A 288,358-nucleotide genomic window follows, 5' to 3' on the forward strand; every position below is an offset into this window, starting at 1 on the left:
AAAAGCATTGTCTTGCCTTTATTTACACAAGAGATGGGGCTCTTGCCAGCCAGCCATGGATGCAGGGTTTCTCCCAGGTGAAAAGCATCGCGAGGTGTTTAAACCAGCAGAGCTGGAAGGGAAGAGAAGACTGGCCCTGCCAGTTAGGGAGACACAGCGAAATAAATTGAACACTTTATGCAGTGGCAGGAGCTGAATCATGTGCCAGACAAAGTAGACAGTAGGCATAAAGCCCAGTTAGCATCCACCAGTTACTAAGGAATATCTGACCACAGACATAAGGATGACAGAATTGGATTTTATTTAATTCTTCAGAGGTCTGTGGGATTGCAATCCCATGTTTTACTGCTAGAAGTACAGCATGAGGCTGATGAGAAACCTAATATTTGCTTTCATGTCTCTTTGAAGCAGTAGAGCACATAGCCTGGGCAGGTATGCTGGGTGTCCCTCTTACAGTGGGTATTCAGTGGACTTGGTGAGAGAGGGAAATGTTATTATCTTTCAGTATACAGACAGTTATTGCAGCATAAAGGAAATGAGACCCAAACCCTCAAAAGTTCTTTGCCTGACTTTAAGTGATTTCAAGGGCATTCAGGCCCTGCATATTTCCAGGGCTTGAGGCCAGTGTGATTTTGTGTGGTGCCACCAGTAGCACAGGCTGTGCCACAGGCAGAGCTGGGATTTCTAGGTCGCAGGCTATTGGCTTAACTGCTGGACCAGACTGCCTTTCCTAATCTTTTGTTCAGATCTGTGCCTTTAACCTGTCTGTTCTGCATGAGGAAAACCACTGTGGTTTTTATGCTGGAGCTGTGCCTTTGAGCTGAAAAGACTATGTGCTTCTTGGGTATGGGAGGTCTGTAGTGTTGAACTTGTGTACTGTGGGAATAAAAAGCCCAATTTACAGTGTTGGGTGAGCAATAGCTGGCACCCACTCAGCCCAGACCTCTTGGCTGATTAAATCCTGCACTGTGAGATCATAGCAAAGTAATAGCACGAATCACCAGAAAATCAGGAGTGCTTAGCTTGTGTTTAGCAGGAAAATCTTGAGGAAAGAGTCCTACCAGTAAACAAATAGTGAAGTGGAAGGAAGAGTATTTCTACAAAGTCTTGGATCACAAATACGTGTATTACATCTGTGTGTGCGTAAAAACAGAGTTTAATAAAAGCATGGATGAGTTCCAGGTAATTAGAACACTGAATTTTACCCTGATTAGAGAATTCTGCTGAAGTGTACTTGTAGTTAAAAAAAAAAAAAAAAAAAAAAAAAAAGCTGCTTGATGACATGTGCCTGGCTTAAAAAAAGTAAGTAAAACTAGTCTTCACTTCCTTTGAGTCTGCACGTTAGAGTAGACGACCAGTAGATAATTTTGATGGTGATTTAGGGAAGCAGAGGAAAAAAAAAATACAGCTGGGCACAGCGTATCTGTGTTCACTCCCACTGCAAGGTTTATTGATGCTGTCTGCAGATTTGTGTTTGCTTTACTGCTGGTAGTTAGGACTGGTGATCAAAGGCGAGTGTAGCTGTACCCATGAAGGGACATAATTGGTTGGACTCTTTGAGTCCTCTGTAACAATACTCGGATTGTTGTGTTAGGCAGCGCTCCACAAAGTGTAAAACATTGTATGATTGCTGGGGCAGTCGGTCAAATGTTTTCTTCTTGTCTCGATTCCTTTTATGCAGGAAACCAATATAGCTCAGAGCCCAGGGATGAAAGCTTTAAACCTGGAGGGTGCCTGGTGTTTCCTGAGAATCTCATGGGGGAAAATTCAGTCTCAAAACAACTTCGTTGACAGATATATTTTTGTAGCTTATTATTTCTTTTTCCTCATTCTTTCTTTCATTTGAATATAATAGGCTCTTTATTTTTAAATACTCATCTGTTCCTGCTGTTTATATCCTCACCCAAAAATCATAATTCTCCGGGTTGTTTTCTTTTTTGACATCACATTTTGGTTACTGTTGAACATATGTGCTACAATGCTTGTATGGAAGGGACATTGTTTATTTTTGAGTAACAAATTTTCCATTTTCTTTTCTGTCTTTTGAAAAGAATCCCACATTCCAATTTGAAACAAAAGGTTATAGACCTATTTATAGTTTTTGAATTTTGGCAGTGATGTAAGCATGTTGTGTGGTTTTGTGACTTCATGAAACAAAAACCTGGAGTTGCAGATGAATATGGATGAATATGCAAAATTATTGTTTTCTTATTCTTTTTTCTTTATTACAAGAAGTGGAGCAAATATTTCTGATGTAACTCCACCTGAGTAGAGCTTGTATATTTTGAGGATTGCTCTTGGGTCCAAGCAGATGAGCTGCTCATGTCTTTGAGCTACCAAAGCAAGTTTGCCAGTGGACTCAAACATCCTAAAATTCAGTGAAATAAAATGTACAGAATGACAAAGTTTAAATGTGGAATATGAACCACATTCTGCTAGTGGAGGTTTTTTCTCTTCCATACTTTTCAAAATTATTTGGGTTTTTTTAGTCATTGAAAAAGAATAGATACATGACTTACTGGTGAGATACTTTGTAATGCCTAGAGACTTTGTAATGCCTAAAGACAAAGAAGCAGCATAGGGTAGAAAAGAGATTTTAGGAAGCATAACTTTGCTTACATCCCATCAGTTACGGAACTGGGGCTCCAAAAAGCAGTATTACCAGGAGCTTAAAGGGTGTAGCACACAATGGACTATCACAAAAGTGACACAGCTACCTAGGCCACATTAGTGAGGACATTCACCAAGCAAAAGAGTTCAAGAGATTTTAAAACTGTGTAAGAGGCAGGCAGCATGCCTTATTCTTGCATTCTCCATGTAAAATCTGTTTTAGTGTGCTGTTTGGGAGAAGCAGGTTCCTCATGCCCCATGCCCCCTCCAGTGCTGGGGCAGAGTGGGGATGTTTGCCCAGCTACCCTCCGTGTGCCAGTGGCTGCACAGCACCAGGTCAGTGTGACACAGACACGTCACCTCTGGCACCTCTGGCAGATTTCATTGTGAGCTCCTGCACCTTGAAAGCAAGGCAGGCTGGAGAGCCAGAGGCAGACTTTGCTCTCCGTGCTGCCACTGGCTCTGAATGACTTTTGAACAGTTCTTAAATCTGATTCTTAAGTACCTGTCTACAACTAGCAACGACAGTGTTTGCCTGAGAATAGAACTGGAGGGAAAAAACACTTTTTTCGTTGCAGAAAAGCTTCTGAGATTTAAATGTTATATATATATGTATTTGTGTATTTCTGTATATAATTATATAATATAGAACATCACTTTATGCATCTATAAATATATATACTTAATCTCCAGTTTAACAAATACCCTGATGAATAATGAAAACCCAAATAATAAAAATCTTCATTACAGAAGATTTCCTCTTCTTCAGATTTGTTAAGGTTCAGTCATAATGCATCTTATTGAGACAGTTAAATATGTTACTGAAATTTTGATGTTCTATGGAAAGAAAAAAATTTGCTAAAGTGGAATTTATACTCAAAAGCTGTTTCAAGAATACCTTTCTGTTGCTTAACTTAATGTAGTACCTGGACATTATTTTAAGCTCCTTGCAAAAGAACAGTCAGAGATCTCTTCCATTATAATTAATAATTATAATATAATTATTAACTACAACTATGATTACTTAACCCTTTGAAGTATTCATGTTCTTTTTATTTGCTTTCCTCCTTGCAGACAGATCATCTTAATTATTTCTGTTTGCATGCACTTAGCACCTATTAAAATGGAATTTAAAATACATTCTCAAGCAGATTAGAAACTACTTTGTATATTTGGAGCACTAGCTTTTTTCACCTTCCTGTGCTGATGGACTTGGACTTTGTGTTGTGTCTTTTTCCCAGACCTTTGACAAAAACCTCTCTCCTTCTCTCTGCTTTCAGCATTTTGAGCCTTACTGATGATGGCCTAATGATTAACTCTTGGAGCAATGGGGAGCCAACTGTTAGCAATCATTCCAATATAGTGAATTCTACCAGCTCTTAGAAGGAAGAAACTTGTGGAAGTTTGTGGATTTAACACATTTTGTAACTGGATAATGAATGACTTTTCATGTTTCAGTCAGTATTAAAGGTTAGAGACTCTTTGTCACTGTTCACAAGCCCCTTGGGAATGAGGATATTTTAAAATCCTCAGTGGATGGAGGTCAAGTAAGCAAGTCTGCCCAGAAACTCTCTGCAAGACTGAACAAGTTATAGATACAAATTTAAAGAGACCTAGAAAACCATATTTTTCACCTTCAAAATAAGTAATGACATAAAAAATTAAACCATCTGCATTGAGTGGTCTCCAAAAGCGGTGAGGTTAGGTTTAAAGTTGAACGTCACTATGCTGAGGCTGTGGACTGTTTGTAAAGTCCTGTCTATACAAGAAGTACGAGTTCAGCTTGGTGTTTGTTTCCCTTCCTGTGATCGTTGGCTGCAGTTCCTCCTCTCACTCCCACGGAGGAATGGTGCAGCAGTGAGTGCTCTGTCTCTCACTGCATCGGCTTTCTGAGCTGAGTCGGTGTGCCTGCAAAAGCAGCTCACACCTGCCGAGCTGCTAGATCATCCTGCATGTGCTGGGACACTTGAGGCTCTAAAGTGTTCTGTAGCTCTTTCTTGTCGTCAGATAAGCCCTTTGCTAACTGTGTTTACATGGTATCTCCAGGGCAGTTTTCCTGTTCTACTTCATCTGCTTCCCTCAGCACAGCCTATTATGGGTAGGTGTCAGAACTTTTCCTTTTGCTCTGAGATGCAGATTTCTACAACACTGTTCAAGTACTGCCGAGACTTTGGGATTCAGGAGATCTGAGTGATATAGGGTTTTTTAAATGATAAAAAATCAAATCCTTTTTATGATCTGATATAGGGGTTTTTTAGGCATAATTCTGAAATGGTCTTTCTTCCTCCCTGAATAAAGAGGAGTGATAAAATTTGCCTGTCTGTGAAAGGTTTGGAGATAGATGCTTGCAGAAAAAGTAAAGTGCTACTGCTGGTGGTGGTGGTGGTAGTGTCATGTCATCCATCTTGTCTGAATCTTCCCTAATTTAAACACAAGACTTTAAGATTTCTGTGCCTCAGCTTGGAATCTGTTATATCATTGTCACTGGAATCCAGGGCACTCTGTACACAAACAACATACTAGGCAATCCCACAACATACTAGGCAAAGGGGCAAGAAAGGAAAAGCAATGGATGAAGGTTTCTTTCATGGATTGGAGTTGATATTGACCAGACATTACTCTCCTCCCGTCAGCTCGATAAGCTTTTTCAGTTTCTTCAGTCTGGTTGCTTTTATGCTGCCATATTTATTGTTATATGGTTGTTGCCTTTTTATTGCAGATAATAGCTAATTGAAACTCGAGGAACTTTATTTGTTTAACCTTGGATCTCTGCAAGAGTAGCTGATTACTTTGAACCTTTCAGCCTTTTGCTCTTAAATGCATTGAGAGAAGCAACTTGAATTTAGTGCTTTCATTGCAATTTTAAAGACACAAATAGATGCCTTCATTCTTACAAGCAACATCAAAAGACTAGAGAGTCTGGAATGTATCAATCATACACTGGTCATTCACCATTAATCAACCTACACATACCTGTATCTCTATCAGGATCTCCTCTCCTTACAATGTGTTCACTCTGCCCCACTGCTGGAGAAATACAGTCCGGAGGAAACCCGGTAGGGCCCAGTTGTCATGTGCTGTAAGTAAGGACAGCTTGACTTCCTGACATACTTTGGTATGAGTGTAGTGTTTGTCACATGAGTGGGTCTATGCTTATTTATATGCAATGCCATTACAGTTCAGCTGTGGAGTTTGGATTTTCTGTTTGCAGTTCACATGAAGATTGGTTAAAATAACAGATCCTAACTGCTGAAGACTGATTAGTTCATTTTATGACTGATAAAACCAATAAAGTAATAAACATCAAAGTGCTTGCGTGCAAAGTCCAAAAAACGTAAAGTAAGAACAAACATGAGAATGCTCGATAGTTATTCCCAGTCCCCGTGTACAAGTGTATTTCTGTGTTATGGCCACCCCTTTTTTTTTTGTTGTGCAGCCTGTGCGTCATCATTGCTTAACTCCACTCCCCTTGTTGTGCAATTTGTTTGGGCTTGCATCTCACCAGTCAATATATTGGCTTTCGTTAGTGCTCTGGTTTCATAAACTGAATTATCTCTTTGGATGAGAAATACAGTAAAGGAACAGAAGTGTTGCTTTAGAAGGACAGTGTTCCTGTTTGTGTGCATAGATATTACTTAACAGAGGTTGTGTATATTAGACTGCATGGCTTTTGGGGTTAGCTAAAATAATACTGGATTGCATGTGTAATACATGGAATAAAATTTTAAAAGCTCATTTCTACTTAAAGCAATGGAGTTAAAACCTACTTCCTTGTTCTTTCCCTTTTGATATTTTCTCTCAACCCCGTTATTACTTTCATGCACCAAAGATAAGCTCCCTTGCCCTATAAATCTAGTGACTGGAAAACTCTGCCCTGGAAAGTTTATATTAACACACAAGAGCTCATATTGTTGCTAGACAAGAAAATTATGCAGAAAAAATGAAAAGTTATTAGATCACATGCAATCTGTAATCCTGTAGGAAGTGTGTAAGAAATACAGGATTTAGCCCAAATGTCCCAAATTCTGGTCAGTATGTCAATGAAAGAGCTCCTGTCTGCTGTTGATTCCTTCTCTCTTGGTCATCCACTTCTCAGGTATCTGCTTTGTGGTGATAGTCCCAATAAGCACAACATGAAGACAATATATGGAATATCTGGTGGGGAAGTATAAACCCTTTGTTGTTTTGTTATTTATTGGTTTGTTTTTTTTTTTTTTTTTTTTTTTTTTTTTTTTTTTTTTTTTTTTTTTTTTTTTTTTCCCTTCAGCCAGCAGTCTCCGCTGTGGCGGAGAGAGCAGAAGCTGCTGGGTGCTGTGGCTTGGGATTATAGCTGAGCTGATCTGCTGGTTTACCTTTGAGAAAAAGGGCCCATCTCTCCCTTTCCCTGCTGCTCTGGTGGATGTAGGACAGCACACTGCACTCATTCTGTCCCTCTATATGGCACAAGAGGGATCCTGGGTAGGTTTGGTGGCTTGCTGATCCAGAGTTAAGTAAGGGGTCTACAAATGCCAAGACCAGTTCAAGAAATACCTACAGAATTTCCCTTCTGTTAACCTCTCCAGTTTTCTGATTGGCTAACTAAATTTCTGTCAGCAAACAATAAGGAACTCTTCGAGAGAAATTATTCCAGGGTGATAAACGTGACACAACTCTTCTGTAATTTTGCCTTTATTCACTAGATACAGATCAATGTTTTTCTTTTCTCTTAAAGTCTCCTTTATATTGTGGGATTGTCTAATGACAAGCTCTTCAAAGAAGAGAAACAATATTCTTACATGCATAAAGCCATCACTGTTTCCCCTGTTGCTCCTTTGGCTTGATGCTGTATTCAAGGAGTAATTGTGGGAAGTCTGTGCTCCTCTTCCTAAACATAAACTAGGCTGAACTGCACTCTTCCTGTCTGCTATTGTTAGCCAGAGCATTAGAAAATTGCTGTGTACCAAGTCAGTAGTGGAGAAGAAAAAGCAGGATAATTAGCATTTTTTTTCACAGCTTAATGCAATGCTCACCTTTTCACCTGCCCTACAGAGGATTGTTTGCAGTGGGAACTGTGTCAAATAGTCTTGATGAGAGGAATGATTTCATTCCCTTTAATGAAATTATAAGAGGAAATAAAGCAAACAGATTCCTCTTTTTCTTTTTTTCTCAGCAATGCCATTCTCTTTCAGAAAAGTGTTAGCCCATGAAAGGAGCAGTTGTATGTTTGTTCAGCAAGCATGGTGAGAGCTTTCTCAAATTTATATAGTCTCTTTAGCTAAGATTATTATTAAATAATTTGTCCTTAACTTCCTCTATGTTGCCACAAGAGAAGTGAGAGAAATTCTGTCAAACACAGAACCAGATAAGCAACTCGTTTCTATATGTTTTTAGCACTTTCCTATTTCAGATTGAGATTGTTAGGTGAAAAAAAATCAAAGATTGTACTTTTTGATTTATTAATTTGCAGCAAAAAAGTAGGATAAAATAAATGTCAGAAAAATGCATGACACAGCTGCATGCTATTAAAAAGGATCTTGCTATAAATTTATACTTTTAAAGCCTAGAGAGTTGGAATGAAACTCTGCTGTTTAAATGTTCTCTATCTATATCTCCTGGGGATTTTATTATCTGCAGTCTTCTTTCAAAAAATAAGGTGAGAAAAGAATGTTGGTTTACAGCAAGTGTGAAATATCGCACGGAAATTTCTAGTATGGAGGAACAAATTTAGTTCTATGTTTGAAACTGGCTTTTGTTTCTGTTGTTTAAAAGATACTGCAATTTTCTGAGCAACACATCTAGATGCCAGCTGTTTTGAAGACTGTGATTTTCAAAGTATTTGTAACACAGTAGTATATTTTCAAGTCTTGAATATGCCTGATTTGGGCCTGGAGAATAAGTCAACTTGATCTAATTTAACATTTTTATTTCTTTTTTTCCTGGCTTTTTATAAGTAAGTAGATTTATAAGGCATCCCTATAAGATGAAGGGATATATTATTTAATAACATGATTCAGAGAAGCATTTCATCCTTTTGGTTAGGATAAGAAAATTTTCTTTTTTTAAATCACAAACACAGTGAATGATGATAAACATGCTCAAAGGATTTTTAGGATAATAAGGCATGAATAAATGTTGTCTTTCCACAAAGAGATGAATAAAGTGATTGTATTTACTGTGGCTGAGCAATGTATTTAAGACTATCTAGTACTGTTATTCAAAAATGCTCTTTTAATAACCTTTTTGTGCAGATAACTGTAGGCCCGTGTGACTGTCACAATCAAAAGTAAGGAGCCTTTTTCTTCATTGACTTGCCCAGTTTTAGAACTGAGTTTTGAAACTGCAAATCTTCTCCAACAGAAATGGAAAGACAAGGATTATTTTGCCAGGAAAAGTGAAAATTGTAACCCTTGAAATGTGAGATGAGACCTAATAGCTTGTACTGCAATTAATTTTACTGACCTACACTATCAGTTGAAAAAGCTGGCTGGATTTTGGGATAGCCAGCCATCTTAAAAATATATGTTTTAATATTTTGTGTTCCAAAAAAGTCATTATTCTGGGCTGAACATGACTTAAAAAGTTAAAACCTGTTACACAAAATTAAATCTTGGCAGGATACAGTTTAGGGAAATCAAGGCCTTGTTCAAACAGAAGCATTTAAATTTAGTAGAAGCCATTGAAGCAAAGTCTGTGCAAAGTCTCATACATGATAGCTAGAAAGATGGTATAACTGACTATAACTGTGCTTGAGAATCTGCTTTTCAAGGAACTATTTGAAATAGTCTCATAGCAAAACAATCTTCCTTATCACTTGTGCTCTGGGACATCATTTGATCTTTGCATCTTCTGGACTAAAATGAATATTCAGCAATTCTTAAGAGGTAAGGAAAAAAAAAAACCCTGACCCAAATGAAGTCAGTGATTTCATGTTGAGGTCATGTATACGGTCATATATATTGGTTTTGTGTCATAAAGTGTTCCACTCCTTTCCAGGTTTGGTTAAATTGTGCTGAGCTGGAAAAGCATTTCTTGGCACAGGATGATTGATTTTGAAGATGTTTGTCCTATCTGAACTTCCTGGCCAAACTGTAAGAAGCTGGTAGGGCAGAGAGAGGGTCGAGGAATTCCACCAGGCACCATAAGCTGTTATAGACAAACCCTGTGCTTCCCGCGGGGCTCAAGTACTGCCACTTTTACAGCTATGGGACACATGGGATGGTTAGTGAAATCTCCCTGACACTGGAAGAGAAGTGTTCATCATTCTGTGCATGAGAAATTTGCATGAGAGCATGGCTTATGCATAGGGCCAGTTGTTTTAAAGAGGGATGTAATGACTTACCCATTGCCTGCCTGAGCACTCCTTTTTTAATGTTAAACATCCATGGAACTAGGGTGGAAGCAGCCTCAGTTGGCCACATTTCTGAGAGAAGTGCATCACAATAGCACATTAGTCATCCTCACTTGATAAAAACAAGAAGGATGAATGAAAAGCTGTAGCACAATGTAGAGTTCGCAAGAGCAGCTTATATTGAAAGAGCTAGGGGTTTTTCCTTGTCGTTTCTAAAGTGGATGTGAAGGCACTAGTGCTCCTCGAAAGCCTCTTGGTTTTAGGTTTGAAAAGCTACAGACTCCCTGGGATTTCAGGATCAGTACCAGTGGTTGATTCAGGCCTTTTACCCTTTGGAAGGAGAGAAACAAAATTCTTTGCCGCGGCGTGAGGCCATCTGATGTGTCCTTGGAAACAGCCAAGCAGAAAAGGTTCGCCTGCTCTGTGTAAACACTCAAGAGCACACAGCATTTTCTGGGGGAGCTGGGCTTTTGTCCTGAGTCACTGCATTCCTCCTCCAGAGCTGTGCAGTTAGCTGCTGCCTTCCAGCATGCTGCACAGAGCAGCTGGATTGCACGTGAACAGCGCCTGGGGCACGTGAATACTCTTTAAGTAATAGTGACCAATGGCACTATGCTGAATAAACACTATTAGTCTTTCTCTGTTTCAGTGTGCAGGCAAGGGCAGTTTTCCAGGAGTGAATAAATGGTGCAGTGCCAGATGTGAGGATCTGAGGATCTGTTGAGTTGTATGTAGATCTCAGAGAGAGAAAAAAAAAAAAAAAAAAAGGCAAGCAGATTTGATATCTTATGGAAAGACCTCTGCTTGTAAAAGAGAAACATAGAAATGGTCTTGCAGTTGTTGGCAGAAAATAATAGGTGGAACTCTAGATGCAAAAGCACTATTTGAGCAGTGAGTATATGTTAGCTAGGCAATCAGGATGAGAGTTATTTCTGTTTCTCATTGTAAAATAATATATCAGTCAGATGTTAGTCATCATTGCAGGAAAGTGGCAAAACCACAGCAGTCAAGAGACCCCAATATACCTACCAGATGATGCTCAGACTGCTGATGGCACCAAGCTCACATCTGTAAGTTCAAAGACTTAACACTTGGTCCTTCATTCCCACGTTTGTTCATCCAGCTGCTTTGGTTCTGTGGTCAAAATTTCATCGTGGGAGTCACTTGAAACTGGATCATGAGTTCACTGGCATATGAGGAGTACTTTAAAAATATGAAGCATTTTTACATGCAATGTGATTTATAAGTTTGCCTTTTTTTTTTTTTTTTTCTGTATGACTGATTTCATTGTAATTTCAAGCTGTGATGTTACACAACGGAAAAATTCACCCTCTGCTGTTATAGTCTCTTTTATTCTTTGCCTCTTATTCAGTTTGTCATTGAACTATTGGGACAAATGCCTCGAGAAATGGTGCAACAGTCTCTCTGAGGCTTTGGAGGCCTGGACAAAGCATTGGAAGGAATATGCAATGTGCAAGTTATGCACTAGGGAATCATGAAGACATTCAGTTACTGCTTTTTGTTCTGAGTAAAATGACTTTTGTAATTTAATTAAAATGCAGAACCCAGGCTTGCAAGGTGTTCAGCACCCTCTGCTCCTTGTGAAGACAGTCTGTCTGATGAGTGACAGATTTTTTTCTCTCCCCTCCTATGCCTATATACCACAGTGACATTTGTTCCAAGCCTGACACGGCATTTAGATTAAACATTTGGAATTGAAGTCCTTAACTTTGCTTAAAAAACTAACTCCAAGGCAGATAATAATACGATGAGGATAAGCTCCTACTTTAAATGAGTGGAAATATTGTTTTAAATGTGCTTAAATGTGTTTGTGTCATAGGAGTTTGGGACTAGATTTAGGGCTTTTTTAAACTTCCCTTTAATAATGTTGGGTTATTACTGGACATAGTATATATTTGTGTTAAACTAATTGACTATAAAACAGTCTTTACATGTCATGATTTTTAGGATGTCACTACTTCTATTTTCTTTAAAAAGTTACAAGTGTAAATATAAATTCCCAACTAAGGGTTATATCTTACAATATAACATAATGTTCATGCCTAAGCCAATAACAAGGTCACTTGTCTGGTATTAGGTGTTAAAGTACAACTAACTTAAGATTACTTAAAAAATAAAATGAGGGAAAGGAAGAGCCTTGAATGCTGTTTCAGAAGGGCAAACTTTCTACTTTGTGTACACTCTCTGTTCGTGTCACTTTGGACAGAATGACAGTGCAAGAGCAGATTTTGAGAACGTCAAGGGGAAAAGACCAAAATTCCATTTGCCAGAGTCTGAGAAGATGTGAAGCTTAGCTGCGTGTCTTCAGTATGTCAGGGTTAAATGCAGTTGCCTCTGGCATGAAGGTGACAACAGAGAGTGATTAGGCAGTGTCTGTGACTGATTATTTATGCATGTCACAGTAAAAGTCCAAACTGACCAAGACTGGCCTCACCAAGAGTCTGGGCTAAGGCACCCACCTACAAGAAATGCCATCAATGTAATTTCTGTTTTGGAGGAGTGGAAGGTGATATTAAGTCTGAACTTACCTGTAAGGTCACTGACTCGGTTCCATTGATGTGTATATCCACATTGCTCCCAGTGCTACTGGTCAAATCCTGTTGCTGCTTTTTATGTCTCTATGACTGACAGAGAGAAAGGATAAAGTGGAGCAGGAAAGAAAAAAAAAAAAAAAAAAGAGTTTGTCTTCACTGTTCCCATGGCTCTTTGTGTGGTCTTACCTTTCAGTCCTGATGGTCAAGGAGCTGCAGAATGACAATATTTCTCAAATCTGACTTGATGTTGGAGAAAATGACTACAACAATTATTTCTTCTCCTAAAAATTAGTGAACTGCAGTTAATTGAGGGCGCAGACAAAACCACAGAAATACTTAATGGAATGTATCTGAGTTTCCATATCCTGTGCTGAAATGAGAAACCAAGGGAAAAAAGTAGATGTAAAGCTATTGTGATTTGAATTCTGGAAATTCATTTCAGAGGATGACTTGTGTGTCTGTTGAGAAACAACTTTCTTCACTTCTTATTGTTAATCTGAGTCAAAATATTAGCTCACCAAGTGACTGTAAATGTAATGAAATGTGGGATCAAGATATGGTACTCAGCAATAAAAGTGGAAATAACTTTCAAATTATTTCTGTTTAAAAAAATCCAGAATGTTGGATGGATCTTCTCCTGTTTGAAAATATAAGGTCTTGTATGTCTCTGCAAAATGCATGGAATTTGGCTTCTAGAATTTCAATACTTTGACAAAGGTTTAAAAAGAGCTGAAAATGAGGGAGTCCTTGCTCCAAACGTCAGCAACTTGGCAAGGCTTTGGACAGTTGGCATTAACATCAATGCTAGTATTCAGCTGACACCCTTGTTCAATGTATCTTTCTTACTGCAACTGGCAGGGGACAAGGGCTATTGTGACTGCAACTTTGAAAGCAATATTTAATTAAGTAAATTGATGTGTTCATTGGGAAACTGCAAATCATTTTTATGTGGCCCTTTTTTTTTTTTTCTTTATTAAAGGCTCTTGAAGGGGTGCTCTTTGCATTCAATAAATTTTTGTCTTTACAGTGAGTACTTAGTGGTTTTCATGCTTCAGCTTGCTGCACAATGGGCATCAGAGGCAGAGTTTTTCCTTGAAATATCTTCATTCTCTACCTACACTTTCAAGAAGAAATAGATTTGATGGTGTTTGACTTGTGCTAAACATGCAAATCATCCTTTTAATTAAAAGATGTTGTTCAGTTCTGCTAAAGGAGTAAATAAGGGAAAAAAAAGTAGCATTTCAGTGAGTTACTGCCCCCTGCTCCCAAAAATCATTTTATATACACTGTGCCTATGGAAGTAATAAGGAGGAATTTGCTAATGTTTTGGAGGGGAAAGCAGCTTGTGCAGGGTGATGTAATCATTAGACTCTGCTTATGCCTCGCAGAGAAGAGGGAGAAACCACGATGTGAACACTAAAGGGTTAAGCACAACATTGAGAGCAATTTGTCTATTGTTTCTCTACTAATATCTTTCACCAACTTACCACTCATCACCTTTTCCAAGTAGTCTCCATATAGCAACAAATGGCGCCACAGACAAACCAGATGCAATCTCATGGGGGTTTTTTTCATAAGAATTTGTAAATTTGTTAAAAGGAAAAGTAAGGGAAATGGGAGAAAAATGTTTATTTTGTAGAAGCTGTACCAAGGAGCATTGAGAACAGGGGACTCTTTTTGCTGTAACCCCCTGCACTACTTGATGGACCATCTACAGTTATGCATGTAATTTGGTTTTCTTAAAGGAGTTGTTCTGTGTCATTGAAATGAACTTAGGTTCTCTTCACAGCACTCTTGAGGTTCCTGAGCTTGTATTCTGAATATTTAGAGCATGTTGTCAGAACCCGAAGTTCAAAACTAGACTCTTATGTTCTACCTCTAGTTTGCTGCTGATTTTCATCTCTGTTTAATGCCACAGCACAGTTTTCCTCAATGACATATCTGCATATAATTGCTATGAATTTCTGTTTTTCTGTCTGCAGCACAAAGAGCTGAATGAATGCACAGAATGCTTTTTTTCCCAAGCAATGTTGCTCAAAGTCCTTAAATTCAAATCCTTTCTTTACTAGGTAAGTTTATTACTTTTCCTTAAAGAGAAATCTATTGCTTTTCTTTTTTATTTATTTATTTATATATTTTTTAATCTCTAAGCTTCTTTCAGTTGCAGCTGACTTGAAAAGATGGAAAGCATTTATCTTTCTTTACGTAGAAAACAAACATATGATTTGTTTGAATGTAGATTATTTCAGTTAAAAAAAGGCCAACAAAACAACAACCAAATACCAAGTAAAAAAACCCGTCCCAACCCCCAAACTTATGAAAACAAAGAGTCTCTGCAAGAGTAGATAGTTTGTATCTCTTTTCTTGCTGTTGAATGTATGATAAACATAAAATGCCAACTGTCCTTATTACCATAGAAGATTTCTAGGTTTTTACAAGCGTGAAGCATTGTTGTAAGAGTTACTTATTTTCCCTTGGTGAGTTTTATAACTTATAAATTTTTCACTGAGATGCACAGAGTAGGCTTTCATATTATGGCTGAGTGCTAGTCAGAGGTCCAGGCAGAACTTCTGGAGACTGGTGACAGGAAAAGGTCATCCTTTTCCATTCAACCTCCCAACTGTAGCAAAGGCTAGCCAAAATGCATTTAAAACAGCAGTTCTTTTGTAGCAGCAATTACTGCAGTAGTTACAAGGAAGTTGGATGGTCACAAATGGGAGGAAGATCAGTTTAACAATTGTAAATCCTTGCTGCTTCTCATTTCTGAGTACAGGAGCCTTGAATCAATGGAACTAACTTCTGTTTTTTAGGAAATACAACTGATGGAATGTTTTACAACCAAGATGCAGAAGATCTTGCTAGTAAAAAGAACATCAACATAAATTCCTTCCTGTCACACAATTATATTCCAGGCTTTTCCCATGCGTATAGGTGCGTAAGGGCTGGTTGGCCTATTTAAATGGTAATGGCAAGATCTGGGGAGTTTATTGCCTTATCTGTAAGATTTTTTTAGAACTTCTGTCACCTCTTTGGCCCGTAGTGAGCTTTGCCATATGATGTTAGTGGACCAAGGCTTTGCTAGGCAGTCTTGCTAGACGCTGGAAATTTGCCAAAAAGTCAACATGAATTTCTGGCTGAAGTTGGTTTGAGGTATCCTTGGCCCTTTGGTTGAACAGGAGAAAAAAAGCTTTTGCTCAGACAGATTTCCCCGACTTCTGAAGAGCCTCTTGTCCTCTTATCTTTCGCAAACCGTGCCGTAAACACTTCTTTAACTACTTCCAGAGCTCATTTCCACAAGGCAGCATTCGGCTGCGGGGCCCGATTGCCCGGCGAGCAGAGGGGAGCGCCTTCCCGGCCTTTGTGGCCCGGCTGGGCTCTATCGCGGCGCAGGCGGTGTTTACAGCAGGCCGCAGCTAACGCTGCCCGGCCGCTGTATCGGTGGGAAGCCCAGGGGCCAGGCATGGAGCGCCCAGGTTTCCCAAACCCGGCCGCTGTATCGGTGGGAAGCCCAGGGGCCAGGCATGGAGCGCCCAGGTTTCCCGAGCCCGGCCGCTGTATCGGTGGGAAGCCCAGGGGCCAGGCATGGAGCGCCCAGGTTTCCCGAGCCCGGCCGCTGTATCGGTGGGAAGCCCAGGGGCCAGGCATGGAGCGCCCAGGTTTCCCAAGCCCGGCCGCTGTATCGGTGGGAAGCCCAGGGGCCAGGCATGGAGCGCCCAGGTTTCCCAAGGCCGGCCGCTGTATCGGTGGGAAGCCCAGGGGCCAGGCATGGAGCGCCCAGGTTTCCCAAGGCCGGCCGCTGTATCGGTGGGAAGCCCAGGGGCCAGGCATGGAGCGCCCAGGTTTCCCAAGGCCGGCCGCTGTGTCGGTGGGAAGCCCAGGGGCCAGGCATGGAGCGCCCAGGTTTCCCGAGCCCGGCCGCTGTGTCGGTGGGAAGCCCAGGGGCCAGGCATGGAGCGCTCAGGTTTCCCAAGGCCGGCCGCTGTATCGGTGGGAAGCCCAGGGGCCAGGCATGGAGCGCTCAGGTTTCCCAAGGCCGGCCGCTGTATCGGTGGGAAGCCCAGGGGCCAGGCATGGAGCGCCCAGGTTTCCCAAGGCCGGCCGCTGTATCGGTGGGAAGCCCAGGGGCCAGGCATGGAGCGCCCAGGTTTCCCAAGGCCGGCCGCCTTATCCGGGGCCTTGCCTGTGTGCGGAGCGGCTGACCCCGGCCCGGCCGCCCCACACGAGATAGTGCTGCCGCAGCGCTGGGGCTGCCGCTGCCCGGGCCGCTCACAGCTGATCGGCAAACCCTTTACAGCGAAGAGAAGGGGGTTCTCTGGCAGCCTGTGAGCCTAAGAGCGTTTTTGTTTAACATTTGACATAGTAGGAATACTGCCTCCAACTACAGGATCATTTTATGTAGGTACTAACGAGGCATATGGACTTTGCAGGAGCGGCGTGGTTTCCAGCTCTGATCATCAATTTTTATGTTTTAGGTGTTCATCTTTTCCAATTTTTCCGTTTCCCACATATGTCGATGATTACCAAAGTCAGTGATATCATCGTTTAGACAATCAGCTTTCTTAGGATGGCTTGCTCTTCATGGAACGCACAAAATAAGACCTTTTGTTGGTTTTTGTGGCAGATTTTAGGTTGTGCATATTGCCTGCATATGTCAACTAATCCTAGGAACTGAAGAACTAAAACTGTTTTCAGCCATGCTGAATGTATTTGAAGCAAAATATACCATCTAACTACATAGCGTCATTATAGAATAATGCAATAATATATTACTGAAAAGAGTAAATAATTTTCATTAAAAAAAATACTTTAGAAACAATTGCATTCCTCCATATCTGGAACATGAGAAAATATGAGTAATTTGTAGCAACTTTGTTTTCCGCTAAGTGTAAACAAGGCACAGAAATCTCTGGCCTGTACAACCATTCAAAATTATGTACCTGTTTTTATGGTTTTAAAAAGTATTTAAATTTCATAATGTGTTTTTTAAAACTTCTTTTAAATGCTTCTTAGTGTTTCTTAAATGTTTCTTGCATGTTTCTATTTAAGAATTTTTTTGTTTGTTGTTTGTTTGTTTCTTGAGGAACTAATATTTTTTTTTCTGAATACTTTTACCTTTTTATACAAGAAACTTTTGTGTACAACACACAAATGACCCTGTTACCTAAGGTACCACTATGATTTTTAAGTGTGTGAATAAAGGGGTTTTTTTCCTTTAAGGGCTGGCGGTAGGGTTCATTTAACTGCTTCATATCCACATTCCAAAACCTATTTAAAAACCTGAGTCTAAAGTCCAGCTGACAATGAACTCTATTTTCAGCTAAAACTCCCTCCTCCCCCACTTCGCCACACACTGTTTCTGCTGCTGGTCCACTTGTGATAAAGAGCAAAACTGTTGTTTGGCTGACATGCAGAAGGAGTTGTTTATCAAAAGGAGGCTATTCTAGGAGGATATGCTCTTTAAACAGAACAATGGGGATTTTGAAGATAACCAAATCAGTACTACATAGGTGTTAGATCTGTTTTAAATTGTTTCTGTGTTGGAAAGTAGGAGGGGGCCCTGGTATTTGGCTTTGAATCCCTGGCTTGCAAGTGTGAAATGGCTAAATCCAAATTAACTGCCAACTGTGCTTTGTACTGCAGTTCATGCTTGTCTGTAGGGCCTGAGCCCAGCACCCGAGGAGCACAGGCTGGGGCTGCAGGGAAGGGGGCCCCAGAAAAAAAAAAAAAAAAAGTGATCCAGGTGTACCTTGCACTTCACCCAGGTTGTTTTGTTTTGTTCTTTTTTTAGTTCAACCTTGGTCCTGCCCAGTTGAAGCAGCAGTACCTAAAAGCAAACCTACGGGTGGACTCATCTTTGGCTAGTTAGGTCAGGTTATAGACACATCCTCATCATGTTGATATAAATTAATTGGTTTCTGGACATGAGAGAAGTATCAGTAGCTGATAAGTGGGAAGAGAAACCAGGGAACCTCATGGGAAACTGAGTTCAGTACATAAGCTCAGCAGACACGTGTGAAGCGTTTTTGTTTGCTCACACCTTCTGCAGAGAGAGAATCTCATCAAGAATAAAGGTGACCTTCAAAGGCAAGGGAGAGGAACATTACATGTTCTGTCAAGCTCGTGGATGACTGTTTCTATTCTTTCTGAGTAATGACAATCCCTAATTTTCTCTAATGAAAGCTTTTCTTCAAGAATTTTCTCATATTATTTTTGTTATTTTGGAATGTCACCAGGTAGAACTGAAAATCCCCCTTTCTCCCTTAATTGTAGTGGTCTTTATGGTACGTTTAAAAATCTCTTCCCAAAATAAGGATAGTGAAGATTCTCTATAAATAATGCAGTATAAACTCCATTCCCTGCCCCCTGCAACGATTCTGTACTTGAAAAGGAGCAGAAAACTTTCTTCTCTAGTGCTGACCATATGCAAGTGATTTATTTAAGGTCACACAGTGAATTGTTTGTGGGACAGGGATGATTGTCTCTGTTGGCCATCTGATTAAAGCTCAGCCTAAAAATGTTTGGAAATTTGCAGGTGGTTCAAGGGAACATCTGGGAGCACCCACTCTTCCTGAAATATCTATTTTGATTGATTACAGAAGGGGAGAAGTCTTTTTTATTCACCTGGTAGGCATCTCTTGCCCTCAAAATTCAGAATTAAACTCTTTTTTCAGCTGTAAGTTTCCTGCCTTCTCCTTGCTTCAATAAAAATGCAAGCTTAAATTCTTTTTAGTGTGAAAAGGGCACCTCAGTGACCCCTGCCTAACATCACTGACACTGTTTGGCATTCTCACCTGAAGCCTGGATTTATTTTCTTAAATATTCCCACTAGGTAAACCCCATGGAAAAACTAACCCTTGACAGCTCTTGCTGTTTTAACCGTCACCTTTTAGAGGCAAGTGTGATGATGTGGAGATGAGGGAGGGGCAGTTTGTTTATGCCAGTGCCATTGCTGTTTGTTTTTTATTCTGTCCTGAAGTGATGCATTTTAAGAAGCTTTATCACACAGCCAGGAAGAAGAAGTGACTCCGTGGTTATTGAAACAGACATAGGGATGTGCTTTGTGCAGCAAGGTAAGGGGTGAGGCCTGATTATTGCAGTAAGTTTAGACAGAGACAGCACTGTCAAGAATGGAAAAAAAAAAAAAAAAAAAAGAATCCTTTCCTGTGTTTGCTGAGAGTAATTGCATTGCAGAGGGATACAAGGATATCTCAGCTAACAACGGTGTAGTTTCCTGTCTTGTTCAGTCCTCTTGGAACTATGTGCTGTGCTCTGCTGTTAAGTTTGCAGACTGCATCATGGATATGTTGCCTGTGAGTTAACTTATTAAACTAAAATGATACTCTTTAACTGAAATGGACTCCTAAAGAGGGTTGGGGTTTAAATTAGACTATCCCAGTACAGACTTAGAAGCCTATTATTTACTTTTATGTTTGAAAATGCTGTCCTTGACTTTTTAATTTTTTTTTTTAATTTTATCTAAGTCAAGAAATCGTATGTCCATTTGACTGCGCTTTTTTTTGTTTTTCGTCTAATAACTTTTGACCTGCCCATGTAGATTCAACTGACTGGGAATAAGGGCTGTTCCTGGTTATCACAATAGCTCATATACATTGACAGAAGTGTTGGAAACCATGTTTTATGACAACATAAAAGGTAGAAACCCAACTTAAGAGGAAATACATTCCCATACTTGAAATACCAAAAAATTTAGTGGAGGAAACTAATCTTGCTGTTGAAAACTGTCTATAACCTAAACTAAAGTATAACTTGCAGTGCTGCAGGAGTCCAATGAACAATCTTCTGTTTTGTGTATACTCACACCTGAAATTTTCTCAGTGTTGAGCTCCAAGCATCAATTGCTGCTGCTTGCAGACCAGAACTCTGGTCTTGCTTTAATGATCAGTTCTTTGCTCTCACTGCTGTGCTGGATGGAGTCTTTGGAGACTATCGCAATGTAAATAAATACAATCTGTTTGTTTCTAGCCTGTTAAAAAAAGAGTTAAGTTGTATGTGTCAAAGATGGGGAAAATGGGATTCATTTGCATGCCTTTGAGATGCAAGAGGTACAGGAAACAACGGGTTTAGCGGGGGGTGGGGGGGGTGTGGGGGGGGTGGGGGGGGTAAGCAAAGTCATTCCATAGGGGTATAACAATAGGGAAACATGCAGAGTGGTCAGATGCTGTTAGATTAGATTAGCGCAGATTTATTTGGCAAGTGGTGTTTATTTTTCTATTAATCATATAGAGGTACTTAAAGCTTGCAGGAAGTCTTATTCCACGCATAACCATTGTGGATAATGGTTAGTTTTATGGGTGGTTTTTCTTTCCTTTTTTTTTTTTTTTTAATCCTCCAGAGGAAGAAATTCCAAATTTTTTTTTTTTTTTTTTGAATTTAGAAATGCCATACTAGAACTAGAACTAGAACATGGAAATGGTAGTAAAGTAGTACAGTAGTTCAGGTACATTGAATTTCTCTGCTGCTATGATTGTCCCTAAGGCTGGATTTTGTTCATAATTTGCATTTGTGATATTTTCCTCCTGCCTTTGCCTGTGTTATTATAATCTTCAGTGTGGTGAAATACGCTGACTTGTGCCAATTTATGTTTCACCAAAGGAGAGCAAATAGAAACACCAAATGAATTTTCCGTTGGCTAGCGCTTATTTTATGTAGTTACTAGATTACATCATAGATTTCTTTGTCAGTTAGCTGTTTGAAAGTAAAATAGGAGGCACAGCATGGCCTGAAAGGGAGAGAAAGTTTGGAGTTTCAGAGGGACAGCCTCTTCACACCATTGCCAAATCACCTCTCATTTAATTTGCATTTGTAGTTATAAACTAGGACACAGGTCTGATGGCTGCTGACAACCCTCCTCAATATTTGTGGTTTCCCTTCAAGTGTTTTATTTGCTGTAAACATTTTCTTGATGAAATTTGCTGTGAGGTAGAAAGCTGGTGTAGGACGTGGCCCTGGAGCATCCCAGAACTGGACCAAGCAGACTGTGGTGAGGTTCCCCACCTCTGGAGTGCATGTCCTGCTGCTCCCAGGGCTCCCAGGAGAGCCTGGCTCAAAGCAGCCACCCTGGCTGTAGGAGGCAGTGCTTGTAGCCACTGAGAACCTCTCTCAGAGGCACTTTCTTGTACTAGGCAACCATTGCTCTGCAACCTTGACCCTCTCCCCCTACTTCCTTCTGGTGCCACATTCTTATTCCTCTTTTCTCCTGGTTTAGCTGCTTTTTTGTCTCTAAAGACTATGCAGATGCGTCATTCCCCCGTTGTTTACAATCTCTCTTAATCCTGCTGTGAGGAAGAGCTTCCAGTGCTTTTCTCCTGGGTAATGCAACTAGAGCCACCGTTAACCTTGCCTAAATGCTGATGGCTGGTCATTGGAGCTTCTCCTGACCTTCAGGCCCCTCCTGCCCTATACCCTCTGTCAGGTACCACTCTGTAGCATGCACTTTCAGTGGATAAACAGAAAATGAGTTTCTAATCAAAATGGGTGGAAAAGGACTTGTATTATCTGTGGCATTTGCCACTATGTTATTTTATTACCATAGCCTTTTCCTGAGTCCCAAATGCTGGCCCATTTGCCCATATTGAGTGACTGTTCTACTTTCTCTCTGTTAATTTCCAGTGCAAATTTGAGCTATCTACTAAGTGCTACAATAATTGTGTGTAGACTAGTACTTTCTGTACTTTCTGACTTTAGTTTAACTGCAGGATGGATTTGTATCTTTCAGCATTTCCTTTGACCCACTTTTCTGAATTAGTTTCCACTGTCCCTGAAAAATACTGTCCTGCCTCCCTTCTGGTTTTGCTATTTCCTTTTGTTTGCTGAAATATTTAGTAAAAACTTGCAGCAAGTAAAAGCTATGGATAAAAATATAAGTGGAGGAAATTTCATTGGCTGGGTAATACAGGAGGTCAGATTTGGTAACCTTGATTTTCATGTATTTTCCTTAATTCTTAACTGAATGCAATTGTCAAGATTTATTTTTCTTTGCTTGATCGAACTATTTGCTTTAGGCTAGATGAAGATAAATCCTTTTCTTGTTCAGTTTTTACTTTCTTGATGCTTGTGATGATGTAATTCACAGAGTGTTCCATACTAGAAGTGTTGCCTGGTAATAAACTAATGCAGTCCCTCTCTCTGAATTGATTTTTTGGAGGGCAGAAATAGTACACCCTAAATTATTTTAAAGAAAGAGGAAAGGAAAATGAGATGAATACTCTCCCTGTCCCTTCATAATTGTCTCTTAAACATGTGGTATGGTGTTGGAAACAGTGAGTAATCCTCACCTTCACAGCTCTGCCAGCCAGAGTGTTTCATGTGAGAGGTGGTGTTTTGCTGACGCAGAGCTCTGCTTACTCCAGTGGGTTTCTCTTTGTGCTTATTGAGATGCCAGAAAATCTACTGCATAGGTCATGCAGAGGGAAATTAATTTGGTGCCATCTCGTTTCAGCTCCTGCTTATCCTTATCATGTGCCTGTGTCCTCCTCCAGAGGCTGGCAGGGGCCCTGCAGAGTGGCCTGTGACAGGAATAGCTGGGAGAGTGGCTTCAGGAGTGGCCTGTGACATGAACAGCCGGCAGAGTGGCTTCCAGCGCACTGCACTGTGAGTGGGGCTGCCTCCCCTGCCCCAAGAGAACTGGCGGGCTCCATGCCTGCCCTTGCCACGTGTGCCAGCCTTGTTCTACTCCCTCTCCTCTTGTCTCATGCTCTCAGTGTTCATTTAAATAAGATGGTCTTGAAAAAGCAGCATGGAAGGTTTAGAGGATGACTTTAGGCAGGATTTGCATGATAGACACCAGATCCTGCTTGTCTCTGTACAGAGATATCTGCTCTGAGTTTACCTTAGCTGCAGGGAAGCGCCTAGAATTACACATGTGACTGAGAGGAACAGGGCTTGCCTGTGGTGCTTGGAAGGGTGGCATGAGAAGGGTGCACAGGATGGTTGTGTCAGGATTTGATGTCTTGGGGCTACTTGGAGCTGTGTCAGTGCAAACCATATGTAGGAGGCTGGGACAAGTGTGGTGAAAGCCGCAAGAGAAGATCCTCCCTTCTCAGTGCGATGCACCTATACCAGGACTTTGTGGTATTGCAGCTAGGTAAATGTGGTTCAAGCATTGTAAATCAAATCCCTTCCAGATATCACAAATCATTCTCCTATAGAAAGTTCTTCATTGTTCCAGTCTTCCCACATCTCCCAGCCTCAAATGACTTACCTAATGCTCTAAACAAAGCATAATAAATCTTGTCCTCATTTTAAAATCTTCTGTTGTACACACTCCCTGCACTATGGCGTTCCTTTTGTATTATTTTCCTGCTTTCAAGGTATATCTACTGTTTAGCACTCTCCTCATTCACACCATTACTCAAAACTGACATCTTTCTCTGTTTCGCGAGAATCTGACAGTGTGAAATATGTGCACCAGAGCCTTAACTGTAACCACCTGCTGTTTTCTCTATAATTACCAGTAAGCAAGTCCACTGTAAGTATGCGTGTCTCCACTTTGGATGCCAAAAAGACATTGATAGCTTCTGAGTCAATCATCTGTTGGTCTGACGTGAAAAAAATACCTCTCACTTGAGTTGGAACCTTGTCCTTCTCTCGTCTCTTTACTGTTTGAGATTTCATGTGGTAGCTATGATGGCTTGGATATTGCAACACTGTTGGGGGCCATATGGAGATACCCAAACTTGTCCTAGTCCTTGGTTTAAAAATAGCTTAATTTGATAGAGCTAGCTGACTTTGAAAATGGTCAAAGTCTACACATGCCGGGATAAACTTTAGAGGACCTCTCTTAGCTCTTATTTTAGCAGTGTATTTCAATGGTTATGCTAGTGACCTTTTTCAGTACAAGAATTCATGTTAATTCATGGCAACCTACAGCATTATTATAAACCTCTTGACTGTTCCATTTTTTTGGGCTTTGAAATGTAATCAAAGTTGGATTTATCTGATACTAAGAGATGAAACAGTTACCAGACTTAGGTTTCCTCCCTTATTTTTGTAAGAGGTTACTGCCAGAGTAAACTGAAATTGGAGGTGGTTTATGATCATGCTGCAGCCTGTACACTACACTTGCTCAGGAGTTTATCCAGGAGGATCAGCTGATCCCGCTGCAGGATGGTGACCTCTGGCAGAGGCACAGGACAGAGACAGCTGCTTCTGCTCTCCCAGCTAAACCTGCTTAAGGCGGTGGGTGGGAGTTGTTAATGCCATTATTTGTTTAATTGTAGGGCTAATAGGTTTGTGTGTGTGTGCACTTTATTACAATAGAATACATTAAATAGAAGCAGAGGAAAGATTGAGTGTGCTACTTTTGGAGCTGGTTTCCAATCCTTATTCCTTTTTATTAACGAGACACTAAAAGGAAAAGTAACCAGAAGCATACTCCACTTTAAACTCTTCAGTAAAAAGACAGCTCACCCTGAAATGTCTGATGCCGTGGTGGTGTGCAGTGCTTTTAGGAATACAGGGCAAGGGTGAATTTTTAATTAGCCTGGTCTTATTTTCGTCCTAGTATAGATAGGCTTAGCTTTCTCAACCTTAGTACTTGAAAATAAGCAGCCAAGGGTGCTCTGGGAATTATTTGCTCAGGAAGTCTGTTAGAAAAATGGGAATCCAAAAGTTATTTCCATTTTAATAAAGAGAGGATAAAGTTTTTAATTATGATAGCTGTATGGAAGTGCAGCTTTTTCCCTTTCCCACCCCTCTCCTTAATACCCTTAAAAAAATAGAGATAAAACAAATACTTCACAAGCTACTGCAGGGATCACAGTGGTATTTTGTGAGGTGCGGTGGGAGCTATCTTCTATGCTCAGGCACACTGTGAATCTGCAAGTGATGGTCCTCTCACGAAAGAAGCTGAGGGCACTTGGCAGTGGAAAGTATCTTGCCCATAGTGGAGATGGTGAGAGAATTGGCAATGAGGAGGTGACTGGTCATTCTGCAAGGCCTGGTCTCAGGCCAGTTTTCATTTTCATCTTGTTCTCTTTCTGTTTTTCTTTCTCTCTCACTTTTGTTATTTATACCAATGAGCAAATGTTGCTTATTTTTAGCAGCCTTTCCATTTTGCTCAGGCACTGATCCCAAGTAATGGAATGCCTATGGCCCTCCCTCAGGCACCATTCCACCTCTAATAAGAGCAAACAAATGCAAGCTTTGGTGTAGGGAGTTATTGACTTGCTTCCAGCAAGTAGGTGTGTGTGATATATATAAAAGGTGCCCATGCATACCATGTGTTAGCACTCCAACATCTTAGGAAATGGCCTGGCATAATCTGCCTTGGGCTCTTGGTGAGATATTGTGTTGTGCATCTCCATAAAGAGGCCTTGCAACTTGCTTATTTTAGAGGATATAAACCTCCCCCTAAGAGTGCAAACACCCCCAAATACCCACCCATTTCCTCTATTAGAGCAAAAGCAAGGTCCTCCCTAGAGTGCAGACAGTTCCAGTTCTGGGAAGCAGATGAATCAATTAATAGTAGCAGAAGTAAGAGTTGTGTAGATAGGGGTAGATACTGTAACCCTCCTTATTTTCCTTTCCTAATTTGGATCTTATGTCAGATCTTAATTTTGTTGCAGAGATATTAACACTAAGGATAATGGAGTCCTGAGAGAAAGAGTTATGGGAGGGTTTCCACCGAGGTGTGGATGTCCAGGGAGCCCCTGCCACACAGATTAGCAGCTGACAAGCTACATCTTCCATTGAGTCTCCTAGCAGCTTTATGTCTTCTTTCTAATGACCTTAGAAACTATCCCTTGTCTAAACCCCTTTAGGCTGGAAAAAAAAAAAAAAAAAAAAAAAAAAAGTAAGGGTGTTTCCAATCTGAGACAACAAAGCTTATCCTTTCCTAGTCCTACTCAAAGCATATCCAAAAGAACTTCAAAATGAAGAAGCATCTACATATTTAAACTGCAAGGAAGGAGATGCAGAGTTTTAGGTCTTGCCCATCCATGCTAGCCTTGCATCCCCCTCAGGTACAAGGGATTTGCTGGCAGAACAAGAGCCCTTGGTCACTACTATCTACTTTGAATCAACAGTGCTTTTTTCCCTCCTAGACATGTTTGTATTGCTGTCGATGAAGTGATTTCTAGCTCATGTCTATTTCAGTTCCAGCTGGAAGGAAGGAAGGTGAGGAGTTTGTCCCACACCCTCAATGTTCCTGCAATCCCACCTAGCCAATAGGTATAGCTGCATAATGCTTGGTTCTCTCAGTGGGGTCTGGCTTAGTTTAAACACTTCCTGTAGGTTTTTGTGTTCCCAGTTTTCAGGCCTGACTGGTTTTGATAGGGTTAGGAGTCTACTTATGTGCATGCTTATGCTGGCAGAGGAAACTAATTTTCTGCTAATGGAAGGAGAAGAGTGGCTGGGGAAACATTACTCAGGCACAGCCAGAACAACCAGTGGTCCTGTGCTTAATTTACTAATGCCACTTGCTTTTGCCACTGCTTGGGAGTTACCATTGACTGCAATTGAAATATATTGGAGATGGGGAGAAGAAACTTTGTTTATCTAACAAAGTAATGCTGCCATTGAGAGGGACCTCAATACATTTTTTTACCATAGATCTTTGTAGTCTTTTCACCGTTTCCACTGTTCCAGTTGCTGATGGTTTTATCTCTACTCTGGCATATCTCTCAGCTGAAGCAAGTACTCTCTGTGCCAAGTCCCTGTTTTGGTACTGTCATTCAAAATACAGATCTTATTAACTATGCTGAACCCTGTGGAAGGGGGGAAGGTGTCTATTCTGAAGCTACTCTTTTAAATTTAGCTGTATTTGTGTGCTATGATCTGCACGCCTCTGCCCTCAATTTACTAAAATTGCAGCACAGTTGTCCAGGGCTTATTTTTCATTAAATGACTCTTATAACTGGTATTCCCATTAATGACTATCTTAGTCTGAAATGCAGCAAGGCATTTAACATGAGTGGGATATGATACCCACCTCAAATAAATACAGAGATGCATCAGTAGATGTTTTCATATTCTCAGGTAAGCAGGCTAGTGTTGGGGAAAAAGGTTAATCTATTAACACCTCTGCTCAAAGCAAGCCAACTTCCTTTCTACATGGAATAATTAATTTTTCACATAAGCCCTTAGTGCCTCTGCTATGTTTGCACTTGTAAATCTCAAACATTGCAAAACAGATAGCCCTTTATGAGTGGAATCTGAGGTCATGTGTCTGCATTCCAATTTTAAAATCACTGTGTATGGGCTACCATGCACTGGCTTGTGAATGCCATAGGTGTAAGGCCTACGAACCTATATTTTAGGTGTGAAGAGAGTAGGGTCGTTTTTAGCACTTAAAGTACCCATGTGCTCAACTCACAGTTATGAGTGGCAAAACTTTGGCAAAACTTTGTAAATTCTGTTGATTCATAGCTGGCATCTCACCATCCGCATGGTCAGGATTACATATAAATATGTATTTGTCCCACACATAACAGAACCATTTAGAGCATCCCTACAGAATAAAGAAGTGAACTTGGGCACAGAATTCACTCTACCTTTGTGAAAGGCTTGCTGGGGAGAATACTGAAAGGCTTTTTGTCTGTCTCGGTCCAGGGCTCACCAGAGATTTTAGGAGGCTGGCAAACCATGTGTCTGTTTGTACAATTCCAGCAAGTATTAAGGGTCTTTAACCAATCACATTTCAGACATGGGTGGTGGTGGGAGCAGTGATTGTAACCAGCATGCTGAGGAAGTATACAGAGATAGGAAGGCTTCTATCCTGGATCTTGGATCCTGGGGCTTTCATGGATAAAATGTTGCAGCTGGAGTTGGAGAGGGTGTAATGACACACAGATTTTTGGTTTAATCATCTTCTAAAGTCATGCCCAGGGCTGGCTTACAAAAGATGAAAAAAGCTAATGAACCCTGAGGAGGACTGATCTGCAGCTGTCTTCAATAGCTTCCTTGAAGGAAGTCTTTTTTCATTGCATATATGCCCACTGCACGTTGCTGTTTTGAGCAGCTGTGTCTTGGCTGCTCTGATATGCACATTGCTGGAACTATCTCTTAAAACTCTGGCCAGCACCTGAAAAAATATTATTATTTAAGGTGACATTAACATCCAGGTTCCAGCCACAATTTTGAGCTGAGTACACCACAGTTGAAATAGGAGAGGCTGTCTGTGCCCTAGAAAGCTTATTTTTTTTATCTGCAGACACTTAACTTTGAAAGAGGAAATAGGTGAAGGAAGGCAAGCTAGCTTTTTTTTCATCTAGTATGAGACAAGTCAGGGAGATTCTTAACAGGTATGAGATTGCAGTAAGATTGGAGCCATCTGACAGAACTGTGAAAAAATCTGATTTAGAATCCCAGACTTTTGTCATTCCACTCAGTAGCAGGGCTAGGTCAAAGGAGCCTGAGAATGGAACATAAAGACTGAATTTCAGCTTCTCTTGGTGCTGTTGCTACAAATTCTTGAGTACTTATATATACTGTATACCTGTATTTCACTGCTGTGCTAGAGACCCAGAATTTATACGTCGTGCTGCTGTATTCTGGAAACTGTTGGTTTTGCACCAATAGCACGATTTACAAGCGACATGCCCAAGTGATCTAGAGTGACTGTAACAATGCTGGTGCAAGAATTTGAATTCAGAAATTGAAAGGGCACATTCACAAAGAAAAAAAGTTGCATTACCAACATTTGTTAACCAAAATATGATAACTAGCTTGGGGAAGAGCTTAAGGCTTTCCTCTGTGCTAACAGGCCCATGTAGAGAAACTGGGTGAGCCCTGGGGCGAAAACTGCAAGCTGCTGAAAGTTCAGTACTATGGATATGTTTTTAAATTACTTCAAGTAAGGAGTCCTTTTGTCCTATCAAATATGAGGTATTGAGAGATTTTGCAAATATTATGTGTTTGTTTCTGTTAATATGTTATTGGTTGGCTTGTATTTTGAATAAAAGTAATCATTGTGAGAAACTTTATAAATGAACTCCTTACAATTGATCATTTAATAATAATTAAAGGCAGTGAAGGAAACCTGAAACATTCAGGAGTTTCAGCAGTTTTAGCAGAGGAGGGTATCTTCCTGTTGCAAAAACTGAGGCAGGGAACTTATCTTAAGCAACTGCTTTTGGAAAAATATCCTTGCTAGTGATTTCTTTTATTCAGAGAATATCCAAAAGAAGGGAAAAGTTTGTGAGGGGAAAAAAAATTGCATCTCACTGCTAAAGGCGTTAATACAACGCTAATGAACCATAGCCTTTCCAAAGCATAGCTGGCAGCATTACCACCCATCTGTGCCGAGTGGGATGTGCAAGCAGAAGTCAGGGCTGAAAACCCTCCACCTGTTTTCAGACAGTCATTGAGCACACACTGAAGTTACTCAGCGTATTCTCTCTGTCTTCAGCAGTCTGGGTGATGTTGTTACTACTACTTTTCTGCTGTCTCATATCTCCCACCACCATGTGCCAGCTGATATGGGAACTGTGACATACCACACCCCCACGGCCAGGAAGGGGGTCACATGGACTGGTCTCATCCAGAGCACTTTAAAGAAACTGATAAGCTCTATCTCATTTAACTTGGCCTTTGGAAGACGCTTGTGGAAATTTCTGCAAAGGAGGTGACATCAGTTGTTGTCACAGCTGCTGTGTAAGTCTGCAAGGCTGTGTCTGTTCAGTATCTGCCTGGGGTGTGTATGCGTGTGCAAGTAGATATGGTTCATAGATTGCATTTAAATCAAAACCAGCCCATATGAAGCTGGCAAGAATGTTCACCTGCTCAGAATAGATGCATTACCATTGAGACTTAAGGCAAGGATGGAGTACGTAAACTTAATAAAGCACAAAGACAACCAGCTTTGGAGGGCTGGCGTGTACATTTGAAACAAATTCTCCCTGGGGAATTCCAAGTGTTAGTATGTGGGACATACTCCAGCTGCTAGCTGCTCAGACTTAAAATAAACCAGGCAAAATCCCATATTCAGACTCTCCCAACTGAGGCAAGCTGCTATTGCAAATGTTTCGTCTCCCTTTTTCTTCCAGTTGGGTTAGAATGACAAGAAATATTTTTGAAAGGGCATTTAAAACCTTAGTATTTCACACAGCTTTCCTTGTGCTTCTCTGTAGTGATGTATTTCTCAATACAGTTGTAAATTTAGCAAAGAATCTGGTTTGTACAGGTTGAAACACTGTCCCAGGAAGACTGGAATTAAAAAACAGGGTGAGAAGGAGTGCTTCTAGCTTGTGTGACAATGACAGTGCTACCAATACTGCTTTCCTAATCCTAGGTGCTTTAAAAAATCTCAGCATGGCTTCATTTACAGAGAACTCTTAGCCTTGTTGAACTGCAGAGACCCTTTTTCTTAAAGAGAAACACATGTGACTTAAGGATGGTTGCTTCTTTCTTCTTTCTTAACATATTGAAAAGGAAATAATTTAATGTGTCTGTGGACGACTCCATAGCAGGATTTCAGGAAAAAAAAAAAAAAAAAAAAAGATGTCTGGGAGTCATATGATTGTTTGACAACTAGAATATGAATAACTTTGAGGAGGTCTGAAAATAGACTGCAGTACTGTTTGCTTTGTCTTGTGGTTTGAAATTTACTTCAGGACTTTTAAAAAATTTTATTTTAATAACCCTCTGACTATAATTTATTTCTAAGGTGCTGAGATACTTGGGAGGGGTGGGAAACAATCAACTTAATGCAATCTATGCAAATACTGTCTAATTTTTTTTTTCAACAGTAACCTATGTGAAACTTCATTCATCAAGACTACTCAGTTTTTCTGTGATAAAACCTGTTGTGCAACGCGATACACAACATTTAGGAATTCAATGCTCTTATTACTGTCAAAGCATAGATATTAAACTCTACCAGTCAGCTTGAAAAATTTATACAAGTGACTGACACGACCAACCTTCCTGTTTCTTCTCTTCTTCCTTTAGACACAGACAAACAAATTCTTGTTCAAACCAACAGGATTATCCAGGTTATATTTATAAGGGTGAACTGTGCCAGGCTTTGGTTAATCATATACAGTGCTGGGAATATCTTTTGAAGGTATCCTGAACACTGTGACAGAAGTATTTGTCACTCAAACTATTTATATTTCTAAGAGTTTGGAGGGCAGATAGATGTTTATGCTTTTTCATACGAAATGGCACATATGCCTTTTGCACAAAAGGCATCGCCCATGCATGTATGGACATATCAGGCAGATCTGGACCATGCTGTTTTTTTGGAATGCCATGTTTACTCCCCAGACACACTTTTGGCTACTTAATTGACCTTTCTGTCTCACAGATGTCTTTGTAGCTCTGTGAATGTCAGCTTGTTGTCAGCTGGACCTCTGGTCTCTGTGGATGATTGGAAGAGGTCAGTGCAGGGTACCTCAAGAACTGTGAAACTGTTGCTCATGTAGCACCTCCATTAAAAAATCCTTAAGGGCTCCCAAGTTGAATAAAATTAGGAGCTCTAGTATTAGCCACGATTTTTTTTGTTTTATGATGTGTAAAACTATACTGAGGCCAGTCAGCCTTTGAGAAATAAGACTGATAAGTATCACAGGCTTTTTTCTTTATTTTCATAACCACCTCAAGCAATTAGTTTTGAGGACTTCTTGGCAAAGTTTACGTGCAGGTTATCCTTCCCTCCTGGTCCTTCTTACGTCTCTTGAATTATTCTTAACTCTCTGTTTCTGGGAACCCTGGGCGATGTATAGACACAACACCTTCAGCAGGCACGCAAAGAATGTTATGAGGGTAGCAGGCTTCTTGTTTCCCTGGTCACTCAGAAGATTTATGTGCCAGTAGAATGAGAATGAATGATTAGCTGCTGTTCATTGACAGGGACCTTGCGGGTCTGTCTGTGCGCAAGAGGTTTTGGGAGTTGATAACCTTTGTGCTTTGGGTTTTGTTTTGAATAGATAGAAGTGGAGAAAATGGTTATTGGTAGATGTAAAACTGGACAAACAAACTGAAGGGTATTCGCCAAGTTCTGGCAGTAAAGCTGAAAATCTGAGTTATTTATACAGCTGGAAACAGAGTTGGGTTATTTTCATTATTTTGAGACACAGCATTGACTTTTATGGGGCTTTGGGATGCTCCTGCCTAGGATTTCAGTCTCTTCTATTTTTTAGGTCTCTGTGAGACACTGTGATGTATTACAGCTTTGGTCTAAGCGCCGGCCAAGTATAAAAGGATGGGCCAATTTTGAACTCTGAAACTGAGAAGTCTCTAGGTCACTCTAAAGTTGCCCAGAGACAAAGGCAAGTTAAAGTATCGTTTTTGCCATTCAAAAGCCAGATAAAATGTCCATAGACAGAACCGCTATTACTACTATATAAGTTATTCACTTCAACACCTTTCTCATATCATATCGAGTTAATGACCATTTTGTGTGTCTGGTATACATCCAGAACCCCTGTTGTAAAGTTCCTCAAGTTGCATGAGATAACCTAGTTTGCATTAGTGAATGCTATAGAACATTATATTATTTTGACAATTATAAACCATACATTTAAGATTTTTTCCTAAAGGATAAGAAGTAAAGATTAAATACTGAACTCTGATTTTCAGATATATTACATACACCTCTCCCACCTTCATATTATAATAGCAAATGATTGGGAACCTGAAAGATAAGAGGCAGACTTTTTTTGCTTTTATATACCTAAAATGTAGCAATCTTTAGAAGAAACCTAAGTATTACGTCTACTGCAACCACATGAATTCCAGAAGAAACCTTTGCTTTCTCTGATATTTATGTTTTCCTAATATCTACTTCTGAAAAGTTTTGGCTTTCTCAATGGTTCCAGCAGCTTCACATTATAAGGTTTTGATGCTGATTTAAAATTTCAATATCCATTTTTGCATTTTGATCAAGAGCTCAAACTAGGGCTTAAGGGCTTATGTCCTATTCACAAGTTACCCATGTGCAAAAGCATTCTTCTGAAACATATGGGAAAGAAATGGGTGCCTTTACACACACGCCTGGAAGGTAATTGGAAATCACTGTGCTCCATTTTTCAAAAATAAGAACCATAAACCGCCCTCCTGGCATGGCACAGAGCACGCGCATTTTCTCTCTGAAAGGCATAAACTCTGCGTTTCTATGCGTACCTACGGTATGGTGGCTGGAAAGGCATTTGGAAGCGTTCCCTTAAGAATAGTCACATCACTATCCTGCTATCTGTGCTGGATACAGAGCGTTGTTTACCCCTGTGCTGTTGTATAGCAACCCTGGGAGCCTGAGGCATGGCTGCGTGCGGTGCTTGGCGCTGGCGTGAGCCCTATTCACAGTGGTCCTTGGTGAGCCAGGATCTGCTGCAGGCAGGAGGCAGAAGAACCAGCCAGAACGGCCCTGTCCTAATGCATGGTGCAACCAGGGCAAGAGGAAGGGGACAGAATTCCTGCCCATCTTGCCTAAATGATTTCATTCAGCCCGGAACCAGTAATGGAAAATCTTGCACGGCTGCAACTCAATATATCATAGTCTGTGTTTGTGACTGAGTTGGCTTCACTTAACAGTACCTTTAGAGATACAGTGCTTGCAAAACATGCACCACTAGCCAAAGTATGCCTTTTATCAAGATGGGTTAGGAATATCCAGTGCTTCCCTACAGGCATGTTACTACCTGTAGATGAATTTAATAACACTAGAATATTGTGGTGTGGTTTTTACTGGCTTTTTTCCTTCATTCTTTTGAATCTATTTGCTTAATTTTCCTACCATCAAGAGAAAAACATAGTTATGAATGCTTGCAAAAGCAAGGTCAGATGGTGAGACTGGACTGAAAGAAGGTATTTAGATTCTTCATATGGTGCTCAAGAGACCTGTGGGCTCAGCTATGCTACATAGCCAAGTACACTGTAGAGATCCCTGAGCTAATGCCATGATCGGAAGCTCTGGTAGTGTTGTTCTGTTCTCTCTGGGCTAATTAACAGAGGTGCCTCTCAGCATACCTAATTAGCTCCGTTCCTGCAGCATCCTCAGGGGCAGGGCTAATTAGCGTGGGTGCTTTGCTATACAGACAGGGCTATATTGCCTCAGGGATCTAAGCTAGCATCCGTGCACGGCATTGCACTGTACCGTGTAGACAAGCCAGTTTCCTCAAAGCTACCTCAGGATCTCTAACAGCCCTTCGCTGTGCAGACTTGCCCGGTGCATTAATGAGACCCCAAAAGCATATGCTGGGAGAAGGATAGCAACTTGGGATGTGGGCTAGAGGGTAACATTTTGGGACACAGATGTTTCAGGGTGAGTCCCAAATTCATTTGCTTTTACTTTACATCTATTTCTTACCTTCACCTCTACATCCACTTCTTACCTTTTTATTAAACGCAGTGTTAAAAGTAATCACCACCTCTGGTAGAGGCAAAGAAATAGGTCTATATTGGGATAAATGAAGTCTGAACCTGCTACCTTGCAGCTTGCTGGTTTTAGCAACTAAAAGATAGTTATGAACTAACGAACTGAAGCATTTTTAAAGCATATTTCCCTATTGCTCTGGTCAAATAATAATGATAACAAAGTATTCTTTATGGTTTTATAGACCCTGCTCTCTCTAATCTTTAAATGCTTTGCAAGCATGAGTAAGCACAGCTTCATATGAGCCTGTGATAAGGCAATACAATGATTCCCATGGTACCAGCAGTAAATCTGAGATGTGAAGACCAGCCAAAAGTAACTTGCATTTATTAGAAAGAACATGTCCTCCCTGGTTTAACTTATTCTTGCACTGTGCTTCCCAGAATTTCCTTGTAAGATTTTTCTTATCAGGACTATTTTACCTCACTGATAGCAATTGATTGCAGATTCAGTTTAGCTGAGCTGACTTGAAAATGTTGCATTGCACCATATGAGAGTTGCAGAATGGTGGCTTATTATTCACAAAGGGGCTGTACGCTGTAAAGGGCTGATAAACAAAAGATCCACTGTTTCTGTCTTCTGCTTACAGTATCAGTAGCAACAGGCTGCACTGATACCTTCCCTGATAGCTCAGCCTTGCACAGAGAAACAGTGCCATTTGTGGCTGGAAATTTTAGCCTCCTCATGGAATCCTCAGGGGCTCAGAACCTCCCAGGAGCTCAGTGGGAGACTCTTCCCAATAAATGGAAAAGAGCTGTCGGAGAAGGCCTAATGTGCCTCTTAATCTTCTTTCGCTTTATTATCTTTATTCTTAAAACTTCAGAGATACATAACATACAGCTATCCAACTTTCTTTCCTTCCCACAAGGAAAGCCTGTGGCTACACCTGCGTCATATCTGAAGGAACTTGGGAGTGGTCTGCAGTGCTCACAGCATCTTTGCTGTGCAGCATTCTTGTTGCCTATTAGCTCAACCTCCTCTGGCAAATGATGGTGATGCCCATTGGTGAAAGACTCGTTCTTTACTGGGAGAACAGAGAGGGATGCATGCAAGTGACCTGGCCAGGCAAAAGGAAGTGGCTGCAGGAGTTCCTTTGCTTGACTTGCTTGACACTTGACTTCCACAGATCAGCCATGAATGCCCACCAGCAGGTATAAAAATTCTACACAATCCCTAGTCATATCTTTAAATGAAGCCTCAAGGATGGTCTCTGCTTCTCTCCCTTCCAATAGGGACAAGTGCTGTGAGACACTGAGCCTTTGCAGAATTTGTCTAGAAATGCAGGAAGGAGAGGGGTCTCTTGCAGCTAAATCACCCTGTGGCTGGTTCCACATCCACCTACCAAACACTGCTGTGGTGCCAAAGGGGCCCATCCTCCTGACCTTTCTGCTTGGCCCAGTTGTAGCTGAGTTTTCAAACAAGAGATGAGCAATACCTCCTAGTAAGAGCTCAGTGCAACACCCTCTTCTAAGAAATGACTTCTGGCTTTAATGGTTGGTCTGATGCCATTAGTGAACAACATTATTTACATGTATGGATCCTCCTTCTCAGAAATCCCAGAAATATTCCTGCTTGAGCTATGTGCAAAAGAAATCTGAGATTAAAAAAAAAAAAAAGAAAAAAGGTCTCCCGAGCAGAGAGGAACAAGAGACAAAGAGATGTGTGTCTCAGCAAGACTTCCACAGAGAAGCCTCAACATGTGTGCAAGGTGAAAAAGAAAAACAGGCTGACGTCAGCGTTGGCTGGCAATGGGCAAGGGAGGGCCCTTTTCATCACAGTCTGGCAGAGAAACACACGGCTTCAGCAGAGGGAGGAAGTGCAGATCTTTACTTCAGAAATATAAATCCTTTTAAAATAAGTGACTGAAACTGTAGGAGTTCCTAAAGAAAGACAGCTTTCCTGCTCCTTGTATCTTTAACTCTTTCCTTGCCCGATGGAATTTACTTTCACTTCCCTGCTTTACTCTCCCTGTGCATTTTGGGGAAAGCAAGCAAGCTGTGTTAGCTAGCACAAAGAGGTCAATAATCAATGCCAAGACCTGCACCAGAAACAACTGGAAGCCAGGGCAGTTGCAGAGTGCTCAGTGGATTTATGATTCCATGGGATACACAGAGTAGGGCTTTTAAAGGAAAAGGCACCCATGTTCTTATTGAACACAATTTTTTTTTCTTTACCCTGAGGCTTAGGTTCCAGTAACAGATTCATCTTGCCTATTTTGAGAAATGCATTTAGTCACCTAAGCCCTGTATGTAGTCAGTGAGCCTAAATAGGCATGTCTGGAGGACAATTCATCCCATGTGAGTGACTTTGGAGAGGTGGGGGTGGCAATGGTGAAAATAAGGAAGGGTCTGCCTGCTTCAGCTGACCACACAGGGAGGCCAGGGAATTTTCTGGGCCTGTTTTTTGTCTGGCAAAAATTTGAGTATTGCAGTGCTGCCTATGGTTTTGATTTGGCTGAGGCAGGGAAGTGGTGGAAAATACAAGAAAGAGGTTGAAGCCCTGAATATTAACCAGGCATCACAAAGGTGAGGGTCCACACCTCTGAATAAAGGATGCAGATAAGGTAGACACTCATAAATCTAATGTACTTGAACAATTGCTAGCAAGACCTGAACATAAGATAGGAAATCAGTATTTGCATACTGGTTTTGGTCTGTTACTGTTGAAATTGTGATCAGGTTTAGAAGCTATAACAAATTACAGAGAATATGAAAATTACTTTGCAGCACAGATAAAGCATAATGAATCACCTAGTGCCATAATGCAAAATTTTCCATTCCTGTCCTAATGTTTTATTCTGATATCTGCAATTCACCTCTTTAAACAAAACAGTTTTTTATTTACTTTGTGCAACAAAAGTCAAGACTAGTTTTCATAGGAATATTTAATTTTAATATCGAGATAAGAGTGACCAACCCAGATTCTGACACAATTTTATCAGTGCAGTCTAACATATAAATCTTGTTCCAACGACACTTGCCCTGAATAAAAAGCAGGTATGCTAGCACAGACAAGAGATTTCCCAGTCTAATGCATCCCAGATGATTCCAGTCTGGGCATATCTGTGCAATCTGAGACTGGCAACAGTGCCTTCCTCTCTGCTGCTTTTGTTGGAGCCAGTGGCCAGACGAAGTGCTTAGCACCAGGCAAGGCTGGGTCTGCTGGGCTCAGATGGTGCAGAATTCTGCTGAAAAGACAAAGACTCATGAGAACAACTTGATTCTGTGCTTTTTCCACCAGTGGCTAATTTTAGCAAAATTGTCCTTTACATGTGTGTGTGGGAGGGCAGACATTTCCTTCTTTACATGACCTCTGTATAAAACCAAATCCAGAGCAGTGATTTTTCTCTCTCTCCTCTATTTTCAAATTTTAGGAGACTCACTGATGGGAAAAAAAAAGAAAAAAAAAACAGGAAAAAAAAAACCTTCTAGAAATCTGTGGTTTGTGCAAAGGAACAAATTTAAATAGGAAGTAATTTAGTAGAAAGTTTCTTGCTGTAACTTGAAACTATACCAAAACATTTGGTCTAATGTCCCAGAGCTGTTTTCCTGCTGTTCTGTTCATGACTTGGTTTGAGTTTATGTGTGCCTGACAGATAGAACTCAGGGCTGGGACATATATTTTTGTTCAGGCTACAAATCCTTCATGTACCCTCTTTCTGGTTCTCCAGCTTCCCATGGCAGCAGGAAAATTAGGGCATGTGTGTAAAGGTGCTGTTTTCTTCCTCAGCCCATTGTGCTGGCTGAATTACTCATAAACCAAACATTGATAATATCAACTGGCAGTTATTTAAACCTGAGGTTTCAGGTTAAGGAGTAACAGTGAATGCAAATATAGCTGGTGAGAGGCTGTTTGCAGTGCACGTGCTTGTGTGTGGGATCTTGAGAGTTTTTAAGAGTTGTTACACAAAGTTGCATAAAGCAAAATTATAAGATGATACAGAGATTCCATGTTAAGATGTCTGTCTTTGTGATGCTGTTGAGATACTCCACAAAAACTTACAGCTCATCCCTGAGCTCAACAGAGTGAACACCTCTAGTTTTCCTAGCAAGCACCTTTTGATAGTTACAGGATTGCTGGTCATTTGTGACTGCCTCCTGAAAGAGGATAGCTATTTTAAAAAGATATTACTGTTCTGTAAGTACCAGCAATAAATTAAGCTGTGCCTGGGAATGTTCTCATTTGGGCCATGGTCTTGTCTGCCTCAACCCTTTGGAGCATTCTAGTAATTTTGGAAATTTTGTTCATTGTAGAGGCTACTCTAATACTCAGGCTGCACTCAGCCACCCATTTCCACCGCTGAAGGAGGCAGCTAACACAGGCATGGGCCATTTGCAGGAGAGTTCTCAGATATGGCCACAGGCAGATTTCATAGTCTCATTCTTTGAACACAGCTATATGAATTCTAATGCTGTCAGAAGTGTTTAAATTTAGAAAATCTGCTTATTCTCTTAGGCTCGCCCCTTGCATAGATTTTTTTTCAGGGTGGATGGACAGGTGACTTAAGGGTTTTTGTGGTGTTTTTTTTTTTGTTTTTTTTTTTTTTTTTTTTTTAAATTTTTCAAAATCTGATTCTGTTCCACATCTTTCTTGCAGAGAGAAGAGAGTTGCCTTGCTGCTGCTGAATTATCTTTCTCTGGTCTTACTGCTAATAATTGATACAGATACCTGGGTGAGAAAACTCTTGCTGAGCCCAAGACTGAAGCAGTGAAGCACCATACAAAGCCAGCCAGCAGCAGACAGGAACCTTCTCAGTTCTTGTCCTTTCCTACAGTGTGTGGCAACAAGAAATGGAAAAGCCTTTGGGATACATCCTTATTTTTTCTCTTCTTACCTTTAGGTCAGTGTATCTTTTTTTTACAGTTCTTCACCCCTAAGCACTTCCTTGCCCCCAGAAATTTAAATATGCATTTTTTTCCTAGGAAAACTGGAGAGATTATAATTTATATTATATTATATTATATTAATATAGACAGCAAGACAGCTTACTTTAAATGTTGATATGGATTTTTTTTACATTTGCTTTCTGGTTTGTAGAGGTTTTTACCCCTAGAAAATCTATCCATCCAAAATCTTTACATTAAAAATGGCACTCTGGACATGAAAAAAGTGAGGTTCTGCTTTGACAGTCTGTAGGTGTTCTAGTGATAGATGAATTATTGCATTCATGTTATCCTCCTGTAGTGATTTTGACTAATTGTTCTCCTTTTGGGTGAAAGGTGGATTGGAATTTTTTTGGGGGGGAAATTCTAGTCAGAAGTGTGGGATGACATGGAGAGGAATGGTTGGGTCTTCTGCCTACTCTAGATCTTTTCCCAAGCTGTGATCTGTTTGCCTGTATCAACCGACAGCACTGATTTCATTGTGTTAGCTACATTGCACTGAATTGTATATTCATTTAGGAACAGAGAGACTTTGATCACACTGACATGTGTGACCTTTAGGCTTAGTCTTTACTGGGGTTATTAAGTTAAACTGCTTAAAACCCTGGAAACATTTGTAAACAAGGCATATGAACACATTGAAATGCCCTAGAACAGTTTAGAAGTAGTATAATTAGTGCTTGGAGTAGCGTACTCTCAGTACATTTACAATTCAGTGTTTGAAACCTAGCTAATTAAGTTCCAAACTGGACACAAGGATTAATTTCAATCACCTAATCTCCCATTATGTGTTCACAGTTCATCAGAGGACTCATGAAAAATTCATACTTTCCAGGAATAGGAAATTCTTAGAAAAAGCTGCAGTTGAACATTGGAAACTGTCAGACAAAACTTAAACTTTATCAGGTCTTGTTTGTACAAATCTGGTTCAGTTGATTCAATTACCAAATGCTCATTCCTGTTGTGTGAGCATGACCCAACCGAGATATTAAACTGGAGTTATTTTTTCTGAAACCCCATTCCAGTGTACTTTACAGCTGTGTCTTTTTATCTTCTAGTGTTGTTTTGGACAACAGTATAATGGAAACCATACTGATCTCCATCCCTGGTTGTTAGCTGTAACACAGCAATGTCTGTGAAGTGAAGCGGAATCCTGAGTGCAGCTCGGTTTCCTGACTTACTCCATGTTACCTCCTTCATGTTTTGTACTGAATCTGAGGCAGCAGTGCCCTGGCAGCCAGGAGGGCCAACCCTGTCCTGGGGGGGCACCAGGTACAGCCTGGCCAGCCAGGGCAGGGTGGGGATTGTCCCACTCTGCTCCGCACTGGGGCTGCCTCACCTCAAGCATTAGGGCTCATTCTGGTCACTGCAGTATAAAAAAGACATTAAACTATTAGCGAGTGTCCAAAGGAGGGACAAGAGAATGGTGGAAATCCTTGAGGGGAAGCTATATGAGGGCACTTGGTCTGTTCAATCTGGAGAAGACTGAGGACAGACCTCATTGCAGCTGCAATTTCCCTTGTGAGGGGAAGAGGAGGGGCAGACAGTGATCCGTGCTCTGTGGTGACAAAACTCAAGGAAATAGCACAAAGTTGTGCCTGGAGAAGTTTAGGTTGGATATCAGGAAAAAAAATTTCATGCAGAGACTGGTTGAGCACTGGATCAGGCTCCCCAGGGAGGTGGTCGCAGCACCAAGCCTGACAGAGCTCAAGAAGTGTTTAAACAATGCTCTCAGACACACGGTGTGACTCTTGGGGTGTCCTGTGGAGGGCCAGGAATTGGATTAGATGATCCTGATGGGTTCCTTTGAGCTCAGTTATTCTATTATTCTGTGACTCTGTTCACAGTGTTTTCAGGTGTTTTTCCCAGACACTGATCTTGTTTGTATGACCTTGTAGAAAATAAAAAGCCACAACTCTGGAAAGTAGACAAAATCTTCATGAAAGTTCTCTGCACCTTCTTTGAATGATGAACTTTTTTTTTTTTTTTTTTTTTTTTAAACTTTGTAAGGAAAATCCCTTCCCAAGGACTTAATAAAACTTTGTAATCCTCAATCTGTATAATGACAGATTGAAGGGAAAAAACACTCTAATGACCCGGAGGTCATCAAAGTTACTTCTCCAAATAAGGATCAATTGGATGAGGTCTGTTACACGAGATAAGTGATAAGGTGCTCAGTCCAAGTGCTTTGAACAAGTTTGGTTATGCCTTCTTCCCCCTGCAGCATCAAATAGTTATGGTGTAACTGTGGCTTCCTCATCCAAAATGTTTTGTTCTGGTTTTGTGCAGTATGAATTTTATAGGCCATTCTCTCTTAGTGGTAGGAAGGGAATATTTTGTGAAACTTATGTTTACATCATAGGAGTCAAAGTTGTGTACAGAATTTCAGTCTGCTTTCTGAGGCAGTGGCAGCAGCTTAGTGAAAGTCATATATTTATAGTGGATTGTAGTGGTACTGAGTAAATGTGTCCAAATAAAAGGATTTCCCCAAACTTGGACATATTTACTCCCAAGAATTGTAAATACATGATATTAACTTTCTATTAATGTGCAGCCTAGCATTGAAATACAGGAAAAGAGCAGAAGGAGTCAAAATGGAATGAGAGAGTTTGGTGGTTATGCCTGGTTTGAGAAATAGTATGTGTTCTCATAAGCCTAGTTTCTAAACCAAAGGAAACTTTGGATAAACACTATATGATATTTAATTTTTCATTAATCTTGCCCAATAATCTCTGTTTCTGTGCTCAACTACCTTTGCATGCTCCTCTAAAATGCCTCTGTTGTCTTCTTTTCAGGGGCTTTTTTTGACAGAAATGCCATGAAGAAGTGTCAGTAAAATATTTACCAAAACTTCCCTAAATATGAACCATCTCATGGGAGGTAAATACTGATGTAAATACTGATGATAACTTGCTTTATTTAATTATTTCAAACTTTTTTTCAACATTTTATATTACACTTCATTTGGAATCAGATTATAAAACCTTTTTAACAAGCTAGTCATGTGAATTGCCTGTGCAATCAGTAATCAACGATGGCTATATCTGAAGCAAAGCTTTCAAAATCTTCAGTATTTTCTAATTATATTTAGTTCTAAATTGTTCAGCCGGTGTTTCCTACAAGTATGATGCTGCAATTTCTTGCATTTACTACTACATGTTGCAAGTCACACAGAGCTTGGATCTGTTCAGTAGCAAATAATATTGTCATCAGGATTGTTCTTTTTCTTTTTTCCAGATTTCGGAAAGGATGGGGGTCTTCTTGTGTGGCTTTGAACCTCTTAAGTCGGTTTTGTTATTTTTGTTGAAGGCCGCTCCTGGAAAGCTTTCTGTTTGTTCTCCTGCTTTGGCTAGCAGGGATGTTAAAACAGGGGTGCAGCTCTTCATATGTATAAATAAGAAAAAATATTTCGTTTTGAACACAGCTAAGCCCCTTCAAAGACTGCTGCTTCTCTGCTGAGCCAATGTGTTAAGTGAACAGTAGGCTTTCCCCAAAAATGGGTAGGACTTCAAAGTTAGAGTTAATGATATTGTGGTAGTGTGGGACCAGGCTTGGTGCATTCTCTGGACAGGCTCTGGCCATGTCCAGTGTGAGCAGCTCCATTTTTTTGCTCTGGAAGGTGGGGCAGTTGAGGAGAAGGGAAGAGCACACAATCAAGGAGAGAACAGGAGGAGCTGAGTAGCACATGACAGAACTGAACTTGGCACAGTAACAGAAATGTGAACCAGAAGAACTTCCTAAACACTCTGCCAATGTTGGTTATGTCGGTGGGAGCTCAGGTGCAGGTGCAGTGTCCATTCTCTGCAAGGGACTGACATACAATTGCCTGTTATAGTTAAAACAGAAAGGGAAGTGTGACTTGCCCAGTGAAGTGCTAAAAGGACTCTGCAAGTGAGGAGTTAGGCGGACAAAGATGACCAGGATGAAAAATTGATTAGGGACGTTTTGGGTTACTAATAAAGCAGAATGTTACACAGAAAATGAACAACATGAAAAACACTAGAAAGAGTGTAATTTTAATAACAGAATACTACTGCATTATGTTTAGCAGATGTCTGCTGGAGTATTTACTGTCCCACCTGCAAGATTTGCCACCAACATAAAATCTGAGAAGAGATTAAAAGATGCTGCCAGTAAATGTTCTTTTTAGCAAAATAAGACTAATACTGCTTCATTTATCTCTAATGTAATGTCCAAAATGCATTTGGCATATGAAAGATCTGAGACAAAATAATTAATCCTGCTGTTGAGCCCAAGATATTAAAATCCTGTTGCTTCTTTTCTCCCTCCTCAGTGTGTATTTAACAACACTGAACTCCAGGCTTTGACCAAATCCTATTCATGTTGGTGGGATGATTTCTGTTGTCTCCAGTCACGTTTCTCTAGGAATTCACCTCATCATATTCTCTCATAACATTTAATGTCAAATTTTAAGATCAGCTCCAGTAGCATGGCCTGAAAAACTACAGGAATCAAGTCCTTATGCACCAATTTTTAAATATTCAGGTGTCAATACTGATTTTTGACCATTGTTTCTAGTCTGTCATATCACTTACTGGAATTCTAAGTAACTTTATACTACAACTGCAAATGCTGTAGTTTGCTTCTAATGGTTCTTCAAGGCTGTGAAATGATTTATTAGACAGGATCTGTATCAAAGAGATTACAGATCAGAAGTACCCTGATTAAAATATTTGGCAGTCCATGTTTGTTTCAAGATATGTTAAGAGACTAAAAGAATGATCTAGAAAAAAATAAGTTACTGTAATGAGTAAAATATTTTTCTTCTTAAGTGTTTCTAAGAACTTTTTCTAAATTATTCATTTTGCTTCTTCAAAGAATTAAATACACCTGTGTATTTTCCCTTGCAGAAAATTCTACAGTACTGCCAAATGAATTCCAGATAAATTCTTCCTGTTTTTCTCTCACTGTGTATCAAGGTGATAGCATCCATGCTGTCCAGATCATTGCTTCAACCAGATAGTTTATTTTCTGGGTAGCTTACACCTAAGAGATGTGATAAAATTGAAACATTAGCAAAAACTTATAACCTAGATGGAAATTGCTAGTCTTTGAAAAATTATTAAAGTTACCCCTAACCTAATATGCATCGTTTTTTCAGATCTCACAGATCCACCTCTGTTTAGGTGTCATGAAGGCCACCTAAGTTTATAAAGGGCTCTGAGTTATCTCAAGATATTTATACAAGTGTACCTAAACTTGTGTTGCCTAGATTCAATACAACAAACTTTGGATCATGTGGTCACACTTTAAAGGACTTCTGCAGTTCATCAAGAAGCCAAGTCTTTGACCATGTGTCCTCAGGTGACTGGTTAGGTAATATTTGTACACCTCTATAGAAAAACAATAGGTTTGTATAGAGAAGTGTGTAAATATTAGGTATTATGGGTGCTATTTGTCTTTTTGCAACTGACATAATCTGTTTCATTGTTGAACGTATTTATTGATCACTAAATCTATACTTCTGTGGTCCCCTCTTCTGTCTTCTGCAGACCTTACACTTCCTGTGAAGGAGGGAATCTGTGCTGTCCACATGTCATGGGATGCTGCACTAAGAAGACTTATCTCTGTCTCTTCACCCTCATGAGCAGGTGTGCTGTACAGGGCCGTGTTATGGCCTGCAGGAAGGGCTCCTGCAGCTGTGCCATGGTGCCCATTCCGTGCCCTTATGTAGCAGAGCTGTGTGGTACAGAGTGCACACAGGCACATTGGGGGCACTGGGTTTTCTAAGGGGAAGCTTCAGTGAGGAAGCTTTGGCCCATCCATCTTCTCTTCTCAGGTGCTCAACACACTAAACCCAGAACTAATCTGAGCATCCACCACACCTGGGGAAGTGTCCGCCATGTCATGCAAGACACAAAACTGGGTTATGTCCAGGCTGGCAGCAGGGCTGGGACAGTGCAGGGCTTTGCAGGCTGTCTGCCCCTGTTGGTTGAGGGGTGTTTGTTGGCCAGCATTCCTCCACCTCAGCTGCCGGTGGCTGCAGGGAGTGACACTTCTGCCAGTGCCCCCACACCCTCATCTTGCCCTGGGCTGGATTCCTCTAGAAGGCAGCACTGGGCTGCATGCAGCCATTGGGCCTGCCTTCTAAAATGAGGCATTTCTCGTCCATCTCAACAGATCTTGGTTTAATTTGGGTGGTGAGTGTTTACAGATTATACCCTCTATTTAATAATGCTTCTGTGACAGCTGTTTTGTCCAGCTTTCGTCATGATGTAAATGTTTTTAACCAAGGAGCCTTGGATACCTACTAACATGGTACTCTTTCTTATGTGTTTGCCAATTTGCTCTTTATTTGTCTAGGAAACTAGCTGAATTCGTAATGTATAGTTTTTGCACAAGAAACTATCTGAACTTGTAATTTATATATTTTTCTCTCTGGTTCTACTTCAGGGTAATGTTTAATCCACTATTTGAAGCAGGGTTTTCATTCTCTTCTCTGTAATAAATTACTAAACTGAAAGAAGTGGAACTAAGATCCTGTAGCTTAAATTGGCTGAGCTTTTGTTTTGAGGCTGAACAGTGAATCTTAGAAAGCTTGTTTTTCATTTGTCCTGAAACCTTGCCCCTCCTGCCTCCTTCTTTTCATGCCAATAAAAGGTAACCAGAGACAGCTGGGGACTCTCTTTCTGCCTCCCTTGAATGGGAGTGTCTTCTGAATGCCTCTTTCATGTACCTGCACAAACCCTGCTCTGCTAAACCGCTACGGCCGAGGTTCTCAAAGGTTGAATAGGTTTTCATTGCCTGCATTTCTGGTCTGAAGCAGACTGAGAGAAATGAGTGTTAAGTAAACGCAGTGGCAGCCCTGCCAGCGTCAGCATTCCAGCCTGCAGTGTTTCTCCGGACCAGAACACTGTCGGCACAAACTTCAACACATCCAGCTGTCAGGGGGTTGTTTTACTTGCTAGCAGTTGAAAAGAAGAGGGATCCACAGCAGAGCAAAGACTGGCAAGTCTAGTTTTTATGAGGCTGTTTATTTTTTCTATAACAAGTGTGGGGTGCCTCATGGATGTTGAATGGGAATTTAATACAGTGATAAAGTAAAATTGTAAACTTACCAAGCCTGTTTTCAGCTGCCTTTGTTCTGCACCTCTAAGCATCTGCAGAAAACATGTTCAACAGCACTCAAACATTCTGTAAATTTATATGTGATTTTATTCAGCACCGTCTGCAGAGAACGGATCACCTCACTGCAGCTGACTGAAGTTAATAGAAAATGAAGGTGTCTGTCTGTCTTTCTATAGCAGGCCTTTTGTGTGTGAAGTCAGTGCTCACAGGCTTTTAAGTGAAAACAGAGGTTTATTTTCAGCTTTCTGTCCAGAGTATTTTACAAATCCTATATTGCAGCTTAAAGATCGAGATATAGGAAACACAGGTATTTGTAAAGAGAGGGGTGTGTATCTGGTGATTTTAGCAGTCAGGGCAAATTTCAAACACCCTAATGTCCAGCTAGCAGTGGAATTTACACATGGAAGGATTGTGCATTCATAACTTACTAATAACAATGCCAGGGTATTGTCTGTTGTAGAAGGCAAAAGAACCTGCACTGGATGAATCAGGCTTTTGTTTGCACAAACACCTAGCCATTGTGTGGGGAGAAAAATTTTACCCCTTCTACCAAAATAACCTTATTCCTTTACTACACGTAGGCACTCATATCAATTCAAGACCTTTCCAAGTAAAGACAGTTTTATTCAGGAGTGAGAATGTATGCTCAGGTAGTATCTTTCAATAAATATAGTACAGCTTATGTGGATCTTTCCACTTTACTTTCTTCCAGTTGCTGCTCCATGACCTAGAGAGGTTACTCCTGTCCCAGCTGATTGTTCAAAATCTTTTGCTGGGTGATGCTATTCCCATAGCTCTGTCATGTAGCTGAGGTCTTGCCCTTCCTGTTTCACTTCCCCTGAGCCAGTGGCTGTAGCTGCAATGAAGGCATCTTGAGACATGTCAGGATTACCTAGTTAGGGTACCTAACATAGATGTACTAATGATGACCAGAGCAGTGCAGTGCTGATGTTAGTATTGACTTCTCAACCTAATATCTGTTAAAATAGGAAGAAAATGACAGGTGGAAAGGATTATCAGTGTAGATGTAACTGTAGAAGTATTAATGCAGTGCATATATTGCTTTGCAGATGTCGCGTGTCACCCATGACCTGTGGCAGACACACAGAGATGTCCTGCAGTAGGGGTGGGCAGGAGGGCTGGTGGAGCAGAGGCAGCAGGTGTGTGGCACACAGCCCCAGCAAACCCATCCAGGCATCTCCATCATGCCCTGCAGCACTGTGACTCCTGTGACTCCAGCTGCATGTCAGGGCCATTCCAGATGCTCAGAAACATAAGCTAGAGTAGAGTAGCTCACCCTAATAATTTTCAGCCTGTTTTTTTCAGAGCATCTGAAGTAATGTTTACAAAAATGTGTGTATAGGGCTACTAGTCTTCAACTGCTGGTCCCAGAGGAAAATTCACATGCAGACTTCAGAGTGACCACTGATGAAGAATGCAACAGCTTCTTGGAAATGAGATGTACAATATCTTTGGAGGAGCAGCTTCTCTCTATCCACCAGGCCTAATACACCTTGGATTTAAGGTAATGGCAACTATAACTTCCTGAAAACGAAGACCCTTTTCCTCTTTCTCCTTTTCTTATTGTTGCAAGTATATGTTACCGCATCATTAGGATGTCTTTTTTGTTCCTTTACTCCTGATCGATGGTGCAGTGTTATTTGTTTAGTCATTATTTTTAGTTTTGTATGTAGCTGTTTGTCTGTTTATTGAAATGAACTGCCATCCGGGCACCCTGATCAAAGCAAAACGCATGAAATCCCACGTGTTGCACTTTTGAGAGCAACAACAATGAAGCTAACCTTTCACCCTTGACTTTCTTTTAACCCTAATTTTGAAAGACAGTAGCAAACAATTCAGCCAACTTCTTAAGTAAAAGAATATTCAAACTAGCTCCATTGTAATGCAGTGTTCTTTTCAAGTGAATGGAAGGTCTCGGGAGTAATGCATACAAATACAGAGGCTTGGTAAGTTCATTACTTTGGAGTTTCTGGTGCAGTAATAGCAGTGAAATGGTTAAAAGGCTGACTTTAAAGTGGTCGCAATTAGGCTTCAAAGTTAACACCCCACCCCACTGAGATGAATGGGAGCAGTTGACATTTCTTAGTGCTATTGTTTCAGTCTGGCTTGCCATAGCTTCTAAAATAAGACAACAGTACATCTGTTTACATTCTGCTTCCGCAAACCCAGATGGGCTAGAAACTTCATTGTTTTTTAAGTGGAAGATTGGATTCTGGAGAATACAGCAATATCCACAGGGTATCTGTAGGAAGAAGAGCTGAAAGCCGCCTTAATCACAGACATCTCCCCCTTCTCTGTAAACTTCTATTGTCCCAGGACTAATCTGTAAACCACAGGGGGAAAAATCAAGTAATATATATTTGAAGTACTTTTTTCTTACAACATGACATGCCCACAATAACTTCTCATCCAGTCCTTAGCATACAAATTTTCATAAAAGGATGCGGTGTTTTGAACTTTTTTCTCTATTAGAAGTTTGTAGAAGGTAAAGGTCCTGCTTTTACTGAATGTGGTAGCCTCTCCTAACAGAAAATTCTTCTGTTTCTAGAGGAGCCAGAGTTTCACCCAGGAGAGTTTGAAACCAGGTGTTACTTTGTGTTCACATGGGTAGAATCCTTCAATTTACTTCTGAGAGCATTACAAGAAGTAAGATTTTTGAGAGAAATATTTTGCATTTTTCAGATACTTTCATAGGGCCAACTACATTAGCTACAGTAAGATCTTAGGAGCTGGAATGGATTAATGAAGGTGCAAGTGGGGCCAGAATTTGAAGCAGATGGTCTCTATTACCCCATGCCTCAGTTCATGTAGGGAGTACACAGTGTCCTCTCAGACTTTTGTTGAGGGGTCTGCACAGTGGCAAACTGCCCTCGGTAGCAGCCAGAACCCTGTGAGAGCTCCTCTGATAAAAGCAACCCATTCGATATGCTTAGGCTGTAGATTGAAACCAGCTGTGAGTCTGTCGGAAAGATTTTCCTCATTGTGCTTTCATCAGGGTGGAAAGTTTGTGGCTTGTTTTGCATATATATGTATTTGGGCTCCCTTGCTCTGACTTTGTGAGTCCTAGAGCCTGCCAGTGATAAGAGCTCTCATGCATACAGGCTCCTTTTGTATCCTGGCGCTCAGAGATCCTGCCTTCCATTTGCCCATGGACAACACAGCTTGTGCTTTGGAAGTGCTATTGTGGGCTCTCCCAAAGGGTGTCTCCCAGATTTCAACCCTGACTGAGTTGGATGGTGGAGGCAGGCGTGCAATCTGTGGTTTGGGCTCATGGCACTTGTTTCCTGCCCAACTTCAAGCTGCATTTTCGTCTGACTTATAAAATAGAGTGGCCCTGAGCCTTGACAGGCCTCCAGGTTGTCTGAGACAACTGTGGGCATTTCAAGAGTATAAGCTGTTTCCTCCCTTGCTCTTCTCCTCAGTTCCTGTGTTATGTGGAACCATGCAGCAACCTGATCTGGATGAAGAAAATACCTGAGAAAACCCAACAGGATGTGCTTTTTGCTCAAATTTCCTTTGAAAGTTTCTCTCATGAGATTGTTTTATCTTTCTATTAAAAAAAAAAAAGCCTTAAAAATAAAATAATGTTAAATCATGCTGGGAAAACCAATTCCAATGTGATAAAACTACACTGTGAAGCAAGAACCACTCAATTCAACTGCATGGGGAAGGGCATGTTATTTTACCAGAGTGTTAGAGAACAGCATCAAATATGCATTTTTTATATTGGTTTCCATTTTTTCTCATCCATTTCTGACTGGGTTTCCTTGATACTACATATATTTGTGGAAGAAAATAGGTATCCTAATTGACCTTTTGAATATAGTTAAAATTACTTCAGCAAGGCTACAATAGGTCAGTAGCAGAGCTTGGAAAATGGTTTAGGAGATATTTTTCCCAGTTCTGTGTATTTTAATTAGCAAAGTGGCTTCTCTCCCTGAATTACACTGGCGTTGTGATACCTTAATATTCAGAAGCCTAAGCTTTATATACTAACCCTAACACAGAGAATTTCTTGAGTAGACTTTAAGAAAATATTGCTATAACTTCTTTTCCAGTTGTGCCCTAACCTGCTTTTTGCTTGGTATTCAAGGATGATTTTGACAACAGAATTATCTTTTAGGGAATATAAAATACCAGGGATTAAAAGGGACAGATCTGGACAGGGCAGGAGTTTGCCAGCAGGATGATGCTCTGAAAAATTAAAACAAATTCTTATGAAAAGAAATTAATTTCTTTTAACATCGTGCTCTTTTAGTTTTCTTTTAGAAAAGAAAATGAAGATTTCCATTATAAGGCTATTTAATTTTGAGTAAATTGTGCATTTCCCTTTTGTGGTGCATTTCTTTGGTCAATTTATATTTTGCATGCCTATTGCTCCAAGTCTCTGCTGGTCTGAGCTTGCTTGCCAACTGGTATTTGCCACTAAGAATCAGAATCATATTTTTCTTTGAGGTGCTTGGTGCATTATGGCAGTCACTGTCCCATAGAAGAGAATGAAGGAGGCAGACGGTCACTCCTGTGGGCCTCATGAAAAATGCAATAGGGAAAGAAGCCCAGCAAATTGAAACAATATTTTTCAACTCATGAATACTAAAAATTGGAATGTCTTCCCAAAATAACCCTGAAATTTTATTTCTTATTGAAAATTCTTTTTAAAAAAACCCCATAAAATGAAACAGCTGATATTTACTTAATCATCCTAAGTGAGGAAAAAAATGTTGAATAAAAATGTATTTTATAGGACTAAGTTTTTAGACTAAGGACTAAAAATATGGAATATTTTTTTCAGCTCTAATTATGATAAGATTTTACAAGGATTAATTTTTTTTCTTTCTTTGTCTCATCCTTTTTCCATCCTAGACAATGAAAATAGTTTAATCTAGCAGTTTTTACATTGTGGTCTGTGCACCAGAGCTGGCTTGTAAAACTTTTTCTTTCAGTGGTTTTATTGTTCAAGAACTGATGCTTCCTGTTACTTCTGGCCATGCATTTTGGTTTTGTGAATGAGTATGCTTAGACAAAAGGATAATACTAATCAAGTATCTACCTTTTGTACAGCTTTAAGTTCTCATTAAATAAAAATTATACCAGAACTGCATAGGTAACAATTCTTCTGAAAGGCTGAGTCAACAGGAAAAAGAGAAGTCAGCAGTGAATAAGAAAAATCTGAGATTCCTTCACTCCAGGTATTCAGCAAAAAAGAGGAAACAGCACAGGTAAAACATGACATGGAGTGTTGCTCTTACTGCACATAGTTTAATCTTAATGGTATAAGAACTGTGCTTTGGGCTGCGTTTCTAGGAAGAGAAAACTGATGGGGTGTTGGTTCATGGCAGGGACTAGCAAACCAAGTAGGATTAATTACAATTTAAATAGATAAGTGAAAGCTGCATGATCTCAGTTGCTGTATCATACTGGTTTTAATTTCCATATTGCCTTTTACAGTTTTATTGTTCTAGTGCTTCGTACTTGTGTAGTTTGAAGGCTGTTGTTTACGAGACAAGATTCATTCCCTGCTGGGATACAGGCCAAGATATTCAAAGTGATTGTTTATTTTGAGCACCCCCATTTTTTTTAAGGGTCCAAACCAGAGAAGTTTTGGAGTAGGGAAACTCAGTTGTTTGTGTGGTTTGTCAACATGGCATGGAAAGACAAGAGAGAAAAAAAAAGGGTGCGATCAAAATCCTTGTTCACTTTCCATTGTCTCAGTGTCTGATCTTTGGTTTTCTGAATCGAGGTGACAAGATTTGGGTACTGCTGTCCTGGAAACTGGAATGTGTACCTGGCCATGGTCCAGGCTGAAGGAAGTAAAGCTGAGCAGTGACATCATCCTGTCTCTCCATTTCTCTTCCCTAACCTCCTAATTGCCTTAGAGCTTTACAGAAGATTTAGATGTGGTCTTCTGGTAATACAATGGTGAGGTCAGTGCTGACTGTACCATGTGTGGAATAGGTGTAACAACTACAATGTATATATTTTATAAAGCATAAATAATCCATATATTCCATTTCTCTGTCTGTTGTGTGGGTCAATCTACCCAATGCAGAGGTGGTAAGAGGACATGCCTTCTCAAAGGACAGCATGAGCATTGGTGCTGTCAGGATACTTGGCTTAGAATCAACTTTCCCTTCAAATTCTTTCCTGCTATTACAGAGAAGTACAGTTTATCTTGCTGAAGTAACTGTATTTATGAGAAATACTTGAGTTGAACTAAAAAAAAAAAAAAGTCCTGGAAGCATTTCATTAGGTTCTAGCTTTTTGATTGCTTATTTTTAGGACAAGTTGTCAGCTGATATAGCTCCTTTAAAAATGCAATTTGGATTAAGGGGGGAAAAAGCGCATAAGCTGTGAAGCCTTAATTGTTAGAAGTTCAACAATAGCTTAAAAACAGACTGTAAAGCCTGGTCTGACAGCTGGAGGAAGGGATACTTTATTAATAGCTGTAAGGAATTGGTGGATAGGACCTGAAAAAGGCAACAGGGGATATAAAAAGGAGCCTTGTAATATGAAACCATTGCCAAAACCCCTTACTGAACAATTTATGAAAGAGTGTGTGTCACATAAGCACAAGTTAATACACTTGAACGGGATAAACAGCTTCTGACTGGTGTGCACCTCGCTGAAAGTGAAGGTGCACCAGTGCTGCTGCTCAGCTCTGCTGTGGCAGATTGTTTAATGGGCTGGAGCTGGGCACACGGGGCTCACTGGCCAACAGGCTCTGCTTTTGTGACTCAAAGTTTCTGTCTGGCAAACCCAGATGACTTGGCCACTATACTTTGCTCTATAGTCATCACACTTCAGTATTTTACAATCTGATAAATCCCCTAAATATGCTTGCTGACAGCCAAACTGATAGCCAAATTGCTCTGCTAATATTACCTGAGACATATAACTCCAAGCACTCATTTCCTGTGGGAGGTGGCAGGGAAGGTCCTTCTCTACAGAGATTTCTTGTAGCTAAAATATCTCCAAATTAAATCCCCAATTCAAGCACAACTGTGTGTTTTCTATGGCCAGGAGCTGACTGCACTGGAGATAACAGGAATGTAAAATCCCTCTTGCTGCTCCAGCCTCAGCTACAGGACTTCTCTGATTCCAGACTGCCTTGGTATCTATCCAACAGAGCAGTGTCCCATATTAGACAATGATTGTCTGTTTATGACAGATCCAGAACACTTCATCTTTCTAGTTATTTGAAATAGAATAACCCCCAGAATTTGGGAAAGCCTTGGAAGCAGAAGGGCTGCAGTCGTGGGGAAGTTTTGATGTCATTTGAAATCATATATCCATAAAATCGCTTTAGCACAGACTTCCTGTGTCATGCCGTGCTGACTCTGTGTGAGATCTGACATTGTTCTTCACTCTTTAATAACGAGAGCTCAGGAGGGCGGGGAGAGGGGAAACATAAACAAAAATGTCAGCCTCATTTTTAGCATTGTACAAATTTAACCCAAGTTGCCTGTGCCAATCCTAATCCTTCCTTTCAGGTTTGTCCTTTCCATGTGGGTCAATGGCAACTCAATTTCTGATACATCAAATCCAGAAACTTGCTGAGACTGTCAATATCTCTAGCAGCAGCACATGGTGCAGATGACACTTATTATGTCTGTGGTCCATGGCAGATTTGTTCTCAGGATCAGAATTTTCCGTGAGTGTTGTATTAGGGTGGTTTCCCTTCTCTGCTGCTCCCCTCAGTTACAAGTGCATTGCATCGATAGGAAGCATTATTTCTCTTCATTTTAGCTTTAACTGTGCTGTTAAGTTTGTTTGCTGTTTTGCTTTTCCTGGAAGATTGTATACCCTTTTACATCAGTGATTTTAGCCAGCTCACAGTGTTGATGGGCGTTTCTGCTCCTGCTACACTTCAGCATATGTCCTTTCTAGAGTGTTTCTTTTCTTTCTGTGCATTGTACAAAGCAGGTTGCACCTTTGATAGCTACTTTTTGTTTGCAAGGGGAACGGGCAAGCTAGGTATTTTCTTGAAACTTTTCCTGTACAACCTTTTTTCTTCACTTTTTGCTTTCTCTGGGTGACACCAGTACTGGGAATAGCAGAGCTGCCAGATGAGCTGGCAGATGAGCTTTGGTGTCATGTTTCAGCTTTACTTTGGGTGGTATTTAGAAGACCAGCCCTGCATTCATGAGATATTTCTGAGCTTATACGTGAAGTAAAAATGCAAAGGTAGATATTGCTTGTGGCACTGATAAGGAGAATTGGTGTTGCTAAGGTGGGAGAGGAATTGCACTTCCATGAGATGTTTGGAATTTTTTTTCTGCTGGATTCTTTTCTTTTTCATACAAGAGAAATGATTAAGGGCCTACTTGTTCAAATTCTGCATAGGGTCTTGCCCAGCCTACTTCAAAAAGAGGGTAATTACATCTGCACTCACTGATAATTTCCGGGGTGAGAATCCATTATGGTGGACTTCGTAGAACATGGTCAGGAGGAAAGGCAGAGACAAATTCTCTTTGGTGTAACCATGGGTAAGATATATACCCACAGTTTTCTTATCAAAGCCGTGCTGGTCCGTGACAGAAGGAAGGAGAATTCCCCTCCTCATCCTGTGTCAAGGGACATATTCTTATTTCTGCTGGCACAGCCTGACGTCTGGTTGGATTGGATCCCCCTTTTTGCTCAGGTATGCTTTTGGTGATCATACATCCTACACATGAATGCTAAATCATGGTTTGATTCCATGTGTCAGCTGCTCCACACTGTGATTGTTCATCAGAATTTCCAGTTTAGTCCAAGGGAGGCCATCCTTACTGTTTTCTAAATGATGAAAAGTTGTTGCTGTTGCTGTTGTCAGAAATGTTGCTAACCATGCTTCTGCTCCACAGTTACGTTAAAGGAAATAATTCAACTTTATTTGTTTTTTTTTTTTTTTTTTTTTTTTTAATTCAGTTTAGGTTTGAAAGGTGTTGAGTGTCCTAGCTATAAGAGAACACGTTATTGGTTTTGTACATTATTGCTGTTATAATACAGAAGAAACGCATTCTTTATTATATTGAGGACCCACTCATTATTTAGCAGACTAGAAAAATTTAAAACATAAGGCATCACATGAGGCTGCAACTGTAGGGAGACTTCTTGCTGCTGTAGGAGGGGCAAGGTGATGCTGTGGTTTGGAAAACAATGGGACCATTACTTCCAGTGTCTGATGCACAGTCCCAGTACACAGGGGCCCACACCCTAATTTTTTGGAGGTAGGCAACTCTTCAATTTATCTCCCTCTCTTTCCTTTGTTGGCCTTTTTACTACTTTTAGACATCAGTTGCCTTTGTGGATCTTCTTTATGGTTATAACTGTTAAAAAATGCAACTGGTTTGGATTCCCCACCTAAACAACTTGACTGAGAACCTACAATACTTGCTGTTCTCCTCTTCAAAGCTAGACTACAATTAATGAAAACTTGCAAGTGGATTGTTTAATACACTATTTTTTTTCAGATTTTTTTCTCTTCTCCCTCTCATCGTTGCAACCTGTGCAGCTTCCTTGTACTGTCTTTCTTTAAATATTATGCAGAATAAAATGTAGTTTTGCTCCTTACTCAGACTTTGAACTCTATGAAATGAAATCAAATGAGTTTGCCTGTATTTAGCTGCTTGGAATCTTAAGAGCTTCTATCTACTGTTCTGCTGTGTAGGGAGTGCCATAGCTGATTGAAATAGATTTGATCTTTTGTCTCTAGATCAGCAGGTTAATTTGTGATTTTTAATCTACAGCAGTATCACAAATTTGTAACATAGCACTGCGCACTTCCACAGGAAAAAAAAGCGATCATACCTGATTTAGCCTGATTTAGATTTGTGAATCCTAGTGATTAATACAGAAAGGTATCTGAAGTGAATTTACAAGTGCAGCTAGGCTATTGACTTTCCTCAATTCTATATAAGTGGGGAAGATAGAAAAATACAAAGTACTGACAATTTCATCACTGTCTCTAAACCCAGGACTAAATATCAGAAGTGCATATATAAATATATGTGGATAGATGCAATTCTGTACATGTTCTCCATTGATTCTTACATCATGAGTTACTAATAAGAATTTGAACTATACTGCATATATATACACGTGATAAACATGATAAAAATTAGACACAGGCAAAAATTCCTTGCAGAATTTGTGGTCTGAATGACAAGATTTACTCCATTGAATGCCTACAGTCTGGTAACTTAAGTTCATTCCTCATCAGATAGTTTAAGTTCATTCATATCCTAATAAGTGGTAGGTGCTCTAGGAAGCCCTCTAAGCTTTCTATAACCAGACGTGCCACTAGTAATCTTTACAAAATGTGATATCAATGGAACTGCAGCTGGTTAAAGGGCTATGTAGGGCAAAAAGTTGTATTAGTGGCTAATAAAGGCTAATTCTTTTGCAAGCAGAATTAGCTCGCTTCACTAGCTTGTTATGACTTGAAGTGTCTGGCCGTTGAACTATGCATCTGGCTCATTTGTTGCTCTCAAAGAGATCCCACCCTGACTGACAGTTGTACTGGACTGGAAAAAAGTAGCCCAAATGAGTGAGAACAAGAGGACTTTGGTTTGTGGGACTTTAGGACAGTAGCAATCCATGCAAACAACCTCCATAAGAAGAAGAGATGAACCCAAGGAATGTTTGTGATATAGGCCCTGGCTCTGGGCACTAAATTTCCTTACTGCAGAACTTTGTGCTTACAAATGCTGTAATTGAGTCACATTATATACAACTACCTAAAAGACACAAATATCCATTGACTGGTTGCAGCAACTCTAAATAATCACTAGAAAGTTAGCTTTCAGTACATTTCAGATACTGTGATGTTCTAAAGTGATTAAAACAGCACCACAATAGCCGAAGCTCTGACATTGTTGCGGATGTGTATTTATTTTTACTCACTAGTGTTTCAGGGTAAATGCCACATCAGAGTGTTTTTATTACAAAGTTCCCTTTCCTGCTCAATGCAGCTGTACCTATTCTAAACTCCTTCATCAAAGGCAACCATTTCCTTTTTTTTCTTAATCTCAGATCAGTTTACTGAGAGCAGTTGTCCCTGACTTCCTTAAGCTTCCCCTGCAAAAAAGCTTTCTTAAAATCTTCCCTAAGCCCATTCTTTCCTTCGCACATGCTTAGAAATGTGTGTGTATGTGTAAAAACATGGACACGTGCATATACCCATGCATATTGTAATTAGTTTCTGCTTCAGTCTTGCAGCCTTGTGCATGGTCAGACTGGGAAAGGACTCATAGAAAAGGTTGCTGCCAAAGGGCGGTGAAACGCTTGCTTCCTTGTGTACTTCTAAATGATTTTAACACCTTCTTTATTTATGAGATGTTTCAAATTTCTGAATTCTCTGATAATATTACTCAGACAATGTGCACTGAGGTCAAGACTAATTATCTTTTCACTGTGGTATTGTTTTTGCAGGTGATTTGACACTCAGTGTGAATACAGGTCCTCCAGAGTGACAGGTCGGTAATGCTGCCTTTTGTGCAATTAAGCCCTTGAATGTTGATCCTGGATTGAGAGTTTATAGAAACTGCATGGAAGTATTGGTTTATGCTGTTAAGTAAATTTTGGGTCACAAATTTTTATTCATTATGAAACATATTTGAGTTTAAAGGAGACCTTGGACTAATGAATGAGTTTGGCTTCTGTAGCATGCCTATGACATTGCTTTCTTTGCACCAGAGATACCTGTGAAGTGCTGGCTCCCTGTTTTGGTGACACTGGAAAGGGAAATCTCTCAAGAGAAGACCCAAAAGTCCAACTTATCATGGCAAAAATGACGAAGCAGAACATATATAGAAATTTAGGCTTCAAATAGGACTTTTCTGTCTGTATTAGTTTTGTTCTTTGTGAATTTTTTTTGATGAGCCACAGTTGGGTACAGCTTGGATGCCCAGCCTTGTGAGAGGCTGAGAGGTGGTGAGAGACAGTAATATAAATGATCTTTGCTTACCGAGGGTCTCAGGAAATCATGCAAGATGAAGCTCCCACTATTTTCCTTTACACCAAAAGGGATTTTTCTCACACATTAAAAAAAAAAAAGAATAAAAAGTAAAGGCTATTTCATCCAGACATAGAGATATACTCGAGAATCTTGTAGAGTATAGTCTAACTTATGTTGTTTAATGATGACTTTTAACATTGAAAATATAATGAGAAATTATAGAAAAGAGATCTTGTAACAACAGGGATGATAGACAGGAGAACTGGAGCTAACAAAACTACTGCTAACAAAACTGGAGTCAGAACAAAACTACCCAGTCATTTGAGGATGCATTTGAGGAGGTAAGTTGTTTGCCATGGTAGATGAGAGATTGGTGCTGGAGTGTCCCCCCCTGCTTAGATGCTATTACAATTAGAACATGGCAGGAATATGTTAATGCTGCAGACCAAGCTTAGGCTGCAGGAGACAGTCACTCCTCTGAATTTTAAGTATAGAAGTATTAGTACCATGTATTACCAGCAAAGATCTGTAGAAAATTTCTAAAGATACCTTGACTGAAAAGTCAGAATGGTCTGTTTCTTCCAGAATCAGACAGTTTCTCTGTAAGAAAACAAACAAGTGCTGAAATAATGTAGGACATGACATCTTCCTGTGTTTTGCAGTGCTCTTTCTGTCAGTGTGGGTCCTCTAGTAGAATAAATCTCAAGTTCTTTAACAGGAGTGGTAGGTTGGATGTTTTTCATCTTTTACACACTATGGTCACAGAGTGGTTACCTGCCCTTCTCCTTTGCCTGCTGATGAAATTCAGCTCTGTATGACTGTTCTTGATTGTTTTCTGCTGTTATTGATCTGTTTCTATGGTTTCAGTTGTTCTAGGTACCCCTGTTATCAAAAGTAAAAGGGCTGCTCAAACTTTGTTTTTCCTTCTTCAATCTCCCTCATTTCTTCTACTATAATGCCTCATCTGCACTTTTGTTTATGCTTTTCTGTCTTGTGCAAAAACACCATGTCACACCAACAGCCAGTGATGCAGTTACCCCAGTGCTGAGCTGATAACACAGAAAAAGCTGAAGCATTTCTACTTTTGTGCTTTGAACTCATTCTTGGAGCTGGCTTCCTGATCTGTCTCATTAGCACTGATTGGCTTTGTTCTCTGAGTGCAATTGCTCATTTGGTAAGACTTAGGGAGACCACATATTCATTTTTCCCTAGTTTAAGCAAAGCAGCAGTAATGGCCACCTCTCCCTGGTTTTTCCTTGGCAAACTTCCCAGAAAGATGTGTACTTAATTGTAATTTGCTCTCTGTGGTCAGCAGCAATATCTCATCTTTCAGTATCTCAACAGCACCACTATATTTAACTCTGTGTGTGTCTGAGGCCTCACCTGATCTTATACAGAGTAGCTCTGTATTTCAATTAAGCTGAATATATGCAACAGAGATGTTCACATTTATTGCATATACAGTTAATTCCTCTGTCATTTGCTGCTTCATCTGCTTTTCATAACTTAAAAACAAACAAAAAAGGACTCGCCACTTTCTTTTGGACATATAACATCTTATGGTGGGGAAGGCTTCATCTGTGCATCTAGTGTATCTTACTAAAGCTGGTTTTGAATTTTAGGTAGACAAGCAATTTTCTGTCAAAACCCTTAAAAAAACCCCAACCAACCTAAAACAAACATGAAATGACTAGGCCATAAGCCCAGGAGTGGCACAAAAGTGGGAATATCAGACCTGCAGTATGTTATATAAGTCTTTTAATCCCACCTCCTCTATTTCCACCCTAAAATGGTGCTAAATATACTGCTGACATCCTTGCAAGAAAAGAAGCACACTGGACTTGGACATTAGTGTTTTTGGCAGAGCAACAGGCACCCTTATTTTCGGCTTAGTTTCATTTCTGTAAATTTCCTTGATAATACATGAAAAAGAAATGTCAAGTTATTGTATTTGTGAGTTTGGTGGTGAAGTTTGGCAAAATGTTGAATTTTAGATCTAACACCTCAATTTAAAATTGTCTTTCATGTAAATAAAACTCGCAACTTTCATTCCAGGTACATGTCATGCTTTTCAGGAAAACTGTCCTTCTTAAGAGCAATACAACTTTCATCTGAAGTGCATTAATAACTATTGTAAAGTAAGAAGGTATTTCCAAAATGTCTAACTTGCCTACAGTATTTGCATCAGCTAAGTCAGCAATACTTTGCTAGCCACTGTTGTATGTATTTTATGCAGAAGACACATAACCAACCCTGTGTGTCCTAGAATGAGCCTTTCCCTACTCTTGGTCATGTGTAGTTTGTTTTTTCATATCTCTAACCTCATGGAATATAAGCAAAAGTGATACTGTTTAAAAAAGCCAAAGAAACAAATTCAGGTTGAAATTCAATTAAAAACTCAATTTGGGTTTTCTTGTGTGTGTAAAAAATTGAAATTGAAAATTGTTGATATTGAATTTGAATTTAAAATTGAAAATTGTTGATATTGAAATATTATTATCCATCTCTTCCAGATTTCATGCCTTTCACCTATTCCCATCCTTCCTATCCAGTTTTATAATCATGCTTGGTCATCCCCAAACTGAATTTTTGGGGAAGTGTGTGACTTGCCACTTTGAACAGAAAATCCATCCAGTTTTGTAAACAGTACCTCATAAGGAGTTTGTAGCAGCCTCTGAAATATTCCTGTGTTAATGACAGGACTTCTGGTTTTGAACTTTTATATGTAACTCTGCTTTGTTTGGTAATACTTAACTAGGGATGATTCCTGATAAAAACATTGATTTAACTTTACAACAAGCTTTCCAAGATCTCTTTTTGAATCTCTTTCTGTTGCCGTTCAAAGAATAGTTCAAGTCTCTTTTACAGGTTTTTGTCTTAATATTCTAGTTAATTTATTTAAAACTCATCTCTAATGAGTTTTAAAAAATTAAATATTGGATGTCAGTTGCTTTTGGAATCAAGTAGCTTTTTTTAATGGGATTTATTTCAATGTGTTTTGTATAAACAGTAAGTTTCATTAAATAATTATGAATGTATCACAGAGGAGTAATGCGTTTTATATATTTTTTAAAAAAAGATTTTACATGCTGCCCCAATGCATGTGGATTTCTAGCATCTGAATGAGATGCACGTCCAAGGGTAAGGGCTGGCGTGTGCCACATGTCAGATGTGGTGGGTCATGGCTCTTGTGTGGGCGCTCTGATTGAGCATTGCTGTGCCCCTTCTTCTCCAACAGCAGAGCCTCAAGTGGGAGGACCACAGCCCCAGCTTTCCAGGGGAGCATCCTTCTCCCTGGCCTCTGTGACGGACCCCTTTATCACCTCTAAGGGTATTGCACAGCTGTGCACTCACTGTGTCTGTTGGGTTGAGATCCCACCTTCAGGGTGAGGAGGCAATGCTGCCCTGGAGGTGCATGTGGGCAGCATTACTTGGAGCAAACCATGGCAAGGTGATGAGAATCATAAGTCTTCTCTATGTTACACCAGGTAGGCCTTATAAAGTTTGTAAAGTTCTGCTTTTTTTTTTTTTTTTTCCCATTCTAGGCCCTACAGTGACCTTACCGTTGGCTGATTCCAGAAAGCCACCTCACTATTCAGAAATTTCTCCATCTCCAAAATCAGAGGTAAGGATCAAAGTATCTTGAGACAATGCGATGAAATGTACCATGGTTATTATGATTATACTGCTCACTGTTAGTATCAGAAAAGGAAATAATCTGTTCTTACATTCAGAAAGAATTAAATGCCATGAAACTAGTGGAATTGTAACAATAGCATGAGGAATGCTGGTAAAATACCAGCATGACATGGCTTGAGTTAGAAGTAGTATATTTTTGCCACATGTTAAGAACCACTAACTCTGGTGGCTACTGTAACTTATTAAGAATTGTATAGGAATCTGTTTTCAATATCTGTGAATTAAAAATATCTTGGAATGTAACACTGCAAAATAAAAAGAAAATATATGTCCTGAAATCTGCCTCAATGTCAGTTTTTCACTGTCTAATTTCTGCTGGTTTTTTTTTGTTTGTTTTTTGTTTTCTTTTTTTTTTTTTTAGTTGTTAATTTTTCTTTTTTTCTGTAATTATTATTTTATAAACAATTTCATCATTTTCCTAAAGAACTGGCATTTGTCAGAGGTCACATGCTGAAAATCACCATTGTAGTTATACATCCTTTGTTTTATTTTCAAATATACTATTAAGCATTTCAAGGAGAAGAATTCATCTTTTTGATTTCTGTAGTACAAAATAGTAAGGAAACTTGAAGTGTTTTCTCTGTGCTTCTGCCATGTCTGTGGATTGATTTTTTTCTCATAAATGCTTGAACATCACAGCTGAAAGGATCTGATTAAACATGCTAGACTTTTTACAGTTTCTATGGCCTCTAATTAAAGTGCATTAAACACTTAAAACTCAGCCTAACTAAAGTGGATTGGATGCTTTAAAATAAGTATTATCTTCCATTTTGTAATAAGGAAAGCTGTAGAGCTACAAGTATCATTATGGTCACTTTTCTTCTTGAAGAAGGGAAACAGCTTTAACTCATGGACAACATCGTGTCTGCCCTGTGGTCTTGAAAGCTGAGTGAGAAGAGCAGGATATCACTATTGAATCCAATTTTTAGCTTGGATACAGATTTCTTCTGTGGCTTAGAACAAGTTATTTCTTCCTCATATGTTTTAGCTTACCAGCTATATAAAACCTTTGAGGTGCATGCACTTGCAAAAATGCTTTAAAGAGATGGGGTGAAAGTTTAGAATTTCTTTAAAAGAAGCTTTTGTGAGGTCTCAGCCTGCTTGCATATTTATCAGTGAAAGTTTTGCCATGGACTTAAGTGGCCAGACTTCGGTTAGAATAAATTTCATTTATGTTAGTGACTTTATGTAAGTATTTGTATAAACAAGGCTTTTAGTCTTCCTGACACCTCATTCAAATTAGAACTTGATTCTCCTGAGCTCTACTAAGAAGCAGTCAGGAAATTAGTTAATTGGCCTGATTTTACTCCTTTCATCCACTAAGAACATATATTCTGTCATCCTCAAATGAAATAAAAAAGCTGCTCATGCCTGAAGTGTCACCATATTTAAGTGGTTTGGTCTAAAAGTGGCAAGATCCACAGTTTCTGAATCTGAAAAGAGCATTGACAGTATTCCCTGTTTTTAATAAGGGATTCCGGCCTCAAAAGCATCACTGCCCTTAGATGTGATATGGAGGTAGGAGTTAGTCTGTTTATAGGCTGTATGGGGTTCAGTAGGGCTTGGAGGTTAACTATCCCATCCTGAGAGCACTTTAAGCCTTCCAGCAAGGTGTTCTGGTCAGGAGGAGAGGAACAGCAGGGTGTACTAGCAGCCGTGTCTGCCTCTGAAATTGATACTGCCAGATTGTCTTGACAGGTTCAGCATCTACGTGTGTCTGTGTACCGTGGTGAGCTGATTATCTTCTGGTGATTGATCCTGGGTGTCCCATACATCTTTCTAAGGTTTGTGGTGGGGTAGCCTGTTGCTTTGTAAGGCTCAGGTGGATAGCTTGTGTGGCCAGAGGTTTGGCCATATACACATTTTCCTTAGTTGTTTCCTCACAGTCACTATGCTCAACTTCTCATTGAGCTTACTGTGACCTTTCCTTTAATCTTCTGCAGCTGGCTGAAGCAGAAAGGACCTGAATGATAACAGGCAGAGCCCAGGAGCATGAGGTCTCCTGATGTCCTAATGGCCATGCAAATATTTCATGCAGGAGTGACTTCAAAGTGGCTTTTCTCTAGACTGTACATCAGTGCAGCTGTACCTGAGAGGACAGTTCCATCAGAGAGCAGGCTTGTCTGTGTACTTCTGTCAAAGTCTACAGCTGCATGTTCCAGGTAGACATTTAGGTATGTGGCATCCTCCAGCATCCTCCAGTTATGATCCAGTGGAAGAGACTAATCTAGATGCAAAAACAAGTATCCCAGCAAGCCCAAACTTTTCTCAAACCACGAGGTGTTCAGTGGCTCTTAAAGACAGGAGCAATATTGCTGGGTGGTTTGTATATAGTAGTAATGCTTAGCAGCAAATCATCAAGTGGACAGATGGAGGCAGAGTAAGAAAACTTGCAAGTACAGTATTCTGATTTGGGAAATTTTATCTTCATTGTCAGGAAAAAAAACTCTCCTAGATGGACTTAACAGCATAAAAGCACTGTAATTTTAGCAATGTTATTTTGGATGTCAGAACTTCAAAACCTAAAATGATATGAGGTGTTGGAACAAATGTGTATGCAGAGTTTGGTCTTCGTGGCTTCACAGAATTACTCACACTTCCTTTATTTAAAAAAACAACCACATTTCTCACATCTTAAAAGTGACAGTCCTACAGTGAAAAGCAGAACTAAGTGTTTCTTGAACACACTGCTCCTGATGCAGGGGTTAAAGTGTTCACAGCTCAAAGGAAATTGCATAGTGGCTAAAAGCTACCTGGGGAAGGCCAGCTCTGAGGCAACTGAGAGTTTTCTATTCAGTGGTCTTAACACTCTTACTCTAAAACAACTTATTTAATTGTTACTACTAGAGATGAACTGCCAGATGAAGCAGTTCTTTTATAATTGGAATTGGCTGAATTGCTTTTCGTGGTTGGAACTGAACTAGAGAAATGGTCAAAAACATTTGAATGGTCTTGGCACGTTTGGTACTGTGTAACTACTGACAAAATGTAAACAATTACATGGTAACTAGAAAGATGCATGCCAGGTTAGTAGAGTGCGAATGCCTTGGCAAATTAGACTAATGACTGCATGGGACACATTCTGGTACAGCTCCCACCAGTCATATGAGCATGTTTGATGGGAATATGATGTGTCCGGAAACTTGAGCAAACAGAGTCTGAACCAAGTGCTCATCCTGTTAATAGAAAACACTCCCAGAGTCATATTATCCTGATCCACCTTTCTGTGTGTTCATGCATCCTGTTTTCTGAGCCAAGAAGCTGCAATGACCAGTCCCTTGCAGTCAGTTGTTCAAAGACAGGATAAACATGTGTTTAGAGGAATTTACAGAAGCTATCAGGTGCTCAATACTTTTGATTTAATGATCATTTTGTGAAAATCTAACCCAGGGCTAAGTCTACCAAAGAATTTCTGTGTTCTAATGCACCCAGTAGAATTTATCCAGAAAAGATGTGTCTATACTGTGTCCAGGACCATGACTGGGTACCTTGGGAGGGAATGAACAGAAAAACTCTGCACATACCAAGGAAGAAACTGTTAGGGGGTAGGAGTTTTTTGGAGGAAAGGTAGGACTTAGCTCACTTCACCATTTTCTGCATTCAGGTTGCAGTTCAGGCTTTATCTCAAGGTCCTCAGCCATGAACTGATACAGCTTGGTGCAGCATGACTAACTGTCTTCTGTATTTTTCCAATGTAGAAACAGCTTCCCAAAGCATTTTAGCCTGTTTTAGATCCTCCCATCAGCTTCTAAAAGTACCTTCTTTTCAAAAATGGCAATTCATAGCTTACTGTCCTTTTCTATAAGTTGTCTCTGTTCTCCTTGAAATAAATCTCTCCTGTCTTTCCTTAAGTGTCTTGGAGTGGTTACAAAGACACCAGCCTCCCAGTTCAGTGACATTATGGATTCTGATGTACTATGTAATTTCTTTGCTCTACAGAGTCTCCAACTGTTGTCTCAACAACCAGCATCGTTCTTTTTTTGCAGCACTGATATTTTTCAGCTCTGCAAATTCTTACATTTTATAGAATGATGAAAGGTCCACATAATCAGCCAGTATAACAATTTATACAACATAATCCATGGGAATATACATAATGAGAAGGGAAAACTTTAGTCTTGTTTATGGTCTTTTATGGTTATGTGCTGAAGCACTGTAACTGGTTTTAGATACTTGCTTAAAAAATTGTCTAAATCTTGAGCTGTGTAAGAAAATTGATGGTAGGCTTGCAAAATAAGTCCCACAGTATGAAGTTGAGATTAATTCAATCATATTAATTCCAGGAAGTTTAAAGTGACCTCTTTTTGTCTGCAATAGAGAGAAAATGAAAAAGAGATGATATTTGATTATTTTTATTAGTGAAGAAAGCAAGCAAGAAAGCAAGAGGTGACTTGAAGCATTGTGAGAAAAAACTTAGAATTATATATCAGGGAAAAGTTTATAAACATAAGAACTCATAGCCAAGGAAACCAGCTGCCAAATGAAGCTTTGGAATCAGCATGGCTGAAGATATTCAGGGCTCAGCTAGACATCCATCTATCAAAAAAGGATGAAGAAATCAGTCCAGCCACAATGTAGGGATAATACAAGAGGGTTTCCTGCCAAATTTCTACCCCAAATAGTGTATGATTTAGTTGGAATGGAAAAGGAAAGCACTTTGGCTTGCTAGTTCTTTCATGGGTATAATATTAAAAACACAAATTCTTCTGCCTTTTCAAAATATTGCTAGCAACTTAAAAACCAAAATTTTCTTTATTATAACTGGAGTGTGTAGTTTCTGAGTGTGTAGGTTTTGCTCTAGTTTCAGACACACTGACGCTAGCTTACAGTGTTTTTATATTTTTTAATTGAAAATTTTGATATCTTTAGCATAAAAAATCTCTTGGAATGATAAATTGTTTCACAATATCTTTTTCTTTTCACAGCAATTTTCCAGATGTAGTCAGATTACTCACACCAAGCCTGAGGAAAAACTGTCAGTAAGGTATTTATTTTTTGCAGGCTTAATTAGATGTATGAAGGCTGGTAAGGCTGGAGGGTTAGGATAATGAGGGTATAAAGGCATGATTAGCTTTTTACCTCTATGTCACAACTTCAAATACAGGCCAAGAGGGATATTTCCCATTCACTACTTCTGAGTTCAGATGGGTGGCAATGATCTACTTCTAGTGGGAAGGCAGGCAACACTCATATAGTGGAGAGTTCAAGACTGAGCTGAGCTGGCAGGATAAGACTACTGCTCATCAAAAGCTGGGCTTCAGATTTTTAAGCATATTTTAACATTCAAGTAGTTGCCTCTTGCAATTTTGAAATGTTTGAAAGCAATCACCTTGAGCTGAAGTAAGCGGAGTTTAAATAGCTAAGCTCTTTACAGAGGGCTAAGTATACATTTATCTGGAAGACTGAACACCTTCAAAACTGTAACCTAGCACCCTCAGCAAGTTTTCCATGGAACTCTGGTTCACCACTTTTCCATGCAGCCTGAGTAAGTGAGTAAGTGTCTGATTTCCCCATTGTTTATCCCAGCACATGCCATAAAGGAGAAGATGGATGGTGCTTCGCTGGCTTTCAAGTGCTCTGCTGCAAGCGTAGTCTCCTTTCAGGGCAATATCTTCCAAAGCATTAGTCATATCAGAGACACTAGCCTGGCACAGAGATGAAGCAGATACAGTTTTAAAGAGGCTGTTTCAGAAATAGAATTAGATTTAAATAACAAATGAATCTTCAGGCTGCTTACTGAGTTTCTACAGATGTAATGCAGAGTTCAATATTTTCAAGCCATAAATACCTTGCATTCCCTAATTTATACTGTAAAAATTAGTGCTAATTTCTAAGATATGCTGTAGAGTTGATCAAGGCTAGTTCTCAAAAGCAAGTCTGCCATGTTATCACTGCATTATGAAAATGTGTCACATGATGTGGGGAAGGGAAGTATGAATATCTGCTATCTGATGTATACGACTGAAAAGCGAAATCACAGAGTGAAATCATCAAGCCACATTAGCCAAAGAGAACAGATAAGTAAGGGTATAACACTAGAACTGTAAACAATCAAACAGAGATTACAACTGTGTGGAATTGTGCATGTTTTTTAGAAGTGAACTAAAATATTGAAAGCAGAAAATTTTAAAAATTTAGCACTGCTTATCACAGAAAATCTTCAAAATGCTCTATGGATAGGATAATAATCATTAATGTGTATTAAAAGAATGCTATTTTTGTGTGTCACTCGAAACTTCTCTACAAATGACACAATTTAGAAGCAAGGAAATGAATTGACCTGGGCTCTGGTTTAGCTCAGGTACATGTGTGCATTTTCTGCTCTTCCACTCAGCTTCTTTCCACAGCTGTGATGGCATCCCCAGCTGTGTGCCACAGCTCTCACTGCTGTCCTCCCAGCCTGCCTGGCACCCAGCGCACCCTTCTCAACCAACCCAGAAAGCAGCTCATGCATGTGCTGATGGTCTCCCCTCTCTTCCCTTTTGAATGTTTCTGTGAAACTGCATGTGCTTGAGTTTGTAAAGATGGAATTCAGATAAAACCCTAGGAACACTCACCATCAGAAAACTTCCCTTTATATGTGTCAGAGTCTCTATTTGCTGTGTTCCTTCCCCCTCCACTCTTGGGAAACCACGATCACAGGAAGCGTGCACCATTTCCTCCCAAGAGACTCATTGCTGCTCTCAGTATCTTACATTAACCTAGAATCTGCTCCTTCAGTGTGCATGCACTTTCAGCTGCTCAAAATGTGAGACTGACCTGTAAATTTTAAGTCACTGAAATAGGACATTTTGGTAGAGGAAATAGTCAAATCAGGCTATCACAAAACAAGAGCTTTCATAGTTGACTGTTCAGGCAGTGCTGCTGACTGCTGAGCTAGCTCTTAGTAAGAATGTGCAAGTTGTGCTATTTTTACTTGCTACTTTTCTAGTACTGGACTTGTTTGGAATAATTTATTCTTGCATACAGAGGTATATATCTAGCAGCATGTATTAAGAGGAATTTTCTGTAGGAAACAGAATTGTCACAAGATTTCACTGATGAGGAAAAGAGAATACCTTGCTGAAGGAAGCTTTGAATGGACTTTAGAAAAAAGGCCCAAATACGTTTGACATTCCCATCAAAATACTTACATTTTTGGCTGTGAAAGCACACTTCATTACCTTGTCATGCCACTTCGTAACTTCTTGTTAACTTGTTGTACTTTACCCACTCATCTAGTTCAGTGGTTTTTATTCTCTGGTTTTCAGCCATTACTCTTTCCCCATTTTCAAACTTTGCAGTTTGCACACAGACACCATCTGGCTTCACCCCCGGGGTTTCTGAGACAAGGGCAATCTAGTTAGCCTTGTGAAATCCAAACCCCAGGCAAAACAAAAACTGTAGAAAACTTCCACAAGACAGGCTTTGTCACTTCTCTGTGAGGGGCAACTCCATTACCCAGAGAAGCTGTTAGAACTGAAATCACATCTTAAGCACTAACTTATCTTCTCAACCATCCTACTCTTTCCCCCAAACTTTTCCTTTCAATTTACTGGAATTACTGCCAGTCTTTTCTGGTCAAGAGAAAGTTTGACCACTGTGTGTATAATTACAGGACTTCAGAGTAGAACATCATGTAAGAAACTGTAAAATGCTTGGAGTAAAGTAGATTAAGAACAGATTTGCAAAAGAAATTAGGAAGTCATTCTAGTGTTCTTTTCTGTTCTAAATAACATAGTGAAAATAAATCTCTCAGGCAAGATTCTGGACAAAGACTTTCCTTTGAAAAGAGACCACAAGATTCCTGGTCTTCTTAGCGGAGAAAACAGAAAGAATTGGTCTTGGTTTGGGACTCTCAAAATACTGATTCTTTTGAACAATGTGGACAAGCACAGAATGTTGTCCAATGAATTCATCCTCGAACAGAAAGAAACCAAATTTCTGTGTGCCCTGACTGTCTCACAGGAGCAGAAAAAGAAAAGAACGCTTCCTTTTCTCATTTATGTTTGCTATGTTCCAAAGTTTCTGAAGGAATTTATTTGGGCAAGGCATTTTGATGCATACATCTGTTTTGCCCTGAGAAATTATGATCCAGTTGCACAGTTCAGTGGTTTTGAGCCAGATATTCTTTTATTTCAGGCCTTGGGAATCTAAAGTCAGTAGGCAAATGCATATCCCTATAGGTGCATTTCACTAGTGATGGCCAAAGACTGAAGACTGAGGTGAGTTCTCCACAGTAACACAGCCACCCCAACTTCTAACCTTCTTCTTGTAACCACCCAACTTCTAGATTTCTGTTTTTCATTGTGGTATTCTGTTGTCTCTCCTGACTCAATAGTTACTCCTGTGTGTCTTCACAGGAAGAACACACATCACAGTCCTGCTCTGACAACATAGGCTCAGGGATATGAAGAAAAGCAATTTTTCCATTATGGTAAACTGCAAAAAGGTAAAAATACAATCAGGCCCTTCTCTGTTTGGTAGTCAGAGGATTGAAGTGTGTGGAACAGTAGCTGGGTACAGTGATACAGATGTTAACTTCTAATCTTGTTAAATGTCCTGAGAAGAGCAGCATATATTGCTGTCTGCCCTCAATAGGACCCAGGCTGCATGATATTTAGATGATAAAAGACTCTCATGTAAGAAGTAGGTAGCATATTCAACACGCTCTTTTTGCTTTACAAGTGTTCCCCAGTGAAAACCACAATTTCTCTTTGGTTTGATGAGCATGACGTGATGGCATTGGTCGGTTTACCTTTTGAAATGATTGAAAAATAGAAGTAGACTGTGCACTGATTGCAGGGAGCAATTTCTGATACCAATTATTTTGAATTTTGAAGTCTAGAACTAGGTTTTTGTTATATTTTGAGATTTCTTCCAAAATGGTGGCCTCTTCAGTCAATAGAGAAAAGTCTTGCCAGTGTTCTTGTGTCAGCTAACATGCTCAGTTATTTATAAACAATCTTAGAAGGGTGACTTTTAAAGGATGTGAGATATAAATCAGCAATCTCTATTTCTAATCACAGTGGATACACAGGTACCTTTTGAACAGTAATGAAGAAGTATGGGGCTGGAGACTACAAATATTTGAAGAAATTTCGATGTTAATTAAAAAAAATCCAAGGTATTTAAGATGTGGCTAATAATAATAGCAGGCATTATCTGTTTCTCCCAGCATGTGGCATGAAAGTAGTGTGGTCACAGAGCTATGCATTATTTACATGGTGTCAACATGCCAGCAAGTGGTATGGCAGAGAGCCAGATTAAATCACTTCTGATTTTAAATAAAGCACACTGAAAAATAGCATTGTGTCACACTTGAGGACACTGGAATCTGGCAAATCAGCAGTACCTTGGTGTGTCAAGCTCATTTAGATGGCTTCTTCCCTTCCTGAATGGTCACAGAATCAAAATCAAAGTTCAAGGAAACTGTATAAAGTTGTTTTTTATTTCCTTCCAAAGCAGAAGATTGTACCCAGGAAACAGACACTTTTTGTTTGCTTTCTATAAGAGTGTGTCAGAAGGTCACTGCCCTAATGCAGGAATGTTTGCTCCTGAGAATGAGCAACCACTCCATGGTGCATATTTGCCATTGAGCTTTGTTTCCTCTGTAAATGGCAAATGTGGTATGATTACTTAAATCCATTAGTTTTTTGCAGAATCTACTGAAACAGGTCCACCATCTCAAACAGGAAGTGTATTTTTAAGAGGCAATCATATTATTTAGAATAGGTGTTTTAAGGGTTTGAGGTGTTGCAAGTAAATCTTGAGTGCTGTTCTCAACCATTGCTTTTGCACCAGCTCTGATTTCTGTATCACCCCTAGAGCTGGTTCACCTTGCCAGCTGGTAGGAAACCAATCCAGCAAAATAAAAACATGGACAGCTTTCTGTTTAATAATCCAATTACATTCATTGAGGAGCCATGTGAAAATCAGAAAGTGGAAGGGAAGGAATGGGCCTGCATGTCAGGGAAGAAAGGATTTAAGGGATAAGAAAGGATATAAGAAAGGAGCAGAACTGTTTGATGAATTTTACCATATTGGGAAAGCTCACCCTAAAATATTTAATGAACAGGGAGAGAGATTTTAGAAGATTAAAAGAAGCATCCAAAATACCGGGATTCATTTTGCCTTGTCACCATAATACCCTTTTTATGAAGCTAGAACTATGTAGGCTCATAAAAACCCTTTGCTTTTTTTATTTTAAAGTATAATGCAACCATTGGAGTCTGTGCACATTTCTTTCAAGTTAAATGCTTAGTTCAACATTCTACTTCCATTTCCTGGTAGAAAATGTTTTATATGAAAGCAAATTTAACCTTCCAGAAGGGTTCATTTACTGTTACATTTGGTATCAGCTTTCCAAAAAATGCAGTCTGCAGTTTGGCGTATTATAGATTCTGGTTTTAATATTGGTTTAGGACAAAAAGTCATATGGCATCAGAAATAAAATATTGCAACAGAATTCTCTCTGTACATGAATGCACCCCATGAGCGGGTGGTTTAAAGTCAGTTTGATCACTTAAAGCCAAGACATGGGCTCAAGCTATCCATGAACCAGCTGGTAACAAATAACACATTCAACTCTCAGTCACAGGAAACTGTTAGGTTGCCTTTTTATAGACAACTACAGCTCTACAGCTCCTGAAGCACAAGGGAATATCATACAGACTTGGAAAGAAGTGAACACCTCCCATATGCACATAAAGAAGGGTAATAAAGATGAAAGGCCAGAACTGAGCTTTAATTTCTATTTTTCTTCTTTTGATTTATCATCTGCTCCTGCACTGCTACAATTTTCTTTGGCCTGAAGTTAGGGAGAAGACGCTTGAATTGCTTAGTTTGATCAAATCAGTCAAACTTAGGCTTCCCTCTCAGCCAGTGTAACAGATGCTAAACATGAAATTTTAGAGTACATTCTTGCTTTCTTTATGTCTTTATTGTGCATTCATTTCTGAAGTGCTGATTGCTGTAACAATCCCCTGCAGTGGGCAGTTCCTGGCCGTGGGTTGCTGTAGGCATGGTGAGATGGGCACTGAGTTGCTAGAGCTGTATCAAGGTACTGGAGCAAGGGCTGACTGCTTGGGCACAGGGTCATATGAACATACCTGAGTCCCTTTTGGGACCTTAGCAGCTTCTCTGCATGTGCTTCAGGACTATCTCTGTCGTCAGGCTTGCTCAGGAGTCGCTGCACCATGGTTCATCACCATGAACGGGTATATTCTGGGAGTTATCCTCCACAGGAATTCTTCTGTCATTAACCACTTCTTACAGAAGAAAAGGGCCTTCAGACAGGCCTGGCCATGAGTGAGACAGTAAAGGCTAATCCTCTATGCTGCTGAGCCTCAGCTTCTAATAAAGGACTCAGGACTTGTAAGCGTAAAGCTTCAAAGTAAGTACAGATTTGCAGAGGGAGGGCAGATAAGGGAGTTGTAGGCCACCCATCAAGACCACCTGGTCTTAATATATAGTAGCAGTCAGCCTTTGTGCCACTCAGTCTTTCCATATCCTACCCCTCTTTCAGGGAGTGAGATTTCCAAGAATGCTGCTGGCAATGTATGAGTCAAAGTTGGGTGCACTACAGTCTGTCAGTCATGCACAAGGGTTTTTGTCACCCCTGGACTTGCAGCAGCTGAATCTGACAGTGATGGTCAGAAGCTGAACCTTAGTCAAATAACACTTACGATATTTAATATCTGATGATTGCATGCCCAATACTTTGAAGATGGAAAGATCTGCAAAAATGCAGACTATTATTTTATCTGGAAATGTGCTCTGTGGCATCCCAAAGAGTATTCACATTTCTTATTCCTTTTTTGTACATATGCAGTTCTCATGAACTTTCATCTATGAATCCGTATGGGAATAATTTCCCTGTGAGAAGGTGGCTTCCATTCTCTCCTGAAAAAAAGCTGCGTAAAAATCACAGAAAGCTACAGAAGAAAGTACCAATCTTTGTTTGAAAGCATTGTGGTCTGTGGAGATGGAAAACAGAACATGGAGTTCCGTCCAAATTTTGTAAGCTTCTAGAAAGATGAATGAATGAGAAACAAATGCAAAAATTTGCTTTTAAAAAAAATAAAATCTTAAAGCCTTGTTGTTTTTACAATGAACATACCTGGCAAAAAGGATTATCTTAAATATCAATGTTTAAATAGGTAGTGCTATTCCCAGTATTTCTTGTTTTTCACCTTGATTAGTGTTACTCCTCAGTTGCTGACAATTAAGTTATCAGCCACTGGAGCAAGTTAGGAACAGGAGGAGGGAACTTACCTTTTCTTGAAGTCTGAAACTGAGAGGGGATTTTATGCCTTAGCAAAAAATGCACACACAGCTGGGTGAAATTATATTGTTGTGCTACATGAAATATCCTATGTGGTCCTTCCTAGCTTTAAAAGCCATAATATAATTTCACAAATACCTTACAAAGAACTCGTAGAAACAGTGATAACCAGAGCAGTAATCTGAATGCATCTCCTGATTCAGGGTTGATTATGCCCAAGTATGAAAAAAAATTACAGACTGTAACGTTTCTACATGTTTCTGCCACAACAACTCATATTACTAGCACTATTTGACAATATTGGAAATTTGGTTTTGAGGACTAAAGAGACCCCCTCCTCTTCTCCAAAGAGCAGAAATTGCTTTAGTTCATGAAAGAGTGTATAAACAAGTAAGCATGCAGGCTGCTGCTTCTTGACCTGATCTATTGCAGTCAATAAAATCAATAAACTAGACTCACTCAGTGAAATAAAAGACATCATATGATGAAAATCTGAGGACACTTCTCATTATTGTACCTGATTTTTTAAACCTAAGCTTTAATTTTCTTCTCCTTGTAGGATAATCTAGCACACTGTTTAAAAGAAGATTTTTTCCCTACAGCAGTCCTGAGTTGAGAACAGTTGTTTTTGCCCCCTCCAGATTCCCAGACTTTTGGGGCATCAGGCACTGCAGAAACCTAAATTCAGTGGGGCAGCTGAAAGTTTGGTAAAGATGTGCCTGACTGAACATCTGGACATGAGAAGAAATAGTTCTTCAGTGCCGAGTGGGTTTGGCAGCACAGCTAGGGCTGCATAGTGGGATGTCCTAGATAATCCTAGAAGAGCTGAGAAAAACATGGTGGTATAGCTCTTCAACCATTTCAGGGAAAGCTGATGATTTTGTATCCAAAATGGATACGCATAGTTCCAGAGGGAGTCTTTTAGGTTTTAGATTGTAGTCAGTGGCTAGTTACCTTTGTGTCTGTGTCTAAACTCCCTTAGTGGCCATCTTCTTCTATATTAAGTATGTTGTGCCTAAATAAATATCTCAGCTATCTCTCAGGTGGAGGGCTGTCATCAAGGCTTGCTTCAGCCAAAGACACTGTGTCACTCAGACAATATGAAAGAACACAGAGGAAATATGATAGTTTGTCATATAGAAGCACTCAGATTCCTTTATCAAGCAGTCTTTTCTGGTCTTAAATTTCATAAACTTATAACCTGAACTGATTTAAATAAGTTCAGCTTTCTCTTGTTACTGTGTTTTGTGCTTTTCTGAGATGATTGGAAAATATGGATGCTGAAAAAGAAGAGAGACCTCTAACTGATCTTAAGTTTTTCAAATACATCATCCTTTAAACAAACCCCACAACCTAGTTTGCCATAATGGTTCAAGCATCAACAGTCGCTAATCTGTTTTCCATGAAATGGCCATGGTAAAATATAGGTGTGTATATTTAATGCTTTGACTCCATTAATCTAAAAGAACAATTTGGGGTTGTTTTGGTTGAAGTAACTCATCCATTTTAGTCCCCTAAGGACTAGCTGTGTAGTTTTCTACCAAAAAGTATAACAATATAAAATAAATTTAAAAAGTCTCTAAACATTTAAAAGATTCTGAACTAGACTATGTTTCCATTTATCCGGGGGATTCTCAAAAGTAATTTTTGAGCTGCATGGCAAGGAAACTGGGAAGAGCTTGAACTGCTAGTGTTCCCTTTGGTGTGTGGATACACAGAACAGTTTTCCTGTCTCACAAGTATTCTGTTGATTTTGAAATTTTAGGCCTGGCATGGGACTCAGTGAATATATGAGTGACTTAAGAAACAAACAAACGTATTTCATTTTAATGGTGACCCCTTTTTTCTTTTTTTAACCTTTTAATAGAAACTAAATTAAGTTTCAACAGGAGAAGATGCTTTCAACCACAAACCCAAGAGTTTTGTTTTAAAAATGTTGAAATAGCATATTTCTAGAATTTCAAATCCTGGGATTTTTTTTTTTTTTTTTTTTTTTTTTTTTTTTTTTTAGGACAGGAAGTTCTTCTGGGAATAATTTCAGTTTTGATGAATTGTCAGTTGTGACTGTCTCTTCTTATGAAAACCCTGTGTTCACTCCCAGCTCTAAACCCAGGCTCTCAATACTTTAGAGAAGTCTAAGGTATAATTGCCTTGGTTCCTTTACTGATGCAATATAATGAAACAAAGATTTTGGGCAACTATCTTTATTCACTGGTGCAATAAGACAACAGCGAGAGTTGTCCGATATTGAGATTCTTCTTTCTCTACATCTACTTGAGATCGGAATAGTTCTCTGGTTTGTGTTCCTAAGTTCCACATATATGGTGTTTCATGCCAATTTCTGGTTCACAATTTGTAAACAAGAAGATAGAAATGATATGTGTGCTAGAAATTAATTTCTTTAACAGGCTCCCCAGGGAATAGTTACTGTACCAGGCCTGACAGATTTCAAGAAGCATTTGCAGAATACTCTCAGGCACATGCTGCCTCTTGGGAGTGGTCCTGTCTAGGGCTAAGAGTTGGATTTGATGATCCTTTGTGGGTCCCTTCTAACCCAGCTTATTCTGTGACTCGTGACTCCTCAAGGAAGATGTGCTGTCCTGTGTTCTCAGGGATGAATCACACTTCTGATGAAAGCAGGTTTTGAAGACTGCCCATTTAAGTACAGGTTTATAGCTTTTCAGGCTTGAGAAATATCTCCATTCTGTTGTTTGAGTCTTAGATGAGAAAGAGCTAAGAATAACTAAAGCAGATATGAAGTTTAGCTAGTAAGCTATATCACAAGCTTTCCATCAAAAATGGTGAAGGCAGTGTGTAGGAATTCCTGTCATCTGTGGGGTTTCTGGTGCATTACTCAGTCACAGCAAGTCCCAGCACAGCCCATTCTGAAGCTCCTGGGGTGTCAAGGATGCCCTTGTAGATAGATTTGCATTCTCAGGTTTCTCTTTACTTTCTCTTTTAATTTCTTTTCTTTCAAGCAAAGTTTTGAAATTATAACAAGTAGACTGAGGTCCTTTTGGAGTCTGATTAACATTGCCTCTGGGATCAAGATGTCTTCATTGCTAGACAGATGAAAGGAAATACATTGTCTCCACTGAAGTGTGTCTGTATATCCCGAGGAGGATATATTTCTTATTATGAGAACTCTTCTGAGCTGGAGGAATTAACAGTGGTCTCTGCAAACCATCAGCACTTCTCTTTAGTCCCAGAGAGGAATGATGCCTCACGATGCATCCTTTTCCAATAGTTCTGAAAGATCTACTCCATGAGCCTTCCAGCCTTGGAAACCAGAGCTCTTTTCTGTTTTCTGTGCCAAGACTTCCTTCCAGCCATATTGCAAACTGGCAAAGAACAAAGAGCAGCTAGTGGAATATCCCATTAGCCTAATACATTACAAGATTAAACACCCTGCTCCTATACTGGCCTCCATTGTCACAGAGCATTCTGCATTTCAGCCCTTGCTGTCTGTGCTAATCAGTAGCACTCTTTTGCTAACCAGTTCATTTTGCATTGTTTCATATCCCAAATTTGAAGCATAACACCAGTGTTATTTTTGGGCTGACTGAGCACCAGGCATTGTAGAAGATCAATGGAGAGATTTTGGCAATGGAGTACAGACCAACAGGGGTGTGTGGTGCTTGCTGCCCTTTGCACTTGGAGTTTTCATGGGAGGCAGGGCTGTGCTCCTCTTTCTGTCAGGCACAAGCCACTTGTGTTTGAAGGCACAGGAGATTTTGTTTTCCTGCTCCTGTCATGCACCATGAAAGTGATTAACTGCACTTTCATTTTGAAACTGAAAAGGAAGCATATCAGTTTGCGGTTCTTCTGCTAAAATTTTGTTCAATGGCAATTCTTTTTTCTGAATCTTGACAATCATTTGATTTTGCTGATGTGTGATTTTGTATCTGCAGACTCAAGAAAATTTCAGCAGCTTTTCTTTGACACCAGTTTTGCTCTCTCTCTTCATGCCTATGGAATAAGTACTTCTCTCTAAAAAGAAGAATGCTTCTTGTACACAGTTGTATGGAAATTTTAAAAAGGCAATTATTTGGAGGCTAAGGGTAATGGCATTTAACTGCATTATCTATTTGGCCTGATGCAGCTGACTCCTGGCATGTCCTGAACCTAGAGCTACATAAAACAAGTGATAGAAGTCATAGAAACCTTGTTGAAAATAATATTGCCTCTGAATATCAAATAACCTCTCATAAGCCTAGTCTTAGTACCTAACTTTTATTCTGATCTTACATAGCTCTCACTGTTCAAAACCTCAACTGTGAATTCTCACTGTTGGTTCAGAATTAGGTTTGGTTGTTGCAACCTCATCCTGTCACTGCCTTGCTCAAGTAGTATATTAAATACTGTATAAATACTTATGTATGATTGTTGTTGATAGATAACATGCATCTTGCAAATTGTAGTATCCTACAATCATAGAATGGCTTGGGTTGGAAGGGGCCTTAAGGATCATTTAGTTGTATTTTAGAATACAATTAAATGACTTTATAAGTCTAGAAGGCATATGACATTTTGCAGTGTGATTCAAGTACCAGCCAGAAGAAGGGGCAGTGCTGATAAATACTATGAATAGTTAGGCTGGATTCTTTATTACCAGAAGCATTTGACTTCAAATAACTTTATATTGGCTACATTCACTATGAAATTATGCTCTTGACTGTTTCAGATATTTGAAAAATCTTATATATGTAGCACAAGCTGAATACAAGCCCTTTCTGTTATTAGGAAACCACATACATGACATTTGAAGAAAGACCTAGTCTTTATGCTGGGACACTCTTTCCCCCCCACCTTTGGCAGCACACCTTCTAAACTTCCCCACTCAGCTCTGTTGTTATCCAAACCAAGATACCTACTGTTGTACACTGGTTCTAACCTGACTTCATCCAACCCCAGATCCTGCCTTCAGTTTAAATTCTTGCAGGGCAGATTGAGATTTTGAGTGAAGAAACCTGTTTGTAATGCAGCTGGGAAGGGCAGCATTTCACAGTGACTGACAAGAAGAGAAGATTGATTATGTACTTAGGAGATGTTACCTCTATGCATATTTTGCAAAACTGTAGGGAAGTAAGTAGCCTTGTGTCCCCTTCCCCCTGTGGCAAAGAAATTTGACAGCTGTGAATGGAACAGACTGAAGCCATTTTAGAGATGGACGTTTAAATTGTACAGCATTGATAGGATTGTTTAATAAGTATTTTCTATTTTTCTTTCATTACATGAGGTTTTGCTTTTCTTGGATCTCACAGATTCTTGTAAAAATGTAACCAACTACTATTCTGAATATGCCAAATGAGGAACAGATGGATATCTTTAAAGAATAGCCTATCAGTAATATTAATGGGATCCCATGTTGAGGAACCAGGCACCTTCCTTTCCTTACGCCAGCCTCCTTGGCCTGAACAAAGAGGCTCTTCTAACAATCACTTTCACATGGCAAAGGAGAAGAAGGAGTTTTTGATCACTACATAAAACATGACTTTTTTTTTTCTTCTCAGAATATATTTTTACACTGGCTATTATGCACAAGCTTTCCTGTGGTGGGCTGGTTTGAACACAAGGCTTGACTCTTTTGTTAGTGTCTCTCTCACACCACAGTTATTAAGTGGTGTACTGGAGATCCTCTGACATAATTGTCATCCTCTCTGTTAATAGCATGTGGGGCTATATTAATGTAATTGAGCAAGAACCTTCTGAATAAAGAAAATTCCAGTTGATGTTGAAAACAGTAGGATGTATATCACACCCCTTAGACATCAACTTATGCATGTGAGATTAGAACTCCAGGTTTTGCATTACCTTTTTGCTTTAGCAGTAGTAGCCCTGTACTCTCCTGTTCTCTTGCCTTGTGTCACCTTTCCCAAGAAAGCAAGCTTAGTGTTATCAAAGGCTGAGTACCTCTTCATGAACAAGAGCTTCTCATAACACAGATACACTTCTGTGCTATGAACTATCAAAACCAGACTTACCTGCTGTTCTGAAAGCCACAATAGCAGTTTCAGATGTAAATATGCTTGCTTATTTGACCCCCGTGATACACTTGATTTGTCAACCCCTGGTTTGTCTGTGAGACCGCCAAGCAGATAAAGACAAGTGTGATTCAGATTCAGAAATTCCTGTAGCCACCCCAGCTGTTAAATGGGTGTCATAGGCAAAGCATGTGAGTGGCATAAAAGATGTACTTCAGAAAATTAAAATAATAAATCTGAGGTGTTTCTTTTCAGCTGTTATTTTCTTTTATTTGGGCTTTTTCCAAAGTTGGCCAGATGAGATGTGCAGCACTTGTTTGTTGATGAAATGATAACTTAATCTAGATAAAGCACATACATACTGTTATTTTAATAAAAGAAACAAGGCCCACATTTAAAAGGGAAATATAATACAGTAAATATCCTTTTGTACTGGCCTAGTTATTTTTCTAAACTTGTACCAGGCTGAGGTGTTTTCCTCCCAAAGTAGAATTTTTGCAAGAGTCTGCAAGTCCTGTAATACCTTTTTTATGTAGCTGTTGAGTGAGCCAAAGGTCTGTGGTCAGGTGGGCATTTTTCAACACAATTTTTTTTTATCAGTTATTTGAGTCTTTTTAAGATATCCTATTCAGATTTAATGACCTTTGTGTGCATCTCATGTTAATACATTTTAGAATAATTTTTAAGTAAATTCATCCAGTCTTCTGTAGACGTTATTGCCACTTCTATCAAATTGTAGTAAGATTATTTGTTTTAAACAAGGTAGAGATCTGAATAAGGGTAGATGTGTATGCCACCACCCATGGTATTGAGAATAGTTATGCCAGGTCTGGGGTGCTCTGACTCAGTGAGAACTCCAACCCAGTGATTTGGTTTGTAGAATTTCCATGTTAAAATGGAAATGTTCACCTTGTTACCTTGTGACCTATAGGAACACTCCAGATGGATACACCCATTTTAGAGGAGAGATTAGGTTAAGGCGTGAGAACTGGTGTGAAAACAAATCATATGTTCTTCATAAAGAGGTCTGTGTTCAGGATCACTGTGGTGTAAGGCAATGGGAACCATCTGAACTTAGACCTGCCACAACAACAACCATTGCAACCTACTCCAGGCCTTCTGTGCTTTTGTCTCCAGCATTGCTGGGATACTTCCAGGTGTCTTAGCTGGCGTTCATTAGGGTCATTAAGATGGGCTCTCTGTAGAAGAAATAATGTTTCTTTCCTTTGTAGATGGAGCAAATAAGGGAAACCCAGCAACTACTTTGGTGCTCAGCTTTGATAATGGTGGGCTGAAGGAAGCTTTGATGTCAGTAGGGTGGAGAGCAGAAGCATTTGTCATATCTTGAAGGGAAGAATAAGGCACACATGGAATATTGCCTGAGTGTTTTGTATTTGGCATTCTTCTTCTATGACACTAAGTGTCCTGGTAACACAAGCTAGCTTGCATTTAGAAAACTTGCCAGAAAGATTCAAAATGGTTTGTCTTTACAGAAGATAAAGATTGCTTAGAAAACTGAGCCCCTGCCTGATGGGATGTTTGAGGTTTCAGAGTATATGTAGCTTATTTTTGTCTTGAATTAGAACTGAGTCAAAAGTGCTTGCAGAAAAAAAATTTGAAATGTTTCTCTTTGATACTATCAGATCAAATATAGGAAAACAAAAATCCTCTTCTTTCAGAGAAGAAATGCTGAATATTTGATGATGACAATATTAACGACCTTTGAAAATGCATCATAAATCCAGGGCAATGTCAACATTGGTATTAGTGGTGGATAAGTTTGTTTAAATAGCATTTAAGGCAGCTTAATCATGAAATACAATCTTTTGGATGTTTCGAAATGTCTTATTATATTATTATGCTTAGAGCTTATAGTTATTATACTTAGAGCTGACCTGTTGCTCATTTAGCTGGAATCAAACAGTTATTCTTGTAGTGCACTATATTTGCTTTGAAGGAGGAAAGGCTGGCAAAAAGTGGAATTGTCAATGTCTCAGTTTCCAGTGAGGAGGTACCAATAATGTTCAGGTGGATATCATAAGCATAAGGCATTCTTCCTCAGAATGATATTATGATGACATGTTGCGCTGTGAATTGCAGCCAAAAGAATCCTTGTTTAGTGTCTCTGAACAATGCTGGTACATATTTTGCAAAGAACAATGCTGGCCATGCTTATTCATGAGATAGTCATTAGTAGCTTGATTAGCATTGTTCTGAAATAGAATTTTCTAGCCAAACCCCTAAAGTCTTCCCCTCAATCCCCCTCTGTGAAAACTATTCTAAAACTCTGTAAGGCACAATGAAGTTTAACAACCATTTTAGCGAGCACACTTCTGTTTCTGTATAAGAGGAAACATGCAAAGTTGTGAGCAACCTCATCCCCTACTAAGTTCAAGAAGAAGCATCACTGTTTAAATAGTCCTTAATATCTCTTTTTAAGAACTTTTAATTCAGAATTATCAATATAAATGTTTCAAAATGCTCTTTTTCAGCAACAAGGGAGTGTATTTATTTAGAACAAAATAAAAAAGACAATATGCCGTACTGATTTGCAAAAGCCCGTGTGATTCCATGGGTCTAGCCCCCAAGCTGAAGAGGCCTGGTACGGCAGCAAGAGCTTGGTACGAAGACATGTCTGAATCTGTGCTTCAGCAGTGCCTGGTGGAAGAAGTGTCATTTTGCTTTGTGCGTTTGGGGTTAATTAGTATGAGTGATTGCCTTGGCAGCCTAATTCTTTGTGTCCAAGCTCAGCAAAAGAGGTAAACCATAAAGTGAACTGACTGAAGTCTTCTGCAGATTTTGCAGCACATTAGAATTGAGACTTCCCTGCTTTTGGTCTGTTACAGTGGTCCTAATCATCAACAACAGGAGTAGACCTGAGAATTATAGTATAGTTCTCACCATTTCTGTAACACTCATGTGTTTCTCCAGAAAATTAATCTTCCTGCAATGGTGGACAGCTACATAGGTATGGAACTATTATACTCTCAATTTTTAATCATGTCAGGTGAAGAAGAATAGGAAAAGTATAAAGAATATTTAGCTTTGCCTCTGTGTTTCAATACTGGCACAGTTACTGAGAAGACTGGTAGATATAAATGGCACATGTGTCATGGTGGAGTGTGCATTTTTTGCTGGTAATTGCTACAGTTTTTCATCCCCAGGAATTTTGTCATGTGTTGTCATCAACCTGGTATTGGCTGAAGACTGAGAATGGTGGATGTCGAAGATCACCTCTGTGGTCACACTAAGTTGCTTTTTCTGTCTTCTTTGGCACAGCTTTGTGACACCTCTTGCCAGCATCCCTGGTATCTCTTCTTGCCTTTAAACCTCTCTCCTGACTAAAGGCTTTGCCACAGTGGTTGCCTCTTAATGGCATGTTTCAGCAGATATGAAGACTAGAGGTGTCCTAGCTCATCTCAGATTCAAGTTTGATCCTTTTCTAACATGCAGTCCTCACAAGTATCATTAAGGCTTAGGAAGACCTACAGGTGAGAAAAATATTTTTCTCTTAATTTGGAAAGCTTCAGCGTAAGGATCAGGATTTAGACTGTTATCCCAGACTCACAGCAATGCCAGACACTTTAGACTGAGTGTTGCAAGGAGATGCTAGGATTTTAGTACAAATAGTAGTGTTGGACATAACCTTCTTAGAATCAGTTTCAAAGGTAATTGAAAGGTAGCAGAAAGTGTAGCTATAATTAGCTAAAGCTGTCAGTGACTAGAGGATGGGAAATGAAGAAGTGAAAACAGAGGCAGTGGGCACTTCTATATTTGATTTTATCCAGGCAGCACTGCTAGAATGCTGTACGTGACCTCTCATGTAACCCTGAAAAGCTCTCTTCTTCATGAAATTAAAGAGGCTTGTTTCTGCTGAAATCTTGCACAGACAGAAAAGGATGGTTGCCTTTTCTGTTGCTAAGAAAAGCTTGCAAACCCTGATAACTGATCTTGCAGTTTTCACTTCAGTGCCAATGTCTTACTCATGTGTCCTGTGTTGGCAGACATAAGACAATTATTTGAGCTGGAAAGCTAGAGCAGCACGCATGAGGTGTCTGTTTTTCTGGTTAGAACCTGGGTTTGGCTTGCTGCAGTGTTAAATCATGGACATTAACAATGTTTTAAATCTGCTAAACTGGAAACTTAACCAGCTAAGAGCCATGAGTGAAAGACCATACACTGCTGAGCTTTTCTTGTGCTGCTGCATGGGGCAGGTGAAATGGAGTTTGCAAAGTGTTAGACTGGCTGCAGGGTCAGGGGGGAAAGTTACAACCATTTATGGAGCAATCCATAAATGGGTAGCTTCCATGACTAAAAGACAACCTTAAATAAGAATGATATGCATGGTCACTACCCTGTAAATATATCCCCTTTCTTGTTTCTGTCTGGACAGATTCCTGTGACACATCTAGATCATAATGAGTGCCTGACTGCCTTTGTAGTTGAGTTGCATTTGATCTCTCTAGAGATAACAGGGTCTAGATATCCGGACTGGTGGTCCTCCATGCCAGCCTGATTCCTTCAGGTGCCCATACACTGAGACATTTAAATGACTGGATTGCACATGACAAAGTTCCAAATCCTTTAAGTTGTGACATTGTTCTGGCTTGCTGTCTTGCATGTAATCTTCAGTGCCTGTGATTTGATCTGATAATGGCTCAGGATCCCGATGCTCCCCATGGCATACACTGTATGTAGAGTGGCCTGTATAGCCATGCTTTTCTCTTTCAAATCCTTGATCCAAAGGATAAGGAAGTTCCTCAGGGCCTACTCTCACACTAAGAGAGATCACTTATTACACTACAGATGTAACCCTATTGTGGCAGAGAATAAATATACAGAGAATATATATAGCCATAAAGAGGTTAAAACTAGAAGAGTTCTGTGAAAATAGTTGTTACCTGACTGGGAGGAGAATTGCACTCTGAAGGTAGATGAGGGTGGTAGCAGCAGTATCCAGTGTAAAACAGCATTTCTTTGTCCACATGCAGGAGTGGGAAAGGGGCCTTAAGCTTACTTACATAGGAAGTGGGACATCAAGAACCATAATTTCCAAATCTTTTATGACTGGAGAAGAGGAATGAAGGCCTCCAGGTCAGTGAAAAGGTGTTCAGGGCATAGTGAACTTCACAGACAATCACAAGTTTTTCCAGAAGAAATGTGTGTTCTGATTCCATCTGTGATTTCAACGGAGTTAAATCTGAGCTGCCAGAGCCGATCTGTGGTCTTTTATGGATCAGTGACCACTTTTAGGTCTTTGTACTTAGGAAAAAGAATCCACTTTATGAATCAGACAGTATGATGTCATCTATCTCTGAACATTCCCCTCACATGAATCTTTTCAGCAGCCCATAAGCTTGTCAATCTGGGTAAAAGGTAACTGTTGTGATGTTAGAAAGGCACAGCTTTATTAGGCTCTGTCATATTTGGAAGGGATTTTTCTTCAGTAAATTAGTACTGAGGAAAAAAGTAAAACCCATGTCTTCCTCAAATACTGCATGCCATGTACTTCTTATTAAGCACAATTTGTGTGCTGAGTGTCACATTTCAAACTTCAGCTGTTTTTGCTGTTGCCCTATTCAAAAACAAGTATGGTTAGAGCTTCATTACAATGGGAAAGTGTATGTATGTATTTCTTTCCCACTGTTCCATAGAACAAAAGCTGTTGGGAATTTGCTCCCATTTTAGCAAGAAGCACTGGTGTTGTGTTTTGTTTTTACCTTAAAGCACTGAAAAATTTAGCACGAAAAGTGGATATGTGTGTGAAAGCAAAAGGGTGAGGAAGCAGTTATTTTCCAATTTTAACTAGTGTTGATGGTGTTACTGTGATAGTTGGCTGAATTCTTCAGCTAAGGATCTCAAAGTACATAAAATTAAAGTTATAATCAATCTATGTCATTCTGGAGGCTCAACTGAGATCAGACTTACATAGTGTGTTACTTGCCTAAGTAGCTTAGTGGCTTCTGTGTTTCACTGCAGGGATCTTTTTGTGGCTGGATATGAGGCTTTTAGGGCTCTCTTACATTATTCCAACCACATTATGTAGGGTGAAAGGGTTCATGTACATGTCTAATTTGACAAGACAGATGAAGTGAAGGAACTAGTCTTTATTGCTGAGATAGGAAAATGAGGTGAAGGAGACATATGCCAAAGTTCAATCAGATAGATGTGGGCTAAGGGCTGAGGCCATGTCTTACAATTCTCTTAACGATAAGAGAAAGTATTCCTGTTTGGTTATGGCAAACTAACACAGGTAATGTGTCACACTGAAGTGGTGTCTGTTAAGGTCTTTTGGAATTCCCCTCTCTGCTGCCCTGCTTATTCACGGTAAAATGTATTTTCATTAACAATGATTCTGCAGTGCTTTTGTACTATATGTACAGGAAGCTGAATGAGTGTCTGGGGACCTTTTAACTCGATCTATAAAAAGTCTGTGTCAATAAAATCCTGTCAGATCTATCCTTCAGTACTGTGATTACAGAAGAGGAAAAAGAAAGGTATTGCTCAATGTGACTGCAATATTCCAGCGTGTAATCTTCTCCCATGTGGTCATGTTTCCTCAGATAAGAAAAATTGCTGCTCTGGTGTCAGTAGGGATGGGGTCACTGAATGGGAACAGGAGCGTTTTCATTTTTTTCACAATGGACAGTTGTTTTTTGTGTTTTCCTGACTGGATAAGCTATGTCCATGGTTACTGAACAAAGTTTATTTCTGTAGGAAATAGGTAACCATGTTTGTGCAGTGAGGGTATCAGAACACAGAGGATTTGAAAGAAAGGGTCCAGAGGTCATCAGCAGAGGGGATAGGATGAGGAAATGCAGTGAGATATATTGTGTGGATTCTGGCAAATACTTCATGGGATGCTTCCTTTCATGCCCTGGTGAGCAAGAGAGGTGAATAGAAGCTCCTTGATAACACAGCAGCAGGGTGAATTCATTTCAGGACCAGCTCTTCATCTTGTATAAAATAGTGCAACAGATTTATGTCCACAGAAGATTTGGCTTGAAACTTTAACTGCTTTCTTGGCTAAATTCTGTTTTCCTTATGAGTGCTCAGACTATCAAAGGAGTTTTGGATGTTGTATTTCCCAAAAACCTCTTGCTCCTGCCACCCTATTTGTTCATTATGTTCTCTTGAAGAAGAGTATCTTTATTTCTTAGGTCCAATACAAAGTGTCTACAAATGGCTTTGTGAATGCCAAGAGCATTCCTAAATTGTTCTTCCTTGTTAGGTGGCCAGTGGAATGCTGACAGATCATAAATGCAGAGTTAATTTTACTAGATAATTTATGTCATTGCCACACTGTTTGTGTCCCGTGTTTCCACATTCATCTTCAGGTTTCCATATTGCTCCAGGTGTAAGCTGTGCTTTGACCTCATGTAACATTATTGCTTAGAACACCAATTAAACTGAATGCATATGGGTGCTAAGCTGAGTGCTGGGGAGAATGCTCTGTGCTCTGGTGCTTGGAGTAGACTTAAAGCCCTGTCCAAACACCACAATGGGAAGTCAGGCAGTTGGTTTCTGCCAAGTGCTCAAGTGCAGTTATCCTGCTCAACTTTAGGATCTAAGGCCCTCCCTAAATTAACAACTACTTGAAACAGATCTACTCTTCCATGATGTGTAGCTCTTGAAAGGAGAAAGTGATGGATTTTCCCCAAAAGGTTGACATTGCAAAACAACAACAGCAAACAAAGAGTGGGTGTCAAAAAGGGTATTTTTGAATTGTTTTTTTGCAGGTAAGAGAGACTGAATTGTTCATATAGGATCATGCTAAAAAATTTGAAATGTGTTGTTAAACTGAAATTTCAGACCAGTGTCTTAAAGGCAGGATGTGAACTACTTTTGTTTCCATGTTGCTTTCTGCTTCTCATATGCATAAGTATGTCTTCTCATATGTATCCATGTTTTGGTTACACTTCAATCATAAATATTCATGGTAGAAAAAGTGGCTGTGGCAATATCAGATGTGACTGTATCCCTGGCTGCTTGTTATCACATTTCTGAGCCAGGTGGTGGAATGAGATGCAAGAAAGTTCCTCATCTGCCTCCATGCAGAAGCCATCTGTGTCTGGTTTAGCGGGGCATGATTACCTAAGGGTGGCTGGCTGGTGTCATGGTGGAGTAAGCCAAAAAGCACACACAGAGACCATTTTCATTATAATATACAATAGGATATTGTACAATGGGCTAGAAAAAGAATGTTCTCATTAGATAATTCATTGTTATTTTCTTCATATCCTCCCAAAAATCTGAGTTTTTAGACCTTTGATACATCTCTAGAGGTGGATAGAAAGGTATGAAATTACATTCATAGTAAAAGATAATTTCTGCATGGATAATGTGCCTGCTGGATCTGTAGCAGACTTTGTGTTACCTTTTCCCTCATCAGGTGCATATTCTTGGCATTGGGAAGCTGTAATGCAGTCAACAGTTTGTGTTGTACAATCAACTCACTATTCTTATGCTCATAATAGTGCCTAGAGTTGCATCATGTTTGAATACAGCGCAAAAAAATTCATTGATTCTTGTGGGATGCCTGAGGTGCTGCTGGAGGCTGCAATGAAAGAATGTGAAATTAGAAATTGGAGTAAATTTTTGGTTCATGCAGTCCATCTGATGGAAGCAGACAGATCGGAGCTTCCATGTCACTTGTCAGCATTTTCTTTGATTGACGCTCCTAGGGGTGATGTCAGCTGAAGTTTGCCCGAGTGCAGGAGGATTTATGATCATTTGTGTTACATATTGTGGACTTGCTGCCAATAAATAATGGGTATTCAGCCTGGGGTGGAGGCAGCTTCAAGGGGAGACCAACAGCAGCCCTGCAGTGCCTGAGAAAGTGCTGCCACTCTGGGCAGCAGGGCGTGGTGGCAAGGTGAGACCCAGCAGGTATTTACTGAACAAGAGAGAAGCAAACCGTGGACAGGGAGAAACCTGTTTTCCATGAGGGCAGTCAGGCAGTGAGACAGTGTCCAGAGGGGCTGTGTGGTCTCTGTCCTTGGAGGTTTTTAAAACCCATTTGGTCCCAGCCCTGAGTGTTCTGGTCTGACCACATGCCTGAGCCTGCCTTGAGCAAGGTGTTGATCTAGAGACATCCTGAGCTTCCTTCCAGCCCAAAGAATTCTCTGATCCCCTGGCACCTTACACTAGGGAACTGTGTCATGTGATTTCTTGAGAAAGCCAATACATTTTGTGTTAGTTGAATCATACATCTCATAGAAATTCTTGTAGTATTGATTAAAGAATTTCATTCTGTTATCACTATTTTGTTAATTATGCTTATGAATTAAAAAACAGATGACATCTTAGCCCAGAGTTATCCATTCCAAGACTCATAGTAAAACTAAAAGCCTCCTACCCTTTCTCTGTTTTTTTTTTTTTCTCTTCCACTTTTCTCTTGGGAAAACATCCCCAAATAGAATTTAAAAATCCCCTGATTGCTTGGTGAATATCAATATAGAGGACAATATTGATGGGTCTAATCTTTGGTTCCATTTCAGTATTATTAATTTGTGTCCTTAAATTAGATATAATGTCTTTTGTTCTCATTCAAAGAAGGTTCTGCTAAGTCATTGGGGAACATCTTATAGAGTATGGGTTAATTATGGGCCACATGGGGCACATTATTTTCCAGACATAGATTGGTCTGGCATCTGGAAGTTCCCATTATCTCATTATAAGGAATAATACTAAAAAATAACCTTGCTTGTTGTATAAGCAATTTTTAAAAATTATTCTTAGAAACGCTATATTGCGGGAATAAAGTTGCCAAACCTACAGGAAGAGAACAAATAGCATGATATTGTTCCAGGATATCTATTAAGAATTCTGTGAGTTAAATCCCTGGTAGAGATTCAAGCATACTTTTTGTTTTGATCTTGAAATGATCTAAAGCACATGGCTCAGTTCTTTTTCACCATGTACAGGATTGGGTATTTATTCCAGTCATGAGAGAGAGGATAAGATTTTGAGATCTTTGGCTTGTTTTTGGCACTTAAGTGGAAGAGGAACATGATAGGAATCACATTCATATGGTATCTGAAAAAAGAACAGTGTTATATCATGCTGTCACCTCTGCCAGCTTTATTTACCTAACCCTTTAGCTAATAGCAGTGGTACTTCAATAGGGCTATTCTTTTGGTAAATGAGGATTTAGGCAATTAGTGGCAGCAGAAGTAACTTAAATTTAACTTGTTTGTCCCCACACAATGAAATAAATTCCACTTTAACAAAGGCACATCTTCTGCCTCTTTTTCTCATTCTCAGGGGCATTTTTCTTCAACCATAGTAAGGTACTTATCAGAGAAATAAAAACACCCATTAGAAATTAATTAATCCCATATATTTTCACTGCCTAAAAGTTGAACCTATCTGAAGCAGTTGCTTTGTCTTCTAAAATTAAGGCAGAATAATGGGTCTATCAAGCTGTTCACCCCTTCTTAGGAATATCTAATTGACTAAGTTTTTTTGGTTTGTTTTGGCTATGGGTTAGTTAAGGCTAAATGAATAAAGCCCCACTCTAAGCATGATGGAAGTGGTTTTTTTCTTTTTTTTTCTTTTTTCTTTTTTTCTTTTTTTGTTTGTTTGGTTTGTTTTGTTTTGTTTTTAAAGTGGTCATATCTTATATATATTGACCTGGCTAGGTGGATCTGAAGTAAATTAAGATGGTATTGTAGTATTTAAAAATGTCTTGTGAGTCATTACAATGTATTATGTAGTCTGAGAAGCATACATTCTCCCAGCTATTAAAAATAACAATCTTTTTATTGTCTGAAGTAGCAGTCATCTGTTGCAATTTGTGTATTATGTAGCAGGTTCTTTCCTGCTCAACAGCTTTCTGAGCAGTCATTTACTTTACTGGGCCACAAAGTGGGATGCATGCCAACAACTTGAATAGCATAAAATAACGATAGTGCATACAAATCTATCAGTAGCACACCTTCAGCTCAAATATTTACTGTATGTAATGCTTTTGGTCCTGCAGTGCACAAAGAGTCTTTTGTCCAGACAGCCAATAGAAATCGTGGAGAATCACTTTCTATGTTTTGCAGAAGGCACTGAGATTAGCCAGAACAGAAAAATACCTAAGTGTCAGTCCTGATTATGCAAGCATTATTCAGAAACAAAGATTTTGCTGTTATAGATGATTTTTTTTTTTTAACAAATACGCTCTTTCTCAGAAATAAGAGATCTCAAAACCATTTACATCTCTAAACACACTTTATAGGAGCATCCGTGTCATCATTCCCAACACACACTTCTGCACCAATTGCTCCGACCTCTTGACCATAAATTTAAAGTGAACTTGTTAGTAGGGGTTACTGAGCTCAGCGAACACTAAGTGATGTTAAGAGTGGTAGAACTATGCAGTGAGAATTGCAGCTGCAGAATACACCTGATGTCTTCTCAGTCTAACATCTGAAAGAGTTAATGGTTTAGTGGTGAGTTATAAAATTGGTTAGAAAGGGTTAGTTATAAAAACTGGCTATGCTGACTATGATGGATATGCTGCTTCAGTGACACTAGCACTGAGGGAAGTATTTTTTTCATCAGTTTTCTATTTTCAGTGGGAAATATCTGGATCTTGCTCATGGTCAAGTGGCTGAGACACCCAAATAACTTGCCCTATATGAAGTATCCTAGTCTTACTAAGTTACTTTTTTTAACATGTCTCCAGCCAACTTTGTGCTTGGAACAAGACAAGGTCCCCCTCTTCTATAGGCCCCCTGCATCTGACAGATGAGGCAACCCTCAGCACTGCATTACTTGTGTTTGACTTATTTGCACAACTTTAGTCCCCTGCTTTATGTTGCCAGTAGGTCCAGCTTTCAGCAGACCCGTGCTGGCTCTTCAGATGGTTTAAATAGAACAATGCATTATTCATATGCCATAATATGAATTCATGGCCCTTCTGAAAAGGAAATTACTTCTACCTACTTCTAAGACTTCTTCCATTGAAGAAAATTAAACAAAGCACTCAGAGGTGGTTTTAATTGCTTACGACTCAGTTGAGAAACTTCTAAGAATGAGTTTCTTTTTGCAATGTAACTTGAGAGCTCACTCATTGAATGTAATTATGCTGTATGATGGATTGGGAAGTATGCATGGAGAGCTAAATAAGATGGAGATGACAAAATAATGGTAATAAAAGTAATAGTTCTTGGGTTATGTGATACTTTCTCACAGTACATCGCCACACTGTCACTGTCTTTTAAAACAGACTAATGTAATCTTGTGGCTTCTTCCTGTAGCATATATTTAGCCAACAGCATGCATTGTCCCTCTCCTGGACTTTGGTGTAGAAGTGGCTTGGCTGCATGCTTTGGAGCTCCCAGGAGCCCTTTGGCACCTCTGTGGAGTGAATGCAGACGTGCATTCCTGGGGTGGACGTGCCACCCCTCTCATCTGTGAGGCTGGGTGTAATTTCACAGCTCTGGAGAGGCCATGCCCCTGCTCTTTCCCTGCCTGGGGGCTCAGCTGGAGTTCAAGATGAAGCTTCCAAAGGGCTGTAAAGGCCCCTGGGCACAGGCCCGTGTGTGGAACACCATAGTGACCCAGATAAGGCACTGAAGTTGTTTACCACTAATGAAACCTTCATGACTCTTTCAGTACCGTGTTAGAAAAGGCTTTTATAGATTCTTTAACACAAAGCAAACACGTTTTATCAGTCACATGAATGAATGTGTTTGCCTGCCTAAATTGCTCTATGGCAAGAGGGCAGTCCCTGTTAAACTGTAACTAGGAGGCTGGCTGGAGAGGAACCACTTTGATACCCCAGTTAAGTGTTCACTGAGGCCTACAGAGGAGGAAAATAGCCCACATATTCATAGAAAGTGACTAACAGAGGTGGTGGAGGTACAGCTTCAAAGAGAGGACGGGAGCTCTTCTGAACTGAGATGAGTGGAGGGAGGACTAGTTGTTGAACATTTTCTTTTCTGAATCCTAACTTTCACTGTAACTTAAGAAACCAGACGACATGTGCTTTCCAGACTCCCTGTTTTTGTCTAGTGAGAAGAATCCCACTCTTCTGTTTCTCTTTTCCCACCCTATTCCAGATGTGCAGGCCTGCATAAACCAGCAGGATTCCAATTATAGTGATACTTTCCCATTCACTATTCATCCAGTTTTTTCTTGATGTGAAAATGAAATGTGACCCAAAATAACCCATCTGGGGGGGTGGGGATATGGTCTATCATTACGTACATGTGGTTTATTTTTCCAGAGTGTTTTTAAATTTTTTTAAGTACTGAAACAACCCAAAACCCCACAATCAGAAAGAACAAAAAGTTGGATGTATGCAGGAGCATTCAAACGAATGGCATCTGAGGACAGGAATTATCTCCTAGATGGAACAAATGAGCAATACCCTTGATACATAGTGATTACTCATTAATAAAAGCATTATCAAGACCCACAGTGATGAGACTCAGAAAAATGACTTCTGCAAACAATACCAGGGTTCTTGCTAGGAAGATACAGATGAATAGCAAGAAATATAAAGACCAAAATTTCTGACATCAAGTCCTGGAGCAAAGTTTTAATTTACTTCTATATCAGCTTTTCTAGAATCACAGAAATATGTATAGTGTAAATTAATTGAAAAGAAAATATTGTGGTGTTGACCCCACTTTAATAGTGACTAGTGGATTGTAATACTGACTAGTGGATTGTAATACTATACTGCTTTTCCTTCATTTGCAGGTAAATTGTCAGGCAAAATGATTGCATTGTTTTTTTGTTGTGGAGTTTCTACATCAGAAGCGGCATGTGTGGAATTTTACAAGCTTTCAAAAAAAAAAAAAAAAAATCTAGAGAGCAGCTAAAGTATAAGTCAGAAATATAGGATTATTTCAGCTCCTGTGCACTTTTCAGAACAAAAAGGACTGGTTTATAAAGACTGAGCTATTGCATTTTGAATCTGAGAGGAGGCTGAATAAAGGTATGAAGTCTTTGAAAGAAGGGCCAGAAAAGGCCTGAGACAAGGGAGTTAAGAGCCTGATAGAGCCAGTGGTCATCTAGCTCCAGAAAAATGGAATTGATCATTTCATATCAATTTGAAGAAAGCATGGCTGACTTTCTTTTTCTTTCTTTTGCTTTTATTTGAAAACCTTTCAACAGTGTTTTTCTACATCAGCCATTTGGGTCTTGTTTGAAGATCAAAATCTTTAGAAAACTTGTTATAAAAGAGTCAATACAGAAGCTGATTTGATTTTTGTTGCCAAACAATTATTAGAGTTTTTTTTTTCTTTAATTTCATTACTGCTCTGACAATTAAATGCACCAGGATATAACAATGTGATGAAGAACTGTTCTGAAGAAACTGTTTTCAAAATCAGCTGCCTCAAATGACTTTGGCTCTCAGGTGGGGTTAGGCCCTGCCCTGTGCCAGAGCTAATTGCTAACCCCATGGTCAGTGCAAAGGTTTTAGGAGATCCAGAGAGAAAGTTGTATCCTCTTTTAAAGCCCGGTAGATCCAAATAACCTCTGAAAACAAGTCACTTCAGGCAGAGTTCTCAACCAGAGAACCCATTTCTGTACCTGAGAAATATTGGTCTCATTATTTGTTCCACCACCTTAAGCTGCTGAGGTTTTTAATGGCTGCAGCTGGCCTCATTAAGGGATATTTAGTCCTTCTGAAATCCACTCCCTGATTACTCTATCCTTCTAGGAACGTGCAGGGTGTAGCTATGTAGCAGTGGTGGAGGTAAGGATGTTTCTTCTTTTTTACCCTCTTTTTTGATATTTACTTAGTCGCAAAATTCTTACTTTCAAATCCAAAATTTCAAAATTTGGAAAAAAAGATAGTGTAATCTTATGATTGGGGAAATCCATGTAGTTGGCTGCATATCTTCTGACTTGTTCACAAATAACCAAATGTTTGAATAGGAGTGCTATGCTTTATCCTAATTCTGAATACAGAACTATAGGTTCCAAATATCTTTGTATTTTAAAATTTTTTATTGTATAAATAACATTTTTTCCTAGAATATTTTACGTGCAAAACGCTGATATGCAGTTGGAAATGTTTTTGTGTTCCCCTTGCAGGATTTGTATCATTGTCTGAATTAACAATAATTTGTGCCTTTAGCAGTTTAAATTATTGGATTTATTGCAGACCCTGATGCTCTGACCTGAGCAGAGACATATCCAACCATATTCAATCTCATGGGCATGCTTGTACAATTTTAACAGATTGGCTTGAAATCTAGCTCTTTGCCATTAACACAAAAACTGGACTCAGAAGTTTCATATTCATATGAAAATTCACGTTTACACTAAAGGAGGTTTCCTAGCACAAGGCTAAACTGTAAACCTAGAAACATTTGATTTGTCTTGCAGTACTTATTTGAGGAACTGCATAGCAAAATATACCTTCTGAATTCACAGCAGCCAGGAGAGCTGCCTATTGGTCTTCTTGCTTGCTTCTTCTCAAGGAAATCTGATGTTCCAAATTTTTTCCTATATATTAGGAAATGAATATAAAATGGCATAGGGGAGAATAGAAATTCTCAAAGGAATTCTGTTGCGTCTTTGTGACTGCAGTCTCCACCTCCTGATGCATAGCCTTTTTCTGTGCTGGCTGGCAGTACCAGCCCAGGAATTCTTTCTTTCTTTTGCAGTTGTGCTGAGCTACCTTGTGGAATAAAACTAATAAATGTCCTCTCTTTTTTTCACCCACTGAAAAGTTTCCTCCAAACTTAAATGATGGAACCCCTTCCATATTTCCAACTGGTATAACTATTGAGTTCATTTTTTTGATAGCTGACAACTGGTGGGATAGGAGAAGAATCAGGCTCAGATATTCTGCTTTAGAAGCCCAGTTCAAAACAAAAAGTCACATTTAAAAAAGCTGAGCACTTGCCTGTGCACTTGACAAGATTTTAAACAATTAGGCAAGCAGCAATGGCTTCTGATCCCATGGAAACGGCTGTAGAAAAAAAAGGCCTTCCTCCATTGAAAAGTGATTACTTTAAAGCATTCTGTCCCATTTTTGGCAGTTTGATGGCAGTTTCCATGGGGATGGGAGTAGAGGATTGCTCAAGTGTTGTCATAACTCCTGTAAATGACACAGATGGAGGTTAAAAGGTGTAAATTATATTTCAACAGCACCTGTAAATGTATTAATTTTGGGAGAGGGAGAAAGGAAGGACAGCGACAACAGTGTATTTTTCCTCTTTCTCTATATTCAGTGCATTTCTGATGAAAGACACAACTGGCCAGAGTAAAATAAAGCAATCTTTTTTGGCTTCTTATTCATAGTTCTGCAATGTAGTAATATTTACCACTTTGAGAACATGAGGATCAGGGGTGTTAAATTTATTCAAAAGTAGATATTGTTTTGCTCACTTTATAAACTGGTCAGATGAGTCAGAAAAAAAGTTAAGTTGCCAAAAGACAAGAACATTGACCAAAAACATTGGCTGCTCATTTCTAAAGGCCTGGCTAGGTGATTCTACCACTCAAATAATGACATTGTTCTCAGGACTCCTATCCCAGGGCCCTGGGGGCAGCAAGAAGTCCCTGTGTAGCTACCTGGACATGGATGCATTAGCAGGGCTCATCTTCATGGTGCTGCTGCCAATGGATGCCCCTGTGCCATGCCCACCCACAGGCCTACATCCTTAAGCTGTGCCAGGGGAGGTTTAGGCTGGACATCAGGAAGAATTTCTTCACAGAAAGGGAGATTAGACATTGGGATGGGCTTCCCAGGAAGGTGGTGGAGTCACCATTGCTGGAGGTGTTTAAGGAAGGACTGGACATGCAATTAGTGCCATGGTCTAGTTGACCATGTGCTGTCTGGTCTTAGGTTGGATTTGATGATCTCGGAGGATTTTTCCCACCAAACTGATTGTGTGATTCTGGCCTGGCCTTGGCATCTCCCCATCCCCTGGCTGGTGCCCCATACCTAGGGCTGGAACTGCCCAGTCTCAGTGGGCAGAAGATGTTTATGTCGCTCAAATCAGGTGCTGTGCCCTTGTGGCTTTCTGGCATCTCACCTGCCTGTGATAAGGGGAAACTATGACTCAAACCTGGTGCTCTGTTTGTTTCAGCTGATGGCTGAGCCTGAGACTGAAGGGTTTGAGTAACTTATGCTTTGATAATTTTTGCACTCAGTCAAACAGATGTCTAAAGGGACTTTTTTGAGAGGAGGAGGGCAAGAAGAAACTGCACAACTCTGACAGACCCATGCTGAGAAATGGTCTTACTGTCACCCTTCTTTGTGTCTTTAATTGGTAACACTAAGGACCCAGTTTGTGACTGTGAATTATGAAGCATCTGCATGGAGATCAAAATCTCTTCAATAGAACCATGACGTGAAAAAAATTTCTATGTGGATTACTCATGGAAAATCTAATTTTAAACAGTGTTGGTTAGTTGTGATTTGTTGGAGAGCTGTATGGCATCGTTCCTCTGGTCTGATGTGATGAACATTGAGGTGCTACATATTCCATACTAGCTTAGAACTTCCTAGGAAGGACATAAGATGTAGTGAAGAGTATACTGGCCTTTATTTGATCTTGTCTCAGTAATGCATTGTGCAAACACAATGGGGTTTTTTGCCTATGGGTATTTGTGACGCATACACAATTCAGCTATTATTAGTTCCAGTTTCTTTTAAAAAATGTATTTGTCAGTCTTAATACATTTCAGTTAATCTTTACTCTTTTAACTTGTGCTGTGAAACTGTACAGTTACAGATGAATTTCATTTTAATTTCAAGCTAACTCCTAATCAATATTCAGGACATTTCTATGGTCTGCTTAAATCTGTTTAAACAAGGAAAACATTCTTTCCACTGTCCTATTTGGATAGGAAAAGACATCAATCATTTCTCAAATGGTACAAAACTGAGAGAACAAAGATTTAGAGGTGAATGCTACATAATTGCTTAGTGAATGACTCTTGACAGGAGTGATTTGTGTTTATCCACTTCCAAAACTCCATGTGTAGTTTTACAACTCCATGAAGAGTCCGTTTTGAATCATACTGTGGGAATGTCATTTGCCAAAGTCCAAAGCTGAGTTTTAAGCTTTCTGATTTATTTTTCTGGATAGATATCTAAATAATAGCAAGCCTTTTTAAAAATCAGGTAATTTCTGTAAATTGTTGAGATTCATAGTAAGTGGCACAAACAGTGACTTAATTAATACCTGACCTTGCAAAGTAATCCAGGAATTCCAGAAAATCTGTGGAAAGCATAATCCTCGGTTGAAGTGCAGGGACTGTTATGGAGGAAAACATGAAGATCAGCTGTGATTGGAATAGTGAAAATGCACCTTGGTGGATGTCTACTAACTGAAGGCAAATATTTATGCTCATTTCTAGTTAATTTGTGTACAGAGTGGAGTTGCTAACAGTGACACTTCTACCTATATACATTATCAAAGTTGAAGTAAGTGGAATTTTAGTTTGTGCCATATTATTGAATTTTATGTATTTTAAGTGTTGACTGAAAAGATCAAACTGAAAATTATTCACAAACCTTTCACATGCATCTCAATAAAAAACTTTCAAAGCTGCAGCACGATCGTAATGGCTGGACACCTCAGTCACAACAGAAAGCTCTGAGGCACTGAGTTCTTAGCTATATACTGCTAAAGGAAGAGCAAATTCAATGCTCAGAATAGTAAACTTTCTTCTAATAGGATACGGAATTTAAAATCTGGTGAAACTTGGAGAATTATATTCCTTAACTTACTATTGCAATCAAGGAGTTTGTATGAATTATGGAGGATTAAACCATGGTACCTTGCTTTTGTAGCACTCAGGTTTTGTATTTAACATTTTTGATAGAAGGAGAAATTTTGTTCTGACTTAATTTTGTCCTTTGTTCTGATACTTGTACCTGAGAGTTCACTCCTGTGAACAACTGAGAAACTTCTGCATAAACTGCAGCCCTTTATGGAGCTGTGTGAAACGATATTCTAACTGACTCTGGAAAAAAGGAGTTGTCTTTTTGGAGATTGGACGTTGGTAGGATGTAATCATTAGAATCACTAGCATGACTATGACCTGTGAAAGGAATGCAGTAAGCTAAAAATTCCTAATTAAAACCAACCTTTGGGCCTGGTCAATTTGTTCTGTATTTTTGTTACTTTCCATTTACCAATAGACTCTAGACACTGTCCAAAATCTTTCCCAGAAAAGAATGCAGAAAATATGCAGGCTAAATCTTCAGATAAATGATTAAGCATACAGGAAAATCCTCCCTAAACTAATTTTAAGGTGGACTAGAAATTCTATTCTAGAAATTTATTTCAAACTTCCTCTGCTTTTCAGTGGCATTTTTAAAAATTAGTTCATAAAGTAATTTAGAATACTTGGATTTAATTTACTTTAAAAGTGTTAACTGTTGGGGAGGAAGTACATTTGAATGGATTTCAGATAACAGTTCTTTGGAAGGAGTGGAAACAAAATTTTTTCAAAAGTTTTCTCTCTCTTTACTATTTCTGTACCTTTATGCACAAAAACTGAAGTCTGGGGTAACATAAAGATATGAAGAGTAAATCCCGAATGATGAGAATAGACTATCTGGCTTTATTTCAGTTGTACAAGCTACTGAATTAATGCCATAATTTATTTTAAATATCTTTTATTTTTCTCTCTTAGGCTTTATTAATAAAAGATCCTGCAGTGAAATTCCACACTGAAAATAAGATTGATTAATATTTATATTTTGCTTTTATCTTTAAAGACAGATAAGAAATTAATACAGCAAGCAAATGTTCTTAAAATAAGAGGTAGAGATTAATTCTGTCTGGTTTTGTTTTAAGCACTTTGTGACTGTTGAAAACTCGTCTGACTTTATTTGCCTTCTGTAATTCTGTTTCTTGTGCCCTGATCTTTAGTCTATGATTGTCCTCTTTCCAACCAAAAATGAAAATTTTCTGTAATTCTTAGGTTTACATGTAAGCTCCACTGCATAGAGAGGTCTCAGGGTGGAAACTGCTTGCAGATCTCCTGAGTCATATTTTGCATGTAAAAATTTTATTTTCCAACAGTTATTCTTCAGTATCATAATAAATAAAACAAGCTGAAAGTTTTAGCAATATAGAAAGTGCATCATCTATGTATGCATATGGATCTATCCACATCTGCACATGTATTAATTTCTTCTTCCAAAAATATCAGAATTATCTTTGGTTTCGAGGCTTGCTGATTAAGGGCAATGAGAAGCACAATGAAATGTTTTGGTGGTGACTTGATATGATGAATCCTAGCAGTTGGTGCAAGCCATCACTTCTGGAAACAATGTTTGAATAGCTAAAGTGTGATTGTGGTGCAGTAAATTGTGTGTACAGAGATTTCTAAATATAGATGTAGTAATTCAGAGTCAGTTACTGTCAGCCAAGTCAATACAGATCCTAAAAATGTCTAAATCTATTTTGATGATGAAAAGAGCAGTTACTGAGACTTTAGCAACTGTGATATGCTTCTAAGAAACAGTGTGACTGTTTATCCATGCCTTAGTGGTCTGTGATAGAAATTAATGTGACTGTCTTGATATCTGCATCTCTATATTTAATATATACCCATACCCACAACACATTTTTCAGGTTTGAAAAAGAAAGGCCTCTAGTGGAAAGTGCTATCTATTGCCATGTCCTAAGCTGGCAGTGCACTTTGAGCAGCTGACATCTGCCTTCCTGTGTAGGAAACTCCTTTGCTGTACAAAGCAACAGGGACCTCATGTGCATTAATGTCTGTTTTATCCCTTTACTCTACCTGGCTTGTTCCACAATGACAGTCTGAGCTGGACCTGGCCAGGAGCATCCATTTGGGAAACTACTACAGTTGAGAGAAACATACTCAAAGAACTGGAATGACATTGCAAAACTAAACCAAAAAAAACCCCAAATCATCCACAAGCAAACAAAAAAGGGTTTAAAGTGGGATTAAACCCAAGCTAGGTACCCAGAGAACAACTGGGCTTTGTATTAAGGACTGAGGCAAAGAGGGCACTTAGTACCTCAACCTTTTACTCATCCTTTGTTGCTGTGTTTCTCCCTACGTCCAATAAAACATGGAAATTCTCCTTACCCCCCCTTCTGTTGCTAAAGCGTTCATAGACACTTTTTAAATTGTCTTTTATGGCAGGTGCCAAGGTAAATTCTTGTTGGGCTTTGGCCATTCTCATTTTCTCCCTGCATAACCTCAGAGCATCCTTATCTTCCACTCCCCAGGAACCTCCTAGGCTGCTTCCTCTCTGCTGCAGTGCCCTTCCAGCAGACATTGAGGAAATTGATGTCCTCCACAAGAAAAAAGGATAGTGATTGTGTCATAGCTGTTTCTAGAACATTCTGTCTGCACCTCCATCCGGCTTGGATGATCTCTAGCAGACTCCCACCAGGAAATTCACATTATTGGCCTTAGTCCTGATTCTTACCCATAAACACTCAACCCTTTTGCCATCATCATTATACTCTAGACAAAACTGTTCCCAACACACAGGACTACCTCCCTGTCAATTTTTCCTTGATAAACTCTTCCCATCAGAGGAGTTTATAGCCATCCATCACAGCTTTCCAGTTGTGTGGGTCTTCCCACCATGTTTCCTTGATAGCAGCTAGGTCATGGCTTTCCTGCTGCACAATTGCTTCCGACTCCTTCTGCAGTGGTCAAAATGCACTTCAGCTGAGCCATTCATCTTGCTATTTTTTTGGGGGGGGGGACAAGCCCTGATTCCTATGTGACCATTCTCAGGGACTTTTGTGGCTTCTAAAGTAGCAATAACCCTTGTGTCTTTGCTGCAGCATGGATCTCAGCATAGGAAGTTACCCATATTTCTTTTGAGGAGGCACTTTTATGCGAAGGAAAAAAGTAGGATTTTTGGTAGAAAACAGATACAAGTAAATAAAGATCAAAGAAATACAATCACACAGTAGGGATTAATTTCTTAAAATATATCTATCTTCATCAAATGCATGTGGTAGTAATGCTGTTTCTTCATATATGGAGGTATAGCTCTGTGCAGTTGAAGTGGCTTTTGTGCAATTAGACATAAAACAGAGGCTCAGTTAATTTTTCTCACAAATTCATTTTATTCTGCAAGGACCCATCAGAGCTCCATAGGAGCAGCATTAATTATAATTTTCAGTGTGTAAAATGAAAATGTGAATTCTAAAATGAATATAAAATGAAAATCTCTGTGCTAAGCAAATTCTCCAAAGAGTAAATATTGTGAATTATAAAGTTTAAGATCTAAAAGGTGTTTAGCAGCTTGGGGCATATCTGAACCCTCACTTGCTTCTTCTTAGTAGCGGTTCACATAGTGCATGGTTTTTACATATTGTGCGTTGTACCTCTATGGTGTCCTCAAAGACGAGGGAAACACAACTGTGTAGGAGATGTTGCCAGCATCTCTGTTATCAAAAGATACTGTGTGTGTGTGTGTTTGGGGAAAAAAACCCAAAAATATACTGGCTTTGAAGCCAAGTAAGGCACTTGTGTCTGCCATGCCATTACTGTTGATGGATCAGTACTGATAGAGGAAAAAAACATCATTTGGACCCTCACTTCTGCAGCAGACAAAGGTCCAAGCTTTCTGCAAACACTGTGAAGGCATCATGTCTCAGAGTGTCTGGGAAGGATTTATTAGAGCAGAGAGATGGAGGGGACACCTCTCCCTTCCTCCCTCCCATATACAGGACACCTGTCTACTGCTGTGACAGAAATGAAGAGGGTTTTTTTGTCTGCTCTGCCTATGCACCCTCTTCTCCTGTACATGCTTGGGCCCAAATCCTCAGTTATTTTGGCACAGCTCTTCCCAAGCCAATGGAACTGCCCTGCTCAGGGGTTGGCAGCTGAGGATGCAGCCATCAGTGTTATTCTTAGGCTCTCTGGCATGAGAACGCAGAGAGGAGCATTGTGCTGGTCATCACCCTTGGACTAGGGAAGATCTTACAACTATGAAGCCGACAAGAAGAGAGTTTTGGAGAGGGGATGCACTGTTTTCTAGGAATTAGTCCTAGCTATTTTGTGTTTACTTCAGAGGTGGAAATAGAGGTTGCTGGGTCAGAACCCAATCCTTTAGTAAAATTCAGTTGTCATAAGTCTAATAGTCTCAATTTATGTGCTTCAATCTTCTTTAGCAATTTTTTTTCCTCTGCTGACAGAAGCTAATTCCAAACCTGTTTGTTTGGTTTTTTTTATTATTATTATTATTATTTGTGTATTTTGTGCCTGAATTTCTGCCAGATTACAGCCAGGTTAACCATAGAGAGAACTTCACAAAGTATATGGTTTCTGCGCCTTCAACATTCTAAGGACCACAAAACTGCATCTAATGAATTTTTAAACCAGTCACATGGGAAGGAAAGTCTGGAGATATAGAGCAAACTAAAATCACTTGCTAACAGCTTTGAGAAATTCTTCCACTTTTTGGTGGAATGTGGCAACTGTTAAAGAGTTCATGGCAACCACAGAGGACAGGATGGGAGACAGGAATGCAAGATTCTTGTGGGAACTTTGGGGGAAATATAGAGAGACTGCCATGCATCGAGCTCCAGTGTCTGTGTAGAGGAATGCACAATTGGAGGGGAATAAGAACAGAAAAAATAGATTTCTCCTCTGTGAAATGGATGTTATTTAAAACAATAGCTGAGAGTTTCTCAAATTACAAAAAAAAAAAAAAAAAACATACTGAAAAATACAGAGACAAATACACAACTGAAGAGGGGGAAAGAGAGAGCAAGAGAAATTTTAAAATTAGGTGGATAGTGCTGGTAATTTTAGGACTACAGGAGGAATACTTGTTCTAATATGTGAGCCTTCTTGATATTAATTTAAAAAGTACACAGAAGAGAATTTTACCAAAATTGTTTTGATAAAACATAAACCAATGGGGATTTCCAAGTGGGGACTTCCTAAATTAACCTTAAACAGACCTTTAAAAAAATATTTCTCTTTTTAGGTTTGTTGCCTTGTACTTGCAGTTAATTCAAGGGAAAATGCTAATTCCGAACCTATAGCCACATCACTAAAAGGCGAGTTTCAAAGGACTTTTATTCCCACTTTTATCCTAGGATATGTGACAAGCTTTCAAAATCTTTTAGTGTACCTTTTACAAAAGACAGAACCCTGAGCGTCTAGCAGTAAGCTTTTGGATACTGAATGCTTTCAACAACCTGAGCCTTCTTTAGCTGCCTTTAGCTTCTTTAGCTGCCTAATTGGGCACCACTTGTGAGTGGTGGAGCATATGAAAAATTGCTTTATGCCCCAAAGGTCAAAAAAGATGCCACTCAGCCTCTCCTGGGCTCTCTAGGTTCCACTTTGTCTGAGACTGTACTTCACAGTTGTGGTTCATGGTTGCTTCATCTCCAGTTTGCTGTGCTCCTGAGGCCTTGACCTGTGAGTTTCTGAGAACTGCTACTGAAATTCTTTTAGATGCATGGAGGGCACTCCACAACTCAACAGCCCAAGTCTGGTGGTCTTATCCTGTCATATGCTTGTCCTTCTGGAAGTGCCACAGCATTTTTTCTTTCTCCTGAAGTGAATTTAAAATGTGATTTGACTCAAGATTTTTGCAACTGCTGCTCTTATGATGCTAGGAAGTGAGATACATAGCATAAGTAAACATGCTGTATTTGAAGAATCTTGCTCTCTATGGCTGAACTTCTGGGCTTTTGTCAACTTCAGCGAGCAGAGAAATCTGCTTGTACAGCTCAGGCCACAATTTCGCAACCAGGACTGTTTCATTTTTCCATAATACAACATGTCAGCAGAAACATGAAGGGTAGAGCCAAGGGATCCTGGCTCCCGGGCTCCTACGTTTTCTCTGGACAATAGTTTTCCCTTGGAAACCAATGAGTTATGGACTAAGGACTGCTCCATTTAAAACTATCTAAGGCTTTATGGCTGAAAGGATTTTATTAAATAGGAGTGATTACTAAAGCATGTTACTGTTGAGGGGGGTGAGGATAGTTAAAACTTACGAAAAGGCTTCGCTTGCAGCAGAAAAGCACTGTAACTACTTAAAAATATCTTTGCTAATGTTTTTATTTTAAAAATGGAAAAAGTGAGTCAGCACTGAAGGCTTCTTATTCACTGCTAAGTCCAAACTCAGCTGCTCTGGAGAGTCTCCCCATTCCCTGCCCCCATCTGAGCTGTTGGTACAAGTGAATATATCTGCTCCTAATTTAACAACATGCAGTTGCTACCTTTGCATGGATTGTAACAATCATCCTGAGGGATCTGTTGCTGTAAGGCTTCTCCAAGCCTGTAACGTCTGTGCAAAAATACAGACAAAATAATATGCAGGAATCACCTTTGGGTGAGGAGTGTGTTCTGTCTCTGGACTGCTGGAACGAGAAAGTGATGCAGGTGGAGCATCGCAAAAAACCAAATGGATTTTACTACACACTTAGACTTATTTATACTCCGTCCAGAGGGTAATTCACTGTGGTGATAGCTCTGGACAAACCAACGGAAATGAAATTTTCTCAGTGCCAGGAGATTTTGTGTCTGCACTCTGATTCTGTGCTGTATTTTGCATTGTGATAAAAGGTGGAAGAGCTGTATTGGAGGGTCCTCAGCAGTTACTGGGCTCATAGGAAATAAGGGAGAAATATTTTCTGTTCTAAGAAGTAGATACCACAGTGTTTTCACAGAGATGTGTGTAAAAGATGATGGAATGCATCATCCTTTGTCTCCTAATGCAAAAAATCTTCCTGCCTAGCACACAGTTTTTCTAAAGAAAAGCTATATTCTATATTTTTTTGATTCAGTACCTCCTACGAGTCCCAGTCTGACAGGGTTTTCAATGCACACTGCAAGCCTAAGCAAAATGCACACCGTGCTGTGAAAGAGATACATTACATAAGAGGCCTGTGAGGCTTACACAGAGCTGGACTACAGTGTAAACTGTCTCCGGGACGGATAAAAACCATCTCGCAAACTAGGATTAGCACTGATTCTTGTCAGGGGCTCTTGATTTGAGAGAAGAGAGGGAAATTTGTGTGTGCTGTTTTAGTGAGTTTTAGCAGCTATATAAACCACAGTTTGAAATTCTGATGTGTATCTAACCATCAGCATGCCTGAACTGTGTTTGATAAAAGGGGCAATGAGCTCCAGTTATGCAGCCCTTACTCCTGCTGGTTCTCTTCTGCAACCAGAGAACAACCAGGACTATTTGCATATAAATCCTGAGCCTTTGGAAACTTTGCTGCAGCAAGAGAGAAAGGGAAAGAAAGGCAAATTCCCCATAAGTTAATGTTTCAGCCACACTGCAGAAGATTTATTTTATCCACTGCTTGGCAAGTGATCCCAGCAAGGCAGCTGGGTGTCTGTGTGCCTGTCTGCAGATTCTCTACCATGGCCAGAGCCTAGCATCTGAAACACTGTCTGAAGTCCTGGGGTGACAACAGCGGTTAGTTTGACTCCTCATACTATGAGTTTCACTGTGTGGAGGGAGTGACAGACCTTTCCTGAAGGTCACTCCAAAGCTCCTGGCCAGACATCCGCAGAGAGACTGCTTCCTGTGCCAGTTCACTTCCAGGCTCAGTGCAGACAGGCTGCTTCCACTTTAAAGCCCAACAAACTGCTTTCTATCAGCACATACAGGACGGGAGATGTCCTCCCAGACCTCCAGGCAGGACAAACACATGCACCTCTTTAGTTCAAGGGAGAGAACAAAAGTTGTACCTTACTGAGATTTCCAAATGAATTTCTGGCAGGCACTCAGATTGCATGAAAGAAAACAACTACTGTAAATACCTGTGTTTAAAAAGACAAAAAAAGTGCCAGAAACAAATCCTTGTAGTTAGTGACCATTATCCTAAATGTGGATCTTCATGGTAGAAAGGTGGAGAAATTGGATCATGTTAATTATTGAACACCTCAAGTCACAGGCACCACAATACCAAGCATTTCGCTGGAGATACTCAGCACCATGCAGACTTATTGGAATCCTCCAAGTTTAGTTTCAAAGCACAAAGGTAAATTAAGGAATGGATTTACAAGGAGGATGTTGTAGTATCAAAATATTAAACCTATGTTAGTCCTCTATACCATTACATTGTCCTTCAACTTTCTTATCAAACTGCTGCAGAAAGCTGTATGTGAAGGCTCTTACATAAAGTCTGATTGGGGATATATAATGTAACCTCCTGATGCAGTTTCAAAAAGCTTAGAAACAAAATATAAAATGCTGCAAAGCATGGCCTCTCACAGAATCACAGCCTTATCTTTAATTTCTTCTAGATACTTTTAGACTGTTGTTTTTTATACATATATAAGTATGTTTTAAAAAAAGTCTTAGGTAAAGAAGATTTTTTTTAAATTGTGTTGGTTTTTTGTTCCTTTTTGCTTAAGTGTTGCAGATAAAGTTGCTGAACTTTTATCAGACAAACAATCTTCAAAACATATTTTCTTTCCAGGAGAAAGGCCCACACACAAGCCTTTTATGGAATTGTGTATTTATAGCTCTAGTCTGTACTGTGAATGAACGGCTCACTCCACAAAACACAAAGCAGAGGCATTTGATGAGCGTGATCATCAGTCATGGAATCACAGAATCCCAGAATGGGTCAGGTTGGGAGGGGCACAGAGAGTCATCTGATCACACATCCCTGCTCAAGCAGAGTCTTCCCAGAGCACATGGCACAGGACACTTCAATATTTCCAGTGAGGGAGACCCCACAAATTCTCAGGGCAATCTGTTCCAGTGCTTGGTCACCTGCACAGTAAAAAAGTTCTTCCTCATGTTCAGGTGGAACTTCCTGGGCATCAGTTTCTGCCCATCGCCTCGTGTCCTATTTCCTGGCACCACTGAGCAGAGAGCCCAGCTCCATCCTCTGACACCTCCCTTCAGACACTGGCAGACATTGACGAGGTCTCCTCTCAGTCGTGTCTCCTCGAGGCTGAACAGGCCCAGCTCTCCTCAGCCTTTCCTCCTAAGAGAGATTCCCCAGTTCCTTAATTGTTTCTATCTGCTGGATCTGCTCAGTCCAGTGGAGGTCACTGTACAGGGTGTCAAAGTGCTAGGAAGCTGTTTGGTTTTCTATTCTTGCACAAAAGAGTGGAAGGGAAAGGCTTCTCCAAGTTTGGGAACGATTGAGCCCATCACCACCACATAACTGGCTTTCTCCGAACTGCTGCAAAGCCAAAACTCTGCCCCCACTCCTCAGTCTTTCATAGCTCCCTGCAGAGAAATGGGGAACAATGTCAGGACAAAGCTAAGTCATGACTGGCAACAGGTCATTCAAAACTTTTCAAAATATGGCCTGAGATCTCCTGGTGCTCTGAGACAAAAATGCAGAAGTCTAACTGGTGCTCCACCAGCCAGCAAGTTCACTGTCTGCAATTCCTGCTAGTACTGGAAATAGCTTACATTCAGAAAGGTTTGGGTGCCAGAGCTTACACTGTACCTTTGTCACCCAGTGATATGGTACCATATTTCACACCCTTGAATGCCCAGCCTGTACTCGGCTCACAACAGTGTCTCTCTGACATAGCAAACTTAGGATGGCCTTTGTCAACAGCCGTATTTTCTGAGTCCATCTGCTTTATTGAATTCCAGGGCCTAGAGGAACATCCTTTTTTTACAAAACAGAAGGATTAGGAAAGATAGCATATTTTCCAGTAAAAAGGGAGATTAAAGTAATCGCTAATATGAAATGTGAAATACATACTCAAAATACTGGTTTGTGTATAAAACAGTTATAAGAGAAATATTTAAGAGAATATTTTGAAATCTATATTGCTTTTCGCTGGAAATAAATGTCAGTAACTGAATCCATGATAGTAATTGATTCTACACAGCTTTGATATTTTATCTTTTAGAACTGAAAAAATTTCTAATACTGCATGATTTTTATTTATTTAATGTGTGCAGAGCACATTGAAGGATGCTGTGCAAAAGCTTGTTGCCAAGTGAATGACATACCTGAGCTGCTTGGGAAAAATTGATTCAGCTTAAATCTCTTCACCACTATTAGGAATATGCCTTTATCTCCTCTGAATGTGTGGGAACCAAAAAGAATTTAGGAATGCATTTTAGATAATCAGTTCCTGTTATTATAGGCAGATTTTATAGGAATCTGGATCTCAGTAGTTCTGATAGCAAATGTAAAATTTTCATTAATATTTTCCCGAGGAGCTGAAAATCTGATGTGTAGACACAATATCAGCACATAACTCCACTTCTCAGAAGCCTCTTTCCTGTGAAATGCTATGTAAAAATGGCCCTGAAACTATTTTTGGAGGTGATTTCTGTATGCTCTCTCTGCCACTTTATTCATCTGGCAACTTCTTCTTAATTAATATCGCATGTTAGTCAGGATAAACAAGATTCAGGTCCCAGTCTCTCCCACAGTGAACAGAAATCCTCTCAATGTAGAAAGTACAGCATAGGTTCCCTTTTTAGCAGGTGTGTACAGCAGGCATCTAGTGGTTTCAGTTTTTCTGTAAAGCCAGGCTTTACACATTATGATTGTAATTTGTAAATTACTGTTGTAAAGTGCAATTTGTCCCAGAAAAGAAAGATTCCTGCTCCTCTCAGTTAGAAGAAAGTTTTAAACTGATGTCTCTTGGGAAAGCAAATGAAAGGAAAAAGGGAAAAATTTATGAAGCAAATGTACAAAAAAACCTGTGCAACATAAGGCCTCAAGTTGTCTAGACTTGGAATGAAGTTACATATTTTTGTTTTATTTTTCAAGTATTTTAGCAAATATTGTGAGAACAACACAGAATTTTATGAAGAAAATGTCTCTCAAAAGAACATGAGGATAACTAATCACTTTAAACACCCCAAAACAATACCAAAATAAAATTTTTATTAAAGAGCCCCAAGAAAGGATGCACCTCTAGATAAGGTGGTTTTGCAAATGCAGGCAGATTTGCAGGCTCTTGTTATTAGGGGGTATAAATGACGCAAAGTGCAAGTCATAAATGTGTGTTGCTGTGAAAGATTGGGTGCAGTTTTGGGTGAGCTGTGGTGTGATATTTCCACTTGATATGTAGAGTCAGCCAATAGCAGCAGGTGGTGAGAGGCTGAGGAGCACAACATGTTCCAGTGGCACCTGAGGTTTGATCTCTGTGGCACGCTCACTGCATGCTGCACAGCAAGCCTCTGTCAGGGCCTCCTTGTCATCTTTGAACTCAGTGCATGCCAGCCTAAAGTACTTCTATTTAGTTCAGACCTTCCATAATGAGTGACCATTTCCTTAGAGGTGTATGTCACTGAACCAAGAAATAATTCTCAGATATTCTGGTGCAGGCACTGATGATTCTTTAGCAGATTTGTATTTAATCCTTTTCTCTCTGTTTGCATTCAGCAGTCGTGCCTTCTGCAGGATCTCACTCCCTGCCACCCACAATAATTACAAGGGATGGGGGATTAAATATTTTGCTGAGCTGTGATGTTTCTCTGCACAATCTAGAAAATCACCACCTCCTTGATCAGAACATAGATAACATGTGTTGTATTACATGAGACCAGAAGAAAGATAGATGTTTATGCAATTCATTGTGAGAAGGTGTGAGCAGTGTTATCTCAGGGACTATAGATGTGCTTATAGTGCTTTTTTTACTGCTTAGAACTCCAGATGTTCTCTGGAGTGAAAGCCCTGGCAATGTACTTACATTTAGGAATGGGACTCATTCCATTCCACAAATGAAAGGATGGTACCTAAAGGTCCAGTTTTGCTTTGGGTTCTTCAACTGTAAAATGTAAATCTTTGACGAATTGGAATGAACTGTTCTAACACAGGTGATGTTATAGTTTAACCTCAGGGTAAGTGGGGCTCTGGTGTAGTGCTCTCTTCACAGTGTCCCCAAGGCAGAAGATCACAGAGCTCATTTTGCACTTGTAGCTGTAAATCTAGTGGAAGCCTTTTGTGACAAGCTTTCTATAGATGAAGCAGTCTGGAAAAGGACCATGTGCACTGAAACCTAGCAGAGGTTGTTTAGGTGGTGGAAACTTCATTTTAGATAAGAGTTTTGACTAGAACTGTCCTGCTTAACTACTCCTGTGCTTGGATTTTGAATTCTTTTTTTAGTATGTGGGCAGTTTTTGTCTTCATTTTCTTTATTGAAAAAAATTCATTTTTTTCCCTCTCCCTCACAAAAAATACAAGTGTGCCTTTATGTCCCCAAGGAATATGACAACCTCTAAATGGGACAACCACAAAAGTGGCCAACAGGGTTGTATCTCAATTTTTCAGAACAAGAAAAAGAATAAAGATCTATATGGGATCTGTACTTCCATCTATTTCAGGATGGTACCCAGGACTGGTTGCTGCCATATGGTTATTGCTGCCCACTGAATCTGTCGGCGAACTGTGCAGTCAGAAGCTCCCAGCAGCATGAGATTGAATTAATCCAGACTGTAGTTGCAGAGAAGGGGACCTGTCTCTTCACTATTTTCTTCTGATTACTCCTAATGCTGGCTGTAACTTCCTCTGGATATTGTGGGTTTCAATCTGCTTTCAGTTTTAGTGGTTACATTGGTTTGTTACAAAGCTCTTTTCCTAGTTAGGCTGAGCGAATTTGCAAGCTGTATGTGATAGAAGAATATAAGATCTTTTAATTTGTACTCCCTAAATCTGTGTGGTCGTATGTGCTCTTTTATTTTCACTTGTATAAATGAACAACTGAGAGAAAAAAACCCTGCAATTTTCTGGTCTTTTGACACATTAGAGTAAAAAAGATTTGATTTTTTTGACACAAAAGGCATTTAGCCACATTTTTTGCAGAATCTCCTGGTTTAGACTATGAATTACATCTGATTTAAACTCTAAATTTCCTCATGTAGTCTTACTATAATTAAGATATCAATTCAAAATTTTTCTTTTCAGTGAAACTTCTGTGTTTTCTTTTCTATTTTTTTATGTACCAGAAGAATTTAGATCTACACATTGTTTACAGAATGCAGACAAATAATAAAAAAAATAAAGACAGTCTTCTAAGATTAATATAGAGATGGACAATATACACAAATACATAATGTGTATCTACAACTAGATTTTAAAGTGCTTTTCCCAGGTGAAATTTTGCAACTGTCTAAGAGAAAATGAAAATTGATGATAGGTGAAAAAATATTATGATAAACTTCTATACGTGAAAACCTTCATCTTGTGCCAGAAGAAATGAGTATCTGGGTTATACTTTGTGGGTACAAAGCTGAAGTGAGATTTAGATCTTAATTTACTCACATATCTATGGAATTTTTAGTTGTTTTCTGTACTGAATTTTTCTTTTTTTGTTTTCTTTTGGCATATTATTCCATTCCCTACAGAGAACCCTAAATAAAGTAAACATGTAACATTTTAAGTCTGAGTGAGACTAGACTGTGCCTGATCAAGGAGAAAGTGGATTTGTATTTTGTGGTTGCTATATCCTTTTTTTTTTAAAATGTTCTATATCTGTTGAATAGCTACATATAACATGAGACCTTTTCCACAGGGTGTCTAACCTCCTCTCTGTGGTGATGCCAGGGCCAGGACACCCTTTGAGAGATCTGTTCCTTTAGGCCCAGAAGGAAAAAGGCCCAGTGCCTGGGCAGTGAAAAGCTCTATAATTTGTGCTAATCCACATGAAGGCCAGTCATTGCCCTGTCCTGGGCTGCCATGGCAGTGTGGTGGGACCAATTGTAAGGAGAATCAGCTTACACCAAACTCCAGCATCCTGAGGCGTACAAATTTCACATTTCCCTAGGAACCAACATACTCACACCTCGTCCCTTAACTCTTAGAACAGATGTAGGTATGAAAGCACATTTGCTTAGACCCCCTTGCCAGAGAGGCCCCTTGCCAAAGGCCATTTTCTGCAGTTTTACAGTGCATACAATTTGTGCTTATGATGCATACAGTGGTGCAAGAGTAACTTGTTTATGAGTTGTGTGTCTTCACATAACACCATTGTTTTCAGAAAAGATGTTTTTTCTTCTTGTGGCAGAATGCAGGTGGAAATTAGAGTTGTATGGTGTTGATAAACAGCACTTGTCTTCCTGGACAACACCAGTCTAAAATTATATTGGTCAGATACTACTTTGTGAGTTCATTGTGGTTGTGCACTGATGATATTAAGCAATCTAGTTTTGAGGAGTTTTATATTGTGATTGACCATACTTCAGAGATCATCTCATCCTTCTAGGTAGTGGTGGAGTCATGCTAGTAGCTATCATCTAAACATGTAATGACAAAGCCACTGTTGTCTTGGTCATGTCTAACACAAAACTACCCCAACTCTTGCCTCCTGATTAACAACTTACATTGCTTTGTAGCAATGAAATGATCTCCTACAGCAGTATTTAATCCCTTGGCAGTGTATTTAAGTGATAATCTTTCATTTTCCACAAGGTGAGGAGAGGTCCCATGGCACCGTAGTTTCAGTGGAAACTCAGAGCCCTTGCCACTTTGCTACACTGTCAATGAAGTGCTTTTGAGGCTACTCTGGTTTCTCATTTTTTAGTTCCTCTACACATTTACAGCACTATGTAAAACTAATCCTTAGTCTAGTAATATTACCTTGTAATTAAAGTAAATATATAATTGAAAAACAGCCTCAATACAGAGGATTACCTTCAAAAGAGTTTTTCCACACCACCGGAAAAACCCAAGTTCAATTTCAATTAAAATAAAGAGGCTGCCTGTGAACTTTTAAGTCTTTTCCTCAACTTCAGAATGTAATTAAAGCTTATAATTGCTTTTTTGGGCTAACAGAATGTTTCAATAGTTGAAACAGCTGTGGCTGTAGCTCAGCTGGTCCTGGTTGCCCGTGTTTAGTGACATCAGCAATGGCTCTCCTTGCACCTCCCTCCTGACGAGGGCTAGGTAGGAGCATGTGATGGGTGAGGAAAGCTGTGCTCAGGCTGGTCCTGCCCAAGGATGCTGCCAGGATGTGGCGAAAGGCCATGCCCTCCCCTGGGAACTGCAGTGCCCTTCTATGTCCTCCAGTCTAGATATAGATTTTGGATTTCCTTGTCCACATAGTATGGCGTATGAACTCCAAAGAACGAAAATAGCAGAAGGTAAATTAAATATTTTATACTTTTTGCTTAGTTGTAGCCAAAAGCAAAAGCAAGTGAGCATTTATAGTGTGCAACATATTTACTAATGCCTTAGGAAGCGGACTGATAATTCTTTTCCCTTGGAGAAATAATACTGTTTATATTCTACTTTTGAGTCCCTTTAGCGAATGACTGAGCCAATCATTTGAGTGTGTGGCTTTGCTTCTACGTAGCAGAGTATATCACAGAGCAGACATATTAGGTCAAGAAAATTCCAGAAAGAGAACCATGATTTAATGTGGTTCTGCAGCAGAAGTACAAAACCTGAGTTTTGGAAAACCTCACTGTGAGTATTTAGGAAGCTCCAACACGGTGGCCCCAAACTGTGCATTGAAATTGAGGGCATGTTCCCAGCTGACAATAATTTCATGCTGGGGGGTAGCAGGGGTGCTCAGGAGAGCTGGCTGACTTTGGTGTGGCACTGTCAGACACCTCAGCTTGTCCCTCAGCTACAGTCTGGAGCCAAACAGGGATGTTCCTGCATACTTCAGAGCATGATGATCATACATCCAAGGGACTTCATGCCTTGTAGTCACAACTAGGCCTTCCCTGAGACAGAAGATTTTGTCCCCTTTTGTTCCCTTTACCACTAGTTTGTTGAGGCTCCAAGTAAATCATCCAGCTTGCTGTGAGTTTGTGGCTGAGTCTGGAACTGAACCAGCATCTTTGTGTCCCAGCCTATTGTCCTAGTCACTCTCGTTCTTCAGAGTCTGACTCAGCACTCCTCAAACATCTCAATTTCCATTTCTCCATTTTTTTCTGATTTTGTGTTTTCACCCCCAAGCAAACTCCTGGCTCCACTTCTATTTTTCCTTCTTGCCATTCTCCATTATTTAATCTTTAAATATTCAGAAAACTCAATGAATGGGAATACAGCATTGTGGAAAAAACTGTTACATTTGGATGATGCAACATAATCTCATTGCTTATTGTGTTAGAGATGATTTATTCGGTTTTATCAGTTTGTGAATAAGTTACCCTTTTCCAAATACTAGGATATCTTTCTTTTCATTATCTCACAATTGATCCTGTAAGTTCAATACTATTTTTTTTACCCAGTTTTTCAAATTAGGCTCCTTTCCGGGGGGACAAGAGGATACTGAGTGCTCTCTGGGTAAATTTATAGAATTGGCCAGTGTGCAGCAAGTTTGGGCTGGAAAAAAATGTGGAAATTATAAAATGTCATCCAAAATAGAAAAGAAATGAAGGGATTCCTTTTAAGCATGGTCATAAGAAACAAAATTAATCTTTAAATATGTACTACCCTACAATTTTTCAGGAGGTTACTATTACAAAAACTAGCAAGCTCCAGTTGTAAAGTATTGATGAGAGCAACATTAAAAAGAGAGTTTGTTTTGGAGGATGATTTCATGCTCAAAGGCATTGCTCTCAAAAGCACACAGTGTTACTAGTAAGAGGAAATATAACACCTCGCTTGACATCATTGCATTGTTTCATGAACTTTGCTTTTGTTTTATCTCCATGCTAGTCTGAGAATATCTCTTCTTTGCAGGTTAAAATTATAACATGTTGGCATTTAGCTGGCATCTTCTTGTTTTCTTTCGTTTAAAGCCATGGTCAGAGCAATTTGCTTTGGAGTAACAATTTGATTTGATGATTCCAGCACTAATATTCTTCATAAATGTATTAGCTACTTCTATGCTGTGTAGGTACCTTTCAGTTTGGTGAAAATTGGCACAGTTCATTTTCTCATTTAATCCCATTCAAATAAAACTACAGTGTGATATATATGGTTCTGTAGATACATTATGGATGGGAGAGAGAAGGGTAGTCCTAACCTCTGTTTTCTGTGATCTGTTTTATGGACTACCTACTGGGTTTATTACAGCGATAACAGTGTTCTATTTCTTCCTTGTCTTTCACCTCCTTTTTCTCTTCATGCAAACTGGATGTAAGAAAAACTTTTTTGTTTGTCATTTTCCTGGTAATTTTTTCCTGTCTATCTTTGATGGGAAGCTGCAATGTTATTGCTTGCCAGCAACAGTCAAATCTTAATGAGGTATTTGAGAAGTCCCAATGGAGAACCTGCCACATGTGGAGAAAATATAGAATAGATGCAGGAAATACGCAGGCCAATGCTTTGTTTTATGGATTGTCCTGTCACACATAACACAGAACTGTTCATGCAGTCATTTGTATGACTGTTCTTGATGAATATCTTTCAATAGTAAATTTCTCATAGGAAATTAAGTAGTTGGTTTCATCCAAGCTTTTGAAAGACCAGCCCTGTCCTCTGAGAAAATTCATGTTCGTTTTAGAGATTCATACCCAGTTCTAAACTTAACTGATCCTAGATTAATTTCTGTTTCTACAGCTTTTTGATAACCTTTGGCTTCTGAAGACACTACTTTTGAAGCCTGTTGGAGTTTGGGTAGAGAAGGATCTGAAGCTGAAGCTTCCTTCCCTCCCCCTTTTTTTTTTTTTTTGTCGAAGTGCTTTTCCTGCTGTTTATTTCTGGACTTTGACAGCGACTGAGCTTTCAGCAAGCTACTGCATGTTAGCACCCTCGAAACCCTAAAACTAGAGGGAACTTGTGCAGCTGTAGTGCTTCAGACAGTCTGAAGGGTGACTTGCTTTCTTTTTCAGGGTTATGCTCACACTGCTCTCTGGCAAACTCGGAAGGTAAACGCCCAAAGAGGGGAAGGCAGTGGCTGTGGGGCGAGCTGTAAATACAGCAGTCTGTGAATCAAACCACTCTCCCTCTCCCACCCTTTCTAGAAATCTATCAAGCTGGCAGGCTGCCCCGCTTGAAATAAATGTGGAAAATATTATGTAACTTTGCCCTGTGCGCTGCGCTGACAGTGTAGGCATTAGTCAGGTTTTAGTTACACTATCTGTTGTGGCTATTTTTGGTGACCAAAGGCATCTCTCCTTAAATTTATGTCTGTATTTCCTTTGCCCCCACCCTCGCATTTATTTATTTTTTTTTTTTTCTTTTCAATCGACAGCAGAAAAACAACTTCAGTAAAGCTGTTTAAGGGCTACTCCTTTTTAAAAATAATACACCCCCCTAACAACAACAAAAAGCAAACAAAACCCCCTAACAAACTGCTGGAGGAGGGACTTACCGCCTCTGACTGTAGCTGAGCACTGAAACAGTCAGTCTCAGGTCCCCTCCCCTAGAGTTATACGCTGTGTCAATACCTCCCTCTGCTGAAAGCTCCACATTCTTCCTCTCTTGCTTGACTATATTTTGCTGTGGCAGGACTTGAACAGACCAGAGGGAATCTGTGATACAAAATAGAGCCGCCTGCTTGCTGCAACCCAGCTGCCCTACTGAGATTATACCCTCTGGGGAGTGCATACATTTAAATTATTTGTCCTTTCCCAGTGTGGCGGTTTGCAGACGAAAATCTGAGATTAGGAAAATATGATAATTTGGAGTCATATGACTTTTAAAAATACTCTTTCAGGAACTCCTGTGATGGGATTCAGTCATTGTCAAGGGACATTCTGTTTAAAGACAATTCTATGTGCGTGTGCCTTACAAATAAATTTCCTTCAGTTTTAGTCACTTAACTAGTTTTTGTTCTAGAAATAGTAAAATTACCGTGTGGTTTGTGATCCATTGTGCTGCATAAACTACCATGTAAGACTTTTAAGTGTTGTGTTACTCAAACAGATTGAATTATCTTAATGATTGGAAAATCTATGAATCATCTCAACTACAACTGGTCTGGTTATTAGGGAGCTCAGTTTTTCAGAGGTTGTGGGATTAGGGATCCAAGACACTAATTTCTCATCTCAGATCATTATAGTCTAAAGGTTTTCAAGTGACCAACACATTTTATTTGTGTCTGTTTCAGGCACCCGAAACTGACATACTGAAAAGCATTGTGATTTTGTCAGAGGTGAATGGTTGAACTTGGTGGAGAATCGAGCAAGTTCTAGATGTCTCAAGTAGGCCCCTAATATTAGTAGAGGACTAGGAGCAAAAGACCCTAATTCAAACCCAATGTTTTTCTTCATGTTTATCACTCCATTGGAACTTTTGGAGTGTCTGCCTGTGTTGTGGGGAAGACTAATGCTCTGTGAAGCCACAACTGAGCTACAGCAGCTCACAGCTTTTTTTAGTTAATAATTTTTAATATTTCCTTGTTATGTTCAGTTGCTTCAGATCAGATGAATTTTCCCTCTATTTGATGGCAAATGGCAAACAACCATTTTACATCAACTTCATTCTAGAAGAAGTAGAAATTGGGCTGCTCCTATTAACTTTTGCAACTGAACTTTTTAATGTGTTCAGGGAAGTTTGGTAACATTGAAGGTGAGAAGGGTAATAAGGAAAAAACATAAATTCTGTGTACAGAAAATTGTTCTGGTTGGATGGGGTTCAAAAAAAAAGCACACAAGGCAGAGCAAGGATAGAAAGCAGACAGGAGGGTGCAGGAAGGAGCACAGCTGTAGGGAATAAAAACACTCACGGGAAGGTCAAATAAGGAGGAGAAGAAATCATCATGTGGTGAAGTTTTCAGGAAGGTGCTATTGTATGCAGACTTGTAAGGAGAACTGACCTTAAAAAGGAAGAAATGAAAGATTACTTGCTACAAAGATGATGGTAGGAATTAGGAAGAGAGGAGTGTTTGATTTAGATTGTGCTGTGAGGTTGAGGTCTTATAGCTCTCTGGAAGACAGTTTTCCTAGCAGGAAAAGGCTTAGTCAAGAAAGCATGGCTTGAGGAAGGGCACCCTGTAAAGAAACAGAAATGTCAAAGATACCTGTGTGATTCATTAGACATATTTTTTTTATGGAGGTTTGGTCATTATTAATTATGATGCAGAATATTCTATCTTTTTTTGCTTCATATTTTGGATATTTATAACTGGTAAGAAAATGCTAACAAAGTTATTTGGTTCAGAGAAGGAAAAGCTTGTCATGTATTTGTACTTGACATTTTTTCAAAATTAATGGTCTGATATTAAGATTTTATTTGAATGTTAACCCACTCATACACAAGTTTTATAAAATTCTAGCTGTGACCTGCTGAGACAAACCTGAGGAGCAGAGATGCAAAATTACTTAAATGGATATAGAAAAAGGGATCTGAACTGTTTTTCTGGACTTCACAGGCATATTGGATATAAGGTTTCGAGCATTGGGCTGGGTGTTATTACTGCTAAAGAAAAAGGTGTGTTTTTTGCCTGACTTTTCCCCCCCCCAGGTTGTGGTGCACAAGGATGATATAGAGAGGGACACGTAACTGACTGAACTTTTCAGTAATTATCATATAAGCATTGTTGCACTTTGTGTTAGTTTATCCTCTGTGCTTTTGCTTTTTTTTGAGCACTCAACTGAATGTCTCCTCTAAACAGAGCTAGATTTAGATGGGGGAAGACAGGCTACAGAATGTGCATCCTGGCTGTGACAGGACACCCAGAAATGTATCTGTAATGCTGTGAGTATGTAGTTTGGAGTCAGCTGAGTGACAAAGTCTAAAGCAGTGACTCAATGGGAATCTGCTGCTGGCTTTGGATCTCAGGTGCTAGGTTCAGTTCTGTGAGGTCCTTCAGCTTTCCCACACTCCACAAGACTCTTAAGGGATCTTTATGGAGGACCAATGAAATGAGGATATTAAATGCCCCATACTTAAAGCACAACTGAACTCAATTCACTTTTCTCACTCTTTCAGACAATGATGTGTACATTTATGTAGGGCCTTTTGCTCAGCAGAGTGGCCATATAACAGGATGCTCCTAATGAAGCTACAGTTTTAGTATCAAAAATGTTCTGACTAGCTGGGCCTACAATGCAAGAAACACATAAATCTCTAGGATATCTAGAGTAACTTAGTGGCTCACTCTTTTAAAAGCAGTGCCACGTCTATGCTACTTAGTTTGGAAAGTAAAACAAGAGACTCTAGGAGATGGAATGTGTATGAGCAGGGCTCATTATCAGTTATGCTAAATACTCAATGAAACCTGAAGCCACACAAATCTCAACTGGTTTCAAGTTTTCTTGGAGTCGAAACTCGGATCAGGTTCCTCGAGAGTTCAAGAATTTCTAAGCAAAACTAGACCTGCTGAATGCATACAACTTGATTAGCAGCTTTACAGTACGTGCTCAAAGCACCTGCTATAAATTAATAACCTTCCACAGCACCTATGTGATTTAGAGACATTTGATTGACCTCCTCTTACAATTCAGTGCACAGGCAAACACAAAAGCAGATTTGTTAAGGATTTTAGTATGGAGTGATGCACTTAAACACCTAATTACGTGACTAACCTCTATTGGTAGACCATCTAGGTTGCTCTCTGGCAATGCAGAAACTTTCACAAGTGTTGTACTGAACAGGTTATCTCAGCAAAGTCTGGTTGTGGTGAGAGTGAGATGATAGACCTACAAGGAAAGCTTTGTGACAAAAATATAGGTCCTGATTTTGGTTTGTAAATTATTTTTTGTTTTAGTACACTTGATCATTATACAGACAGATGAGCTATTAAATGGACCATTTGCATATGATTGAAGATTTGCTCTGTAAATTCTGTGATTTTAATCCTGGTGTTCTCACTGTCCCTGAATCCAGTGGCTGCAAAACCTGGTAATTTGTGTAGTGTCTGGGTGTGAATATCTGGGTGAACACATTTTAATGTACATTTTCTGCTAGTTGTTAATTTCTGGCCTGAGTCCTGTAGAAAAATGGGCAGCATTATCACGCAGAGCAGTTAATTTGGGTGGCTGTATGTCTACATGCACATGTCCTCTCCCCTGGGTCCCCGAAGGAGTTATACAATGTACACGTGCAAAATCAACAGGATGGCCCCTTCATTAAGTGACTGAACAGGAAACCAGGAGAGTTAACTCCTGTTCCTGATTCTTTGAAACTTTCTGCATGCAAATCTGGGAAATCCACTTAGGAAAACTGAGGCACATGAAATCTATCAGGTAACTAAGGTAACTTTGTGGTTGTATTTAAATAATTTAAATACGCAAGGAAAAATGTGGACGTGTCCTAAAAATACTGTTAAATCTAACTTTGAAGCCTTGAAATGTGTCCAAGGATAGAAAATACTTTAAAGATATGCTTCAGGATTATAAAAAAATTGTTTCTTTGGCTGTTTTCCAATAACAAAAGCAGATTTGGCAGTATCGAAAGGCAGATTTGTATTTTTTCTGTTAATCACTCTTGACATGTTTGTAGAACTCTTTATCAAAACTTCACTTTTTTTTTTTTTTTTTTTTTTTTTTTTTTTTTTTTTCTTGAAATGTCCTTTTTTTTGATATGAGGCATAAGAAATGTTGCTTGTTCTCTGGCTTTCTTAATGACATCTCAAGTCTTGTAGTCTTATCATTCCACCGAAACAAAATAAGTCTTCCTTTCCAAAATCACCAAAGGACTGAAACTCCTCTTATTCTTTATTCCAATTAATTATAGGGGCATGTTTTTACCACCTCTAAATGCTTTAGATACTCAGTTTTGGTTTTAGTGTCAGTGATCTACCATGGCTCTGCTAGTTTCATGGAGGGGGATTATGTTCAGTGATGAAATCCTAGGAGTGCTAGGACGAGTGAAGCCTGATGACCTATGGTTTCCTCTTGTTAACGTGGCTTGGAAAGTTTTTGTGCACTGTGTGTTCCTAAACTTTCTCTTTCCTTTTTGTGCAGATTTCTGGGTGTCTTACAATGTGTGAACTCATTATTGCTTTTTCATTTAAACATCTGCCAGAAAGCATCCTTGTTTCCTTCAGAAAAAGTTCCATGTATGCAAGAAAATACTACTGCTGAGTCACTACTCCTGGTTAACTGCCTCAAAAAATAGATGGGATAGTTTATTCTTTGTGTTTTTGTTCAACTTAACTGCCCACCTTAAATATAAACTTTGAAATCCCCTAGGCCATGGGAAATGTGCCTTAAAACAAATGGGGTCAATACAGAACTGCTAGATCTTTCAACTTTTTTCCTTTTCCTGGGCCACAGAGACAACATATGTTGAAATTTCTGTATAATTTTTTGAGTAATATTCAGGAATCCAATTTCTTCTTCTGAAAGAGAAATTCAGAGGCTTAATGGATGACAGAAGCCTAATGGATGACATCGCTTACTAGCGACAGCATTTAAAGTCAAACTGCAAGCTGATCTGCTTCTCTTCTCTAGATCTTCCTCCAGCTGAGTAATCTGTCACCTTGCCAGTCCTTGAGCAACTAGTACTTCAGGCACCTATTTTTGTGCATCAGTTCCTCTGTCACTCCAGAATTCCAATTCTGTGTTTCCCAGCAGCAGGTTCTAGGAGGTGAAGTGACAGTGCCTGTCCAAACAGCAGGGTGTCTGTTCTGTCTGTCTGTCTGCATGGAAGGCGCTGGGCTGGCTTTGTGTTTATAAACTTTGATTGATAACTGCACCTGTGGGCCTGCCAAGGTCAGGCTGCCTTTGGGAGAATGTTTTATCACCACGGGCACCTGGCTTGGAGTAAGATTTAGGGACGTGGCCCGTCTTCGATGACATGGTTCTGGCAGTCTGAAAAGACTTTGTTGCAAAACATTTGCCTGCAAAGTCTAACCAGGTGACAGCTTTGCTATTTGATTTCTGTCGGAAACTTGGAATGAAGAAGCAAGTCTAAATGCCATCTACTGCATCAGTGAGTGATGTTAATACCTATTAAAATATAATTAATTTTTCCCACTGATGAATATGCTGCTTCTGAGGGCCTGGGGTTAAAGAGGTTAGAAATTTGTTGCACTGTTTGTAAAGCAAGTACAGGTACATTTTTCACAGATCAGTACCTTTTGACTTGGGTGAGGAGGCATGGCTGGGAAGTCAGATGAGGTTGCTCAGAGCTTTAATCCGGACAAATTATAAAAACCTCTACATAGAGACTGCACAGACACTTTGGCCAACCCACTTCACTCTCCTCACGGGGAGGAGAGCTTCTCCTAACATCTGGTGTGAACTTCTCTTGTTTCATTTTATGCCCATTGTCTCATCATTCCAACACATACCACTGTACACTACTGTGTTCCAGACCCTCAGCAACCTCACCACAGGCATTGATGAGCTTCTCAAAACCAACCCTTCTCCATACATGAACAAGTTTGGGTTTCTCAGCCTCTCCTTGCTGAGCAAGTGTCCTAGACATGGTGTCCCTCACTGGTTTATTAGCAGAGGAGAACTGAAGAATGGAGATCTTTAAGGGGCTAAAAGATAGAGGGACTTTGCAAGAAGGACTGGGGTAGATGGAAGGAAAAAGGAACCCTTGAGAGTAAGAAGTCGTTCTGCTAGTATTGCCTCCCACCCTTAAAGCCATGGAGGGGTTATTGTAAAGGGGCTGAGGCAGCCAAGAATAGAAGCTGAATGTGCTGATTGCAGGTGACACAGTGAGAAGCAGAAGATAATGCACCTGGGAAAATACACGTGGCACTTATTGGCAGGCTGAAAGGTGGGGAAAGCTATGGGCTGGGCATTACTGTCATGCTTCAGGACTTTGAGCTGAGACTGAGATGACACAATGACTTAGTCACAGTGATAACTTTAAAAACTGGTGTAAATTTAACGAGCATGTTTAAGTATGCTATATTTCTTTGAGCTAGGTTTTCTATCCTTAGCTGTCACTTTTTGAGACTAAAGCTGCAGAAATCTGTATTATTTCTCTTGTGTTGCTAAGTACTGAATGCCTGAATATATACTACCCTTTCTTCAAATCTTGCAAGTTGGCACTTTATATTATTGATATAAATTTAAAAGAAAGGACTTAGAAGGAATTCCAGAGGTTGCCTCTCAACCCTTCCAGGGCCCTGGCGCATCTCTGTAATGACAGCATTATAGTTGAATGCAATTTGCTAATTCTTATCCTACTAAAGTAATATTTTAGTTAGAATGCTCTGCTTTGGAAAAATTAGAAGTAAAATTAGTCAATAGGATGTTTAAATGCTAGGTTACTTTATTATTTGCAAAAGCATTTTGAGTTGTACTTGCACTAAGAGAACCATTTTGGAACGGAATGCTTTACTGAGGGTCTGACTAATGTAGGGGTTACATATGTTGGGTTATGTGGTATGTTTGAGTATTTTGTGGTGGTTTGTGGTCCCTTGATATCCATAAAATCACTGCTTGTACTCGTGACAGGATTCCTAACATACATAAATAACCTATGCTCCTTCTTTTTCATTTCCTGATGGGTAATTGGTGGATTGACTGAAACTCCAGATCCAGCAGAAGCAGTACACTGGAAAATATAACTCTTCTTAGTGATTTGGGTAATAAAAATGTCAGTCAGGCTTAGGTAAGGATGCTAAAGCTTTTCTGTACAAGTCTGTGTCACAGGATAAATATGTGCCTCGGTTTTAACCCACACTGTTTCAAAAGAGTTCCTTTGGCTGGATCAGAGAGCTAGCTTGGTCTCCATGTGTGGATTTGGGTAGAAAAATGATGCTGAGATACTTCTACAGTATAAATTTATAGGCAGTGTGTTTGAAGGAGAAACGCATAAATGGTTCTCTAGATGCTCTAAACAACAGAGGAAAGGTTTAGGCTTCAGCACCTATTTAGAAGATGAAGACCTGCAGTAATTTCTTATAATGACTGGCTTAACATGTGGGCAAATAGATGTCCTTCTGGCATACCTAACTTCAAGTAAGAAGATGTACTGCTCTTTCTAGTTTTCATCTATATAATCTAAATCACTTGCCCTGGTTCTCATGGGGCACTTCAACTCACTAAATGTCTGCTAGAAATACAATACAGCAGAGAGGAAGCAGTGTAGGAGGTCCTTGGAGTGTATGTGGAAAATAACTTTCTGACACAGCTGGTGAGTGAACCAGCCAGGGAATGTGCCCTGCTGGACCTGTTTGGGAGCAGAGAAGGACTTGTGGGTGATGTGATGGCTGGAGGCTGACTTGGTCATAGCAATGACAATTCTTGGAAAAATAAGCAGAGGGATGAGCAGAGCTGTCTCCATGAGCTTTTGGAGGGCAAACTTTGGCTTGTTTGGGAGACTGGTTGACAGAGCACCTTGGGAGGCAGTTCTGAAGGGCTAAGGAGTCCAGAAAGGCTGGACATTCTTCAAGAAGGAAATATTCAAGGCAGTAGCTGGTTTTCTTCAAACTGTGTAATCTGTTTTTCCCTCTGCTGCTTAGTCTCCCTATTGGGTATTGTTTCTCTCTGAAAAAGCAAGTTGGCTCTGCAAATTTACCCACTCCCTTGTCTGAATTCTTTTCTTGTATGTTCTTGCATCATGATTACTGGTGTGTCAGAAGAGTCTTGTATTTTCTCTTCTTGTGGAGATAGTAGAGATAGCTGCCCAAGGATTAATGTGAGGAAAATAGTTCTCACGATTTGACAGGAAACTTCATGACATGCTAGAGGTTCTACCCAAACTGCTCATCTAAGATATGCAGAAACATACTGGGCTTTGAAAAGGGCTTTTGAATCCTTAATTTCAGGCATAATGTCTTTGAATTCAATGGATTTACCCCACTCCACCATGATAAAGGAAATGTGTGAATGTGTCTGGTAAAATTTTTTTCTTTGGAGTAAGAGTTCTGCTTCTTTAGTATGTGGTTACGTACTGTGCTGACTGTTTGCATAAATATGTCAAGTGTTTTATCCCCTTTCTAAACTAGGACACTGCAGAATGATAACCAAAAGAATTGTTATCTTGATAGTGTCCCAGCCCCTGTCCAAGCAGATCTTTGGGTATGGCCTCCTGCTGTTGTCATCCATCTTTGCTTGGACAATAGCTAAACCTATTGGTAGCCTATCTGCAACCTGTAAGCGTGCAGCTGCAAATTTGTGATCTGTCACTCTTAGACAAAATGAGGATGTCTCAACAGCTCAGCTGAAGTGAAATGGGAACAGGAAGTCAAAATCGAGCCCATGTACCCTGGTGTCATCTTTAATCTGTTTACATGTAATAGACCTGTTTCTACTGAAGCTAATGGAAAAATTGATTTGCCTAATGGAATATATTTGTCTTAATTAGATGCTTGTTTTAATTATATGTTCTGAATCTATTATCACCTACTTCTAGAAATCCCCAAGTGGATGAGATTTTATTGTGCTGTTCACTCTAAATGCAAATACATGAAAGCAAGATTGTACCCCAGGCAGCTCAGAATTTCAGCACTGTCGTTGGAGAAGTATATAAGCTGGGGGTAGCAGGCACCTCCAAGCTCCCCTCTCCCTGTCCAGTTTTCTTTTTTCTTTTTAAGATTTAAAGATTTAAAACTCTGGAGGAACTGATAATATTGAAGCATATCTGGTGATTATTTTTTAAAAAAAGTGGTCTTTTGCAGTGACATTGGATAAACTACAGTTTCATTGCTATGGTAGAGCATAAAACATGCTTCTAACTTCTCATTGACTCAATGAGTTTATATATTTATTTTAATTTCCACCACTTTACGTTTCTGGAAACGTTCACTGTGTGTGAATGTTCATATGAAGCTTTAATCCCTCCCACATTCTGTCATTCGTATCACAGGGTTGCCACCAGCTGGCTGAGGCTTCATTCATTTTCTTGGCTGTTGTGGTGTGGGCTGTTGAAGCACTGCTGTCCACCCTGCCCAGGGGGAGCAGGGCTGTCCAGGGGTGGCTGTGCCCTGAGCAGCTCGGTGTGAGCACGTGGCGTTTCCACGCTGGCCCGTGACCTCACGGGTGTGAAACCGCACACGGAAACCACCAGATGGGTACCGGCTTCTGAATGTGCTTTCCTGTTTTTCTGCTGTTTTCTGGCTTGAGATTAGAGTGTAAACAGACCTTTGTTTTTGTTCCTTTTCAACAGCATGTCTCTGTGGCAGCTTTCTCCATTCAACCAGCAACAGAGAAATGAGAATTTTGGGTAGCACTGTAAATATGGTGGTCTTCCACCCTTAAAACCTGTATGCCAGCCTCAAGCTCTTAGCTGAACACAATTACCTCAGTAATAGTTTTGCTTGAATAAAAGAGTGTAGATTTAACTTTTTCTTATTTCTAATGAATATTTGAAGAATGTAATTTATTGTCCTGTTATGATACTGTAAAACTACTTTTAATTTTAATAAACTCTTAATTGTAGTATCCAAGAAATAATGCATCAAACCAGAAAGTATCTTAAAAAACCAAACAAAAACCAAACCCACAAACTTACTGTGTGTAATTCACATTTTTCAAGTAGTTAAAAGTAGAATCAGGCCAGGTGAGTGAGCTTGTCAAAGGTCTATTGGGTCATATATAAATTGCCCCATAGGAACTATTTGTTAATAGAATATAAAATATTTAAAATAATGCATGGTACATTCACCTACACTGGTTTTTACCATCTCTAGCTTTGTATTCATTTGTTTTGGTGAACTTCAGTATGAAAAAAATGAGTTGAATGAATTTATACTAAAATACTGAGTGCAAAATTGTAATTAAAAAATCAGTTTAAAAGCAACTTATATGATGATGTGGGAGATTTGTCATCAGTTGAAATCTTGACCTCCATGCTTGGATGGCTTCCTTAAAAATGAGCTTGGCTTTGTCCAATGTTTTAGACTCGCTAGGTAAATTTTTCAGTTTTTGCCAGACATCAGCCCGAATGGTCATAGGTTTCCTTGTTTCTGCTTGTGTAATTGCCGTTGACTTTCAGGCATGGAAAACAGGAGATTGTATGTATTCAGAAGTCATATGTATAAACTTGCTCTAAATAATTGAGTAAAATTAGGGGCAATCAAGTCTACTAAGGGAAGCATTCAATGCCTGGTAAATGAGAGAATCCACAAAGGATGAATTATATGCATTCAAAACCATTATGAGCTAGTTCTTAAAACTAAAATGATCATTATTTTACATACAATATTCCTTGCTCTAGAGGCAGATTGATGGAGGGTTTCCCCAGAGGGCTGTTCTGTGGTGTTTGCTGTTGCTGTGCAGTCACTGATCTCTGCTATCAAAGGAACTGAAAGGGGAGGGCCACCTCTGTCCCACACACCAGAGCTGTAGTGGGTAGAGACTTCCCTGCATTTCTTAGCTGTTATTTGTGTTATGCTCACATCCTTTTATTCCAGACAATTTGAATGACACACCAGCAGGACTTTGGAGCCAGTTTGAATTGAACAGTAGTCATGGCAGGTTGTTGTTCTGTGTAGACAAGTACAAGTGTGGAATGAAATCCAAACCTTGCAAGTGAGATCCACCAGTATTGATGGATATGGAAGCAAAGGAAACCTCATATGTTGGTTATGTTCCTCTCTCTTCCCTTGAGCCATCCCTTGTTTTCAGTTTAAAGGAATGCTTTTTAGATATATTAAAGCCCTTCAGAGATTCACTGGGTTATCAAGAGCAGACACCGGGTCCCTGCCATCAGCTTTCCGAGCAAAGAAAATAAAAAGAAGTATTAAATTAAGAAATGAAAAAAAATAAACACAGATTAATCTGCTTCTTCTCAGGCTGAAATGAATTCAGGTATCTGTGGCTGTTGCAGGCAGAAGTTGTGAATGTGTGGAGCATGTTAAAATTTTCTTTTTTGAATAGTATACATGGCTTGAAATGACAAGACATCATAGCTTGCTGAATGAAGGGAGACTAGGAAATATTAACTGCTAAAATGTTTTCAGGTACAAGTGGAGACTATTTTGCTTTTCATTTGCAAAATTTAGTGTGGCAGACTGGAGGTAATCCAGGTACTCAGAAACAATAAAAGCCCATTATTGGCGCGAAGGATTTTGTAAAATGGCATGCTCCTACTCCAAGGCCTAGAAATGTACAAAGAAAAGAATTTGAGCTTTGGAAAACTAATTTACTTTTGACACTCATCGCTCTTAGGAACAGCTAAGCTGTTAACTGAGCAACTTCTCCCCTTTCTTCCCCCTCCAATTTTGGTTTAGTTGAACACATGGCACGGAAAGACTTCAGCCATGTTACTCGTGCAAACTTAGAAATTTATTTTCAATTCATAGTACAGAGAAGTCTCGGGATATAATTAAAGTTAGGACTATGTTCTCCACTGCTGTAAGTACAGTTTCTGATCTTCCAATCTAAGTAAAACTAGAAAGAGGAAGAAAATCAGGGAACAAAAACTGTTTTTGCCATCTCAGTTTCCTGCTTTTGGTTGCTGATTGAATGGATTGAAGTACATTTAAATATGTTTATATACATAAATATACATATACTTAGATTAATGACTTGGAACCATGAGCTCTTTAAGGTTATAATCTTTTAAGTCTAACCTTTGTTCCCCCCAAAACAATTTGAAAATTCTAGATTTAGGCTTTACAATCTATATCAAGTATCCTGAGCATCACATTCAAGTTCCTTGTTTTATTTTTTTTAGTATAATGAAATGATGAACTCCATGAGTCCCTAACCTCAGGTTAGGTCCCCAGCACACTACTAATATCTTTAAAGGCTGTTTCTTTGGAAAACATATAGATTATAAAAAAAGTGGAGAGTTTGTGACAAGTCCTTGAACTTTTTTGTGATATCCACATAGCAGAATGTTGTTCATTTATCAGGGTTTTTCTTTTCCTGCTGTACAAGATTTAACCAGATATATCAGTAAACAGCAACTGAAATGTCAAAACAAATTGGATGGATTTCTCTTCCCCACGCAGCCCATAATGCATGAGAATTCCTGAAAACTGTAAAAGTTCTACTCTTAAGAAATTTAATTACACGCACTTCTAGTTCAGCATTAAGTTTTTTCGTAAATGGCTCTCTCAGAAATTAAAAAAAAAAAAATCTCCTGTTTCAGATTTTCTCATGCTGCTTCTTTTGTTGGTGTTGATAACCTTTGTCAAATTTCTAGAAAATTGAAAAAGTGAGTGCAGGAAACACTGAAGAAAATTTGATAATAACTGCCTAAATAACAGCAAATTTAAATATTCCTCACTTTTAAGTAGTCATTCTTACACCTGGTTCTTTGTAGGTATATTATAAAGACGGGTTGGCTGTCAGTCATTTGGGACCCTTATTTTGGAGCAACTAATGGGAAAAGGAAATATATTATAGCTGAAGAGCCTGAGGACAAGGGTACAAGAGAAGATACTATAGCTGATGCTGTCAGGGGGTAAGAGGTTTCTATTGCCATCTCTGCTCTGATGATAGTTAAGAAATGCCATGTGTTAATGTCAGAAGCCATGTTTATGTTGGTGTCAACATTTCCTTCCCTCTTTATCCTAGATGTAAATTTTTTAGACATCCTTAAGGTCTGGACTTATATTTTGCTAATTAGAGTGCAGTCCATGAAACTGAGAAATGGTCTTGCTTCAATAACAAATCCTAGGGAAATGGGCAATATGATCTCATGGCGCAGAGGGTAGACTGCTGGTAACCCCTTGGGCAGAAACTCCTGTGTAGGTGGAAGGCAGTCCTTGCTGCCAATGTTTGTACTGGGAAATGCTGCTGCTTTTTGTTTTATCAGCTTGTTTTCTGACTTCCCTGGTTATTGAGATGTCTTCCTGAAAACTACTGCATTCAAATGGAATAATTTGCAAGAATATTTGTAAAGATTCCCTCTGAGCCATTGCTCAGCGTGGGCAATAACAGCTATTTCTATTAATATGGGGGAGTTTCCCCAAGGCAGCTATTCATACTTTACAGAAATGTTTTTGTGAAGTCCTGCACAGTCCTTTTTTTTTTTTAGCAGTAAAAGTTTGTGGTTTAAACCTCTTACAGGATGCTTATATAGAACAAGTTGGAAGTTCCCCTCATGTGAATGCTGTTGGTGGCCAGACAGGTCCTTTGTATTTTTATTGTAAGGTCGAAGAAGTCCAATGAGGTGCTATTTGGCAAAGCTGCTAGTTAGGAAAAAGTTATAAAGTGTCATGCAATCCATTCAGCAGCAGTGTTTCCTTAGCTGTCTTCTCTAGATCTTGGAGTAACTTTGTTTAAAATCTTATGAAGCCTCATGCTACACAAGTATGACTGCTTAAGTTGTTCATGAGCTGTTGAATCCAGGTACTGCTCTATTTCAGTGGGCAGTCTAGAACACATCCCCCATTCCCTTTTGTTCTAAATTAGTCCAACTAAGTTTTATCTCTAACAGATCACAAACAATACTCAGGTGTAAACTTTAAAAGATTATCTGTTACTTTGTGGAATGACTCCTCAAGAGAAAAAAAACCAATATTAAACCTGATTCTCCTAACCATTTTTACCAATGGATGTCCATGTGATTTCAGCAAATATGACTTTTTTTTTTTTTTTTTTTAATGTTCTAGGGTTATCAGATTGTCTTGTAGATGGAAGAAGCCTATTGTGATAGTAAATGTGAAGTCAAAAAGGCTCATTTGGGCACAGTGTGCCCCAGAAACGCAACTGCAAAACCAAGATATGACAAACCTGAGTTCTAGTTGCAACTGTGATAGTGATCATCTCTGATCTTGAGTGACAAATTTCAACTCTTACCCCTTTCCTGTCTTCTAAATGACTTGTATACATCAGCCTTGTTCCTAATATTAACCTAAATGTACCTAAGGAATGAAACAATTTTAAGAAGAAGTTGCAAACTCTGTGAAAAAGCGTTAAATCTCTTTTAATCTCTTTGGCCTTCATTTGTTTATTGTTTCCTTTCTGTCTTCTATCCCCTCCCATTTTTACATGTATCAGCAAAAGAAGCGTGAAGCTGAGATGAAGCCTGGAGGTTGCCCCTTGCATTGCTGCAACTTTCCTCTGAAGGAGAGTTGTCTTGAGATTTCCACAATTAATCTTTTGGTTATATATATATATATCTGTCTGCTCTCTGAATTTAATATTGAGTGAACTGAGAAAGGGCTCAAAAAAATCAGGAGCAGGATCACTTTGTCTGTTATGACTGGCAACAATAATCTGACCCAAAAGTCATCCAGTTCTTTTTCATTACACCCTTAATCCCACCTAGGCTTCCTTGCATGGTCTCTACCTGGTTACCTTGAATCCCGCCTCCTTACTGGACAGGGATGGCAGATGCAGCTTGGCCAGCACCACCAGATCCTAACAGAACTCTGGATTGTCTGAGCAACTTGTTTGTGGAAATACCCGGCTGAGAAACAAAAGCAACAGTAGAGTTTGATGTGCTTGTGGGGATTGTGTCACAGTTTGGAGGGGACATAGCTGCACTCTAATCTCTGTGCATACCTAAGAAATAGGACTGCCTGAGATTTGACTGTAGAGCTGCCTATTGAGAAGTGCCTGGGTAAAAATGCCATTTTTTCCATATATTCTCAACAACCATTTTTTTTTGTCATTTCTGGGAATACATTTTCAGCATATCTCTCCTAGGATGAATGATACTCAGTTTTGAAGAAATGCATTATTACAACCAGCTTATTTTGCTGAAAATGGCTTTTTCTAAAGTTCCTACTCCTGTGAAAAATTAACTTTTTAAGGTGGCCTAATTGGCCTCCTGTCACACTAGATTTTACTCTAGGACTGCTAATTTGGCATTTGGGGGTTCATTTGGATTGTCATTTGTAAAAATGAGAGACAAATGAGGCCTTTGAGTCTATTCCAATTTTAATTTTTTATAAGTGCCTCAAAAGCCCATAGCAACCAACTCTCATCTCAGGTTTTCTACCCAACAAAATATTTCTAACATTATATGTACCTACTTATCAGCTATATATTGTGAAATCAGGCATAGCTTAACTGGTTTTGCAAGGTAAATAATTGCCATATCAGAATCTTAATTCTATAAGACATTGTATGGTGATAAAAAAGGCAGTTAAAAATTTATATAGGTTTTCATTTAAAATGCCTCACCAGAGGTCTTGGCAGTTTCTGACAGCCTCTTGTAGTAACAGCAGTGAAAGAGAGCATTTGGCTCTAACAACAATATGATCTCATTACATAGGACAGCAATATAGAGTGAAGACACAAAACATTCTGTACTAATTTTAGGTTCCACTTGAATCTGTGACATGTATTTAAACTTGCCTTCGCAGCATCTTCATTTGGGTTGAATCTCTTCAGCAACATCTGATTTGAACAGATCCTCAGTGAACAGCACAGCTTCTTGGTGCTGCTCTGGCTTCCTGTTTGCTTGTGGAAGGCTTTTACCTTCATTTCGATACTTTTCTCTCACAGATTTTTGCATCAGTATCTGACAGAGCAGAGTTTTGTCTGAAACCTGTATGTGAGAAGCCACATGTTTGAGCTGCCAGCGTTCAAATGGTGTTTTGAGTGAAATTACCTTTGGTGTTTTAATCCTGTGTGTTAAAAAAAAGTCAGTCGGAATCTGCAAGAAGTACCCCCTTAAAATGCTACTGGTTTATATTACTAATTTCATTTTATCATTTTTTTATCATTCTGAAAATTATTCTTCTGGACAATCTGTCCACAGTCATGAAGTTATCCTAACCCTGCAGCATATTTTGTGTTAGTACCGGGTGGAAATCTTGGGACACCATACCTAAAGCTGATCTAGCACCATGTGTTGCTCCAACAGCTCAAAGAAACTCGAAGTCGACTGATTTTGGTGGCTGGGGATTCCCCAGGCCCAGGGAAATCTGCAGCTGGTGCTGTCTCTGCATGAGCACAGTGCTGCAGCTGCTCACAGGGTGCCTGTCAGGGCCAGCCCCTGCCTGAGCACCAGGACACCTCTGGGGCTGCCCTGACACTCGCTCAGGAGTTGTGCTTTTTGGAGTCTGCTCCAGTCCTAAAGGTACTGGAAATCCTGCTTCAAAAGTCAGAAAAGGGGGGGGAAAATGCTCCCTCCACAAATTTTTGACTGCAGTGATCCACAGGTGGTTTGGATTACTGGGCTACAATCTGAACTGCTGGAGTTATATATGAAATATCTCCCTCTCATGCTCTACTGCCTAAGCTCAACATAAAAGTTTAGGGCTTAGGATGTTAGGCACATAAATCCTCCCGAATTTTAGTGGAATTTAGGGTATTATTTGGTCTCTCTTGAAAAACTAATTCTAAATCTGTGCAGGATTAGAGGAAACTCCCACTGTGAACAAAACTTTTTCCCAATAATGCACACCTTTTCCTGAAGCTTCTAGCCACTGTTACAGTGTTCAAAATATCACTTCATGCCTGAGGAGTCTGGCAGAAATCTTTTAAAGTTCCCCTCAGTACAGTAGGCTGCAGACTGGTCTAATTTGCAGCAGCAATTTCTACTGCCCCATGAAACTTTGGATTTTCCTTTCATTTAAGTTAATAGAATTTATATAACTATATTAAGAGTTGCTCGAGGCAAAGAATATATTAGATAAAAGGCTACAACAGAGGGTTTTCCTCTTTTTTTTTTATTTTAATAGTGAGTTAGGTGGTTTCTGGTGTTGTTTTAATTGAAATTCCATAAAATGTATGTTTTTCTTAAAAAGGGAACTTCCCCTCTGTTTTTGAGAGCCTTTCAGTCTTTAAAAATCCTAGAAGTTACAATAGCATCTTAGGCAATATTGCCAATATTTCTTCATTCTAAGCTCTGTTACCCCACTCAACACGACTGTTCTGCCCTGCAGAGTCTGCCTTTGGGCCCCTGCAACTGCGTATGGTCTGTCCTATCTTTGGTTTTCAAGATAGGGCAGTTCACAGGTAGTGTTAAGTATTGTAAAAGTATTTGCCAGGCATCTCTCAGGGGCAGAAGAGTTCTGTTTGAGACAGTACTTCAGTTTTATGATGCTGTCAGCTATCAGCTTGCAGCTCTTGCCCTGTTCCTCTCCTAGCTGAGCTAGCTGCATTCCCATCTCCCGGAGGAGGAATCTCCGGGTGCTGTTTGGCTTCCACATTATTTACACTGAAACATCCTTGTAGGAATGGAAAGAAGCAAAGGTCATGTTAACAGCCCCATGTTAAAGGTCAGCAATGCCATGGTAACAGTGGAAATTCATCCCGCTGCCTGCAAAAAAAGTTGAACCCCTTACGAAGGGGAAACAACCCAAATAAACAGGGAGATAGATTAAAAGCAATATCTTAGCCCTGAGCCACGCGTCGAGTGGAAACGCAACATTTGGTAGCTCATTGGGTATTTCCTACACCTAACTTTGAACTGCTTAGCTCAAAATAAAAGACTTCACAATAATGTCGAAAATAAGCGTCTTGTAAATGCTCTGCCTCTCGACCTGAGGCTTTCTTTTTACTGCAAGCATGTCATGCAGCCAAGTGTAGTTTAGTATCCTTCCTGTGCCTTAAAGTGTGACTTTTATGGGTGACGTTATGTTTATGGGTCTTTGTTCATCCTCGGCCTCATGTACCCCACTGCTGCTTCCTCTGAGGCTTTGCCGCCACACCGCAGGGTGTTAATTTCCTGTTTTGAGTCTGTCACAGACAAATTCAGGGCCTCGATTAAAACACAACACACAGATACATGCTGCTGACAAAGGCACTAATAAAACTCCAAAGTTTAAAGGTGGCCCTGGTGTTTCCTCGCCGAGCAGCATGAGGACCTTTCACCTCTTGGAGACATGCTGTTTGCAAGGGTTTCTTTTCTTTTTAATTAGGGCTTGCTTGAATGACTCTTAGCAAACTGTTCTAGCATTTGGTGTGTTTGGTTTATGGATGTATTGACTATAAAACATACAGAGCTTACTTGAGCTTTTCTTTCAAAAAAGCCCTCCAAACCTCAACAAACCCCAAACAAGACTTATCAGACTTCGGGGAACTGTAAAGAGAGGGGGGGGGGAAAAGAGGCTTAAGCAGAAAGTGTGTTGATTAGGGTGATGGGTCTGGTATGTGGGTCCCTGCAAGACACAAGCATGGGCATCTGTGTTTCCTGACCTCTTATCTTGGTCACTGAGCAGAAGGGGTGGGGATAAAAAGCCAGCATTTTCTTGCTTTAGTGAAAATCTTTCCTTTTGCACTCACATTAACAAAGGCAGTGCATCACTTAGGCATGAATTTTTAGAGGGTTTTTACCTCACTTTTTTTAGCAGTGTTTCAGCACATTTATTCTAGACTATTCTGTAGAATTGCAGATCTAACAAGAAAAGAACATTTCCTCTTACCCAGTACATGTTTTTTTTTTTCCTGTTCTTTAGTGTGATATGTTGTTCCTAGCACCACTGTAAAAGCCCTTCCCCCCTGCACAAATTCTTCATATGTGTTTAGAACACTGCATTTTAAACTTAGATTTGTTCAAATGGAGGCCTTGCTATTTTTCTATAGTATTGGGACCATTATTTTTCTGTTTCCAGTGAAATATTATTTTTGTATCCTAATTAATTTTAACCTTTACAAGTATATTTGAAAGCTGAAGTTTCTTATTCAGTCATTCTGATATATGACTGCTAAGTTTGCATGTCTGCTACAGCTACTCAGAAACCAAAGTACCTCATCAGAGTTCCCTCATAATCAAGAGGGAAAATCTAGAGTTTCTCTAGCAGTCTTAGAGATCCCTCTTGCAATATATCTGATATTTAACTAAACTTAGGTTAATCATGTATGGAGAACAAATTTTGTAGCCTGATTTCTTGCAGATATGGCTGTGCCATCTCCCTCATATTAAAGGAAGGGGGGGCACCTGGGGGGGGGGGTAAGCCTCACACATGCTGAAGAAGAAAGTGGTGTGTCACCCTGTGTGCTTTTTGGTGGTATTGGATGGACAAAGTCAGCTTCAAACCCCACATTTCCTCTGCTTTTCTGCTGCAGTGTTTCCTACAGCTCAGGTTCATACCCTTTTGCTGTGCCTGTAGGCTCCTGGACCATCTGTGTATACATACTGTGTTGTAGTAGAAGGAAGAAATTGCAGTTGCAACTTAGCAACTCCCTGTGATCTGCCCAGTGAGGCCACAGTGCTTAGGTGGGGGAGCAAGAAAGATGGTCAGGGTCACACCCTCAGTGCCTCAGGACGTGACATTCAGTGCCTGTAAGGACATTTTGGCAGGCCCTGTGGGGCAAGCCCAAACAAATTTTTGTTGTTTTAGAGCAGTGTCCTGCAGCAAGTAAACTGCTGGAGGCTTTTGTGTGGATTTGACTGATCCACACTTATCTAATCTATTTGAGCTGCCTAATTTCATTTTCTCCTTCCTTTACTTTTCTATCAGTTGTGGTTTGTCCCCAAGGTTTTATCTTTGTCTTTTTCCAGTTTGCTCTTCTCTTTCAGGGCTGTTTCCACATGTCTCCATATAGCTTGTGCTATTCCATCTATTTCACTAAGGAGGGAGAAGAAAACCTCAACCAAAACATTACTAAGAGCTGTTGTGGTGTGTGTTTTTTCTGCAAACTGTTGTTATCCTAGACTGTTGTTTCTGTGTTGCCTATTTAGATGTCATTGTGGGCAGCCCATGGATAGGAAACCACTCTTGCAAAAGGTGAGTATGTCAGGCTCCCTCAGAATAGGTGGATTTTTTTGACAAAAATGTGATTATTAATTCTGTGTAAGGAAGGGGTATATTTCTTAGTACAGACTATGTTCTTTATGTTCAACAAACAAAAGGAGCTAAAACCACACTACTTCTTATAGGGCTTCAGGCTTCATTGTTGAAACAAGCTCTAAAATTCGAATTCCAAATAAGAAAATTTTGGCTTACAAGTAAACATAAAGCTTTGCTTGTTTGCAGACAGAACTTTTATGCTACTGGACCTTTATTAAAACAACAACAACAACAACAACAAAAAAAAAACCAAAAACAACAAACCACTGCAAAAGATTGCATAATCAGATATGTAGGCATTCCCTTTGTACTGACAGTGTACCTAAGATGGAACGGGATGTGATAACTCTCTGCTCCTAAGGTGTAGCTGGAAAGGGTAAGGAATGAAAAACTACTACAAAACTTTCAGCTAAGTTGCAGAATTCATAAGGCATTCTTAACTCTCCCTGAGGTTGGGTTCAGTGCATTTTAAAATATTCTCATGTCTTTAAAGAAGTCAATTTCAGAATTTGTCATTGTTACTTGCTATGGCTGAGCTGACCTAAGGATTGGAAGGAGAATTAAGCTGTAAGTCTTCTGAGGCAGCAATTCTTTGTTTGGCTCTGCACTATATAAACATCAATATGGGTGGCAGCCCATAAGTGAGATCTAGGCACACTGCTATGTATGTATGATACAAGTGTTAGATGAGTGTTCTGCATTGTTCAGTCTTTTTCTGTTCTGGAATGGTACCTTCTTCATTGGTCATGCCTTCAAGGTTTCATCTACGGGGAATTGTACTTTGTAGTGATAAGCTCTTTTATTTTTATTTTTTTTTAGCTGGATGTTAACAGTCTGATAGCAGCCATTATATAGCTGGGATGAGCTGTGCAAGAATAAGAAATGTGATTCATGTTTTAAATGAGTTAAATGTGATGCTTTCCATATGCAGGATATATATCCTTCTCTCTGAGTAAGACACAGATCTCATGCAAGTCATGGGTTCTGTGTTTTTTAAAAAACGTCTGGGAGTTCTGACCTTTCCAGGCTTGTGTGCCTATGAGGGAGAGCACTGATGTGTTCACAAACTGCGGGAAAAACTTCACAGAGAATAACAGAGCAAACCTTGGAATGTATGAGAAAAACTAATGGAGCTGGAGGCCAGTGGCAACATGGGGTGGCACAAAGGGCCAGACCAATTTCCCAAGGCATTGAGTTGTTTTAGCTGGTCCAACTGCAATGGAGGCGTTGTCAGGGTTTCTCAATTTTCTGAGTTACGCAGCTGCTGTTCCTAAAGTAATTCAAGTGCAAGAATGGTATGAAAGCAAAGCACTGGGGCTGTTCCAAACTATTTTATATTAAAGTCATACCTAGCACAAGCTGTGTCTTCAGTGCATGCACTATTGTTTAATCATGAAACAGACCTGGGAATGCTGGCTGTCAGTGTGAGGGACGCGGAAAGAAGCAGCATCATCACAGTGGGACATTAGCAAATTCCATAAGTGTCAAAGGTGTTTATCTGGTCTGACCCTGTTTTAACTTGGACTATTGCCTTGCTTGTCTCCTGGCTACTCAGGGCTGCATTTTCCCTCTTGTTGTCCAACAGTGTGCATTCTTTCTCCTTAATGTCTTCCATGTATTACTGGTTTTTCTTTGTTAAAGCTCTCACAAACTTTGTTCACTTCTGTTTCTGCACTCCCCTCACATTGCAATCAAGCCCAACCACCTCTTTCACAGCCACCCTTCAGACTTCTATTTGTAGCAATTCACCTGTTCCTGTATCTAGTGGTCATGATTGCCTACTAAATTATTTCCTGATATTGTCCTCTCCCCTCCTCCACCCCCTTCTCCCACCAACCCTGAAGCCTCCAGTATGGGCCTGTTGAAGGGAAACTGCTACCATTCTTCCATTTTAAAATAATGAATGGAGAAAAACCACACTAAACAACCCAAATGTCTTGAGATGGCATCTCCCTTAGATCTGCAGCAAAATTCCTGGAAGCATAAAGTGTCTTTTGTGGTGTATAGAAAAAGTTGCTGGTTGCTAAATGCTTCAGACTGGATCACAGCTCCATCACAATTGCATTAAGATGGTCACAGTCCTCACTTACTGTATCTGCAATGAGTTAGATGACAGTGTCATTCTGAGAAGAATGGTTTTGGCATGCCTCTGTCAAAGTTTGGTTAATGTGCTGGAGATGTAGCACAGCTGCAGAATATTTTAGCTTGCATGCTACAAGAATGCTCTTTCAATTTATTTGCACCTTGCAAGTTATTTAACAAAAAAATCATTTTTTTTTTTTTTTTGTGGTTGAAGGCCAAGTAGATGATGCAATATAAGAGCCTAGTGCCAGGAAAATCACTGAATTTATGGGATAAATTGAGCTCTGATGAGCTGTTGGCTTCTGAGGGTCATCAAGCTTGATCATGAGCAGGCTGAAGAAGGTCTGTAACTGCTTTTCTAGAAATCAGAGATAGACCCAAAATTATTTTGTTGTTATAACAGGCAATGATATGAAAAAGGTTTCAAGTTTACATCCTGTGGACCTTCAGATTGGTGAAAACCATATAGTTGCTGAGGATACTTGTGTAGCCCAATAAAAATCTTGCCAATATTGCTATGACAGGAGTCACTAGATGGCAATATTACCTGTACTCTTACAAATCCAAGTGTATGGGCATTGTCCAGCCCTTAGGAAAGGTGTGCCTTGTTCTATAGAGGCTTTCTGTAGTGGAGCTCAGGCCGGCCATAGGGGGTCTCCAGCCCTTTCTGGATGGGAAGAGTACTTGAATGCTGGTAACTGCATACAGAGTGTCCAACAAGCCACTCTCATGGTGTACCCTCCAATTTTTTCTCACATAACTGTGCCAGAAGCACAGAGTGATTTAGTGTGTGTGTGCCCTACTCAGCTGTGCCTGCTGCCAGTGAGGAGGTTGCAGTGGGGGGCAGATGGGAGATAGCAGTCAACTGGAGGTGTTTCTGTAGCCCCATTCAGCTCAATCTGCTAGCAAATGTGATTTAAGACCCCTTTTAATCTTTTGACTGGAGGCTGTACTGCCAGGACTTCACATCTGCTACTACTCAGAGAAGCTGAGAGTATTCCTCTTCATTCAGGGCTTGGCAGGTCTTGCACCTGGTTCTGATTTTGTGTGAAGTTGATTTTAGGTATGTGATGTAGAGCTTGTGCTAATCTAAAAAAAAAAATTGTAGGATTTAAATTTTTGATTTTAGTACCTCTTTGAGAAGTATGGCTAAGAATAATGTTCTAGATTTAGCTGTTTGCAGTTGATTGAAAAACTGGCTAGATAAGGTATGTGATATTAATAACTGTGGGTGCTGGAGTTGGCTCATTTTTGTTGAAGCTTTCTTGTTAGAAATCTGCAGCCATGTTTTAGTAAAATTTGGCTTCTTTTATAAATTCAAATTTCCCTTGACAAATTTATGCGTAGTTCACACGAGTTATCTGGAAATCACAGAACTGTCAAAGTATGCAAAAACTCTGCCTTTCTGTCCTTTTTGCTGCAGATGTTGTTTCTGTTATTAACTGTTTTGACCAAAAAATTTCATTGAAAGACTCTTAGGGGGACCCCAACTCAGAAAAGTCCCAATGCAGTTAATTATTTCTTCTTAATTTAAGTGTGAATGCAAAATAAGAAGTAATAATATCATTGCTGCAATAAAGAATATTATTTGGAGTAGATTAGTGGTTTTCCTTCTCTCCATATTGTTCAAAGTTTCCCATTGTGTTGAGGACATTGTACTTTTTGTTCTTGCAGCTACATATCCTATCAGGAAAGCCCATCCCGGGCTTGCCTGTGGGACATCCTTTTCTCGACTCACAGTAAGTATGAGAAAAATTAATTTTCCCTTACCCTTACCTGCATAATATTTTCTATCTGTGAACTAATTCTTGAAGAAAATTCAAAAGCCTAATGTAAGAAACACACCTTTGAAATGGGCAATATTTTTAGGAACAGCTTCATTTTGCAAACTATAAGCAATATAAACAATAGAAATACAGACATTTTGTTTCCCCCCCTACTAAGGAGAAAATAACTCACACAACCCGTTTGGAGATCACTGCTTTTTCTCTTATCATCCTGAAAGAAGAGAGATTTGTGGGATATGAGCTATTGAGCAATAGTAAAGATTGGTAGCCACACCCATCCATCCTCCCCTCATCAGTCCCATAACCTCCTATGTTGGTGCTCATCTCTCTTGATGGATTTCATACATAGACATTTAGGTATAACATCTTACAGGATCCAATGTAGCATTCTTCTAGTGAAGATTCATCAAAGCAGGACAACAGCTGATGGAGAAAGCATTGTCTACCAATTGGAGTTGTTTCTCTAGAAAGTAGTAACACACAAAAAAAGGGAAAATCTGGTGAATCCTTCTTCTGAAGTGCTGAACATTCACTTGAAATACTAAAATTGTATTCAACAGCACCTTCATGGCTACTTGCCCAGTACTTACTAAGCTGCTGGATCCAGGTGGTGTTCCTGAAAGACCAGGCTGAGAACTGCCAGGCCAGCTTGCTTTGCAGAGCACCAGAGTTTTTCCTGACTCTTATTTGCCCTTGGTGAGGGCCTCTGGTGAGCACTAGTGCTGCTGCTTCTCATATCAAGTGAGGAAATTGAAATGTACTTGAATTAGAAACAGATGACTGGAATTTAGAGATGAGTTAAAACTGCTATAAGCAAAGGGCAAGAGTGATAGAATTAGCCTGTCTTGAGACTAGTTTGCTTATGTTACATATTTGAGTCCTTTCTTATAGCTTTAAAAGTGACCAAAGAGACTTGAAACCAGTGCAGATCCAAACAAGATCTTGGATTTGAACTCTACAGTTCACTCTTAGATCCAAAATGTCCCGAAGCGAAATCCCAGAGCCTGATTCTCTGCTGGTCCAGGCCTTGCACAGATTTCAGTGGAATCAGTAAGATGATTTCAAACTGAGATGGGAAGTAATAGAGGACATTGGAAGTATTTCCTCTCTGCCTGCTGAAAATTTGACTAAGGCCCTTGATTAATAATAAGAAAATTAAAATACATAATAGGATCTGTCTCCTTAATTTTGTACAAGCTTGAGTCACTATTTAATCAGTAGGATTTGGATCCATCTGTTTTACAAGCTTGAAGTTGATGATGAGCTTCTTTGTTTTTGCAGTGATCTTCTAGCTAACAGCATCCTTAAAGGGTATGAAAATGAAACCTTCCAAGGAGACAAAGTGGTCCCCTTTACTTTTTGGATGCTTTGTCCAGTGCTGGCTGTTCTCCAGGAGGGTGGTGATGTTGACATCATGTTGCACTGATGTGTTGGTTGATGTAACACTGCTGAACGATTCGGAGAGCCTTGGTTTTCCAAAGGCATACAGCAACTGAAAACAAAAAAGTGAAACAAATCCAGTAACAGATTAGTTCAGATGCTAAAGACAAACGAGGCTTTCTGTAAGTAACGCTTGGTTCTCGCCTTGTCCTTCAGGGCCAATAGCTGTTAGCTGAGACTCTCTGTGTTTTAAGTACTATGAATGGGTGCACTAAAGCCTCTGATCAAATGAACACAGAACTGCAGATAATTAAATCCTGTTACAGCTGCAGGAGTTGAAGAATAACTTGTGCCAAAGTACAGCAGAAGGACAGAGCAGTTTTATGGCTGCAAACAGCAGAATATTTGGCACGTTCATGCTGCTTGTCTCAGAAAAGCCTAGGTGAAAGGAGAGATGGAAACACTCACTGTGGTGCCACAGACTCATCTTGTTTGGCCAAAATCAGTCTAAGGTAATGGAGAGAGCTCTGACCTCAGAAGTGGTTATGAGGGAAGCAAATTGTTGTATGTGTAAGATATGACATTGCTAGAGGATTTTGAAAAAATCATGAAAACTTGTGAGTGTGTTTTCAGGACCAGCACTTTTGCTGCAGAGTGATTTGCGCAGAGGATCCTCATTTGGAGGTCCATAATCATCTATAATTGTAATGTATTATTGGAGCTAGTAATATAAAATTGTTCATTTCAAGTATTCCCTTTTTTCCCCCGAAATATGATTTTGTTGAATTTCCTATGTTTCATAGGAACAGAAGGTCATAACCTTTTTTTTTTCCCCTGGGGAAAATGTATTCCTTTCCATCCTTTGAGACTTCTTAATTTGGACCTTAAAATGCTAGAGAGTATTTTAAATGTGTTACTATTTTAATGTAAAATACATGCATTTAGCAGTGTAATCTATTTTTATGGCTGTAAACTAATTTTATTCAGATCTTCCTACAAAGTTTCAAACTCCAGCCTATCACTTGGGATATCTTTTGTTTCTCTGCTTATGAAGCAAATGCTGATTTCTGATGAGCCTTCCATATGACAAAGGGCTGTAGAGCATCGTGTCTGCTGCTTTTGACGTTTTTTGCTCTAGGAGGGTTGTGTGTCGACACGGGGGAACAAAAGAAAAGTTGATTTTCCCATTAAAGGTATAGGGTGTTTTTGAAAGCTGGCTAGCAGTAATGCAGAGTGCACAGTCACAGTTATCAGCCTGCCCAGAGAAAAGGTTTTGGCTGGGTGTTGTGCAGCACTGTTCAGTGGGATCCCTTGTTTTTCTGCCTTTCTCTCTGCTTTCCGCCCCATTCAGCCGCAGAGGATGCCAGGTTATCCTGACCCAAGTGCAGCTCAGACTCTTGGTGACGGGTGGGGGTCACTGTACTTTTCCTTTATTTTGCTCTGTGCCCAGGCTGGCGTGCCAGGCAGCTGGTGTGGCCTGACACAGCTGAACTCGCTGAACTGCCCTCTCTTTAGGAAATGCTTGAGGCATTGTCAGCTTCGGGACAGATTTAAGTGTCTGTTGCACTAATTAAATTGTGCAAAGGAAAAACACTGAAGATCTGCATTTCTGGCTATTATGACTTATCCAAGTAATTGCTAATGTTTGACATGCAGGAACTGCCAGTTTTCGAATTGCTATTTTGTTATTGTTAAATTATAGTAAGAAATTACTTTGTCTCCATAACATTCTCTAAAATTGAAAGTACAATTAACAAAAATCAAATTTTCCAGTTTGTTGCAAAGAAGCATCTGCAAAAATACTCTAGAGGACATGATGGTAACCACAGTCTGCAGCTGTTGTGTTTCTGAGTGCTGATCTCAGATCTGTGGTCAGTGCTGATTTCAGTTTTGTTCTTATGTAGGAATTCAACTTGTATTTATAAAGTCTTACCCCAAAAATGTTGTATCCACTCTTTGAACAGAGAATGGATTTGACAGTCTAGAAGTAACCTTGCTATAAATTACGTCATTTACTGTACAATTCTTAATCGGAAATTTCATCACCATGCACTATTTTTTTGAGAGTGCAGGATCTCCAAAATGGAATAGCAGTTAAAATCACATTTTACCATGGTAAAAATTAATTTAAGAACTCAGGGGCAGGCTGTGTTTGAAGAAACATTTTTAGAAGAAAGGATGACTTGTTTCCATTACTTATCAGACTGGAACATGTCAGTGGGGTGCTTTCCACCTGAGGAATTACCCTCTTCAGAGTTTCATGAGGCCTTTTGTAATGGTGGAGTTCAGACTTAAGGATCCTGGAACAAAGGCAGCTTTAACTCTAGTTTGTATATTAGGACTCTGTGTTTGTAGCATTACTAATGATGATTACAGTGTTAGAGTTTATCATGGAAGGGCACTCAATGATTATTTGGCTCCTTTTGAGAATCTCAACCCTCATGCATAGCTTTCCACTAGGAGACATCTGTTCCTAAGTGGTCTGACTTTGAACCTCAACTTCCTATCACGTCCAATGCAAAGATGTCTCCTGCTGCTGCTTATTAAAGAAGGAAAAAAGAGAAAAGTATGCTTGGTTAATAATGCCATGCTTTGGGGATTTCACTTGTCATCTATGGGGTCACAAAAGAAAAACTTCCCCACAGAAAGTCATAATTTGATGTGCGTGTTTTGGGTTCTCTGGTCTTTCTCTGGAGCACAGGAGACTAAATCCCTTCTTTTACTGTGGTTAGGAAGGGAACATTCTTTGAGCAGCATTACATTTTCAGGGATCTGGTTCATGTTTTATCGTAGACATGTTTGGGGCTAAGGCTGCTAGCTTTTAGGTCAAATCTCTTTAGATTGTCAGGGTCGATTGGATTTTTTTCTCTCCTATGTAGATTCACTGGACTAATTCCTTGACTAGGCAGAAGGCTGTTTCAATTCAGACTGAGATAAATTAGGTGTCTCTGCAACTACAAATCTAATCTGATGTTGCAAACTAATAAAATACTTTGCTACAATATGTGTACACTGGAAGCTCCTAAGTCTGGTGTGTTCTTATTTCTGCAAAAATGTTACGAAAATGTCTTTGCTATTTCTAACCTGACTGGCAACAATATGCAATCTTGCTTCAAGCTTCCATGTGTCTCCCTTAATATGTGCCAAAACGTCCAAAAGCTGCATTTAAAGCTGTTTAAAGTCCTTCATTACACTTGAAAAAAACTTCTTCCCCAAAGAAATTGCATTATGATTTTATGGAACCATGAGCTGCAATGTAATAGATAAGGAAAAATACACAATTCCACCACAAAGGTGATGTTGTAGCACAATTCAGAGGACCCAATAGCAAAAGCTAGACTTGATGGTTTTATGAGTCTTTATATACTTCTTTTACTCTACCAGAAGCCTTTCCTGTTGGAAATCCAGTGAACTGTGTTACACTCTCTTAGGCTATAGTTATGTGACAGGCTACACTGCATCTATTTGAACTCCTCTGAATTGGAAGGTATCTTCAGTATAAAGTTTAAAAGGGATCTAATTTAAATGGGCACTAAAATGAAGTTGGTGCCTAAAGTCTAATCAAAGTTACTGTAATGAATCCTTTAGAGGGAACTGATTTTACTACTATTTATTTGTGTGGGGATGTCTGAAAGGGATTTTGAAAGGTGTAAGAGAAATAACTGCATTGAAGTACAATTAAATTTGCATCATGGAGCCTGATGCATAGAATTTGAAGATTGGAGGCAAAAATGGGTTCTTTGAACTTTGTGATTAGAAGTGTAGTCCTTGTTTTTTTCTCTTTAATACAAGCAGTAAAGAACAGCTGCTGCTCCAAGAAATCAGAGCTCCATCAAAAATTGAGAAGGTGAATATACTGTACTAGAGGAATTGCAGGACAAGAAAACAAGAATAGGAATTGTTTGCCTTTTACTCATAACCAAAATGGGGGTGGGAATGGAGTGGAATAAAGGAGGGGTGGAGCAGAAGAGATCCAGAGAAGAAAGACCCTGAAATTGGAGTGTAAAGCCTTTGCAATATTCAGTGTAGATGGACTGCAGGGAAACAAAAGCTGCCATAGGTATTCTTGCTTTTATCTCTTTCCTGAGTGCTGGATGTCAGGGCTATTTTTCCACCAGGTCTCTTCTTGTGCTGTCTTCACACCTGAGGGAATTTGGCCTCCTGGAACCTGCAAATGGAAGAAGCTGATAAAAGCTGTGTGAGCATGTGCATGTAGCACACAGCTGTGACAGACCCCAATGGTCATTGGATTATTTCAAAGCCAGTGAAAAAATTTCCCTCTGTGTGTAATTGTTATTGAAATTCCAAATTTTGTTTTTCTGGTGATATAGAGTGTAGAGGAGGTTGTTACTTATGCTTACCACCCTGTTCTCTGAGCATGTTTAAGCTGGGGGTCACTCCAGGTGTGTGAATTGAACAGTGATAAGGTTTGCTGCTTTGGATGCAATCGCTAGTATTCGATTTCCTAACTGTTGGAGGCCTTCAGAGATTAATGGCTAAACACAAACCTACTCTTGCTAGTACAACAATAAATGCTCTCTGAATTCTACATAATGTCAACCTTGGAAGGCAGAAGGACTAAAAATCACTAATTCTCCAGTCAGTAATAGTTTTTTTAACAAAATTTCTTTAGCGGCTCCATGAACAATGTTTGAATATTACTTTGTTTACAGATCATTCTGGATTTAAGGTGGCTGCTCGTGTCTTTGCCATACTAAATCCCATGCAGGTCTATGTATCTGCAGTGGCTGTATAATGTGTATGTTGGAAGAGAGATCAGCTCCATAATTTTACTGTCTAGGAGCTTCTGTGTAAGTGCTTAAATGAGAAATAGCACTATCTCCTGTTTTCTAAGCATGATGAATAAAATAATGAATGAGTATTTCTCATTTCATATTTCTTTTTTCTGGAGACAGGAAGAATCTCCAAGATTCATTCAAAATTTGTCTTTTATGTAGTTAAGAGGTTAGATTTTAATGCAATTTCAGCACTGGCTCTCTTATGTTTTGAAGTTTGTAAAACATTTGCTGTGAAAACATTTGTTTTCAAACAACCACCATTCACATATTGTGCCTCTTTGGTGCAAATTTTGTTCTGCATGTCATTGTTGCTACGGTAATATCTCATGGATCACTGTGAGTGCTTCAAGAGTCTGTCAGCTAGGAGATCAAAGTCTATTTTGAAAGCCACTACTTTCACCTCTCCAGACTGGTGAGTAATCTGTGCAATTGTTATAGAAAAAGGGTAACTATAATAGAGGAGGTGTAAGACGTAGCTCACTGGTCAACACCAGAGTTGCTTGCAATGTGTGTTTGAGTTGTTTAGGTTGATTTTCAGCTACGTGGTATAGTAGGGGTCAAAGATTTTTTCCAAGATATGGTCCTTGATGTGTGTACACCTGTTAAATTACTTAGCTTTGCTTTGTGCTCAAAGCTATGCCATACCAGATTGCTTGAGGCCTCAGGGTGCAACAGAGAAAGACAAAGATTGTAAGTAACTTTCATTCTTGTTGACTATGTTAACCCCAAATGGCTAAACCTCTTTGTCTTTGCAATAGAGATCAAATCCTGGAGTGGCTCTCACTTAAGGAAAATGAGTAATTTTAAGTCATTGAGCTGGACCCTGAATTTCGTGAGAGACAGCTCTTGTTTTGGTTTGTAGGACTGTGCTGTAATTGAAAAGACTCTTGGCACAACATAGAGCTAAATAACAGCTTTGAGATTTGGCCCCTAGGAATTTCCTGTTTAAAAAATTCTGGGCTTGGCCATGAACTTCGTATATGCAGCGCACACAGCGCCAGATGCGTGTTCTCTCTTTTGCAAAGCTGACGGAACTGGAGACACTCCTGGATTTTAGCAGGATCTGCAGAAGCTCTGACAGCTGATAGATACCAATGTTGTATCCATAACTCATGAATTGCCATAATAACATATATAGTAATGCATAGCAATTGAGTAAGATCTGTAGCTTTACTTAAGATATCTAGAGTTTAAATAGAATGCAGTATACAAAACTCTTTTTTTCTTTTCTGCTTTATTTCATACTTACATAACTTGAGCATATGGAACAGCAAAGCATGATTTAAAGTTTTAGTTGGAGATAAACATGTAAGGTTTCTGTAGTTCTTGGAAATAAAGTAAAAAGGAGTACCTGATTGCAGAATAATCTCCCGAACACTGGTTCACCCTAAATTGTTGCAGAAGCTGTTTCAGGATCATCACTGAATATCTGTTCTTAAAACAAAGCTTGATTTGATTATAAACAGTGCCTCAGACATTTGCAACTACATCTGGTATAGTGCTGAATCCAATAAATATTTAAGGACACCTAAAAAAATCTCAACAAAACTCAAAATTCAACAAAAACCACCTAGGAGAAACTGTAACTGAACTAGTTGATTCATCCCCTGAGACAGGAGGAGCTGATGACCAAAGAGTCAGCATAGAGAATTTGGTCAGGATTTGGAAGGCTTCTCTTTGACCTCCTTGCAAATGCTCAGATGTAGAATGTCACAACCTTTCCATTCAAGTTGGAGATATCACATAAAGTTCTGTACAAATACATGGCAGATACTGTTTTGTACCAGCACAGGACAGCTGCTTTTGTTGAATTAGTCCAGGTTCCTTGGTAAGGAGGGCTTCAGCTGAGCAGCCTCTCTCTTGGCCTGGTTCACATTTTTAGTAGTGGTAGATTTTTTTCAATCCCAACCAGTTTTGTGTTTGTCTAATGATAATTTTCCCAGTCTCTTTAGGAGAATATTAGTAGACTTAAGTAAGATCTCACAAAACCCAGAGTTTGTGTGTGGGTACAGAAAGTGCACATGCTATGATTTTCTTAGGAATGTATCCTGTTTGTCAGCAGAAGAATTCAGATTAACATTTGTTTGTTTCTTCTTGGCAAGTCTGTGCCAATATTTCATATCCCATGGCACCCTTTTGGGTTGTGGTACCTCCTGGTGTTGTGAGCAACAGTTTCCAAGTGGTCCAGAGCTGGACTCCTACCTGAGCAAGTGAAAATATATATAACATTTGGAAATGGTCTAATATGTATGGTTATATTACTTTGAGGGTTCCTGATTGCCTTTTTAGTTGAAGATTCAAGACATGACTGTTGTATACCTGCTTACAAACTGTTTAGTGACCTAAACAATACACAGATCCTAACAGGCTGTAGTTCCTTATGTCATTCAATGCTGTTACATATCTGTTTTCTGGATTCCTTTTCTCACCTGGAGGCTTTGTTCTCTTTTGAAGACATTTGAAATCGCTGAAGCTTTCTCAGTAAAACTCCCTGATGACTATAATTAATCTCATATAAATAATTTTAAGGTGTTCTGTCTGATATTCCTTCTCCTCTTAAGTATCATAAATGTTTTAAACAGTTTTTTACTGTTAAGCTTTCCTCCTTCTACCACAAAGGGTTCATCTTTGTTGGGCTGTAGCAGTAGTGGGATCAGTTGTAGTTGTGATGGAGAGCAGGTGTAGTTTCCTGTTGGCTGAGGTGTTTCAGGACTGTGAACCCACTTCACAGGTGAGTATCTTGTTCAGCATCTCTCCTTTTTCAGCAGTTCCCCTTGACTACTTGAATGGTTTCTTGCCTCACTTTTTGTCTCAATTGCCATCTTTGACACTAATTTATTCTGACGTGCCCGACAGTGGGCATTGGCACCTAACTGAGGATTTTGGATTTCACTAGACACCAATCAATATTAAGCATAGAGCTGAGGATGAACTCCACTTTTGAGTCAGGCAGCCTTAAAAACTATACAACTGTTGAACTAAAAATTCTTCATACTATGTTTATGCTTAAACTGGCAAAACCTCATGACTACTCAAAAAAAGGAAAAAAACCCTAACTCAACTACAAGATCATAAAGCACTTTATTTGTTTAACAAAAAATCACTTTGGGCTAGACTGGGTTTACTTTTCCTGACAGTATCTTTTCCTGAAGTTTTACAAGGCCTTGTCCATATTTTCAAGCTTTGTCAATGCTGGCTGAGAGCTTTTAAAAAAATAACAGCAACAACAACAACAATAATAATAATAATAATAAAAAAATATCCAGGAAATGTTCTGGGTAAATTTAGATTAAGAGATGGTGGCTAAAAGGTCCTTTTGCCACTACTGTTTACTTTGTTCCAGCAGTGATATATGTACAGAAAGGGCCAATTTAACAGATTTCCCTCCACTTAAAGTATTTTCTAGCAGCCATCTAGGAGATCTGCTTAAATCATCTGGACATGAATTATGGATTATGCAGGACTTCGAAATGGGTCCACTAACTTGGTTGAAAACATCCTCCTCCTTCCATCTATGGGTGCACATTCTGGGTCTGATTATGAAATGACAGAGCTGCATGGGATCCAATGTCCTGTGGGACAAACTTGTACAGTCTGCAAGCAAAACCAACTGAAAGCAGGAGAATTTTAAAGGAGATAAGGGGAAAAAAAAAATCAGTTATTTGACTTTTATTGCACCGTCAGGTGATTTTGGAGGCAGACTAATGTTGTCATTGGGCTTCCTCATTCCTCTACTTATCGTCAAATACATAGGTATGTACTGAAAACATAAGAAGTGAGAAACTTTTAGAAGTGTGTCCAAATGGTTCAGTTTCTCAACCCTTTTGAAATATGATTGATAAAGGAAGACTCAAGAATTAAAGTAAGAAAATGAGGAAAAAATAGAAAATGGCAGAAAAATTAAGGATAAATTACAATGGAAGTGAAATAATATTAAATGTTGAAAATGTTAATGGCTGAGAAAGGTTCATTTAAGTATTTTATACACACTTCACAGTGAATGAAGGTATTCATTGAGTACTGCATTCTCCTCCAGAGTTACATGCTAGTTAAATATTATAATTTCTCTCAGTTTTCTTCTCCTACACCTCACAAGAAAAAAGCAGTAAGTCACAGTTTTAGCGTGACTGCGAGTAAAATATTGGCTTTTGTTCTTTTTTTCCTGTCCAAATTTTATCGACATGAGACCTCTGTGCTGTGACTGTCAGGACATGGGCAGCTGAGTCATATGGAACAACCAGAAGTACACTTGACCTGCCATTGTTAGTGTGTCCTATCACAGCTGTTTTTGTTGCCCATACAAGAGTTTTTCTTGCACAACTATTCCTCTCTATGTCTGCCTACTTGGTTGTGTTGAAAATTGAGCCTTTTCTGTAAACCACCTTAAATTCATGGTAGAGAAAATTACATGTAGACTAAAAGCATATTTGCAGATCCAAAAAGGCACCACACATCCAACTTCTAATTATATAAATTTCACTGAGGCTGGAGAAGCAGTACCAGTCAATGCTGAACAGGCATCATTCTACAACTGAATAATCATGAGAGGCTATGATGTGATGCCAATATATTTAATTTATGTGCAGCTGGCAGGGAGGAGTTGAAGAAGACCACAGGTAGGCAACCTGAAGCCAAGTGTTGCTTTTTCCTGTGTGCTGTTCATCATGTAGCACTGCCTGTAAAATACTGGGTAGACGAAAAACTGTCACCCTGAAAGAAGTGGAGGATTATCGAGAAAGATGAGTTATGCTACTGCTAGGCAATATTATTTGGTTTGTATTTCCTTTCACTAACAAGTGGAGATTTGGTTCAAGATGCAAAAAGTGCTGTGTGGGGTTAGGGTGCCACTTTATGTAAGAAAATAATTATTAGAATGATATTTGCTAACAAATTTATTTTTGAGGTGCAACATTGCAGGTGCTTTGCAACAAAAAAGGTGATGGATTTAAACTCTTGACTCAGTTTTTAGAATCTTTTGCCATTGTTGTTCACTCTTTGTAAATGATTTAATTCCCTTCCACCTGCCTTTTCCTAAGACCTCATGGGTTCAATGCTGTAAAATTAGCTGCTGAAGCTTTGGAAGGAAGCTTCAGGAAACAGATGATGTGCTTTTAGGCTAGACTGTCAAAACACTTCCCCAGCAGATCAGATTTATTCTGTTTTGGATATTCAAAAGGGAAATACTAAATTCTGTTGCTGTGTCCCTTGGCTGAGGAACAAACCAATTTGAATTGAATGCATTATGCTGGAACAGGGAATCCAGTATTTCTCTGGGGTGGGCTGTGGCTGAAGTTCTTCACTTTGTCCTAGATTCTGGAGTGAGTGTCCAGAGAGATGATTTCATGTAGCTCTATAATAAATGACATTTGGAAGAAGCTCCTTCAGGAATGCTAAAAATATCTTGCTCTATTTAGTCTTTTTTTTTTTTTTTTTCCTGTTCTAAGCAGGTCAGATGGCTTGACAGGAAGAATTTTTTGAAAATAAGAATAAAAAAATGGAGGTGTGTATCCTTGCATCTATTTAGGGGTATAGGAAATTACTGTCAAGAAAAATTCCTAGACTTTTTACTGAAATGGTATCTTTGGGACTGGATTTACAGTAGCCTTTGTCCTTTCCTAAAGTAGGCATAGTAAGGACAATGTTTTTCCAGGCTTCACTAACACCCATACTAATTTGCAATGTATTTACCCTCCATATACAGCAGCAGGGTGTGGATACACTGAGCTGGTGCATCACTATCAGGAAAAGGGTGGGGGTCATGCTCTCTCTGACCTTGCACCTCTCCGTGCAAGAGGCTGCTGTAACTACATATTCTGGCCAGATTTCAGAGTTCATAAGGAAAGAGAGAATTTATTTCTCCTGTGAAACAACAGGTGGTGTGTGAATACTGACATACAGGTCACAGTGGAGCTTGTTAGGCCCTGCACAAGAGGTCAGACTGTATGTGAACATTGCCATAAAGTTTACTGCAAGGGACAGGTACAGGTGTGGGGGGGTATGTTGACTTAGGGGAGTGGTGGCCTGGTTTGAAGTAAGGTTAACCAAGAGGATTATTGGAAAAAAATGGAGGGCTATACATTTACCCTCTCAGAATGGGAATTTATCTCCACTCTCTTAATATTGATTTTTTAAATTGAAATCTCTCTGTTGTTTCGTATTTACACTTTCTTTTTAAGTATGTGCTTTGACTTAGAAATAAGCAAACCAGTTTCTTTTGATAAGAATCCTCAAGATATTTTTATGAAACTCAGTTTCTTGATTTTTGTGCTGCGTCTGAAAACAGATTCATAGGTTTTGAAGACAGAGAGGACTGTTGGGATCATCTAATCAGATCTCTTATGTAAGACTTCCTTGAATTATTTCTGTTTGGGACTAGAGGAAGTCTTTCAAAAACAATAAAGGCAAAAATAGTCCAGTCTTGATTTTAAGTAGAGATTTCCTTTATTAAAAATAAGTTACTTTGATTTGTTGTGTTTCATTCAATCCATACCATTTTTCATATTCTTCATATTCCTAAATTATAAACTTGCAAACAATTTCGATTCATGAGAAATAAGATTAGGAGAGCTGATATTTTCTATGTCTGTGTAAACTTTTACCACTCTTGGTTCTTCTCTGTTCCCTAGGTACTCCTAGTTAGTCTAGCTGAGCAAGGCACTACTGTGCTGGGCCAGCTCAGAGGGGTGCATGTGTTGACTCCCCCATGTCAAGTGGACTTGCTGCTGCTGCTTTCTGCCTGCTTTTCCACAAGTAGAGAGTACTAAATGAAATCTCTTAACCACAGCATTTTTATTTTTATTTTTTTTAATTACAAAACTTGATGATTTCTATTCAGTATCTAAACTTGAGACTGCCCAGCCAATTCCAAGCTGACTGGGGATGGATCCCCAGGCAGCAGGGGAACAGCCACAATGGTGATGGTCATGGCTAAGCCTCATTCCCTTCATGTCTAGGTGACACCTGGTAAAATCTTGAGAGCTGAAAGAGTGAAAGATGTAATACTTCTGATTATGGCTTTGAAATGACCCCACAGATTAAGTCTCTACTTCATAAGGGCTGTAAACTTTGCATCTGGCTCTCACTCATGGAGGCTGTAATCACAATTGTCTTTGGAAAGTTTGAAGTTGGATTATGCATATTGTGCTCTCCCTAATCATGCTGTTTGTATGTTTCTCTGCCAATACAGCATGATTTTTGTCTCTGGGCTTTCCCATGACAACTGGAATACTCCATCTTCCAAATTTGTTTTCAAAAGCCAAATCTGTTGTATCATTTAATTTAGTAAATCTAACATAAACTGAGAATTCAGTACCACATGGTCATGGTGGACACAATTTCATAGATGTTAAGATGTTCTATGACTTTTGGATTTGCTGAGAACTATAATTGCAAGAGACACCAGACATTAACGAGTATAGAAACTAAGCTGCTGCTATTCTGGCAAAGGAGAAATTATTCCTCCAGGTCATGGGTGAAGTGATGAAGCAACAAACTGAAGGGAGTCAACAGCACACTGCCCACAAGCAATTGCTTTTGGACTGTAGCTATAATGATTTTCCATATGTTATTGAGAAGACCTTCCATCTTTATTACAGACAGAACTGGCAATAACAGTAAGAATTAATCTCATTACTGAAGGTAGAGTCTATTTGGTCAGTTATCAACATTCATTTAAATTCCTCTGTTGGAGATTTAAACTGGCACAGGCAACTATTTCTGAGGTCATAAGAGCTGAATTTCCCTTGTCCTAAGATGGCCAGCTGGTCTGTTGTGCTGCATGTGTACATGCTATTTTTACAGCACTGTCTATTGTTGCCAGTGGTGATGATCCAGAGCACTCCTGCCCAATGGTAGCAGGCTTTAGGAATGTAAGCTATTTCATGTTTCTTTGCCTTTTCACACACAGAAATAAAAGTAATAATAGCCTTGGCTGGCTTGTATAAGGGACTATTTAAAATAATCACATAGAGAACATTGAACTCCCATGTTGGAAGCCTAATTATGAATGGAAACTTAATTAAGAAAAAGTTGCTGTCATGTCCAAAATAGCAGAAGGTAAATTAATGTTTCTGTCTCTGCTGTTTGATGTGACAGCATGTTTAAAGATCTACCATTTAGTCCAGTGACAGGGAGGACAGCCACAGTAACAAAAAACAAGTACTGTCATCCTCTTTCCAGCACTGACTTTAAATACAGTGGTGGAATTGTCCTATGGCTTGAAAGGAAAGGTGCTTAGATTGACTGTGAAGATGGCATTTTGGATTGGGTGCTATATACATGATATATGATGAAGGATGCATTATGTTCTGAAGAGTATATGCAAACTTATTGCACTGTTCAGAAATTTATATTAATGTAGGGAGTAATTGTTTATAAGTCCTAAATTTCGGATTCCAGATTTCTTTAAAAATTGAAGTAATTTATAAATTCCCTGTCTTGGTATGAGGTCAAATTCATGAGAATTACAAAAACTATAAAAAGTTGACTTTTTTCAGTCAAGGATCTAACCATGTTGACTGAAGAGGGATCCTAATGCTTCAGCATGGGCCACTGGTTGCAGCTTGCAGTGTGCATAACTCTTCACTGTCACATGAATGAAACTGTCTAAATTTCCTTGCACCTCTGCTCTTGTGAGTCTTAGGTTAGTTACTGCTAGCATGCAGATGGTGATGAGCACTACAAGATGCTTTCACTTTTATCTTGCCTGGTTCTTGACAAAATTTATACCTTTATACAGTTTAAGCCGTTTTGGATTTCTCTTTGAAACCTGTAACTAGTTAGTTCACGAGAATTTCAGTCTCAGAAGCTTAGATTTGTCTTTCATGTTCTTATTAAAATACTAGTGTAGTTTAGGAAAATTTTCTTTTCAGCCCTAACCATAATGTTGCCTCTTTCCTGTGCTTGCACAGGCATTTGGGTTGTTTGGTTTTCAGATTCTGTTTGCCACACGGGATTGTGGTGCACACAGTTAGTTCTAAGCAGTACAAAGGTGTGAATGAGCAGCTGAGAGCAGAGATGGATTAAGATTAGTTGTGCAGTATTGTTGCCGAAAGTGTAACCACAAGCTCAAGTACTTGCTGCTTCTGGTAATGCTTCTGGTAACAAGCCCACTTTCAGAGTCTCTGGTTTCTCCTTGGGTGGTGACTGTGGCAGGGGAGGCTAAAAAGAGCTAAAAGGCATTACATAACTTTAAATGCTTTAAGTCTTGAGTTTGCTGGAGTAATGACTCTGGTTTATATGACACCTTCATAATGAAATGAAGGAAACAGAAAATGAGATTTTTGCAGGCAGTGACTCATTGAAAGAAGGATGTTATCAATGATCCTGTGTTATAATAGTGTTCCCCTGAGCAGGGCTCTGGTGAGGTTTCTCGAGACACTGGTTTTGTTGAAAATTTACACAATCTGCATGGTGACACATTTCAAGTTTGTAGGTAACACCCAAACCTAAAAACATCTAAAATTTGAAGAGAAATTGAAGACACATTCTGAAGAAAAGGGATGTATTTCTGTAGGAGTAAGTGCAGAAGAGGATGATGTGAATAGGCAGCAGTACAGATGCAGGACAGAGAACAGTGAAGGCAGTTGATTAATAGAAAAAAATTGGTACAGTCATGGCTAAGCAGCTGAACAGGCATCAGCAGGGTCGTGTCATTGCAAGGAGGATGAATGCAGGTGCTTTGGAAGGTTCTAAAAGGTCACAGCTTTTCATGCTGCATAAAATGAACCTTCTGATCTTGCATTACTCTTCTGGGTTTAAGTATTTGTTGCAGGTATAATCAGTTGGGTAGAAGAACTAAAAGAGAGGTTTAAGGGATTGAAACATCTGCATAGAATATTGAAATCAGATTTTCTTAACCTACATGAGAAAAGAAATCATAGATCTGAAGTATGTACCAACTAGCTGCAAAGAAGTCATTTTGGTAACCATGGCCTTGGCAGGTAGGAGAGGAAATTGTTGGACATAAACTAGCACAAGAAAGGCCTAGGTCATTTCTAGTGGTAAAGGCACATAGATGGTAAAGGACTGGTAAAAATGTCTGGGGAAGCTGTAAAGGACCTCCAGTAATAAAAATTCTAGTAGGTTAGACAACTATCAGGCAGGAAAGACATAGGTAGAGTTTGTCTTGCCTTGGGACAACAGCAAATTGGTGTAATAATCTCAATGACCGTTTGAAGACTTGCCGGCTAATTTTTCTCTTCATCGATAACCAGGTGCCCATCCTTTTTGAGCAGCAGTGTAACATGGCCAAACTCTAGAAAAAGTACTTCTTAATATGCATATTGGTCTAGAAATAAGCTATTACTCTTTGCAAGTTACAGCTGATATCTTCCGGGTGTACTGACTCACTGGCTGGAAGCTGGAATCATGTTTTCAGTTGATAAAATCAATGACATTACATAGAGGGAGCGGCAAAGTAAAGTGGTAGTAAAATGCTTTCTTTCAAGGCCAAATGGACAAAAAATTGTTACTTAAATTGCTAATATAAACATCATTTGGCTTTGGGTGTCAGCTTGAGAAAAATATCTGTATCCATAAACACCTTTTTACTTTGTCATTTAAGTGTTTCTTCTTTATAAAGCTAGTAAGATGTCAAGCCAACTGTAGTCCTGTTTAAATTTGAGATAAAAGGTGTTGAATGGACTGAGAGTTGTCACAAATACTTGATTTCTGGCATGGGACAAACAAATTTAATTTGTAAGATTGTCTGATCACTGTTCTTTCATTGTATATTACTTTATGCCTTTGCTAAGCATGTATTCGTGAGAGCTCTCTATGATTACCTCTGTGTGAAGACCTGATGCTGATTTGAATAAAAATGGTATGCAAGATGGCATGCAGTATCTGTTGGTGAGCCTGGAGCTTTATTGATGCCAAGGCTGGTGTTCTCCGTGGTATTGTTTCCAGAAAAAATATGGGGGATAATGGAATTTCTAGACATGACAAAAATCAGTGCATATGACCTGGTTCTGGCTTGAAATGAAGAGGCATAAAATATCAGAAAGATTTGGGAATGAGCTCCAAATAAAGCACCTAAATCTTTCACAAACCAAACTGTCTCTTGAGCTTCTTCCATATTCCTCACATATTCCATCTATTCAGAGAAAAGTTGTCTAATTATAGTGCCTGCAGCAAAATTCTGTGACTTTTTTTCTGTAAAGCTTTGTATTCAGGATAGAGTCACTATACCAAACCAGGAGTACAGCTGCCTGTGGTATTCTAGTTCATGAAGGCATCAAGTGCTGGAAGGAAAAGGGTTTGTACTTAAACCTGGTGTTGGTAGTGGTGTATGTGCTGGGAGGCACAGTTTTCTGGAAGACAGTTCCTCATTCATGAACTCTCACATAATGCTTTTAGGGAAACTGACCTCCTCATCTTATGATGTCTTTTAAATATTTGCAGACTTAGAGGAAGAATGAAGGATGCTTTACTCTTTTCTTCCCTGCATCTGGGGTATTTACGTTTAAGAGAAAAGACAGAATTGTATAGGTTCTTTAAATAGGTTAGTATGTGTATCCTGAGCTTGGAAGCTGTGTATCACTGATCCCCTCAGCCTTACACTAGAAACCACAGGGTCTTTTTCAGAGTACAGGTAGATTTGTGGAAAACTGATGCTCATTTTTCTCTTTCTCATTTTTCATGCTGCCTAATAATTGTAGGCCATTTCCTAAGGCAAAGCCAACATTTAGCTAGTTTAGTGAGTCTGAATGAATAAACAAATTCATTTTTTTGAGCTGGCAGAATAGGACTACGTAGGAAATCATTTGTGCTGATGCTGCTGAAATAGTAGATATGCCTGATATGGTTGGTGCAAGGATCTGTATATGTTACACGAGAAAGTTGCTATCACTAGACCTCAAAAGAAAATGATAGTTACCATGCTGACTTTATGAGGCGTGTCAGTGCTTGCAATGACAGCTGCAGGAAACTGTAGTGAGGCTTTTCTCATCTCTTCAGATTGCCTTCTGAGCCCTGAGTTGGAGTATGCTTGCTCCTGTCTGTTGCAATCTGCTGAAAAGAAATTTTCCTAGGAGGAAACTATGGTTTTGAGTACACAGTGTCAGTGTAGGAAGTGCTGCAGAACATGCTGTGTGCTCAGTGCAGTCTGAAGCCACGTGCTCTCTCCTGCCTTGCACTGAGCCAAAGCATTTGGTGTGTGATACTGGTACTGGGGATGGGAAGTGGTCCTTGGAAATTGCCATAAAGTACCACTGCACTTTGATCCACACCAAAGCCATCAGAGCTGATCGCTCTCTTCCAGAGGACAGCAATAGTCAAATGTGTTAAGGGGTTGGATCCTTAGCTATCATAAGCAACTGAGAAGCTCTAAACAGAAAAAAGATCAGGCCTTATGATTCGGCTTTTTGTTTGTCTTTCTTCATATTTAGGTATCATAAAATTTGCCGTTGAACTCAAATTCCACGGAGAACTGTAAGAGGCTCTGCCTCTGTCGTGACCCACCTGCCTGACCCTGTGAACAATGTGTTTTTATATAATGAAAGTCTCAAGATCCGTGCCATCGTTAGAGAACCAGCAACAGTTGAAAACTGCAGGGTCATTTGAGACAGAGGATCCAAAGTCACTACAGAGAGTGCTCAGGTGTCCTGGAATTGTAGCATGGCTGGGGACTGGTGGCTGGGTCTCCCAAAGCCAGGTTCTGCAGCTTCTGGCTCAGGACGGTGTTGGCTCTACACAGAGTCACAGCTTGAGCTCCTGGGAAACTACAGGCTGTGCCTGCCTGTGTCATGATTTCCTCAAGTCTTAGTGAGCAGCCTTTCCAACTAACCTTGATCCATGGATCTCTCCAACACTTCTGCTCTTCCTCTGCTTACTGCCTTCATCATATAAAAAAATCTTATTTTCTCTTTTTATGCATGTGAGTGAAATCTCTGTGGAAACTTGTCTTCAGGGCAGTGGTTTTTTTTTTTTTGATGGAGTTATTTAGATGGTCCTTATGGCTATTGAGCCTGGGTAGGGGTTTGCAAATCTGTTCTTCAGAGGTTTGTGTTCCAGTTCATTTCCTTCCTCAGTGCTAGAGCAGTTACCAAGAGGGTCTAAAATTCAAGGGGAAATCCCCTGTGGTTATTATGCTACTGTCATATTCTTATATCAGCCTTTATTGTCTTCCTCTGAATTTTGCTTACTCGATGGACTTTATGATTAGGTCTGTGTGAGCATATTATATTTCGTAATGAAATACACAAATGGGGTGTTAGTATTCATTAAGCTAACAATAACAAATAGAGCTGAGCAAGGTTTTAAATGCACAACACATGTTTTCTGATTTAAAGATCTGTGTAATTCTGAGTCTTTTGGCAGATGTAGCAGAAACCAATGCAAGTTTGTGTACCCTGCTGTGAAATGGGGCCACAGACTGGGAACACACTTCCAACATAGCTGATATGTGCTCCTAATATTGAACAGGAAAGAAGAAAAACAGTTTTGTCACTTGTTTAGTAGGTGCTTGATGCAAAATACTCTTGATATCTAAATGGAGATCAGATATTGAGATGTACTTGACCATATCACAAATAACTTATGCAAATTTTGGTTTTTAAAATATGTTCCTAAGCTGCAGATTAGTTAGGGAGTTTTGTTCCTTCTGTATGGCTTTTTTGGCAAATTGAGGAATTGGCTTTGTATCTAAAGACTCATTAAAAAAACATGGTTGTATTCTTATTTTGTTATTTTATTATTTATTTTTTTTTTTTAGATGCCAACAGTCAGAGTCTACTAATAACTATTTGGAAACAACTAAATCCAAGTCATGGATGCATTTTGACCTTCCAGTTTGACCTGGGTCCTGGAAGTTCAGTGGGGCAAAATTAAAGGCATCTCTTTGCATACAGACTATCTTTCTTTCTCTTATCCTCAGCCCTCTGAAAAACAAAGAATTAGGGGTATTTTCTGTGAAAAGGAAATGTGTCCTTCAACACCTTGTGAGAATTCTAGTTGATCAATGTGAAGGCAAATGAATATTTATATGGCGCCATTCCTGCTAAATTTAATGCATTTGGGTAGTCCATTGGTCTCCATGGGGCTATCCCTGTGCTGTATTTTTGGTCCAGTACTTACCAGTTCGTTCCTTTGGAAAGCTATTATAATTGTTACTGGAGAATCAGAAGGGCTGGGGCAGCATCTGAAGCCAAAAAATTTGCCCACATCAATTTTTAAAATGGCTTTTTAGAATAAATGTAGAAGCCTGGAGCACCTATGACTGTGCATCTGCAAAGGTGAGTGATGTTTTTCAAGCTTTTATTGCTAGCAATAGCCATGAGTGGATCTTGCTGTGGCTTGACACAGGAAACAGACAGTACTAGAGTCCTCCCTGCTATGAAGGTACTACTATAGGGCAGTACAACTTCATTGCACCACTGTTAAAACTTGCATCCTGGAATTTGGCAAGCTGGAGCAGTTCTGAGGTTGCGCAGTTCAGCCTGTATGTTCTGAGCATGCAGAAAGATATTTGAGTACATACAATGATAATTCTATGCAATCTGTCATCTAGGCTTTTCTATTTATTAAAAGGAGAGTTTAAGAAAGAAATCCTTCTCTTGCTGGTAATAATTATCTCTAAATTTGGAGAAGCACAAAGAAAAGCCTGAGCAAGACTTTTGCTTTATTTAAACTTAGGTTACTTTTCTCCGTACTGCTGGTGTTTATCCAAAATGATACCTCTTACTGAATTCTTGTGGCTGAAAACAAGGTTTAAAAAATTGTTGATAAGTAATTTTGAATGTGTATGCATGCCCATTAAACATATAAAGACACCATTGAGACAAGTTTCATGCTGCTAGTTCTGCAAATAATCTACATGGAGATTGCTTTTCTTGCCATAATTACCAGACCAGTCTGTTAGATTTGTCTGTCAGGTTGCTGTTTACAGATAAACACTTTGTTGTGACATCCAGATTTATTGTTCTGATCCTTTCACTTTCAAATGTTGCTCAAAGGCAGGCTAAAGACTAAGAAACTACACAGCTACTTAAATTCAAATATTTTGCTGGAGTGCAAAGCCAACCTTTGCTATCCTTGTTTAGAAAGATTCTGATATGTGACAATGATGGCACTCAGTCACTGTCATTTTGGGAAAAGTATGCCACGCTGTTGTGTATGTTGTTAACATTACACTAATAAAATAATTTTGGTAAGTCTCTGCTTCCTCTGTAATTACTTCTCTGTGAAGGTGTTGATTTTCTGGGTTTATATCAGCTTTTTGTCCTGGAGCTGGTGGCATGTGCCTCTGTCATGGGGTGTGGTGGCAGCCACCCCACCGCTCCAGTCTTCATTTGCTCTTACATAATGCAAAGTATGGTAATGTGGGTTTTGTGCACCTCCCTCAAATCTCAACCCTGCAGCAGAAATTGAAAGCAAGTTCTGCATCTGATTTCTTCTTCCCAATACTTGTACACTGGCAGTGCAGTGGAAAATTAGGAGCAGGAGAGCTTTTGGTATATTGAGAGGAGAATCAGGAGTACTGGAGACCAAAGAGAGGGATCTCAGGGATACATTTCCCCCATGTGCCTCTGGCAAATGTGGAAAATGCTGTGCTCCTGCAGAAACGTGCTTTACTTTGGATATTTTTTCAGATGTATAAACCTGTGGGTTATACATCTGAAAATTCTTTCTGGAGTATTTGTAAATTGTGTGTTTTTAGGAAAGCTGCAAAAGATCAGGGTATTAATCATGTTTGTGAAACACATTTATTTTAACCTGACATCATCAAGATGCCTACATACAGGAGGCTGTTAATGACAGGTGACTGTCTTCTCTGGATACCAAGGATTCAGCCCACTTGTGCTTTCTGCTGGGAATTCTGACAGTAGGGATTACAGCTGATAAAGGTTATGAGGCTTTCTATAATACAGGCCCTTTCCCAGTTAGGGTGGTGTGGAGAGGGCTTAATTGCGCAAGACCGGTCTTGTACTTTTTCTTTAGTTCAATTATTGAATGTAAAGTCACAATATGTCCCTCTCTATGATTCATGGACATGATCAATGCAATACTGAAAACTTGTGTCTGCATGATTCTTTACACAATCAGAACTCCAAAACTTTGGTTGCCCGTCTTCCAAAAGTGGATTTTTTTTCTAAGGAAGATAAATGAATAGGGTCACAGATGAAGACCTGAATGATGCTAGAGAAACATTTGCCATAAAAAAAGGTTGAGAGGACCAAAACAGTAAAACGATAAATTTAGACCTGCCTTACTTAATTCAAATGAGTTTTGAAACATTTACCAGCAGCTTTGAAATGATGTCATGATCAGCTAAAAAAAATAGTGAACAAGAACTTCTCACTTAATATTTATATAAATAATAACAAAAAGAAATCCCTTTTCTGCTGAAATGTTTTTCAGCCTTTATGTTTTCCCCATCCTGGCAGCAGCAAACCTACTATCTCTTTTCTCACCAATAACTGCATTTTCCCCCTTTATTCATTGTGCCTCCTGGTTGAAGTCTTCTATTTTGAGGAAACAAAGAGCTTTGAAAATAGTTGTTTTATTAAATATATGTAAAACTGTGGTGGGTCAGCTCTGTGGCACATCACCTTTGACAATTTGTCTTGACGCTTCCTTCTGTGCTAAAAATAGAATTACTTGGTACTGTGGTGAGGAATGAGGGAGAAGAAAAGACTTTTTAGAGGTAAAGTCAGGAACATGAATGTTCAGCAAGATAGAAGAGATTGATTCTAGATGTTTCTTGTTATAGAAACAGTGGTCAAGGCTGAAAGGTGACTTAGCTATGGCAGCCAGGTGACTTAAAGACATTGCCAAAGTACCTTGAAGCCATTCCTTGAAAAAAAAAAAAGAAAAAAACCCTGATGACGGATTTTGATGGGCTTTTTTTGGTACCTGTTTACTGCCAAATGAGTTATGTAGCTCTTGGCTGATGACCTGTAATTCTGAGAGGCTCAGGATGCATAACTGTGAAGCTCACACCAAGTGCACAGCTTAAGCTTGCATATTCATCTCTTTTGATGTGTCATATAGCCTGTTCTTCTGGCATCTATTGACTGTAATTACAATAATACAAAATGGTCCTCTGTGTTCTTTTGCTTATGTTCATTTATGTACATAAAACATATTGAGCTCTGGTTGGCCTATGGTGCTTGGCAGTTAAAAAAAAAAAAGAGAAGGAAAAAATGGCCAGGCCAAGAAGACCTGAGGCCTTTTTAAAATGTCTCCTGAGTTAATGGACATCTGGGGGACAAAGTCTGAGTTTATTGCATGAATCCTGAATTTCCAGGATTTGCTGATTGAACTAGTTCATTAAAATTTGGATGCACTCTCTGTGTCAGGGTTTTGGCTCCCTTTGGCCACTTTTGTGTCTAGCTTATGACTCAGTCTGTTTTGCCTGTCTGCTCTTGAATTTGCCTTGAGAAACTCTGGATGTCCTTGCCAAGTGCCCATCATATCAAGGAAGAGTTATTTATTTTTGATTGTCTCTATGACATGCCATGCATGCAGAAAAAGAAAATTGCACAGGGGTTTTGAGAGGCTTAGATGTTTGAGGAAACACTCTGCAGATTTATTGAAACAGTTTTGAAAAGCAGCGGCTGCTGACAGTGCCCCTTTACTTGATACCTCATTTGACAGAATCACGTGCCTTCAGTTCAGGGTGTGATATAAATGGGTTTACAGTAGGTCACTCTGACACTTTGCTTTCTTCCAGAACCAGAATTTCTGTCGTTTGGGTGTTAACAATGTCCTGGTAAGTTCAGATGATGTCTGTGAGGTTCACCTAATATCCTGAACAGAATGAAGCAAATGGGAGAATTAGAGCAATTCCTCACACAAGGAGAGAGAGTTTTCCAGTAGGTGCCAAGAGACAAGCAGCTCAGAGCACATCTACCAGCTGCTGCTGGGGTGATACAATAGGGAAGTGGATCAGGACAGGCGGGGACCCTGGCTCAGGTTTAAAATGAAATTGAGGGCATCATTTAAAGTTGTGAGACCCAAGTGACTCCAGGGTCTGTCAGCTTTTGGAGCTGATTTATACTGAGTGCAAAGCACGTGTCCACACCATGTTAAAGGGGGCAGGGCTGCAAGAGGCTCGTGTTAGCAGACATGGGGCTGGAAAATGGAAAATACGTTGCTGCATTAGAATGGTGCTGTAGGGGATCTCACAGGACCTGCTAAGAAGCTGAAGAGATGCAGCTATGCTGGTTCTTGGTGTGACTCCCTGCAGAACCAGAATGTGGGGAGCCCCACTTTGAATTTGTGCTACTTCAGACTTTGAGCTGCAATATGGCTATTTCTCTGGCTTTCCAAAATGCTTCTGAATAATAATAACGCCCTTCTCTTATGTGGTTTAGACCTTTGTGCTGGTTTAAATAGTCTCAGAAGAAAATGTTGTGTATTTTATAATCTGGGCCAAGTGATCTTTCCATTTGGGGAATTCAACCTTTTAACATTTTTTAACTTGGGGAACAGAATTAGTCAGAAAATTCTTCTTAGCTGTGTAATTTGCTAAATAGTCCTTGTCATTGGGATTTTCTAATATTGTTCACTTTTGAATGTAATCTTGCTGGCAGAGCCTACTCTATTCCAGGAATAAATTACTCTCAAAGGAGAGTGACTGCTAATGTTTCCATCATTACCTTCACATGGTGGAGGTTAAAAGCTATGTTTTCACCATGAAATGGGGAATTTATTTATTTTCTTTTTCTGACATAAGAATATGGATTTTGCGATAACTAGCTGACTGTAAAACCAAAGCAGACCAGAAAAATCATCTTTCCTTCTGCCAAAAAAAATCCCCTTCTACTCTCCCCCTCCTCCCTAGCAGCGTGTTGACAGTTTATACGTCTGACTGTAATTATGCATACTGAGATAAAAATAAGCCATGCTTCTTTTGTTACTTATCTCAATGTATAATCCTACTTTGACATACAATGCATACATTTTACTTTTTTTTTTTTCCCCACTTTGCTTAAGGAGAGCCTCTGGTTGTGCAGTATGTGAGAGGGTTGTTTTAGTGACTCTGTATAAAGGAACACACTCAATACAGTATTTTTGGGCAGCTATAGGGTTGCCAACTATTTTGTAGGCCAGTCTGATTGCACATTAGAGTTTCCATCACTGAATATCCCCGGCAGGCTGAATTCAACTGCGGTGATGTCAAAGCCCAGAATGACTCAATAAGGCAGAAGCAAAAACATGGAAGCAAACTGCTTTAGAAAGTACTGCATGAAAATAGATGGCACCGTTTGCTAGTAGGAAGATGTGAGGATATGCACATGACTAACTAACTGCACATGGAGCCTACCTGGGTGATTTGCTCAGAGCATGTGCAAAGTGAGACTGCTGAGACTCCATTTGGCTTTAGAGTTAGTGGGCTGCTTGAAGCAGGTGTGTGTGTGTGTATGTGACTGGGTTTGCATGCAGAAGCAAATCTGAGTGGAGAGGAAGGATGTTTAGGTGAGAAACTAAGTTCACAGTCAAGCTTTATTGCTCACGTGTAACCACTGTGCCTCAATTTCTTCCCTAGAAATATAGGACTGGGGGTGTCCCCTCTGCCCTGTCCCACAAGGTGTGCTGTGAGCGTGAGAACAGCTTTTATTCTCACAGGCCTTGTTAGAGCAAGGTTAAACTTTTTAAAATTGTTATGATTATTTTAGGCAGCACATCAGCCTCAGCCTTCGCTTGTGCAGTCTGTGTTACTACATTTGCCTCTGAAGTTTTATTTAAAATGTCCTCATAATTAAAAATGAAACTTTTTTTTCCTCATTTCACCTAGTTTTGATGTGAAACTTTACATTTCTTATAGTTCTTTAGATCACAAAGCTTTGCTTGAGGCTGGGCCCCAGTTGACTGAATAGTTATGCAAACATTAGCAAATTTTCCCTTGAGCTGAGTTTCATGTTTGCAATGAAATCTGAACTCAGGCAAATTTTGTGTGGTTTTCATTGCAAACATGTAGGCAATGCATGAAAGCTGTGCGTTTTCTTGTCTGCTCTCCAGAATGATCTAATTTTTCATTTTTCTCAAGTGTCCTTTGTAAATGTCATAGCAGAGTTCTCATTAATTTGCAGTTTAATATCTTCATGCTCACCATTAGGTACAGTATTTGCTGTAATTTTGCAAGGCATTTTTAGTAATTTAGGCAATTAGAGTTTGACTGATTGTTTGCATATTAGGATTTTAGCCCGTACATTTAAAAAAAAAAAAAATCTCCTTTTTCTTCTTGTCGTAGTCTGAGACCCCTACTATACTTTTGTTAGTTTGTTTACAAGCACGTGTGGTTTGAAACAGAAGGCCGGCAGATCAGTGCGAATGTCTAGTCCCCTTGTGGCAGAGTTTCTCTTAGGGCTGGAGCGGAGGAAGGCTGTAGTTTCTGCAGGCTGCCCAGAGGTGCGATTACACGGAGCCCTTCCACCCCGGCACGGCGCCCGCGGAAATCTGCCCGCGGAGCCCGAGCCCCGCCAGCCCCGGGCAGGGCTGATCGAGCTTCTGCCACCAGCAGCAGTTATCAGCAAACGTTTACATACCTAAAACTCCTCACTTGTGCCACGTACATAACATGAGAAGTCTAGGTTGCTCTTCACGCCTTTTTTTTTTTTTTTCCTCTTTTTTTCTTTTTCTTTTTTTTTTTTTTTAAATAGATTTATGTTTCCTTCTCCATTTCAGTTCATTTTTCAGCCAGTTAAGGAAAATGAATTGCTTATGCATATGAACAGCCTATAGGAAATCTTGCACCTTCCCCCCCCCCCCCCCCCCCCCGTTCCCTCCCTCCTTTCCTCCTTCCCTCCCTTCATAAGCACAAAGGAATACTTCTAAGCTAGTGCATGAGTCAGTAATCTTGATTTATTGAGCTGAGATACCTTTGACTGTATGTGATCAGAGACAAATTAGAAATTCTTGTTGGTGCTAGTTTGCAACCCCAGATGTCACAGCTTTGAGCAGAAAAGTTTGCAGCAGTGGTGAAGCTGCAGAAGCTGTGACTGTTCTTGCCTTATGCTTTCCCCTCTCAGCAGGGTTTGAGGAAAGCAATCTGTGTCCTCAGTGATTTCCAGGCATAGATCTGCTAGCTTAAATTTCCAGGGGAAGTGGTGCATTTGCAGCCAAACACTGGCATTTGCAATGAAATGCGAGAGGTGCAGTTTTCTTTTTCGGACTTTGCTGTGGTAAGGGAGTAACCTTGTGCAGGGGGATATGCTGGGAGGCTGGGGTTTCTCTCTGGACCCTGTAAAAAAGAGTTAACTGAAATTACAGGTGTAGTACTAGTTATCTAACAGGACATTAGTCTCTGAATTATTTTATCCTTTGCTAGCTAGAGACATATCACAGAAAACCAGGAGCTGTGGTTTTCCAAACCTGGCAATTTGTGTCCTAGTACCCAAGTGGCAATGAATATCTAGTGCTTTCCAGCAAGAAAGGCTCTTTATGAGCAATTGATCATTGCATAATGTGGTATAGAGGATATAAATTAGACTAAGTACTAAAAGGAATCTGTTTGTGTCCTGAAGGATAGTATTTAGAGACTTTTTTTAAGCAGAAAAGTGTCCTATTCTTTTTCTGTATAATGTACATAATGTTACTAACTCTTAAATGAATTAAAGAGTTCTCATTCATTCAAGCATGTGCACAGTAATCCTCAGTGGGGATTTTGTTGGTTATCCTTATGCTCCTGGAGGCAGAAAGAGGGAGCAAAACAAAGCTCACATGGCATGGTCCTTTACAAATGTAAGGACATTATTATTGTTCTCCAAACAACAAAATCCTCTTGTTTTGCTAGTATTATTTTGTTACCTCATCCCTCCTCCTCACTTGTCTTTACGGATAAATGACCTTTCATGTGCGTGGAGTCAGTCTTGGAGATAAATGTCCGTATGAAGAAAGAGAATATCACCAACAGAAGATATCCCAGTGAAAAAGCTACAAGTTTCAAGTTCCTTTTGAGTGTGCAACAAATGTGTAAAAGCATTCAAATACATAAATTTACGCTTATCACAGCTTGATATGGTTACGTGATTTTGTACACTAGATTCTTCTCAAACATTTTATGATGAAGAGTACACCAGTTCAAACAGCAACAACCGCCTTCCCCTCTCTTCCTGTATGTTTGTGCAAGTGTTTGGGTCAATTAAGGGGCATGCACTGTTAAAAGAAGAGGGAGATATAAGAAAATCGTCTAAAATATTAATGAAAATGTTGTTTATTGATAGTCATGATGAAAAGCACAGCAGCTCCCAGTATGACAACTAAATACATCTAGAGCATGTAGGTACTTGGACTCAACTTGGACTTTCATTTTGTTTAATGAAAATTGACTTTGCCTTTTAACCATTTACCCTCCTGCTTGGGCATGCAAGGCCAAGGATGGGAGGAACTGTAACATGCAGTGGATGCCACTGCAGGTGCATTTTCTCCTAAACTTCTCTTCACTATAGAAGCTTGTTCTCTTTGTAAGGTTGCAGTTGGTGACAGCTGGTTATGTTGGGAAAACAGGGCTCTGGCATTTTTCGGCTCTCTTGGTCCGTTTGTTGGTCACCTAATCTTTTCACACGTGTGTTTTGGGTTAGAATAGTTTCTTAGCAGGACTTTCCCCATTCCCATTCTTTGGCTCAGAACTGAACCCTGCTCCTGCTGCCTCACCTCCAAAACTCACACCTCCACTATTTTTATTTCAGTGGAAAAATCAGGAGTGACACAGAGCAATTCTGGATGATTGCTGAACCACTCCTGGATTGTCTACATACCATGGCAGTGTTCACCACTCTGCAAGAGAGAAAGAAGCAGCCTCTTATTGCTGTCACTTTAGGTGTGTTTTCATGAAGAAGCTAGAGCTCTAATAGCATGACAGAGTTCCTTTGTTAGGGTACATAATGCTTTCCTGCTTTTATTCATCCTAGTTTGCATTCTGCTGTGAGTTCTTAGAAAGGCTTGTAATTTTTAAATTTTTGTATACTCCCACAGCTGTGTACACAGAATTTAGCTGAAGTTTGTGTACTTCCACTGAATTATATAAACTGCAGGCAGTTGCTGCCTGTAGTTTTTCTCTTGTAGGTTTTCCTCATAGCTGCTCAAGTACCACGGGAACCTCAGCTCTGACTGAGTTTACTCTTATTGCTCATTTGTTAATGAGTAGTAAGAGTTCAAATATCTCTGGTGCAAGCATGTTTGTTCACAGTGTACAGCTTTGTTACTACTAGAATTACAGATTCTATTAGAGATTCTAACACTTGCAAGATATTTAATGTTTCAGATAATATTATTGGCTCAACTTAATTCAGGCTCATCAAAACACTTATTTTCTAGGAATCTCTTTTCCTCCCTTCCTACACCCATCTGTTGGTTCCTAGGTTTTTCAATCTATATTTTTTGTTTCATCCGTATATTTTTGCTACTTCATTGCTTAAATCAGAATTTTGCCTGATTTAACATAGCAAACAAAACCAAGGACAACATGGAAAACATCTGAAAAGATTAGTGCCAGCTGCAATCATGTCAGCAGTGCAGTTTATATTTAGAGGGGAAGCGTGCTGGAGAGGAGGTGAAGAGTTCAGGGTGGGATTCAACCTGACTGCTTAGATGTGTGTGAGGAAGGACTGGCTGCTGCTAGGATCGAGCTGGCCTTCCCAGCTCTTATGCATGGTGCCGATTTCAGTCCATCATCAGGGATTTTTCCATGGCAGCCTTAGAAAAGTTGTTTGGAAGGAGAAAGGTGCACCAACACCCACATTTTCACTAAGAAGCCACAAGGAGCTTTCAGTGTTTTCTGTTCTTGTGAGTTATCTGGCATAAACCTGGCTCTTAATTCTGTATCCTTCTCAGTGGACCCCAAGTCTTGATACCTAACGTGAGTCTTTCTGTCTTGGTAATTGCATGTCATCTTTCCTGCTTGTTTTTCACTTATCCCAGTATTCATGGCTCTATTCCTAAAGTTCTCTCGTCATGGAGGAAACTATTTATGGATCCCCATGTTACACATGAAGCATTGATGCTGACAGAGTGGTCACAAAATAAAATTCTGGGAGAGTAAGAACGCAGCAAGCCTCTGTTGATAGAAACATAGCCGAAATTTGACCCATTGATAGGTTTTGAACCTGACTACTGTATTAGTAGGCTTTGTTACAATATTTCCTCTATATCTTGTGATCCATTTCAGGAGGAAAAAAATACAAGTTTTTTTCGTGTGTTTTTTTTTTTTTTTTTTTTTTTTTTTTTTTCCAGTATTACACTATATCTGCTTCTTGTACAACAAATACAAGAAGGAATTTTTTGAAACCTACAGTCAAGCAGACTATGAAGCATTTGTTAAGAGGTCTTACTTAATATCTTTTAAAAATGAGAAATTTAATGAAATGTCTTGGTGGTGGAATATTCTTTCCAAATTGTCTTCACTAATGTACTCTTAAATTACAAAAATTAGAAGCTCCAGATAGCATAAAACCAAACAAAATGAAATAAGTATTTTTTAATATTATAATTCAGAAAGATAAGAAAATTGTAGCTCTTGCCTGTTAGCATTGCAGCTAGCAGGGCATCTGGAAACTGGAAAAGAAAGCCTTTACCTCAAATGATGTCCTTTATTAGTTGAAGGAAGTGAACTATTTCAAAAAATTGCCTGGAAAAAGTATAAACAAACATTTTTAAAAATTATTATTTTGTTTTTTCATTTGTGGAGACTGGGATAAGCAGGTCTTATGCCTCAGTATGTGAGGAAAATAACTGACTTAATCACATCAGTATGGTTTAAAGGCAAAGTACTTTATAACCACAACAATATCCATTACCTCTTAAATAAGACTTGAAATTTCTAGAAAGATTAAATCTGAGTGATAGCAGATGTATCACTGTCAGCCAGAAGAAACAGCCCTTCCTGAGGTTCCCTAGCAGTCACTCTCCCCCCACTGCCATGTGTGAAGGCATCCTGCAGTGAAAGGGTTAAGAATTCACAAGGGTGAGTCTTGTAGCTGAATTTATCTTGGTAACCCAAGATCTTCATGAATGTGGAACACTGTTACTACTGCAGCTATTCTTGTATTGGCTTCCCCACCAAGCCCTGACATGCTTTTGTCCATGCATGCTTCTTGAGTTTCACTCCAGGGGGAAGCTTGGGCAGATCTGGTGACAAACAGGCCTCCATCCCTTGCATGCTTACTGAATCAAGTTGTTTATATTTTCCACACACCCTGCTTTTTTTATGCTGGAACTTTTATTTCCTTGTATTTTACTATACTCTTGTGTACTAATTAAGATTGCAACTTAATTAAGAATTTTCCCTTGAGAGGAGAAACCAGTGTAAGTCTTGAATTCATCTTCATTATTTTTTTTATAATTTAGAATTTAAGTAAGCAAGTAGACAAAGGAAAACTGTTCATTGTTCTCACAAAAGTCCAGTGAACTGGTGCATTTGGATGTGGACTCTTTGAAGATGGAAAGTATAGATCTGGATTGTTGGAGGATCATGATGGAAGGTGGAACTTTTTCCCAAGATTTAGCAGTGGTTATATTTTCTGGTCATCCAAGGGGCAATGAATGAGCTCCTATGAAGACAGAAATTTCTGATCTTTATCATGTGAAAAAAATATTAATTTGTTCTATTTGCTGTGGATAGTGGCTCATATCAAAACCTGAACTAGATATTGTTGGGGTCTTGAGAGAAAATTAATTTGCATTTTTTGCAAACAATTTCCCTATCCCGTTCATTTTGCTATATATTGACCTGAGTCCTAGATGCAGATATGTCCACCAAGATAGTGTTAAACTACTGTATCCAGCTGGTCTGGCGTGGGCTACAGCTCTGCCTTGTCATGGTGCTAGGAGATGTGTGTTTTTATACCACTGTTAGAATGATTATTACACATGGGAGTGTTTCATTGCATTTGCATTACCCCAGAATACTGCATTCAAATGCAATTCCACTAATGTCTAGGAGCACAGTGTTTATGAGGCAAAATGAAGAACATTGCATATGCTCAGGCTGGGTTTCAGCTCTTTACTTCTTCCAAGCTTGGAAGCTCAGGAAGCAGCCAAACTGGATCAAGCTGTATTGGAACAACAAGATGAAAGGTTGGGTTTCTAGATTAAACTGATATTTATAATTTGTGGGATTGGGATTTTAACAGTGCTGTTACTACTCTGATACCTGAAGCAGAATTTTGATAAATCATTTGGAATCTGCTCTGGTAAGGGAATTTTAAGCCAGATTTTATTTACGTGAAATTCCTATTATTCAGAATAAGAACATACCCAGAATGATCACTATTTTGTATTTTCTTTTAAGTCTTTGCAACGTACTGGCTTCATTAACGGGCTTTGGTAGGGAGAGCAATCTTTGGAATTGGCCAGATGGGGGTAGCAATGGAAGCAGACACCATTTGCCTTGGTCCTTCTCCTAAAAATGTGTGTACACAAGTGTGTGTTTGTCTGTGGATCATCTTGCTTTTTTGGGGAATCTTTGTTTGTATAGATTTAAGATTCAGTTGTACAGTGATAATTAGTCTCCCTATTATCAGTGCAAATCTCTGCATTCATACAGATGTACATTCTACATTTGTATGAATAAATACTTTGTTAATGTTTATGCCTAAATAAATAACTTGTATCAAAGATTATATTTTAGTTTAGCCAGATGACTCTCTGAACAAGATATGAGTGTCAATATTTTAAAAATAAAGCTTAGTACCTAAAAAAGTGCTGAAATTCAGAGATGCTGAATATCCATTTTTGAAAATGCATAATGGAAGTTTCCTATATCTAGAAAAGCAAACAGTAAGCCTAGAAGTCTAACACTAGGCTACCACTTTTAAAAATAATTGGTACATATTTCCTCATTCCAAAACTGGTTATCTATTCAGAAGGGAAGTTGGGAAGTTGCATATGCTTTCACTCTGAGAGTGAAGTCCTTCGGGATGGGTGGGTGTGAAGTGCTGAAGAGCTGTACCATAGACTTGTTCCCAGTGAGCAGAACATTTTTTTTAGTAGGAGACAGTATTTTTAACCTGCTCTCTCAAAGCAGGAATGATGTTTTCTCAGCTGCTAATATGATTGTGGTGAAAGATACAAATAACATAAAAAGGAAAAGCAAGTGCCTTGGTGAGCTTGATAGTAAATACATCCAACAATGTTACTATTATAAGGACACTTCCTTTTTTGGGAAAAAAAATACTACTCAGCAGAACATCAGCAGAAGTTCCTTTCCTTCCCAATTCTGTGTGAGACTGAACTTCACAATTTACAAGTCTGTGGTCTTTACCGTAAGCTGATATAAGTAATGCTGACTACATGCCTTGCCCAGCAGTGTGTGGTCAAGTGCATGTAAGTAAAGATGAAAACTCTTAGTGGTTTGGCCCAAATTCTTTTGGCTCCATAGGCACTCTTGTGCTGCATGTTGGAATGGAAATTGAAATACTCTGAAATCCTACTACAGCTGAGTGCAGTTTTAGATTATAACACCATGAGTGAGAAAGGAAGCTCTCACCCACCCTGCAGGCAGGCAGCTCTACTGATTTCTCAGCAACTTGATGCTGCTTAGGATCTCCTGTCAATAATAGTGTCCTTAATAATAGAAAATGTGGAAGAGTGATTTGAAAAAAAGTCCACCAGAGGACAGCAGGATTGGGGGAACGCCTAAACTCCAGGACATTTCTCAATATCAGTCTGGGAGAGTGCCATTGATCTCACTCTTCTGCCTCTCTAAATTTCTGCCATCTCAGAATTCTTTGGTGGGATGTTGCTGAGACAAGAGCCTCAGCTCTTGCTTGCTCAGCTGTGATGCATTGCTGAGGTGCCAAGCACATGGATGACAATATGTGTCTCAACTGTATAAATGACAGCTGAAAATATCAACAAGAGTGAAAATTACTCAAAATTTATTCCACCTCCTTTTCCCCAGGAGCAAAAGACCTGAGATTTGTTCTTTATTTTAGGATTTAAAAATAAAATCTAATGCAGGCAAGATTCCTTACTCAGTATGATCCTTATGGTTAATGAATGGAAGTGAAAGTTCCTCAAAGGACTTTCAGCTCTTTGCTGAATCTGTTAGGCATGGAGGTAACAAGAACTTCAACAAACCTATTTGTCTAAATGGGCTTAACACATGCTAAGGTGAGGGTCTGAGGTTAAAATTGCAGTGAGCTTGAGTGGAGTTATCAAAAGATGGGGACACTTCTGAGGGGCTGGGCTAACCTCAGTGAACAGATGTGGAGGTTTTAGTGTCTCACCCCCTTTGAAAAAAGAAATGTTAAGGAGAGTAACACCCTATGGCTGATTTTTCCCCAGCTTAGAGAAACCTGACAGCCGCTGTTGTAGAATTGTAAAAGGTTTAAAATTTGAATCTTCACCACTCTGGAACATTGGAACTTTCCTCTCTTGCTTCAAAGGGACAGAGGCTTCCCTGTTCTAGGGACTGTTAGCAGCTTTTTCCTCCATCATCATGTGCCTGAGTACTGGTGTGAATGTGAAACACTGCCTTCAGGAGCACAAAATCAAAGGGAGAACTGAAGTGATGAACGCAAGGGAGCATGGGGAGAGAAAGCTGCTCTGGGAGGATGGTGCACAGGCTATTAAAGAGCTTGTGAAATTAGGGAGGCTTGTGTATAAATCTCTGGGGCAGCTAGCATGAATTTACTACATTGAGTTGGGTAGTTTAAGTAATTTGTGGAATCCTGGTTGCTGCACTGTGTATTTAAAGGCCTTTGTAGGACAAAAAATTAACTTGTGTTTTAAGTAAATTTGAGAATATATGGTATGGTGCCTGATACTTCCTTCCGACTCTGCATCTACAGAGGGTGCTTTTCAGTCAGCCAATATTACTCACTCTCCAAGTGCCAACTGCTTTAGAAATTTTTCTCTATTAAAAAAGAAAAAAAACAAAACAAAACAACAAAAAAGGCAAAAAACAACAGCCCACATCCCTAAACCGATAACTTTAAAATATGAAAGCTATTTTGAAAAAGTTGACTACTGATCTGTTTGCTCAAAAGCATTTAAAAAGCTCATCCCAGCTCTACAGACTCAGGCCCCACAGAGCTTGAACTTAAGAGTACTTGGAACAGAATTTTGGGTACTGGGACTCAAAGTGGCCCATTTCCTGGCAGAAATGTAGTAGTGCCAGCCTCTGGTGTCTTAGGATTTGTGTAAAGCAGGTCTCTTTAATAGAAGTAAAAATAATTTTCTAATAGAGTAACTGCCTTTTGAACCTCAGCTAATGGTTGTGATTTTTTTTCCATCTGTTAGTTGTTCTGACCTCTTATGCGAACTTGAGTAATGGTGGTGCGGAGGGGGAAAAACCTTTGAAAAGAGGAAAGCAACCCAAACCCATCTATTTTGAAATGATATGAAACAGCTGACTTAGTATTGCTAAATTCTTGTTTTAGAGCTGATGAACAATTTGTCTGTTCCTTACTCCTTTTTTTATTATTTCTTTCAAAATGTTCTTTTAGTATTGCAGCTTATGAGAACATGTAAATTCCTACAAGCCTGTTCTTTTCTGAGCAGGTATGCTGTGCTGGTCCTTCAACAGATTCTGTTTAGGCACTGATGCAGGATTTCTCTGAGCATGCATCCCTCTGTTCTCTGCCTGCCTCCCAGCTAATACTTTTTACTCTCTTCTGACCCTTTTGCTATTGTAAAAGAGCAGAATTGGGTCACAGTTGGCCTTTTAAGACCTCCTTAGGTGTAAAGTAGTGGAGTAAGTACTACAATCTCTCTCTTTCCTCATAGCCAAGGAAGCAGGAGGGTCTGGTTTGGAAATGTTTCAGAGACAACAGTGGTTATATAGCTTTCTGCCAGCTTTCAGCTGGTGTGCAGTTCTAAAGAGTCGCAAGTTCTTTCATGGCAGGAGCCTCAACAGCTGAAGAGGTAATGCAGCAGTCCCTTCTCTCGCCTCAGAATAAACAAATCTTGTGCCACGCCCTTACAGCACTGATGGCCATACCAAAACAGTGTGTGACAATTTTGCCCTACTTCTGTGAATGGCAAGGTAAAACTACAGATACCTTAGACTACATCCTCTTTCATTTTGTTCCTAGGTTCTCAAATTTTGACACTGCTGGTCTGTTTCCCAGAGAAAAGACAAAATCATTTTCCCCCTTCCTCCTTGTCACCTGTTTCAGATGGTGTTGTAAAAACCCTCTCCTTTACCTGCCTCCATTCTCTCTCAGGAATGAAACCCCACTTAAAGCTTTCTTGCTTTTCTGAACTGGCTTTTCTGTTTCTTCCTTCTATTTGTTAGCTGATAGTTAACTTTTCTTTCCGGTAGTTAACAGTTGCTTCAGGAGTATTCTCCTAGAAGTATAAGGGACTGTATCTAACACTTCTCTGGCAGTACCAAAAGGATTTACAATTTGAGTCTCTTAAAATGCTTACATCCCTTGTCTTTTGTGTTTTGCAGAGAACTACTGAAACAATAAAAATAATCTGGGAGCTCTAATTTGCCATTCACTATTTGACATTTGTATTTCTGTTTCTGTTATAAACCCCGGCCAACCAGGCTTTAATCACATTCATGTTGGATTGCTACATCTCACAGACCCAGTAGCTGTTACACAGACGTTAATGGGAGACTTTCTGCAACAGGCCTTAGCACAGAGGAAAATCTTCAGAATTCAGCCTGTGGATTCCTTCTGTTGGTAACAGCTTCCTGGGTTTTTCTTCAAAACTTCCTAACTACTTTTCCATTTCTTTAAATGAGAATTAAATCGCTAAAGTTTGCAAACATTTTGAGTAGAGGTAATTACACTGATACGGTTTTTGGCATAATTTTTGCACAGATTAATCTGTTCTCACTTGCTTGGGCTAGCATGGGGAGTGTTGTGCAGGTTAGGATAAGTGGATGCAGATTGTACTCACCTGGCTCAGCTTCCCTGCCCTGGAATGCCTCTTCACAGCAGCCAGTCTGAACAAGACACCAGCTCCTGTGGGGAACTGAGGTGTGAATACAGCTACTGTGAGCTGCTCTTGACACCAATGGCCGGGTCCTCTGCAGTCCACAGAGAGCACACAGGACTGAATAGAAGATTTTGATCTTGTTTCTTTCTAAATTTAAAATTGCAAGAAGCAAAACATGGTTGGACTTTCAGAATTTTGGTTTTGGTCTTGTTCCATGAAACTTCTAGTAAGACGTCTTCATTTCAAGTGAAGTGAATTAAAATATTGTCACACCCATAGCACTGACATTTTTGGGGGTTACAAACAGAATTAGGAGGGTGTAGCCATATACTGGAAGGAATCACATGATTCTGGCCAGGGCAGCCAGGGCAGCCTGCAAATCTGTAGTGTGTAGGACACAATAGCTAGACATAAACTCACAACTGTTGTACATTTTAGAATGTGCTTAGAAGTTGATAGCAGTATTTTGAGACTCTGTCAGGATTTCTCAGAAAATGCGCTTTGTTAACTTAACTAAATGTCTTTTAAGTAAGTTTTGCTGGTGCCACTACTAAACATAGCTGTACAGGTCTGGAATCAGAGGGAAAACCAGGGGGATGGTATCCCTTAGCTGAAATAGCAGATGTATTATGCATATCAGCTCCAAGAAGGGTAAACATGTGTCCAAGGTCATGGTTTCACCCTTGGCTGACTGAGGTCCTTAAGGGAATTCTGGTTTTGCCAGAGTGTATTTAGTCTCTGAGAGTTGCACATCATTTCCCAGGTGCCTCTTGTTTTCTAAAGTCCAGCTTGAGGCTCCATGTTCCAAATTGCCTCTTTCATAATCAGCTTTGGCAGACTCTGCTGCAGAAATATTCTGTGTTTTAGTGGACCCTCCACACAGGAAAAACCCAACTTGCATTCCTGAAAAGAGCCTGTAATTGAGAGGGGTGCTGTAGCAAGTACAGATGTGTGTTATCAAGTATTGACAAATTTCTACTGATTTCTCTTTAGATGCAGAGATAAATGCATCTCTAAAAGGGCAATAAAAGGAGAAATGGTCACTTTTAGAAGAGAATCAGCTGTTGCACAATTTCAGCTTCTCCTAATTATGGCTGAGAAGAATCTCACTATAGCTTCAGAAACTCTCTTGAAGCATTGCAATGTGGCTTTTTTTCCCCCCTCCTTTGTCATTTCCTATCTTTCTGAATAAGCTTCTTCCTGCTACCCCAGAACAGTCAGTGCCACCCCTTAATTTACAGTTAGGAATGCAGACACGAGGGAAGGCGAGGGGATGAAATATGGTGTCAAGTTTGTATCTGCTCACATTTCACACACTAAGGAGACAAGCCCCTTTGGCCAGTTGCCATGGGGAATTTTCTTGCAGAAGTAAATAAGTCAGAACAGAAAGAACTCAGATTCATACTACCCCAGCTGCAGAATGTCATTAAGTCTCAAAGGGTGCTATGTGCATTGTGTGAAAGGAATTTTGTAATCTGGCTGTAACTGTAGTTGCAAAACTATGTTTGAGTTTAAACCTTTATTTTGAACTTTTATTATTGGCTTGTTTCTTGCATTCTGATTAAAGCATGCATTGTCTTATAAATGGTTTCTATTTTTAAACCAGAAGAAGGTTTAGATTAGACATTTCAATAGCAGATGAGTGGTTGATTTTGTTTTGTTTTCTTGTTTCTTCCCATGCCAACTTTGATCTAACCTCCATTTCCTAATTCACTTTTTAAGGGTGCTTGAAAAGGGAATTAAATCTACCAGGGCACACAAAATATCATGTAGATGGCTTTTCATTTTAAAGTGTCATTCATTATTCAACTTTCTGATCCCAGTAATCTTCAGAAACTTGGGCATAGAAGGGGCTGTTTTCTTTCTCCCCCCTCCATTTTTTCCTTTGCTTTTTTTTTCTTTCTTTCTCTCTCTCTCTCTCAAAACATCTAAGAGCTCCACTAGTAGGTTTTTTTCATCAGTTCTTTTTCAGTGTGAGATATATGAGTGTGGCATCTGTGAAGTAGGTCTTGGTATACACAGGAGAAGTCCTATTCTGTGGCTTCATAGGTCCAGAGGACAAAATAGGTTCTGTTTAAGTGGGGTGTCTTGTGGTACTAGTACTTCTTCTCCAGTTTGGTGAAGAAATGGGGAGCATGTATGCCTTTAGTACTGATTTTTGAAATAAAACCCATTATCTGATGAAACAAATATCTACTAGAAAATGACATTTTTAAAGTTGCCATTTAATCAGTTTCTATGTCTCTGGAAAAATATACAATGGCACAACTTACATTACAGCTTTTTTTAAAAATATTTTGGATGTTGTAGGTGCCATGAATTGCCTGCAGAGCTGCAGTCATTAAACCCTGGGTCCAAACAGAGTTTTAGTGCCTCGAGCAGCCCACTTGAGGCTGTTTTAACCAGGGTGGTCTTTGAGCCAACTGATCACTAAGACTGCTGTAGTGGTACAGGGTGCTTGGATGGCAGTAAGGCAGGAGATGTGTCTGCTGTCCAAAGCCCTGGGACCTGGGCTCCCTCAAACCTTCCTCTGGCAGAGTGTTATTGTTGGCAGGTCTGGCTCAGATTAATCTTGTCAGAGGAACCAAGGCTTGGCTTCATCACATGCTCCCAGTCTCACTCATGTCCCCCCTCTGTAATGCCATCTCGTTGAGAAAAATTTCAACCTAAGCTTTAAACTGCTTTGTACTTTGTGGTCAATGGGTAAAATTCAGGCCAGAGCCTGCCAGCTCCTTAGCATCCCATGTGATGCTCACTGGCTCTGTCAAACTTCCCTGCAACACAAGGAAAGGGGAGGTTAGGAATAAAAATACCACCTGGGTGGGAGGGAGAGCACACGTGTGTGTTTGTGTCATCGCCCATTAGCTCCCTGAGCTGCAGTTTGGTGGAACGTGTACTGAGCACCACGCCAGGAGACAGTACATCCTGCTCCCAGCTCTTTCCCCCGACTATTTTTGTGCTCTCCACAACTGTTATTAAGCAAGACCACAGAGTATTTTTACAGCATAAGCAGAAGAGGTCTATGCTGCATTTTAGGGCTGTGAACCATCAATAACCCACACTGAAATATAGGGATATGTAATGCCTTTATGCAATCTGAAGAACATGTCCTGGGATAAGAAGGAATTTGGATGTTGATAATATTTGTAATGTTTGATCAAACTTTAGATCAGTTTAAAAGATTAATTTGCTTTTGGAGCCACCTCTTCTCCTTCTTTCATTTAAAATGCTGCCTATAAAGTTTTTAAAGGGTTTATTACCCACATTTCTGATAATAGAGATTTTATTTCACTTCAATTTTGGTACAGCAAGAGTTACATGGGACATCCTAGATTGGGCACAAAGCAGTAATACAACAGATTGTTCTACCTGGGCTAACAGAGCCAAGCAAATGATGTATCTGAGATTGGGCTTGGATCTCTGGGCTTTGATCTCTGCTCCCCTGAGAGTCTCTGCAATGTTCCCCTTATTAGTGATGACAAGATAAAATATTTCTTCTGGATTTAAGTGCTCTTACTATAATACTGGACACAGGTGAGATGAACAAATTTTTAAAATGTTTTTGCCCAAAATTTGAGCTGGTGTTACACTTTCACCACTGTCTTCTTTGCTTTCTAAAGAACTTGATTTTTTTTATGCTTAAAATACATGGCTCTATAAATGGCATATTTCAGCAAGATCTGTTGATCTGTAAAGTTAGAAGCTTCTATCCTGACTTATTTCCTATGCACAACTAATGGTTATAGCTGGTTATAACTTTATTTTAATTTCTGTATTCCATTTAAGCACCATTTTGACGTTTTGATGCCCATTTTAAACTCTTTGGATGACATTAAGTAACTGCCTTTACTGGACTCAAACTCTTGAAGAATTACATTTCAACAAGGAGATTAGGGCAGGGTGGTATAGGTGAGTCACTGCACTTTGTAAATTATGAAGGAGGCAGCTGAAAACAAGCGGGGTTACACACTGTATGCTCAGTACTGTGCTCCTGAGGATGGACATGGGACTGTAACCAGGTGTTCTCTGGAGTATTTCTGTGCCTGTTCATCATGCTGTTGCATTCTCTCTGTGGAAAATCCCTGGGCTGCTTAGACCTGTAATACATAAAGAAGACAGACTGCTGCCTCCTTTTGAGGATGTAACAGTCAAATTTCTCTCTTTTTTAAAATTTTTTAATTTTTTTTTTTAACCCAAGGTGATATCAGAGTAAGTGATGGGAAAACTTGGCCTTTCATGAGGATATTTTCTTAGTCTCTGGCCCTTTTGAGTTGTGCTCTTATTTTGTACTGGAGATAACTGTCAAGTAAAGCCCAAGGTCTGGATAAAGTAGGGATGGAGGGAAAGAAGGAACTAAATCATCTCTGAGTTATTTGAGTTCACTTTTAAAACATGGAGTAAGCACTAAGAGAAAGGAAGTTAATGACATATTTTTGTGAGATGAGGCGGACAGCAGATTTTGAGGAGTGGAGCTGAAGTGCCCCATAGCAGACAAAGTTACTGCTGAAGGGCCTCGCTTCCTCTTTTGTTATTAACTTATTCCATTTTAAGAGGGGTTTTTTTTGGTGGGATTTCAGTGTGGCAGTGGACGCAGCGTTCAAACCAAGTTAAAAGTTGCCGTTCTGTTTATGATGGAGGGAGGGGCAGGGCTCCGGGGGTGGCTGGACGAGGCCCTTGGGCACAGGCTCCGGGGTGGCGGGACAGCGCTGTGCCCGGCTGTCCCGCTTGTGTTATTCAAAGCGACTCCGAGTGCTGCGGTCAATCGGCTGATCTGCCCCAGCTGCCGCCTTGAGTGGGAGCGGGGCGAGTTAGGGAGCAACTGCGGAGGGGTTTAGCTGGCAGATGCAGGGTGAGGCAGGCGCTGGGCTGAGCATCACCTCACTGTGCGAGCAGGGTGAGCAGCAGGTCTGTGCAGCTTCCTAAGATTGCACAAATGCACGGGGATTAAGATATTTTGTCCAAAACGTTCAGGTTCCTCTCCGACCCGTTCTCTAAGATGCAGGATTCTGAAATCCTGCTTCTTGTTATGCCTGGGTTTTCTTCTTTAAGGAATAAATACTCTTGGAGGTGTGTGAATGAAAGTCTTGACCTATGCCCCACTCTGGGAAGTGGTGTGGCTGGGAGCAAGATCCTCTTCCTCAGGAGGCAGACAAGCTCTGCTCTATGCCCTCTCCACCTTTAACACAGGAGTAGGAATAGCAAAGCCTTCTCTTCTGCTTTCCTTTCCAGCCACACCCTTTTCCCTTTCTTACAGGAGGGCCAAGCTTCACCCCCTTTGCAGAAATCTGCAGCCTTGCCAGACTCCCCTCTTTCTCCCTCCATCACCTGCCCAGTGTTGCTGCCAAACTTCTGTTATCCTTGAGAGAGAACAAGTTATTTTTTATCACTGAAGCAGCAGATTTGGGTTTTGCCTGCACACTCATAATGGTTGCTCTGGCTCTGCTCCTGTCCTGGGTGCACTTCAGGATTTCTGCAGGCTCCACATGTAGTGCCAGCTCCATGGGTGGCCTGGAGAAGATGGGTCAGTGTGGGAGTGAGGCAGGCTGCTTGTGCATTGCTAGGAAGGTCCTGGCCGTGGTGGGGAAGGCCCTGTGGACAATCTGCCAGCAGATTCTCAGCACAATCTCATGCTCAGAGCAGTGCAGTGCAGAGTCCAGAGTTTGGGGAGGGGATTCAACACTGGCTTTTTCTGGCTTGGACTGTCTGTCCTTTGCTCCTTGCAGTCTTCACTGCCAATTTTGAGACCTTGAGATTTTTTTGTCAATTGAGAAAAGTCAGAGCTAGTTTAGGTAGGTAGGTCTTTTACTGTAGTGTTAGCACTACTAAGGATGTGTTTAGCTTTAGCTTTAAAAAAAAAAAAAAAAAAAAAAAAAAGTCCACCAGGCTTTCTCTTTCAGAGATGTGAAACCTTTCATTGTCCCTTTCAAGAAATGCCGCAGTGTTATTCAGAGTTGTTAGATTATTGTTGTGAGTAAGGATTTTTGATGCGATGCCTTGATATGGATTTGACAACATCCAACAATTTGTGATAACAGTTGCACACAATCCAAAGTGGCTCATTATGTTGGCTGGGAAAGAAAGAGTGGTGATGAAGAGTGGTGATGTTGTCTTGCTTTTCCTGCACCTCAGGAATTGAAGAAACTGGAAAAGGGCTGTATGGATTTTATATAACAACTTAATGTTTTAAACATTTCTCTGTCTGGAATATGAGCTACCAGTACTTTTGTTGTTGCTGTTGCTAAGTTACATACAAGTGTTTCTTTATGAAGTGACACCCTTAAAAAAACCCCTTCACTGTTTTGAAAGATTTTGCTGAATCTTTTTTTCTCCTTTTCAAAAATTTTATTTATTCCTGCTCCCCTCTTTCCTCCCTGCACTTCCTCCCCAGGGAAAAAGGAGATCATAGAAAATCATTCTGTGACAATGAGTCTAGAAATAGCAAATGGTGATAATGAAAAAACACAAATTTTTGGTTTTGGTTACGACTGATTAGGATTGCTCTGATGTGTTGTAATTTTTGTGCACCCATCTTTACATAGATGTATCATCCAGCAGGGTGCATTTTTCATTGTGCATGCTAATCACTTTAGTGCTTGCCAGATCTCTGAAAAGTACCACAGTTTTTACCCTATAACTCTATGAGAGTTCTAAGTAGATCATCTTTTAGGGAATGTTTTTGTTAGTTTTGAATGTGGGGAAGTCACTGCTGTTGTGAGTAAGGACTGCCCATTTTAATATGGGGAGTGTTGGTTAGAGTAGCTAAAAGATCCGACTTCTGAAAATATTTCTGAAGTTAGTGAGCCAAGTTTTGTCCTAGCTAAGCCCAAATAACTTCACAGCATTAGTGCTGCAAGAGCAGAGAGCCTGCAAGCAGCCAGTCCCTGTCAGGGGGACAGCAGAGCCAGCCAGAGGAGACAGAGCTCATAGCATCTTTTCCTCCAGGCACCCACTCTCCCAGCAAGGCTGTGAGCTTTTTCCAACTTGTCTTCACAAAGGTCTGTGGGTAAATAGGGCAGTATTCCTGAGTATGTGCCTCCTAAAAATACTGTGAAAAGTGTGAGAGGTGGCCAGGTGATCTGGGCAGTGTCACTGACACACGTTGGAGAATGAGCTTGGGGGGAATGAAAGCAGGGTGCTGGCTCTCTAAACAAGACTGAATTTGTTTTTCCATAGCCCTTTGAAAGCCTTCTAGGCAGAGGCTTTTAATTGTGGTATGCTTTGGAGGAAACTTAAAGCAACTTATGGTTAGGTTGCATTATAAGTTCAAACAGGATATGTATCAAATACCTGGAAGGAAAGTATGACTATTTTGGATTGCAGAGCAGCCCAGATTTTGCATAGAAATGCCATTTCAAAGCTCCAAGGCAGACACAACAGTTTTCCTGAAATAATACCAGCAGTAATCTCTTCAAATATCCCCAAGTGTATTGGCTCACGCATGTTTTAAAATTCTTTCTCAGTTTTGTTATAAAAACTTGCATATTTCTCTTCCCTTCACCATATGAAAATCTTCTAAGAATTTTTTATGAGCTTTTGTAGACTTCAGAATAAGCCCTCCTTCCCCCCCTTCCTTACTTTCTAATCCAATTTAGTCAGATAGTTACTTAAAATCCCTTGGAGGCCTGTAGTTTGTTCATTCTCCCACAGTGCTGAGATTTCCCTCCAGCCCAGCTGGCAGGAGTTTTTAGAAATAACAATATCTCAGGGGGAAGGAGCTGAAGATTGAATGGGGTCTTTTGTCCAGGTCTCTATGAAGCCAGATTAATTATGCATTGCAGAACACAGTTTAAAGCTCTGAATTAGGTCCTCATTGCAATGAAAAGAGAGCACAGGCTTGAAAACGGAAAGAATTCCCATTTCTATCAGAGGGACAGACATATAATGACTGAAAGCAGGAAGAATTTTTGAAAATTGCAATTAAACAGTATTTTGTATTTACCACTCAGTAGCAGTTGTCTTAAGCGTTTACAAAAGTGATTCTTTGACATTTTTTCACATGATCACTCCATAGGTGGCTGGACTTTGAGGATTTTCAAGTTTTTTCTGTGTTACTAGGCTACTCTTGAAAGTACTTGAGCTTTGATGAATGAGAGGGTTTCTTTTTTTTTTTTTTGGCCAGCACTTACCTGAATAGAGGTCTTTAAAACCTCAGCAGTACAATTAGCAGTCGGTCAGATGATACTGATGGTACAGGAAAAAAGCAAATGGTTTTCTCCTTTACTTCTGGGGATTTTCTAAAGCTGCCTGACCCAGTGTGATGTGCAAGAGCAACATTTTTCTTGGTTTTCTAATGCACTTTAATTCCAGTTTGAGGAAAGTAAAACTCTTTCGTGGGTAATAAGTCCATAATGCTATACAGCTGCCAAATAAAAAGTTGTCCACAGGCATTTGTATTCATAAGGGCTCTTTCTGTCAGTGTGGGAGATTGTGTTTTGATAGGGGACTGGGGCCAAAGAGGGATAAGGAAAAGGTTAGCTATGAAACCACTCACTCTAGAAAATCTTAGTACTTTTAGATATGAACAAAATGGGATGGATGGAGTGTGAGCAAAATAAACTGATTATTTTCATTTTTATCATCTCCCTGAAATCCCATGTATGGAATAACATGCTGCAAAATAACTCTACCGTAATGAACTCTGCAGTTCAATAATTTTATTTAAAGATTAAGAACTGTAAACATCCAAAAAGCCAAATGCACACTTAGAAAGATAGCAGTGTTTTGGGGCTGAGTAAATAATTTACTGAATCACACTAGAAAACCTGTAAGTAGAAGCTTAGTGTGGAAGTAATTCGATACACATATTATGCAGGAGAAACATTTTTACAGAGCAAGCACACATTAATGAAAATTAATAATGTGTTTGGTCGGTATTTGAGACAATCATCCTAGATTGTCTCCATGTTGCTTCTCTAGATGTGCAAGGAGTTAATTGAGAGCTGTGTTGGCCCAAAGCAATTGCTGCTGGCAGGGAGTGGAGGAATGGGCACCTTTGGCAATGGCCTCCTATGGCTTGCCTTGAGGAGGGCAGACCAAACGTGGCTGTGTAAGAACATTTCCCAGCTGGTGTGCAGTCAGGGAGAAGCTGCCTGCAACTGGCCTAATCCAGGATCACCTCAAGTTACTCTACTTTATGGTGCCAGAGTGGGACTGGTTGAGAGGGAGAGTGAGAGAGAGAAGTGTGCTGTAATGTCTGGCAAAGGCACATCCAAGGAATTCACCTTGTACTTCTGCTTCTCTTTGCTTCTGCTGTGGGTCTGCTTTGCTCTTTTGCAACAAGGGCTGAAGAGCCTTGTTTTTCTCTTCTCTTTGCTTGTCCTGGAATGAACCAGCTGGAGCAATTAGTACTTCCCAAGTTTTTTTCCAAAATTCAAGTTGAAATAAGGCTTCTGTGATTTGAAAGAAATGCCAGTGTTTCCTATCATCATTTCATTTGCAAGGATCTATACCAAGGATGACGATAGCTCCCACACTTGAAGTGCTTGGTGAAAAAATGCTCCAGAGACAGTAGTGGCAAGGCTGGAAATACCCAGGTCCTCAGGTCTGCTGGAGTGTTCTAGCTCTTAATATCAGCTCTTTGAACCTTCTCATCACAGGTTTTGGATCACACACCAACTCACTCTAGGTGGTCTCCAGAAAATAAGAACAAAAGTCAGGTTTGCCTGGTAACTTGCAGCATAACTGTGGGGCTCACCACACTAATTACAATTATCTTACATCTTGCTGTGTTCAAGAAGTCTTTTCCATGTCACTGATCTTGCAACAAAACCAAAAGTTCTTTCAAAGATAAGAATACATGGACAGCCAGAGCTGTCCAGAGCCTATCCCAACAAAACATCTTCTTTTATAAAGCTGAACAGAATGAAACAAAATGTACAACAAAGGGTCAGGTTTGACCTGCCAATAGAGGTGGAAAAGGCTTGCTGAGGAAACGGGACTCTTTTTAAGGAAACCCTTCTAATGGTCTGCAACGCAGCCTGCCTTGTGCCAGTCTGCTTGGCAGCTGCTGTAGCTAAGAACCCGGGAGCCTCACCTGGAGCCAGGACATCTCAGGGCTTTGTCTGAGGGCTTAGTCTTAACTTCCTGGGGCCACAGGATAGTTGGTATTCCAGTGGCTGGGCTGAGAGCAGAAGAAAGGATGTCACAGTCTTCCAGAAGAGTGTGTTGCTTGGTGAATCTCAATTTGAAAGTCTGTGCATGAGAGAAGCATTTTCATTAAAATAAAAAGAAATATATTAATCCTTCTGCCTTGAACTTAGTGTTATTAAAAACTGGAAAGATGATGAAGTTAATGCCAGGAGTACAATGCCAGATGTTCACCTTTGGATGCTCATTATCTAAACATTCTGAACAATCCTGTCAAAAACACTCAAGTGATTATATTTAATTTATTTAATTCATTTCCTCCTCAGACTTCAGCTCAGACTTCACATTTGGAGAATATTTGAGTTTTGAAATTAAACCCTGCTTATGTAGTTCGAATTTCTGTTGAGATGGTTTTGTGTTTTTGAACTTCTTTTTCAATGAAACAAGAAAACTAAGTAGAAAAAACCCTTTTAATGTCTGAAAGTGACCAATGTAAATCCTTAATATCTATAATGTTAAAGACAAGAATTCTGTACATTAAAATTATATGAACTTAAAAGCAACAGACCAGTATTGTCACGATGACTGATACACGGTTGTCTCTATTAGTGGGAGATAAGGAGAGTTTATAATAATAGTCGTTTTTTTCCTCCTCCTTCTAAGTAGAACTTGAAATTATTTCCCTGAGCCTACCAGAACAGTTTCAGGTGATCTAAAAATGCTGAATTTTATCTAGTTTTATTGTAAAATCTGGGATCTTCAACACTTGAAAAGCTGACATATCCTTATTTGTGGAAGTAGAGGCTCAGCTGCAGTTCAGCAGTTTTGGCCCAAATAATCCTTGAGTCTTAGCTGGAGTATTTGCTTTCATGTCAAGAACCATGCTGCCACCACTCAAGCCTTTCAGGGATTTATTTTTTTTTCAGCAGAGAGACTTTTATGCCTTTTGCTCTTACTGGACTAGTTTAGTTTCTGAGTTCTGCATATGTGCAGTTGTAAAGAAATCAAATATTACAGCTGGAAACTGTGAGATCAGCCTTGTCACTGCTCTGGCCTCTCATTTACCATGAAAACAAACACAGTTCTCTTCTCATGTCTGCCAGCAGGAAGGGGGTGGGGAGGCAGGCAGAAAGGCAGAGGAAAGTTTTTTCTTCAAAAAGGAAGAAGGTCAACTATTTTGGGAAACTAAAACTCTCAGCAATTAGGACAATTCTTTTCTCTGCTCAGTGATTAGAGAAGTCTGCAGGCAAGCAGCAACTGCTGCAAACAGTCTTGAGGATGGACAAGGGACAAAATGCATCCCTTTGCCTTTGCAGAAACGTGTCTTTACAGAGGATGAATTGAATAATGCAACATATTTTGCTGTTCCAACAGTAACATTTTGACACAGAATCTATAAATCTCTGTGCTGGGTAAATCAGTTCTTCAGGTGCAGTCAGTCAGCTGACATGCTGAAGGCAAGGACTGCGTGACTGATTTCTACCCGCTGCTTTTGACGTCTCTGTGGGACTAACTGTGCTTCTTAAGGCTTTATCCACCTAAGTTAGGAAAAGAAACAGACCTTGGAGAAATTCTTACCCACAAAATATAAAACAATGAAAAATTTTAATTCGAAACTTGAAAAAATTAAACTCTAAAGCTGGGAAATGCTGTTCTTGCCTGAAGAAACTGCAGAATAACTTTTTAATGAGGCTTTGTTTTGGAGCCCTTGAGTTAGCCCCACATGTCTTACCATGAGTTCAGTGTCTCTGCACTCTTTTGGCAAGCAGACCCTCAAAGGAGTCCACACAGAAAATTGCAGGCATGTTCCTCATTATTCTCCTGAATATGTTTGTGAATGTCCTTAATTTCTTTAAGTTTAATGTCATTCCAATCAATAGTTAGAAAACTAGTACAAGGTTAAATCTGAAAAGCATATTTTTGAAATTATTTATTAAGTCATCTGATCTTCTGTTCTGCTTTGTTTACTTTTCATGCAATGAAAATTCCCTCATATTTTTAAGACATTTTCCCAAAGCCTGATACTTTTTGTTCAATAGTTTTTTTCTCTATAGGTGCATTACTTTTCTCTGCCTAGGATTGTAATTTTCTCCCTTCATTCTTGGTGTTTACATTGCAAATAGTGCCAGGCTGCTGTTTACAGTCCTTTCTCTAAGACCTCTTAGATGTGCTATAAATATGTTTATACAGAAAATTAAATAGTAATCTATTACGAAGCGTTGCTTGGCTCAGAAACTGCACTAATTTTCATCATATGGTTCTAGTAATCTGATGCTCAGCTGACTGTAGTATTCCATGTAGGATCATACGGGAACTGTATGAACTGTTAAAATGTCCAGTCTGCACCATCTCCAGATGCATATTGTGCATTCAACACAGAGTTGTATTGATCTTTGCAGCTGTGTTGCAAGCTGTTGTTTATTGCCTGTCTGCAATCCCTCCTAGGTGTCCTTTGTTCTTCATTCCTTGAGTTTTTCATCTCATTGTGGACATGAATTAGGACATTCTTCCAGATGGAGTCAACCTTTGTGCAGTCTTCCAGGGGCTGTGCCTCTTTTTCGTTAGTAGTATCTGTGGAAATAATGTTTCCACTTCCCCACATCTTTTAGGAAGAACTATAACACAGAACAAATTTGGCTTTCCTTTGCTTCATACTTTCAGTGAGGGTTTAGCAGAATATCTAGTAAAGAGGTTCAGATCATGTTGCTCAAAGTACCTTTCCTCGGATTGCCAGAACCATGTGCCTCGACATAGGCACATCCTGGAAGGCACAGAGCCCTCAACACCAGTAGGGACTTCATAGCCTTTGTCTTAACTGGAGCTCCTCCTGCAGCATTCATGATTTTTTCAGCCACTGGAGTAACTATTTCCTTTCCTCTTCTCAAAAATAATTCTTACTCAAACGATACTGTAATTGAGCTTTGTGCTGTCCCCTCTGTTTCCCTGCAATACCGTGCCTGTTCACCGGCTTTACAGGCAGCTAATGCTGTTTGGAGAGGAATACAGTGAGGAAGGGCCAGAAAGAATCCTGAGAAAAAGATCCCTTCCCAGTGCTGGGTGTGCACAGTCTTCTCAGGCCATATCTGTAGAGGCCTCTTCTTCCCTAATTGCTGTTGTTATAACCATAACTTCTGTTTCAGACATTGTGTTAAGTGAAAGATTTTTTTGCTACTGATTTTGTTATAATATTTCCAACCATTTCAGACCATGTTGAGATAATATTTGCACCATCCTTGTGTTAGTTGTTTTTATGTTTTATTGTTTTCATTAAATATTTAAATATATGTTGTATTTAAAATTTTATTTTAATAAAAAATGCACATGTATTCCTGTAGCATTTTGTTGCCAATAGTAGCATGGAATGGAGGGAGCAAAAGAAGTTTTTAGGAGATGTGATGTGTCTATTTTCTGAGGTGGCTGATTCATTTCTGTCAGTCTCTTTGAGATCACATACCCTCATTGCAGAGAGTTAGAATGCTTTGAATGCTGTGGGGAGGGAAAGAGGAGAAGGAGATTTTGGCCAACAGTCAGAAAGTTGCCTCAAGTCTTTCATCTGACAATGCTTGTGCCTCTCCTGTGCTGATCACAAGATCCTTAGATTATCTAGGAAGACAATTAATGAGGCTGATACTAGCCACAAAATTTTCTGCTACATGTTGAGATTACTGTGCATTTGCCAATTCCTACATAATGAGTTTAAATTGCCAGTTCGTTGGGATGCATAATTATTCTGCTTTAAGATAATACTCTTATTTTCTGGGTTTCTTTGTTGATGGGACTGGTACTTTCTTTATTTAGGAGTACTAGTGGACTAGTAGTGGCTCTAGTACTAGTGCCCTGCAGTACTAGGAGCACTACTGGAAGGCCTTGGAGAAGAGCTAGCCAACGGTTTAAAAATGGCTATTACTACAACCCAAAACATTTATTCTTTCATTGCTCATCCTCTCTCCTCAGATGTCATCCTATGAATGCAGCCTATGATCCTATGACACATCAAAAAACCCCAGTGAAGCTGCCCAACAAATATTTGTTCACAGTAGGTGCATGATTCATGAGGTGGTGTTCTGCCAGCATACAGGCATGTTTTTTTGTCCTCTTTATTATTAACTGCTTGGAATCTTATAAACTTCTCCAATATTGCACTTCTACCATGTTTATTTTGGAAAATACAAATTTTCCTTTGTTTTAGATGCTATAAACAATACAATGTCATGAATCACTACGCCATTGGGACTGGTATAGTTTTTAGTAGAAGTCACTAGCATCCATAATTTTTTTTCCTCACTAATGGGTGGAGATTTAGTGTGAGTTTTCTCCCCATGACCTAGGAAGGCTCATGGTGTAAGTCTAAGCCCAATCCTAACTGGAGTTCCAAGTAGTAAATGTAAAATGTATTTCATCTACACTTAATGGTCTAAATTTCAATTTGATGCCCATGAGTATTTTCTTTTTTAGCTTTCTTTTTTTCATTAATAGAAAAAAACCTGTGTCCAGGGAGTGATTAATCTGAACTATGTAAACCAGCTAAATTAGGATGGAAAAATTAATCTCTGGTAGCCCCTAATTTTTTTCTGATGAACAGGGTGCAGGAATCCTAGATGAGATTTAGAGGCTATACCCAGCTTTTACAAGGGTAAAAGCAGATGGGATGAATCTGCCAACAAAGACAGCTGTAGCATTCAAACAAATATCAACTCTACTACTCAAATGCCTTCTACTACTCTGATATGGAGTGAGACTTAAAGAGGAATGAACTGTCATGTACCACTGGCATGATTTTTAGCATATATTTCTGAGGAATGTAGGAGGATTTAATGAAAGATATGGCTCTGAATGAAAAATAAGTCTTATTGATTCAGCAGAAGTGCAAGCATAACTCTGCCTTATAACTCATTGACTAGTTGCACAAAATTAATGTGATTGACTTGGAATGTAGAACAACATAGGGCCACAAGTCTGGTTATAGTTCTTGTATTGCTGTTTTCAGAATGAGCAGAAGCTTCAGTTTGGGAGATATTTTAGGGAAAATTTCAGTTTTAGAAAACAAGGCTGCAACTTTACCAGGGAATCAGAGGTTGCTGTGCTGTGCATCTGTCCTGATGAAAATCCTTGCAGGAAACCTTAATGGATGTTGCTGGAAAAACTGAGTGGAGCAAACTGGTGAAAGTAGCTATTTTCACTACTTTCCCAACAGTGCTTTCCACCAGTCACCCAGCTTTCTGCAACCCATTATCTCTTTTTGGCTGTAGGGCAATGTTTTCTGAAATTGAAATTAGACCTTATAAATGTGTTCTAACCATGTTTTGATGATTATGTACTGAAATAAATTGTCCTTCTTCAGTAACAATTTTATTAAGGGTTTATTTCAGAACTTTTTTTTCACTCTGGTTTATAAACTCTGGTTTATAAGGCATAACTTGCTTTCTTACTCATGTGAATGTCTAAGTTGGTCAGTCTCTGTTTTCCATAGGAGTATTATAAAAACATAAATGGTCTCATTCTCTTCTTCCTTCAGAGCAATGCTGACATGATTTCTGTTTGGTAGTAGTGCCAATGCCACTAGCTCAGGAACATCATCAGGTCTTGCTCAAATTTAGGCAAATTCAAGCATACCAGGCAAGATTTCAAGTATTAGCTAACATTATATTATCACTCTTGCAGCTAATCAAAAATTTGTTCAAAATTTACTCCAGAACTTGTATTTGGGACTTGAAAAATGTGTTGGTCATACTCAATAACTGTGTTTTTGTGTTTTCTTTTGCTTTACAAAGACAACAATATCTTTAGCAAATTATTATTTTATGTAGATTCATTAGCATTTTTTTTGCAAAGCATGTGCAACATAATGAGTCATTGAGATTTTAAATTCTAAAACACTGGAGGGAGAAAAGAAACCAAATTATATAAGACCTCAGAGCAATAAATATTTTATTTTGCTTATGGTGGGACATTCAATGACTGTCAACAAACCAGGATTCCTAATCTTTGCTTATGCAGCTGCTGCTTTTACATGTTTCATTCACAATGCTTTTTCATGAAGCAGCAAGCTGACACTTGCCTCTTTTTCAGTTCAGTTTTTTCAGAGCTCGAGATTGGAATGACATATCCTATGAACAGTATTTAAATCTGTGAGGTAGGTTTGATTTCTGTAGACATAGGTCCAAAATCAGTATAGCTCTGTGTTGTTTTAATTTGAAAAAATGCAAAGCATTTTTAAGAGAGGTTGGTACCGTTAGCCCCGTTTTACAGATATAAAAACCAAAGCAGGTCTTGTTTAGCCTTGTGACCTACAGTCAGTTTAAAGAGTATTGCCTGGTTTTCACTGGGAATTCATGGAAACAAGACTCATGAGGCTTTTGAAGTGGTTGTGGGGTTTGAGGTCTGAGTCAAGATAGGCAATTCTTGTGTTTTGTTTAATTTCTAAGGTATTCTTATAACTAGATCTTAAACCTGTAGCACTTGACTGCTGTTGCTAATTCTCTCATTGGTTTGGGAAGATGGTAAATGTTTCTGTGCCTCAAAGTGGTATAAATTAATTGAAGTTAGCTTCACAGTGCAAGTCTGTGAACACAGTCCAAACTAATGTTTGGAGCTACAAAAGTGAAAAGAACTTTGATTATCTTTATCCATCCATAACTTTAAGTATTCTTTCTACTGAAACAAAGGGTAATCTTCCTCCACACATACAGCTTGAGACTAGTTAGACCACAAATGGAGCAGAAGTACTTGTGATCTTTGGCTAAGAGAATGAAGACTGAATTTTTTAAAACAAACTGTGCATGATAGCTTTTATTCCCTTCTTTCAAGGATCCATCATTTCAACTTGAGGAAACTGGAATTGACAAATAAACAAAATTCCTGAAATTTAAGGTTAAATGTAGAAAAAATTCTTTGGAAATGTAAGATAATTATTTGAAAATTAATGGTGTCTGATAGAATAGAACTTTTGTTGCTATTTTAGAAATAGCTTTTATATTCTTCAATTTTCACCTCCTTTATTTCAAGACGTGATGAAATACATAGAGATTTACAAATGGAAATTTTATCAGTCAGTCTAATTGTGCTTTGAAGGTTCCAATCAGTATCTTTCCCAGTACCTTACAAATCCTTACTTTAAAATTAAATACATTTTGCCCAGATATCCTGACTCTAAGTGTCTGTGTTGAAATCTGCTGAAAGACATGGAAATCTTTTCACTGATTGTCATGGATTAAACCTCCCATAGATACTGTGACCTAAATTTTGTATTTACTTAGACACAATTATATGAATAAATTTTCATTCTTTCTTAAAGAATTGGCTCTTTGTTAAGTATATTAGCAACTACACTGGAAACAGAATCATAAGGAAGCACAATTTAATAGTGTTTTGAGTTCAAGCCTCCATTTTGACCGAGATATTTAGTGCAGACATTTTACACTAATTATGACACTTGCAATTTAATTTAAATTTATTTTTTCTGTTTAAATTTAACCAAGGATTTTTGTTATTTATCTGATGAAATATATTGACTAATATTTATACATTCATGTACTGGCATAAAACTCCCAATGAATCTGGATTGAAAGAGTCATCCTGCATTATTTCCTTTTTATGAACTAATTTAGATCTCTTAAACACTTACATGCTCTTATCCATGTGTTGGATTGATTTTAATGATATAAAAGTCGCAGAGTGGCTAAAAATGAAATTCCTCACTCAGTCACCCCAACATTATTTCTGTGAAAAATTGCAGAATTTTCCTGAAAAGTGCTCCAAATTTTTCCATCAGGAATAAACACATATCTGGGAGAAAGATTGCTCTGAAATGTAGGTCTTTACTCTTAAAATTAAGTCAGAAAAGCTGTTCTATCAGTACTGCATTGTGATGAATATATTTTGATTGTAAACACAATGTTTCTTTTGCACTTGTCAAAGAAATGAGGTTTTTTGAAATGATAAGCAAGGAAAAACAACTTGTTTTGGAGGTATGGGAGGGGCAAAACTATGTTTCCTCCTCTATTATTCTTTTCCTCTAGCAAAAGCCAGTTAAGGGGCTTAGGGCAGAGTCCCTTAAGAAAAAGGAAGAGATCGTTGTGAGGGAGAGAGAAGAGACTGAGGGAAAGCACGAAGTGCTGCCATTGGAGAGGGCCAAGACAGCTGAATCAGAGTGACACAGACTTTTCATTATCAGACACAATTGCTCCGGCAAGAACAGCATGGGAGTTCATGAAATGTTTTTGAACACGGATTCCTGATAGGAGCTCATTACATAACTTGTGCTTTGTGAGTGCTGGCAAACAGCAACCTACAGAAAGACACAGCCAGAAGCAATGTGCTCAGCTGCTGGCTTTTTTTTTTTTTTTTTTAAATCACTTATATCAGGGCCAGGCATTAAACAGACAAGCCTATCTTTACCCTTCCCCCTGCCCCCTTCATCAACAGAAGCCTGGTTTTCATCACAGATTAATAAACGAAACCTTCTATCATTTTTCTCTGCTTCCCACAGCCTTTTGGTAGGAGTTAACAATGCTCCGAGTCAACATTGCCATAGTGCTTCAAATGTCTTTGCATGTTTGTTCACTTGAAAGAGTTGTGGCGATGGGATTAGAGAGAGGCTTTTAATCCGTCACTGCGTACAACCTCAAAAACTTTGGGATGGTTTTGATCACATTTGGTTTGACAAAAATCTGTCGGGGAACTGTTTTGCTTATTGTCTTTTATAATAACGGTCGCTTTTTTTGAAAAGGGCCCATGTTATATATTCAACTGTCTCCTGAAGTGATTATTTGTATCATATGCTGTTAAGGAAATATGTCTAAATGCTGAGGAATTCCAATTAAGCAGGCTCAGCTGGAACAAATAGCCGTAGGATTTCACAATACTGTCCTGAAATTATTGGCAGGCCTAGGAGCTGGGGAAATTCTTGAATTTTGGGGTTTTACCATGGTCGACATAGCCACTAAATCTTACTTATTTGTTTCCAAATCAATGGGTTTGTAGACCGTGTGATTTCACAACTCCTGTCAGTGGTTGTTCCTCTTTCTTACTTTCTCTTCCATCTGTCCTAAAAAAAGATGAAATTTTAGCCAAGTAAGCAGAAACTCTTCCACATTTGTGAGAGAAGTGTTTATGGAACTAAATAGAATTTCCTTGGGTTCAAATGGGTTATTTTTGAGAAAAAAACTCTGGTTATTTTCCTTGGAGGTAGAGGCAATTTTGTTGAGCCCTTGAGGGGAACTGCATTGTAGGTATTTAATGAATTTGTGAAAATGTAACAGTAAAATTACCTATTAAGTTCTGCTGCAATATATCATTTTCTGAGTAGCATGCTCATTAAAAAACAAGTTAAAACTTTTCTGTGTTGTGTAACTCTAATTCACTGTTAATATGATAAACACTTCTCTGTTTTGCTTTCCAAGGGCCATCATTCCCTGCCTGCCTAATCTACTGTTGCTAACAAAAATGACAGTAGCAAACTAGGGAGGAACAGCCTTCTCTGGAATTTTGTTTTCACTCCGCTAGGTGAACATATGTATTTTTTTTCCCTTTTGCCTTTTCTCTCTTCTCCTTTTTAGAGAAAGGAAACCATTTTTATGTTGCACTAAGGAAAAGTGATTGAAAAGTGGAAGCCCGTACTTTTCTCTTCAGCAAGCGGAGATCTGTTTTCAGTCTGATGCTTGGTGAAAGGAAGCTTCAGAGCTGCAGGCCAGCTGCCAGGAATGTCTGATTTCCTTTCCACCCACTCCGATGATCCTCCCTTTTGGCAGTGATTACCAATGACCACAGCTGTCATGCTAGGTCATGGTAAGCTGTCAAGCAAGGTAGTACATGAGATATATGAGGCCCAGTCCTTGATCTGAGGAACAAGATCTTAAATTCAATCTGGTATCAGCCAGCATGTGAACATACCACAGCAAGAAGCGCTGGGTTGACGTCAACTTGTTGTTCCGGTTCCTTGAGGAGATGGGCAACCTTTACACAGCTCCTGATATCCTGAAGCATGAGGAGGGGTTGTAATTTAGTCAGAGCAGATGATTGTCAGGAACGGGCAAGTCCTTCCAGCCTGCTGAAATGAGAAATAAGCACTTTGCATGGCTCTCACCCAATAAGTATGTAATAATAGGGACCAAACTCCGTAATCAGTGATCAGAACAACAGCACTCAGGAGTCTGTGCTGCAATGTGTGGGTGACCAACTGTTGACATTATGGTTGTGACTGAAAATCACCACAGAATTGCAGGCTTCAGAAAATGATGGATACTTTTGTCAGGGACATAACTTCTATAAATAGGACTTGCACTCTACATAAGGCAGTATTTTGTTAAGCTTCTTGTGTTCAGTGCCAAGTGCATAAATGTCTTCTGAAGAGGTAATATTTTACTACATTTTATGGTGTTATGCTGGGTTCAGAATGCACTTTTTTCTGTAGCATCTGTTCTTCTAATGTAGCATATTAAATAACATGACTAAAATCCATTAGGTGTTTGCTCTGTATGCCTTCCTCTAGAGTGGGAGGCCTTTGCGATGAAGTGTTTGTTTTTAAAACATAAAAGAAAAGGTTGCTTTCTGTTTCCCAGAGAAAAAAAGGTCAACACTAGAGGGACAGAAGGTCATAAACGCTGTGATTGTCCATTGTTTTTGTGGAAGTTTATTGCTGTTTTAGGCTGGCACAGCCAAGGAACTTGCCTTCAAAATAGCCTCAGGGTATGTGTATGTAGGTGATGCTGATTTCCTTTGGTTCTCATTTCAAATGAAAGAGTCCCATACCTACGGTCTTGCTCGAGTTGGAGGATGATCATGGAACTTAGCGAGTTCCATGTGAATTTCATTTGGTATGATCTACTTCAGAACAGCAAACATAATTTCTGTCCTTTTGCTCTTTGTTCTCACGAAACACCTATGGCCTTGGAACAAATCTTACATAAAATTGAATTTGACTTTATTAAGCTCTTACACAAGGTTGGTAGAAAATTCCAGGAACCCTCTGGACAAGAGCCAGTTTTTTTACTGATTTCTCCTAGCCAAAAAAGGCAGCTAATGACTACTTTCACAGGGCTGGGGAATCCACAGCTACAGCTAAGAGGGGTAAAAAAAAGTCATAAATAAACAAGTCTGTCCACAAACCCTTCCTCAGGAAACCAGCATGGGAAGCACAGACATTTAGAATGACAATCCAGCATGTTTTGCCAAGGAGAGACTTTCCAAAACAGCTGTAGAAATGGTTGCAGTTTCCTTGAATGTCCCTTTTAATAGCATTATAGCCTCAACTGTTTATATGTTAATCTAATTACTTTCTTGCTCTCAGCTGTATTTATTACCATTGTAAAAAGTTCTTAACCTTCATAAGTAACCCTTGGGAGGGAGTGACAGGCTTCAATAAATGCTGTTGTCCATGAACCCAGTTACCTTCCAGTCTCTGTTCACTCAGGTACAGTCAGTTTTGAGGCTGGGACAGAAGCTGTTGTTCAGTCTCCCTGCAGAATACCACATTTGCTTCATTTGTTCAGAAAGCTTTTCATAACTGTCCCATGTCTGCAGCACTCAGGAGTGAATATGCTTCCTTTCTTTGAATAACGGCTGAACTCCCCATGGGAGAGGAGGTATTTAAATAACTGTGTTGCCATGTAGAATATGTCATGATTTCAATCCTCAGAGTCCCTGAGCTATCTGAGCACATATTTATAATCAACTTGGTGGATGCTCTCTCTGGCTATTTATCAGCTGTGAGTCTGTGTTTCCATTTTACAAGTGCAACTCTATAACTTAAGAATATGGTATGTCCTGTCGTTAGCAGAATTTTTAATTTCTTTTTGTCTCCAAGAACAGAAAGTTCACAGCATAGGACAAACCTTCATTATGTAAAAATTCACATATACTTTTTTTTTCCTTTGCTTTGCTGACTTGGACTGTGGGACATAGCTGCTGAGATGCAAATGGATTTCTGTGTCTGGCCCTCACTGCCATGTTAGAGGATTTAGCTCTAAATATATTTGCAACTGGCACGACCTGTGTCCATACTCTTGAAGTCTTCTACACTCAGAACTCCAAAATTGGCTTTTGGAAGTAGTCTCTGGCCTATTCTAACCAATTTCTGAGCTGTGTCTAGGAATTATATGCAATCTGGGCACTCTCCCAAATGCTAGCTGATCCACACTACACCTGTCAGGACTGCTCCACCACTTTGATAGGAAAGATATTTGACATTGCTTAATCTACAAGGCTATGTAGAATTCTTAGTCATAAACAGGCTCATCTGTACTGGGTAAAGGGAAGAGTCAAGCCTCTTCAATGAGGCATCATTTAGATGCCTAAATTTCAGTTCAAGTTGAAAGTTTGTAAGGCTATCTGTAGTCATCATGGCTTCTAAAAGCCCAGAGACATGATTTTGTAAATGATTTAAGTACTATTTAAAGTACTTAAGTAGTCAGAAGTAATGTCATTTTGGCAAGACTGAATGTCCTGTCATGGTGAAAGCACCATCCGAAGTCACAAAATGGGCTTCCCTGATTTGACATCTCCTGAAGGCTTGTGTTTGGTACTTGATGGTGACAGAGGTGGCTTGAGCATAGAAATGAGCAGCTGTGGTTGCTGCCATTTAGAAATGTGGATAGTGCCGGTGGTGCAACACTGAGCTGTGTGTCAGAGCTGCCACCCACTTGTTCAGAGCTGTATCTCTCACCTCAGATGGGAAAACTGAGGCTTACCTGGAAGTACTCTGGGGTTTTCTGCTGAGTAAGGTATATGTGGATTTGGGATCCTAAGGACGCTGTGGCTGTGAGGTTCTGATTGCCTGTTTCCTTCAGAAGTCTTCTGTTCTCCGTGCTAAAGCTTAAGGTGAATGGTGGTAGTAACACTGGTTTATTGGAACAAAGAAGTAAGCTTGAACTAAACACCCTCACACAGAGGTATGTGTGAAGGCCCTGGACACAGAAAGTGTTAATAAGTATTTCCTGTGATGAGCAGTGAGTTTAAAGACCCGTGGATTAGAGACATGATGGTTTCCTGACACACTCCTCCGTTTAGTGTTTCCTTCAGCAGCGTGACCCTGGCTGCTGGAAATCTGATCTCCATTGCCCCTGTGTGATGTCACAGGAGTTGCCACCTGGGCTGAGACTTCCCAGCTGGGCAAGTTGGACCTGGCAGCAGAAGTGAGCATAACATGACCATGAGTCCCTCTGAAGCTCAGGCAGCACTGGCCCAGGGAGATTGAGGGCAGGTGTCTGGTGTCCTCAGTAGTGCCTGGGTGATGAGGCTCTGTGCTCCAGGGTACATCTTGTTGCTGTAAATAAAAAACGGTGCTTTGAAGTGATGATGTTTTTATCTGCCTCAGTTGAACTTGTGCTAGCAAACAAGGAAATTCCAGAAAAATGCTGCAGAGACCTTCATGTTCTCCATCTATTGACCTTGCATGACATCACCCACCCATTGCAGCAAGACTCTGAATTTTACGTATTTAGTCAGCCAGCCTTCCTTTATAATTGACCTTTATTTGCATCTCATATTTATTACTGGATAACCATCAAACAACAGCTTCAAGACAGGCTTTGGACTAAGACTGCTCTACTGGTCAAAGCTTGTACCCTATTGTCACCAGTAACTCTACTGAATATCAGGGAATACTGAAGACACACTTGTTGATGGCTGTAAACTGAGTTGTGTTAGATAATTGGAAATGAGGATCAATACTCAGGTTTGAAAGTTTAGATTTACAATTTTAAAACAAATCTTCCCACTTTCAGAAGAATATTTTATGTGGATGAAGTCCTAACTAAAAATTGTGCTTAAGAAAAACAGAAACTGAAATGTGGACGTGAAATATGAATTGACTCAGAATTTTTAAGGACATGCTAAAAGATTGAAGAGAAAGACCAACTGTTAAAAGTGCATAAAATTCTACTTCTTTGTTACCCAAATAGGAATTTAACTGAAGTGAAATGGATATAAATTTCTGTTCAGACCTACTTCAGCTGGTTCACATCCTATCCTACCTGGGACAGGACAAGAACCAGATTAAAGAGAAAATAATTTAACACTTTGTGAAGAAAAGAATTCTGCTAGGGTGAAGGACTGTATTAGAAATGAAAGGATTCCTCATGCAGGAGTCATCAGTCATGAAGTTTTATTTTTTGCACCTGCTCTCAAGAGACCAGGCAGATCTGATCTGTGAGGAGCTGACTGCTGACTCAGGCTGCTGCGGGAAGGTGTCGAAGGACAGCCAGGGAAATCTCTGACCTTCACTTTGCCGCTGACTTCTCACTAGGGGTTTTCCTGTCTGGAAAAGTGGCAGTGGGTTGGGGTAGCTGGGGAGGAAACAGAGACCAGAACCATCTACCTCAATCTAAACAGAATACAGAAAAGGACAATAAACTCCAGGAGGAAAAACACAGGATTGATTTACCTAGGAGGAAGTGAGAATATTAAATTCTTTCAAGTAACTTCAGGAGGTGTAATAGAGGAAATCCATTGAAAACACACAGAGTAGACATCTGCCTCTAGCCAGGGATTCCTATGGCACACAGAAGTGATAGATATATATACTATATAACTAATGTTTTACAACTGATTAAACCTGTGAATGCTGTGGGATTATTGCATAGGTGAGAGACCTTTGTGCAGTCACTCCTCTTTTTAAAAAACATGGGAAGGCCGGATTTTAACAGTGGGCAACTTGCAAATAGAAACTTATATAATCACATGCTGAGTAGAAATTAATTTTTCTTTTCCCTTTACAGTATTGTATTATATTGACTCTGGTTTCCATGCATGCATGCATCATATCCTTATCAAATCCTTAGGTTCTTAGGCACAGGTCTCAGTTAACATATGTCAGGAGAAGTTCTTAAACTCCAACTGCATTTGGCTGACTGACAGCACCTATATGTATTGAGAGAACAAACCACCAGAATTTAGGAGTTGTGTCCTGTCTGATAATGAAGATGAAATAATGGAAATAACAGAAACAGACTTTCTCTCCAGTCTGCTGAGCTTGATGTTTTTATAAATCTTAACCTAGACTAAATTTTCATACATTTTGAACATGAAAAAAATAGAATTTCTGTCTTTTATAAGCTGCACATGAAGAAGGAAGCTAGAAAGCCATGTTTAGAGTAATTCCTTCTATGACAAATAAATGAAAAGAATCAACTTGTACTCCCCAACTCCACAAGCTGAACTTCAACAACACAATTCTATAATTAAAGTGAAAATAAATTTTACTCCTTTGTTTTTAGTTGACGCCATATTGCCGGGTAATTGCAATCCTTTTTGTTTGTGTGCCTAGGACATTGTGTTCAGGCTCAGTGCAGTGAAAGAAAATCCAGTAAAAAAAACTCTATTTTGCAATATTGAAAGTAGTTCTTCTTATTTCAAGGAAAATAATGAATTCTGTCAAAGCAACAGTTATGACTAAATGGGCCTAAGTACAAGACAAACTGAATAAAGTGGCACAGTTGTAAACCACTTAATCTTTTTTCCCAAAGTACCTTGAGAAAAAGTTTCCTCAGAAACTACCTTGTAGCATATTAGCAAAGGAAAAACATACCTACAACTTACTGTGAGTGTCTCATCGCACCATACTTTAGCCTATCTTTTCTTTATTCCTTATATTAATGTTATAAGTGACTGAGCTTGTGGAAATACACCCTACTATATCAGTAACTTAATCAATATATGATATTAAATATGTAATTAAATATATAATTTACTTAATGTTAACTGTGTCGAACAACGGCTTGATGAAAGAATCACTGATAGGTTTAATGCTCTGTAGGCTGGCCCAAAATGAAAGTGGAGTTTAACGTTTTATTTACTGGTTGTTTGTTATGTATCATTAAGGCTATGTGATGTATTTGGACAGCCTGGTTCACATTCTCATATTTAAGGAACTCCTAGGAACTCTTCTGGGAAAGCAACAGAATTAGATCAGTAGAGGAGATTTGATTTATGTGAGCTATTGTCTCTCTGATATTGGATGTCGCCAATCTTCTTAATTGAGGAAGATCAGGATATCAAATGCATAGGGATTTTGTAACAAGAGCTTTAGATTCAGGTGCACTGTGGATTTGATTTCTCTAAGCAGTTTGCTGCCCTTCTAATACCTTTAGAGTTGAGTTAGTCTATTTGTAGGGTCTAGTCAGTGGTTAAACCTAACTTTCTGAAAATGTGCAGGTCACAAGTGCTAGTATGACCAATTCAAAAGTCTTTGGAAGGTTCTCTTCTTTAGAGAACATAAAGTTATTTTTCACCTCTGAGTTATTTTGACTCTAAGTTTTCATTCAAATGAGTGCCAGCTGGTAGGAATATTTGTGTAATTGCAGAGTGACATAATAAATAGGGCTGAGAAATTCTAAAGCTGTTCCCCTTCCATTTCAGATGGGCACTTTGGCAGCATTTGGTGTAAAGGGAGTCTTTATCAGCTGGTGGCAGATCCAGCTCTAGCAGTGTGGCAAACCTGTGGTTATATACTGAGACTGGAGAACCTTTGGAAAAGTCATGCACCAGCAGGCCATGCTCCCTACATTAGGATCTGAGAGAGGATACTGGGAGAGTGTTTGGTGGTGTGTCTGGCTCAAGAAATACACAAATCAGTATACAAAAGGAAAATCTGTATGCTGTCAGTTGGTATGTACTTCCAGTAAGAAATGAGAAAGTAGGGGTATGTGTCAAGCCTCCTGGCAGTCCTTTGTGTTTGTCATTCATGCTGTGCAGGTAGAAATATATAACCTTAACAGGTAATTTGAATGTTTTCAACCTACTTTGTATTTCAAATGGTGGATAAAGAACTGTGCTACAGGGAAGTTCTGGAGAAGATAAAAACAAGTCAAGCAAACACTAGAGGTGAACTGGGTAGAAGATTTCATATTATAGGGCTGAGAAGCTACTGCAGATACACAGCTGGAGCTGTGGGTTCGGTACTGTTTGGTACATGACCAGACCTTTCAATGTTATTTTATTCTTCTTAAAACCACTGGTACTGCTGAACAAACTGTGGAGTACGTTCACTTTTATTTTTGGCTGTTTTAACCTTTTCCTTTAGATAATCTAAAATTAAATACTCTGTGGATTCAGTGACAAAAGCTCAAATAGCCATGTATGTAAGAGAAATCTCCTTGTAAACTGAGCATCCCACTGCCACAGAGCATCACTGGCACTTGCTGTGGGATGTTTGGTCTGCTGGCAGACTGGAGCAGGACAGGGAGTACAGGGGACTTAGTGGAATACATCCCAAGAGTAACGGCTTATAAAGACTTGCAATAAATAATAAATGCCCAAGGTAATATTATTTCTAATGAACATTTTAATGGTTTCTTTTCCCCAGTAGGGGACTTTCAGACTTCTTAATAGAGGCACAGAATGAACCCTTTGTGCTGCGGCTGTCTCTCTCCATCACTTTGTTTTCTTCTCGCCTGTCCCTTATTGCTGGCTGCCACGGCTTCATTCTGCCTCCAGCTGTGAGGGCAAAGTTTACAGTGTCTTCAAAACATGCTCTTCGTTTTCTTTGGTTGGGGTAAAGCTTGGTGAGGGACAAAGCAAATGCCTCCCTGCCCACTGGAATGCTCTGGGCAGCATTCCTGTGCCTCAGCTCTGCTCCCTGCACCAAGCATGAACTGGGAACAGAGGAGCCCAGCCTGTGTCTGCAGTGAGCCACCATCACAGGCTGCCCACAATTTAGCTGGAAAACGTTTTACACCATCAACGGAGGCAAATGTCAGACATTTTCACAATTGTATTGCTTTCCAGTGCACCCGTGCTGGAGCTCATCTTTTTCTTTAGATTCTTTGCTAGATGCAGGATTCTTTCTTTTTTTCCCCCCACAACTTGCCTTAAGTTTTTATAGGCAAACTTTATGATGGAAAACAACTTCATGTTCTGCCCTAGTGATTTACCAAACTCCATAACAGCAAATATGAATATTAGTTTCCTATCATAGTGTTTTGTATTAAAATTCAGTCCTGCTGTGAGATTATGCCTAGCCACCTTTAAATAGTTAAGAACTGTATTTTTAACTGGAGTTAGAATATTTCCTAAAGGAACCTACAGTCTGGGATGGAGTCCAGATGTACATTTGAGATGGCTAAAATGGAAAGTCCTGATTTTTTATTAGGCATGCCATTCAGAGTGCAAAATGAAGTGTGAGCAAAGAGAGCATGTTGGCATGGCAACAGCAAGTAAAATTTAATGCAACAGGTTTTGATTCTGACCTGCAAAAGGAACTGTTTGTCCTGAGAGACAGCTTGTAGCCCATAAAAATTTTAGAAGACAGTAACTCGTCTTCACTAAAGGCCAGCCACTGGAGAGCTGGATACCTCAGAGGTTTTTAGCCAACAAAAGAATCAAAATATTCTAATGGTTCTTGTTCTGACATAGATGTGCAAAAAGGAATTGCTTCAATAATGTGTCTATCTCTCACATGATAGCCACCTGCAGGCAACCTCTTAAGCAGAGTCTCTCTCTATTATTTTTAATAGTGTGTGTGGTATTTGTAAAACTGTAAAACATAATGAGACTAAATACTTCACAGGAAAATACATGAAGTGTTAATTACTATGCTTGAAATTTTGGTTTTAGGAATTCCCATCTGCTAAATCTATGATGATGTGTTTTATCTATGTGGATGAATCCACCACAGTTATGTCCCCACTACGTGTTACAGCTATTCAACCAAAAAGCCGGAGAGAAGCAGAAAGTTTGGGAAAGCAAGCTGTTTTCTAGATTAGTTTATTAAGGCTGGAACTAATGGCAGATAGCTTAAACTGCACAACTCATGCCAGGTATTAAATTCTGAAGGATGTGCTCATTTTCCTTTCAAGATTAGCTGCCCTGGATTCCTGAGAGAAGAGCTGGCTGCACAAATCACATTCAAAACATTTGACTGTCCAATTCCATCGGCAGCCACCTCATCTGTCTCCATAGGAAGAAGCAAATTTACAGGAGCAAAAAGAGGAATGAACTACTTTCCAGTGTTTTAATTCACAGGAAGAAACAAGCTACTCAAATCTTAAGAGTAACTTTGATCTTCTAGGATTTGCAGTTCACCCTCTGGATCAAAGATGCTTCTAGAAGCTTGGCTAAGGGTAAGGGATAATCTTCCAAAAGGAAGAAAAAGATTCTAGACATGACTCAAGACTCACCTTGGAGAGGGCTTGGCTCACTCCACTGGAAGGCAGACGAGTGGAGAGCAGGCATCTGTGTGCCCTTTGTGATCTGAGGATACTTGTATTGTTTTCACCTCTCTGTTTGTAGGTGTGTTCATAGAAAAGTGGGCAAAGGCACTTGTGCTTGCCAACCACATATGCACTGCAGGCAATAAAATCTTCCACTGCTGCTGTGAAGTAAAGCATCTCCAGTCTTCTGACACACCCTGCCATGCTCTCACTACAGACAGATTTGAACAGCTCAAGGCAGAACCAAAACCTAGCAGCCTCCTTATTACACTGTGACTTGGTCAAGACTTGTATTACCTTCTCACAGCATGACTGCTTTCTATAGTGGAAAAACATAATTATGAACCACACAAGACTTGAGTTTAGTGCATTTCTGACACTGTAACTGATGGTCATATTTGGAATCTGCATCCCAGTTAATATAGGCCTATCCTGACCTATATTAACAATCCCTTTGTCTATGCATTTAATACTTTATCTCATTTTAAAGGGAAGATGCTTAGAATACTGTTTGGCTGAAAGCTTTCAGTAGAAGTACACTAAAAAGTAATTTTTTAAAATGCTGTTGAGAGAAGAAATAACATGAGGTGGGGGGCTGCAAGCAGTGAGTTTGAATATCCTTTCATGCAGCATGGGTGATGACCTGAAGTCCCTTCTAACCCCATTTTATGTGAGTCTTCCTTTTCTTGGTGAACCTCTGGGATTTTCAGCTGTTGATGAGTTTGTTTTTTTCCCAGAAGTACACATAAGTGAAATTCTGCTGTTTAATAACATCACCTAGATCATTTCCCTTTGCCTGCTGAAATCAATGGAAAGCCAGTCTCTTGGAAAATTTTTTTGCAGTTCTGATATTTTTATGAGAGGTATGTTTTTTTTCTTGTTGAAAGTTTTTGGAATATAGCAGAAACTAGTGGTACCTACACTGGAATAAATTTCATCAGTCCCATGTATTGTAAATTGCTGCCCACTTAAAATTCATCAGGTAGACAGTGTCCTTGGCTTCATCACAGTGGGATGCACCCCAGGAATACAGTGGCTTAACAATGCATGATAAAAATACTAAGAAGACAATATTCTTTCCTTCCATTTAAAGTATACCATGCAGCACTTCCTTTGGAGGAATAGGGAAGTAATTATCATCATACCACCATTTCCTCAGTGTCTAGATTAACAACAGGTTATGGGGGTCCAGAGCTGAGGAATTTAGCCTTGTTACCATTTATAGGTTCTCTCTGCATCCTATAATATGCTTTCCCATTAGCTAAAAGTGCCATTTCAGGAAATTACCTCAAGGCTTGGTTTTATTTGGGGGGAAATGAGGGAAAAAATGTAGTTGCCTTCTTTGACTGTAGCTCTAGACAGTCACTAAGAAGCAGGTGTGCAAATTTTTTAATCTGTCGATTTTTTCCACTTATTGTTCAGTAGGATGTCCAGACCACTGCATCTTAACCTTTTACAGGTAGACAGTAAAGGGTAAAAAAAGGGAAGGAATAGTAATAAATGATCTTGTTACAATTTTCTAGTTTTGTTGGTTGTTAAATTTTATTAGACAAAGATTGGAATATCAGCTGTATTTATATTGATTATCATAGCTAGATGAAAATATATTTGTCTTTAATCCCCCAGGACTGGTAATTGGACTCTGTCTGTTTTCCTTTTGTGCTGTAACTGCTTCTGACAGGACAACTCCTCTTGGTCTCAAATGAAGCAACTGAAAGTCCTATAGGCCATGTAACATGAATATTCTTAGACCTCAGAAGTTTTGATTTGTGGTTTGAGATGTTTCTGTCTCCAGGTCCATATGTATTGTATTTTGAAATTCATACATGGTCAACAAAACAGTCCTGCAGATGAATGTATTTGATCCCAATTCCAGTCTCAAATACAATTATTCGTTTTTTTTTTTTTTTTACTGTTACTGCAAATTCGTTAAGAATATGTTATACTTTTAAAGGAAGTATTTTTAATGCTATGACAAGGAATGAGATTATTGGGTGATAGAAATCTAACAGTTGAAACTCTGGATAAATTTGCAAGTAGAGAACCCCGTAAATATCTAATTCTTTGCACAGACATCATAAATGACACCAGAAGTGAATGGCCAGCAAAGGCCTCATGAGCTATGTATGAAACCAAATTTTTTTTTTCACTTGAGCTATTTAATATAAATTCAGAATAACTCAATTTTAAATTAGATTTCTCAAAAGAAAATCTTTCCCTAAAACTTGTGAAATTCTATTTTCCAACTGTTTTTTAAGCATAATTTCAAAAGTGAAAATGCTCTTCCAGCAACATATTTTCCACAAAATCATCTGTGAGCAGAAAACTTCAGCAATATTCTTTACCAAATACAATACATCCTGTAAACATTGATCTAAAATTTGATTTATATTCTCAGGTGGGTCATTAAAACAATTAAATTTTATGGATTTTTTTCCCCTTCCTATTAACACAGAAACCCTCCCCACCTAGACACAGGATGACTATATTAACCATTGTTAGGATTAGTGCAGATTTTGTTTTAACAGTTAGGTGTGGAGTTGGAGTTATGTATATTGTGCATTTGTATTTTATTTTGCATAAAGTTTAATAATTCAACCTCCCTATTTTCAAGGGTGATTCTATCAGATTCTTACAACTGAATGCCTCTTGGTCTTCCACATGACTTGTCATCAGATAAAAAGTACATAATCTATTTTAGTAAATCTGATCTGGGATGTTGTGCCACTTCATTTTTAACTCAATTTTCCTTTGACAGATGTGTATTTAGATAGCCTATACCACCTGACTGATGCACAAAACTTCTTCCTCCAAAGAAACCATGTGTCTTCTGCACCTTTTCCATCTCGTTTATGCATGTGTACAGATAGGGCTGGCTATTCAAAAGATATTAATATGAAAACGATGACAATTTATTTTATAGTCAGAATAGGGCATGACTGGAGCAAATCAAGTATGCTCCAAAGACTGTGTGCCAGACCTCCTTGTCAAGAGCAGGTGGCTGAAGAGTCAACAATATGACATAAGTGCTTTGAGTGTGATCCGAACGAGCATAACTGATTCACTACCACATGGTATCCAGATACTTCGTGGGGGCCTTTATCCCACATTGAGGCATTGAGACGTAAATCAGCACACGGGGATGTTTCTACTATGCTGATCAATGAGATACATCATTTATATGAGATGCATGGTTCTATGCCTACTCAGGACTTCTTACAGATGCTGCCCCAATAATAATGTATATATGAAGAATGTGTTTTGCTGACAAGGAATTCAAAAGTGCTTTTGATTTTTGCATAAAGTTAATTTACATTGTATTCCATGCCAATATTCGATTGTCAGTTCATACTCAATGAGAAAATCACCAAAATCCCTCTGAAAAATTATAAAATATTCTAAACCTTCCTGAGAAAATACAACACAGAATGGATGGGGAATATCTAATATCTTGTTAAATTATGACAAAGTAAACTAGCTCCCTGCTCTGATGAGGTAACAGGTCCACAGGAAAGACTAAGACTCCAGCTCCTATATTACTTAAATTTTGAGACTCTTTTAAATTGTTCTCCCACCGGAAAGCTAAGGAAATGAAGTCTTGTGAGTAAATGGAAAGCTAAATTAAAAGAGAAACTAGATAATAGTGACCTGATTAGATTGTTTAATTGAAATATACTGAGGAGTTTCTACAGGGGATTGTTCTCAATTAAATATTGTTAAATATTCTCATGAATTATCTGAATAAAGGAGTAATATTCTATGCAGTAAATTTGCATGTGACAGGGGATGGGGGTGGTTCTGAGCATGTGGAAAGCAGAATTAGAATCCCAAATGATTTTGACAAATTGGAGACATCATCTGAAAAAAATAGGATTAAGTTCAATAGGGACAAATGCAAAGTGTTAGGCAGAAATAATCTGCACAGATACAGGATGGGGTAATACAATAGACAGCAGTTCTCTGGAAAAGATCTGGGAATGTGAATCAAATTAAGCATGAGTTGATGAATTATTAAAAAGCTAAGTGACCAGCTAGTGTGTATATGAAAACCAGAATGCCGCCTGCAGAAGTAATCTTTTAAGAATTTATACTAGTAAGAACTCTGGAGCAGTGTAGCCAAGGAGAACTTAAAAATTGTAGTTATTAACACTCAAAAAAGAAGATGGAAGGGTCAGGGCAATAATTAGAATGTAAAAGAACCATACTGTTCTAAAAAGGAAAAGAGTAATAGGTTCTTTTTGTTCATGGCAGACATAATAATAGGAAAGAACTAGCTAAATTACACCAGGGGAGAGTCAGAGTAGTTATTAGGAAAACCTTTGTAAACATAACTATAGCCAAGCCTGGAGAGGTGATGGAGACACAATCATTGAGAACATACATTTGTAACAAGTGACACAAAGATTGATTCTGACTTGAGGACAAAAAAAAAATATAACCTTTTCAAGTACTCTCCAGCTCAACTTCCATAATTTTGTATCAAGACAGGAATAAGTTTTGCCCCTTTGCTTATCTCAAATTGCACGTCGTAGTTCCATGAAGAGATCTAGTGAATCACAGGAAAAATTCCTGATCAATGAGAGCAGTACTTGTGTACAAGAACTCAATTTTGTGAAGCTATTGCTTAGCATTCATGCTGTGTGAATTTTGTTCAACTTATATTGCTTTATACCAGGAAGTATTTTAAGATCACTATTTCAAGGTAGTACAAGCACAATAATATAAACTGTAGCTTCTGAAGTGATTTGATCCAATCAGGGAACAAAGGTGAGCATTCAGCAAAGTCAGTTATTACTCAACTGCTCGTGGAAAGTTTTTGGAGAAGAGAGATGACTGGATCGCGCCACCTTTCTATATACTCCTGCTGTTTGGACTGCAGCTCTCTAGCTCGTGGCTGGAAGAGACCCACAGGGAGCACTGTGTTCTGAGTCCATGACCTGAACTTCCACACTGCTCCCTGCAGAACAAGAGACATAAACTGTATAAAGCCAGCACTCTGACTTTTCATCACCTGGCCTTTCTCTCTGGTTATTCCTTCTGTGCAATGCAAATGGGGTGATCAAGGAACAAACTGTATCAATTTCATTCCTGTGTCTACCCAGAGCTCTCTCTCTCAATAGGGACTTGATGTTCTGAAGTGTGACTTGAACACTTCTCTCAGTCTGTTTGTTTAGGCTGGTGATTAAATGCTTAAAGGGTGTAGTGGTGGAGAAATGTTTGCACTATCCAAAAAAAATATTGGTTTCTGAATATTTAGGGAAGTTTGTGAAATTCTTCATACCTTTCTGCTCCTTGAAGTCTGTGGTAACTCCTTTGTATGCTACTTCCTTCCAGCTTAACGTACCACATGGTACCAAATATCTGTGCAGAGATTGGGAAACCTCTGTTTAGCAGGTCTGGTTTATGGTTAGGCTATAAATAGAGGTGAAACATGTAACTCATTTCAAGAACATTTTCTTCACTGAGATCACAGGATCATTTAAAGCTGTCCAAACACTTAGTGTGAGTGTCCAGGTAGTCTGGATTTTTTTTTTTTCAGGAAATTTGGAAGCGGGACAGCTTACTCACTGTAGATGATTCATATCTTATATCCTAGTTTGAAGTGGTTCACCACACCGTGGCCACAACTTCAAAAGTGTCAGATGATCATCAGACAACACTCCTGCCTGTAAGACTGATTGATTTTCCCAGCTTTCTAGAGTTTTCATAACTCACTAACCTCTGCTCCTAAACCCAAACAATTTAGGTTCAAGAACAAGCATTAGGAAACTGTTTATGAAATAGTGAATATACTAAATTCCCCAACAGAGAAAGCTCTTAAAACCAGAGCTCTGGGGATTCCGGTGCAGAGATACTGCCCTTCTCATGGATTCTAAAAGCACTTTTCCATTCCTTTACAAAGGTTTTATCTTTTCCATTTTTAAATCTTTTTTGTCTAGACAGCAGTAAGTAACTTGCATACCTTTCTGTCAAGAATGGTATGGTTAAGTCTTTCAGATAAATATAGCTGGATATTTAAATACAAAAATAAATTACTAAAGCTCTACTTATTAGTAGCATCTGTCTCGCACTTGATGTGTACTTCTCAGAAATATTCTAATACCTACAGAGGCTATATTTAAGCAACCTTGCTTCTGCTTTGGTGATCACATGTCATGCTCTGCCTATATTGTTGATTTTGTTGCTAAGACCCGCTGTGAGTTCTAGTTTCCAGTGTTTCAGGTTACATGTTTAAACCTGGCCTTCCAACTGTTTCACGCTATCCTGTGTGCTCCCATCTACTAAAGCTGATACTCTGGAGGCCCTCTCTTTCCACACTGGTCCACACTGGCATGAAAAATTGAGTGGAAAGACGAGTTAGGATTACAGATTTTTTTTGTTTATGATAGTTGTTAATTTTCCATTTTGGAATCGTCACTAAGAGGAAGATTTAGGAAGCACATATTGGGTGTATGTGGTCAGCAGATCGGCCTCTGTCACTTTCTCCCTTCCCGGAGCATTGCAGCCATTAGGGAAAAACCAGAAACTCTGAAGAACCTGGTAGACATGAAAGCTGAGAAAGCAAAGACAACTACAGAGAATTGTTTTTACTTTAAATCTCTTTTCCATAAGCTTTGGATTCAACATCTTTCGTTAGGATGGATAAGGAAAAAATTGGTCTTTATGGACACTTATTTGGAGGATTATATTTAGGCTCCCTTGTGCTACTGGAAGCGAGCTCCCTGTACACCTGTGAGGTTTTAATAATTTACATTGTAAAGTGTCAGTGGGACTTGGGCTATCCCAGTTAAGTTCAGGATGACATATCAGTCAGGCTGATAGGGCTTCACTTCTGCAAGTAGAAACCTATCATACACTCTGTTGTGGAAATTATTATCCCATGCTGAAAAACTGTATGTTACTCTATCAGGCTAAAGTCCATTCCTCTGACTGTCCAACTATTTTTTGTGCGAGGCTATGGTAGTTTGTGTTTCTTCAGTGAAATAACTCTAGGGTTTATATGAATGTTTTAATACATTGTAAATTTTCTTGGCAACATGTTAATACTCCTTTGATTAGAACAGCCACTGTTTGTTTTTATATTTAGAGCAAAGAAATGCAAACATCCTTACCATCAAGACTAGGTGGGGTAGCACTGAAGGTAAGTTGGTTTGAATCTCTGTGCTGCTTGTATTTGAAACTTGTGTGTGCCTGTTTTGTCCCCTGATCCAGCAGAAGCTGCTGTTTTCCAGGATGCAATAAAAACTGTTTTCTGAACACTTCTTTTGAGGGCATAAAGGGGCAGAGGAGAGAAAAAAATCCAGGCTGAACAAATTCATACACCGAGGCTGACTTCACCTTAGAAGAGTTTCTTGGATTTTCCTACCCCCACATGGGTTCATTGATCTACATGCCAGAAAGAGCTGGTTGGTTTTGATTTACAGATTCTACATTGTTTAGGAGATTATGGTCTAATTCTCCTTCTGCTGTGACGAGTCAGGGCATGAACTGCAGTCATAATGATAGGCACTCTGTTTCTGGATTTTAGCATGCCAGGCAAGGAAGTCACTTCAAAGTAAAGCTGAAACACGTGAAGAAGTTGTGGGGAGAGAGCACTAGGAGGAGGAAATTCGGTTGACCCTGGGTTATTAAAGTGTAGTGTACACTGACGAACTGCTGAATTTAGGCACCGCTGCAAAGGATAGCACAGGATGAAAATGATGTCTGTCTTTATTAATAGAGTTGGTATGAAATAGCAAATGTGAGAAAAATGTAATTTGGAAAAGGGATCCATTTTAATGGGAAAACACTGTGTTGTCAATGGCTGATGGTATTATCTGTGTTGGAATTGTGTTCAGGATGTGCTCTGAGGTGAGAGCACAGGGAGGTGCCACACTGCACTTTTTGTTCTGCGTGTGTCTAATAAGAGTCCTGTGGTTCACAGAGTCTTCAGCAGTTCACAGCTCCCACAGGGGTGGGATAAAGGGACTTCCTGCTTACAGAGAGCATTGACGGCAGAAGCTTTACTTCAGGACTTTGAAATATCCTTGAAATTGCTTGGTAAAATGTAGCTCATGGATGCATAAAGCTCTTCTAGGCATTTTGGGCCATTCTGGTTTCATTTATTTTATTTTTTTTTTTTTTATTTCTCCTCTTCTAAAGCATGGCCTGAGATCTTAAAGGATGCTACAGTTTAGAACATTGAATTTTCACAATATTTGGCTCTTTCTAAGCTCTTAGCATATCTCAATATGCTATTACAGCACAAATGGAGTACAAGGAACCCTTGACTGGGACTGGATATTTCTTTGTAATAGATGGCTTATTTGCTATATTTCGCCTCTTTGTAGCCACACATAATTCTCTTTCCTTTGATATTTTAAAGTATTTCCTTAATTATTTCTGGAACTAATACTTGGGTCGTTGCTTGTCCAAGAGTAGTCTATTGTGTTCTCTAATGACAATGAGCAGATTAGGCTTGCTTCTATCTCAAATAGATAGGTGTCATTGTGAGGCCTGAGTTTCTGACACAATATTTACAATTATAACCTCAAAAGTTGCTTTCTGTGCATTTGCTTGAATAGTTAATTAGGATTCTTTGTTCTGGTTTCAGTCAGTAAATTTGCTCATTATAGCATTTTTATGTTACCACTTTTTTGATCAAGACATCTGTGGAAAAGTGACAGGGAAAGGTCAACAAGTTAAACCAAACATTCAACTTTAAAAAATTTGAAATTTTGAGGCATCAGAACTGTCCTTGGTGTAAAATATTTTAAGTCTTAATTCACCAGTTCATACTCACTCTGGAAACACTTCAGTTTGGAGAGATTTTAATTTAGGTGTGTTCCTCTGCCCTGTAGAATCAGCCCTGTGTTATTTTGCTCACCTAGGGATCTACTTCCTCCAATAGATGGAGGCCAAGTTTGTTTTAAAACTTGAATATTAATATATTACCAGATTTCTTAGAGGAAATATGATTTAATCTGAAAGCCTAAATGCTTCTAACTGGATATGCTCATGTCCCAGCTAGACACATTCCTGGCAGATTTCTCAGAAGTTGGCATTGTAGAGCCTCTTTCTTCTTCCTCTCCTTCTCTCCCCTGACCTTTCTTTTTGGATTGAGGGGTCAGAGAGGTTCAATTTAGGTATTGAATTACAGTGCTGGCACTATTTTGGAAAAGAAAATGTTGCCTGAAAACTTGAATCCTTTCTTTTTTTTTTTTCCTCCTGATTGGCACAGTGTGTATCCCCACAAGTAAAAGTATATGGATGAAACTGCAGAACCAAATTAAATGGTATCAAAAGCATGGTAGCTTTAAAACTGCAGATCTATGTGGCAGACTGTTTAATCTTTCACCTGCTCTATGTGATATAATAACATGGATATATGTTTGAGCAGCCTTTTGGGATTTTATATATCAGAGAGACTGTGTATTTTGAAATTTAATCCTCATGAAATATTTGACATCCAGAATGGGATAATTGACACAGGGACACTAATTAGGGAGTTGTAATTCAGAAAGTTCTGATCATGTACTTTATACTGACATGTATATTGTCCCCCTGGTAACTGTGTTAATGGTGCTTAGACATGTACATCAGGAAAAGAGAGCATACTCCTGGGAGCTCTGGAAATCAATCTCCTATGTAATGCCATTTTATAATGCCCTAGAAGGAGCAGATTTACACATTTTTCCATTTATTAGGCTGATTGTATATAAAATAGTCTGGCTTTGAAATAGTTTGACTCAGCTGGTGTTTTCATTTGTCAGGATCTGCTGTGAATATCTTTCTCTGAAACTGAGCTTGTGGCCTAAAGTGCTTCACATTTCTTAGTGTTCATTTGAAATCTTGGGTAAATCTGTTCTATTCAGCTGAACTGAGTCCTGTTTACTTTATGCAGGAATTATTTCATCAACTCCTGAAATGCAAAACCCGCGGCAAAAGAGAAAAAGGCAGTCTTGTGATTGTACCTCTGACCTAAAGGACAAGCTTTCTCCAAGTATGATTTCATTCAGGTAGCGAGAGCAAGAGCTGGATTAAGAAACAAAAAGATTGGCCTTAGGCAAGCAGGTGAGCTCAGTTTTTTCTTTTTTTCCCCCTGGCTTTGTGATCATACTGTGCACATAATCAGACTGTCTACCTGCCCCCAAAAGAGCATTCCTTTATGGCATTTCAACAAATCCAAAAGCTCTTGAACTCAGCAGACTTTTCAAACTTTTTGCATGGTCATATAGCTTAAGTCGGGAAATATTTTTAAAGCACTCATTTACTGTATGGTAAGTGATTACAGAGACTTGTTAATACAGCTCATGGTGCAGTGTTCTACTGCAGCAGAAAACAGAAAAGCAAAGAACGGGCTACAGCTAAAATTGCTGGAGTCTGGCAAAATGTATTAACCAAATCTAAAACCACCTGGGGAACAATGATCTCACTCTTAAAAAATGTGTAGAGTGATTTTTAACTTTATCAAAATTAAGAATTTTTTAGGTCTCCTGGTGTGCAGCTTATACAGAGGCTGTCTCTTTCTGCAGTACAGCGTGTCCTCTGATGCTCGTGTTTGGACATTGCTTCAGCAATGAGTCAGAGTTCCAGCTATTGTTTCACTAACATCAGTTCCTGCTGTGCTGGGGGTTTCCCCTCTCATCTTTTTTCCAAATTATCAGCCAGACCCAACCCTCTTCTGTCCATAAAATCTGATGGGAGGCCCCAGATTGGGCTAGGGTGGCTATAAGGTACTACTCATGCAACTCTAGCATCACATCTACCCTTGCAGAAGCGATGCTAGTTGTTATTTTCCATGCCTGGCCTAGGAGCCCGAGTGCTCTGAGGCAGCAATCAGAGAACAGTCATTACGAGACAGTGAGGACCGCAGCGCTTTGCTGGGCTGGGAGGGCCCCCTGCAACCAGCATCGTGCAGCTCCTTGTGGCTTCTCTGCAGAATAGTCATGCTGTCATTTCAGGAGTTCACTCGAGGGAAAAAAAGTGGCAGATAGGCTTAAAAATGTTAAGAATTACCAATGTACAAAAATCCGTGCAAAGCATGGGGAAAGCCTTTTGCTGTTTAAAAAAGTACAGATAGAAAGAGAAGATGGTGTATCTTGGAAACAAGTAGCCAGACAGACTGTTCTACTGCAGCTCTAAATTCAGACTGGATGGGACTGGAAGGAGCTGAGGGCATCAACCTCTTATGTTCTGTAGCACAAGGATATGGAGAACGGAAAAATGAATATGCTGTAAGTGTGTCTGAGTAACCACAGCCACCTAGGCTGGAACATGTTGTCATTTGGCCTATTATTAAAGGTTCATAAAACAAGCCTGTCACAAAACTGAACAGTCTATGACAGATGTCATCTGTGCAACACAAATGCCACTGATAGGACTTGCTTTTGTGAACTCTGATGCACCTCATCTCATCAAGGTTAATGAGAATAGCCATTACATGTGTTCAGAAGTGTCCTTGACCCATGGCAACGACCACATCTCATATGGTTTCAATCTTCCTTGCATGCAAATATTTCCAGAAGATTTTTGAAGTTGTTTTTTAACTTTTCATTTATGTTCCTTGTGGAAATACAAAAGAAATTATGTGTACGGTCTTTTCTCTTAATACTTCTTAAATCTTTTTCATATGCCCTTAACCTTGCACCTCAGCAGCACACTAAAATTCAACTCATTCACTACCTAATGCTGTCCTCAGAGATGGGCTAGGAGGTAGAATGAGGAGATGTCCTAGTCAGACTGAAAAGTTGTTTGGTATCTTGCTTCATTTGTGATGTTTCAGCATGAGACAGGCGGATTTCCATTTTAAGCGTCCTTGCAAACATTGTTGGTAAATTCTAACAGTAATAAATATGATTATTCTTCTTGAGTCTTAAACTTTCCACAGACTTTTTTTTTTTTTTATTTTGTGCTGCTTACAGCCCTAGGACCCTCAATATAAGAGAGAACAATGCTTTATTAGAACAAGCTGCTGTATAAAATGTGTGCTTACTCAGCTGGAAGCTACTTGGCCATTTCTGCTGCTGCTCTCAAGTTCCAGAGCTGCAGATGAAATTGGGTTAATATAACATAACTTTCCCAAGAGCCTGCAATAGGACTTGATGTGTTTTTTGCTACATATCCTCATCTTCCAAATTAACCTGAAGACAAATGGGATCCATTTATTTGCTACTTCTCTGAGACAATATATTTGGCTGTCATAATAGTGTCTGCTTTGTATTTTGAATAAAACTGACTCCCTAAGGGGCTGGTTAGCTAGGAACAGAGAATACCCTATGTGCAAAAAAAATCGATGGCACACCCGAGCATGAAACTTGACAGGGAAAAAATCAGCAGAAAAAAACTAAAATATCTTGTGAGAAATGGCTTGTGCGCCTGATCTTTGGTTCAATGTCTTCTCCTTGTTCTCTAGGCATGTGGCATTCAGTTAGGAGTAAAGAATCAGGGAAAACCTGAAAAACAATAGCAGCAGTGTGGAAATCAACCCATGTGCCCACACTCACTGAGTGGTTCCAGAAGATGTGGCAAATTATATTGATGGAAAAGCTGATTCATACAATTCTTCCTAGCCCAAAAAATTTGGCAAACAAAACCATTCTAGGATATTTAGAATCTGTCCAGTGACTATGCCAGGTGCTAACAGACAATTCCCTTGACCATATTTTTATCAGGGAAGCAAAATCAAATCTTTGAGAACAAAGCTTCATGAAAAACAACACTGTGGGGCAACAAAGAGACCAGCCTTTAACAGAGAGGACTGACAACTCCTATCTCTCCTCTTCATGACCCGTTGAAGACAGAGAGGAACAGCAGTAGACATGCACTTTATTGACCTGCTAGATCTGCTCTGTTATTCAGGCTGTGATGCCAACTGTTCCAGTTGTTACTGACCAGGCACCCACCTGCAGATGTGTGTGTACCATGCCTCTCATGACCTGTAAAAGAAGGGAGAGCACTGTGAAAATGAGGTTGGGATGCAAGCCTAAGAGCCAAAGTCAAAGTTTTTCATGCTAAAAATTCATTGAAGGCAGGATTCCTATGCCTGCAATGGATTTTTTGGTTTGTTTTGTTATATAGGTGTCTGTATTTCTGATCACCCAGCTTTTTGGTAAGAGGGAAACTGCTTTCAGAGAGGAACATTGTGATTCAGAATTTTAAACAGTGAAGTAGCATAGGGAGGTAACTTTTCTCAATGATTTCAACTTGTATGAAACAGAATATAATGTTGGCATTACCACTTATGACAAGCTAAAGTCCCTGCGGAGATGTACAAATCTTACAGATGAAAATATACACCTACTGTAGACAGACCAGTTTGTTCTCGAGTCATTCAACAATTCAAACTAAATTTTTTCATTCTAACTAAAACCAGCAGTGAATGAGTGCCCAGCTCCCCAGGGCTGGCTGTGTGTCTGTCTCTGGTGGCAGCTGCAGCAGGACCAATCAAGCAGTGACTCCCCAGGGAGACCACAGCCTCCTCCCACCTGCTGTTTACATCCCCACCCATTCAGCTCCAGGCTCAGGCAGGGGAAGGAAATAGTCTCACGCTGCATGTGCCTACGTGACACAGCACGGTGTGTTAGAAATAAATCAGCTGGTTTGCTGGGGATTGAATCTACCAAGGGCCTCTGATCAACGCTGGCCAAAGCCACGCTGGGTCTTCAGCTGCAGAATCTCCATCCATGGGTGAAGGCAGCAGGTGGCAGGACCACCTCACTGCAACAGTCTCAGTACAAAATTGGATTGAAGCAAATTAATTTGAGAGAAACGATTTAAAATTCAGAAAGTCTAGGAAAACACTCCCGGTGGTATTGTGTCCAGGAAAATTTTGGGGTGCATTTGTTCTTTGTGCATGAATATTGATAAACAGGCCGCTTTTTTAGCCAGCAGTGGTGATGGAGATGAGGTGATTGTCATTGCATTCTGATTGTATTTCTTTAATGAGATGAGTCTTTAGACTATTAGAGGTGATGAAGGGTGTCAGCAACAGCAACATCAAGAGTGAAGGAAACCAGTACCATTGTAGGTTTTCTGGTAATGTGGGGAGCAGATATGACTTTCAACTTTTTAGAAATTGTTTTAGGAGTCGTACTAAGAGCAATTTAAAAATCTCCCAAACATCCAAACTAGTGAAAACTTCAGTATTCAAGGAGATAAAAATATAGCTGTGGGTGACATGGTTTGGTCTGAATTACTGCAGGAAGTTGAGGAAGGCAGCTTCTCTTGCAGCATCTAATAGGCTGTGAAAGAACAAGATGTGAAAGATAAGTGCAAACAACACATGACAAATTCCTTTAAGATAGTTATTACTCCTCCTCTTTTCCATTTCATTTGGAATAAATGAGAGCCAAACAACCTTTTCTGCTGTGTTCACATTTGCTAACTGTTTACACTTCCCTGTTAATTACCTTCTACAGTTTAATGGAAAAAAAGTCTCCATTTCCTTGTTTTAAAAAGCTTACATTTGCTATACCAAAGAACTCCTCAAGTTCATGATCATTTCTAGATTTCAATCCAAAGTAGAATCTTTCGGAGATTTAAAGAGAAAAAGAGCAAACACCACAATAGACTTTAAACTGCTTCTCATGCTGATACAACATCAGATAGGAAATGGAAGTTTAACAGTTCAGCTAGGGAATATTTCTTCAGCTTCTATGGCAAGACAGAGTTGCTCAGGAAGTGTGACATTTTGCCAGAGCAGGGAGCCTCCAGGAACTGAAAGATAACAGTACTGGTGACCCTTTGCTGCCTTAGACCAGCTGGAGAGAAGGAGGCAGGCACTGGAGTGCACACTGCTGTGTGAAAAGGGAACAAGAGTACATGAAAATTGTCATAGCAGCAGTGCATGCGTGTCTTTGCTGGTGGAATGTAATGTTTCCAGAGTTAATTTCTTTTCCATAATGTTGTTTTATAGTCCATATGTGCAATGATACGTTATTTTTCCTCTAGAATTCTACCCTTATTCATGCGTTTTCCTGTGTCTTGTGATCACAGAGAGTGAATATTGCTGTTGATGGGATCTGTCCTTTAAAATTCCTTAAGAAGTTAAAGATGTGCTCTGGAGAGTCGATTTCTCCCTTTCCACTTCAACAAATGAAGAATATAGGCTAAGGAAGAATCACAAATGGGACTTGCCATTTTTGTGGCCCAGACAGGGTAACTTCTCTTTCCTGGACCTGCTCTGTAAAGAGATCTGACCTGAGTGATAGGAACCAAGTGTGGAGTGACGTGATTCTACTGACTGATTGTTGGATACCTTCCTTCTGTACTGACTGAACTGAAGGGAAGGCACCAGGGCTGTCCCTGCCAGCACTGCACACAGTCCATGGGCTGCATGAGCCCTCTGAAGGAGCGTGTTGGCTTGCTAGGAAGCCCAGAATAATTTTGGGACTTTTGCTGCTTTCCTCTAGTTTTAGTCTTGCCCCTGGATTGTTGGGGTAGCAGGGAGAAAAAAAAAATCAGATGTAGCTTAGGAGAATGGGAAGTTTAAAATGTTCACATGGTGTTATTGCAGATAGGTTCACAGGGCATATGAGGATGGGAATATTTCAGCTGGAATAAAAAAAGAAGAGCCAAATGTTCAATGGGGAACACATGCTTGTTTAACTTGCACTGTGCTGACACACAGTGGAGGGCTCCACAGTACCCCTTCTAAAATTCACTCCACTCCTCAGTAAGAAAAGAAAATACAGATTTTGAGTACAGAGGAGGCACTCAGCAACCCTAGAAGGAGCAGCAGCTGTTGAACCAGCTACAGAGAGGGCTAACCAGAAAACACTGAATGCTGAGATCAAACAAATGAGAATGAATCAAAGAAACAGCAGGAGACAAGCAAGGGGATGTAGCCCAATGCACTGCCTTGAACTCAGTTCTCTCTTAATCCAGAGTGACCTGGGTTTTGTCCTAGAATGGGAAGTTTTCACAAAATGTTATTAGCCCTGAATGGGTATTTGATACCATTTTCTCAATTTTTTCTGGGGTACATTCATTTGTATTAGCGAGAGTACTTGTTTTCAACATAGTTTTACTTCTCAGAAGTTATAACTATTCATATTGCTACATAATTTTATTTTTGGCAGGGAAAAGGGCAAATGCACTACAAGTAATTGTTAAGCACTTCTTATCTGTATTTCCTGGATAAGAATTCCAGAGCATGGCCTCTTTTGAAACTCTTCTCACCTGCTTGGGCATGATGCTGCTCGCTTAAATGTATTTCCTTCTGTTTTGAAATAAGCCATGTGAGAGGATACTCCTAATGTTCTTGGCCAAATTGATAGTGCTATGTCCTGCCCTGGGAGTCACGAGCATTTGCTGTGTTCTTCAGAGATATGTATTTGCAATTAGTCATCCATACAAGGGGACTGTTTAAGACAAGCCTTTCCCCCAAAGCAGTTAATTCTTCAAAATGAAAATAATCAGATAATGAGTTCATTTCCGATTTCACATTTAATGCCAAACATTTTTGGGTAAACAAGATATGCTGACAGAGTTCTGCTCTCATTGTATGTTTTTTATTAACTGGGAAACAGTTGATTCTTATCCTCTCTATCAGCTCAAATAAATTACACATATTTTAGAAGGAGAGACTTGTGCAAACTGGCTGGCTGGTTTCAATGTGGCAGCCCATCAGCCAGTCTGTGTAAACTGCACCCAGGCCCTGCTAGTGAGAAATGAAAACCTATTAAGACGGAGCTTGGGAGTCTCCCACTCAGTGGAAGGTTTTACCACAGTAACTCATATTCCTGCACCATGAAAACAAGTAAGGCAGCAGGGAGTCTATCTCTGGCAACTTTGCCAGATCAGGCAGGCCCAGTGTTGGAGCTGCTGTGCCATTCCTGCTGGCAGTCCCTCGAGAGTGAGAGGGAGCTGAGGGAAGCACCTGCTGTTCACAGTGCTCAGGGCACAGACACTGCCAGGTGTTCTGGGGCTGTGCTTTGAAGAGGTTGTTGAGAGAAGTGACAGTATAGCAAAGCATGGGACAAACAGAAGTATTAAACGCTGTTCTCTCCTCCTGGGGCTCAGCTTTGGTCAGTGGATTTGCTCTGGGTTTACAGACCTGGCAAGGGGAACAGAATCTGGCCCAGAGGCTGGGGCCCCTGAACCTTTCAAAATCAATACTTCTTTCCAGACAGGAGAAGCTGAAAAGAAAAAAAATTGAAAAGATCTATTTGGAAGTGGTATTTATGACATACCCTATGTCAAAGGCATTTAAAGAAGATTGTTCTTTAGGAAGAGGTCAAAGGATTCACAGTAATTTCTAATTTTGAACATTGGAGATTAAAACTCAGATTGATGTTTAATGCCTATTGTACAAATTATATTCTTCCTATGTGTGCACAATGAACGTCAACATGTCATGAAGAGACCAGCCATTCATAAACAAAGGAAAACTCTTCCCTGATGATCCTTTATATCAGCTTAGCACTTAGTTTGATGGTGTTTGTTCCTGTCCAAAGTGAGAAAAAAGGTAAAAGCAATCTCTATGCTAAAGAACTCCCAGTCTGAATGTGCAAAAGGAGTCAGGAGATGAACACAGACAAGAGGAAAGAGCACCAACAGAGCACTACAGATCAGCACAGCCTAAGCGGGCATTTGAACACCCATGTTCAAGCAGGTGTTTCGGAAAATGACTATTTCAAGGTAAAGTTTGAAAGAGAGCAATGGGTTTATTTGTATAGATGTTTTTCTACTTTTTAAAAATAGTGAGAAGCAATGTCAGAGAAAACAGTTTTTTCTGAATCCAGGCTGCATTTTTAGGAAGACGTAATTGGCCCCAGAAGTCTCAGATTCAGTTGTTGGACAGAAAAAAAGATTTTTCTTTTTTCTCTGGAGTGGAGCTTATTGAGATGATTGTTTTTTCTGATCTACAAAATAACCTCCATGACAACGGAGGGCGTATCAGAGCTATATGGTGCAGCTGGAGGAAGACTTTGGCTCTGGTTTGCAAACTCTAGACAAATCCCAGCTTTGACAACTTTGCTGTATAGCTTCTGAGCTTTGCACAGCAGTAACCTGAGATTTTTCTGGGGTGTGGAGCAGAGGGAGTCTGGTGTTCTGAAAATAAAGCCAACGAACATTGCAATTTCTGGGAAAAACAATATTTGCAGCGTAGGCTGCAGACAGGAGAAGCTGGTGTATTAGTAACATGTGACTGGAGGCAGTCTCAGCAGCACAGCTCTTGCTGTCAAGAGAATAAAGGAGTGTCTTGAGAGAACTTCTCCCTTCCAATCCTCTCCTTAGAGGGGGAAAAGTGCAAATATTTTTCTTTCTGCTGTCATTTTGAGGATGAAGCCACCATTTGAACTTTCCTAATGCAGTGTTTAGCTTTCAGATGACAGAAATACAACAGTTCACAAGAACTCAGGCCTCACACATGCTAGTTAACACTTTCATGGCTGAGTTAAATGCTAGGAGACTCTAAGTCGCTTAAATAAGAATTTGGTAAATTACAACAACTACCATACCCCACCCCCCCTACTGAACAGATAAATATAACTTTTTTCTCAGATTATTTCTTTTTATCTTTCAGTAGAAACCTGATTTGGAAAGTTACTGTCTGGAAGCTGTATTTGCATAAAGCAAATAACATCAACCTGCATTGTCCATTGTTGAGGAAAAAAAAGCCTTCACAGAAAAGGAAGGCTCTTGTGAGTCATCAGGAGCTGGATGCTGAAGGAGGGAGACATTCTAGAGGAAGAAGTTGCTGGCATGGGTCAACTGCAGGGGAGAACTGTACTGTACTGTGGGTGTGGTTCTGCTAGGAAATTGGGTACGTACCCTGTTTTGTGTTCTCAGGAGGCTGTGCTCCCTGGTAGATTGATAATGGCAGTTGTTGCAATGTTTTAGGTTGCTTTAACCACTTCAAGCCCTATACCTGATGTTTGGGTTTAAAGAAATTTTACTTTGCCTAAAGGACTGAAACTTTTCCCTACAAGCAATGGTTAGGTTCTGGGCCTGGTAGATGCTTAATCCAAAGGTGCCTTCTGTGAACTCCTCTGAAACTTCTGGTTCACAGCTGTTTTCTCAGGAATTGTTTCGTATCCTGTTGGTCTCCAGTTACAGGAGCTTTAGTACTGTGTGGTTTTTCAAGAAAAAAAGCCTATGGTGAAGGAACACTCAGAAGAGCACCAAGCTTCAATGCAGGGTCCTTTGAGGAGCTCTACTGCAAGAAAAGTAAAAAGTTATACCTGAATGGAGTGGTATTTTTCTAATGGGTCTTAATGCTTTACCATCTGGTTTGCCAGCCTGCTTCAGCTGTGAAGGGATTTTTGGCACAAGCACTCCATTTCATCACCTAGGAGGGTCACCACATGGTATAACAACACATGGTATATATAACCTTTTGTTGATTTCTCTCCCCCGTCACTCTAGAAAATATATATATATATATATATATATATAAAAATATATATAAAAAAATATATATTATATCTATATATGTATATAATATATATATATATGTGAAATTTGAGTAAGAACAGACCATTTAGGCTATTTAGGACTACTCCCTTGCCCTGTCCAAGGTCTACTGCAGAGCAAATGTCTCCCTGCTCATACTCAATCCTGAGAGGGCCCCCACTTCCAGCAGAACTGTCCCGAGCCCTGGGCTGTGACCTCCAACTAAATGTGGAGCACTGGTTTGTCCTTCAAGTGTGAAGCCAGTAAGAACTCTCCACGACAGTTTTTGAACACATTTCCAAGTATGGCAGGGTTCAGTGGCAGGCACATAATAGGGCTTTTGGCATGTATTATACTGTGCTTAACAACTCCACTCTCTGATCCAAACATGCCCACCAAAAATAACTTCAGTGAACAGCTTTTATTTTAATTATTTCAGTGTGGAACTCATGAAGTTTTGCCAAAAATCTGGCTTGTAAAGCTTTTTGTACCTAAGCACAGAAACCCCTAGTGTGTAGTTAATCCCTCACTGGGATTTTCCTGATCCAGTCACAGGTCTATTCTGCAACCTCATCTTTCTTTACCTATCACTTGCCTCTTTCTGTTCACCCTACCAGCTCCTTGAATTCTTGCCCTTTCTTGGCTTCTGTGACTGTTCTTTCCCAGCTATCCCCTCTAATTTTCTCTTTCAGCTCCACATTTAGTGGTTGGTGGTGTTTTTTGGTGGTTCCACAGTAGTTCTGATCTCTGCACGGATTTCAGTGAGATCAGTATGTGAACTCTTCTCTTCTCCCTTTATTCTCTCTGTCCAACCTATTACATGGCATAATAACCAAAAAACTGCACTTTTGCCAATGACTTGCAAACTTGCCTTTTCCTGTATGATCTGTTTAATTTCATCACTGAGGCTCTTTTCTTCCAGTCTTCTTCCCTTCTTCTCCATGTAGCATGTGTGTACACATTTTTACATGTAAAAGTCATAAAGCAAACATAAGAAAAAGGGATGTCTCTGTGGTGTGGTGATACAAACTACTGAGCTATGCAGAACACTTCCATCCCCTGAGAGGGCTGGCTATGGTAGTTACTCTCTCGTCTCAATGCTGGATTATTTATTTAACCTTTCCTTTATCAAACCCTAATTTGCTGTGTGGGGAAACACATGCAATTTAGGATATTAGTATTTAAAGAAGTATTTGCTGTTATTTTGTAAACAACCTCAGATAGTTAATAAAGCGCACCTCTAGGAATATTAAATGTGAAGGAGAAAACAAAAAAGGTTTAATATGATGTTCGGTTTTGGTTGGGTTCATTTCCTAAGCATGCCAAAAGAGAAGGAAAAGAAGAAATTCTCTAGAGCACAATAACCTATAACCTGATAGTTTTCAGCACAGCTGGGGAAAATACAGATTCAGATGCCTGGAGGGAGGTAAGCACAGCTCTCCTGCAGTCTGACAGAGTGCCCTGGTGGTAATTTGATTGCTGAAAGCAAGTCTGGCAGCAACAGCACCCACTTCTTTGCTGTTTTGGTGGAGGAGGTCTGGATAGCGGTGGAGGAGGATGGTAATCCCTGCGTTGAGATAGGTGACCAAATTCCAGAGAGGCTTAAGCTAATTCTAATACCTTCTGCATTTCCTAATGGCTCACTTGAGCAGCTCCTGCTCAGTATTCTGTATCTCTGTTCTCTACTTCCCAAACCTCTGGATCCCAGCGTGCAATCACACTGCTGGAAGTCAGGAGCCGAGATTTTCAGCGATGTAGGGCCTAAACATTGCTTGTGTCCAGAACAAAATATTTATCTGTATTTATGTAAATGCTTAGCTTTACAGGGTCTGTGCTTGCTTACCTTGATAAGTGCTGCTAAAAATAACAGTATGGACATTGTGGCATTTATGTGCAGCATTCATATAACATCTGTTACAACATCTATAATAATACCATGCTGGAATTTATGGAGCAAACCCATGGGGAATGTCTTTGCACCAGCTAGGGGCAGACAAGACATATACTTTTGAAAGAACCCCTTTGCATTCAGGATACTTTCAAACTGCTGCTTACTAGCATGATACCCTGTGTTTGACTCAACCTGAAACACAGTATATAATACTGGCATTTTCATTTTGTCTCACATTTGCACTGTGCTCTGGTAATGCTACTGTAAGTTTCTGTGCCTATGCAGTGAGGAATAGAAAACTGGGGTTTTTCAAAGGTCTGGAGGTCCTTTGGTGTCAAATTACTTTTGTAATTCTACTTCAGCACTTCCATAGGGCCCCCAAGTCTTCTTGGCAGTTTACAATAGTCCTTGTCCCAAAGCATTTAAAATACATTTCAGATGTGCCGAGAATAATAAATCTAGAAGAAGGGAGAAAAAAGGAATGAAATAATCTAGGATATAGTTAGCATATCAATGATTATACAGGTACACTTTAATTTATTTTTAAGGCTTGGATGGGAGGACACTTCACTTTTAATTATTTTTTATTGACTTTGTGACAGGGTAAGGAGTGTTTCTAGAAATCAGATTTTAATTAGAGGGTTTCACATGAACTCTGACTGTTTTTGAAAGAAACTTTCAAACAGTAGACTTCATTATCCTGTAGAAGGACTAGAAACAAAATGGTTTATTCATCTTCTTCTCATCAGCTGCGCTTTTCCAAATATACTGATGCATATGCGATTGAAAGTATAGATAACTGAGAAACTTTTGCCTTATGTCTAGTGCAAAGAAAATAGAACATAAATTTCTGTTTATTGTAAGAAGAGAGATGCTGCAACATTTGAGCAAGTATCAGCCAGATGCTGTTAAAAAAAGCCTAAACCCCAAAAAAATAATAATAAAAAATTATCTGAAATAATGGAAAAGCTTCTCCTTTAAAAATTTAAAACTTTTAAAAACAACAACCTTGGATCATGTAGATTTGGTGCCTACTCACTGGAACGTCACCAAATCTCACTTGTTTTGCTTGGGCCTCACTCAAACATAACTGGCCTCAAGCTAGCAAGCAAGCCAGCAAATGTCCTGGCTTGTAAAGAAATTTGATCCAACCCTGTAAACTGAACCCAGCCTAAGAGCAGTGGTGAGGGGAACATATGGAAAACTAATGACAGATAATAGAATGGTGGGACAGCCTTAAAGAAAAGATTGTTGTTGAGTTTATGCAACAATGCCAGCTAATGGTTTTCTGAGTTAAGAAAGTTATAAAGTGTCTGAGCGATGTTTTAGATTTTGCCAACGCTTAAGCTCTAGAAAGGACTGCTGTGTTTCTCTTGTCCCATTGCAAATTCTTAATTGATACCTGTAGCTGCTGGTTCAGCTGCAGTAGCACTTTGGGAAGCACAGCAATCCTGGTCCCCACCTGTTTAAATAAATGGGAGCCTAAGGAAGAGGAGTGCATTGGAATTTCCTTGGGCTCAAACTGGGCATAACAGCAAAAGCAAGGCTGAGAGCTAGAAGCCTGCTCAAGCACTGGGAGGAGAAGGTGGCAAGGGTGGTGTGTGTGTTTTCTTTCTTCCTCTGCACCTACAGGCATTTGGGCAGAGATAAGGTGCTTTGTGATATGATGTCACAGATAGGGAAATAGTCCCATAGTTGCACAACCCCTCTCTAGTGAAGAAACTGGAAATGGAATTAATGCAAAGAATAATTTTGGTGAAATTGTATGTGTTTCTGGAATTCATAAATCACATATTTATTTGGCTGATGGCCTGGGATGCTCATTTAGGGTAGACTTTGAAATATGACACCATACAGTAGCTATTTTGTACTAAGAGAAAAGTGATCCCTTTCCCCTCGTTCCTCTACTTTTGTTTATTTGAAGACCAGCTAAAATCCAAACATTTTTCCTGCCTGGACCCTAAAAGGTTTCTCACTCCTCCCGTGCCTGCATCCATTCTGCTGCACAGGCAAATGTTGAGGTCGATTTGCCCACTTAGAGACCCTTAAGGGCCAAAAGTTGTGCAACTCACCTGTTCATTTTGGTGTTTAAAAACCTCTTGTGCATTTAATATACTTTTTTTTTTTCTTCCTGAACCTGTTGCCTCTGGGCCAACACAGTGCCTCAGGATTCTTCCCAGGAAAGCATTGGGGAGGCTGTGGAGAGGACCAGTCTCACTTCAGATGCCTGAAAAGCAGGCACTGAGTTTCTCTGATGTCAGCTCTAAGCTTCTCTCCTTGCTCAGCTGAGAGGGAGTTTAAAAGAATATACTGAGATCAGGCTATCAACAAACTGGTGAATTCAGTAGCTTACATTAAACATTTGATCATATTAGACCATCATAAGGATTCATATGAAGCATAAAAAATGGATGTCTATAAAACTAAAAAATAAAAAAGAAAGCTGACTTGTATAGGAGAAAATGAATATGTAACACACAAATACATAAATATATTTTCTATATAGACATCCACAGTGGTAGTTGTAATACCTGTAGTGCAACAGAAAGCCTTAATTATGTGTGTGCAGTGATTTAGCAGACAAACTTCTTTTTTCCCCTGAGAAGTAACTTTTAAGCCACTTCACATGGCTCAAAGACTGGGAGCCCGTATCAGTGGGAAAGAAAAGAAATGAGAAATGTTTAGAAATTCCAACGTTTCCAAACATAAATATTTCTATTTCTGGTTTGTTAGACCTGTTTTAATCCTTCTAGGTTCCTGGGGAGGAGTAAAACAGCCTAAAGGTAAGACTTATGATGTAAAATAGTGACTTATGATGTAAAAGAGTGTTTGCTATGACCTTGCCAAACCTATGAACTGAAGAAAGGTGATGGCTCCAGAGTGCACAGTGCATGTTTTGCTTTTCTAATGTCTAGAAGATTCAATACATCTGAAATACAGCAAGAAAATTTCCTGCAGGGCAGTGGAGATGTCCTACTGACAAGAGGGAGCTGTATTCTTTTCTCATCACCTCATAAACCGCGGGGTTCTGACTGAGGATGTTAGGTAACGCTTGCCACATACAGAACTCAAAGGGGGTATTACTTTCCTTGTATAACCCTTTGAGATCTGAGGCACTATTGTTTAACAAAGCATATTGTTTTTCCCTCTTGCTTTTACTGAGCTTTGATGCTGATTTTAGAACTTGACAGCTGTGTTTAGACTTGTCTTATGGCTCTTGTACGGAGCGGGGGAAATAGAGATGTTTGGGGCAGCGGGCAACGTGAACTGTATGGAGGGAATAGAGCCGAGGCTTGCCTTGGGAAACTGTGGAATTGGTCCACAGTGATGAACTTGGGCCACCCTCCTTCTGGCACACTCCTTAGAGATGAGTGGGCTGCTGGTCCCTTGTGCACACCCAGAGCTGTGTGCCTCAGGGAGAGACTCCTGGCCACTTGTCACCATCGATGAAAGGTGTGAGCTCTAGCTAGGCACCACGCTTCAGAGGGGTCCTGCCTTTGCTTGGGATTGGCATCCACAAGATCTTAATAGGACTGCTTGATTTTCCCTGTAGTGTTCTAATTTTTGTGTAGGTATGAGTATTTTGTGTGGCAAAACAATCAGAATGAAAGAATAATTGTTATTAGGAATGGTCTCCAGGAAAAAAAAATCAGAATTTGTTACAGCTATTGTAATAAATGAAGAGACAACAAACTTTTTGTCATTACTCTCAAATGTCTAAACTCAATTCTTGTAGGACTGTGTAAGTTCATCCTCTGTGGGATAAAGAAGAGTGTATAGTTTGTTTTTATTCAGTAGCTGAGTTTATAGGCCTATCTTTGAATAATTATGGATATCTTTTTCAATATCTGAAAAGTGTGATATTCTGCCATCTCTGTGGATACCAGAGGAGAATGTCTTGAATGAGTTAGTGGGATTGCACACAGGAAACCAGGGACTGGGCTGAAATAGCAGAAAAAAATTAAAAAAAATTCAAAAGTAAGAGTAGTAAAATAGAAGTTAGCGCAGTCCTGTTGAAGTTCTGAATATCTCATCTCTCCTCTCTCATCACCCCTCTAATGTAGAAGAAAACCCAAGAATCTTAATTCGTCTTGACTTCTGTAAAGTACCATGCAAAGGGCTCTTAATGAATTGTGGGTCACAATATTATTTGGTTTTCTTTTGACAGAATAATATTTCAGTGGTGTTTGCTGAGGGGAGGATTCCTGAGTTTCAGTAAGGTTGTGTTGAAAGGAAGGTGGAAAAACCCCAGGTACCCTCAGATGTTTCTATGATGTTTAGGTATGTTCTTGTTTCCAAGATGGAGTGATTCTTATGAGCACAGAACCCTGGGCAGCTTCTACAGTTTCTCTGTAGAAACACCAGCTCCTCAGACCATAAGCTTATCTATTCTGTAAACCCTCTTTTCCCACTCTGATATGGGATGTCCTTGATGCTGTTTTCTCACCTTCTTTCCAGAATTTATTTGCCTTTGGCAGCTGATGGATGTAGCATGATGAGCAATCCTTGCCATCCATTTGCACACACTTGAATACACTTTGAATTAATTTTTAACTGGGTATCAGAAACAAGGATAATTTAATGGCTACAATTTTTAACCATTTCACAACTGATCAGTTTAGCAGGAGTGTAAAATCAGTAAATTTCCAAGCCAATATAATATTGTTTGTTATGAGTCAGTATCATTTGTATCTTGTACATAAATGAAAATTAGATGTTCAGAGGCTTTATTTGGGCACAGAGTACAACCTGCGTTTGCTTTCAAGGAACAAAATGTACTACATGATTTTCACTTCTAACATAAGATGCTAAACCATGTCCCTATAACTTAGCCCCCAGGTTTTAGTCATTTTAGAGAGGAAAAATCTGAAAATTCCTAGAGCATTTTTTGTCAATTTAGAACCAGGCCCAAACTTCCTCACTTGCACAGTTCTTCATTTTCAAACCTCTGTGTTTGGTAGAAATGTCTGGAATGTGGAATATTGTATTTAAAAATAAAGCAAAACAATTATTAATAGCTACTCTATCATTTAGCTAAAAAAAATCCCATACCCACACCATTCTGGAAGCAGGGAGTAGTGAGGATGGGAGAAGTAGTGGGAAAAAAAAAAAAGAATTAGGAGTAAAACTGTATATACAGTGGCCAGAATTAATCACTCTGAGGTTTGGAACAAAGATAAAAATATAAATTAAACAAACCTGCTTTTATTCCATAAAACACTTAAAATGCTAGTGCAAGAATTCAGAGGGTGCAGTATTGAGTTCCCAGGAAAACTGTATGAAAAGCCAGGAAACCACTTCTGCTTGGTTAGCCTTACACCAAGGATCAAAGCAGAAAGGTATCTCATTTCCATATATAACTTTGAAGTATTTTATAAAGAAATTCAGAAAATGTGCCTTAGAGTAGTTCTTACCAGACTGCCTTGCATCAGAAGAATAAATAAAAACTAGAATGTCTCTTTGCTGGAAGATGTACCAGTACTGCATTGTTCAAAACTTCTTCATCTGTCTCTAGTAATTCTTGGTTTGTGAAGACCAAGAAAGAATCAGACAGGTTTTTTATTGCCTTGGGATAATTTTTTTTTCCTCTGCTCTCATAAACCTTCCATATGCTTCTACATCCATGTCTTGTTTTCAATTTTAGTGAAGGTTTTTATTTGGAGTCTCATAAAATTCTAATTTATTGCAGCTTCTTTTTATAAAATGCAGAGGGGAGGAGGGGAGTATTGAGATAGCATGTGCAAGGTAGTCCCAAGGAATGCATTTGAGAATTTATAATGTTGGGCAGTTTATCAACCCCTGCTTCAGTTATTGGCAACTACTTTTCCTGAGTCTCTATCCTATGAGCCTGTGTTCCCATGGTGTGTGTGGAAGACATGTCATATCAGTCTATTTAAGTAAGAAAGTCCTTTTTCCTACTTCTGCAAACTGTCTGCATTTCCAGAGAATGAAGGGAAAGCAGGTGAAAGAGACTCCCCTGTACATGAAGTGCTCCTACAGCTTTCAATTCTCACTGTCTGCTTGGGGACTCATTTCCATCAGTGTGCGCTATTTGTTGAATAAGAAATAAGATAGGAGTGATATAAGTGATATATTCCTCTGGAAGTCATGGATGACAGCTGACCCTTTCCTACATTAGAGCAGAGCGTTTGCCTTTGAGGGAGCAGGAATACATCTTGGCTTACCTACCTGTGCTCTGTTCAGAATTGACTCAGGACCAAACTGAACAGAAAGAAGCAAAGTGTATTTCCCACCAGCAGAGCTATTTTCCTTTGCCCCTCTCTGGTGTTAAGTTGGCCAATCTAAATGAAAACCTCATACTTCAAATAGTGAAGAATTGTGGTGCTAATGTGTTACCATGGTTCAAAGTAACTGCGAGATTTCAAGTTGTCCCTGGCTTCAGTGGAATGAACACAACATTTTTTGAGCAAGGAACTACATCACTTTCACATAAGTAGCTGATGTGCTGAAATTATCTGTGAAAACAACTGGCCAGAGTTAAGGGTATGGTGCAAGAGCACAATGTACAGGAAAGGTGTCATCAGGCAAACCAGCAGTTTAAGAATTTTGTGCAAATGATGCATCTACTTTTGCATATGTTGTATGTTTGATATACATATATACACACATGCAGGTATTTTCTGAACATATTCTTCTTTGTGAATGTGAACCCCTTCCCACTGTGTACACGTTGTGATATATCAGTAATACAACACTTGTGATATTTAAATGTTTGTGGGTCAACCTAAGTACTGAAAGAGAAATTCAAGTCCTGTAGCACATTTGAAATCTATTCTTGCAGGGGCTGTAAGGAAATATGAGAGCTGCTCTGCTGGAGAGAAACTGCTGGGCACTGGACCCTTTTTATTCTCCTTTAAATAAAACATAGAATAGGCTTTTAACTGCCTTTTCTCCATTATAGCTACTTAACCCTGTTCACTAACATTAAGGAAAAAAAGGGAAAATTCCAAGGAAAATTCCTATTCAGAGTAAAAAATATAAATTAAACCAAAGTGCGCAATGCACACTCTTTTCTTTCCTTCCTGTTTTGTTTGGTGTTTTCTAACTCTGCTTTTTGGACAGCTGAATGGGGGCTGGGAAAGTGTTTACAATATTTTCACATGATTGAGATGGCAGAGTTCTTGCACTCAGTGAAAGGCCTTCTGTTTTCAGATGGCATTGAAAGTTTACCGTCTTTCCAGACAAAAGGAAGAGAGCCCGTTGCCAGCGGATGAGTAATGGGCATGGCCTCTGCACAATACCTCCTATCCAGTCCTAAATCTACATGGTGTTCTTAGGCTTCCCAGCTTCTCCAAAGCAACCTTTGTCTCTGCTCTGGGAGACCAAAACTGCTCGTTGGGCAAGTGGGGATGCAGCCAAGAGGGGAAGGCTCAGTGACAGCAGTTGCTCAGTGCTCACTGCCCAGTATCTGCCTCCTTACCATGCCACTATAATAGTTGGGAACCCATCAACAATTGAGCATCCTCTATACAAATATGTTGCAGACCATCTGTATAGTTTTCAGTTCCAGAAACTCACTAAGTTTTAATACTTTTTTTTTTTCTTTTTTCCTTCTTGTTAATCAGATGGGCTGCCCTGAGATAAGTGATTAAAGCAAAAGCCTGACATAATTTCTTCGGAGCTAAAGCTGCACAGAAGTTGCCAATTCCTGTATTTGTTTTCTTACAAGAAACTTGAAGCAGACATTTTCCACAGTTAACAATTTTTAGGTTCTATCAAGTAATCTTTTTTTTTGTTTTTTTTTTTGGGTCAGGAAAATATTTTGGTGAAAATGATTGCTAATATAATCTTAGAAAATGTTTGAACAGGCAATTCTGAAGTTTTTCCAGAGACTTCTTGGTGTTATAGAGACCAGTAGGTAATTTGTTTCTTCTTTCTCTTACAAAGCTTCCTAGAGCTTATCTATTTGGAATTTATCTAAATGTGTATATGTGTATGTAGGCTACCTTCGCGTGGGGCATGTATGTGGGTGTAAGCATGTCTCTCTCTGTGTACCTGTCTAAGAGAACTTGCATTTCACTGTTCTATAAAGGGCATGGAGAAGAGCTTTCTAAGAATTAACTAAGCATTCATTAACTGCACTTAATTTTGACGGTGTTCTTGGCTAAGAAATGTCAGTATTAAGTTCTTATTCTTTCATGCTTATTGGTGTTGCATAGCGACTCATGTATTGTTGTCAGGAAAACAGAAGCAAAGACGTAAGAGATACAGGATTTCTTAAGGGTTGGTTGTGGCTGGTATCAGCAATTTACTGACTAACTTGTAGTAACCTGTAGTGCTGACAGTCCTGGGTACACAAGCAATGCATTAAGGTTATTAGCAAAACAATTTTCTAAATTACCTGAATGGAGCTTTCAAGGTAGCTAATTCTATTCTTTGGACTTTTTCCTTCACCCCCCTGCCCTCCTTTTTTTTTTTTTTTTCTTTTTTTTTCCTTTTTCTTTTTTCTTTTCCAGGAGTTAACAATCTAAAACAGCATTAAAATAATCTGGCTTAATTTCCTCTGCTGAAAGAGCAAGTCAGCTGAAATTTGGACATTTTGCTGAAAGGGGGGGAAAAACAGGTAGTTTTTGTTTTAAAGAGCATGACCATACACATTCTGCTCTGGTGCCTTTAAAGGGAACTTCCCTGTTTAAATGCCCTTGAGCAGAGAAATACCAACACCTCTTAATTGTTTAATATATTACAGCCTAAAACATTTACAGGAGTGCTTTCCAAGTATTTCACTGTTCCAGGTGCTTGGTCCTGCACCTCCTAAAATAATAGGCTATTTCCCCTCAGTTTTCCTGTGCTTGGTGCCACAATGAAACATATGCTGTGTATCAAGGGAAGGGGAAGTGCGGGAAGTGAGCGGGGTGCCTGACATTGGTGCTGGTGCTTGCGGCACACACAGACCTCTCTGTCTTGCGTCACAGAGCTGCTAAAGAAAAAAATATAACATGGCTCGTGCTTGGGCTGTAAGGTCCAAGGAGAAAAATACCATATTGTAAAGCATTTGAATGTCACTCTGCACAAAGACCCCTTATCACTGTGTCCTCTGAGAAGCATCACGAGAAGAATAATAATTCTACTAATCAGGAGGGCTGGGCATACACCGGTGCACAGTACAGCTGTCCTGCAGCTGCCTTAGGGCCATGCTCCAAAATGTGTTTATTCTTGCATGGAGGTGTCATGAGGCCAAAGTCTGATATCTGTCCCATGTAACCATGCTCTAAAGTGAGGAAAAAAAGATTATTAGAAAAAAAGTTATGCCTTATTTTGATCTAGTAGGGACAAGGTAAGACACAGTTTTCTTGGCCTGTGCTTAAATAATTTCTTTTTTCAACTTAGCCAAAATGAACTGAGGCTTTTCCCCACTCCAGAAATAAACCTCCTAATAACAGAGCACTTAGGGCTCCCTAGGTTCTGTGAGACTCTGCCCTGAGCACGGGTAACCCCAACACTCGTGGGCACCGAGCGAAACTGCGCAGGCAAAGGGACTTAAGTCTGGAAATGCATCCGCAGAAAGTTCCTTCTCCTCGAAAATCCTCCCTACTGTGACAAATGCAGGTTAACCAAAACGGTGTAAAGAGCTGGGATCTCAAACCCTCTCAGCAGTTCTGTGTAAGAGAGCAGCAGCTGGACGGATGGTTTCCGGTAAGGAGCTGGAACGAGAGAGGTGCTCTCTGGCCCGAGGGAGGAGATAATGTGAAGTGAAACAATTCTGTGGGTGTGGAGGACTGAATCTTTCCGTGGCACTTTCCATCAATCTTTCCTGAATCTTTCCATCAGGCACTTTCCAGCACAGTTGCCTGCCATCCCTTTGAACCCACGTCTCCCATGTGACAGAGCAGTGATCTGGCTGCTGAGCCACTAGACTAATATTGTTCTTTTAATCTCACAAAAATGTGCTATAAAAGAGTTGGATTCACATGAGAAATTAAGTATAAGATCTGTCCTCATAAAGACATTATACCATGAATGCTCTCTTTCTGCTGGCTGCAAGAATAGGTGGCTCAAGGGTGAAAGGGTAGCATTTACATTTAAATACACCTATTGGAATTGCACAAACAGAAGGCTAAAGCTACTGCTCCTTCTCTGAATGCTTTTTAGAGTTTGCTGCTTTTTTTTAACATAGTAGCATCTTTTTTTTTTTTTTTTGCATAATCAGAAAGGGGAATTGAGATGCTTAAGAACCCATAAAATAAAGTAAAGAAGGTCTTTGTGCCAACAAGATAAATGGATGAGCCTTTTCAAAGTAATTATTTCACTTTTTTCATCTGTATGTGCCACTCAGGAGGTGAAATCCAGATTTCAACCAGAGCTTTTTCTGCTGTTACACTAACTGGTAGAGCTGACTGTGTGGATGCTGTTTGCATTTCCCAGAGAAAATAAAATGCACATTTATTTATTTATTTGTTTGTTTTTGTATCTGCCAAACCCAGATTTACCCTGTGATAAAACAGAAAGCTCCTTAACACCTGGAGAAAACAGAAACTGAAACAGGGTGGAAAGGGCACTTGGTGCAAGGGTAGCCTGGCAGCCATGGTGCAAGCTCAGTGAAACCCTTGAAATGGGTTTCTTAAGGGTTATGGCCTGGAGTTGCAAAAACTCTGGGCATGCCTTTAGGATCTCTGATTGAAGAAAAAAGAAAAAAAAAAGAAAAGAAGAAAAGGAAAAAGCCCCAAGTGTATTTTCCTTGATTTATTCTTCAAATTTTTGATGGCTCTTTTATCATGAGTTTCCACTACCCGCACAAGGGCCAAAACCAAAGTGCATGAATAACTGCCTTAAAATTACAATGCAGCTGGTAATCAGAAATCAGGAGCTCCAAGCTGAACAATTTTTGCACATACTTGCTGATGTATTGACATGCAATGTATTGCTACTGCAATATGCTGATGTATTGCTACTGCACAACATATAGCTAATAACACAAATCATTAAGTATGTTCCAGATACCTCTGAACATTTAGGAACTTGAAATCCAAATCTGGACATGCCAGTTTCTTAATATATAGTTAATAATTTTTCCATTGAATCTGTATGTAAAACTGCTACCTTACTATATTAACTTGGACAGTGGGGAATACGAAGTAATTTTTAAAAAAATTAATCTAATGAAATGAACTTTGGAATCTCTGCAGAGAGAAGTGATCCCATCATCAAAATGCATGCAAAGAAAGGAAGAGTGAAGGAATCCATAACTCCATGGTCAGTATCCCTTCATGGATCCTTGTTTTTAAAGTGTATCTGACTGTATTTTGTGTGGGTATTTTACAGTTTTGACCTTTACAACACTGAGTGTCTGTATAAAAAAATTGTGTCTTTTAGTCTTCCTAGTCTAGCAAGTCCTGATCCTGCTAGTAAGTCTTCCTAACTTTTATGGTCTAAGAAAGGCTGAATATTTTTTCCTGTATATTTTCTTGATTTTTTAGTAATTTTATGTCAGCTACTCATCAGTTATCTTTCTTCCCAAGCCAAGGAATCCTCTGCCTCTCAAGCTCTCCATGTAAAGAAGCTTTTCTACATGTCAGATGATCCTTGTTGCACCTTGCTTTAGCTCTTCTCCCTCTGCTATGCCTTTTTGGAGGTGAGTGGTCAGAGGTGTGCTCAGTATTCACTCTGAACATGCTTCTTATTCTTCCCCTCGAAAGGACTCTTGAAATGCTGTGTGCTGTCTGACTGCTAGCGAGCACTGGGATGATGTTCTCATGGAATTTAAAGGTCCATTTTAAGGATGAATTTTCCTCATGGTCATGGAATCATAGGGCCACATTACCTGAATTCAAAGGATTTTATGTCCTCTGCAGGGCAGTTTAGACAACCTAAATTTCATACCTGTCTTTTGGACTTACAGTGCAATGAATGTGCCTCCTGAAGGAGATATCACTTCCAGCAGCCAACAGTCAATATTATACACCTCAGTCCACTGAAAATTTAGGCAAAAATTATCTTCTGAGTAATAAAATAGAAAGTAAAGCCTGTATTCAAAAGGTAGAGGGTATGGTAGATGTTCTGTGGTTCTGGTTCCTGGTCTCAGTTTCTTGTTTTCAATAGTAGTGTAACATAAAATACAAATTTTTTTCCAAGAAAAAGAACCAGAATCAATCTACTACCACTATTCGTGAGGTAAGTAATTTCTCTCATTTCTGGAGAAACCTTGTCAGGTTTCTCTCCCAGGTCAAAGAAGGAAGCTTGCAGTTGCTTTTGGGTTTTCATATCATTAGACTGTGGTCAGAAGATGGTGCAAGTTGGTGTTTGAGGTTAGAATCAGACACCTCCATTCAAATTCAGGAGATATTAATGGATATGGGCCGAGAAGTTAATGCTAAAAGTTTAGTATCATGAAATTATATCAAATCAAATAATTATTTCATACAATCAAATTTTTTTTCTAGTTTCAGGCTCGCATTTTTTGCTCTGAATGAATAAAATACAGCCGGACCAAACGCAGGTTGTGAGACAAGTGCAAGCTCTCCTTAGAGGTTAACAACCTGTTTTCTCTCTCACACCAGTTTTACGGTCATTTAGCTCCATTGACTTGGGTGGAATGAGTCCTGATTTACAACATTGCTTCAGTGCAGGTTTAAAGCTGTGCTGCACAATAGCAGTGCTGGTGTCAGGTCCTTGGGAGCAAAGTGTCTTTGCATTGTGCTTGCCGCAGTAGTATCAGTTCTGAGGCCCTAAAGAGAATATTTATTAGATCTAGATCAATAGAGAACACATTTTGCAAAAATTATTTTGATATTTGTGGCATTATCATTTTATATCGATTATGAGATTTGTTGTGTTTTTTTTTTTTTTTTTTCCCTCCAGTGATTTGTCACTTACCAAGGTAATCCTAGGGTTTCAGGTCAGAATTATAGGTCAGAGGTTTACAAAGTCTTTATTTGGGTGTAGTTTTGTTTGGAATAGATACCATCAAACTAAAATTAAATCTAAAAAATGCTGTTAAATTTAAAAACAAAAGCTCAGCAACTGAAAAGATAGAATTAGTGATTTTAGGCATGACTTGGAAATTGGTTTATCTCCTGTCGTCTCTCCTAAGTGTAAGTTTGCACACAATGGGCTACCACTTCTTCCATTTAATGTGTACCACCATAGGAGGTCTCCTGTGCTGCTTCTTATCTTATATTGACTTCCTAGTGTAGAGTAGGCAGGAAAAAACATCTGAGTGAATGCATCTGATCAAGCAATGAGAATCCGTGCTCTTAGCTTGACGCATGTTGAGACAAAATACTGTGGGAAAGCTGAGCAAGCTGAACACAATAAAGTTTCAGTCTGCTTCTCTGCTAGGTAGATACAGCCCTGCCTGCTGGAGTTCCCCTTTAGGATGTTTAGGTCATGTAGGCTGAGGAAGAGCACATGTGCTTTTGATGTCTCTCTGGTGTACTGCTTAAATTGCCAGAGTTCACTTTTCACAGTCCTTAGCCTAACTGGGAAGCTGTAGAATGATCTTCCTTGTGAGCCAGCCCTTGTCTCCTTATCCAGTGCAATGGCCATGTTTTGTGGAGAAGAGATCAGCTCTCTCCTCTTTCCCCTTAACACAATCTGAAGTGTGGTAGGAACATCAGGAGGGTAGGGTAGCATTAAAAAGAAGGATTTGTTTCCTGAGAGATGGCATTGTTGCTCAGTTCCCAGCAGCAGAAACTTTAAACTAATGACCTTTCCAGAACATGTAAGCCAGCTGAGCCCAAGACTCATGTTCGTTTTGATGATTTGATATTTTGTTATGATCATTTCTAGCAGGGACCATGTTTTGCAACATCATATTAATGATAATAATAAATAAAACCGTGCTCCCTTTTCTCCCCCAAAACAACATTCACCATGCTTATTTTCCCACTGGTTCTTGGGGGGCTTCCAAGCCTTTGCAGTTGTCAGGGTCAGTGCAAGACAGACTCTGCTGAAAGAACCAGCTACCTGTAGTCCACATCTGTGTTTCTTTTCCTCCCCCTCACCCAAATCCTGACTTTAGGGAGGGAGCAGATATTTTTTCGTATGTGCCTGGCTTGCTGGGAGAGCCACATAGCTGTGGTCTGTTTGCTCAACATTAGCTGAGCTGCCCAAGTGTGGAAGCAAGCATGGAGTGTAGATTCTGTCCAACTTCTGTGGGATCTGGAGCAGATCCATGAGGAATGCTACTGTTTTCAGCACTTCCCTTGCTCTGCCTGGGACCAGGCACATTGAGATATGAATGTTGTTACAGCTGCCACATTCTATATGTAAGCTTCATGTTGATGATTATTGCTTTAAACTAGAAGGTCTTTGTTTAAAAATGTTTTCTTCCATCTAGAATCTACCAGATTGGGTTATACTTAAAGTAATGCTTTCTATTTTTGTTGTTGTTAACAGTGTACTTGGAATTTACATAATATCACAGTTTGTATGTATAAAAAAACCCTGTCTATTTCTTTATTTATTTATTGTGCAGACAGCTTTATAGTAATGGAGAACTAGCCTCGAATTAATTGAAATAAATTGGCCTATTCATTTTCCCATTGTTTGTGTAATTTTCTGTTTTGGTTTCTTTATTACTTCTAGTGGATCTGTTTTGATCCACTCCCTCAATTAGAGTGCTTTTCTTTAAAATATAATGAACTCTGTTGCATTTCAGGGAGCTTCGTGGTCAACTCATGTCATTTTTGTCACCCTGCTGAACGCCATGTCACACTGCCAATGCTTGGAAACACTGACTGATGGCTTCTGCAAGACTGGAAGGAAAGGAAGGCCTGGACACATTGACTACATCTAAACTATTAAACAAAATTACTCAGAGAATTTTCCTGGAGGCCAACTGGCATGAAAGAGCTTGAATCCACACAGCTAAACTCTCTTGCCCTCCAAATCATGGTGGCCACATCCAAAATATCTGTTGGAGATGGTATCTGACCTGGGTCAATACTCAAGCTGTACTTTAGCACTGTCTGGAAGAGCATTAGCAGGCTTGCCCAAAAACCATGTCAGGGACCAGTTTAGTAGTATGGATGGTTTTGGCCCCTGCCTTGCTGGTCTTGTTTAGTTTATTTAGTGTCAGAGGGAAACAGTAACTCTGCCAGGAGTCAACAGGAAACGCCTCAGTGACCAGAAGCTGCTGAGAGAAGTATAATCATTAGGTTGTCCACCTCCTTAACATTTGGATTCTTTTTCTCATTTTATTTTTTTCCATATGAACACTGAAAATTTTTGAAATCTCATAGAGTAATAAAATTGGGTTGTTAACTGCACAAAACTTGTTAGTTTTGAACTACCAAAAGATTTTTCACACAAGCTGAGCTTCTGGAAAAGCCAGCTTCATCTCTCCTCCCTGATGAAGGATCTCCTATGGCTTTGAGGAAGTTGCTAAGAGCTTGTGTGACCAGCGCCGTGTTTGGATATAGGGGTAAAAAGCAATGAGGTGTTGAGGCACAAACACACCAGGTGCTTGAGGTCACACAAGCATGCTAAACTGGTGTGAATATAAAACTCCCTTGATTTCTGTGGCAACTCATTTCACGTGTCTGGAAAGGCAATTTATTTTAAACCTTGTGAAAAGGACATGAGTACGTTGTTATATCAGGATGTTTTCAAAGTCAGCTCTGGGTTTGGATAAGCCTGATGTGTCCTTTATACAGTGTGAGGTAGTTTGGAGAGCTTGTGCTCTGTGTTTCTAGAGCTAACTCTGTGCAATGGTACCCCAATTATCTCATGGAACACTGTACTTCACAGTACTGTGTTATACTTCTGCCCACAGCAATATAAATCAGAATCAGGCAATTCATGCCTGAATCCTTTCCTCTATTCTGAAGATAAATGGCAGTGAAGGCCGAGTAGTTTTAAAAAGCTCATTGTACAAAATTATTGTATTAGGCTGTGCTGTATTACTGAGATTACAGAAAATTACCTATGTGTATTGAATTAAACCATGATTTTCCAATGATCTCAGCAGTGGCAGGGACAATTTAATCATTGGGTTATCGGTTTGGTAGGTAACTACTATCCTGAATTGCTGCTCAGAATGAAAAAATGGCATTGTTTTATCCAGAAACTAATCCGTATTTAACTTCCAGCACAAGCCCTTACTTTTCTTAGACCTCGGGCATATGTTTGAATTTCTGAAGCTGTCAGGTACTGATTTCAACAACATTTAAATAATGCATATTTTGCCTCAGGTTTGCTACAGGATGAGTGTGTTCTTAATTCATGCGGTCATTTGATGTACAGCACCTTGCTGAACTGTTTGAACTAAATTGTGTGCTTTTACCCAGTGTTCCTTTTTGAGTAAAAAGTCTGTTTCATAATTCACCTATTCATGGATCAGTCTCATAAAGGAGGTTGTAGGAGCCTGACAAATGCATAGTCATACCTGGCTCAGGCTGTGCAAATCTTATTTAATGAAAATGTTATGAAGCAGACTTGAGTTGTTGCCCAGAATGATATACTCAGAAATTGGTATTTTTTCTCTGAGCTTGATTTTGAAAAGCAGGAAGTATGGTCAAGCAGAGGAGGAACATTTAACCTTATCTAATTTTGCCTCCCTTTTCCTTCCCTTCTCTGTCTTGCCCCTCAATCTTTAAGCACTCTCCCATGGATACTTGCATATGGTGGTGGCTGTACTCAGACCTACTGAGACCAGTGCATCAGTTAAGGTTTGTAAGGCCATAATGTGTTTATTTTTTCAGTCTGATCTTGTGAGAAACTGAGGAGGTCTTGCATCTCCCTCCTACTGATAAGGGTGGTGTTGAAAGAGCTCAGTGGATTCCAGGGCATAGCCTTGGAGGCTGTGGGTTAGAGAGCTGCTAACTCTTTTTTGGAAGTACATGCAGATTCCTTTGGCCTTCACTGGGTGAAAGCCTGGCTTCCCACTAAAGAATCAAAAAAGAAAACAACAAAAAGCTAAGATACAAACCCCCAGCACAATAGTTGTGGTGGTCCAAACAAAACATAAAAACCCTAGCCTCAGCCCAAGCACTCAGTCTGGGGAGGCTTTGGAATTAGGGGCTTGAGGCTCGACCCAGGGATGAGCTCATGTTCTCTTTGTGGAAGAAAGGTGCAGGCTCTGGCCGTGCTGAAGTGGGCTTTGGTGTGCATGGACGTAGCCCAGTGGCCTGTGCTGGTAGTCCCTGTCTGCTGGCTCAGTGCTCATTCACCCTGCACAGGCTGTGAGCTGTGCTCTGCCGTCACCCCAGGCTTCATCTCAGGCTCTTTTTGACCCTCTTTAGTTGTTTTAAAGTTGGATCCTTTCAGCTTATATTCTCTCTCAAAGAATTTGCTCTCCTCCCCCCACCACCCCTTCTCTACTCTCACAACTGAACTCACTTTTCCAAACTCCTCTTCCACCATCTATCCACTCCATATGTTTATATTTTCCTACTGCTGAGGCACAGCATGCTGACCTGCCTGGACAGAGCTCCTTTATCACAGAGATAAACATGATGTCCCCCTCACATAGAGTTTCTATCATGTGTGACCTTTCATCTTGAACTGCCATGACCTTTTTTTTATTAATGCTGTACTGTGCTGCTTGCAGAAGCCAGGAAAGAAAATCTTTTGTTTCTAGATAGAATACCGCTAAAGGACATGATACGGTCTTGTTTTTAATCCAGCTAATTAAAATCTGCATGTGCAGTGTAACTGAGAATGCAGCCTTCGCCCACCACTTTCCCACAGGCAGGGAATAAAGGCCTTTAGTGCAGCAGCAGCTAGCCACCCTTGGATAACAGAGAACAGAGACCACAATTCATCCCAGCTTTCCTTATCATATTCGCAGAGGCTTTCCCCTCCCTCCCTCTCTCCCTCCCCCTCTCTCTCCATGGAATCACTTACTGTAGCTATGTGCCTCTATATATCACTGCAGAATGTAATCAAGTTAAAAATATGTTAGCTCGCATTTATCTATGCTCCAGTGAGCTTCAAATATAATTCATTTCTGTAAAAAGAAAAAAAAAAAAAAAAAAAAAAAAAAAAAAAAAGAAAGAAAGAGAGAGGGGGAAAAGAGGGAAAAAGAGAAACAAAAAAGAGAGAAAAAGTGTCTATTTCTAATCAAGTGTCAACCCTACTTATTTTAAAACAATTCTGCCAAGAACTAGCTGAATATCACAGTTTAGCAGTTCACACTTTTGTATGTTCATTATGTTGGCTTTTTTGGATTTACTGGATGCTTGTGGTTATTACTAAAGCTGCCTTTTGTGTGTATGTGTGTGTGTCAGGGAGAGGGTGCCATGGAATTTTTTCTTGTGAAACATTTCCTTGGTTAGTTTTTCACTTGTTGGTTTTTGTTGGGTAACTGAAGTGGGAGGGAGGGAGGAGGAAAAGGAGGGCAGCCTGATGGGAAGGAGCAGTGAGGGCAGAATTGGAAGCACTAAAATCGAGCCCCCACCTGTTTTCTCTTTCTTCAAGTCATGTTTTATATGATGATGATGAGGTCATCAGGAAGTATAAAAATGTGCCAGGAGATTCAAAACTTGGAAGGAGATTGTACAACATGAGTAGAAAATACATTTCAGTGCATGTGCAGAAGCCCTTCCCCCCGAGAAGCACAAACAGGCTTTCTGTGGTCATTCCCTGGTAACCCGCACAAAGAGCTGCTCAAACAGCTGTGCCTTTGGCTCAGCACCATCCCTGGGGTTGCTGTGGAAAATGCTGATTTGGGGGCATTAACTTCCCCAGCACAAACTCAGAGAAATATACTTACAGTTATTAATGGAAGGGATTGTGGATCTTGAATAAATATGTGCCATGTTGGGAAATTCTTTCCTTTATTTATCTTAGCAAAAGATTCATGTATGTCTTGTGCTCAGAGAATGATTAAAGATACATGAAAAAGCAGTGCTTTGAGTTCCGGTAAAACTTATTAGGTGACATCAGTCTAACTAAAGTACCTGACACCGTATTTTAAAAATACCTAAATATTTTGAAAACAGGGAGGAGTATGATTAAAAGATGTAAGAGATACCATGCTGCCTATATATTAAAATGTGCCATGTTGATCAAGCACAAGAGTGCTTCTTGTCACAATTTGGTTATCTTATGCTGAACTCTATAAGCAGGAATAGAGATCTGTACACTTTTCTGCTTTTACTGCCTATGGAAGGACTATTACTATACTATACATGTATAATTCTGATATATTGTATTTATAAACCATAAGTTTTTATCTATTTTGGAATTAGTGTCAAATCAACAGAACAGTGGAAGCCAAGAAGACATTTTTTCTATATTTTTTCCAAGGTAAGGTTTTCTGTTTCTCATATTTTGAGAAATATACCCAATAATTACTCTTTAATAGTGACACGTACTTTGACACACTGAAAAGGTTGATGTCAAGTCACATGTTTGATCTAAAATTAGTGTTTGCATATTGCATAAGCAAAATAAGATTTATGGAGTTTCATGTACTCCCTTTAAGTGGGCTAATCCTAATAAATATGGCATTTTTTACTGTTGTTTAGCACTCTTCCTTGGACAAAAAATTAATTTGTATTTTGGAGGACAATTACAATTTTTATGGGCAGAGCCAATGTTAAATTATGTCCTGTAATTCCATGTAACTAATAACATAAATTAGGGTGGTGATTATTATTTTTGTCACTAATAGCTGTTGTTGTGGAGCAGTTTTTAAGGAGAGGGCACATAACAAGAACTGGAAATCAACCCATTGCTATGTTAGTCACACATGGAAAGCAGCATGGCATAAATTCCCTCTCAAAGCTACTGAAGGATGCTGAACATCAGGGCAAGCTAAAGGTCAGGCTTAATAATGGGGCATAAGTCTCAGATCCCCACAGTGAATCTAATGTATTGAAAATCAGGATGTCTTTACTCAGTCCCTAAATCACTTTATTCACTCAAACCTACATTCACAAAGTTTAGCTTGTGATAGGACTCAGAAGAGTTAAGGAGGTTCTTGTCAATAAACTTAATGAAAAGAGGATCAAAATGACATTCTGTAATCCCACAGGTGGGACCTTAACCTGCCCTTCTGATGTTCTGGTTCATCTGTGTCGTCAGCAACTGCTTGCAGGGATTCCTTCTTGGTGATACCATGGAAAATAAGAGTGTGACAGGAAGCCATACCTGAAATTCTGTATCAATTTTTTGTTAGTTTTCAGTAATTTATTTCAAAGTTTTCATAGTTTATACATCTTTGAAATAGTTTATACATCTTTTATACATCTATGAAGGTTGTACAAACTTTGATGGTTTATACATCTACTTTTTATGCCACCTTTTTATTAATCTTGAGCACAACAGATAAATACTGATCTTTAAGATCTAAGAGGGTATTCTACACCGAGTGGAAGTTCAGAATACTGAACAGGCTGATATGTCATCGATGGCAGTTATTTAAAATATTCAGCTATCGCTGCAGAAAGATCCCTTCAAAAATGACTGTTCCTCTTTCCAATACTAGCCTCGTATCAAAGCAAGTGCTTAAATCAGTGCCAAAAGGAATGAAAATAATAATTATAATTAAATTCCTTTTGACACTGCAAATTCCCTTGCAATTCAATTCTCAGATTTCTCTGCATCCCTGCTTAACAAAAGCTGGCTGGCCCAATTGTGCAAGAATGTTTTATAAGGCTATGAAACCAAGGGCTGGTTAATCAGGCCCTTTCTGCAAATGATAAAGACCAAGGGAGAAATGCTGCAACCAAACTGATGATTCAGGAGGACAGTAGGAGGCAGCTGCTGAACTGCAAACAGAATGTGAGTCACCCTCTCCCTCGCTCTTGAATGAAAAAAAAACAAACCAAAACAATAACATGATTAGAAATTACTTTCTCTACCCTCAGATTGAGGAAGAGAGTGGCAGCTCATCTGTCCTTGCTTAAATAACTAGGTGAGTGGATGGATGGATAGATGGATGGTGGATGTAATGGTGCATCTACACAGCTCTGGAAACAGAAGAGTAATGCTGACCAAATGGTCATGCCAAAGTCAGGTTTTACCTACTAAGAGTAATTCTGTGTGAATAAAAACCAACTTGGAAGCTGAGATTTAGCTTTCTGCAGCAATGTAGTTGCAGCAATAATCCTAATAAGTAATGAGAACATGGGGACAGTGCTTGTTAGTTATAAATAATTAATTACCAGCAATGGGAAGCCTGTAGTAGCAGCAGGAGCCCAAGGCTGGTGCCCTGCAGGTGCCTGGCAAATGAAATATGATAAGCACACACTGTGTCTCTTCCCCTTGCCAGGCTTGAGTAGGTGTGAACTACTGAAACAGAACAGGAGAACTGCTTGCTGAAGGCACTGTAAAGACTTCTTTCTACTAATTTATCCCTTGTTTGTCAGTAAGGTCCCAGGTGTTTTACTGGAACATGATTATGTCCAGAAGGATCAAGGTGAGCTTCCATTCAGTTCAGCATTAAATTGCAAATGGGTCCTTGCAGGCTCTTCTTCTCTACCTGTTAAGAAGCCTTGAACTCCTTTAAAGAAAAAACGACTTAAATCCATTTTTCCAAATTCAAGCCTGATGCTGTTCCCATTCATTTTGGTTGGATCAGTGTGCCTACCTACCCCAACATCAGGTTTTTATCTTTCCTTGCACGAAATAAAGTCCTGAACTGTACCTTCTACCTAAAATCAGGAAGAGAGTTTTGGATAGATGGATATCCAAAGCTCAGTTTTCTGAAATTGTGCCCACAAGCAACTAGCCAGAGTTTGGCTCTCTCATTTTGTTCACTTCCTATGAGGATGGCAGTATTATGCCATTTAATATGAATGCAATAATCCAAAGAAAAACAAAATAACATGTTTTGTACATTTTCTGCTACCAAGGAATTACCATTTACTGCTACTGTTATTTAGAAATACTTAGAGACATGTATGTGTATGTATATGTAAATATACACATGTGTATACACATACCTATGTTATATGTAATGCCTTTCTATTTTTCTCAAAAGAAATCAGAACAGGATTATATCTGAGCAAGCTACCTAAAAATTTACTATTTTGACTAAAATAATTCATGGTTCATCTCACTTTTACTTTTTTGTATATGAAATATTGAATAATTTCTCTCTGACAGACAAGTACTATGCATATTCATGGTCCAACACTTCTACCTTGCTCCCTGTCACTGCAGGAGGACTGGAATAATTTTTCTGTTTGCACCAGGTCAGGTAGGACATTGGTAGCAGCAGACCTTTTACTACCACAGCTGCAGTTTTTGGGCTCCAAATAGCTGAAATGTGCTAAGTGCATCCCTGACAGCTTTAACGTATTAGAAAAAAAAAAAAAAAAAAGGAACATCTATGAAAGTTTCCATTCAAAATTTAGCCAGCATCAAATCTGGTGTAATCTATTTTACAGAGGCAAACATGTGAGTGCTTAGAAGAAAATACTCCTGTATTTTCAGTTGTTGACATTTACCTCTGAGGACATCTTTGGGAAACACATTGAAACACCCCACAGGAACAAGGGATGCATGAAGCCTTACAAGCTCTTTATCAGGTGGAAAAGTCATTCTGTGACAGCTAAGAGATGAAATGAAACAAAAGAGACCCAGTTCAACACACATGAACTTTCTGAATGAAGGCAACTGAAAGGTCAAGAGAATAATCTGAGTGATCAGCAAGGCGGTTAGGCACACACCAAAAGTCAGTTCCAGGTGTGCTTCCAATCAGCTGCTTGTTTTGAGAAAACATAATTTCAACCTGATTTTTTTGCACCTGCAAGCTGGTTATCTGGATTAGTTTGATACTTAACATGTGCCCTAAGAGTTTGCTCCCTTTTTTTTGAGGCTGTGTTGATGCCTGGACTTGGTGCCCTGGCTTTTCTTATACATTACAACATCGTATTCCCTTTTCCTTGGCTTTGCTTCCAGAAATCTATCAGCAAACCTGTAAATTTTTTTTTGTTTGTTTTTCATTATCTACCATTTTTTCTTCTGTAAAATGATATTGCTCGTGTCTTGAAGGTCAGTAAACGTCCTTTATGTAAACCTGCAAATGCTCATCAAGATGTTTTGATCTCTGTTTAATGTCTTTCTCTGAATTGCTTTCTTTTACTTTCTAGCTTTATTATTTTCCTCATCTTTTGCCTCAAATGTTTGTCTTTAGCTAGCAAGATTTTGGATTTCTACTTTCTAATATTGTTCTCTCTTATATTTCCAAGTGCTCAAAACATTCTGATCCTTTATAAAAGTCCTTGTTTAGATATGTTTTTCAGAGACTCAGCTGCTCACGCTATGCTTTTTCTATGATTTTTTTTTTTTGGTGGTTACTATGCTGACAGATAGAATTTTTGACTCTTCCATTTGAATCCGGTAAGTAATCTAAAAAAGTTAGGGGGCCGTGGTGTCACTTGTGAGGTTGGGATTTCATTTCTTTCTTTATTTATGAAAAACCAAGAACGTTATTGGTTTCTATAGCGAAGATGGAAATATTCCCATTGGAGCTGAAGTGAGGCTCAGGAGGGACCACTGTTTTAAAAGCAGTGATTTCAGGAGATGAATGTAAACTTTCTTAGTGTAATGAAACATAATGCATTCCTTTGAAGTAAGTTTCAGAAAATGAGAAGTTTTAATTAATCACACTTTGAACTTAATATATAGGTTGACTTTTCATGTCTGACTTTGACTTGATTAGCTGTCAAAGCACTGTTAATTATAATACTATTTTAAAATTTTTTTCGTAATTCTTTGTACACTGCCTTGAAGAAGACCATAACCATAAATTTAGGCAGTTGTAAAACCCTTCTTTCCATTTCTAAGCATTTACTTTTGGAACGAATCCTGCTGAAGTCCCTGTGAGTAAGGGGCAATCTGGCCTATGATCTGGGAGAGTTGCTAATTTTATTCTCACCATAGCTGTGTCTTCCCTGGTATCCTGCTTTGTGTCTGTCAAGTTCACTATGGAAATAAATTATCCTTTGTCAATGTCTTGTTGGTAGATTTAAATAATTCTTAGAAGGTTAGAGAGACAGTTTTCTCTGCAGAAACTGCTGATTTGACTCTGTGGCATCCTGAACACCCAGTCATTTTATTATTTTGTTTCTAGTGATTATATCAAAGTAGCACCTTGAACAAGCACTAGAGACACTTCTAAATAAAGGTACAACTGTTCCCTCCAATCCTCTGAAACAGTTGTTGTTTTCATGTAGTCTGAAATTTAAGTTTCCTCATGACTTGCATTGTGGGTCCAGTGTTTTTTTTTAAAGTTTCATATATTGGCAAGTTGAAATTTTGCACAGCTGCTCCTCTTTATTAAAAAACCAAACAAATGTCTCCCCACCCCAAAAAAGCCAACTCCCAAAAAAATCCCAAACCTAAACCAAAACAATGAAACCCAAAATATTTTGAGATTAGTGATTCCCTGATGTTCTGAGCAAGGAAAATTGATGCAGGAAAATAACACAGCTCTCCAACAAAATGACACTGATTTTCTAATTGCTTTCTTTAGGTCTTTCTAACCTAATGCCATCACTGAGTGCTGTATGAGTTTTTTTACTTCTGGCAGATTATTTTTTCCCACCACTTCTCATGCTGTTATAAACCCTCCAATTCATGCCCCAGCTTCCTGTTCCTAATATACAGAACACATGTGAGAACAACTGGCCTAACTGGAAATTAAAAAAAAAAACAAAACAAAAATAAACTATCAAAAAACATCTTCCTCCCACCCCCCAAAAAATCCAACCCCCCCCCCCCCCAAAAAAAAAACCAAAACGTAGAGAGACAAACTATAAAATAAAAAATAGAGAAGTACAAGCACCAACCCAGAATGAGTGTTAGGGTGTTAAAATCAAGATTTTGGAGATTCTAGAGATTCAGTTGCCATGTAAATGAATCAGATTTTTTTTTCCTAATATAAATTTCTTTGGCTTGTAAAAATTCAATGAACCCATGGCTGTTTCTCATTAGTGGTGGCTGTCACTAAAAAATGAATATGTTGCTGAGTGTTCAGTTTCTGGGAAACGTGGTTGAAACACGAGCAGCTCTCTCGATGCAGAGCTCAGAGTCAGATGTTTTCAGAGGGGATGTTCCCCATTAAGTAATGACAGAGAACCATACGGAACACATTACAAATCGAAATACTGATTGATGAAGTGCCTGTGGTCAGCTTTCTACAGAAATGAGAATTTTGAACGTATTATCACGTCAGCATGGAATTGATCTCATGTAAAATCACATTTTGTTTTCATTTCTTTTTTGCTTTACAGTCTCACACGTGCTGTTCCAGATCACGTTTATAGCGAGCAGAACCTCAAACTAAAGGAAATAAAGCATCAAGTTTGAGCTCTGATGTTTCATTGATTTAGCCAAGTTCACAGAAGCCAAATATGTCTGAGTTTGTTCGCGCAGCTGGTGAGCTATAAAGTCTTTCTCCCTATAGCAAACTTCTCCCCTCCTTCCAAGAGCTGGGAGAAGGGATTCAGAGTTTACTGGAGCATGTGGACCTTGGGGAGGGAGAAGTGGGGTGGCCTGGTCGGGCAGAGCAGCTCTTGTGTGAGATTGCATTTATCAGACTAAAAGCTCCTCTTTTTCTTCCCCAAAGTAGGTGCTTTCCTTCTTACCCTTAGCTCATTTGCAGGGGTTCAGTGAGGAAAATCGACCGGTTCATATTAACTTTTGGGCAAGATTGCTCTATTTGTTTGCATTCACGTTACTTATTAGTCGAGCTGTGAGTTCAGGTTTGTTTCAGACACAGTGACCTCTTCTGTTTTACACAGAAAGCAAACAGGGCCGAGCGTATGAAACCTGTGTACACAAATTGCAATGAATGCATGTCTGAGTCACAGCGTATTTAAAGAAAAATATACAGTCAAATGGTTAATTTAAAACCTTGGGTCAAAGAATCTAGCCCTTTTTTTTTTTTTTTTTTTTTTTTTTTTTTTCCCCCAAACTATTCTTAAATGGTGCTTCAGTAAAAGCTTGAGCTGGAATAGATTTAGACACATTTTTAACCCGGTGTTATGACCACGTGAGTATTTCTCTTTCTGAGATCCCAACATGAGATTATTGAAGTGGTAAGGCACCTCAGGTGTGAGAGCCAAGTCTTGCTTGTGCCTTTGCTAATGAAAATTCACTCAAGTGAATAGGGTTGCTTGGTTTACGTTCACACAGCTGAGGCCACGGCTTGGCCTAGGACCTAAAAGTTTGAACATGAGCGAAAAATAACAATCAAATGTCTGCTAATGCCTAGAAATGAGAACAGTGGACTGAACCTAAAATTAAAAACAAGGAAAGAGAAATATCAGGCATTCACATAAAGCACTTGGGTAAAATTTAGGGTCTAGTCTTTCATAATCATTGATTTCCGACAATTCGACCTGATTATTCAGAATTATTAAGAATGCAGAATCCTTAGCTGAGTTCTCTGAAAATGAAATCTTTGAGACCTACAGCAAAGATTAAGTCTCCTAGCCCTCTCAAATACACATGAGTGGTTGGGGTTTTTTTCTAAGAATTAGCCATGGTACACCATCTTTCAGGGATATGATTTCTGCCCGTCAGACTTCTACAGATGTTCTTCAAAATGCAGGCCAAATGTACCTTCCTTATAAGCAATTTGTTACTCTTCACTTTGTGTTCATTCATGTCAGAAATGTGCATTGGTGTGCAAGAAAACTATAGTGTTTAAGTGGTTAATTATTTCAAAGGATAAGTAAATGTGGAATAATATGAGGAAATTTTTACAAGCAGCTGTTAAGGGATATCAGATTTCAAGTTATCTGTAGCCTTCATAATTATTTCAGTGTTCCTGTGTTATTAAAAATATAATGCAGATATCATAGTGATAGTAATGATGAGCAATTAGCTGAGATTCTACTACCTTTCAGATATTTAAGTCAGGAAAATACTGGAAGTCTTTTTGACAGTGATGGTTAATCTTTGGCAACAGATATGGACTTTTGGTGGGGCCCAGGGGCTTCCTGGCAGGAGAAAGGTTGAGAGAGCTGCAAACCATCGTTCAGATTGCCTTCCCCATGCACAATTTCCTCACCATACACAAAGACCCCGCCGTCTTTGTGGCTCTTCAGTCCAGCACTATGAGCTCTGCTCTCAAAAGTGTTGCAATTGTGGTTTTGGTACTGTCCAGGAATTGTAAGTTTGAGTTTAGATGGGGCACAGATTAGGAAAGACTCACGGAGCTTTTATGTGACATGAGGTTCAGAGCTCATGAATCCTGCTAGTCTTGGAGGATTACATATTCCAAAGCCCTCACTGAGACTGCTGCCCCAGCCTGAGATGAGGAATAGTCAGTCCTTATCTGAACAGGAGAGCAGCTTGAGTGAGATGAGGGAAAGGTTGATGGTGTTTCCTCAGACCTCGTGTGTATCTCAGGAGGACGGTCAGTACCACAGTGTGGTTCAGCCTGGGATAGATTGAGGCTTGAGTACCAGGAAGATTAATTATTACTGGACTAGGTGCACACATGCACATTTCTGGCAGTGTAATCAGTAGATAGGTTTTGTGACTTCTAGGCTTGTTCTGCTCTGACAGGAAGCAAGGGTGTGGTTCCTGGCTCCTAAAGCTGCTCCAAGCAAGGGCTGAGCAGGCTTGCCCTGAAAAACTCTGTCTGTGTGCCTGAGCTGCTCTCCTGAGCTGGAGCTAGCACTGATGTGAGTGTGTGGTGAATAAACTTAGAGCTGGAGAGTGAGGTCAGTCATTGAGGTTATCTGCAGGCTTGGGCTGCCTTTTTTTCTTTCCAGCACTAGGCATCCTAAAACTGATAGATTACCTCAATGAACTTGAGGTTTTCCTATGGATCAGATAAAATAAGGAAATTCCTCTTTCTCCTTCCACTGAAAGTTTCTAAGCTTTTCCCAGGACCTGAATCAGGGTATTAGAAATCTAGATATTATTGAATTAATCTGCTCCAGAACTTGGTTTTTTTCCCTGTATACATGAAGATAACAGCATAGTTTTGTCTCAGATAAAAAATATTCAGATGACATTATGTGAATTGCTGTAGCTGTAGCTACCATTTTCCACAAGTATGCCTTACAGACAGAGAAGACTTGCCAATATAATCATCACTAATACAGGTTTCTCTTTCCTTTTGTTACTGCTTCTTCTGAATGGCTGTGTTCGATTTTGCTCCTTTGAAGAGTTCTTTATTTTTTTTAACTTGCCAATTATTCTACATTTCAGCAACCCTAAAAAGAATATTTTCAAAATGGTCAAGTAACCAAAGACTCTCTCTCTTTCTCAGATGTGATCTGGTGCTTATATGTGGGCCTGGAAATGCTATTACCTGCTAAAACACTAGTGAAACTGGTGTGATACAGACGTCTAAATCTTCTGAGACTCTTGGTCTCATATAGATCTGGCACTAATACAACCATTTAGGTTACTGGTATGTGTTTTTATTGAAAAACATCCCAGTACAACAACAATTATAGATATAAAGGCATCCTATGTTGTTTCTTCCCTGTACTGCTATTTCCTTTCTAGATTGAAATAGGTGATACTGTTAAGAGTACCAGTATAACTGCACCAATATTAAATGTTGTATTAACTATATCTGACATCTTGTTGAAAGTTGTGACAGGCTCCTAAGTGCTAGTCTGCTCTGAAACTGAGATTTAAGGTCTAATTCCACAAAACTTCTTTGCTTTCTTTTTAGATAGGGGATTTTTGTCTCTTTGGCTCTCTTGGAAGATTTTTCTGTGGTTATATTTATGCTGCCAAATCAGATTGGGGTTCAGACTTCGGGTAGGATTTTGGGTGTTATTATTTTTTGTCTCATAATAATGATAAGACAAGGATTAGGAACAGTGTGAATAAAGAGTAAGGCTTGGAGTTTTTGAAGCAAAACCGTCTCTCACCAGAAATGAGAAATGCCGATGCTAATGTTGCACTTCTTTATGAGACTTATTTTGAGCTTCCCTAAAATTTTTGAGGCAGTCATCTGAGATCTAAACAGCAAGGCTGCCTAAAAAGTAAACAAGTCCTTTTAGATGTGGTGAGCAGATCAGATTGGATATGAGTTCCGAGAATGTAAAAAATTAAATCTATTTAATTTAGCAACAGAAATGTTGCTGCACAGCGATAGCACACGCGTGACTCATCGCCAGTGTCGCAACACCATTAACCAGAGAGATTGGACACAGAGATGAATGTTCTTGGCCTTGCTGGGAATTCCACTAAAAAGCCTAACCACTGCCAGTCGTGGTGTTTTTCAGCTCATGTGTTAGTCATATACAGAAAATTTATTCCCAACTAAGTCACACCAAGTAGAACCAAAATAACTATTACAGTTGCTGGATTTCCATGGCCACTCCAGGACTCGTCCTGTTAGAACATCACAGCTGGGTGATCACATCTGGCAATCAGAAAGCAACTTGAGGTCTACTGTTTCAACAGAAAAACTGGCTTGGACCTGAGCTCCCTGGTCAGGATCATGTATTGATCTGCAATTTCAGTCCTATTAGGTTATTGATTGTGTAACACTAATCATTAATATTTTCCAGAGTGACGTGAGGTTTCCACAACGTTTTGCTTTTCTGGAGTGATGTGGGACACAACCCTCACCTCTCAAAAAAAAAAAAAATCCCTAGGCCTCTTTTTTTTCTGACCATCTCATCTGTATGATGCAAAACCACCTTTGCTAGAAGAATAAGCAGATACTGCAAAACCAATCATGTGTTGAACAGTTTTGTTTCTTTGTGTCTCTCTCATTTTTTTCTCAATTGTCTGCTTACTGAAAAGCATCAAATACAAAAGGAGAACATAAAGCAAAGGTAGGACTTTTCATTTGCTTGGGGCCACCCAGCTCTCAAGAGATCTGAAACAGGAGGGCCCTTCTAAATCCCAGAGAATGGGCATGCTTTTCTGTAAATGTTCTCACATTCTCTCTTGCTCTCACTTGCTTGAAAGCATACATCTGACACAAATTAATCTGCAGGGTTTTTAGTCATTTCCCATCCGCTGCTGGGGCAAATTAGACTTGCTGATGTTGTTTTGGCCTAACCCTGAAGCAGCATGAAAGGAATGGCCCAGAGGGAGAGCGAGCATGTTCTCCTTGGCTCTTCTTCCATGTACTCTCCAGTCTGTTCAACAACAACAAAAAATAGTTCAATTGGCCTGAAAGGCACTGAAAACCCCTCTGTAGTACCTTAAAGAACCAAAATTACTTAATTAATGTGGAGACCATTATGTGAGGTTACCATATGAATGAGTAAGTGGACTGCCTGAGTTACAGAGCAGGAAAGAGGAAAGGATATCTGAGGTCAGACTTGTCAGGGTAAAGGAATCCTAAACAATGAGGGCATTGGTTTAAGATTTGAGGAAGAATTTGAAAAAGAGCCCTGAGAGTGAAATTAAATGAAGCATGGGAGAGTATTAGTGGAGATTAGCAGTGCAGTGAAGGAACCCAGAGCAGACTGCCAATAGCCCCTAAGCACAGGCAGCTTTAACTGGGCTGATGCAGACAGGAATTAGGCAGTACTGGAGCCTGACTGAAAACTATTTTCTTGAGCAATGAGTTTCTCTTCCACACCCCCTTTCGTTCACTGACTTCTGAAAGTGAACATGCCCCTGCCTCAGCTGCATGTGGGTTTTTCACCCAGAAAGGCAGACTTATGGCAGAAGCAGTCAAAGCAGAGTCAAGACTTAAAAGCACTTGGGCACTCTCAGTGTAAATGTGAGATTCACTTAGCGGCACGGGATTGTCACTGTAAAGGTGCAGCTTCAGTTGAAGAGAGGACAAAGTCTAGTGAAACGAACAAAATTAATGTCTGTGCTTATAGTTGTAGTCTGGGACACATATTTGCTTACATATATCTATATGTCTCTGGTTTTAGTGAAAACGAGAGTATTTTTCTGAAACATGAGTGCTTACAAGGCTTTTCACAGATCTTTGAGGCCATTTCAAGATTTTTCTCCTTGGAGGTTTTCTTATAATTTCCAGAAAGTAGTATCTATGATAAAACAAGTACCCAATAACAAGATGAAGGCGGCAATGTTTCAAAAGTTGCAGTTCTTATTTTGTTGGCTTTGGTTTCTTTTTGGTTTCTTTTGCTGTCTTCTTGAGACAGTACTCCTACATTCTGGAATAAAATTCCTGACTGCTGTGGATGAGTTCTTAGCACTTTTCCTGTCAGCTTCAAGCAGAATTCTTGCTAAAAGCAAGGGGAAAGTGAGTCATCTCTCTGAAAATATTTTATTGTGAGTTTTTATGGAAGACAATGGACTAGATCTTGAGTAACATTTGCAAAACCATCCAGAGAACCCCAAAGTAATACCTGCCAGAGCCTGTAGGAAGTCAGGGATCATATTTAGAGCATGTTTTTCAGATATAACTAATGCTCCCAACTGATTTGGAAGGACCTAAGAAGTTTGGCGAACAGTAATTTAGTGCTTTGGTGTTAAATTCTGCTGTATTGTGATAACCAATATCTGTCTGAATAGCTGGAAGAAGTTCTTTATTGTGAGGGTGGAACAGGCTGCCCAGAGAAGCTGTGGATGCCCCATCCCTGCAAGTGTTCAAGGCCAGGCTGGATGGGGTTTTGAGAAACCCGGTCTAGAGGGAGGTGTGCCTGCCCATGGCAGGGGGGTTGGGTCTGGGTGGTCTTTAAGGTCCCTTCCAACCCAAATTGTGTTTGTGTGATTGTATGGATCATATTATTGCCCATCTCTAAAAAGCTGCACTGTATCTTTAGCAATAAGTACTGTAGGTAATCTTGTGTTTTACAGCTGTAAGTCTTCGACACTGGGGCTCCAGAGCAGCTCCTACATTCTCTTGGGGCATCAAGGGAACCTGTGTGCCTAAAGTGCCTCTGGGTAATGGACTGAAATGCTTATGTTGCCTCCTGAAGAGTCATTCCTAAAACTTCACTGGTTTGTGTCCCTAAAATACCTAGGTGCTTCTGGGAAAGGGGATGAAGGGGGACCCTGACTGCCAGCAATCATAATAGTTTTCAAGAGACACTGAAACTGCTGTCTGTATGATGTTCTAAAATGGAGTGAATTAGTGGAATCCACACAAATGTTGCTTCGTTGCATAACCTGCCATGAGCAGATTGGATGACATTTTCATGTTCCCCTTTGCAGCAATTGTTTTATTTCTCTGCAAAAGAATAATTTAAGTAATTGGAATTTTCCTGCAGGATAGGAAAAAATTACACGCCTTCCATCCCCTTCTTCTTTATTTTCCCATCTATTATTTTAATTGAAACCAAAATTGTTTGAAATATTAAATACCATTTGAGGCCTCCCATAACTCGAGCTGTGTGGGAAATACTTTTCTAACCTGCTCAACTTCTGTGTTTTCCTAAACATTCCTGTTCTGCTCTGAGAAAAAAACCAAGCCCCTTTAAAGGCAGGAGTACTCATGCTTGTGTTGCTACATGGGCATTAGCATTATGAGAGTGTGTAACCCCCTCCAGAAAGTTTCAGTTTCAAAAAACCTCATTTTCTTTTCCAACCAAAGAAAAGCTTGCTAATACAAAGTTCCACTATTTCGTCCTCTCTCCAGATCTTCAACAGGCATACTAGCAGGGCACTGCCCTTCAGCTGAGTGCTCTGCAGGTTGATATGAAGGCCATGAGAAGTCTGAAGTTGGTAGGAATCAACACAGAGTGTGGCCTCACACGTACTTAGCCTGCCTTCCTTCAAAGCACACCTTGCAGCCTGGCTGAGCGAGGATTGAATTCCCCTTGGGAAGCAATGTTGCTTTGGGAGACTTGGGAGCCACAGTCACCTGCTCTGTAGCTGTCAGGCAGGACTTCACTGGGAGATTTTCAAGCCTGACTGATATGCCCCACCTGCTCCAGAGGAGTTGTGTGTGAGGTGCTTCAGCTGTGCCTTGCAGAGGTGAGCTCAGGCAGTCAGCTGCAGGTTCAGCTGTGAGGCAGAACTACCTGTGGAGCCACAGGCGAGGCCAGTCCATGATGGCATGTGAATTTGGACATAGCAGAAAGCTGCCAGGATGCCCACCAGAAAAAAAATCACTAGCCAAATCTGTTGTGTGTCTGCACTGGTTTTTGGTTGTTGTTTGTTTTTTTTTTTTTTTTTTTTTTTTTTTTTTTTTTTTTTTTTGGTTGTTGTTGGTTTTTTTTTTTTTTTTTGGCTTTGGGTTGTTTTTTTGTTTTTTTCATAAAATAGGAAAATCACACACATTTAAATGAAAACAAAGATGAAGCTAAAGTGATTTTGCTTAAATCTAGAGCTAAACAAGCTGACAGAGGAATTGCATGGCCTCTAAACAGTCTGCATTGCTTCTGCTAACAATAACATATGTGATGCTCCTGCTAATTCTGACCTGACCATGGTGTTACTCAATATATTGTCCTATACTGTAGCACTGATGGCTCACCATAAGGCCCATGCAGAGTTAACAGCTGAGTGTGACTTTCTGTGAACGTAATGTCTAATGGCCAAATTTTGCCAGTTGTTAATCTAATCAGTACTGGAGGACATGTTTAGCTAAGAATGCCTTTTCTATGAAATGCATAGCAGGAAATGTATTCCTTAGCAATAAACTACTGCTGTTTCTACACTCCCATCTGAATAACACACAGTTATTGAAAGATTTTTGTGTTATTTCAAACAGACTTTAACCCTGATATTGCTTCTTCATGAAATGTAATTAGAGAAATGTGATTTCCTTTTAGGCGTTTTTCTCTGTCCTAGCCAGTTCATAGCAATTAGAAATCCTTTGCCTTAGAGTCCACATAGGAGAGACTTGGTTTACTTAAAATTTCAAGTCTTTTTCATGTCTGAACCACAAATACATTAACTTTCAATGATTCACAAATTAAGCTGATGAAAATAAAGGCTTCATACTTTTGAAGACTTTGTGAAGGTTTGAGGGGTGGGTTTATTATTTTTAAAAAATGAAAACAGCCAAAATCAAGAAAAAATTAGGGACACATGAGGTAGAAAAAAAACCTACATAGTTTTCTTTTAAAGGATTCTGAATAACTAATCCATCATTAAGATTCCTTTTAATGGCTGGTGCTCCTTCTAATTGGTTAAACTACTTAAGGAAGTATTTCAGTGCAATCATTAGCATAGAAAGCCTGATTGTTTATGCCTTTTGATCATTGATGGCTGTCAGGGAAGAAGCTGGATTTTAATATTCTTGAGAAGGATATGTAGAGTTCTGCCTGCCATCCATGCTTCTTGCTTGTAATACTATATGTCTAAGATCCTTAAGTTGCATAGAGATATCATCTTATTTCCTCTCATCAAACGTTTTCATAATAAATGCCCTTTTTGTACTATCTGTTATATGCTATCCAGTGAGCTCCTTGGGAATCAAATAACTTAGAAGGAAAGGAGAGACAACATGTTCTTTTTGTAGGTTGTGGGGACTATATACGTTGTGCTTTGGAGATAAATACTGGCTTTGAGATTTTTAATGATGTATCAGACTTCCTCTGATTCAATGTGAATTGATTCAATGTGAATAGGGGATAAACCACCTGCCATTTGGATTTTGTCTATTCATATTTGACCCAGGTCAACGAGATCTAGCAGGGTGGTGATGAAGGTATTTACCCAAAGAAATGTATGTGCTGGTTTTGGTTTGGCAAGATTATGGGCATATCCTTTTGCTTTGAAAATTGAGAAGGAATCCTTTCAGGTGGAGCTTTCCTACAACATTTCTACTGTTTCTCGCCTTGAGACATTGTGGCCTTACTGGGTATTGCTTTTGGCACTTTCAAATCAGCCCAGAGGCAAGATGCATGCTGTGAAGAATGGCAAGTTATAAGCTCACTGGTCTGATAACATACTTTCAGTGTCCAAAATATTCCATGGCATTTGTCATGGACTAAATTCATTCTTAGCATCAGCGGGCGCTCTCATAGTGCATGGTCCTTAGTGACACCTGGTAATAGAAATCAAAGGATGAGGAGCTGTTGACTCCGTCAAAAGCAGGGAGGCTCTGCAGGGAGACATCAACAAATTAGAGGACTGGACAATCACCAATCATGTGAAGTTCAACAAGGGAAAGCGTCGGATTCTGCACCTGAGGTGGGACAACCCTGGATGTGCAGATTGGGGAATGGGATGCTGGAAAAGCAGAGCCATGGAAAGGGACCTGGGGGTCCTAGCTGACGACAAGTGGAATATGAGCCAGCAGTGCCCTGGCAGTCAGGAGGGACATCTGTGTCCCGGGGGACATCAGTCACAGCATGGCCAGCTGGGCAAGGGAGGGGATTGTCCTGTTCTGTTCTGCTCTGTTCTGGGGCAGCCTCAGCTTGAGGGCTGGGGCAGTTCTGGGTGCCACAGTATAAGAAGGATATTAAACTATTGGAGAGTGCCCATAGGAGGGCAACCAAGATGATGAAGGGCCTTTAGGGGAAGCAATATGAGAAGTGGCTGAAGTCTGTTCAGCCTGGAGGAGGCTGGGGACAGACCTCATTGCAGTTGCAACCTTCTTGTGAGGGGAAGAGGAGGGTCAGGCTGATCTCTTCTCTGTGGTGCCCAGTGACCGGACTCCAGGGAATGGCCTGAAGTTGTGTCAGGGGAGGTTTGGGTTGGATATCAGGAAGAGGTTCTTTCCCCAGAGGGTGGCTGGGCACTGGAACAGCTCCCCAGGGAAGCAGTCACAGCACCAGCCTGACAGAGCTCAAGTGTTTGGACAGTACTCATGGCATGACTTGGACACGGTGCAGTGCATGGCCAGGAGTCAAAATCCATGATTTTTGAGGGCCCCTTTCCACTCAGCTTTTGTTATGATTCTGTGAAATTCCTTACAAACCAAAATTTTACTGTCAGGAATCTGTAACTGTATCTTTTCTGGACTGAAACCAGCAAGAACTTCATACTTAAGAGATCCATTATGTGTGCACACATGAAGCTGAAATCTTGCTCTAGAGAGGAACTGTGCTGGTTGTAGAGTCCTGCTGCTGCCTTGGGCAGTAGCCCACGGTAAAGCTGATTTTTAAAGCCTGTCAAATCTAGTGTCAAAAAACTCTTTGTTGGGTAGGTAGATAGGGGTATTTTATGTTAATCTGCTTCAGAGTAAAGCTAGAAAGCAGTTTTTTAAACCACACTTGTTTCTGAATTCAAAACTGAGTTTCATGAATTGTAGGCTCACTGCTGGTAGGCATAGGTAGGCTCCATTATTTTGAGCATTCAAAATGTTGACAGGAGCACACCCATAGAAGTTGAACTGAATGAATAATGACACAGTGAATTATTATGATACATTTTGCTTAGGTTCAGGATCTTTTAAAGAAAATTTATTTGGAAGGGGAACTATTTTACACTGATGAGCAACTTCCAAGCCCTGGAAATATGAACTGTGCTGTCTAGGTGCTATCAGCGTATGTGTGCTCACATGCTGCTCTGGCACGCAGGCCAGAGAATGCAAATGAAACCTTTGGTTCTGGAAAGCCACATCTGCCACTCTCCCCCATGTCCTGCTTCCTGCTAGCATGTCTGCCAGTAAAACTCAGCCCTGTGAACATTTGCAGACACCAGTCATAAAAACAGGCCAGGCACAGCAACAGTTAAGGCTCAACAAAAAAATAGTAAGAGTCACAGAAAATAGGTGGGCTTTGTTCCCCCCACACCTCCCTCTCAGCTGTCCTCTTAGGAGCATTTTGCTGGGGAAGGAAAATAGTTATCATGAGTGCTGTTAAAGGTTGCTGAATGCTTGATTTAGGCAAAGCTTGCAGATTCAAGTCCTGATTTTTGCTTATGCACACTCAACACTGTCTTTCAGAAAACCCTTTCCAAAAGGTCTTTGAATCATTGCGACTTAGTTGCATCAAAAAGTTCAGCTGCAGTCGCTCATTTCCAGTCATGGCCATTGCAACTTCGACTTGTAAAGGAAAAGAAACCTGAGGAGGGTGGTTGTTTCAGAACGAAAGGTGTGATGGCTGCCCACACAGCTATTTAGTCAGAGGCCTTGTTGAACACCATCCCGAGTTACAGGAATTCTGCATTTAGCACTCTGTTATGCTGTGTACCCCCCTTCCCCCAACATGTATTTGGAAAGCCTCTGTCAGCAATCACAGAGAGAAGAGACAGTTTCATGAGGTGAGTGGGAGGTTATCCCTAATTACAGCTGTGTTATACCAGCATTTTATTTCAAACCCTTCTGCTCATGTGCATGACTCACTCAATATGCTATGTGATTATCTACCTGACTTGTGAACTTCTGTGGTGAGAAGGAAATGCCTAGCTTGGGGGAGTAGCTATGGTAACGATTCATATAAATTTCTAATGTTCATCAGAACAAAAGATAATGCTTAACTTGCTGACTGCTCAGGCCTCCAATTCTGTAATGTGCAGAAAAGTAGATACACACACTGCCCACTTATCAGAGAGGGATTAAAGGTGAGCATCTAAAGCATTTGACAATTCTCATGGAACTCAGATGCATCAGTTACCATTAATATAGGAAGTAAGAGGTTTTTTTCATATAGGAGAGAGAAAGTTACAAATCTCTGCCACACATTAAAAACACATGTGTGGCCCTGAAAGTTTTCTTTTGACTATACCACCTGGCCTAAAAGGTTTCTTTCTCACAGTACAAACCCTTCCTCAGAAACATCATGGTTTATCACTTATTTCCAAATTCTCCCTTCAGAGCAGACTGTATGTCTCTGTGTTTCAGCAGTGGAAAGCCACAGTTTTGAGTGGGATCCATAATTAACAGCTCTGCAGCTAAGTTTCAAACAGTTTTCTCTGCAAGGCGACCCAAAGTGTCATTAGTTCACTCTTGATCCCTGTGCTTAAATTAAAGGTTGCTATTAATTTAGATCCAGACCAAACATGGTTATCTTACCCTCAGCAATAAAGTTCAAACAGTTCCAGCTCTCCATTACTTTACTGGGTAACCTCATACATAAATTTCCTGTTTATCATTCCTCTGAAAACTCTGTGAGGAAGAAGTGAAACAGAGTTCTCCAGAGTAAACTCTGATTTTCTACACAGTCCATCACAGCTCCAAATGATCAAAATGGCTTGCCTTTTTTGTGGCCTGAGCTTAAAGAGTATATACCTGCCCAGTTTACTTCGAAAAATGCAGGCTAGACTGCAAGGGAGTTATTTGAAAGAAGCATTAATTTTCTGAAAACACAGAGAGTGTCCTTCCTATAAGGGGTTGTCCTAAAGCAGCAGACCTGGCATCTTAAAAGGCAACATGGAAATTTGACAGGTGTATTTATTTAATTAAAGGAAATTATTTACCTAAATTTCAACTCTCTGGTGGATAGAGCTGTAGGTATCACACAGGATTTTCTGCCTATTGGCTGTTTTCAGTAGGTGTTGAATTATACTGTGTTCTCATTTCGGTGTAAGAGTTTTCTATTTTTTAAAAAACTACTAGATGAGTTATATTCTGTACTGTTATATTTATTTCCATTTAAAAACTTTGACTTTCTTGAATTTTCATAGTCTAATAGGAATTTTCGTGGCTATTCCCCCTGTTTTATATTCTCTAAGCAGTAGTACCTGGCACTAGTCCCCATTTTCATTTTTTGCTCTGTGCACCTGATATCTCCTGCTTTTTTAGCTGGTGTAGCTTGGTTTTGTACTGTCCTGAGCAAATACTTTCTAAACATTTTCTATCACTGGATTTAACACCATCAGTGTGGCACCCGGCACTGTCCTGACTAGTGAGGTTCACTTCCGAGGCTTAGAATACCTGGCTATTTTGCTTTCACTGTTTACTGGACCATTTCTGTAACACTGGTTTTAGAAACCTTTCTGTAACCATCAGTTCCTTTTCAGACACTTTTGAGTGCTCCCAGTGATGAGCTGGCACAAACAGCCATGCTGTGTGATGGAAAATCAGTCCAGAAGGTGCATTTGACAAGCTGGTATTTAAAAATATTCTCCTTTTCCCCTGTCCAACTGCCTGGTCACATCTGTTGGACTATATCCTTGTAATCTGATGAAACTGATGGAGTAAATGTTTGCAATGAATAATTCAAACCCCTCTGAATTCCCAGCTCTTTACTTTACCCACATGTGATTTAAAGAAATGGCTTTACCCCATGGCATTGTTTAGCAATCCAGATACACCAATCCTGAGCTGAAAAGGTTATGTCTTAGGAGGAATGTAATTGTTTGAAAGTACATAATTAATCTTTTCAGTGAGCCTCCTTATTTCCCTGGGGATGAAGACATTAAATTTGGACTTGTATTTTGAATTATGTAGGAAGCTTAAAAATTAGCAGGGAAAGTTCTGAGTCAGCCAGTATCAGGATCTTTTCAAACAAGTCCCAGGTAAAATTTTTATCATCCTCAGTGCTCTTCTGCTATAGCTTTTCTATTGAATATAGTAAGAATGTTTTCTTTGAATGTAGTAAGAATAAGTTGATAGTGGCATTTCATTTTGCACTGCATTTCCATATCTCAAAATCTGCCATTAGCTGCTTCCCCTAAAAGATATGCAGAAGAATTCCCTGCCTCTTTTTCAGTCTGTTTCCATACTCCTAGACATGCTTTATCACCAAAACCTTTCTGTTTACGGGCTCAAGACATTCAACACAGTGCACAAATTGCTACCCACGGAATAAATTCAGGTACGGACATTGTATAATTAACTCCAAGAGTTCCAAATTACATATTGTACTAATTACATGTAAAGAGGCAAATTACGTGGCCAGAGTTGCCTGTTGCTGCTTGTGCAAGTTTGCAAAGCACAGAACCTCCTTTATCTGTGCCATGATTCTCCAGCTATCAGCCTACTGAGGTTTGATGATTCAGAAGTGACTTTTCCTAAGGTCAATACAGGTCACCGAAGTATCCTTGGAGATTTGAGTTGCAGCTTTCTTACATACTGACTCAGCCAGGTTTCTGATTCTTGGTTCAGATTCATGACCTTCCTTTGTTTTCTTGATTAGACCATGGAAGCTGCAAAATACTGCTGGGGAGTATATGTCAGAGGAGCATGTTTTCCATACAATTTTATTGCAGTCAGTGAGATTCTCAGAGCTAGGACACTTCATTAGAAGTTGGATAACAACTTTTAAACCTCATTTGTGACACTATTACAAAAGTAATGTAGTGATATTAGGGGGAAAAAAGATGAAAGAATTTTCAAGAAGATATCTTGATGAAGCTGAAAAATAATAAATCCAACATTTCAGGTGATAGTTGTCCCCTTCATTTTCTAACTAGGACTTATGCAGGTTGCTGTCTAGAATGTGCGAATCAGAACACTTGGAATACTAAAAAAATCAACTGCAGGAATGTCCAGATCAAAGTGCAAAAGCAAAACTACACCTTTTTGCATATCTTCTTGATCTTTACACCACTAAATGTCTTGATATTATCTAAAACCACCATGCCTTTCCAAAATAAACCTCACAGTTGGAAAGATTGCAGAGATGAAAATTCTTGCATTGCACTGTCATTCCAATCCTGTGTTTTGCAGACTTTGAGCATCTCATCTGTGTTGTACCTCATAAGGATATTTAAAGCAAGGATAATTACAGAAGAAAAGATATAAATAATGAAGAAATAATGAAGAAAATATACATTACTCTTCAGAAGAATAACGGCACTTTTGGAAGAAACTAAGCAGCATGGAAAGAGGTAATAATTTGGAGAGTCACACATAAAGGAGGCAAGAGTATTGTATTCAGCTTTGAGTTAACCTTCCTAGGCAATGAAATACATTTATGTAACGTGGTGTGATTCTTGCGGTGTCCTGTGCAGAGCTGACAGCTGGACTTTGATGATCCCTCTGGGTCCCTTCCAGCTCAGGGTACTCTATGACCCTATCAATGTTCCTGTGAGGAGGGACTCACAGTATAGAACGTGGTCCCTTAGTGGTCATCCCCATTTTCTGGCAACAAGTTATTTGGGACCCCTTGAGAAATGAAGGACCTGGGTCCTCAACCCTATGACCAATCAGGAGGAGACAGGATTACCTAAATTAAGTTTGAGTAAATAGCAAGTAAGTGAGCTAGTCTGGGGGCCTTCAATGATCCCACTCCTTTCTCATAAGAAAAGCCAGCCTCATTGTGTTAGCAGTGTAACATCCTTCTGTGATTGAAAACACTCATAAGGCAATGCCAGCATGTTTCTGTTTGCATCCAAACAATAATCAAGATCTCACACAGTGATGATTTGTTGTCAGCTGTTTTTCCTGCACTAAACAAGTCTGACACTAGCAACCCACGAGATAATTAACTCGAGTATCTGGCATGGGAATCTACATTATAGCTACTAGCAGAATATCCACAGAACTGAAATAACCAGCCAAGTGGACTGATGCTTGAGGGAGATGAAGAGTGTCTTCTTTAGGTAGAAAAAGGAAAGATGAATGCTGAAAAACAGAATTTCCACTCTCCCACTCCATAAATTTATCTCTTAGTTTTTTTTTTTTTTTTTTTTTTTTTTTTTTTTTTTTTTTTTTTTTTTTTTTTTTTTTAAACAAACTTTGAAAGAAAATACTGAGCTGAATACTTTAGGTTGAATATTGGCAACTTGAGCCTTTATTTATTCCTTATTAATTTCTATCTCCCTTTTCGACCTTTCTGGTTTACCTTTACCCTCTTCTTAAAACACAAAAATGGGTTCTGGCATCAGTTTACTTTTAATATCTGCCCAGGTTCCTTGATGAGACAAGATTGTGGGATGCCTTGCTGTTCAACACCTTTTATTTCTCCCTTGGGGTACTGTTGGAATCAGGCACTCTTGAGGCAATCAGAATAAAGAAACAGCAAAACCTGTAGGAACTCAACACTGTGGGTTAAGTGTTCCAGCGTAGGCTTGGAAGAGCTGTGCTGTCCAAGATGAAAAGGTAACAGGAAAAAACTGAATAAACAGGACATTAGTATTTTGATGCCTTGACAAGTTGCTCATATTTCAGGGCTTTTTTTTTTTTCTGTATGTCTTACAGAGTTTAAAAAAACACTCATTGTTTTGCTATCGCTCCCACTGTATTCAAGTAGAGCCATGGATTCTCTGTCCCTTTAAGTGTGGGGCCTAAATTTTCTAATCAGGGAAAAAGATATTACATTAATATTCTTTCATCATTGTAACATTGAAAGTGAACTTCCCTTTTTTTAAAAAGAGACATATTTTATGCCTCATGAGCAAGGAATACATACATACATACATATATATATATATATATATATATATATATATATGTAAAACTAGGTCTATACAGAAAGTCTAGTTTAGTAGTTAAAGACAGGTCTAAGGAGACCTAATAGAGACATACATTTTTTTTTTTAATTTAAAACAAATTAGATCCCTTCCGAGCAGGCAGACAAGAGCTGTAGGGTCCATATCCTTTAAGGAATTTAACATTTGGCTCACAGGGTCATATTTACACACTAAAAATAAAGTACTTGTGAGCAATATTTAGTAATGAGTCACCTTCTTCAGTAAGAGACTCTTATGTAGCCCAGGCAAATCAGAAAACATTCAGAAGAGAGGGCTCTTTCTGGAAACTACTCTCTTAGCTGAGTGTCTCTGCAAAGGCAGGGATTTCCCTCCAAAGTACCAGTGCATTAATCTGTTCCCAGCTGTCTTTTGCATGGCAGATATTGGCACAGATTTTGAGTTCTAAAGAAAATTTCTGACTTCCAAATATGGGAGTCAGATGTGAATCATGCTGTTTAAACTGAATTAATTGCACAGAAAGGGAATGCAGTATTCATTAACTCCCAAGATAATACAAGGAGAGGGATAAATGACTCCTCAGAAATGCAGGGAACATGCACCTTTGGAGCACTGGGAGTCCAAATATCTGTGTTTAAATCAGTAACAAACATATCCTCAATTATAACTGTCTAGATCAAAAAGTCAGATTTGGGGCTGGGACCACTCCTCAGTTCTTAAGGAGGGAGTCTACACTGCCATTCAAAAGCCCCATTACATCAAGCATGTCCACTTGCCGTCAGCTGATCTAACTCCAGTAACAATAATGTCACTGCAGCAGCACTGATCTCAAGATCTGAGCCATTGTGCTGATACCAGTGCTGCGCTGAGCCAGGAGGGAAGGGAGTTAGCTACCCTTTTGCCTACTCTTGAACTGCCCTGAGTTTGCTGGTGTTGGTAGCCCACAGAAATCTGGTTCTGAACTCTAGGTTTGGGGTCTGATCCATTATGGTCAGCCAGTTAGCCTTCAGTGCAAGCTGAATGTAAATGGCTATGTGAAGCTGTACCTTTTGAAAGCAGACATAAAGCTGGCTTTACCACTTACCCTCTCCAGTTTTGAAATTATTTCAGCCTCTTGGCCAATTTCAAACAATGACTAAACAAAGAAGGAGGGAAAAAACCAAACCCAAAACAAACCATCATAAACTTGAACTCTATTTATCTTGCCTTCATTTAATTGAGGGTTGTCATGACAATCTAGTTGTACATCTGTGACAATGTTAAATTGTGTTTATTGAGAAACAATTTTTGCAGCAATGCACACGGTTTCTCCGCTCACGTTTGCATTGGCTTATAAGATTTCACTACAGCATTCCTTTCCAGGTTGGTGCTGTGCGATCTGAGTGTTAATCATCAAATTAATTTCTGCTTCTGCTGGGCCTTCCACAGTACTTTCTTTTCTTTTTATTTCCCACAAGTTGCTTTCATCCTGCCTTGGGTCATTTACTATTATTTAGTTAATCCACTCTTGTGGAGTGGCAAATGAGACTGGCACTGAAAGTATGCCTGCTGCTGGTTCCCAGCAGCTTTTAATGTCATAGTTGCAGCAGAAGACATTGTGAAAATGAAGTTAATCCTTGTAACATAGTATGTCTGTTAGCTGTATGAAAAGTGATCATGAGTAAGTCTGTATCAGGTATACGTCATGAATTTAAACTCACTTCCTTTAATTTAATCCTTTATATGGAGTGTGTGAGTTGCATGAATCAAACCCGAATTTATTATGTTCATTAAAACCAGGCACAGTGTTGTATATTATAAATACTTTTCTTTAGAGGAAAACTTTTGAAAACAACAATAAAAATCATTGTTGCATGCAACAATGATTTTAGAAGGTTCCATTGTTCCTATTTGCCCTTGTTTGCTCTCTCTCTTTTATGTGTTGTAGCTACACATTAAAAAAGTTCCTAGCTGGGTTCTGCAAGTCCTTACAAAGAAGAGGCAAAGGCCTCTCCTATAGGTTCAAGTTTCCTAAAACTCAGGGGCACAAGTATGTCTGAGAGAGATATCACACATTTTCAGAGTAGGTTGAGTCTACTGAGGCCTCCAAAGAGATGTTGTTAGGAGTTGCACATCCTAATTGCTGTGTGGACACAGTGTGAGTCAGTCATGAGACATCCTGTGAGTGTTATGAAGCTGCAGGAGGACTCAGATCAGTGTGCACAACGGGTTGGTGAGTGCAGTCGTGCCTTGGTGCACATCTGTGCCTGAGGACGTGTTGGAAAGTCTTCAACAACAAGGCACCACCAGTATTTTTGCAGCTTCTCTAACAGCCTGCTGAATGATTTATTAAAGATTTTTAAGATGGCATTCTGCAAACAAAGTGCCACTTAATAGTTTAATACTAAGGAAGGCAAGATAAGGATATGTCAGTAAAGAAGATCTCATTTTGTTATGATTTAAAGTTGATTCCTGTCACAAAATGTATTTTGGTAGCTTGATGAAAGCACAATTTTGTCAGATTCCACTCAGTTGCTGGGAAAAGATAACCTAGGATGTGCTGTTAACCCAGAGAGGGAGAAATAAAACCAGTTAGAGCAAGGATGAAGCAGCCCAACTCTCCTCTGAACAAAGATTATCATTTATTGTGTTTCACTGAACATATATGAATACTGCATTAGGGTGATCCCCAGAGTTAAGAGGTCAGGATCTGACAAGAGCTGACATTTTTATATCTCTAGACTCAGTTTTCTGCAAATGCAAGACTCCAGATAGATGATCTGAAGCAATTAAGTTTTTCATAAAAAAAAAAAAAAGTGAATGCTAATTCAAGAGCTCCTATGCTCTGTGCTTATAGCATATGGCAAATAGAAACTCACTGTCTTGATAATGTGGTCGTGTCTAATGCTTGTAAGTGTTTTAATGGCTCCTCAAAAGGAGAACACATAATCCTCCATGTTGACTGCTCCTTCAGGAAAATGACCTTGCTGAGCAGAAGCAGCATTGGTATGACCCAAAGAATGAGAGGTGCTGCAATCTGAGCACCAGTTTTGCATACAGGAAAAGTCAGTGGGAATGCAAGCTGTTTAAATATAAGGAAATCTGATTGCTGGAAATCACATGATTACTTACAATTACTTAGAAAAGCTCTGGAATTAAAAATTAAAAATATATCATGTTAAGGCATTGATCTATAACTTTGACACAAGGATGTACTTTTGGCAGAAGTATACTGTAAACAAGAAGTAAATGGAAAGCCACTGCCTTAATGAGCTATCAGTCTTTGGGCTTATGACAAGATGCAATCAGAGAAGGAAACAAACAAACGGATTGGAGCTGAAACAGAGAAGGATGTGGGAAGCATAGAGCAAGCATGCTTTTTCATGCTGTGTGCATAATATCACAGTGAGCAAGGGGGCCCTGGAGTCTCCTGATTCGTGTTGTGGCTTTTTTAGGCACAACTCCCACAGACTTCTGAAAGGGTTTTGTCTTAAACAGAATCAGGGAGGGGAAACTGGGGCTCGTCACAAAGCGATGCTCAGGTATGTACAAATGAATCAATGTGCTTCCCACTATGCTGGCTTAGCGTTCAAAAAAAAAAAAAAAAAAAAAAAAAAAAAAAAAAAAAAAAAAAAAAGCAAGCAAGCTTGGAAGAAACAAAAGCACACGTTTTTGTAATTATAGCTCTTTCTGAGTTAGCCTGAGCCCTCCCCTTTCCTTCCTTTACCTTCCGCTTCTCCTCCCAAAATAATAACACATTTTGCCAATAATTTTGAGGAAGTCTCAGTGGGCCAGATGGAATTCAAAGAGAAGGATCTAACAGAGTTTTGTTTCATTCTTTTTTTCTCCTGATTTTTTTTCCCACATGCCCTGATTTCCTACTTGCAATTTCTTTCTTTGGCTTATTGCATGACTTGGAGGTGGTGATGCAAAAATAGAAGTTAATGGTACTACCACTGTTTGTTTCCATTAACGTTTACATGTGAAATGAAGGCATTTTGGAAGAGTACCAGACTGGCCAGTAAAACCTTTCACCCTCATAAACTGTACATTTGGTTTGATTTTTGGCTTAGATCCCAGAACTTGTCACAAGCTTTATTATTAAGCTGTAGTTCACCTAGAGTTTTGTTAGCTTTATTGTAACAGCTCCCCTCCTCCTCCTCCTCCTCCTCCTCCTCCTCCTCCTCCTAAAAAAAAAAAAAAAAAAAAAAAAAAGCAAGGACACCAGAAAAAGAAAAACTTTTGTCCATTCTGAATCCTTTTCAAATTCTGGAGAAAATATACTAGAAAATACAATTATCCAGATAACTGTTCAGCATCAATCATCAGAATATAAATGAAGTTTATCTAAAATTTATAAAAAATATACATCACCTCCTTAAAATAGTCCAAGAGTGACTAATCACATAAACAATAAGGCAGTCGCCAACACTCAAGCATGTTAAAACTTCTGAGAAAGCACAGGCCTAGAAATGCCAAAGAGGAGTCTACAGATTGACTGGAAATGATTTGGACATCTGGAGAGATTTTTTTTTTACGTATGTACTTTCCCAAAGGGATAATTTAGCTCTGCATGAGTTCACTCAGGGAATATATGAGGAAAAAAAAAAAAACAACAACTACAAAAAAACCCAAAAAAACCCCCCCAAAAACCCATAAAAAACCAAAAAGCAAACCAAACCAAAGCAAAAAACCAAAAAAGGAATAAAAAGGGATGTGTTAATGTGTTATCATGTGCAATTATAAAAATATTGGCCTCATCCTGCTTTCATGAATCCTGTGTCTCTCATACAATGAATCCCTTGGTTCAGGACCAAGTACAAGTGAAAGCAGTATGGAATTACTGATAATGGGATTTAAGGGAACTACTTTGTACTATAAGCATTAATATTTTTTTAAATCTATTGCTGCAGATTGAATGGTTAGAGGAGGATATATAGCTCTACTCTGGAAGATCAATTTGTTTGTAGCCCATGGTTGGAATTTGAAACACGGTCTTGTAGCTGTGGGTCTAATTTGAGATGCAGAAGATCAAAGTTTGACTGTTGCTCCTGTCAGTCAATTCCCATGTGACCCTTGAGTAAGTAACTTATACTGCCTATATTTCAATTCCTTGCTGAAGAAATGGTAACCAGAAGATTTTATTTGAGGCTTGTTTATACTAGTCTAAAAGGCTTAGATTGGTTCTCACAGTGTAGAAATTTTTAATCTTTTAAAACTTCTTCAGTCAGGAAATGTTCATTGGCCGTGAGGCCTTAATTTTGATTGGAATTTATGGAAACCAGGTTCCTAAAGTATTTAATTCCCTTAAAATGCAAACAGGCACAACAACTCAATTTCTTTCACAATGTTTTGGTGCCTAATTTCAACAGGAATAATTATAACCCAGTGTATCACAATGATGGTGATTCCTTGTTTTCGCATTGGAAAATACAAAGTCACAGAACTCTGAAGTTCCTGGAGAACCTATTGAACTGCTCCCCATGTCTCCTTTGGTAGTTGTAGTAGAGCTGTCTGGAAACAAATTATACAGGGGTGGGATGACTTGAAAAATCTCTCTTCTTATGCAAAATGTTTAGTGTTTGGATGTGAGCAGCATTTTTTTGAGGGTGGAAGGAAACGTGTTTTCTTACTGCCACTCTTGAAAAGCAAGCAGTTTGGCTCAGCACCATTGAAATCGGGTTCCCATGCCCAGGCCATGGTTGGTGACGGCTGTGGGCAATGTCTGCATCCTCCCTGTGGAGCTGTGCTGAGAGTTCCACCTGGCTGAGACCAAATGTGGGCCTGATAGAATCATTGCCATTACTGGTGAGTAAATCACTCCCAGAACTTGTCCTCTGCTCCATCCTGGACAACAAAATTGTCTTGAGGTGCTTTGCTGTGGGTGGTGTAATGGAAAGCCAGTAGAGCATCAGGGATGTCTATCAGCAACTGACTGAACTGACACTTTGTGTGGCAGGTGAAGATTGTACACACATGACCATAAGCTTCTCCCTTATAAGGAGACTCAGTTAAATATGAAGCACAAGGTAGGATGTTGCTGCTGAATCTAAGTTTGCAAGCAGAACACGTGACTCTCAAGGAGTCCTTAGTGAACACTGATTTGCAGACTTTGATAACCACAAACTGTCAAACTGTAACTTGAAAGTCTGCTTGGATTACAAGTAAAAAACAAAAGTAAAATTATGAAGGACTTTCTTCCATGAAGAGGAGGAAATCAAAGTGCATGAGGAAACTGAGAGCCTGCTGCTGCATGGCATAGCACGTACTCTGTGCTGTGTTAAGAAAGTTTTAATAAGTCAGCAGGAGCCAGAGCCTCAATACCTCTAAAAATCTGTCTCTCTGCTTTACATTTTTATTGCTTTCTTTGAGGGGAGGAAGGTTTGAAGGTCACAGAATTGGGCCATTTGTGTAACCAGAACCAGATGATTAATTACTTTTTTAAGGATTTTGTTTCTCTGAAAATTTTATCACAGAAAAGCATGAGGACACCCAAAGTCTGTGGTTCAAATTAAATTATATTAAGATTACAGAATTATTGCACATCACAGTTCTATGGGAAGTGGCTTTCCATTGTTTAGCATAAGAAAAAGAAAGACTAACAAGTTAGGCTACACAGCTGGGGTTTGTGCTGTGTGACTTGTTTTGTAAAAAATCTTTAAATATTGTATACAAGCTGAAAGAACATATATTAGAAAGACTCAGACTGAAAAGAAATCAGTTAGCACAATTTGCATGCAAACTAGATTAACTGTCATTTTAGTTTAAAAAACTCTCATTCTCCATTCTTTCATGCTACCCCCTACAAAAATTTGGAACCCATCACTGGAAATATCACCTCAAAAATCTTTTTCTGCTTTCTGTTATTATAACCAGATACGTATGTACTCATTGGAGGAAAAAAAAAAAAAAAAAACAACAAAACCAAACCAAAACAAAAAACAAACAAACAAAAAAAAAACCAACCCAAAAACCAGAAAAACAACTCTTTTTTAAAATCAGAAACAGATCCAGATGAGGATTTCAAAATTATGAGAACACTTTTTTTTTATTTAGATTTCTGGTATATTCTAGGAAAAATGCTGATTATTATCAAATGTGGAAGACTAGGTTGCAAAGCCCATTAAAACCTCTGGGAAAACTGAAAACAGTTTTGATGTGCTTTGAATTAGGCTTTTTCTAGAACAGTCTCTGAAGATAGCACATGGAATGGACTGAAAAGTATCTCATTATGCTGCTCCAAAGGTTCTGTTTTTCATGGCAAACATGGCAGTTTTGAGCACTGTCAAACAATCTGTTTCCTTCTTTGCACTTCTTTGGCCCAGTTTTGGCTTGTGTCATCCAGCTTCTCCCAGTTAGTGACCAAACATTTTTGGGGTGACTGTTGTGGAACTAAGACCCTTCCCAAGAGGTAGCACTGATGTAGGTAACTGGATTCAAGTACAAAGAGGAGGGCTGGTTATTTGAGTCCAGGTCATTCTAATGTCATACATCCTCAGAGCTGGAGAATGGTTCTGGACACATTACCAGGCCAAAGGTCTAGCAGAAGGGAGGCCTCTGTCTACTCTTATCCAAATTGTTTTCATTTTCAGTGAAATCTCTGTTTTCAGTTGGATTTACTCTGGAGCTCCATTGTAGTTTCTCATTTCCCCTTTCAGTTTCCCTTACCCTTGTTCAGCATGTGAGTTGATCTCAGCAGCAAACGGCAATGGACAGAGCTAAACAATACTGCAGTGGACAGAATTATAGAGTTTGTGCTGTCTTCTGCAGCTCCTCTGCTCTGTGTCTAAAATCCCACACCTTGACTATGTCTCCACGAGCTGCCCACACTAATCCAGGATGAGGAAGCAGAGAGGGGCTGGTGCCATATCAGGCATTTGCTTTTCCAAGTCTTGGTTGGACACTGCTGGGCAGTGCACCATCCTGGCTGGAGCAGGAGGTGAGCAGCAGTTGCCATGTCCTCCATGCTGAGCTGCTCCACAACTCCCTTAGAAGAAAGCAAATCCTCAGCTACTCTTCTTCTTGACTTCTTTCTGGTGGTACCTTGCCTCAGCAGCAGGAGCGGAGTGAGTCCAGTACTTTTAAAAGCCCCATTCTTTGTGAATGACACTGAATGGACTTTTAAAAAGTTAGTTTTATCTAAGACTTCTGATATTCTGAAAGGAATCCCTTTTGCAATGAGCAGCATTGCATGAAAAGGATAATTTTGTTCTCTTACTGGAGTTAGAGCAGAATTAGGGTTTCTGCAATTTTTCTGTCTGCTGTAGCTTTGCTATAACACTATCCCCCTGATGCTTCTGGTGATGATAAATAAATGTATTTATATGTTGTGCTCTTACGTTCTCGGTGCTGAGGAAGTAGAACAATAACATACTCTTGTCGATACAAGCACTACCCTGGGAATTGACTAATTAACATAAAGCTCAGCCCTGCAGGGACATTTCCAGGTTCATTTCTTGCTGCCTCAGCAAACTACAGGGTTTGGGCTGTTAACTACTTTCAGATGCTCTTTGTCTTTCAATAGAGAAATAAAGAACATCCACATTGCTTTAGGCAAGTTAATGATTCTAAGGAACACTTACCTTTTTACCATATGCTTCACGGCAGATTAAAATCCTGAAGGAGCTAAGGATTATATACCATGTACAGTCCTTTGACAGAAAAACATGCATTCTGAACTAAAAGTGAGTGGCTGAATGTGACATTTACTTTCATTGTTTTTCCATACCTACATACTGAGAATGATTTTGCTCAAAATAATAAGAAGGCGGAGGTTTTGTAGATGCTTTGATTTCTCAGAATCTCTTAAGGTTATGATAAGCAGTTTACAGTGGCTACTGAGAAAATTTGGGAAATTCGTATAACCACTTCTGTAAAATTCTAAGGAAATCTGGCCTAATTTGCAAAGAGGAGACATGCCTAAATTTTTGAGAAACTCATACTACTTGTCTTTTGTGTGTGATCATATTTGTTTATATGAAGTATGTACTTTTCATTCACATTCTTTTCTTTGGACCACAAAGCCAAGGTTTTCTGTCTACAGGAAAAATCTATGAGAAATTCAAATTAAATGAAATTTGAATTCTACTGGTAAAGAAAACCTCGTTGTTTTCATTCATTTTCCCTAGATTGCTAGATTTGCTCTGCTCCGTTTACTGTTTGTTATAATTATTAATCTATTATTAATGGATGTCTGCCTGTTTCTGATATTTATGAATGAACAAAATCCCATTCTGCAGCTCATAGAAATCAACTGTAGAAAGTAACAGTAGAAAAGCTTTTGGACAGAGGGTTGAAAACTATTTGATCCTCAAGGGTTGCAGCAAAAAGGACTCAGAAGTTACATGTGAATGAACACAGATACTTTCAAAGTATCATACTTTCATATTGTTTTGTAAGAGCAGAAAAATAAGTGTATGTGCAAAGTGCACACTGGAGAAAGCCAGCACCTGAGTGCATGCAGATACAGGCAACATCCAGAGTTCTGTTTTGTACACACCTTTGCTTGTTGGTGCATGAATAGGCTGATTTTGTGTGGGTACTTCAGGCATGACTATCAGAAGACTGGGTGTGTATATTACTGTGTGTGCCTATCAGAACAAGTCATTAAGGTTACCTAAGCACATCTGATTCTGGTGTATAGGTTTCACAAACTTTATCCATTTGGTATGTGTGCCAGCCCTTTCATTTTTTGCAACAACTTCCAACAAAATAGAGCAGTGTTTGCTGAAGATAGACAAAACCCTGAGAAAACATGCACTGTTTCACTCTTAATCAATTATCCTGCAAAGGTTTAATTTCGGTCACTGTGGCTTTTGAGTTTCAAAATAGTGAAGTGGATTAAATGAAACTTTAAATTGAACTAGGAGAATGTACAGAAAGCAGGAAGGTAGGGGAAAGTGAAATTTGATATGGAGCCAGTGGATAGCTGTAGCTCTCTGGACAGGGTGACACTTTAGAAAAGAAGATAGACTCACTGTGAGAGATGAGTGACTACAGGATGAGGAGTCAGAGGCAGAGAAAAGGAAAGATTGCTACAGCAGTTAGGATTTTGAAGAGGATGAGGCACCAAGTGTCAGTCTTGGGGTGATCACAAAAATGCCAGCCTTGTGCCTCTCTAGCACTTGGAACTTCACCATGTGTCTGTGAAAATCTCTGAGGATCTTTATTTCCTCTTACAACTATCTACACGAGCATTGGCATTTTACTACTGCGACCATCTACTATTAAAACTGCGGTGCTCGTTGCAGAAATCTGCCATGGATCTCAGTATTTCCAGCACTGCTGATTCTGGGAGCCAGCAAATGCAAAGATGCCAAAAACATGCTAATGAAATCTTAGTATTCTTCTTTAGTTGCATGTAATTAGATACCACTCACTTTATCAGTATCATAACTTTTTATTAGTTTAGTCTGTCTTTAGTGCCCTGAAAAGCTTAAGGAAAGCTAGGCATAGCCAACTAGGTTTTATTTAACTTTTCCCTGGAGGTTCTTCCCTACATGCAGGGACTGTGTCTGTCACACAACGGCTCTAAAACAGGGGGAACAGTGCATTTTGCCTTTATTGTCAGGAAGTGTCAGAGGTATTAATAGCCTAAATTTTGCTAGCTAGCTAAAATTCTCACACTGCAATCTTGTGCATCAGCATTTTTTTTTTTTTTTACCACAGATGGTCATTTATGCAACATGGTTGGAAATTGTGGCTGTGTTCCACAGCAACAGGAAAATGGGATACATCTGCACTGTGTGGGGAAAAATACAAATGAAGTAGAAGTATGCAAGCATTTAAATTACAGGGAAACCGGACTGCGATAAGCCCTGGACTAGAGGAGCAGGAAGAGAGTGTCAGCCTCACCCATGCCCTGAAAAAATGGTCACATTCGTGGGCTACTCTATTGTGCTGAGTGGAAGTTTGTTTATGCGGGACCTTCCTTCCCTCAGGACTTCCTCTGAGAGGAAATGTCGTCACTGTTCAGTAGGGGTGAATTGTTATGCATTCAAAACTCAGACATAAAATGGTATCGCTGAATTCAACAAAGTGGAAAGGAGTAAATAAGATTTGTCCATTTACATATTTAGAAACGTGCCACAGTTATTCTTGCCCACTTATGGTTTCAGAAAGCTGAGAAAAATCATTCAAATTGAGTAGCTGGGATGATATTGTTTTACATGTATCCCAGACACTCTACTCAGTATTAAACAAAACTTACTTTTTTCAACTCTGCCATCTGTCTGTGGCTGATGTGGGAATATGATTTAAATGGAAGGCTGAAAAGACTGTAACTTTAAAACCAGAGTTGTGCTCTTATGGGAATATTCAACTAAGCTGGTTCCATGTCTAGGACCAGACTTCTCTGAATCTTAGTTGCTCTGGATGAGCACTTTTCTGAGGACATATTTGCAGCAGAGGTGCCCCTAGAATTTTACTTCCTATATTGTGATAAAGCAGGATATCGTTTGAGATAAAAGGAGCTAATGTAAGTGTTGTTTTGCCTTTGTCAATGTGCTGTCAGTCAAACAAAATAACTCTTTAAGGGACTTTTGGATGGGGAATAGGCTGAGCTCTTGGAATGTCAGAATAGCAGAGGTTGGAAGAGTTGTCTGCAGATCACCTCCAGTGCTCCAGTCACCTTGGTCACCTTCATGGTAAAAAAATAAAAGTTTTGCTCTTTAGTCTAAATGGAATTTTTTGTATTTTGGTTCATGCTTTTTCATTGTCCAGCTTCTTTTGTCAAGCTCATGGCAACTCTGCTGTTTTGACACCAGCCATAGCAGGAAGCAGACAAAAGCACACTCACAAGTGTGGCTGGCAAGCCCTGGTCTGTTCCCCATGAGCAAGAAGTTGCTAGTAATCTTACCCTCTTAGGTGAGTAGACCTTTGCTCCAGACAAACATTGGTTCACACTCTTGTATCCATTTTGCACTAGGGGTACCTGTGGGACACCTGAAAACAAAGGAATGTTGGGAACCGAGGAGAATGCAGAGCAGTCTGCAGGGCACATATCTATTTGTCCAGAGAAGCACCACAAGCATGACCAGTGTTGAAGTCTCTTGATGGCCTGTCTCTCGAGGTGTCAGTGTCCATGAAGTCCTCTTCCCTATTGTACGGTCTAGACTAAAAATAAATTGCTAATCCTCTCTCTCACACAGATTTTTCTGAGGGTGCAGTGAAACAATCAGGGGACGAGAAAATGACATCTAGTCTTTCCAGTGGAAAACTTAAGAAGTCCGCTCTAAAGGAAAGCTACAAAACAAAGCATATCACAACATTACAAACTGGTGTCTTAGACAAGGCACCGTAATCTAGGAGCTGTTTTTACCGCAGCTAGGGACCTGATCCAACATGTTTAAACCAATTCCTCCCTCCTTCCCACCTTTCTCTGCCTCTTCCTCTCTCTACCAAGAGGCATGACGGAAATACCCAGGTTTTCAGCGCGGGGAAAGGCGGAGGGGCTTTCCTCTCATCCAGGTCGGCGCAACCTTTCCGCCCAGCCGTGCCGCCCTGCGCCCGGGCCACCAGCCCCTGCGTCCCCTCTCAAAGAATGTCGCCTGTGAGGCAGAAATTCCCACCATGGGAATCGCGCCTCTGTGCCGCACAACAAAGGCCACCGCATTGTGTCCCTGTTAAGCGGGTGTTAAAATGCGCATATGTTGCCAGGGCTATTGCAGGCGAGGGCCGGTTTGGGAAGAGGAGGTTTTCCCGAGCGCTGGCTGCTCTGAATCCCCCATATTAGCACATTAGCGAACATGCGGCCGCCTTATCAGATTAGCTACACTTGTCACAGATTAGTTCACCCTGTGAAGGAGCCGCAAAGGTACCTTTGACCATTCATTCAAAAGAGCCAGAAAAGTTTTGGGGTTTTTTTGTCTTCAACCATCAGAGTGCAGAGCGAATTAAAAGGAAAGTCTCTCTTTTTGTGTCTCTCTCCCTCCCCATTTTGGTAACAGGATAACTGAAGGAGAGGTACTATGGTAGACTACACAGAGAGAGACATTAATGGACACCTAATGTTCATCTAGAAAATGTTTATTTAACCCCTTAAAACACTGATGTGTTTTCTTTCCTCACCAATGTCAACAGCCCTTTGAGAAATGACCTTTCTGAAGCTCAGAGTAGATTTTTTAATGTTTTGCTTCCCTGTCTCCCCCTTCCCCTCCTTTTTCATTACAGTTAATTTGCAGCGTGGTTCAGTGGTCTCTATTCTGCAGATTGGGGGTGGGGGAGAGGAAAAGACTTGCTAATGGCTCGTTACATTATTTTTTTAACCCATCTTGCTCCTTAAAAGGTTTTGATAGCTGGTAAAACAAACAGTGACTCCAAATACCTTTGGTATGACTTGCAGTCTACACAGGCATTAAGCCTGAGCCTGGAGAAGACAATAACCCCTTGGAAGTGCAGTGACAGCAGTGACACTCATCTCTGAATGAACTTGTGGTGAAGGAGGCCTGGAAAGCTACAAAAACATACAGCTGAAATTGCTGGTTAACATTCACACCTTTGGCACAGAAAAAAAAAAAAAAAAAAAAAAAAAAAAAAAAAAAAAAAAAAAAAAGTGGAAGGAAACTGTGGTGAGGAAGGAATGCAGCAATTCCTCACACCTCGGTGCTTTCTAGAGGAGGTGTTCCACATCCTTGTGCCAGCTGTAGCATTACTGGGCTCAGCTGGAGCTTGTCCACCTCTGCAGGTTAGCTGCCCGCAGAGGGGACAAACCCCAAGACAAACATGCTTTTTCCAGGACTGACGTTCCCTTTGTCATGTATGTAACTGTGACAGTAGATGTTCAATTTCCACTCAAGGGTCCAGTGCAGAACATTTTATCTAGGAAGTGAAGAAGAAATCACAGACTGAACTATGACTGTTTTTTGCTTAGGGGTTGGTTTCTTGTTGGGGCTTCTCTTCTCTTCTCTTCTCTTCTCTTCTCTTCTCTTCTCTTCTCTTCTCTTCTCTTCTCTTCTCTTCTCTTCTCTTCTCTTCTCTTCTCTTCTCTTCTCTTCTCTTCTCTTCTCTTCTCTTCTCTTCTCTTCTCTTCTCTTCTCTTCTCTTCTCTTCTCTTTTTTCTTTTCTTTTCACTTTGCAGGTAACCAAACTGCATTATCATTAGTAAAACTTTAACTGCTAACCCATTTTCCAACTTCTTCCACAACTACTGGTGCACAATCAACGATATTGTTTATTAGTCTGTTTCTCCACACAGGCTGAATCCTGGCTGATTGCATGTGCTGTTTGTAAACAGCAGAAAATACAATGGATCGTTTGTAAGGGCACTAGCATGTTACCAGAGGCTGGAGTTTCAGTGCTTCTGAGCAAACAGCCCGACAGTGTGCCCTGAAGTGTATGCAATCATATTGTCCTCCGACCACAGCTTTAGGGTGAGAGCTCTTTTTGCTTCATTTTTTGACAGCTAAATCCTAGTGGTGACTCAATTTGTAGATCCTGTTGAAATGCAACAATATTTCTCTTATGGTAATTTTTTATTTTATTGTTTTGAAGTCATCGTGCAAAAACCAGTTAGGGAGGGTTGTGAAGGATATGAGAAAACCATCCCTTGGAACCCTATGTCAAGAAAACTTACAGCACTGATGAGCTCTAAGCCATAAACAGCTCCAATTTATGATCTCTAGAGAGTGAGACAACAGCAGTAAAAGCAAAGCAGAGAGAAATATGTGGGAGAAAATAAACAGCTGGATCCTGCTTTTGCTTCTTAGTTATTGAAAATGGTGTCCATGTCAGAAAGTTACCAGAAGAGTTCATTGGGACATCTGTTTCTTCTATTGTCAGGAAGGATGATAAAACCTTACATTATTAATTTCCTGTGTTGTTTTCTGATAAAAAGCATCAGTGTTTTTATTTTTATATCTCCACATGCACCTAGTTCAGTACAGTAATTCCAAAATTCTATTGTGTTATAAAAAAAATACATATGGTGTTAACTGATTTCTTCCAGTTTTTAATTTTTGTTTTGAAATGGTGTGATATGAAAAGGAACATTGAAAGCAGAATTCTAGTTAAAATTTGATTATTTCCCTGTCAGTCTAGGAACTATTTCTATGTTTCTGTGAAAAGCAGTTTTTCAGTCTTCCACTGACACCTTTCAAATGCACCTACTGTGAATCTATCTAGTTTATGGACTGCCTCGAGTCATTAGTTTGAATTTAGCAAAGCCATTTTGTGGATGACCTTTCTGGTTTTATCCCAGAGCTAGAAAAACTGCAGAGCTAAAGGCCTAAATTAATCTCTTCCTCAAATAAGCACAAAGGAGTTTGGGCCAGAGTATGAATCTTCTGTTTTCATTAGTTATTGTTACTGTGCCCTCCCAAGTGCCACCTATTTTTCCAGTGTGGGTAAAGAGTCTCAGTTTGAGAGAACCTGTTGAATGTGAAAGTGCTGACTTTCACACACCCCTTAACTGAGTGTTGTCTGCTACAATGTGTTTTGGTGCTGATTATGTAAATTTGGGTATTTTCCAGAACCTCAATTCAAACCCAAGAAGTAATCTTCCATGCCCCCAACCCAAAATTTACCCTCAGCTTGATTTTGAATCTAAATGATAAAGCAGACTAACTTTCTTGCCTTGAGCAACAGAGTCTAGGATCAAGACCTGTGGAATTTTATGTTTTGATTTCATGTAGTTGGGTCGAAGGCACTTAATGTTCTAGTAACTTTGTGTTTCTCACAAGGTCAGGCACTGTGGCAGCCTGCTCTGTGAGTTACCAATGAAGTCAGGACATACAGCATGTGGGATCCGAAAGCAATGTGGTCAGGGCTGGAGATGCAGACCTACTGCTGGCTGTCACACATATGTGGTGGAAAAAGAGGAAAGCTTCCACAGCATGTTTCCTGGCAGGAGCTGAGCATCACTGCTCCTCTTTCCAGCCCTGTCACCTACCCACTTGTTTTTGTCACCTCAAGTGGTCTTGCTCATGTGCAGAGAAAAAACTTAACATGGCACACAGCTTTGATCCCTCAGTTCTTTGACACAGCTCTTAGAAGAAACTTCTTGGCTTTGGTCATTTTATGACCTAGTCAAAAGCAACACACATTTTTATTTGAACTATCCACGAACTTTTAAAAACTAATGTCTATCAAAATATCAATAACACGTTATTGAATTTTATGAGTAGCCCTTACTTGTTTCAACAAGCATCTCCTTATTTTAGCACACTGGATTAAACTCAGGCTTCGTCAGACATGAATAGTAAATCAATTATTTAAAAGACAGGAGAGCTGCTTCGCTTACAAGTCTTTCCCATGCTGATGGACTCCTGCAAGCTCCATGGCTGCTGACCTGGTCTGGGCGCCTTGTTCTGGCTGATAATGTTGCTCATTGTGGGAACACTGGCTACGCAAATCCCGATGCTCAGTGTGCGGATTTGCATTCCAATACTCTCCGCGCTCGGTAAGGGTGCGCGGGGCTGGTGTGCTGGCTCTCGAAACACAATGGGAATTATGGATATGTGTCTCTGGGCCAACAATTATTTCCATGTGCTTGCTAAATGAGTGCAGGGAGAGAAGACTTTCCTCTTGTTTAGTCTCTATCGCTGTCTTTGGTGCTGTATTGCATTTTAATATAAACCTCCCCCTACAACTGCCTCACCCCAGCCCTGTTAGATACTTGGCCTGGCTTTCATTAAAACACTAGTGCATGAATAGCTGTAAGTTCAGGGCTGGAGGGCACCTTTGCTAAAGCTTGAATCTTTGGTAAATAACTTTCTGCACTTTTGGAAGTGTTAAAAGTAACTAAGCACCTAATGAAAGAGTAGTTGAATAACGGAGTTAGTCAAACTACTCCCACTAGTCTTTTTTGCTAGTAGGGGTAAATAGTAAATGTTTCTTCAGCCATTATATATTGTTGGCAGCTCAGACTTCCTATCGTGTGTGTGTGTGTGTGTGTGTGTGTGTGTGTGTGTGTAGGTTCACAGGGCTAAAGAATATCATGCTAGTATATATTGCCCTGTCTAGCTATCAAAAGCAACAGGTTTGGTAGGACAAATTAGGCTTTGCCTTCAGCCTGAACAGGCTAGGCTACAAAAATGACAGTATCAGAGCAACAGCTGGTTTAGTCACGTAATGAACTGCTA

General features: G+C 39.6%; 5 long non-coding RNA genes across 7 annotated transcripts; all 5 read left to right on the forward strand.

Annotated features, from left to right (window-relative positions):
* Positions 1 to 30,052: 30,052 nt before the first annotated feature.
* On the forward strand, positions 30,053 to 40,871 carry LOC136359460 (uncharacterized). Its single transcript, XR_010743278.1, has 4 exons — positions 30,053 to 30,105; positions 39,422 to 39,497; positions 39,600 to 39,665; positions 40,767 to 40,871. It is a non-coding gene; the product is annotated as an uncharacterized lncRNA (long non-coding RNA).
* A 1,629-nt stretch (positions 40,872 to 42,500) lies between these two features.
* LOC136359461 (uncharacterized) lies at positions 42,501 to 48,290 on the forward strand. The gene is made up of 3 exons (XR_010743279.1): positions 42,501 to 42,588; positions 45,222 to 45,320; positions 48,161 to 48,290. It is a non-coding gene; the product is annotated as an uncharacterized lncRNA (long non-coding RNA).
* A 10-nt stretch (positions 48,291 to 48,300) lies between these two features.
* Positions 48,301 to 50,413, forward strand: LOC136359462 (uncharacterized). The gene is made up of 2 exons (XR_010743280.1): positions 48,301 to 48,764; positions 49,920 to 50,413. It is a non-coding gene; the product is annotated as an uncharacterized lncRNA (long non-coding RNA).
* Positions 50,414 to 62,287: 11,874 nt separating this feature from the next.
* Positions 62,288 to 217,968, forward strand: LOC136358476 (uncharacterized). The gene is made up of 3 exons (XR_010743113.1): positions 62,288 to 62,381; positions 70,798 to 70,886; positions 217,929 to 217,968. It is a non-coding gene; the product is annotated as an uncharacterized lncRNA (long non-coding RNA).
* An 18,879-nt stretch (positions 217,969 to 236,847) lies between these two features.
* LOC136359463 (uncharacterized) lies at positions 236,848 to 248,111 on the forward strand. Of its 3 annotated transcripts, none has more exons than XR_010743282.1 (3): positions 236,848 to 237,195; positions 240,464 to 240,530; positions 243,937 to 248,111. It is a non-coding gene; the product is annotated as an uncharacterized lncRNA (long non-coding RNA). The 3 variants fall into 3 exon arrangements; XR_010743281.1 differs by lacking the exon at positions 243,937 to 248,111 and adding an exon at positions 240,797 to 240,904; XR_010743283.1 differs by lacking the exon at positions 243,937 to 248,111 and adding an exon at positions 240,797 to 240,904 and having other exon boundaries at positions 236,848 to 237,191.
* Positions 248,112 to 288,358: the final 40,247 nt, after the last annotated feature.

The sequence above is a fragment of the Sylvia atricapilla genome, chromosome 3, assembly GCF_009819655.1.
Source record: "Sylvia atricapilla isolate bSylAtr1 chromosome 3, bSylAtr1.pri, whole genome shotgun sequence".
NCBI lineage: Eukaryota > Metazoa > Chordata > Aves > Passeriformes > Sylviidae > Sylvia > Sylvia atricapilla.